Source organism: Dama dama, chromosome 9 (genome assembly GCF_033118175.1).
Source record: "Dama dama isolate Ldn47 chromosome 9, ASM3311817v1, whole genome shotgun sequence".
Classification (NCBI taxonomy): domain Eukaryota; kingdom Metazoa; phylum Chordata; class Mammalia; order Artiodactyla; family Cervidae; genus Dama; species Dama dama.
This window is the reverse complement of record NC_083689.1, coordinates 88012883-88301240: the sequence shown is the minus strand read 5'-3', so window position 1 is coordinate 88301240 and position 288358 is coordinate 88012883. Positions and strand designations below refer to the sequence as shown.

The 288358-nt window shown below is 37.3% G+C and overlaps 2 protein-coding genes and 1 pseudogene across 4 annotated transcripts; 1 reads left to right on the top strand and 2 right to left on the bottom strand.

Moving 5' to 3' along the window:
* Positions 1-18500: 18500 nt before the first annotated feature.
* LOC133062912 (large ribosomal subunit protein uL30-like) lies at positions 18501-22300 on the bottom strand (annotated as a pseudogene).
* Positions 22301-68536: 46236 nt separating this feature from the next.
* CCNH (cyclin H) lies at positions 68537-108981 on the top strand. 3 transcript variants are annotated; one of them, XM_061151970.1, is made up of 10 exons: positions 68537-68801; positions 70691-70813; positions 79353-79426; positions 80404-80614; positions 83817-83980; positions 87166-87236; positions 89785-89896; positions 92739-92799; positions 93528-93584; positions 108847-108981. In XM_061151970.1, exons 1-9 carry the CDS (start codon positions 68685-68687, stop codon positions 93540-93542), a joined length of 948 nt encoding a protein of 315 aa, XP_061007953.1. In that variant the 5' UTR covers positions 68537-68684; the 3' UTR covers positions 93543-93584; positions 108847-108981. The 3 variants fall into 3 exon arrangements, with proteins under 3 accessions (XP_061007953.1, XP_061007952.1, XP_061007951.1); XM_061151969.1 differs by lacking the exon at positions 108847-108981 and having other exon boundaries at positions 93528-95757; XM_061151968.1 differs by lacking the exon at positions 108847-108981 and having other exon boundaries at positions 93354-95757.
* Positions 95884-204288, bottom strand: RASA1 (RAS p21 protein activator 1). The gene is made up of 25 exons (XM_061151966.1): positions 203498-204288; positions 146047-146199; positions 144932-145071; positions 144280-144346; positions 140423-140540; positions 137279-137310; positions 131832-131884; positions 129554-129704; positions 127708-127786; positions 120060-120180; positions 119320-119476; positions 115088-115175; positions 112792-112869; positions 110869-111026; positions 110292-110368; positions 108800-108972; positions 108244-108403; positions 106655-106797; positions 105113-105228; positions 104327-104413; positions 101495-101562; positions 99903-99991; positions 98538-98615; positions 97508-97642; positions 95884-96245 (listed from the first exon to the last, which is right to left on the bottom strand). The coding sequence occupies exons 1-25, from the start codon at positions 204025-204027 to the stop codon at positions 96162-96164; spliced, it is 3135 nt and encodes a 1044-aa protein (XP_061007949.1). The 5' UTR covers positions 204028-204288; the 3' UTR covers positions 95884-96161.
* Positions 204289-288358: the final 84070 nt, after the last annotated feature.

Sequence of the window (288358 nt, the reverse complement as noted above, 5' to 3'; positions counted from 1 at the left end):
TGTTGTTCAACCTCAGTCATGTTCAACTCTTTGTGACCCCGTGAACTACAGCATGCCAAGCTTCCCTGTCCTTCACCATCTCTTGGAGCTTGCTCAAACTCATGTCCATTGAGTCAGTGATGACATCCGACCATCTCATCCTGTGTCGTCCCCTTCTCCTCCCGCCTTCAATCTTTCCCAGCATCAGGGTCTTTTCCAATGAATCACTCCTTTGCGTTAGGTGGGCAAAGTATTGGAGTTTCAGCTTCAGCATCAGTCTTTCCAATAAATATTCACAGTTGATTTTGTTTACGATTCACTGGTTTGATCTCCTTGCAGTTCAGGGAACTCTCAAGAGTCTTCTCCAACACCACAGTTCAAAAGCATCAATTCTTCTGCACTCAGCCTTCTTTATGGTCCAACTGTCACATCCATATATGACTACTGGAAAAACCATAGCTTTGACTACATGGACCTTTGTTAGCAAAGTAATGTCTCTGCTTTTTTAATATGCAGTCTAGGTTTGTTGTAGCTTTTCTTCCAAGAAGCAAACGTCTTTGAATTTCATGGCTGCAGTCACCATCTGTGGTGATTTTGGCACCAAAGAAAATAACGTCTGCCACTGTTTCCATTGTTTCCTCATCTACTTGCCATGAAGTGATGGGACCAGATGCCATGATCTTCGTTTTTTGAATGGTGAGTTTTAAGCCAGCTTTTCACTCTCCTCTTTCACTTTCATCAAGAGGCTCTTTAGTTCTTCTTCACTTTCTGCCATAAGGGTGGTATCATCTGTATATCTGAGGTTATTGATATTTCTCCCAGCAATCTTGATTCCAGCTTGTGCTTCAGCCAGCTTGGTATTTCACATGATGTACTCTGCATAGATGTTAAATAAGCAAGGTGACAATATACAGCCTTGACGTACTCCTTTCCCAATTTGGAACCAGTCTGTTGTTCCATGTCTGGTTCTAACTGTTGCTTCTTGACCTGCATACAGGTTTCTCAGGAGGCAGGTGAGAAGATCTGGTATTCCCATCTCTTTCAGAATTTTCCACAGTTTGTTGTGATCCACACAAAGATTTTAGTGTAGTCCACACAGTCAAAGATTTTAGTGTAGTCATTGACAGAAGTCACTAAGCAGAAATTCTGGAATTCTCTTGCTTTTTCTATGATCTAATGGATGGCAGCAATTTGATCTCTGGTTCCTCTGCCTTTTCTGAATCCAACTTGAACATCTGGAACTTCTCAATTCACATACTGTTGAAGCCTGGCTTGGAGAATTGTGAGCATTACTTTACTAGCATGTGAAATGAGTGCAATTGTGCAGTAGTTTGAATATTCTTTGGCATTGCCCTTCTTTGGGATTGAAATGAAAACTGAGCTTTTCCAGTCCTGTGACCACTGCTGAGTTTTCCAAATTTGCTGGCATATTGAGTGTAGCACTTTAACAGCATCATCTTTTAGGATATGAAATAGCTCAACTGGAATTCCATCACCTCCACTAGTTTTGTTCATAGCGATGCTTCCTAAGGCCCACTTGACTTCACACTCCAGGATGTCTGGCTCTATGAGAATGATCACACACCATCGTGAGTACATTGGTCATTAAGATCTGTTTTGTATAGTTCTGTGTATTCTGAAAGTGAAAAAGGACGGAGAAAAGGTTGGCTTAAAGCTCAACATTCAGAAAACTAAGATCATGGCATCTGGTCCTATCACTTCATGGCAAATAGATGGGGAAACAGTGAAAACAGTGTCAGACTTTATTTTTTTGGACTCCAAAATCACTGCAGATTGTGACTGCAGCCATGAAATTAAAAGACGCTTACTCCTTGGAAGGAAAGTTATGACCAATCTGGATAGCATATTAAAAAGCAGAGACATAATTTTGCCAACAAAGGTCTGTGTGGTCAAGGCTATGGTTTTTCCAGTGGTCATGTATGGATGTGAGAGTTGGACGGTGAAGAAAGCTGAGCACCGAAAAATTGATGCTTTTGAACTGTGGTGTTGGAGAAGACTCTTGAGAGTCCCTTGGACTGCAAGGAGAGCCAACCAGTCCATCCTAAAGGAGCTCAGTCCTGGGTGTTCATTGGAAGGACTGATGCTTAAGCTGAAACTCCAACACTTTGGCCACCTCATGGGGAGACTTGCCATTGAAAAAGACCCTGATGCTGGGAGGGATTGGGGGCAGGAGGAGAAGGGGATGACAGAGGATAAGATGGCTGGATGGCATCACCAACTCGATGGACATGAGTTTGAGTAAACTACAGGAGTTGGTGATGGACAGGGAGGCCTGGCGTGCTGCAATTCATGGGGTCGCAAAGAGTTGGACACGACTGAGCGACTGGACTGAACTGATGTATTCTTGCCACTTTGTCTTAATAACTTCTTCTTCTGTTGATTACTATAGCTTTATAGTGTAGTCTGAAGTCAGGGAGCTTCATTCCTCCAGCTCTGTTTTCTTTCTCAATATTACATTGGCTGTTTAGGGGTCTTTTGTATTTATAGACAAATTTTAAGATATTTTTTGTACTAGATTTTCAAAAAAAAAAATGTTAGGGATTGCATTGAATCTGTAGATTACCTTGGGTAAGACAGTTTGACAATATTGATTCTTCTAATCCAAAAACATAGTATATCTTTCCGTCTGTTTTTATTATCTTGATTTCTTTCATCAGTGTCTTATAGTTTTCAGAATACAGGTCTTTACCTCCTTAGGTAAATTTATTCATAGGCATTTTATTATTTTTGATGTGATGGTAGATATGATTGCTTCCTTAATTTCTCTTTCAGATCTTTTGTTAGTGTATATAAATGCAACAGGTTTCTGTTTATTAATTTTGTATCCTGCAAGTTTACCAAATACATTGATAATCTAATAGTTTTCTTGTAGCATCTTTAGAAATTTGTTTTTTTTGTGTGTGAGTTAAGTTTTATCTGGGGCAAAATGAAGACTGTAGCCCAGGAGGCAGCGTCTCAGATAGCTCTGAGAGACTGCTCCAAAGCGGCAGTAGGGGACAGACTATATATAAAGTTTTTGTGAAGGGGGACTTCAGTACCATGAAGCACTCATTTTACAAAAGGCTTCTTGTTAATCAAGAGGATCTAATATCACCATGAAGGGATTTAGTGTTTCTCTAGATATGAGGAGATGCAAGGATTGAGATCATAAAATCTGTTCCTAAAAACATCCAACTATCTAAAGACCTGTCCCACCAGATTCCCTGGAGCACAGAATGCCTCACTCCACCATGAACTACCCCCGGGGTTGTTGAAGGTCAACAGCTATAGCAGCATGGGGTTCAATCTCCACAGAGCCAGATGACAAATGCCTTTTGTTCAGTTATTGGTAAGTGCCAATTTGTAGTTGACACAGCCCCCTTCTGGTCATAAATCTAACCATACTTTCAGGGGCATTTCATGACCATTTTGTCCTGTGTTGCTGGGAAGGCTCGTTCCCAGTTCTAAAGAAGGTTTTTGTTGATAAGGCACTCAGTGTGCTATTAGTGGACTAGGTCTTAATAGTCAAAGATCTCTGGACACTTGTCTTCTAGTTATGCTCTAAGAAAGTATTCCCTCTCGTTGCATCTTTTCATACCTGGAGTTACACTATTACAATTATTGATCATATATTGAGCTATATATTTGATCAACTGCTTCATGTCCAGTCATCATTTTCATTGGATGCTCAATCATACACTTGGTAATACAAGAAATAATGTGAAACAAGCAAAATACAAATGGTATGCTGCTGCTGCTGCTAAGTCACTTCAGTCGTGTCCGACTCTGTGCAACCCCATAGACGGCAGCCCACCAGGCTTCTGTGTCCCTGGGATTCTCTAGGCAAGAACACTGGAGTGGGGTGCCATTTCCTTCTCCAGTGCGTGAAAGTGAAAGTGAAAGTGAAGTCGCTCAGTCCTGTCTGACTCTTAGCGACCCCGTGGACTGCAGCCTACCAGGCTCCTCCATCCATGGGATTTTCAGGCAAGAGTACTGGAGTGGGTTGTCATTGCCTTCTCCAACAAATGGTATAGTGGAATTAAAAGTAAATATTTTAGCCATGAGCCTCCCACACCAGTTTTTTTAAAAGATCATCAAGACTAGGGAATGGGTCACTTGAAGCAGAAATCTGATTTTTCACGTGGTTCAAATGTGTTACATTAAAGGATTTACCAGACATGAAAATATAGCATTCAGTTTGAATTATAGCACAGATATCTCCCTGAGATGCTTAAGGTGTCAAGGGCCTTGGAGTTGTGGAACAATGCCTTTCTCATCATAGAGATCTCAGAATTCAATAGGCTAATAGCCCAAATTACTATAATCATTTAAAGCTTATGAAAGTTGTTAAGGCTTAGATATGGTCAATTACATCCTCCAACCCCACTGAAGGCACATGTGCGCACGTGCGTGCGCGCGCGCACACACACACACACACACACACACACACACACACACACACACACGCTGCTAAATGGTCATACCAGTAGAATACAAATCTTTGACCCATTGGGATCATACCAATGGTAGATTGGTTAGGGCTACCTCTAATTAGTTAGCATGTAATGACCTTAAATTCATGGGAATCCCAGGCTACACCTTCATATCCATGCCTGTAGATGTGAAGGCCATAAATTAGTGCCACAAATCCCCTGAGTTCCATACCAATCTCTCTAAGGTTAATAATATACATAGTTCATAAAGCACCCAGCCTTGTCTTATAATTACCAGGTTGATCATTTTATGTTTAGAATCATTACATCTGCAAACAGTGACAGTTCTTTTCTAGTTTGGATTCTTTCTATTTCTTTTTCTTCTCTGATTGTCATGGCTTCCAAAGCTATGTTGAATATAAGTGGCAAGAGAAAGGACCGTAATTTTTTAAAATTTCCTTCTCAATAAACAAGTGCCATATGATCATATATATGATCTGTGTATGTGCATTATATATGTTAAGAGGGTGATAGATATACGTTTTTCTGCATCTGCTATTCTATATACATCACAGAAAACATCCACAGCAACTGCTGTAGGCCTTCCTCAGTATTTATAATAGCTACATAGCATTTCATAATAAAGATGCTCAGAACTTATTCATCCATTCTTATATTGATAGAGATTTCTTTTATGTACTTTTTGGGTCACTATTTATTATATATTTTGTATATATTTGAGCCACTGTGTATATCTCCTTGCATGTGTAGTGAGTTTTCCCCTATGGCATAAGGATGGGATTTAAGGGTCAAAGGACAAGGGCTCTTCTCAATTTTGATATATATTGATAGAGTGTTCCTCAAAGTAATTTATATTTCTACTCTCAGATAGAATACTTTTCCCCGTGAACCCCTGTCACCAATAGCTATCAGCTCTTGTAAATTATGCCAAAGAGATATAAAATAATGACCTATTTTTACATTACTTTGCATTTCCTTTCATAAAAGTAATTGGCCATTTGTTTATTAGAAAATTTGAATTTATGTTTTGATGAACTGCCTCCAATAGCCTTTGTTTTTCCATTTTTAATTATTTTGTTAATAACTTATGAGTCCTTTGTATATTGTAGATAAATCTTTAATTTGAAATTTTAAAGAATATTTTCTCTCCTATTTACTTTGGGTTTCATATCTTTCTATTTTAAGATATTTAAAATGGTTAAGTGTGTATTACTTTTCTCTAATGGTTTATCTTGATTAAAATGTTACCTCTAGTACCTCAGCATGTACTCTAAGTTTTCTTTTAAAATTTATATTATTCTCACATTCATGTTTTAATTCCACCTGGAATTACGTTCTGCTTTTCACAAAAGTTAAAGGATGATTCTGTTTTCTTCCACATAGATAACCTATGCCGCCACTTATTTAAGATGTACTCTTCTCCCAACCAATTGATAAAGCATTTTGACATATTCAAGTGCCACATATACTAGTAAACAACCCTCCTGCCAATGCAGGACACATAAGAGAGGCGGATTTGATCCCTGGGTTGGGAAGATTCCCTGGAGTAGGAATTGGCAATCCACTGCAGTGGTCTTGCCTGGAGAATTCCATGGACACAGGAGCCTGGCCAGCTACTGTCCATAGGGTTGCAAGGAGTCCAACTCGACGAAAGCGACTTAACACATGCATATATACTAGGATCTCTATTCTGACTCACTTTTCTGATTTACTCCATTCTCTACAACCCTGAAAACAAGTTGAATTATAATTATGATGTATATTATCACTAATGTTAATTTTTAGGTTCTCACCATTTAAAGTGGTATTTGTTATTAATTTTCACGATCTTTACTGTTTTAAGTGTAGTTCCTCCATTTTTATGATTAAAGAATCTCCTTTGAGCCTTTTATACAGCTTTAATTTGTAGGAAACTACAGATCACACTTTGGACGAGGTATCTTGCACAATAAAAAAAATCGAGTAAACCTTTTGTTTATTCAGAAGCTTTGCTATTAATAGCCTTTCTCTAACCTGAAAAGGAAAATAGAAGTTACAAGTTTATGAACTTGGAAATAATGCATTGTCTGAGTAATCAGGCTAAAATCATGGTCCCAAATAAGAGGAAATTTGATTACGCTGTGTTCACAATCATAAATTATAGATCTCTTGTGTTGTGTTTCCTGACACCAGGATCAGTTACATAATTTGTGGGGCCAAAAGCAAAATGAAAATGTGGGATCCTTTACTCAAAATACAGGAAAAATGTACCATGAAATGTAATAAAATACTGAAAGTTTTCCTTTTTCCCCACGGTCTCTTCTTTGACCTGTCATGCCCTCTGGGGATGGCTATACTTCTCAGCAAGTGTAGACCCTCAAACGCACCCAAGGACTAGGCTGTGACTTGCCCCACAGGGATATCCACCTGCAGCCAGGCTCCCCAGCCAGTCTCAGAAATAAATGTTGAAGAAACTTTCCCCACACATGCCTGGAAATTCTATTGCAAAGGATATTTTTCTCTGAAAGCATTTTTCTCCAGGTTTTGAAATTACGAACAGTAAGTTAATGTTCCTTCTCTCTCTCAACCTACAATATTTTATTGATCAACCAACCACATCAAACTATAAAAGACATATTTCTCATAACTCATATATTTCTTAGGAGCAATAAGTTTCAAATTATCTCAAATCATGCTTGCAAATACGTGTTAAACCCTCAGCAGTTTCACCGTTTTGCTTACAGTAGTTTCAGAAGCCACTCATTTGTCACCACTCACGTAGCGCAGTTTTTCACCAGCTGAAGACAAATGAGTAAGTGGCAATTTAGGAATTTGCTACAGATAGTAGTACATGCGTTCTTTGTACTTTGTTGATCTTAGAGTTTTAAATACTTATTTTTTTTCTTAGGATGTTCATCTTTTGACCAAGAAGAGAAATAAAACTATTCTGTAATTACACTAGTAACTCATGACAAGAAATAAGTAGGAAATTTTGCTTATATAGTTATATGATGCTCAAATTAATATGATTCTAAATTTTAAAATGAGAAGACACTATCAGTTACATATACTTAATAGCTTTAAAATATACTACTTTTATTTCCTATTGAATTTCTTGCTGGCAGATTCTTAATATTTCTCTATACATCTATACACTGTTGTTCTTTGTTTATGACACTATGAAATTATATATTATGATTTGAAAGTGCAACTATGGCTGAAAATTCCCATGTCCTGCTCATGCCACGTTTCAAAATGAGCGTTGTGCCTGCTGCTCAGAGTTCAGTTTCCACCCATAATTTTCCTGAATCGTGTGTCAGCTAATCAGCCCACATGAGCTTTTAATGCATGAACAATTTTATCCTCAGTGACTTATAATAGTTGTTTATTGTGGGAATTTTGGAAAATAAATAAAATTATACAGAATTTATAATAGTCATCTGTAAGCCTACCGGTGACTTTACATTTCCATGTATATCTCTTCATGAGTATGTATGTACAGCCCACCAAAATCAAGATAATATTATACATCTGATTTTTGTAGACTACTTTCCATATTGAATATATCTTACAAAACTTTTACATGTACTGGTGCTTAGCATATCTTTAAATTGGATTTCTACATAGGTATAATAGTAACTATATCAGCATCCCATGCCTAGAATAATGAACGTGTTTCTTAAAGATATAGAAATTGCTCCTTCCATTTTGCCTTCTATTTCCTCTTTTAAGTAGTTGATAAGAATTAGTATGCTAATGGCTTAAACTTATAATAAATGTGGGTTTTAAAAGGTGAAAGGCTTCTTAGTTGCTTTTCAATAATTAAACTCTAATATTAACAAAATTTGAGTCCTTAAAGAAGCTGGCTTGAGCTACTGTATACAAAAGCTTGTTTTATTTTTCAAAGGCATATTTAGATATGTAATTCTAAGTGCTGAAAAGTATTTAAGACCACCAGAGTATTAAAAGTTTAAAAAGTAAAAAGTACCATTTATAAGTATCAATAAATACTAATAATTTTGTGTCTAATTTACTCAATTCCTTTTACAAAGGATATTTACAAATTAACCATAAACCCAGTAAGGAGCTGAGTCACATGCTTCTCTTCAACCTCAGCCCCTAACACCCAACAAAGGTTGTTGCTTCCACTGCCGCTTCTCCTCTTGATAAAATTGATAGGAAAATTATATTGATTTCTGCTGCATTTTATTGCTCCTCAATAACTTGGGAAAATTAAAGTATATTAATTTATTATCTCCAAGATAGAGTTCAACAAATATTGAGTAATAGAACAAAATATCTAGGTCTTAGCCCTTGGTAGAATTGTTGGAAAGACTTTAAAAATTGAGCTGTACAGATTGAATTGAAGTAAGCAATCTTGTGTGCCCAGGCCACAGAGATCTTACAGTGGATAGCTCACATTCCCTTATTACCCTGACCTATATTTCTCTCCATTCTCACATGCTAAATAATGCCCTCAGTCCTTTGCTCTTTACAGAGTAAAGTTGCCACTGGTCTTAATGAGAAAACATCCTGCATTCTCATTAACAACCTATATTCTTTATGATTGAATGCATCTGCCGTTGAGTACCAATATATTCTTGATCTTCAAGTTATTTATTAGTTTTGGATAATAGGGAAAACACATATGACCTGAATAATATCCCTGGACCCTAGCTACTGGGGTCCTTCAGCATTTAATTGTTGATTAGCTGGAATTGTCTGAGGTCATCATCTGTATGTCTTCAGCAAATGGGGTTACTAAAGATAATCAACCCTATTGAAGTTCTTCCTTGCTGACTTCTTCCTCCATTCTTGCTAATGATGAAAAGAAAGCTAAACAATGTAGCAAAGTGAAAATTCAGTGGTAAAAGAGAAAATATAAAGTTTTGTGAGACTTCTGAGAGTTCAGCATGATGTGCTACATCATATTTACCACGATTCCATTGTACACATCAGTAGGTTTCCTTGGATTCTGTAAATCAGACTAGTTAGTCTTTACTAGTTTGTCACTGTGATTTCATAAAGCCTAAGGCTATGTGAGTGGAGGGGTTCCAACACTAATAACATGGTGTTTCTTCTTCTTTTATCTTAAATTTCTACATTTTTGAATGAAGAATACATGAGCTTGTAACATTTCCTCCAGGCTAGCATGTGGTCTGCCACAACAGATTCAGACTGTGGGATCTGGATGAAAGTAGAGCTGGTGACAGAAGGAAAATATAGAGAGAGGAGAAGGAAACCAAAAGAATGATCTGAACTCCCTAAATATAAAATATCTCTGTATATTCACTTCCTTGCACAGTTTAGATTCCAAACCAATGACTTACTGTGAAGTGTTTTCTTTGACTAATTGAAATTTAGTTCTTTGTTTTTGGCAGTGAATTGTAAGCCCTGAAGATAGTTTGTCTCCAGATTCCTCATTTTTGGAAACTCTCTCAATATAACTATTTTGTTCTCTTACCTGACTCTGGCTTCCATGAGCATCTCATTGTATATGAAGCAACTGTAATATTCTATATATTACTGTTCTAATAATTCTAAGATTACATATACTGTTATCATCACCATCTTTTTTCACTTTGCATGAATCCAGTTTAAGCTCCTTAAAGAGCTCAGATATGTGCTAATTAGAGTGGCCACCCTAAAAGTATCAGTGAAATCAGCCTGCTGCTACTCCAGCCCTCTCAGTCTATTTGAAATGCCTTAGGATGCACAAGGGTATTGAAAAATATCAACTCTAGAGAACAGGATTTATCACCCCTGTCGAGTAACACTCGCACTGATGAATTCTGACATTCACCTCAATATAAGTCAGAATCCACTTATTATTTAATTAGCCAATTCTATGTATCTTTTGCCATTAAGTTTGACAACATAGGTAGCCTGTCTCTTCTCTTGTATTGTAGTGTAATCTAACATGAATTAAAGAGGAATTTAAAATGGAGAGTTCAGTCTTCAAAGTCATATATTCTTTGACCTGGAGCTTGGCATTCTTTGGGTGATACGAGTTTCTCTGGAGAACTAAATCCTGTTGTAACACTATAAGGTCTTGTGTGGCATTTTTTTAAATGCAAATTCTTTACATCAAATTGAGAATTCTTTCTAGAAATGGGTAGCTTAGGAGTACTTAATGGTTCATGTGTGTATCTGAAATATTATTGTTGCTATTTAAGTAGTTTTGGCTTGAGTATTTAAGAACTGAACCATTCAGCCTCTGTGGGAATAGCTTGGCCTTAGAAATTGAAAAGTGCTTCGAATTCCATATCTTGCATAGTTGAGGAAGTCATATATCCAAGTCTAGAGGGGAAGTGTATAACCCTTAATATCACCAACTCCTTACTCTGAAAACTTCCCTTATTTAAAAGAGGAACCCCCCAAGATCTCGGTTTATAGAAGTGCTTGTGTGAGGTGGTAGATAGCAGCTGTCTTGTTAAACTAATAACCTGCCCTGCATTTGTCGTTGTTGCTCAGTTGCTAAGTCAAGTCCAACTCTTTGCGACCTCTTGGACTGTATGTAGCACCCCAGGCTTCCCTGTCCTTCACTATCTCCCAGGATTTGCTCAAATTCATGTCCACTGAGTCAGTGATGCTATCTAACCATCTCATCCTCTACTACTCTCTTCTTCTTTTAACTTCAGTATTTCCCATCATCAGGATCTTTTCCAATCAGTCAGATCTTCACAGCAGGTGACCAAAGTATCGGAGCTTCAGCATCCGTCCTTCCAATGACTCTTCAGAGTTCATTGCCTTTAGGATTGACTGGTTTGACCTCCTTGCAACCCAAGAGACTCTCAAGAGTCTTCTCCTGCACCACAATTTGAAAGCATCAACTCTTCAGTACTCAGCCTTCTTTATGGTCCAACTTGCAAATCCATATTTGACTACAGGAAAAACCATTATTTGACTAGAGAGACCTTTGTCAGCAAAGTGATGTTCTTTGGAACTCTGAATTCAGTTGGGTATATCTTTCCCTTTCTCCCTTGCTTTTCACTTGCCTTCTTTCCTCAGCTATTTGTAAAACTTCAGATAACCACTTTGCTTTCTTCCGTTTCTTTTCCTTTGGGATGGTTTTGTTCACTGCCTCCTATACAGTGTTATGAACCTCTGTCCATATGAACCTCTGTCCATAGTTTTTCAGGCAGTCTTTGTACCAGATATAACCCCTTGACTCTATTAGTCACCTCCACTGTATAAACATAAAGGATTTTATTTAGGTCATACCTGAATGGCCTAGTGGTTTTCCCTACTTTCTTCAATTTAAGCCTAAATTTTGCAATAAGGAGTTCATGATCTGATCCAACATCAGCTCCAGGTCTTATTTTTGCCTGTGGTATAGAGCTTCTCCATCTTAGGTTGCAAAGAATATAATCAATCTGATTTCAGTATTGACCATTTGGTGATGTCCATGTGTAGGGTCATCTCTTATGTTGTTGGAAGTAGGTGTTTGCTATGACCAGTATTCTCTTGACAAAACTCTGTTAGACTTTGTGCTGCTTCATTTTAACTCCAAAGCCCAAACTTGCTATTACTTCAGGTATCTCCTGACTTCCTACTTTAGCATTCCAGTCCCCTATGATGAAAAGGACATCTTTTTGGTGTTAGTTCTAGAAGGTGAGGTAGGTCTTCATAGAACCATTCAACTTTAGCTTCTTCAGCATTAGTGGCTGGGGCATGGACTTGGATTACTCTGATATTGAATGACTTGCCTTGGAAACCAACAGAGGTCATTCTGTCATTCTTCAGATTGCACCCAAGTACTGTTTTTCAGACTCTTTTGTTGACCATGGAGGCTGCTCCATTTCTTCTAAGGGATTCTTGCCCACAGTAGTAGATATAATCATCATCTGAATTGAATTTGTTCCTTCCAATCCATTTTAGTTCACTGGTTCCTAAGATGTCAATGGATAGTCACCCTTGCCATCTCCTGCTTGACTATGTCCAGTTTACCTTGTTGCTGCTGCTGCTAAGTCACTTCAGTCGTGTCCGACTCTATGCGACCCCATAGATGGCAGCCCACCAGGCTCCACTGTCCCTGGGATTCTCCAGGCAGGAATACTGGAGTGGGTTACCATTTCCTTCTCCAGTACGTGAAAGTGAAGTCACTCAGTCGTGTCCAACTCTTCACGACCCCATGGATTGTAGCCTACCAGGCTCCTCCGTCCATGGGATTTTCCAGGCAAGAGTACTGGAGTGGGTTGCCATTTCCTTCTCCAAGTTTACCTTGATTCATGACCTAACATCCCAGGTTCCCGTGCAATATTGTTCTTTACATCATCGGACTCTCCTTTCATCACCAGCCACATCCACAACTAAGCATCATTTCCACTTTGGCCCAGATACTTCATCCTTTCTGGAGCTATTACTAACTGACCTTTGCTCTTCCCCAGAAGCATATTGGACACCTTCTGACCTGGGGGGACTTATCTTCCAGTGTCATATCTTTTTGCCTTTTTGTACTGTTCATGGGATTCTCACAGCAAGAATACTGACGTGGTTTGCCATTTGGTCCTCCAGTAGACGACGTTTTGTCAGAATTCTTAGTTATGACCTGTCTGTCTGGGATGGCCCGGCAGGGCATGGCCTGTAACTTCACTGAGTTATGCAGGTTCCTTCTCCTCGGCAAGGCTGTGATCCATGAAAGGGCCCCGCACTACATTATCCTAATAGAAATAGCCCTTTCTTTGTAGAGTTTTTCCTTCCCTAATCCATCCATGCGATTCTAGTGGGAACTGCTTTTATTATACTACTTCCCTAGCTAAAAACTGGGTGGAACCCTGACTCATACTGACCCCAACATACTGCCCCATCCCTGGGGCCGCAGTGATTGTCCCAATAAAAATTGGTGACTTAAGCTGGACCTGAGGGCTTGTTAGTAGGATCTAATTATAGACTGTCAGGATCTCCTTTTGCTTTTTGAGTTAAATAGATGAAAGTTTCTTAGTCTGGAGTGGTCTAGAGCCATATTCCCAATCAGGTTTATTTTTTACTTTTTTGATGTTGCTACCAGAAAAATTTAAATTATGAATGTGCCTCATATTTTGACTTGGATGGTACTATGATTTGAACGTTTGTGTCCCCCCCACCCAATTCACCCTGATGTGTTGGTGTTAAAAAGTGGTGCTTTTCAAATTGATTAGGTCATGAGGGCTCTGCCCTTATGAGTGGGATTAGAGACCTTATAAAAGTCGCCTGACATAGCTTCCTTGTCTGTTCTGCCATATGAAGTTACAGCTAGAATACTCCTTTTTTTAAAAAAAAAAAAAAAAGGTTATATATTTGCTTATTTACTTTGGCTGCGCTGGGTCTTCGTTGCTGTGTGCAGGCTTTCTCTAGTTGCATCGAGCAGAGGCTGCTCTCTAGTTGTGGAGCAGAGGCTTCCCATTGCGATGCCTGCTCTTGTTGTGGCGTCCAGGCTGGAGAGATGGGGGTTTCAGTGATTGCAGCCCATGGGCTCAGTAGTTGTGGTACACAGGCTTAGTTGCCCTGTGGCATGTGGGATTTTCCCAGACCAGGGATAGAACCAGTGTCCTCTGCATTGCAAGACAGGTTCTTTTTTTGCTTCTTTTTGGGTTTTCTTTGAAGTTAATTTATTTATTTTAATTGGAGACTAATTAATTTACAGTATTATGGTGGTTTTGCCATACATTGATGTGAATCAGCCACGGGTGCACATATGTCCCCTCATCCCAAACCCCCCACCCACTGCCCTCCCCACCCCATCCCTCTTGGTTTGTCCCAGAACACTGGCTTTGAGTGCCTTGCTTCATGTATCAAACTTGCACTGGTCATCTATTTTACATATGGTAATATACACGTTTCAATGCTATCCTCTCAAATCGTCCCACCCTCGCCTTTTCCCACAGAGTGCAAAAGTCTGTTCTTTACATCTGTGTCTCTTTTGCTGTCTTGCCTATGGGGTCGTCATTACCGTCTTTCTAAATTCCATATATATGTGTTAATATACCGTATTGGTGTTTCTCTTTATGATTTACTTCACTCTGTATAATAGGCTCTAGTTTCATCTACCTCATTAGAACTGACTCAAATGTGTTCTTTTTTATAGCTGAGTAATATTCCATTGTGTATATGTACCACCACTTCCTTATCCATTCGTCTGTTGATGGACATCTAGGTTGCTTCCATGTCCTGGCTATTGTAAACAGTGCTGCCATGAATGTTGGGGTACATGTGTCTCTTTCAATTCTGGTTTTCTTGGTGTGTATACCCAGCAGTGGGATTTCTGGGTCATAATTCCAGCTTTTTAAGGAATCTCCACACTGTTCTCCATAGTGGCTGTACTAGTTTGCATTCTCATCAACAGTGGAAGAGGGTTCCCTTTTCTCCACACCCTCTCCAGCATTTATTGTTTTTAACCACTGGTCTACCAGGAAAGCCCTAGAATACTACTTTTTAAAAGCCAGATGCAGGCCCTCACCAAACACAGAACCTGAAAATGCAGGCGCCTTAACCTTAGACTTCCAGCCTCCAGAACTGTGAGAAATATATATCTGCTGTTTATAAGACATTTGGTCGGTGGTGTTTTTTTTGTTCGTTTGTTTGTTTGTTTTTAGTAACCTGAATGAACTAAGAAACATTGTATCCCATTGATTAGCATTGACCTATAGATTTAGTCCAATCAGAACCCCCACCCCAGGCTTTTGTTAAAAATTGACAGACTCATATAAAATTCATACTGAAATGCAAAGATAGCCAGAAGATATTTTGTAAAAGAACAATGTTTTTCAGAAGAACTTATACTATCTGGTTTCAAGACTTATTATAAAGCTACAGTAATCAATATAATGTAATATTTCAAGTAAGGATAGACAAATCAAGGGAACAAAATAGAGTACAAAAAATTGACCCACATTATATAACCTCAGTTAATTTTCTACAAGGCATGAAAGGAATTCAAGGAGGAAAGGATCATCTTTTCAACAAATAATGTTGGAACGACTAGACAGCTATATAAAGGAAAATGAATCTTGATTCTCATCTCATGTGATATACAGCAATAGTTTGAAATGGACTGTAGTACTAAATATGAACTCTAAATAATGATGCAACTTCTGAAAGAAAACATAGGGACAAAATCTTTGCAACTTTAATGTTGTTGAAAATTTCTTAGGACAAAAAGGTACAAACCATAGGAGACCAAAAAAAGATACATTAGACATGATCAAACATTTAAATTTCTACTCAATGATAGACACCAGTGAAAAATAAAATACTAACCACAAACAGAAAATATTTGTGATAAGTATATCAGATTAAGGACTATATCCAGAATATAAAAAGAACTCTTAAATTCAATAATAAGAACATAAGCAATATAGTTAAATCTAGTTAAAATTAGGCAAATATTTTAACAGAAATTTTATTAAAAAATTAATAGATAGCAAATGAGGGACTAGAAAGATGCTCTCAATCATTAGTAAAATGCAAACTAAAACTATGGTGAGATATATAGCACAAGCCCATTAGAATAGGTAAAATAATTTTAAACTAATCACATCAATACTAAGTATAAGCAAGAATATAGAATAAGAATTCTCATACATTGTTGGTGGGAATGTACAATGGTATGATCACTGTAGGAAATGCTTGGGTAGTTTCTTATAAAGCTGAACATCCATTTACCATCTGACCCAGCAATTCCATCCTTAGGCATTCACCCATTTAAGCAAGTCCACACAAAGATTTGTTTATGAAGTTTCATAGATTTATTCATGATAGTGTTGCCAAAACTCGGCCTCTATAGTGTTATCGGCACCAAATTGAACCTTGGAGACAGTTTTTGATAAAGCAGAAAAGGACTAGATTTTATTGCTTTGCCAAGCACAGGGGGCCATGGGAGGCTAATGCCCTCAAGACTGTGTGCCCATGTCATGAAGCTGGTAGGACATGACAGTATGATAGTAAGGGTCCAAGGAGCAGGATGTGACCAGTTGTAGACATTGTTCTGATTGGTTGCTGGTAAAGTATAATAATAATAATTGGGAATCAGCATCATCAACCTTCTGGTTTCAACTGGTCTGGGGTCTATTACGTTCTTGAGATCAGCAGTTTTCATCTGGTGCGGTTCTGCTTCCTGTTAAAACAGCAGGAATATGTGTTAATTCTTTGTCTATATCTCTCAGGGAGGTGTGGTTTCCATGATTCTGCTGTGTGACAGATTTATATTCTAATTTGTTCCCCAGCCCAGGAGCTATTCTTTGTTGCTACCTATTCATATTTCCCAGTTACTCTTTTACTTCAAAGACAAGGCCACAGAAGCTTGTACACAGTTTCCATAGCACCTGGTTAGAACAACCCACTGTCCATTCCCAGGTAAATGAATAAATAATGATACCTATGCAATAGGATACTCTTTAGCAGTAACAAGGAGTGACTGTCTGGTACATTCAACAACTGAATAAATATCAAAAACATTATGCTGAATGAAAGACTTTAGATACAAAAGAATATAAACCTTTGATTCATTTATATTAACCTAAAAAATTTAATTTATAGTGATAAAAAGATCACTGGTACATCTAGGTAGGAGGGGACAGACAAACTAGGGAAGAACACAAGGGAATTTTTGAGGGATATCAGAAATGTTCTGTATCTTGATTGTGGTGCTTACATGGGTGCACATGTTTATCAAAACTCACTGAACTCTTCACTTAAAATGAATGCATTTACTGTATATAAATTACACTTCAATGAAGTTCAGGACTTTTTGATCTCTGTGTTTGTAAGCCTGAGTCTTGTTTGTTATATTTACTAGTTTGTTGTGTTTTTTTTAGATTCTACATAAAAAGGAGAATTTGATTCTACATAAAAATCATTTAATATTTGTCTTTCTCTCTCTGACTTATTTCACTTAGCGTAATACCTTCCAAGTCCATTCATGTTGCTGTAAATGACCAATTTTCATTCTTTTTAATGGCTGAGTAATACCCCATTTCATTCCATATTCTACACCTTCTTTATCCATTCATCTATTAATGGACACTTAGATTTCGTCTGTATTCTCTAACTTTGGTTTTTGTTTTTCTTTTTCTGGTTCCTTAAGGTGTGAAGTTAGTTTGTTTATTTGAAGTTTCTTTTGTTTCCTAAGGTAGGCTTGTATTGTTATAAGCTTCCCTCTTGGAATTACTTTTGCAGCTTCCATGGATTTTAGATCTTTGTGCTTTTATTTTCATTTGTACCCAGGTATTTTTAAATTTCTTTTTAGTCTCTTCAGTAATCCATTTATTGTTTAGTAGCATAGTGTCTAGCTCCATGTGTTTTTGTTTTTTGCATTGTTTTTTCTTGTAGTTGATTTCAAGTCTCTTAGACCTGTGATCAGAAAAGATAGTCTGTGGCCATACCACCCTGAACGCCCCTTATCTCGTCTGATCTCGGAAGCTAAGCAGGGTTGGGCCTGGTTAGTACTTGGATGGAAGAAAAGATAATTTCCATTTTCTTAAATTTAGTGAGACTTGTTTTGTTGTCTAACATGTAATCTATCCTGGAGAATATTCCATGTGCACGTGAAGTGAATGTGAGCTGTACTGCTTGTTGATAGAATGGTCTATAAATGTGTATAAAATCTATTTGTTCCAATGTGTTATTTGAGGCCAGTGTTTCCTTATTGATTTTCTGTTCAGATGATGTGTCCATTGATTTAAATGGGTGTTAAAGTCCCTTACTATGATTATGTTGCTGTCAGTTTCTCCCTTTGTGTCTGTTAACATTTGCTTTATGTATTTAGGTGCTCTTATGTTGCATGGATATATATTTACAGTTTTATGTTTTCTTCTTGCATTGATCATTAGGTAACACCCTTCTTTATTACAGTCTTTGTGTTAAAGTCGTTTTTTCTAACGTAAGCATTGCTATCCTGGCTGTCATTTCCTTTCCATTTGGATGGAATACCTTTTCCGTCTACCATTTTCCGTCTGTGTGTATTTTTAGATCTGAAGTGAGTCTAGTGGGCAGCATATATATGGATCATATTTTTATATTCATTCAGCCACTCTATGACTTCTTTTTCAATTTTAAAGCTGTCTCTGCTTATTAACTAACCAGATTATAGAAATAATCATAATAGATATCTTAGTTTATCCTTCTATTAAACCTGTTGATCTGATCTTCCCTGTTGCCAGTATCTCTACCTTCTACAAAATGAGTGGTCTCTTTCTTCATTCCATCTCATGGAGAATGCAATTCGAAGGTCCAGAGGAAGTTGTTTGCTTCTTTGAAATGTTTTCCAACAGTAGAGATCTCATGAATCAGATCCTCCTTGGAGATAATGCCATATTTGCCACAGATCGAGCAATCAGCTTGTTATCTGTCAGGGCAAATTGCTTCTTGCTGATTTTGCCGTAACCATGCTTGTAGATAAATTCATTTACTGACTTCAGGTTTGGGTACTCCCATACAATATATGGTTCCACAATTCTCAGCATGTTAATTGAAGCCTTGTTGACTTTACAGAGGTGCCATTGAAGATCTGATGGAGGCAAAGAAGCTGCAACACTTTTAAACCTTGGGTTCACACCATTGATACCTCTGATCCTGATGACAAATGAAGATTTGGGTTCAGTGGGTACATAAAAGTTGCTGCTTTTTCTTGCCATCCTATTCATTCAAATTTCAGTTTTATACATCTGCTTGTACTCTATGTGACAGGGCTTAGCTCTTTCATAGGTAAGCGTTCTCCTTGCCTTTCAAGGCATCTTTTGGGCAAGCTTCTTTCTCAGGTGCTTAATCTTAAGCTCTGCAAAATTCTTTCACTTTTTCTTAAGGGTTTCTGGCACAACAGGAACCTTCTTTTTCTTCTCTTTGGCATCCTCCGTGGTCCAGCTGGGAAGAGCACCCAGTGACTTTTCACTGGAGTGTCTAGTCCATTTACATTTGAAGTAATTATTAATAGGTGTGTACTTACTGCCAGTTGATAATTGTTTGGGGGTTGTTTTATAGTTCCTTTTTGTTCCTTCTTTTGTTCTTTTCCTTTATGATTAGATGACTAGTTGGTTCTTAGATTTTCTTCTCTTGTGTGTGTGTGTGTGTGTGTGTGTGTGTGTGTATTATAGATTTTGGGTTTGTAGTTACCATAAGGTCTATGTATATATATGGGAATCTTTCTATTTATACAAATGCATTTAAGTTGATTTTCTCTTAATTTCAAATGCACTTCAACAAACCTGCATTCTTACTCCCCTCTCCCCATGACTGATGTTTATGACATCATATTTTATACATTTTTGTTTTGTAAATCCCGTAACTACTTATTGTGGCTGTGTACAATTTTACTACTTTTGTCTTTTAACCTTCCTTCTAACTTTATATGTGGTTGATTTACTACATTTGCTGTGTGTTTGCCTTTATTAGTGAGCTTTTTCCTTTTGTAATTTTCACATTTCTAGTTGTGTCCTTCCCTTTTTCACTTATTAAAGTCCCTGTAATATTTCTTATAAAGCTGATTTGGTGGTGGTGAACTTTTAGATTTTGCTTGTCTGTAAAACTTTTTGATCTCTCCATCAAATCTGATGAAAGCCTCGCCAAGTAGAGTATTCTTGGTTGTAGGTTTTCCCCTTTCATTCCTTTAAATATATTGTGCCATCCACTTCCGGCCCGCAGAGTTTCTGCTGAAAAGTCAGATTACAGCCTTATGGGAATTCCCTTGTATGTAATTTGTTGCTTTTCCCTTGCTGCTTTACCATCCTCTTTATAGTCGACCTTTGCCCTTTTCATTACAGTCTGTCTCGGCTTGACCCTGTTTGTGTTGATACCGGGTGGGACTCTGTGCTTCCTAGACCTGGATATCTGTTTTCTTTCTCAAGTTGGGGAGGTTTTCAGATATTATGTTCAAATATATTCTCTGCTCCTTTCTCTTTTTTCTTTTTCTGGGATCCTATATTGTGAATGTTAATATGCTTGATGTCTTGGAGATTTCTTAAACTGTCCTAATTTTTTTTCTTATGTTCAGCTTCAGTGATTTCTACTCTTCTGCCTTCCAGCTTATTGATCCATTCTCATTCCTCTGTATCTTCTAATATATGTTGATTCCTCCTAGTGTATTTTTTTCACTTCAATTTTGTATTCATCAGCTCTGTTTGGTTCTTCTTTATGTCTTCTAACTCTTTGTTAAACTCGCTGCATTCATCTATTCTTCTCTCAAGTCTCTGCTAATCTTTATGATCATTACCATCTTCACTTCATGTAGTTCTTCTGAGGGTTTGTCTTATTCCTTCCTTTGAAACATGTTTTTCTGTCATCTCTTTTTGCCTAATTTGCTGCATCTATTCCGATGTATCTCATAGGTTGACTACATTCCCCAGCTTCGATAAGTGGCCTTTTTAGGAGACATCCTATGCATCTTAGTAGTACATTCCCCTCTGGTCTTCTGAGCTATATTCTGTAGTGCCCCCCCGCCCGCCCGTTTGGACTCTGTAGTCCTTCTGTTGTGGCAGGCTGACTACTGTGGGTGGTCTGGTAGGCATGGCTGACCCCTGGTCCAGTTGGCTGCCAGGCTCTGCTTTGTGCAGAGACTACTGGCCAGTGGTTGGCAGGGCTGTGTCATGAGATTGCTGGATATGGGACCCTGGGGGATCCCAGGGTTAGTTCTGGCCCACTGGTATGCATGAACAGGTTCTGGGGTGGGTAGTTGTGAGGTCAGGATTCCCAGTCAATTCCTAGTGTCAGCCTGCTGATACCTGGGGTCAATTCCTAATATGACTGGCTGCAGGTCCTAGGATGTCCCAAAGCTGGTACTATTCCACCGGTGAGTAGGGCAGGATCCCAGGCAGATGGTCAAGGGGCCCAAGGTAACTTGGAGCTGCTGTTGGCCTACTGTTTGGTGGGACCAGGACCCATAGCATCCTAGGGCTGCTGCCAGCTTGCTGGTGGGCTGGCTGGATCCCAACAGGGCAGGCTGAAGAGCTGTGGTGGGCCTGGGGTTGGTGTCTACCTGCTGATGGGTGGTGTCAGTGCCCACAAGATCCTGGGGCTGCCACCTGACCTCCAGTGGGCGAAGCCAGGTCCAGGTGCTCTGCCAGCCCCCCAGCAGACAGAGCTGGATCCTGGAGTCCCTGATTACAGACCCTGGGACACCTAGAGCAGGTGTTGACTCTCTTGTGGGTGAGGTCTTTTCCTGACAGAGCTGACTGCAGGACCCAGGTGGTCCCAAAGCTGGTGCTAGCCTGCTGGTGGTTGAGGCTGAATCCTGGGATGGCTGGCTGAGGGTCCAAGGTGTCTCAGGGTTGGTGTTGGCCTGATGGTGGGCAGGACTGGAGTCCTGTCATGGCAGGCTGTGGGACTGCAGTGGTCCCGGGACTGGTATCTGCCTGCTGGTTGGTGGAGCTGGGGCCCGGGGCATTCCAGGGCTAATTCCTGCCCACTGGTGGGTGGGCTGACCCTGAGGCTAGTGCCAGCTCACTGGTGGGTACAGTCAGGGAGCAGGGGGTCCCAGGGGTGATGCCTGCCCACTGTGCACAGAGCTGGGTCCTAAGGTCTCTGGATGCAGTGCCCTCGGGTCCCTGGGGTCCCTGGGGCTAGCGCCAGTGCATGGGTATGTGCTGCCGGGTCCTGCATCCTCTGGTGGACACGGCCATTCCTAGGGCAGCTATGGGCTCTCGGGGTTTAAGGCAGAAGGCCTGCTGGCTGATGGGGCTGTGTTTCTGCCCAGTTAAATACCTGGGTTGAACATTCAAGTACTGCTGATGCCAGCAAACTGGTGGGCAGAGTTGGGTCCTAGTCGTAATACCTGCATCTCATAGTTCTCCTGCATTGCAGGTGGGTTCTTTACCACTAGCATCACCCGGGAAGCCAGTAATAAGCTAGAGGGAGGATTCCAAGATGTGACTTACCAACGCCAGTGTCCACATGCTAGAGCAGGCTACTGCTAGCTTCATGTCCCCATGTTCCTATAAAATGACTTGGCCTCACTTTGTGGTGTAGGTCCTTCTTTTGGTATAGCAACAATGTTAAGATAGAGTCAAGTTTTAAGGATGCAAAAAAAACTAAGAAACAACTTAAATGGTACTTCATAAACCTAAGAAGTTGATGACTTGCTGGGTGTTTGCAGAATTGTTCTGTTTTAAAGAAGAAAGGAAGATGCTCTTCCCAGAGTTCGAGTCTGCTGATGCGTATTTGTAAAAGAAAAGTTGCTTTTGTAGATAGTAGCCTGGGAAATAATTTCCTGGCAGTCAAGTGCTATAACCCATGTACCAGATAGACTGTCTTTGTCAAAGAATGAAAATTCTGTCTATAAGACAAATTATTATATCTATTGTCTTTTTTGTCCACAAGAGAAAATAAAGTTATAGAACCTCAAGTCATAAATACACGGATCATAGCTTGTGGGCTTTGTAACATTTTATCAACTATAAAAGAAATCTAGTGAAGCGAAATGTGTGCATTTTTTGGTTACTCTTTTATACTATCCTCAAACTATTATTTGTCAGTAGCCAAACAAAACTATCCATGCTAACCAAAGGTGAGGAGGTTCAACTTGTTTATCAAGAGAGAAATATTTTATTGCTATGTTTTCCACGCTGAAGTCAACTGATAAGCTTTAAAAGAGGAAATCCACTCATGCTAAGAATATGATAGAAATTATCTTCAGGCTTAAACTTCCTTCTTGGTAGAGGCATAGAGAAGAAAATTTTCAAAATGCGTCTTTTTTTTTTTTGCATTATACTATGTTTTACATGTACATATACATTTAACAAATAAAGAAAAGTCCAAATTTTTAAAAAACTGTGTTGATGGATTAAAACAAAAGCATGTGTCCCCATCATTTTTATTTAGCTATAGGTCTACTACCCTGACAAGTCTAATCTGAACTATAGTCATAGCTTTTGCCCCAACCCACAATATGTCTTTTGGAGAGTCACTTCATATCTCTGTGTCTTACATGTATATCTGACAAGATGAAGGCATTAAAGTGGACAATAAATAAAGATCTTCTTAAAAGCAGACTTTAAAGTTAAGCTCTGATGGTTTCTGATTCCACATTCATACTCATGAATATCCTGGATATTATAAATGACTCGAACTTAGGATCCATCTAACTGTCTTCACCCTGATGGATGCCCATTTCCTTTTTGATTTTTCCTTTCTTCTACCATCTCCCTTTCAATATAGCATTGAAAGATGCTTGTCTCCGCAGTAGAAATCACTCTTCCTTCTCTTTCATAGTCAGCACTATCTGTTAAACTAACAAAAAGGCCAAATAACTTCTGATTGCTGATCTACATTTATTCTTATGACTGCTTGTATACGTCCTCCTCTTTCTAAAGTTTCAGATTTAACAGGAATACTTGGTAGTAGGTAAAAAAACTTAGTGGTGGCTTTATTCTAACATTGATATAACAATTACTTATCCATGTAGAAGGAAAAGGCAGTTAGGTTTCTACCAATATCATAAGCAAAAGTCCAATACTGAAGAAATAAAATTAAGTGTGAAGGGTAAACGTTTCTAGAGAAAATATGTTTATGACATCATAGAAAGGATTTCTTAACTAAGACATAAAAAGATATATTCATTAGGCAAAAAGTTTGGGAGAAAAATAGGACCTCAGGATATGGATGAATTTTTTAAGCAATGCACAAAAAATAATTATAAATTATAAGAAGAGACTGCTAACTTTAACTGCATTAAAATTAAGACTTTCTATTCCTCAAAATACATATGAAGGAAACAAAAATATACTACAAACTGAAATATTTTCAGCAGAGACATTTTGTTTGAAAATGATTAGGAACTAGGTACCAAAAAACTCATAAGTAAAAAGAAGACAAAAGAAGATTTAGTGGAAAACTAGGCCACAAAAAGGAAGCTGATATTTCATAGAAGAGAAAATATGCACAGCTTATAAACATAGCAAAAGAGTTTCATAACAATTATTAGTTGTTAGGAAAATGTAAATTACAAATAATTTGCTATCATTTAACATTATCATTGGCATAAATTTACAATCTTACAATATCATGTATTGGCCTCAGTGCAAACTATCAAGGAATCTTAGACACTTGGTGTGAACATATACATAATATAAGAAATCACTAAGAAAATTATAAGTAATATAAGAAATTGCTAAGAAAATTGTCTGTAACTCTGATATAGATAACATAAAAGCATAATATCAGCTATAAAATAATAATAGAAAGCCAAAGTTTACTGGAAAACATTTTTTTACTGAGAATATAAAATTATAATTCATATTATTTAAACTGAGTTTCTTTCCCATTTGCTGCAAATAAGTTATTTTCCATTTTTCTGGCTAAACCTTAATGTGGTAGAACTTTTTCCCTGCAGAACAAGATCTTTTAAAAATGTATAGACATATATCGCCAGTTCCAGATCAGATTTTTTCCTGTGTTCCTGCAAGAGTCTTGCCTTTGTTAGCATTTTCGCTACCTAAACACCTTCTTTTTTCATAAGACTCAGTTCATTCCATTCATCAAGGCCCAGCTCAAATCTACTTAAATCTACTGGGAAGTGCCTCTGCCTCCTTTCCTGACAATACCAGCTCCTACCCTTGAAGCTGATTTTCAGTCTTCAGTTCAGTTCAGCCACTCAGTCATGTCTGACTCTTTGTGACCCCATTGACTACGGCACGCCAGGCCTCCCTGTCCATAACCAACTCCCAGAGTTTATTCAAACTCATGTCCATTGAATCGGTGATACCATCCAACCATCTCTTCCTTTGTCGTCCCCTTCTCCGCCCACCTTCAATCTTTCCCAGCATCAGGGTCTTTTCGAATGAGTCAGTTCTTTGCATCATGTGGCCAAAGTATTGGAGTTTCAGCTTCAACATCAGTCCTTCCAGTGAATATTCAGGACTGATCTCCTTTAGGATGGACTGGCTGGATCTCCTTGCCAGCCAAGGGACTCTCAAGAGTCTTCTCCAACACCACAGTTCAAAAGCATCAATTCTTCATCACTCAGCTTTCATTGTAGTCCAACTCTCACATCCATACATGACTATTAGAAAAACCATAGCTTTGACTGGATGGAGCATTGTTGGCAAAATAATGTCTCTGCTTTTTAATATGCTGTCTAGGTTGATCATAGCTTTTCTTCCAAGGAGCAAGCGTCTTTTGATTTCATGGCTGCAGTCACCATCTGCAGTGATTTTGAAGGCCCCCAAAAAAGTAAATTTTGTCACCGTTTTCATTGTTTCCCCATCTATTTGCCATGAAGTGATGTGACTGGATGCCATGATCTTAGTTTTCTGAATGTTGAGCTTTAAGCCATCTTTTTCACTCTCCTCTTTCACTTTCATCAAGAGGCTCTTTAGTTCTTTGCTTTCTGCCATTAAGGGTGGTATCACTTGCATATCTGAGGTTATTGATCTTTTTCCAGTCTTCAGAGCTCTCAAAATTCTTAGGTCTCCTCTATAGTTATTTATGGTCTTTTTTCCACCCACTACATTATAAATCCTTAAATGTAGAATTCACATTTGATTTGTTTTTGAGTTCCTACGTCCTCTAAGAAAAGCAATTTGTTTATAGTAGGAGTTCTAAAAAATACTGATTGGCTCAGTAAATGAAGCAAATGAGGGTATACTGGTAATATACCACCAATTATTCGTTGCTGTTTGTTTTCATATCTCACAGGACACTTTCATCCCTGTACATGTAAAGATCTCATTCTTCCATTAGTCTGATCCATTTTATAATAGATAATTTTTCACTTGAATTCACAAATTGGTTATTGTTAATCGCTGACAATTTGGACTTGTTCAAGTTATCTAATGAGAATAGGTTCTCAGAAATCGTGTTTGACTATTAATAGAATTAATAAATGGTAAGTAGGGGAATCACCAAATGAAACACTTGTCTCAAACTTTTTTGAGAATAGAAAGCTTATAAATGAGTTTGTGAGCTCACATAATACTTCCTTATTTATTCCAAATATCTTTGTACTTGTGATATCCTTGGAAATTATTACAAATTTGCTTGTGATTCCTGCTACTCGGTCTTTCTAAAAGTGATCTCTAAATATTACAGCAAACAGGGAGAAAAAGGCATTTTCTTGACTCAGCCAGTTGGCAGAGCTAAACCATTCATACCCTTTCTTTCTGTTTTTTCTCTGTAATAGCATTCAGAAAAGGCAAATATCTCTCTATAATTGAGGAGATTGGAATTAAATCTCCTCTAAAAAAAAATTAATGGTTTCCTCAGTTTAGTCACTCAGTCCATAATGTATATTTACATCCCCCAGATTTTGGTTATAAAGAAATTCAGCAAAATCTGGTTTCTGCAAGATATTCTCAATTCTGCTATTCTAACTCAACAACCTGATATACTAAATCTGCAAAGAATTTTTTTTCCAAGAATATCTTTGGAATTAACAGAATTAGCTAAATTTGCCACTGCTTTCTAGTCTCTGAAATCATATTATCATCAACTTAGTGATGATCTCTGGGAAGAACCTTGGAAAAGTTCTTATGATTATTGATTATTGAAACATTTTTTCAGGAGCACCTATTATTGAATCCGGAAAAATTGCCAATTTATTAACTTTTCCAGATAGGTCAAGAAATACTTTTTTTTTCACTTATTTTACTTAAATCTTACCTATAGGGTCAGCATTTAAACTTTTAAGAAACCGAAAGAAACTCAAATGCCTTTTGTGATATCTGATGTTCTATGCCTGTGCTGTCCCACATGGTAACCACCAGTCACATGTGGCCGTTAAGCACTAGAAATATGGCTGGGCCAAACTGAGATGTAGTAAATGTAAAATACAAGTCAGATGTTGAAGACTGAGTATGAAAAACCCAGTGTAAAACCTCACTAGTAATTCTTATTAGTTACATATGGAAATGATGATATTTTAGATATTTGCTTAAGATACTATTAACATTAATTTCATCTGTTCTTCTTTTTTATAAAAGCAGCTATTAGAAACTTTAAAATTTCATATGTAGCTTGTGTTTGTAACTCAGATTGTATTTCTATTAGATAGCCTTGTCCTATACTTTTACCCAGTTTAGCTCAATGAATTTTTGTTCAGGAATATATAACTATTCATTACTTTAGATTTCATCAGTTTTAAGTCAGAAAAGTTAAGAAAATAATGGATAGTGACTGATTTTTTAAAGTTGGGTCAGTGTTTGAGAGGTAGTATTTGAAAAAGTGGTCATTTCTTTCATCAGTAGTTAGTTGTCTTCAGATACAATGACAGTTTTTTTTACTTTAGGCTGTGTGTAATAGTCAGACACCAAAATTATACCCGTTTATGTGGGATGAGATATGTGTGTGTGTGTGTGTGTGAAGTGCTGATCAGCAAATAAGGGGAGCATTATTTAACACATCATTCTTCCCACTGAATAAATATTTAATCAGCAATGACTAATAATCATATCAGAATGATAATACACTCACGTCAAGCCATCAATAAAATAAGTACAAAATTCAGAGAAGAGCAAAGACTTCTTTAAAAAGCACTATGAAGAACTAGAATGAAGTTATTAACCTAGAGTAACGTCCTTGCCTTTATTATCATTATGTCATTTCATCTACAGATTGTTTTGGCCACTGTGTAGGGAGGATAATTTTGAAATGTAAGAGATATAATGAGAGTTTTCTCATAATTTTTTTAAAAATCTGGTATTTTTGCAAATTCTTTGCCTGCCTTGTCTTTGAGGAGAAAACTATATCTCAGCTTCATGTCATGAAAAGTGCAAAAGCAACAGCACACCAATAGGAAGGAGATACTTTACAAGGTGTCTATAACACAGAAAAGTATGTGGCACTCGTTAGACTCCCAAATTCTTTTTAGCGTGTGTTGATTTGCCGTAATTCCATCCACTAGAAGTGATTCAGAATCAGATACTTAGCATTCAGATCCTCTGTGTTATTTAAACCAGAGGAAGAGACATGAGTAGTGGATAAGTATTGTGGCTCCCCTTGCATGGTTATTGTTGCTAGGGAAACCACTTCCTTCTGATTCTTGTATTCAGCCTGTCCATCCCACTATATGGCATCATTGTCTCTCAAGAAGGGCAACATCACAGCATGGCATAAGAATAGGAAACAAAAAAGACAAAAACCGGTATTACCCTGTTACATACAAACGTTTCTCAGAAAATCTACGTGATAGTGACTTCTGGCAAACGAAAAACAGAATCAGTCCTCTAAAACTGCTCTATGCACATGTGCTAGTGACTACCAGGTACCACATTCACACATTCAAGTATGCAAAAACACCAATTTCCAAGCCACACTTGTGATTGCAGAAGAGAGTATCATGTGTCAGACCCGGACAGGACAGGGCTTGGCAGATCAGAGGCCCAAGACCTGCTGGGTCAGGATGGTGCCCTGGGATCTTTCTGAGAGGCAGAGTCCCTGGCAGGCAGTTTGATCAGTGAAAGGGCTTTTATAGGAGTAGATTTGAAAACCAGTGCAAGAAAGACTGAGATTCTTTGGATCCTGGGGTCAGGTTAAGTTATGAAACAAGCCAGCTAGTCAAACAAGAGCATCAGGAGTAAATAAAAAGAAAGCTCATATATGCTTGTAAAAGAATCATAAGTCACAAAGGTAACTGTTCTTACAAATCCAATATTGGCTTCCTCTTGGACTCCTTAGCAACACAGTCAAACTGGTTCTAGGAAACAAACATAAAGCAAAATTCTGAAAATCGATAATACACAGTAACTACTTTGAATGAACACAGTTAAAAGCACAGTTACACTATCACCTGTGCATCTATAAAACATTAAACAATCAATTCCTCTATTGCATTTCGTTTTACTCTGGTTTTCTAGCATTTATTGCTGTGTTCTATAAGCATCTGTTACATTGAATTGAATGTATAAAATTTAGTATGGTAGCGAGTAAGCAAAGTCTACCAAATTCTGAAGTCAGTGGTGCTATAAAAAAGCTGTAGACATAGTAGATAATTATGCAAGTAACTCTACTACAAGATTACACCTGCTCCAAGAAAAAAACTAATCTGAAAGAACCATAAAAGCTACCTTCAGTCTTTCCCAGCATCAGGGTCTTTTCAAATGAGTCAGCTCTTCACAGCAAGTGGCCAAAGTATTGGAGTTTCAGCTTCAGCATCAGATTCAGGACTGATTTCCTTTAGGATGGACTGGTTGAACCTCCTTGCAGTCCAAGGACTTTCAGAAGTCTCCAATACCACAGTTCAAAAGCTTCGGTGCTCAGCTTTCTTTATAGTCCAACTCTCACATCCATACATGACTACTGGAAAAACCATAGCCTTGACTAGACAGACCTTTGTTGGTAAAGTAATGTTTCTGCTTTTCAATATGCTGTCTAGGTTGGTCATAGGAGAAAGCGATGGCAACCCACTCTGGTTCTCTTGCCTGGAGAATCCCAGGGATGGCAGAGCCTGGTGAGCTGCAGTCTGTGGCGTTGCAGAGTCAGACACGACTGACGCAACTTAGCAGCAGCAGCAAGTTGGTCATAACTGAAAAGTTGATTGCAAACATAATACATACCCAGTTCCCATGTAATGTAGGAGCTACTTAGTCATGCATGCCAATAGAGAGAAAGAAAAAAAGCGACAGGCAACATTCAGAACTGTCTGTCTAAACCTGACCGGCTCCCCAAAATGTAGCTTTAATCTTTCTAATAAACAGCCCCAAAGAGAGAGCCATGTGCAAGACAAGCTAATAAACTGTCTGCCTTTATTTTAATCCATAACCTGATGCAAGGGTACCCATAATATTCTTAATATAACCTTATTGTTTTATTGTTAGGCACAAACCACAAATCAAATTAAGGAACTTAGTTCTAATAGCCAACCATCATAAGGCATCAACTCTGCCTGACCAATCAGGGCATTGACAAGTTGCAGACGGTTGAATTACCTCTGTGGTTGATTTGATTGGTTCAAATGTCAGTTATGAAAGAGTAGAAGCATCAGAGCTAATGACAGAGATTGCACACATGGTTGACAGTTTACATAACCTCCAATGGGACAGGAATTTATGTATGAAATTTGTACCTTTTCCTTCACCATCTCATGCCCCTCCCCAGTCCCCAGTGAAAATGCATTGGGGCATATCCCATTTAACTTCTCCTGCTCCCTACTCTCTGAGAGAAACACATCTAAATCCACTCGGTCAACTCTCGAGGGAAACAGTAAAAGACAAACTACCTTTCACAGGGGGCTGACAATGGTGAGGAGGTGGTGAAATGTCTGGTGGGCTCCACATGGGAAAGCAGTAGGATGGATAATAAATTCAGGGAGCATGCGAAGCTGGAGGACAGAAGGGATGTATAAAAAGATTGGAATCCCCGTTTCAGATGTTCTTAACATGCTTACAGCAATGCAAGGCTAGACACTTTGCATCCCGGTTTTCCAAGTATTACACATAACAGTAAATACCTAGGATATTCAGGTCCTAAATTTTTTTATATGAAATTTCTCAAACCTAGTGTTTCCTTTTGGGGAGAAAGGCTAAAGAAAATCACACAATGGTTTCCTAACTTGAAAGACACTGTAGTAGCAGCACGTGGGACACTCACATGTGCCTCCTCTCCTGGTAGACGAGAAGCCTGTGTGTTGTGTCCAAAATTATCCTTGCTCACCCAAGTCACAGCCTGGGCAGCAGCGGCAGCTACCTGGCGTGAGAGTTCCCTCCAGCCTCTCCTTGCCTTTTACACTTTTCTTTCTCTCCAAGTAGCCCAGAGCCACATTTTAATAAGTGACCTTCAACTAGCTGAATAATTTCTTCCGTACATGGGTACATTCAAAAGCCTTGGAGGATTTAGCGGTAATAAGTAGTCCTAGCAAATATACGGTCTTATGAAGCCTTTGAAGTCTCTAAAAACTTCCCTTAAATAGCCTCAATAGAAGGTTCGGGCTAGATGATTTACAGAGCCCCTTGCAAAGCAGAAATCCTACGATTTGGGATCAGCAGAACCAGCTGGATATTACAGCTTACTGCAGTTAATATGGCTTTTCCATCTTTAAGAATATTTTTGGATCCAAAACAGGCTGCCTGAGTTGTTCGGCTATTAACTATTAATTAATGTTCAGTCTGCATTGGGCTAGCCACAAAACCAAAGACAAAGATTTGTAGTCTCATCCCTTTAGAGAATGAGCTGATAAAAAATTTTCCATTAGTTGCAATTAGGAAACATTGTACAAGTACTGTAAAGGCGAAGGTATTTTCTTGTGACTCTGGATTAAGTGTCATTTAGAAGATTCAGGGTGTGTATTTTTCCTTCAGCAAGCTCCTTTCCTTTACTAATAACTCATACATTCCACATATATTTCTGTAACTTTATAAACAAGCATGAGAGTAATATAACAAAATGTTCTTAGTATTTCCTTTTTCAGTTAGGGATGAAAATTAGAGAAATCTTCTCTCGTTGGTCAGTGAATCAGATTTCTAATCATATGCGCTCTGAATACCAGTTTTTGAAGTCTTCAAGGACCTTTTATACTAATTTCTGCCTTTTAAAATAGTAATTGCATATTTAGTTATATATGGCGTCTCTGGGATGGTTTTTGGAGAAATAAAATTTTAAGGCATAGTCATAAACAATGAATACATAAATAGAGAATCGTCATCAACGGAAAGCATAGGAATTAATAGAAAATTAAACTATAAAAATCAATTCACTGAATAACCGACTTATGAATGGCAAAATTGACTGATCAAATGTACCAAAAACTTGTCTCAAAAAATATTCTTTTAAAATATATTTAATGAAAACAAATACTGAATCAATCATTTTTCCTTTAACATTTATGGAGGAGTTGGAATATGTCAGATACTATTTTAAGTTCTTTATAAAATTTATATACTCTTCACACCAATCCTATAAGTTATATTTTATTATTTTCACCATTTTTTTAGAGAAGAAAACAGAGGCACAGCCCTGTTGAATAAGTTTCCCAAGATTACATAGCCAAAGCTGTAGAGTTTTACCCACTATGCCATTCTGGGTCATAAAATGACAGTCACAGAAATTATATTGAGTTCATTTAAGAATGTATTCAATATATCAAAATATAAGGAGATTAAAATCACTTGTAATTCTTTGACTTCAAAAGTTTGAATATTTTTTAATATACTGATAGGAAGCATGTACCCATTGACTAAAATTTAAAGGGAACACAATCATATTTACTGAATATATTTAAGAAGGATATTCCCTCAAACAAATCATCAATTAGGCTGTATTATATTCATTAGAAGGGAGACACTAAATAAGAAGAGGAATTAAGCTCCACCTCTTGAAGGCGGAATCATAGAATTTGTTGACATAATTTAAAACCACCACAGAAAAATTTTAATCAGTAGAAAATCTTAAATATAGATTATATCTTCTGAGGATTTCATGAGGTGGAGCTAAAAATACCATAGGTTACATGTCCTGTGAACACTTCATTGAGAGTAGGCGTTTTCTTTTTAAATATTTTCTTTTAAAAAAGGGGTAAATATTCAGTTCATTCCTTGCTGAAATATCCAGTTTATCTCCTTGCAGTCCAAGAGACTCTCAAGAGTCTTCTCCCAACACCGCAGTTCAAAAGCATTGATTCTTCAGTGCTCAGCTTTCTTTATAGTCCAACTCTCACATCCATACATGACCACTGGAGAAACCATAGCTTTGACTAGGTGGACCTTTGTTGGCAAAGTAATGTCTCTGCTTATTAATATGCTGTCTAGGTTGGACATAGCTTTTCTTCCAAGGAGCAAGCATCTTTTAATTTCATGGCTGCAGTCACTATCTGCAGTGATTATAGAGCCCCAAAAAATAAAGTCTGCCACTGTTTCCACTGTTTCCCCATCTATTTGCCATGAAGTGATGGGACCAGATACCATGATCCAATGGCTGCATGGCGCTGGAGTGGCAGTGCATGGTGCTGGAGTGACTGTGAGGAGATACCCCTTGTCCAAGGGCAAAGGAGAAGCCCCAGAAGGACCGTAGGAGGGGCAAAATCACATTTAGAATCAAACCCCATACCCACCAGAGACACTCAGAGGGCTTAAACAAACCTTGTACACACCAGAACCCATAGACCCCACAGAGACTGAGACAGAACTGTGTTTGAGCATCTCCTGTGGGATACGGGTCAGCAGTGGACTGCTGCAGGGGCAGGGGCTCTGGGTGCAGCAGACTTGGGTATGGCATAACCCCTCTTGGAGGAGGTCGCCATTAATGCCACCATAGAGCTGCCAGACCTTACAGAGGACTGGGGAAACAGACTCTTGGAGGGCACAAACAGAATGTTGTGTGCACCATAATCCAGGAGAAACGAGCAGTGACCCCACAAGAGACTGACCCAGACTTGTCCGTGAGTGTCCAGGAGTCTCCAGCAGAGGCGTGGGTCGGTGGTGGCCTGCCACGGGGCTGGGGGCACTGAGTGCAGCAGTGTGTGCATGGGACCTTTTGAAGGAGGTTGCCATTATCTTCATTACCTCCACTATAGTTTAAAGTGAAAGTGAAGTCACTCAGTTGTGTCCGACTCTTTGTGATCCCATGGACTATAACCCACCAGGCTCCTCCGTCCGTGGGATTTTCCAGGCAAGAATACTGGAATGGGTTGCCATTTCCTTTTCCAGGAGATCTTCCTGATGCAGGGATTGAACTCCTGCATCACAGGCAGACACTTTAACATCTGAGTCCCCAGGGAAGTCCACCATAGTTTGGCCCCAGAAAAATAGCAGGGAGGGAACACAGCCCCACCCATCAACAGAAAATTGGGTTAAAGATTTACTGAGCATGGCCTGCTATCAGATCAAGACCCAGTTTCCCCCTCAGTCAGTCTGTCCCATCAGGAAGCTTCCATAAGCCTCTTATCCCTCTCCATCAGAGGGCAGACAGACCGAAAACCACAATCACAGAAAACTAATCAATCTGATCACATGGACCACAGCCTTGTCTAATGCAATGAAACTATGAGCCATGCCATGTAGGACCACCCAAGATGGATGGGTCATGGTGGAGAGTTCTGACAAAACCCGGTCCACTGGAGAAGGGAATGGCAAACCACTTCAGTATTCTTGCCTTGAGAACCCCATGAACAGCATGAAAAGGCAAAAAGATAGGACACTGAAAGATGAACTCCCCAGGTAGGTGCCCAATATGGTACTAGAGATCAGTGGAGAAATAACTCCAGAAAGAATGAAGGGATGGAGCCAAAGCAAAAAAAAACACCCAGTTGTGGATGGGACTGGTGATAGAAGCAAGGTTCGATGCTGTAAAGAGCAGTATGGCTTAGGAACCTGGAATGTTAGGTCCATTAAGCAAGGCATATTGGAAGTGGTCAAACAGGAGATGACAAGAGTGAACATCTATTTTAGGAATCACCAAACTAAAATGGATTGGAATGGGTGAATTTAACTCAGATGACCATTATATCTACTAATGTGGGCAAGAATCCCTTAGAAGAAATGGAGTAGCCATCATAGTCCACAAAAGAGTCCGAAATACAGTACTTGGATGCAATCTCAAAAATGACAGAATGATCTCTGTTGGTTTCCAAGGCAAACCACTCAATATCACAGTAATCCAAGTCTATGCTCTGACCAGTAATGCTGAAGAAGCTGAAGTTAAACGGTTCTATGAAGACCTACAAGACCTTCTAGGACTAACACCAAAAAAAGATGTCCTTTTCATTATTGGAGACTGGAATGCAAAAGTAGGAAGTCAAGAGATACCTGGATTAACAGGCAAATTTGGCCTTGGAGTACAGAATGAAGCAGGGCAAAGGCTAATAGAATTTTGCCAAGAGAACACACTGGTCATAGCAAACACCCTCTTCCAACAACACAAGACAAGACTCTACACATGGACATCAGCAGATGGTCAATACTGAAATCAGATTGATTATATTCTTTGCAGCCAAAGATGGAGAAGCTCTATACAGTCAGCAAAAAAGAGACCAGGAACGTACTGTGGCTCAGATCATGAACTCCTTATTGCCAAATTCAGACTTAAACTGAAGAAAGTAGGGAAAACCACTAGACCATTCAGGTATGACCTAAATCAAATCCCTTACAATTATACAGTGGAAGTGAGAAATAGATTCAAGGGGTTAGATCTGATAGATAGAGTGCCTGAAGAACTATGGACAGAGGTTCGTGACATTGTACAGGAGCCAGGAATCAAGAACATCCCCAAGAAAAAGAAAGGCAAAAAGGCAAAATGGCTGTCTGAGGAGGCCTTACAAATAGCTGAGAAAAGAAGAGAAGCAAAAGGCAAAGGAGGAAAGGAAGGATATACCCATTTGAATACAGAGTTCCAAAGAACAGCAAGGAGAGATAAAAAAGCCTTCCTCAGTGATCAGTGCAAATACATAGAAGAAAACAATAGAATGGGAAAGATTAGAGATCTCTTCAAGAAAATTAGAGATACCAAGGGAACATTTCATGCGAAGATGGACTCAATAAAGGACAGAAATAGTATGGACCTAACAGAAGCAGAAGATATTAAGAAGAGGTGGCAGGAATACACAGAAGAACTGTACAAAAAAGATCTTCATGACCCAGATAATCACAATGGTGTGATCACTCACCTAAAGCCAGACATCCTGGATTGCAAAGTCAAGTGGGGCTTAGGAAGCATCACTATGAGCAAAGCTAGTGGAGGTGATGGAATTCCAGTTGAGCTATTTCAAATCCTGAAAGATGATGCTGTGAAAGTGCTGCACTCAATATGCCAGCAAATTTAGAAAACTCAGCAGTGCCTACAGGACTGGAAAAGGTCAGTTTTCATTCCAATTACCAAGAAAGGCAATACCAAAGAATGCTCAAACTACCACACAATTGCACTCATCTCACACACTAGTAAAGTAATGCTCAAATTTATCCAAGCCAGGCTTCAACAGTTCGTGAACCATGAACTTCCAGATATTCAAGCTGGATTTAGAAGAGGCAAAGGAACCAGATATCAAATTACCAACATCTATTGGATCATTAAAAAACAAGAGAGTTCCAAAAAAACCATCTACTTCTGTTTTATTGACTATGCCAAAGCCTTAGACTGTGTGGATCACAATAAACTGTGGAAAATTCTGAAAGAGATGGGAATAACAGACCACCTGACCTGAATCTTGAGAAATCTGTATGCATGTTGGTAAGCAACAGTGAGAACTGGACATGGAACAACCGACTGATTTCAAATTGGGAAAGCTGTATATTGTCACCCTGCTTATTTAACTTCTATGCAGAGTACATTATGAGAATCGCTGGGTTGGATGAAGCACCAGCTGGAATCAAGATTACCAGGAGAAATATCAATAACCTCAGATATGCAAATGACACCACCCTTATGGCAGAAAGTGAAGAACTAAAGAGCCTCTTGATAAAAGTGAAGGAGGAGAGTGAAAAAGCTGGCTTAAAGCTCAACATTCAGAAAACTAAGATCATGGCAACTGGTCTCATCATTTCATGGCAAATAGATGGGGAAACAGTAGAAACAGTGACAGACTTTATTTTGGGGGGAGGGGGCTCCAAAATCACTGCAGATGGTGACTGCAACTATGAAATTAAAAGACACTTGCTCCTTGGAATAAAAGCTATGACCAATGTAGACAGCATATTAAAAAACAGAAACATTACTTTGCCAACAAAGTTCCACATAATCAAAGCTATGGTTTTTCCAGTAGTCATGTATGGATGTGAAAGCTGGACTATAAAGAAAGCTGAGCACCGAGGAATTGATGCTTTTGATCTGTGGTGTTGGAGAAGACTCTTGAGAGTCCTTTGGCCGGCAAGGAGATCCAACCAGTCCATCTTAAGGGAAATCAGTCCTGAATATTCATTGGAAGGACTGATGCTGAAGCTGAAAGTCCAATACTTTAGCCACCTGATGCGAAGAGCTGACTCATTTTAAAAGACCCTGATGCTGGGAAAGATTGAAGGCAGAAAGAGAAGGGGACGACAAAGGATGAGATGATTGACTGGCATCACCAACTCAAAGGACTAGAGTTTGAGTAAACTCTGGGAGTTGGTGATGGACAGGGAGGCCTGGCATGCTGCAGTCCATGGGGTTGCAAAGAGTCAGAAATGACTGAGCGACTGAATGGAACTGCTTCAATTCATTATTTTAATTTTTTAAATGCTGATATTTCTCCAACCATGGTCAAAGGCAGGGAATGTTTAGTGCAAAAGCTCTGTCTGTGTAACTAAAAAAATAAAATAAAATCTACTTCTTGATTATTGGTTTGCTTCACTGATAGTCACTCAAGGCAATTATATGGGAAGTAGGATGGCTTATTTTTCTGACCAGGGTCCTCAGAATTTTATGAAATGATTTCAGTCCTAATCCATTTTGAATTGTCTGTAGGCTATTCAGTCTATTTTTTTCCTCTCTAAATTCTGTTAAATCTCTCTCTGAGTTAGTCATTAGGCCCCCACATAGAATTGTGTTAGTCATCCTGGAGAGAAATTTGAGTTAGAGTTATGTAACTTCTTATTGTGTTTTTTATAAAAATGCTTGTGAAGATGTTGCCCATTTCCTTATGTGATGTTACTCTTTATGAAGACCCATACATCCTTCCTCATCTTAGTATCAGAAAGGAAAATGAGTTTCTCTTAAGCAGTTTATTTGTTTTTGTCTCAAGATACTATGAATCATAGGTGATAAGTTCTCCTCATTCATTGGCAGCTGGAAGGTTCAGAGCCCAGTTTTCATTTCTATTCAGTGTATATAACTATGAGGTGATTTTTGAAAGAGCTTTTTCCTGCTACATCATTTTCTATGTACTTTCATTCTCCTCTTTGTCATGTTTTCTTTATTACATTTTAAGTTTTATTTTATTGTTTTACTGAACATATCTGTAGAAACAGACTTAATTACTCTTGAGAATGCTTTGAATAAAATACATAAATGTATCAGTCAGACCTCTTATTTGCCACTATGACACTTCAGAACATGATTTTAATCTTTTCTACCTTTCACCGAAATGCAGTCATTCTTTAATAAATATTTCTCCATATATTGTCTCACATTTAGTTTTCTTGATAGGGTATCTTATCCACATGGATGTCTCCAGCCAGCACTAAACAACCAGGAATGTGTGACACTTAGATCGCCCTTCAAGAAAGAGCCTATTGTTCAGTGGTGAGGAGGGCTATTAGGTGAGAGCCTCTAGCTGTAGCCCTGTCAAAACTCAGCACAGTATTTGAGCCAAAGCCATGCTTTTCATGGGAAGCACCCAGCCTGTTACAAGGGCCTTCTGCTCTATGGAGGGACTCTACTAATGTCAATCTTTGATCTGGGGCTCATCCGTGAGTTGGCCAGGACTTTGTCATCCTAACATCCTCACTATCCAATTCTGTCTCTATCCTGCCTGGTATCACATCAACATCATGATGTGAAAGCGTTCCATGGCCATTATTTTTTTTTTTCCACTCTTTTACCTTATCAACTCTCCACGTCCCTGATCAATAAATCTTTTCCACTTGTAACTCCAAATCAGCATATGATTCTCAGAGAAGCCAAAATGATATACTACATAACTCACAAAGTTACATTTCCTTGAATTTCCAAACCTATAAATGTATACAATTATTAAGTCATCTCCCAGATGTCTCAAAGACACTTTAAATGGAACCTGAACTCATGATTTTCTCCTAAATTTTTTTCTGTTCTGATGTTCTGTATCAGTGGGTAGTCCTAGCATCCATTTGGTTCTGCCAGCCAGAAACCTGGGCTCTGTCCTTGACATTTCTTATTTCTGGTCCCAATTCATTATCAGCTCATGTTGGTCTTACTTCCTAAATATACTCTTCCTTCTACTTCTCTATAGCTCCATCAAAGTAGTTTTGATCTAGAGTACCATCATCTCTTGAGTTTATTCTACTAGTCACTAGTAGATTGGAGTCACCAACCAATCCATCATTCTCCATACTACAGCCAAAATTATTTTCCAGACACAAATTTGGTCATGTCTCCATCGGGCCTAAAATCCTTCTGTTGGTTCCCATTGCTTTTGTAATAAAGACCAAAGTCTTTAACACAGCAAGTCCCTGTGGTCAAGCTCCAGCCTCATTTCCTATTCCCTTCACCACACCATATTGTAACTTCATGATGGCAGATACTGTGCCTATTTTCTTTATCATTTTATCTGAGTCTGCTTGAACACCTGACATACACCTGGTGCTCAATATATAATTATTTAATGTATAATTAAATGATTGAGTGAATAAATGAATCAGTCAAATGAGTCTATTCATAATCCACTGGACACACTTTGTGGTTTTCTGTTGTGGAACTTTATCTCAGAGTTGCCTTTCTAAATCTTATCCATCTTGGAATTCTCAGATAAACTGTCAACTCAATCAAGAAGGCCTCCTTGACTTATCTAGGTGAAAATACTTGTCTTATTATAAAATCCTGTATTCTTTTTGTGTGTATGCTCAGTCAGTCAGTTGTGTCCAACTCTTTGTGATCCCATGGACTATAGCCTCCCAGGCTTCTCTGTCCGTGGAATTTCCAGGCAAGAATATTAGAATGGGTTGTCATTTCCAATTCTAGGGGAAATTCCTGACACAGGGATCAAACCCATGTGTCCTGCATACCCCGCATTGGCAGGTGGATTCTTGACCCCGAGCCACCTAGAAAGCCCATTCTTCTTCTATATTACACTTAATATGTAATCATATGATTAAATATGTTTAATATACTAATAGAACCAGTTAAACTCCACATTCTTTGAAGGAAAGTGTTGCATTTATGCTCATAAGTATTCTGCACATCACCTAACATACACATATGTGTATATGTGTATAGGCTTTACTTGATTGAATGATTTGATTGACTGATCTGGCAACATCTGGATGATTTTTCCTGCCACTCGAGCAACTGTTGTGATATTAGAAAGAGTGGATGAGGCTAATAAAAATGTGATGGCCCAGTAAAAATGTTGGTTAGGCAATATATCTCTTGAATCTATCTTTAAGTATCAAGAATAGAAGACTCATTTGGCCTATAAATTTTTGTTGGTTTTCTAAAGCTCAAATGTCATAAAAATCTCCTTCATAGCTACAAAATGTGCTGTGGCTGTGTGTTTTTAAGAATTGCCTAAGCTTTATACTAAAGAAGGTTTCCAAAAGAATAATATGTGTACCATTGAGGACAGAAAAGTTGATTATAGCTGCTGTAGAGACAGGCTGTTTTAAAATATTTAATTGTGGGAATTCTCTGGCAGTTCAGTGATTAGGACTTAGCACTTTCACTGCTGTGACCCAAGTACAATCCCTGGATGGGGATCTAGGGTGTCATAAGCCAGGTGGTACAGTCAGAAAATAAATCTTTAATTGTTAATGAATATATTTGAATGTACATTAGAAAAAATAAACTATCACGTCAAAACCACAATGGTCATAGTTAATATTGCTTCAGATAAGGTTGAAAAACAAGCATTTCCATTTTAAAAATAATAATTTAAAAATATTATGATGTGATATGTCCACAAACATGACTAAAGGTTAAGAGACCTTATTTCAGAGATTTAAAATGTACTGAACACTACCTAAGTTTTTACTCCTATTTTTTTTTTAACTATGTTTTACTCCTAGGTTTTTAATGCTAGATTAATAATTGGCTTTGTGAGCTTTCATTCTTTTGTCAAATATTTATGAAGCACTGCTATGTTTAAAGCTCTAGACTCAAAACTAGAGAAATAATGTGATTTAACGTAATTAAGAAAGATTCTTCCCTCAAAGAGCTCACAACCCCAATGGATGGGGACCATAGAAAAAAATGTAGAAACCCAGTGTAAATGCCCTTGTACAAAGACATCTATTGAAGGGTCAATTGTAAAAGGGTACAAAGGTAGTTGTGATCAGCTCTGCTTAAAAAGGGGGATAAATAGAGGAGCTACATTTGGGAGGCTGGGTAGAAGCTCACTGGTCAAAAAAATGAGATCAGGTCATTTCAGGTGAAAACAGCAGTCTGTCAAGCCAGAGAGACGTCTATGACTAGAATAATTCCAAATGACTGGAGCCTGGGGTGCAGCACAGTAGGGGCTGGAACTGAGACAGGAGGCAGGTAAAAGCCTAGTGTCCCATGCCAAGGAGTTGCTTGTATACCTCAGAGGGGACTGAGGGCCAATACATAAAATAGGATCAGGGTTTTATTTAAAAAGAAATAACAGCAGAGGAATTTTACATGCTTATGAATTTCAGTGCAAGAAGTTTGAAAAATACTTTTCCTGAAAAGATTCTCTTAGGAAAAGAAGATTTCTCCAAAACACCCAAAAGTAAGATTTCAAGAAGAGACGCAAATTGAGGTGAGATAAAAGGAAACTTAAATTACCAGAGGGGAAAAAATATCATCCATCTCTGTGGCTTCAATCTCCAGCCCTGAGATCTCATAGGAGTTCTTTCAATTTCTTTAGAATACCAACTTATAAAGGTAGAAGGCATAATAAGAATTTTTATTATTTTTTTTTCTTTTTCTTTTTTTTTTTTAATTTTTTATTAGTTGGAGGCTAATTACTTCACAACATTTCAGTGGGTTTTGTCATACATTGATATGAATCAGCCATGGATTTACACGTCTTCCCCATCCCAATCCCCACTCCCACCTCCCTCTCCACCCGATTCCTCTCGAAACATCCCACCCTCGCCTTCTCCCACAGAGTTCAAAAGTCTGTTCTGTATTTCTGTGTCTCTTTTTCTGTTTTGCATATAGGGTTATCATTACCATCTTTCTAAATTCCATATATATGTGTTAGTATGCTGTAATGTTCTTTGTCTTTCTGGCTTACTTCCCTCTGTATAAGGGGCTCCAGCTTCATCCATCTCATTAGGACTGGTTCAAATGAATTCTTTTTAATGGCTAAGTAATATTCCATGGTGTATATGTACCACAGCTTCCTTATCCATTCATCTGCTGATGGGCATCTAGGTTGCTTCCATGTCCTGGCTATTATAAACAGTGCTGCAATGAACATTGGGGTGCACGTGTCTCTCTCAGACCTGGTTTCCTCAGTGTGTATGCCCAGAAGTGAGATTGCTGGGTCATATGGCAGTTCTATTTCCAGTTTTTTAAGAAATCTCCACACTGTTTTCCATAGCGGCTGTACTAGTTTGCATTCCCACCAACAGTGTAAGAGGGCTCCCTTTTCTCCACACCCTCTCCAGCATTTATTGCTTGTAGACTTTTGGATAGCAGCCATCCTGACTGGCGTGTAATGGTACCTCATTGTGGTTTTGATTTGCATTTCTCTAATAATGAGTGATGTTGAGCATCTTTTCATGTGTTTGTTAGCCATCTATATGTCTTCTTTGGAGAAATGTCTGTTTAGTTCTTTGGCCCATTTTTTGATTGGGTCATTTATTTTTCTGGAATTGAGCTTCAGGATTGCTTGTATATTTTTGAGATTAATCCTTTGTCTGTTTCTTCATTTGCTATTATTTTCTCCCATTCTGAAGGCTGTCTTTTCACCTTACTTACAGTTTCCTTTGTAGTGCAAAAGCTTTTAAGTTTCATTAGGTCCCATTTGTTTAGTTTTGCTTTTATTTCCAATATTCTGGGAGGTGGGTCATAGAGGATCTTGCTGTGATTTATGTCAGAGAGGGTTTTGCCTATGTTCTCCTCTAGGAGTTTTATAGTTTCTGGTCTTACATTTAGATCTTTAATCCATTTTGAGTTTATTTTTGTGTATGGTGTTAGAAAGTGTTCTAGTTTCATTCTTTTACAAGTGGTTGACCAGTTTTCCCAGCACCACTTGTTAAAGAGGTTGGAAACAAGATGTTGGTCCAGTCTCAAACTGTCACCCTGTTTATCAAGTTATCACAAAGTAAAAATGGTACATTTCATTGTAGAAATCCTCAATTAAGAGATCAAAGCTAGTATCACCAATAATAGAGCAAGTGTCATAGCATGCTCTCAGATAGGGAAATAGTCTTCCTGCTAAAAACATTTAACCTAATCTAATCATGAACATGACCATACAAATCCAAGTTGAAAGGTAAACCAAATTTCGTGAAGGTCAATGACAGGCTGGAGAACTGTTCTAGATTAAAGGAGGGAAAAGGAGGGAAGGCAAATTAATATAACATGAGATCTGACTAGATCCTGGTTTGAAAAAGAAAAAAAGTCTATAAAGGATTTACTTGAGATAAGTGGACAGTTTTGAATATGGACAATATATCAGAAAATGATGCATCATTAGTAAATTTCCTGAGTGTGATCATTGTGAAGTGCTTATATAGAAAAAATGTCCTATTTTTCAAGTTACATGAGGAAACATTTGGAGGTAAAATTTCATAATTTGAGACTAAGTTATTCTCAAATGTTTCAAGAGTAAAAAATATATATATAAATACTTTATATAGAGAGAAATAAAGCAAACCTCACAAGGGAATATGGATGTCAATTTACTATTCAAGTGAATATTATATAGGCTTGACATATTTTATTTCAAAATAAAGTGTTGGCAAAAAAAATTTATGACTGAGTCCCACCCCCAGAATTTTTTATTTAATTAGTTGGGGTGAAGCCTGGAGAATTTTGAAGATTACCAGATAATACTTAAGTTGAAAGCACCTCAATAGTTCAAAAATATTATTTTACAAATATGGGGGGGATGGGGATTACAGTTCCTTGAGCCTAGCAGTTCTTGGGTTCTGACCACATACCACTTTTATAAGTATTTAACATATATTAACTGGCTACATTAATTAACAGCACAGAGAATAGGCATGAATAGATTCTTGATTTTGGTCTGTTATTCATTTTTATAAGATATATCTGTGAGTGATTTACTTTGCACCAGAAACCCAAATCATTCTATCCCATAAATAAGACCTAACCATTTAAAAGAGGGTCTGCCCAGAATATATAAGTGTCCAGGACAGAGAATTAAAATTTGAGAAACTTATGTAAAAAGCACTCAAAATTATATGCATTCATGATATATTATCAGTAAAAGGGCAAGAGTTTTTCACACAACAATATATTAATGCAAGAGAAGAGATGATAAAATATGTACACAGTTATCCCAAACACTGAGAGAGTGACAGAAATATAAATCTCTGAAATCAATAACTTTGTAAAAGAAAATCAACCTTATGTCTGACCTTCACCCAGAGTAAAAGAATTAAAGTGAGAATCTTAAGTTCAGTTATTACTTTCTGTTATGTTTTTAAAAGATTTAATGGATGATATCAAATGAATTTTATATCTCTGGCCAAGTATAAAATTTAGATTTCATTTGCCCCTGATTTCAGGAATTTGTGTTACTTGCTATGGGAAAATTAGACATCATCAAGGAGCTCTAATTGCAACTCTTTTTTTCCCCCTGACATTTGTCAGCTTGCTCGTCAATTCCTTGCTCTTTTCATGATTTTGCATGTCAAAAATTAAATCAAAAGCAATATTTCTATATAAGGGAAGTTCACATGAAAAATAGAAAATACTATTCAGTCTAGCAGATTCACAGTCTCTGAGTTCTTATAGTCTCAAATGACATTACTTCTTTATTGTTATTTTAGTAATTAAGTTTATCGTTTAAGAGAAGTTTATCCTTTAACAAAAGGCAAATAATTGGTTCCACCCCTTTACTACATTTTTGAGTTACATAGCTAAAATTTAGTATCAAGTTTAGTACTTACCTTCTACTGTTAAATACACAAAGAGTTTTTAGCTTCTAATATCCCTAAAAAACAAAATTTTTTTGGCTATTACTTCAAACATTATTCCCATAGTGCATTAGCCAAAGCAATTTAGTTCAACTGTTGTTAACTAGAAAAAAATGAAGCCTCTTATCCTACTTCTTGCCTCTTTATTGCATCTATGCCCTGCCCCTGCCCAAAACCAGAGAGAATTGGTGCATTATGTAAGAGCAATAATGTCTGCGTTTTGATTTTGTCATACACAGTTAAGGAAGCGGCCATAAAAAACATATGAATCAGTCACTTACTAATATCTAGCATCTTTAGGAGACACAATTTGGAAATGGGAGTTAAAGGAAAATGATGGGTAAATGAAAAGAATTAATGCCAAGAAAAATTTTGGATAATGGGGAAAACTATATAGAGAAGGAAATCAGTTCTCTTCCTCTTATGGGTTTAGCCTTTCATATCCATGAACACTAATATTTGCCTTTGGGCAGGGGTATGTACATGTGTGAATGAGTGTGTGTTTGTGTGTGTGTGATTTGATAGCTACTCATTGTGCATGAAGATGCCCATCTGCAATAACACCATTTAGGAGACCCTTAGAGACAAAGCTCAGACCTTTCCATGAGATGTGGAGTGTGAATGCCAGATTGGAACTTCAGCTCCCATGGAATTAACTCATACTTAGAAGAATATACTTCTGGAAATGAAGGAAATAGACTCTGAAGTAAAACTAACCCTTGTGGATAATATATAGAGTTTCTAACAGTGATTGGAGAGATTGTCAAGGAGAAACTCTTAAAAACCTGGAGATAGAATAAGGTTGGGAACTGGGATACCTTCCTAAGAGGACCCTTAAGAAAAGTAGAAATTCTTAAGTGCTTTCACTTTGGGCTAAGGGAAAGCCATATCTAACATACTCATTTACAATTCTTTTTCTATTACTTTTAGTTTTTGCTAAGCCTTTAATAAGTTCAGATTGACTTAAGCACTTTGGTTGTGATGTAGAAGTAAGGAAAAAATAGGGTCATAAAGACAATTGACCTGCACTGCTTTTCCCACACACATCTTCTCCAGCTGACTTTGTCAAGTAGCATCATTTTCCTGAGGGGACCTTAAGTGCATTAACATGATAAAAAACAAGTCAAAGTCAAGTCTTGCATCTGTTTCTGCCATGTCTCTTCTTTTTATATACTAAATTAGATATCAAGAAAAAATTTTAGTTTTTATTGGAGTGTAGTTGATTTACAATATCACTAATTATTATAGTAGTGAAAAAAAAGTTTTAAAACTGAAGTTTTATCATCAAAATGAGAAGGGGAAAAAAAGAACTAGAAAGAAATAGTGTAGAATGTTGAACCTTTGTTCCCAGAACTTACTGACCTTACTTCTGTCCCAACCTTCTGCTGATGAACATGGGCTGTCCTAAAACCACTATTAGAACTTTGGAGACTGCTGCCAAAGCAGTCAAGGGATCAAGTCATTTCAAGAGAATGTGACATGGTTTTCATCGGGGAAGTTCTGTTGAAAAAATACCTGTTGATGTGAGTACAAATGGATTTCAAACACATGACTTGACCATAGCCCACAATTAGTAAATTAAGTAAGAGTCTGCCCAGTTTTGTCAGCTCCAGAATTCTTGCTGTATCCCACCGTGCTCTACCACCCCCCAACTGTACAAAGTCGGCCTGTACACCTAGGAGATCATCAGGAGCATGTCAGCTCCCTAGGTCTTGTGCAGTGATGAGAAGCAGTGCTGGAACCCTGAAGGCAAGTTGTGAGAGCATCACTTTTGAAAATGCAGAGCAGAGTTCTGCTTATCAGCGACGAACCCTATACTGATACTAACACTCTTGTTTTTTATGTACAATTGAGAAGGACCTGGGGTCATGCAGCAAGATCCTCCTACCTGCAGCCCTGGGAAACTGAGATTTAGGCAGTTACTAGGTGACTGGCAGGAGGATCCACTGTGTTCCTTGCATTGACATACAGATCAGAATGTTGAGTAACAGTAAACTTCTTAATGCAGGATATAGATTTCTTGTCATATATCATGTTTAATAGATGTATTTAATATTCACTATTGAATATTAAAACTGTATTCCCTTGAAGCAGTAGAGGCATCAAGAAACAAAGAAAAATGACATGTTATCTTCTTTGACATAGTGAATATTGAAAAAGACTCAGAATAAATACTAACTTACTCATGACAGGTATACCTGGGGAAAGCAAGTGCTAGTTATTAAAAGAGCATGAGCATCAGATGAGGAGTCCAGCAAGTCCAGTCCTGTTCGTGACTGTGACACCGAACATAACCTTGGACGGCTTTCCTTAGTTTTCTTATCTGTCAGAAGCAGCTGTCATATGCCCTATATTTATCATGAGGAGCAAATAAAATAATAGATATAATTACAGCAAACTATTATAAAAATAGAAGTTAGTCTAATGGTTTAATGAAATAAGACACCTATAATAGCCAAATTCCACTCGTTAACCACAGAATTATTTTAATTGGCAACTACAAATCACTTGAATCAGCCATGTAAAATTTTTTTAAAAATACAAATATTAAATATGACAAAAACATTGGGTCTTCCCCAGTGGCCCAGTGGTAAAGAATCTGCTTGCAATTCAGGGGATATAGGAGATGCAGTTCGATCCCTGGGTCGGGAAGATCCCCTGGAGGAGGAAATGGCACCCCACTCCAGTATTCTTGCCTGGGAAATCCCATGGACAAAGGAGCCTGGCGGGCTCAGTCATACATGACTGAACACAGAGCGAAGGAAACACTGGAGCATTGACAGTGCTCTCTGAGCTCAGATCATGAACCACAGGGTTTCAGTACCCATTTCTCCACTTTGAGGAACACTCCAAACCCTCTTCCCAAGATGTAAAGTCAACCAAATGCCCCGAGGACCTCTGGGCCTCATACTGATGGCATTGTTCTGCACCCCCAAGTTGGTCCCTGTTTGAGGAGGGTGGACTGGTGAGGGATGACTCCCTGTGGTCAGCATAGCATTTCATTTTCCAGAATCATGTGCAATGGGGTTTCCAGAATGGCAGTTTCAAACAGCAGATGTTGGTTGGGCTACCAAGGATCCCTGGCAAATCATGGACTTGAGCCATGTGTGTGGGCTTGTGAATGAACTCCCACCCATCTCTGTTCTAACCACAATGCCACCTCTGGTCTAGCATCCAAAGGTGTCCATTACCCTATGCACCTCTGGTCACTGGCCTCTAGTGAGTCACCTGTCCCCTCTGCAGACTCCATGCTGCACGTCTGACACATCTCTGGGTGTGGTTATACTCATCTGTCCAAGGATTTAGTTGAATATCACTCTTGCCTTTGATCAATGTCATACCACGCACTTCTTTTTTTAAAATTTTTATTGGGGTATAGTTGATTCTTGCCAACATCCGCTGGATCATCGAAAAAGCAAGAGAGTTCCACAAAAACATCTATTTCTGCTTTATTGACTATGCCAAACCTTTGACTGTGTGGATCACAATAAACTGTGGAAAATTCTTCAAGAGATGGGAATACCAGACCACCTGACCTGCCTCTTGAGAAACCTGTATGCAGGTCAGGAAGTGACAGTTAGAACTGGACATGGACCAACAGACTGGTTCCAAATAGGAAAAGGATTAGGTCAAGGCTGTATATTGTCACCCTGCTTATTTAACTTATATGCAGAGTACATCATGAGAAATGCTGGACTGGAGGAAGCACAAGCTGGAATCAAGATTTCTGGGAGAAATATCAATAACCTCAGATATGCAGATGACACCACCCTTATGGCAGAAAGCGAAGAAGAACTAAAGAGCCTCTTGATGAAGGTCGAAGAGAAGAGTGAAAAAGTTGGCTTAAAGCTCAACTTTCAGAAAACTAATATTATGGCATCCGGTCCCATCACTTCATGGCAAATAGATGGGGAAACAGTGAGAGACTTTATTTTTCTGGGCTCCAAAATCACTGCAGCCATGAAATTAAAAGATGCTTACTCCTTGGAAGGAAAGTTCTGACCAACCTAGGCAGCGTATTAAAAAGCAGAGACATTACTTTGCCAACAAAGGTCCATCTAGTCAAAGCTATGGTTTTTTCCAGTAGTCATATATGGATGTGAGTTGGACTATAAAGAAAGCTGAGCACTGAGGAAATGATGCTTTTGAACTGAGGTGTTGGAGAAGACTCTTGAGAGTCCCTTGGACTGCAAGGAGATCCAACCAATCCATCCTAAAGGAGATCAGTCCTGGGTGTTCATTGAACACTGATTGAAGGATTGATGTTGAAGCTGAAACTCCAATACTTTGGCCACCTGATGCGAAGAGCTGACTCATTTGAAAAGACCCTGATGCTGTGAAAGATTGAAGGCAAGAGGAGAAGGGGTTGGCAGAGGATGAGATGGTTGGATGGCATCACCAACTCAATGCACACGAGTTTGGGTAAACTCCGAGAGTTGATGATGGACAGGGAGGCTGGCGTGCTGCAGTCCATGGGATCACCAAGAGTCGGACACGACTGAGTGACTGAACTGAATAGTTGATTTACAGTGTTGTTAGTGTTTGGCAAAGTGAGTAAGTTATCAATATACATATAACCACTCTTTTTAGATTCTTTTCCCATATAGGCATTAGAGCGTGTTGAGTGGAGTTTCTCTGCTATACAGTAGGTCCTTGCTAGTTACCTGGTTTACATACAGTAGTGTGTGTATGGAATGCCAATCTTCCAATTTTATCCCTCCCCCACCCTACCCCCTGGTAACCACACCCTCTCCAGTATTTGTATTTGTAGATTTTTTGATGATGGATGCCATGCTCTTCTGAATTGAAGTTTCTTGCACAAATTAGACTGCTCCTTTGCTTCCCCCTCTCCCCAAGTCTCTTACCTTCACTCTGATGGCTGTGTATGGAGGGAAGACAGGCAGTCATGAGTCATTGTGTAACCAGAATTAAATACCTGGTATTAGAGAATGCAGAGGCAAGATCTGTATTTTTCAATACAAGCAGGTTTCAAAGAGCTATGACCCATGAGTAATAATAGTGTCTTTTTCCTCAACGAGAAATGTGAAATTAGCCATTAATGAAGCATCTGACAGTACAGAACATGAAGAGATGGTCCTGAACCTGAACAGGAAGAAACAATGGCCCTGAGCAGTCCTTCATGTTGTTGTTCTATGTGCTAGATTGCAAGGTTTATCCAGCTCTTGATCCTGTTTCTGTAACGAGTCACATAGATACTAAGTAGTTTAAGGTGACTGCAGCAAGACCAGGGGTAGAGGGCCGGGCTGTGTGATTTGCTGCTTGCTGCTATGATTTGCAGTTTGCTCACAAAGTTCTGCACTCTTGGTCCTCCAGTCCTGTCCTTTAATGCAACCCACTGCCTCTGCAGGTGTTACCTGAGCCCATTGCATCATTTGTAGGGACTTGGCAAAAACAACTAGTGCAGATATTCTGAACGTGATCATGCTGTTTTCTATGCTGTGAACCAATAAGGCCTTTGTCTTAACGCAGGAGTCCCCTGCCTTTTGCTAGCCTCCTTGAAATAGAAACAGATTAACTTATTAGATTGCAAGGAGGGTAAATTCTCAGCCTCCACAGGCTTTTGCAGATACTACAGCAAATTTTCAGGTGCACAGACTGGGCAATAAACAAATGCAAAAAAAAAACCCTCAAAACTCTGCTCATTATTCTAAAATTTTTTCAGTATGTCACTGTAACTCACATGGGCCTGTGATTTTCATAATACATTTTAAAATCAAATTAGTCTCATGGAAGCCAACAGAAACATATTAGCCCTGGACTCTGTATACCCTGGAGATAGGTAGGTGCCATGACTTGAACGGCTACTTATGCTAATAAGTAGAAAATGTATCGAAGTTGGCTTTTTGTCTGGTGGAAACCAAGAGTTCCAAAATAATATAATATTATTATTAATTATCATAGTTCTCAAAATGTGTTGTATAAGTAACCGAGACAGATAATTTAAAAATAATAGATAACAGTTACTAAATTATCATATTCCAGACACTGATCAAATGTTTGATATATATTATCTTGCTTGATCCTAAAATTCCCTTATCCTCAATTTTTTTCAACCAGTTAACAATATATTTAATGTTTCATCCTTAATATTGATATTTTAAAGTATTTTACTGAAATATATGGATAAATTTAGGGCTGTTGTTCGTTTTTCAGTCGTTCAGTTGTGTCTGACTCCCTGGGACCCCCATGGACTACAGCATGCCAAGCATTAAAAGGTATTAGGAAAGAGGGGTGTACTTGAGAATGTATTTGGAGGACATTGGGTTAGCTCATAAGTTGGAAATATGGACCAGGATCTGCTAAAGCAGCATTTTCAAGGATACCAGGTATTGGAAGTAGAGATGTGACTGTTCGACTCAAGACTCAGTTTCTTGCCTTCTTTTCTCTGGTTCCTTTTGGTCTTTTATTTCCTCTGTCTGCTCAGAATACACAGTCCATGCCAAATTACTACCACCTACAACTCCTGGACTCATATCCTCACATCTTCACCACTTGAGATAAAAGTGCACATGCCTCTAACTTATTTAAAATTACTAAGAAGGAGTCTGACTGGCATAATATATATCAGATGCCTGCTCGTGTACTAGAATTAGAAACCTTTTCTGACTGGCAAGTTTAAATCTCAGAAGAGAAAGATGCTGTCAAGCCAAGCAAAGAAATATCCATAACAATAGATTAGACAAGTATCTATTTTAAAATTTTTAGCTAATCTTAACCATCATCGTTGATTTAGTTTTGGCAAAGAAAGAAGATCAATTGTTTTCAAGTATATAACTTGAAAACTATCTGGGAAGTCAGAACCCAAATAACTAAGAGCCTCCCACTATTTTTGAGCATGATACAGGAGGTTAAAAAATAATAATAATGCTCTTTATAGCCAGGAGATGTATTCTAAACACATTGCAGTTATCAAGGATCATCAATGCTAAAATATTCCCATCATCAAAAAAGGATTGCCTGGTAAGACCAATAAAGGCAGTAGAGTTTATTATTTATCTTTAATATAAAAACTATATACTAAATCTATCCAGTGTCACAGAGACACTAGTTAATTGATTCAACAGCATGTTTGAATTTACATTAGGAAAGCAATTACATTAAAAAAGCACTTGTTTGGTATGGCACATAAGTAGCATCCATATTCTAAGCATGGATTTTGATATCAGAGGTGCTCAACTAAACTTGAGCTCTTTGCAATGATGAACACGTTCAAAGACATTTATTTTCATAAACTTGAAAAGTTTGGGAAACTTTTTCACTAGAAGCCATTTTAGAAGACTGATTTTGAAGGTTCTGTACATATGAGATGACTATTTTTTTATGCCTGCACCTATTGCTATGAATAGTGTTGACACTTTTGTATCAGAGCAACATCAAGATGTGTCTGTTCAAAAAAAAAATGATTTTACATGCCAAATGGCTCACTTTTATCCAAAAGAAAGGTATATGCCATAGTGAAAATGCAGGTCGAGGGAATCATTAGCGAGACCTTTTATATTTGTCTCACGTAATAAGTACGTGCAACTACCTGCCCCTCTCCCCCCAAAACTGAATTGTATTGGGATAGATACTGATGGCCTGAAAATAAACACCAAGATACCCAGGTAACCATTATAAGCATTTATGTCAGCTGGCAGGCATGAATGGAGAGACACTTAGGGCTGGAGACCCCTTCTCTAGTTGCCCTGAAATCAGGGCCACTTGACATTCTTGGCCTCCAGGCACTTTTGCCTTCGTGGGCAACCTTCCTCCATAAAAAGTAATTACAAATTGTATTTTATCACTGTGCCAGCATAACCATGAGTGTATTACTATGTCACATTGAAACATTTTCTTTGACCTGGAATTCTATTTTTAATTCTGATTTAAAAGACACTAAAACATATTCATGGACCCCTAAAAACATTGTGGTCACCAGGCACTGTTCTACCATGCCCAATAGATGAGGCAGTCTTCCCCCAAATCATAACCTTTTACTCTTCATGAACACCCAACCCTGAAACTCTAGTTCACTCAGTTTCTTGGCATTTCTGGGGTGAGAACTGTTATAAGACCAAAGGTTCCAAATGGCTATCCAGTGAGTCCAAAGATCGACTAATTTATAAAGAATAACTGCAAAATACCATCACCCACAGGTAAGCAGTCCATTTTACTATTGACTTAAACACAAATGTTACTGTTGAAAAATTCAGATGGAAAAGAAGTACAAGGTAGAAGTAGCTGCTCCAAGGGAACTATTCAAATATTCCCTTTGAATCAAATAAATTGGCAGAACACAGTGTCTACTTTAGAATATATTTAACATTTGATGGTTCACCTGATGCCACATTCTGCAGTCCAAGCCACCAAAAAAGAAGCAAACACTTGGGAGTTGTTTGACAGAAATAAACATCCTTGTCCTAAGTCAGATGAAGCTGTTTTACATTATTCATTTGGTCACTCAATGAATATTCATTAGTGCCTACTGTATTAGTTGCCAGAGATATGAGCCCAAGCCTCAAAAAGTGCAAAACCTGGGGATTTTAGCCTGCAAGTAACTCTGCAGGCTGTGTCTTGGGAGTTGAAAGGTGGGAGATGGTGATGATGCTTAAAAAGGAAATGGTCAGCCTTTGAAGGGGCTTGTTTGCCTTGTTAAGGAAGTTGATTTTATCCTAAAGTTGTTGAGGAGCTAATGATGATCTAATTGAAGAATGATGTGATTAAATATATAATTTAGAAAGATGCTTATAGTGGTAGTATGAAGGATTCCCCTTCATGGATCAAAGACTTTTCATGGTGAAGGGGTTTGTGTAACTCAGTAAAGCTAGAGCCATGCTGTGCAGGGCCACCCAAGACAGACAGGTCATCGTGAAGTTTTGAGAAAACGTGGTCCACTGGGGGAGGAAATGGCAACCTACTCCAGTATTCGTGCCTAGAGAATCCCATGAACAATATGAAAAGTCAAAAAGATATGACACCAGAAGATGAGCCCCCCAGGTTTGAAGGTGTCCAATATGCTACTGCGGAAGCACTGAGGGCAATCACTAATAGCTCCAGAAACAACGAAGCAGCTGGGCCAAAGAGGAAACAACACTCAGTTGTGGATATGGCCGGTAGTGAAGTAAAGTCCAGTGGTATAAAGAACAAAACTGCACAGGAACCTGGAATGTTAGATCTCTGTTTTTGTTGTTCAATCGCTATGTCTGACTCTTGTCTACCTAATGGACCGCAGCACATGGGCTTCCCTGTCCTTCACTACCTCCTGAAGTTTACTCAAACTCATGTCCATTGAGTGAGTGATGCTATTTAAACATCTCATCCTCTGTCACCCTTTTCTCCTTTTGCTTTTGGTCTTCCTCAGCATCAGGGTCTTTTCCACGAGTTGGCAATTTGCATCAAGTGGCCAAGGTATTGGGAGTTTCAGCATCAATCCTTCCAATGAATATTCAGGGTTGATTTCCTTTAGGATTGATTGGGTTTCATCTTCTTGCAGTCAAGGGACTTTCAAGAGTCTTCTCCAAAACTACAATTCAAAAGCAACAGTTCTTGGGCACTCAGCCTTCTTTATGTTTCAACTCTCAAATCTGAACATGACTACAAGAGAAAGGTACCTGATTCAAGGTAAATTGGACATGGTCAAGAGGGAGATGGCAAGAGTGAATATCAACATCTTAGGAATTGGTGGACTAAAATAGACAAATGGGCAAATTTAATTCAGATCACCGTTATATCTACTACTGTGGGCAAGAATCCATTAGAAGAGTTGGAGTTTCCCTCATAGTCAACAAGAGAGTCAGAAATGCAGTACTTGCATGCAATCTCAAAAAGGACAGAATGATCTCAGTTTGTTTCTAAGGCAAACCATTCAGTATCATAGTAATCCAATTTGTGCCCCAACCACTGATGCCAAAGAATCTGAAGTTGAATGGTTCTATGAAGACCTACAAAACCTTCTAGAACTAACACCAAAAAAAAAAAAAAAAAAAATCCTTTTTTTTTGTCATAGGGGATTGGAATGCAAAAGTTGGAAGTCAAGAAATACTTAGAATAATAGACATGTTTGGCCTTGTAGTAAATCAGATCAATTATATTCTTCACAGCTGTAGATGGAGGAGCTCTATACAGTTAGCAAAACAAGACATGAAGCTGACTATGGCTCAGATCATGAACTCCTTATTGCAAAATTCAGACTTAAATTGAAGAAAGTAGGAAAAATCACTAGGCCATTCAGGTATGACCTAAAACAAACCCCTCATGATTACACCATGGAGATGATAAATAGGATAGATTCAAAGGATTAGTTCTGGTAGACAGAGTGCCTGAAGAACTATGGACAGAGATTCTTAACATTGTACAGGAGGCATTGACCAAAATGATCCCAAAGAAAAAGAAATGCAAGAAGGCAAAGTGGTTGTCTGAGGAGGCTCTACAAATAGCTGAGGAAACAGGAGAAGTGAAAGGCAAGGGAGAAAGGGAAAGATAGCGCAACTGAAGGCAAAGTTCCAGAGAATAACAAGGAGAGATAAGAAGCCCTTTTTAAATGAACAATGCAGAGAAGCAGAGGAGAACAACAGAATGGGAAAGATTAGAGATCTTTTCAAGAAGACTGGAGATACAAAGGGAACATTTCATGCAAGACTGGGCACGATAAAGAACAGAAATGGTGAAGACCTAACAGAAGCAAAAGAGATTAAGAAGAGGTGGCAAGAATACATAGAAGAACTGTATCAAAAAGGTTTTAATGACCTGGATAACCATGATGGTGTGGTCATTCACCTAGAGCCAGACATCCTGGAATGTGAAGTCAAGTGGGCCTTAGGAAGCCTTACTATGAACAAAGCTAGTAGAGGTTACAAAATTACAGCTGGGCTATTTAAAATAGTAAAAGATGATGCTGTTAAAGTGCTGCACTCGATATGCCAGCCAATTTGGAAAACTCAGCAGTGGCCAAAGGACTGGAAGAGGTCAGTTTTCATTCCAGTCCCAAAGAAGGGCAATGCCAAAGAATGTTCAGACTATCATACAGTTGTGCTCATTTCACATGCTAACAAGGTTGAAAGTGAAAGTTGCTCAGTTGTGTCCAACTTTTTGTAACCCCATGGACTATACAGTCCATGGAATTCTCTAGGCCAAAATACTGGAGTGGGTAGTCTTTCCCTTTTCCACGGGATCTTCCCAATCCAGGGATTGAACCCAGGTCTCCTGCATTGCAGGTGGATTCTTTACCAGCTGAGCCCCAAGGGTAGCTAGCAAGGTTGTATAAGCTCAAAATCCTTCAAGCTAGGCTTCAGCAAATATGTGAACAAAGAATTTCCAGATATACAAACGTGATTTAGAAAAGGCAGAGGAACCAGAGATCCAAATTGCCAATATTTGTTGGATTAGTGAGAAAGCAAGAGAGTTCCAGAAAAACATCTACTTCTGTTTCATAGACCATTCTAAAGTATCTAACTGTGTGGATCACAACAAACTTTTGAAAATTCTTGAGACAGGAGTCCCAGTCCACCTTACCTGTTTCCTGAGAAACTTGTATGCGGGTCAAGAGACAACAGTTAGAACCAGACATGGAACAAGTGACTGATTCAGAATTGGGAAAGGAGTATGTCAGGGCTGTATACTGTCTTATTTATTTACCCTGCTTATTTAACTTAATATGCAGGGTACATCATACAAAATGCCAGGCTGGATGAATCACAAGCTGAAATCAAGATTGCTGGTAGAAATATCAACAATCTCAGATATGCTGATGATACCACTCTAATGGCAGAAATTGAAGAGGAACTAAAGAGCCTCTTTATGAGGGTGAAAGAGGAAAAGGATAAAGCTGGCTTAAAACTCAGTATTCAAAATACTAAGATTATGGCATCCAGTCCCATCACTTCATGGCAAATAAAAGGGGAAGAAGTAGAAGCAGTGACAGATTTTATTTTCTTGGCCTCCAAGATCATTACAGATGGTGACAGCAGCCATGAAATTAAAAGATTTCTGCTGCATGGAAGGAAATCTATGACAAATCTAGACAAGTGTTTTAAAAACCAGAGACATCACTTTGCTGATGAAGTTCTGTATAATCAAAGCTATGGTTTTTCCAGTAGTCATGAATGGATGTAAGAGTTGGACCATAAAGAGGACTGAGTGCTGAAGAATTGATGATTTTGAATTTTAGTGCTGGAGAAGACTCTTGAGAGGCCCTTGGACTGCAAGAAAATCAAATCAGTCAATCCTAAAGGAAATCAACCCTGAATATTCACCGGAAAGACTAAAGCTGAAGCTCCAATACTTTGGCTACCTGATGCAAGGAGCCAACTCATTGGAAAAGACCCTGATGCTGGGAAAGACTGAAGGCAAAAGGACAAGAGGCAGCAGAGGATGAGATGGTTAGAGAGCATCACCAATGCAGTGGACACACTCCAGGAGATAGTGGAGGACAGAGGAGCCCAGTGTGCTACAATCCATGAGGTCACAGAGTCACACAGGTATCAGACTGAACAACAATGGGGCATTGAGTTAGTCTTGCTTTCAAGATTGAATCACTTGCAGAGCCTTGAAACTTGCCAGTCCTCAAGCCTCACACTGCAAACATTCCTGTGTAATTAGCCTCAGGTAGGTAGCACCTCAAAGATAAAATTTTTAAAAACTGCCCAGGTGATTATAATGTGCAGCCAAAGTTGGAAAACTACTTGCTACCTAAGAGTGGAATATACCAAGACTGTCATGTGCTAAGTAAGAGATAAAAAGGAACTAAATTAATAGTACCAGAGAAAATTGTGTACAGGAACAAGAAATGTGGTTCTTTGGATTTAGCATGATGTATCTCAAACCAGAGAAGTGTAAAAAAAACTTGTGTCTCCAGGATCTAGCCACATGGCTCCACCATGTGGATAAACTGTGATGTATCAAATCAGTTGATTGCTTTTTTCCTTCAGATCCTGTTTGCTGTAACGTGAGAATATTAGTAGAAATAAATTAAAAAGCCAAAAATAGTGCATCAATTAGAAGAAAAATATGTATTGGCACCTGAAAAGATTTAGCACTCAAATACTTCTTTCAAATCTGATATAATGCTTTACATATGAAACTGCTATAGAACTTTTGCTTGGGCACATATATCACAAAAAAAAGTGTTTCTATTTATTAAATCTAAAAATCTATTGCATAGTGAAATTATCACATTTGTTTGGGGGTAAAAGATTTGTAAAGAATGTTGCTTTGATGAATCAAAATGCTGAATATTTATAATTGCTTTTTATCACTATAGAATTCCTTCAAAGTAGCTTCATAATCATACCACTCTTATTCTTAGGATATACTGAAATAATTCAGGTAGAAATTTTAAAGTGATTAGAAAAAGAGAAAAATAAATTGATTAATTTTTATGACTGCAGAAGTTTCTCATCTTACTTAACCACTCACATAATTCTCTTTAAAAGCTTGAAATGTGTGATTCTTAATGGCAAAATAAAACATCTTCATAGTCTGTAAACTTTCATGCATGATTGACTATTGTAATTTATCAATATCTCTTCAAGCAAATTCTGAAAATGAGATTATTAAACTAGTGAAATTAACATTGCATTTCTAATTCTCCAGCCTCCAGACAGTTTGCTCAACAAGCACTTTTCAGTTCATAATTAAGTTGTACTTTTCAACTCAAGGTTTGAACCAAATTTAAATTTCAGTTTTATAATCTGACTTAATATATCAATTCAAAAACATCTCTTTTACTACAAAACGTCTTTGTTTTCGAAGAAACATGATCCTCACCACTGAAATGTATCAAAATCAATTAAAGGAAAAATAAATTAGTTCTGAAAATGTGAATGGATAGAAGTATTGCCTTATTTACTGTAATGATGTCCTGGTGACAAAAAATGTCCTTTCTAATGTTAGACAGTAATTAAGTGAAAATGAAAGTTGCTCAGCCATGTCTGACTTTTTGCGACCCCATGGACTATACAGTCCATGGAATTCTCCAGGCCAGAATACTGGAATGGGTAGCCTTTCCCTTCTCCAGGGGATCTTCCCAACCCAGGGATCGAACCCAGGTCTCCCACACTGCAGGCGGATTCTTTACCAGCTGAGCCACAAGGGAAGCCCAAGACAGTAATTAAGTTAATAAATATCTTTAGAATATCTTCCAGATGTAAGGTACTATATGAGCATCACAGGTGATAGATGTCTAAAAACAAGATCCCTACTTCAAAAGAGTTTTAAGTCTTTAGGAGGTAAGAGAGTCACACACCTAAGAGTCAAACAGGTAACATTAAAAACCAAAAGAAGCAAAATTAAGTGCAGTGAGGAAGGAGAGATCACAGTCAGGTGGAATAGTTAGGAGAAGTCATAGAAGTAACAGGGTTTAAGTTAGATGGACCTAAAAGAAATCAGTATAGACAAGGAGTTTGGGGCATTATGGTCAGGTACTATGACAAGGGCAAAAACTGAGAACTAGGATACAGTTTGCAGGGCAGCAGCATCAGCCTCAACCAGGATCATGTTAGAAATGGGGATCTTGGTCTTGGCTTCCTGAATCCCAGTTTGCATTGTAATAAGAATACTAGGTGATTGGTACTGATATTAAAACATTTTAAAGCACTGTCAGAATATTGGCAGTAAATTCTTTTCTGTAAAAGGTCAGATAACAAACATTTTTGGCTTGACAGGCTACTCTGTTGCTTAGCATGAAAGCAGCAAAGATGACAGCATACAAATGAAAAAGCCTGGATGGGATCCAATAAAACTTCATTACTGTGACCATTAGTTTCATGCATCACCTTGACTAGGACAGGGGGTTCCCGGGTATTTGGTTGAACATCGTTCTGGGTGTGTCTGTGAGAATGTTTCTGGATAACATTTGAATTTACACTAAGTGAAGCAGATCGCCCTCCTCAGTGTGAGTGGGCCTTTTCCATCTGGTGGAGGCCTGAATGGAACAAAAGGAGGCGTGAAAGTGAATCTGTTCTCTTTGCCTGACTGTTTTAGAGCTTCCCTGGTAGCTCAGCTGGTAAAAAATTTGCCTGCAATGCAGGAGACCCCAGTTTGATTCCTGGGTCAGGAAGATCCCCTGGAGAAGGGAGTGGCAACCCACTCCAGTATTCTTGGGTTTCCCTGGTGGCTGAGCTGGTAAAGAATCTGCCTGCAATGCGGGAGACCTGGGTTTGATCCTGGGTCGGGAAAATCTGCTGAAGAAGGGAATGGTTACCAACTCCAGTATTCTGGCCTGGAGAATTCCATGGACTGTGTAGGCCATGGGCTCACAAAGAGTTGGACACAACTGAGCAACTTTCACTTTGGAGCTGGGGTGTTGATAGATCCCTGGGTTGGGAAGATCCCCTGAAAAATGAAATGGCAACCCACTCCAGTATGCTTGCCTGGGAAATTCCATAGACAGAGGAGCCTGGCAGGCTACAGTCCATGGGGTTGCAAAGAGTTGAACACATCTTAGTAACTAAACAACAACAAAAAAGATATATATATACACACATTTATACATATGTGTGTGTATATATATATATATTTACATATGTGTGTGTGTATATTTGTGTGGGTGTATGTGTGTGTGTATACATATATGCATGGAGAATGTGGGGTGCTCAGTTGTGTCCAACTATTTATGGACACTATGAACCGTAGCCTGCTGGCTCCTCCATCCATGGCATTTTTCAGGTAAGAATACTGGAGTGGCTTGCTATTTCCTTTTCCAGGCGATTTTCCTGATCTTGGGATTGAACCCATATCTCCTGTGTCTCCTACATTGGCAGGGCAGATTTTTTTTTTCTTTTTTAACCACTGAACCACCTAGGAACCCACATACATATATCCATTCTATTAGTTCTGCTTCTCTGGAGAAGAACCCTGATTAATATAGTTATGGACACCAAGTTTGAGTTTCATGTAATTTTAACGTGTCATGAAATACTGTTCTTTTTTTTTTTTTCCAACCATTTAAAAATTTAAAAACTATTCTGAGCTTACAAGGCATACAAGAACAGACACTGGCTGGATTTGGTCTGTGAGCCATAGTTTGCCAACTATGTCTTAGAATACTGAACATCAGTAGAATTGAAAACAAGTTAGCCCTTCAATTATTTTTATCATCTAAATTTCATAACAATAGAATAAAAACTATAGAGATATTTATACTCTATAGCCAAAGGATAATTTTTATTATTCCACAGCTAAGGATATCTAATCCAGTCATAGGAGAATAATATTTTTCTTCACCATTTTTTAGCCAGTAGGAGTGTGGTTATTAGTATTTTTTCAAGTGGATATTAAATTTCACCGTGATCATAGTACATGTGTATAAATATAAGGCAAACAAATGATTGGAGCATCTTCCATTATTTTCTTTCACAAAGGCAACCTGGAAAAATAGTAAGATTTCCTTCAATTCACCCAACAGAAAAGGTAAAGACTCTCCATGGTAATGTCACTGTCATTCTTCCCCTCACTTGTGCTTTAAAAATCAATCACATTGAAGCAACTGGAATGGAAGTTCTCTAGGTGTGATCCAAGTTCTCAGCATCTCCCGGGCAGTAGTTGAACTTGCTAATTCTTGCGGCTGCCCAAGACAGGGGTGGGGGCGGGGGGGACAGGGTGGAGGGATAGGGAGGAGGACTGGGCCTAGCAATCTATGTTTTTAAAAGTTCTCCAGGTGGGTATGATGAACGTTAAAATTTGAAAACTGCCAAACTCAATATAACTCTTGTTAAGAATCCATCCAGATTCCTGGAATTCTCTTGCAGACCCATTGAGTGGGAATCTCTGGTTTGCATTTTAACAGGCTCCTAGATGACTGTTAGGCTTGTTCATATTTAAAAGTCACTACTTTAAAGTTGAGCTCTCTTTCATCCCACCACCCCATCCAACCTTTAAGACCTTTGCCAAATCCTATAAACTTTACATTTGCAAAAACTTCCAAACCTAATGCTAATTATCAAAAAAACCTAAGATTTTTATAAAATTCCCAGACCCTGCTCCAGAATTACACAGAGAAACGTATTATATAAATGTAAACATATGTTATATGATGCATATGATATATATATATATATGATATACTATCTATCCATCTGGGAACATGGTGAGGAATTTACTCTTATATTCTTAAATTTGATGTAGCTATTCACAAGTAGATATTTGGGCCTCACTATTAGAATTTACTCCCTTGTTCTATATTAATATACTTTAATTTGGACTTTATAAAGTCCTCATTATGAAAACAATCACAAATAATATCCAAATTAAAGTTATGCAACTCTGATCATTTTATTCTGCCACTCAAATTTTTTTTTAGAGAAAAAATAGTTTCTATATCTATTATCTATACCTGTATGAAATCTTTTTTTTTTTTCCATTTATTTTTATTAGTTGGAGGCTAATTACTTTACAGTGTTGTAGTGGTTTTTGCCATACATTGACATGAATCAGCTATGGATTTACATGTCTTCCCCATCCTGATCCCGCCTCCCACCTCCCTCTCCATCCCATCCCTCTGGGTCTTCCCAGTGCACTAGCCCTGAGTACTTGTCTCATGCATCCAACCTGGTCTGGTGATCTGTTTCACCCTTGATAGTATACTTGTTTCAATGCTATTCTCTCAGATCATCCCACACTCGCCTTCTCCCACAGAGTTCAAAAGTCTGTTCTGTACATCTGTGTCTCTTTTTCTGTCTTTTTAAATTCCATACATATGCATTAGTATACTGTATTGGTCTTTATCTTTCTGGCTTACTTCACTCTGTATAATGGGCTCCAGTTTCATCCATCTCATTAGAACTGATTCAAATGAATTCTTTTTAACGGCTGAGTAATATTCCATGGTGTATATGTACCATAGCTTCCTTATCCGTTCGTTTGCTGATGGGCATCTAGGTTGCTTCCATGTCCTGGCTATTATAAACAGTGCTGCGATGAACATTGGGGTGCACGTGTCTCTTTCAGATCTGGTTTCCTCAGTGTGTATGCCCAGAAGTGGGATTGCTGGGTCATATGGCAGTTCTATTTCCAGTTTTTTAAGGAATCTCCACACTGTTTTCCATAGCGGCTGTACTAGTTTGCATTCCCACCAACAGTGTAAGAGGGTTCCCTTTTCTCCACACCCTCTCCAGCATTTATTGCTTGTAGACTTTTGGATAGCAGCCATTCTGACTGGCGTGTAATGGTACCTCACTGAGGTTTTGATTTGCATTTCTCTGATAATGAGGGATGTTGAGTATCTTTTCATGTGTCTGTTAGCCATCTGTATGTCTTCTTTGGAGAAATGTCTGTTTAGATCTTTTGCTTATTTTTTGATTGGGTCATTTATTTTTCTGGAATTGAGCTGCAGGAGTTGCTTGTATATTTTTGAGATTAATCCTTTGTCTGTTTCTTCATTTGCTATTATTTTCTCCCATTCTGAAGGCTGTCTTTTCACCTTGCTTATAGTTTCCTTTGTTGTGCAAAACACTCAAAATTTTTGACTGTACTACATACAAATTACTCAGCTTGACATTCAAGACCCTCTGCTAATCTTCTTACTAATTCATATCTCAGTTATTTTAGCTCATTCTCCACCAACCAGGCTGTGCTCTTTTTCTGGTCTCTGGATACATCTCGTACTTTGTACCCTACTTTGACCAATCACATCCTATCTACCTATAGCATGACTTTGCTAAATATAAAAACAAAAATGTACATAAATGTTATACCCCCAATTAATCTATTCTATGTGTCAGTTAAGTAATAACTAACATTTGTGGAACAATTGTAGAAGCCAATCACACTGCTACAGTCTTCACATGCAGTAACTAACTTAATCCCTTAAACTACCTTGTGAGTTAGCTACACTGATTTTCTTCACTGTTCAGAGGATGAAACTCAGGGTAAAATAGATTGAAGTAACTCTCAAAGAATGTTCAGTAGCAAGTAGTAAAACTGGGATTGTGAGCTTTGAAATATTAGGTCTCAGTTCAGTTCAGTTCAGTCTCTCAGTCATGTCTGACTCCTTGTGACCCCATGAACCGCAGCACCCCTGGCCTCCCTGTCCATCACCAACTCCCAGAGTCCACCCAAACCCATGTCCATCAAGTCGGTGATGCCATCCAACCATCTCATCCTCTGTCATCCCCTTCTCCTCCTGCCCTCAATCTTTCCCAACATCAGGGTCTTTTCAAATGAGTCAGCTCTTCGCATCATGTGGCCAGAGTATTGGACTTTCAGCTTCAACATCAGTCCTTCCAATGAACATCCAGGACTGATCTCCTTTAGGATGAACTGGGTGGGTCTCCTTGCAGTCCAAGGGACTCTCAAGAGTCTTCTCCAACACCACAGTTCAAAAGCATCATTTCCTCAGTGCTCAGCTTTCTTTATAGTCCAACTCTCACATCCATACATGACCACTAGAAAAACCATAGTCTTGACTAAACAGACCTTTGTTGGCAAAGTAATGTCTCTGCTTTTTAATATGCTGCCTAGGTTGGTCATAACTTTCCTTTCAAGGAGTAAGCATCTTTTAATTTCATGGCTGCAGTCACCATCTGCAGTGATTTTGGAGCCCAGAAAAATAAAGTAGGCCACTGTTTCCACTGTTTCCCCATCTATTTGCCATGAAGTGATGGGACCGGGTACCATGATCTTAGTTTTCTGAATGTTGAGCTTTAAGCCAACTTTTTCACTCTCCTCTTTCACTTACATCAAGAGGTTATTTAGTTCTTCTTCAATTTCTGCCATAAGGGTGGTGTCATCTGCATATCTGAGGTTATTGATATTTCTCCTGGCAATCTTGATTCCAGCTTGTGCTTCCTCCAGCCCAGCATTTCTCATGATGTACTCTGCATATAAGTTAAATAAGCAGGGTGACAATATACAGCCTTGACGTACTCCTTTTCCTATTTGGAACCATTCTGTTGTTCCATGTCCAGTTCTAACTGTTGCTTCCTGACCTGCATACAGGTTTCTCAAGAGGCAGGTCAGGTGGCCTGGTATTCCCATCTCTTTCACAAAAGCCACAATGAGGTACCATTACATGCCAGTCAGCATGGCTGCTATCCAAAAGTCTACAAGCAATAAATGCTGGAGAAGGTGTGGAAAAAGGGAACCCTCTTACACTGTTGGTGGGAATGCAAACTAGTACAGCCACTATGGGGAACTGTCTGGAGATTCCTTAAAAAACTGGAAATAGAACTGCCATATGACCCAGCAATCCCACTCTTGGGCATACACACTGAAGAAATCAGATCTGAAAGAGACACGTGCACCCCAGTGTTCATCACAGCACTGTTTATAATAGCCATCTGGAAGCAACCTAGATGCCCATCAGCAGATGAATGGATAAGGAAGCTGTGGTACATATACACTGTGAAATATTACTCTGCCATTAAAAAGAATACATTTGAATCAATTCTAATGAGATGGATGAAACTGGAGCCCATTATTTCCACAGTTTATTGTGATCCACACAGTCAAAGGCTTTGGCATAGTCAATAAAGCAGAAATAGATGTTTTTCTGGAACTCTCTTGCTTTTTCGATGATCCAGCAGATGTTGGCAATTTGATCTCTGGTTCCTCTGCCTTTTCTAAAGCCAGCTTGAACATATGGAAGTTCACAGTTCACGTATTGCTGAAGCCTGGCTTGGAGAATTTTGAGCATTACTTTACTAGCATGTGAGATGAGTGCAATTGTGCGGTAGTTTGAGCATTCTTTGGCATTGCCTTTCTTTGGGATTGGAATGAAAACTGACCTTTTCCAGTCCTGTGGCCACTGCTGAGTTTTCCAAATTTGCTGGCATATTGAGTGCAGCACTTTCACAGCGTCTATTAGGTCTACTGAATCACAAATGAGAGCTTTCCATCTTACTCAGTTCAGTTCAGTTGCTCAGTCATGTCCAACTCTTTGTGCTGACCCCATGGATGGCAGCACGCCAGACTTCCTGTCCATCACCAACTCCCTGAGCTTACTCAAACTCATGTGCATTGAGTCAGTGATGCCATTCAACCATCTCATCCTCTGCCGTCCCCTTCTCCTCCCACCTTCAATCTTTCCCAGCATCAGGGTCTTTTCCAATGAGTCAGTTCTTCGCATCAGGTGGCCAAAGTATTGAAGTTTCAGATTCAGCATCACCCCTTTCAGTGAGTATTCAGGACTAATTTCCTTTAGGATTGACTGGTTTGATCTCCTTGCTGTCAAAAGGACTCGCAAGAGTCTTCTCCAGCACCACAGTTCAAAAGCACTAATTCTTTGGTGCTCAGCTTTCTTTGCAGTCCAACTCTCACATCCACATATGACTATGGGAAAAACTATAGCTTTGAATAGATGAACTTTTGTTGACGAAGTAATGTCTCTGCTTTTTAATATGCTGTCTAGTTTGGTCATAGCTTTTCTTCCAAGGAGCAAGTGTCTTTTAATTTCATGGCTGCAGTTACCATCTGCAGTGGTTTTGGAGGCCCCCCCCCTCAAAATAAAGTCTCTCACTGTTTTCATTGTTTCCTCATCTATTTGACATAAAGTGAAGGGACTGGATGCCATGATCTTAGTTTTCTGAATGTTGAGTTTTAAGCCAACTTTTTCACTCTCCTCTTTGACTTTTCATCCAGAGGCTCTTTAGTTTTCTTTGCTTTCTGCCATAAGGGTGGTGTCATCTGCATATCTGAGGTTATTGATATTTCTCCCGGCAATCTTCATTCTACCTTGTGCTTCATCTAGCCTGGAATTTTGCCTGATGTACTCTGCATAGAAGTTAAATAGCAGGGTGACAGTATACAGCCTTGATGTACTCCTTTCCTGATTTAGAACCCGTCTGTTGTTCCATGTCCAGTTCTAACTGTTGCTTCTTGACCTGCATAGAGATTTCTCAGAAAGCAGGTAAGGTGGTCTAGGATTCCATCTTATTAAATTGTTGTAAAATTGTGTTGGAAATGACCATATGATACTTTATATAATAGTTCTCTTCTCTCTTGATTAATTAGTATAATAAAAGGATAAGGTGGTGACAGATTACTCCCAATGATTGAAACAGAGGCCAACTCTTTGTTAATTTGTTTTGGGAGAATTAACAGTGATTTTTTTAAAAGCCACAGGAGTTACCTTTATGTTGATGACATATCCCTAGTTAGCAGAAAAGACGCTAAGCCTTTTGGACTGAACGGTGGCTAGTTGGGGCTGAATGAACTATGGGTCTTCCATAGTTTGGAACATTGATTTCCAAAATCATTGATTTTCAAAAGTTTGAAACATTGGTTTCAAGTCACTAAAGGTAGTACCTACACTAGTACCAGGTAGCAGCACTAAGAGGTAAGAAATCTTATTACCTAGTTCCCTACTGGACCCTACTTAAGGTTATTATCATTGAGAAGGGACTGTATTTGTCCATGTCATAATCATTCTACTATACTCTAAGGACCCTGAGGTAGGACTGTGAAATAGCCGTTTTTGTGTCCCCATCGCCATCATCACCACCACCTAATAATTAGTATCAAACCTTCAGTACAGTGATTTAATATAATATTTTGAATTGAACATGGATTTATAGAATTTGCTCCTCAATATATTGTCTTTACATCTTAATTTTCAATAGTCCTAAAGTATAAAAGAAAAAGTATTTGAATTTTGGGGGAGTGAAATTTAGATTGACGATATTTTTTAAATGTTATTCTTCTTTTCCTCTAGTAGTACTCTGTTTTAGAGAAACTAGGTATTTACTGCAGGAAGAATAAGACAGGGACACATTAGGGTCAGAACAGTAAAGAGTAATACCCACGCACTGCTTCTAGTTTTCCAATCATGTTCCAGTCTGTCTGAGGCCAAGAATTTGGTACCGCTCCAGACATACTTTCTTAAAATAACCAGGAACACTTCCGCTTTACCATCTTGGCTGTTCAGTCTGATCTGCCCCAATGTTATCCCCATGTCATTGCTGCTGCTGCTGCTGCTAAGTCACTTCAGTCGTGTCCGACTCTGTGCGATCCCATAGACGGCAGCCCACCAGGCTCCCCCATCCCTGGGATTCTCCAGGCAAGAACACTGGAGTGGGTTGCCATTTCCTTCTCCAATGCATGAAAGTGAAAAGTGAAAGTGAAGTCACTCAGTCATGTCCGACTCTTCGCGACCCCATGGACTGCAGCCCACCAGGCTCCTCCGCCCATGGGATTTTCCAGGTAATAGTACTGGAGTGGGGTGCCATTGCCTTCTCCGCATGTAATTGTTAGCCCTACCCAACTCTTTCAAGACTTTGCTCAAAATGTCACCTTTTTACTGAGGCCTCCTCTGAACCATCCTATTTAAAAGTTGATACTCTCTCAAGTCCTTTCCTCACTTCTGATTGTCCCACGTTAAATTGGTCAGGTTAGCCTCCACAAGTCCTAAATTTATTGATACTTCCCTTTTGAACAGCCCTCCCGGTCGCTTCTCCTTTAAATCTTGTCGGGAGGGGGCGGAGCTAGGGCCCAGGCTCTCAGAAAGGTGGAGCACAGTCTGTGGACCACGCCCACTTTAGTCGCAGGCGCCGTCCGGAGACGCCTGGAGCCAGTCTCCTCCTAATCCGCTCCGGAAACGCGACTGGGGACGGAATTATCACGTGACGTTGACGTCATCGCCCCCGCGCCGGGTCATCCTGACTTGGCTTCCGCGGGATCCTGGAGGTGGCTTAGGTGCCTTATATTCAGGTTTTGTACAGTTCGCGGTCTTCTCTCCACAGACTCCCTGGGCCTCGCCTCCGACTTCCCGATGTACCACAACAGTAGCCAGAAGAGGCACTGGACTTTCGCCAGCGAGGAGCAGCTGGCGCGGTTGCGGGCTGACGCCAATCGCAAATTCAAATGCAAAGCGGTGGCGAACGGGAAGGTGAGGGCTCGGGCTGCCGCCCTTCGGCCTTGGGCTCTGTAAACTCTTTCCTGTCTCCCCCTCCCTCAGGACTTAACTCACACCTCCCTCCCGCCTCCTCGGCGCGGAGTGCGTTTATCCATCTAATCAACAGCGAGCACCTTGCCAGGTACAGTGGGTAAGGAGACGGACAAGGCCGTCCATCCCCTCAGTCGAGCGGCGGACTGTATAGTCAATAACAAGACGAAGAAGCCACTTTGTCGGATGCTAATGTACCGGGGGGAGGTTTCTCCTAGTGACTAGTGTGGAGAAGATGGGGAAAGGACTTTCCCGGCGGATAGAGCCACAGGTGCAAAGGAGGAGTTCAGAAATCGCAGAGCTAGTTTCTGGAACGCTCTTGATCGTGTGTGGCGGAAGCAGACTGTTTGAAAGGCTGGAGAACACAGGCAGGGAGCTTGTAAGCGGAAGTAAGTAGTTTGAACTCTGTGATGGAGAGATGGGAAACCTTAGAAAGATTCTAAGTGGGAAATTAATCTTGTCAGATTCTGTTCTTTCCTTTCTGGGAAGGAATGGATTGATTGGATGAGGCAGGGCAGAGGAAGGGGGTAGAGACACCGTTAGCACAAATCAATTGACCACAGAAGGTTTGGACTACAATCTGTTAGCCACGCCCTTCCAGTTTTACTTTTACCTGTAACTCTCGTTTACTTCGTATCACTTTTTTTTGTGCTGTACAGAGTAGTACTTACTGTGCTAAATTTTCAATGTTTGGCAACTGTTAGCTCATATAATCCTCAGAACTACCCCATGAGGTAGATACTGTTATTATCCTCGCATTACATCTGAGGACACTGAAGTACGGAGAGGTTGAATAACTTCTCAGGCTATATTGCTGGTAAGCGGCAGAGCCAGGATTTGAGCCCGTGGTGTCTGGTTTCAGCGGTCCTTCTGTGAATCGTAATGCCATGCGCTCTCTCTACAATTAGCCCCACGTGTGTTCGTTTCCTAGGACGGCCACAGTACCATACTAGGTGACTTAACACAACAGGGATTTATTGTTTGAGTTCTGGAGGCTAGAAGTGTGAGACCAAGCTGTTGGTGGAGTAGTGCTCTCTACAACTTCTAGACCCTTTCCTCTTCAGCTTCTGGTAACCCCAGGTGTTTTTTCGCTTGTGGCAGCCAACTCCAGCCACTAGCTCCTTCTTTACGGAGTGTTCTCCCTGTGTGTCTGTCTCTTTATGTGTTCTTACAAAGCTACCAGTCGTATTGGATTAGAAGCCTCCTGTACTTCAGTAGGACCTCATCTTAACTAATTGTATCTGCAAAGACCCTATTTTCTCACATTCTGAGGTACTGAGGTTAGGACTCAACATACCTTTTTAGGCAGTTGTAATTAAACCAATAGCGGCACCAAATAGATATTTTTGTTGTAAAATTATAGTATTTATTAACCCTACAGTGAATTTTGTAGAAATTTTGTAGAGATACAGAAGAGGTAATATGTTAAGGGTCAGAATTATCCTTGAGATTCTTGATTTTTACTTCAACCTTTGTGACTCAATAACCGACTGAGAAAGGGCTATTGAAAGTTTTCCAACCATTGACGGTTTCTTCCTTTTGATCTGTAAAAGTGACATCAAACTTGTGAACATATGCACACACTCCTCACGATTGCTTATACCTTAGTGAAGCAAATATGCAGCTGCCATTCTGAGAAGTTACGCAATTATGGTACAGTTTAAGTTCATTGAATATTTTTTAAAACTTATTTTTGTGTAATATTAGCAGTTCTATAAAGAGAAAATGAGGTACATTTCCCTTTGGTTAGAGATAAAAACAATTAAATCTGCACAGAGAAATATTAAGATTATCTAATTTATTAAACTTTTGTTCTAACTTTTGATCTAAAGGTTCTTCCAAATGACCCAGTCTTTCTTGAGCCTCATGAAGAAATAACGCTCTGCAAATATTATGAGAAAAGATTATTGGAATTCTGTTCGGTGTTTAAGCCAGCAATGCCAAGATCTGTTGTGGTAAGTTATAATAGTAATGAAGTATAAAGTCTGTAACTAACTTACAAGATCTTATAAAGATTAATCTTATAAGCTAACTTGTGACCTCTTACAAATATTTAACTCAATTCTCTATCCACTTTACTCAAAAATGCACCTTAGTTATATATAATTTATGCATCAATATTTGTTTTGTCATATTTTTCAATAAGTGCATTAAATTATGAATTCTTATGTTGTATCTTACACAATGTTTCAAAAATCATTTAATATCAAAAGAATTTTGAGGTCTGCTGGATATGTCATGACATTCTCATTTTATAGGGAAAGAAATGGGTTCTCATGTCTTTGTTTCGGATGTTTGTGTGTGTGCTTGTGTGCTTCTGTGTGTTTGTACTGTGATAGGGTATTGTTGAGGAGAAACAGGTAGTTAAAACTTTTTGGCTATTTGGATTTATATATGCTGTCTCTGTAATTGTTTCTGTCCTCCCTCTTTTTAAATTGGAGTATATTTGATTACGGTGTTGTGTTTCAGCAAAGTGATTTAGTTGTACATATACATATATCTATTCTTTTTCACATTCTGTTCCCATATAGGTTATCACAGAGTATTAACTAGAGTTCCCTTTGTTATACAGTAGGTCCTTGTTGTTTATCTATATACAGTAGTGTGTACACTTTAATCCTAACTTAATTCATCCCTCATCCCCTACCTTTCCCCTTTGTTAATCAAAAGTTTGTTTTCTAAGCCTATGAGTCTGTTTCTGTTTTGTAAATAAGTTCATTTGTATAATTTTTTAGATTCCACATAGAAGTGATACGATATTTTGTCTTTCTCTGACTTCACTTAGCATGTTAATCTTTAGGTCCATTCATGTTGCTACAAATGGAATATTTGTTTTTTTGTTTAGTTGCTAAGTCATGTGCAACTCTTTTGTGACCGCGTGGACTGTAGCCCATCAGGCTTCTCTCTGTCCATGGGATTTTCCAAGCAAGAGTACTGGAGTGGGTTGCCATTTTCTTCTCCAGAGGATCTTTCTGACCCAGGAATTGAACCCATCTCTCTGATATCACTTTTGTCTCTTATGTCTCCTGCATTGTCAGGCCGGTTCTTTACCACTGAACAACCTGGCTATGGCTGAGTAATATTTCATTGTATGTGTATACCACATATTCTTTTTAAATTCCTCTGTTGATGGACATTTAGATTGCTCTCATGTCTTAACTGTTGTAAATAGTGCTGCAATGAACATTGGGGTGTATGTATCTTTGAAGTATGGTTTTCTCCAGATATATGCCCAGGCGTGGGATTGTTGATCATATGATAGCGCTGGTTTTAGTTTTTTAAGGGCCATCCTTACTGTTCTCCATTGGGTCTGTACCATTTTACATTCTCAGCTACAATGTAGGAGGGTTCCCTTTTCTCCACACCCTCTCTAGCATGGATTGTTTGTGAAATTTTTGATGACCATTCTGATGTGTGTGAAGTAATACCTCTTTATTGTTTTGATTTTCACTTTTCTAGTAATTAGCCATGCAGAGCATCTCTTTTCATGTGCTTTTTGGCAATCTGTATGTGTTCTTAGGAGAAATGTCTATATTATATCTTCTGCACATTTTTTGATTGTTTTTTTGTTTGGTTTTTTTTAATTGAGCTACTTGAGCTCTTTGTAAATTTTAGAGATTAATCCCTTGTTGGTTGCTTCATTTGCAGTGCTTCCATTTTGAGAGTTGTCCTTTTGTTTTGTTTATAATTTACTTTTCTGTGCAAAAACCTTTTAAGTTTAATTAGATCTCATTTGTTTATTTTCATTACCCTCGGAGGTGGATCCAAAAAGATATTATAGTGATTTATGTCAAAGAGTATTCTGCCTTTGTTTTCCTCTAAGAGTTTTATAATGTCTGGTCTCACAGTTAGGTCTTGAATCCATTTTGAGTTTATTTTTGTGTGTGGTGTTAGTGAGTGTTCTAATTTCATTCTTGTATATGTAGCTGTTCAGTTTTCCCAGCAGCACTTAGTGAAGACTGTCTTTTCTTCATTATATATTCTTGCCTCCTTTGTTGAGATTAACCATAAGTGGATGGGTTTATTTCTCTGCTTTCTATCCTGTTCCATTTATCTATGAGTCTATTGGTTTGCCAGTGAAAAGTTGCTCAGTTGTGTCCAACTCTGTGACCCCATGTACTTTACAGTCCATGGAATTCTCCAGGCCAGAATACTGGAGTGGGTAGCCTTCCCTTCTCCAGGGGATCTTCCCAACCCAGGGATTGAACCCAGGTCTCCCACATTGTGGAATTCTTTATCAGCTGAGCCAGGAGGGAAAGTGGATTCTTTACCGCCTGAGCCAGGAGGAAAGCCCAAGAATACTGGAGTGGAAAGCCTATTCCTTCTCCAGCGGATCTTCCTGACCCAGGAATCGAACTGAGGTCTCCTGCATAGATTCTAATAGTTTGCCAGTACCATGCTATATTAATTATTGTATCTTAATAGTATAGTCATAAGTCAGGGAGCCTTATTCCTCCAGCTCTGTTTTTCTTTCTCAGGATTGGTATGGCTGTTTGGGGTCTTTTGTATTTCCATACAGATTTTAAGATTTTTTAGTTTTAGATTTACAAAAACTGCCATTGGTAATTTGATAGGGATTGCCTTGACTCTGTAGATTACCTTGGGTAATATAGTTAGTTTGACAGTGTTGATTCTTTCCATCAGGAATTTGGTATATCTTTCCATCTGTTTTTGTCCTCTTTGATTTCTTTCATCAGAGTATTACAGTTTTTAGAGTACAGGTCTTCTGCCTCCTCAGGTGGGTTTATTCATAGGTATTTTATTCTTTGTGATGTGATCAAAAATGGAATTGTTTCCTTAATATTTGTTTCTGATCTTTCATTTGTATATAGAAATGTGAGAGATTTCTGTGTATTAATTTTATATCCTACAACTGTACAGAATTCACTGATGAGCTCTGGTAGTTTTATGGTAACATCTTTAGGATTTTCAATGTTTAGTATAATGTCTTCTGCCATCAGTGACAGTTTTTTTTTTTTTTCTAATTTGGATTCCTTTTGCTTCTTTTTCCTCTCTGATTGCTGTGGTTAGGACTTCCAAAACTATGCTGAGTAAGAATGTTGAGAGTGGACATCCTTGTCTTGTTTCTGATGACAGAGGAAATGCTTTCAGCTTTTCACTATTGAGCATGATGTTGCTGTGGGTTTGTTATATATGGCCTTGACTATGTTGAGGTAGGTTCTCTTTATGCACTTTCTGGAAAGTATTAATCATAAATTGGTGTTGGATTTTGTCAGGTTTTTCTGTGTCTTTTGAGATGATCATATAGATTTTATTCTTCACTTTGCCATTTCCTTCTCCAGGGGATCTTCCCAACCCAGGGATTGAACCCAGGTCTCCCGCATTGCAGGCAGACACTTTAACCTCTGAGCCACCAGGGAAGCCCATGTTAATGTGATACATCACTGTAATTAATTTGTAGATATTGAAAAATACTTGTAGCCTAAGAAGAATGCCACTTGATCATGGTGTGTGATCATCTGGCTCTGCTCAGTCTTCACTGCTGCACGGGCTTTTCTCTAGTTGATGTCATTGCGGTGGCACCCCATGTTGCAGAGCATCGGCCTTAGGGCTTGTGGGCTTCAGTAGTTGTGACACATGAGCTCAGTAGTTGTGGATCCTGGACTCTAGAGCACCTGGGTTTAGTTGCTCCACAGCATGTTGGTCTTCTCGGACCAGGGATTGAGCCTGTGTCTCCTGCATTACTAGGTAAATTCTCTACCACGGAGCCACCAAGGAAGCCCTTGTGAATGACCCTTTTAATGTATTGCTCAATTCAGTTTGCTAGTATTTTGTGGAGGATTTTTGCATCTTATGTTCATGAGTGATCCTAGTCTGTAATTTTATTTTGTGTTATCAGTCTGGTTTTGGCCTCTGGGTGATGGTGGCTTCATAGAATGAGTTTGGGAATGTTTCTCCCTCTGCAGTTTTTGGAAGGGTTTCAGAAGGATGGGTGTTAAGTAATCTCTAAACTATTCTCTTTATCAGTAGTCCCTAACCTTTTTGGCACCAGGGACTGTTTTTGTGGAAGACAGTTTTTCAGTGGACCTGGAGGGGTGGGATGGGGATGGTTTTGGGGTGATTTCAAGCACATTACATTTATTGTGTGCTTCATTTCTATTATTACTACAACAGTTCCACCTCAGATCACCAGGCATTGGATCCCAGAGGTTGGGGACCCCTGCTTTAAATATTTGATTGCATTTACCCATGAAGTCATCTAGTCCTGGACTTTTATAACTGAAATAGTTTTTATTTTTTAACTGAAATAGTTTCTATTTCAGTGCTTAGAATTCTGTCCATATTTTCCATTTCTTCCTGGTTCAGCTTTGGGAGATTTGCATTTCAAAGAATTTGTCCATTTCTTCTAGGTTTTTCATTTTATTGGCGTATAGTTGCCTAATTGTGATCCTATAGGATCACACTTGTGATCCTTGGTATTTCCGTGGTATCCATTGTAACTTCTCCTTTTTCATTATTTATTTGAGCCCTCTCCTGTTTTTCTTGATGGTGGGTTTGGCTAAAGGTTTGTCAATTTTGCTTATCTTTTCCAAGAACTAGCTTTTAGTTTCATTGGTATTTTTTTTATTATTTTCTTCATGTCTAATTTCATTTATTTCTGCCCTGATCTTTGTGATTTCCTTCTTTTTGCTAACTTTGGGTTTTATTTGTTCTTCTTTCTCTAGTTGCTTTAAGAGTAAGCTTAGGTTGCTTGAGATTTTTCTTATTTCCTGAGGTAAAACTATATTTCTATAAACCTCCCTTGTATAACTGCTTTTACTGCATCCTAAAGATTTTGGATTGCCCTGCTTTGGTTTTCATTTGTTCCTAGGAATTAGATTTCCTCTTTGATTTCCTCAGCGATCCATTTGTTGTTTAGTAGCGTATTTTTAGCCTCCAAGTGTTTGTGTTTTTTACAGTTTTTTCTTGTGGTTGATTTCTAATGTCATAGCATTGTGGTTGGAAAAGATGCTTGGTGTGATTTCAGTTTTTTAAAGTTTGTCAAGGCTTGCTTTATGGCCTATATGATCTGTCCAAGTGTACCCTGTGCACTTGAATGTTTATTCTGCTGCTTTCAGATGAAATAGTAAATAAATTTAAATTAAACCCATCTGGCTTACTGTGTCATTTAAAGCCTGAGTTTCCTTATTGGTTTTTTCTGAATGATCTGTCTGTTGATGTAAGTAGGGTGTTCAGTTCAGTTGCTCAGTCGTGTCCGACTCTTTGTGACCCTATGAACCACAGCACACCAGGCCTCCCTGTCCCATCACCAACTCCCGGAGTTCATCCAAACTCATGTCCACTGAGTCGGTGATGCCATCCAACTATCTTATTCTCTGTCGTCCCCTTCTTCTCCTACCCTCAATCTTTCCCAGCATCAGGGTCTTTTCAAATGAGTCAGCTCTTCGCATCAGGTGGCCAAAGTATTGGAGTTTCAGCTTCAACATCAATCCTTCAATCAGTGTTCAATGAACACCCAGGACTGATCTCCTTTAGGATGGACTGGTTGGATCTCCTTGCAGTCCAAGGGACTCTCAAGAGTCTTCTCCAACATCAAAGTTCAAAAGCATCAATTCTTCGGTGCTCAGCTTTCTTTACATTCCAACTCTCACATCCATACGTGACTACTGGAAAAACCATAGCCTTGACTAGATGGACCTTTGTTGACAAAGTAATGTCTCTGCTTTTTAATATTCTGTCTAGGGTGTTTAAGTTCCCCACTATTACTGTGTTACTGTCCTTTTCTCCTTTTTCGGCCGTTAGCATTTGCCTTATGTATTGAGGAGCTCCTATGCAGGATGCAAATGTATTTACAGTTGTATCTTTGTGGATTGATCATCATGTATAGTGTCCTTTTTGAATCTCTTGCAACAGTCTTTATTTTAGTCTGTTTTGTCTGATATGAGTCTCAGTACTCTAGCTTTCTTGATTGCCGTTTTCATGGAATCTTTTTTCATTCCCTCATTTTCAGTTTGTATGTGTCCCTAGATCTGAAGTGGGTCTCTTGTAGACAGTACATATATGGGTCTTACTTCAGTCGCTCTATGTCTTTTGGTTGGGGCATTTAATCCATTTACGTTTAAGGTAATTATCAATGTGTATGTTCTTATTGCCGTTTTGTTGATTGTTATTTGTTTGGATTCCTTTTTCTTTTGTGTGTGTGTATAGTAGATTTTGGTTTGCAGTTACCGTGAGGATTTGATTTATATATATGTATATATAGTTGCTTTTGTCTCTAAGTCATGTCCAACTCTTGTGACCCCATGGACTATAGCCTGCCAGGCTCTTTTGCCCATGAGATTTCCCCTGGCAAGAATACTGGAGTGAGTTTCTGTTTCCTTCCCTAAGGAATCTTCCTGACCCAGAGATTGAACCAGTGTCTCCTGCATTGGCAGGTGGGTTCTTCACCACTGAGCCACCTTGGAAACCTGTGTGTCTGTGTGTGTGTGTGTGTGTGTGTGTGTGTGTGTGTGTGTGTGTAAATGTACACAAGATTGTTTAAAGTTTCAGGTCTGCATTTGTACTCTCCTCACAATTGCTACTGTGTGTGTGGACGATTTCCTGCCTTTACTGTATATATGCCTTTGCTGGTATATAAAAGCTTTCCCATTTGTAGTTTTCTTGTTTCTAGTTGTGGCAGTTTCTTTTCCACCTAGAGAAGTTCCTTTGGCATCTGTTATAAAACTGGTTTGGTGGTGCTAAATTCTCTTAGCTTTTGGTTATCTATAAAGCTTTTGATTTCTCTGTTGAATTCTGAATGAGAGCCTTGCTGGGTAGAGTTCTAATGTATTTTTTATTTGAGTTAAGGTATTGGTCATCTCTGTTGGTCCTTTATATTTCTTCACTCTTTGTTAAACATTTATCTTCTTAATCTGTGCCTTTTCTTTTTCTGAGTTCTTGGATCATCTATCTCTACCATCCTTAGTCTGAATTCTTACAGGTAGATGCGTGTCTTCACTTAACTTATTCTACTGGGGTATGATTTTGTTTTCCCATCTAGATATGTGTGTTCTTGTTGATAGAAAATAAACTGAAATTTAGAAGCTGCAAGATTAAAAAAGGGATGCATATAAATTATTTTCTCCATACTATCTCACAGATTTGTTGTAGATATCAAATATGAAAGTCTTAACTGAAAGTAGATCATACATTTTAAAGTTAAACTGAGTGAATAATCTATGACTCACAAAAGAATAAGCTCCTAGTAAATAATCTCCATTTTTAAAGTTGATAAATGAAGTATATTGAAAATATAGTCCAAAAGTATTCATAGTATTTTCTTTTTTTAATCAGACTTTTATCTTGAGATCAGATTCATGTAAAATTCTAGATGTGCTTCCTTTCCATCTCCAGATTTGATCCTAGTCTTTTCTAATAAGAAAACTATAACATGAGGCAGTAGGTTTACGTGATCTTTTCAGGTGAAGAAACTGAATCCTTGAATAAACTTCTTTGTGGAATTTGCCTTTATATAACTTATTTTTTGTAACTGATAGTTTTGATGTTTGTCTCATGTAAAATGACTAAACTTCAGAAGTACTTAAATATATCTTTTCCATTCTAAAATAGATATTTATTTCCTTGGTTCTAGCCAAATGAACTAGTGGTTAAAAGTACAGGCAGACCTTGGTTGAAAACATCCCTGTTCCTTGTTAGATGTGTGATCTCGAGCAAGTCAGTTAACCTCATTGATATCAGTTTCTTTCTCTGTAGAGATAGCAACACTTCGCCACATTGTTGTAAGAATTAAAATAAGGTGATGGTTTTGTGTTTGGCACAGAGTGTGGCCCATGGGATGCAGTCAGTAAGTGGTAGGTGCTGCTTCTATTGTTTGGTTTGGCAGCAGTGATCACGGTTAGATCACAGATCTAGAGTGGATTTAAAAAGAAGACTCATTGCTCTAACAATGTTATTTTATCAATATTTTATAAGATTGACTGGTTAAGCTTTGATCATTTGTATAAATTATACAAGTGTATGTGTATACTTAGTCGCTCAGTCATTTCCAACTCTTTGTGACTCCGTTAACTATAGCCTGCCAGGCTCCTCTGTCCATGGGGCTTCTCCAGGCAAGAGTACTGGAGGGGGTTGCCATGCCTTCCTCCAGGGGATCTTCCCGACCCAGAGATCAAACCCAGGTTTCCCGCATTGCAGGCGGATTCTTCACCATCTGAGCCTCCAGGGAAGCCCATGAATACTGGAATGGGGAGCCTGTTGTTGTATAAAACCACCATACAGTTTTCAATTGAAGTCAGTGACCACAAGAATGCTGACCCAAAGTAGGTGGGGAAGGACAACAGAAGGTCTTTTGGCTGTGGCTTTTCTGTAGTAATTTATCACAATTTATTTTGAGTTAAGAAAAAATAAGTTTTGGTATTTTTCACCAGTGACTTTTTTAAAGGAATATTTGCATAAATAAGTTTTTTTTTTTTTAATGCAGAACAACTTGTATGTGTGAACAGGTTCTGATAACATGTGTATTTTTAATCTTAGGGTACAGCTTGTATGTATTTCAAGCGCTTTTATCTTAACAACTCAGTAATGGAATATCACCCCCGGATAATAATGTAAGTATAATTTATTGATTTTCACTTAAGAATACTTTTTTATTACGTGACCATGTATGTGTGTGAAAATGACTTCCTAATAAAGGGTAATTTATACTTGTATTCTGTTCTGAACTTAAGATTGTTCCCTCTAATTCTGATGACATCTGTATTGGCATTTGTCCAAATTCACATTCTGTTTCTCTCAAATTAGCTACCCTAATATCTTTCTGTTAGTGGAACCTTTCTTCACTCAGTTGCTCTGAGAATCATTTACGGTAAGTCCTCTTTCTCTACAAATTTACAAGTCCTATAGTTCCATATTCTTTTCACTTGAACACAGATCTGTTGTTTCTGGTCTCTGCTAAGCACTATGCTTATCATTAAAAATAAAGATGAAATTAGTATGAGATGTAGCAAAGAACTTGCTGTCAATCATACTGTTCCTGTATATTTCTTCTTTTTTATCCCCATTTCTACCAGTCTTGGTCAGGCCCTTGGTACGTCCCATACTGGTTTTTGTGGTAATCTTTCTCACTCTTAAAATTTACATAGCAGCCATGAGAGTTTAATAGGTTTGTTCTTGAGGTAATAACCCTCTACTTAAATGCCCTTAGAGACTTCCACTGATGGCTTGTCATAATGTTTCTCTGACATAACTTTCTTCCCAGGCCCATATGTACTTATGTATGTGCTTTTTTTTTTTCCCTTTCCATTTGTTTTTCATGCTGCTGAGTTCTCTTATTCCTATTATTTTGTTTTCCCAGATATTTAGGCTAAATTGCCATTAAGTTAATGATTGAATGCTGTGTCACTGTTATACAGTTCAACTGAGATTTTAGTCACCTTATGAATAAAAAGATTGTAAACAGGAAACTTTTTTTTAAACCAATTTCCAAAGATGTTTAGTATAGTCATTTGTGAATATTAGGCAGTTTAAGAACATACTTTTAGAAATACTTTGTTTTTTATACATATGCCTCCCCTTTCTCCTCTAGGCTCACTTGTGCATTTCTGGCTTGCAAAGTAGATGAATTCAATGTGTCTAGTCCCCAGTTTGTTGGAAATCTGCGGGAGAGCCCTCTTGGACAAGAGAAAGCACTCGAACAGATTCTGGAATATGAACTGCTTCTTATACAGCAACTTAATTTCCACCTTATTGTCCACAATCCTTATAGACCCTTTGAGGGCTTTCTCATTGATTTAAAGGTAATCTTGCTGATGTAAAGTAAAGTGGTAGAGTGAACTCCTTTGCTATTGTTAAAAGAATCAAAATTTTGCTATAATTTATAATGATCCTAATGGGCTTAACTAAAATATGAGTTTGGTCTGGACTCCTAGGGCAATAGTTCTCAAACTTCAGTGTGCCTTAGTGCTTCAGAATCACGTGGAGGGCTTATTAACTGAAATTGTCAGACTGGTCCCAGAGCTTCTGATTCAGTAGATTTGCAAATACCAGCCCAGGGACCATAATGAAGACCATTGTGTCTTTATAGTAACACTTTTAAAGAGTTAACTCTTCTAACTCAAGTGTACTGTCTTAGATACAAAAGACTTAATTTTAAACTAGAAGATTGCTAAGTGACTTCTATTTTTAGGACCTTGTGAACTAAAATCAATATGTAAGCATCAAAAGTAACAGTAAATAAAATGTTTTGTCAGAACACTAACAAAAGCAACTGAAGTTGTTTTGTTTTGGTCCTGAAGAAGGGCTTGAATGGTTTGAGTTAAGTAAATAGAAGTCAGAAACTGGTTCCTTTATCTTGAGTGGCAAAATTTGGGTGCTTTCTGTATGCCAAACATGGTGCTTAAGGGTTAGTCAAGAACTAGACAGGAACAGCCTCAACTTGCTGGGCCTTATAGTCTCATGAGAAAGACAGTATCATATATTCAATGTGCTAAGTGTTAACAGAAGGGGAAACACAGGGTGCTTTAGGAGATGGCAGATGAGAGGAAGAGGAGACAGTTCTGAGAAAGTGCAACAAGGTGACATTCGAAGAAGAGTAGGGACTGGGTGGTGGAAGAGCATCCTGCTCAGACTTCTTTGGCTCAGCTTTTAAAAACCATGGTGCCCTAAAGAACCTAAACAGAACTGAGAGAGAGATGGGGGTGTCTGCCTGAGTGGAAGGCAGTCTAGACTGTGGAAGTAACATTACAGATTTTGAATAGAGGGACAGGAAGCCAGTGAAGGGTTCAAGCCTGAAGAGTGGCATGATTAGGTTTGCAGCTTTAAAAAGCATGTTGGCAGGCTCATGTATCAGTCTGCCCCAGGTGTTTATTGCACATCTGTATTATATGTCAGACATAATGAGGAGAATGTATTTGAATGGAGGGAGGGATCCCAGGAACAGTAGTTCAGACAGAAGATGGTTGGTTTGACTCACGTGGTGACACTGGGTACAGAGCGAGCTTCTTGGGCTTGGGAGACAGGCAGAGTCGGCAGAGCTTGAAGAATGATTGCACATAGAGAGTGAAGACAGTGGGAGAATCCCCAGTTTTCTGGCCTGAGCATATAGGTAGATGGTGGTACAGTTATGATACAGGTAGATTGTGTCTGATACAGGTAGATTGTGGTTCTTACAGGTAGATTGTTGGTAGATGTGTCTGGAGGTCAGAAGATGGGTAGGCAGGAGGTAGAGATTTGGGCATGATTGCCCCAGGAAGATTTCAAGTGGATTGGTCGTAAGGACTATTTAAAGGGTAGCTAGAGAAAAATAAGAAGACAGAAGAATATCCAGAGAGGTAGGACTTTTGGAGAAGTAGAATGCTTTTATAATATGATCAGGGACAGCTCTCCAAACCTGCTCAGAATTCAGGCAGAGTAAAAGTTGACATTTGCTGGAGTTAGTGCCAAAGGTGATTTGTGATCTTGGTAAAATTAGTCTTTGTGGAGTGTGGAAGAAGAAAGCAGATTGGAGCTGGTTGGGGAATAAATCGAAGGTGAGAAAATACATCCATATCTTGGATTAAATTGCTTGTCTTTGAAGTGGAAAAAGAAGGTGGGATGATTGAGAAGATGGGGGAACTGCTAGAAGAAAGGAACAGTTTTTTGTTGTGTTTTGTGTAAGAAACTGATGCAGAGAGCCAGTAAAACTTAACTGAATATGTGTAGCTTGAGTTTTCCTTTGAAGTGTGGTAAAAGGGCCTGACACGGGATTTTGAAGCAAGGTAGAAGAATTGGCTGTCTCTCTTAATGGAGGAAAAGAGGAAAACATAGGGAAGGATAATGTTATGCCTGGGGATCTGACTGTAGCAGGAAATACTGTCTTTGTTATCAGCAAAGTTCATTTTCTGAGAGCAGTGAAGTTTCTGAGAATTATCAAAGACATTGAGTCAGGTGGAAAGTGTTTAATCACCGAAAACGGGGAGAACACATTTTCAATGGAGTATCATCATCATAGCTAGGCAGTGTTGAGAGCCGTTTTGAGGTCAGTGAACTTGAATTTATATGAATATTTCCAGACCTCTTGGTTGTATTGTTTTCTTTAGCAGCACCCAGAAATCTGGGTACAGTTGAAAAGAAGGTTGGTTGAGTTTGACTGCTATTGATGTTTTGCTGGAAATATGTTGGCAGCGTACTCGGGCAGGGAATTAAAGAGGAATATTAGAACCAGTGGACACTGGAGAGTAGGAGCAAGTTAGAGGGATAAGGAACCAGAAGTTCTGAGGAGGAAGTCAGAGAACAACTGTGAAGCATTGGGTCCTGGGAAGGGGAGCGCTGTGGTCGGAGTAGAATGTTGGGTTTGTAACATCAGGGCAGGCATTCGGGGATAATGACAAGACCTGGGTCTGACTGCACAACTGACTCTGGCTGTCTTGTTTCAGAGTATAAGATTTCTGACTGCTTTGGGACTTGAATGTGGAATCTGAAATATATCAGGGTTTAAGATTAGGGTTCATTAGGTAGAAATTGTTAGAAAATAGGGGATCATCAGGTGGCTCAGTGGTAAAGAATCTGCCTGCCAGTGCAGGAGAGGCAGGAGACGCAGGTTCGATCCCTAGGTCGGGGTGATCCCCTCAAGGAGGAAACAGCAACCCATTCCAGTGTTCTTGCCTGGGAAATTCCACGGACAGAGTAGCCTGGCAGGCTGCAGTTCATGGAGTGGCAGAGAGTTGGACGTGACTGACGGAGCACTTATAAGGGATGGTTCATATATCTTAGGTATATACTAAAAATAATTCTATAATCAAACCAAGATTCATTTCCATTTACTTCCAAAGAGTAAACTTCTGGTAGAAAGAATTTCAAATCAAAATGAAGTGGTGCTTTGGTTTCTAAATGTGTCTTACAGGAGCTACGCATATAAAAGTGTTCCGTGTTAAGCACTTTCTGGTTTATATAAATATTTTTGTCTTGTTATTACTCCATTAAACCCTCAGCAGTGATAACATTTGCAAACTCTCTTTCTAGACTCGCTATCCCCTGTTGGAGAATCCAGAGATTTTGAGGAAAACAGCTGATGACTTTCTTAATAGAGTTGCATTGACGGATGCTCACCTTTTATACACACCTTCCCAGATTGCTCTGACTGCCATTTTATCTAGTGCATCCAGAGCAGGAATTACTATGGAAAGGTATTGTTTTGTGTTTTAACTTAGATCAGACTCAGTCCCTCAGTTTATTTCTTTCTGGAGTCCCAAGTTTTTAAGTAAGGTTCACTTTGTGACTGCAGTCTTTCATGTTCCTATGTTTGAGCATTGGTGAGGACAACTGAGGGAATACTTGGAATCACCTTTTAAGGAAATATTTAAAAATTGAGTAAGATTTTTGAGCTAAAATCCATTTATGATCAAAGTAGAATTAAATCGACTGTTTTTATCAAAAGATTGATAACAGCTATCAATATATGGCAAATTTAGAAGTTTTGTGAACTGGTAAGCAGTGTGAGTGCAACAAATACATCTGCCTTGTTTTATCATTAATCTCCATGTATGGCACATGAAATTCAGTAAAGCCTTGTTGAGTGAGTGATGCTTTAGAGAATGTCCAAATGAGTTTCAGTGAGCTGTAGACTGAATTAGCGGATATGTAAGTGCACAAGAGAGCTGTGTTGTGATGAGCACTTTACGTGAATTAAACTCACGTGATTCTTACAGTGATATCTTGTGCAGAAGTTAATTAGATACTTATTGTATTCACTTATAATTAACTCAAGCCCAGGCAAGTAGTAAGTTAGACTTTAAACTTTCTCATTTAATTTCTTTGTACCTTTGAACTTCTGCTTGATTCATTCCTAAAATAGCTGAGGAAGATGATAAAACTTTCTAAATTTAAATTTTTCTACATGTTTGTAATCCCTTGTCTGTGATTTCAAAATCCATTGATATGGTGGCAGGAAACATGACCAGATGTGATTTAGTCTTTATTCAACTGAATGGGAATATTTATAAGTTTCCTTGCATAGCTATTAATGTAACTGATTACAGGATACAGCCCCAGAGACACTGGGGCAGTGTATATATACCATGAAATAATTTACATTTCATGGTATATACACCATGTTAGCTTTCTAAGACATGAATAATTCTGAATTTCAAAATAAATCCAAGATAAGGGATTGTGGGTTTATATTTTGTTTAATTTATGGTATGCCTCTTCTCTATAAACAGAAGTCATCAATTGTATATTAATATATACATTTAATCCCAAAGCGATCTATACCTTCATTTCTTTACTAAGCAAACCTTTGTGGAAGTTTTTCCTCCCCCCACATTGCCTTCTATATATCATGCAGTCTACTATACTGTAGAAATTTAGGATTGAACAAGCTATCCTTGCTCTAGTTAGGAAGGATGGCCATACAAATTGATACTATGGATTTTGCAAGTGTGGAGCTTCCGTAGGGTAAGGGAAGAAAGTCGTTTCCACAGTTCAGATAACCAGTTGTTTACTTAATCTGTTTAAGCATTGTATCTTATGCAGTTTATATGCTAATTTTTCAGTGGTAAGATTTTTTTTTACATCAGTAGAGAAGGATGAAGGATCCTAAGGTCTAAAGTAGAGTTTATTTCATGTTAGAAATTTAGTTATAATTTCAGATAGGCAGGTGGAAGTGAAATTATAATACCTTGAACATTGAGAGTGTTAGCTGCTCAGTCTTGTCCAACTCTTTGGAACCCCTTGGACTGTAGCCCACCACGCTCCTCTGTCCATGGAATTCTCCAGGCAAGAATACTAGAGTGGGTAGCCATTCCCTTCTCCTGGAGATCTTCCCAACCCAGGGATCGAAGCCCAGTCTCCTGCACTGCAGGCAGATTCTTTACCATCTGAGCCACCAGGGGGCCCATAGTACCTTGGGCTCACTACAAATTAATACACTTTTGTGCATTCCCAGAGACCATAGACATTTGGGCATTTTTTCCTTTGAGAAAATGCTTTCAAATCATTTTTAACTTCTGACTTCCTTTCTAACTTTTGGGATACATGGAAATTTCTTTTATGTTGATTACTGATTTCAAAAGGGGGAAGCCTTTGTGCTGTTGTTATATTCTGAATGATGTTTTAAGATAATTACTTATGGAATATTCTGTTGTTGATTTGGGGTTTCTTCTTTTTCATTGGATTTAAAGCTTTACTTCACATCTCCTAGTTTGACTTTTTAGGTAATGAAGAGAAACAAAAAAAGATGGCAGAATTGTGAAAGGAAAAGGAAAAAACTAATTGTTATTTTGAATTGCTGAAAAGTAGAAATGTATTAGCTGTTAATGGAGTTACTGATTTCCATATTTAAAATGGGTTCCCACACTGGATGAAGACAATATAATAGCAAAAGTAGACATCAAAATTTTGTAATATAATTTAAATAATTTTGATAGCTTAAAAGACATATAGCAACAATATTTCTTTAAAAATTGTCCTAAATTTTGTAACTGTATTTCATCTAAGAGAAAAATTAACAGTTTTTATTACATTCATGTTTGAAAGATTATTCTCAAAGATCACTTTGAGAATCTGTTCACTTGGGCTGTTATTAAATATAGATCAGGTTCAAGTATATAAAACCTCAGAGTGGCTAAAACTATAAATACAGAAATACTATCATTGGTTCCAGGAAAACAGTTAACTGGGCTGTAAGTCCATTTAAGGAATACTATGGGGTTGGCCAAAAGGTTCATTTGGGTTTTTCGTAAGATGTCCCAAACAAACCTTTTGGCCAACCCAGTATTAACACCTTTGATTTGGACTTGATGCAGAAAAGATGTAATAGACTTGTCAAGCATGGGGTGATATTCTTACTGGTTATCAGGAATACCTCTTTGTCTCAAGAGGAGCAATTATAGTTAACATGGACTTGATAACAAGAGGGGAGAGAATCCTTACTAGAGCCACGTTCCAGTTCTGCTACTCCCTGACTTTAATTCATGACTTGTCTGTCCCTATGACTCAGATTCCTCACTTGTAAAGTGAAGTTCGACTGATAGGGTTTAAATATTAAACACTTAACCTCACAAGTATTATTGAGTATTGCTACGATTATTTTCATATCATTTTCTCTCTGAACATATTATGGAAGTTAAATAAATTAACTTGAATATTAAGCATTTTTAACCTAGTACAAGTTGTAGTAGACTCTTAAGACTGTAAGAGAGATTATAGTTTTAGTAAAGTTCAAAGTATTGTTATTTAACAGTTTTCAAGTAAATTTATTAAAAAATCCACCTTGATGAAGAAAAGAACTTGAAGAAAAATAATTTATGATGTCATATTTTCTCAAGATGTGTGCAATAGATTAAAACATTTTTTCCCCTTATTTTTCCAGTTATTTATCAGAAAGTCTTATGCTCAAGGAGAACAGAACTTCCCTGTCACAATTATTAGATATAATGAAAAGTAAGTAAAACAGAACGCTTTATAAAATGTTCTTTTATCACAGAGCTACTTTGTAAATAAATAACTTACTGGTATTTTAACTTGAGATTACAAGTTATTGTTTAGATTTACTTACTATTGTATCATGAAGGTGAAGAACAAATAGAAGGTACATGAAGTAGTTTTTACACATAACTTTTTAGGAAAGTGAAAAATATTAATGAGATTCACAAAGGGTTGAGATTCAAAACAAGGTACTTTTAAAGTGTACGCAAATATGATGAGCACTAAAAAAGGTCTGAGGGAACTAAAGGCTAATTAAATTTGAAATTTCTATTTTGTAGATAAATTAGCTTTAATTAGTTACTGTGTGTCACTTGCTAGTCACTTCCTTACCTGATATTACAAAAGCCATGATTCTTAATGGGGTGTATTTTCTTCTTTCCCATCTATGAACATTCTTTGTTGTTACAGCTTCGGGGGTGGGGGTGTTTGTGGCTGCTACCGTCATCCAGGATGTGGAGGTCCGGGTACTGCTGTATTTTATGATTCACAGCACAGCCCCTTGGTAGGCTGAGGAATGGCTCCCCGAAGATAGCCGTGTCATCATCTCTGGAAACTGAATGTTGTTGCTTTATATGGCAAAAGCAAAAAATGTGCTTGCAGATGTGACCAAGTTAAGGGCGTTGTCTTGGATTATCCAGATGGAGCCTAAATGTGATCACAAGTGTCCCTGTTAGAGGAAGGCAGAGGAGGTGTGACAGAGAAGGCAGTGTAAAGACAGAATAGACAGTTGAAGATGCCAGCCCCAAACATCGCAGTAACGTAGCCATCGGCTGAGGAATGCTGCCAGCTTGCAGAGGCGGGAACAGAAGTCCCCAGAGAGAGCGCAGCCCTGCTGGTGTTTGTTTTGACCCAGTGAAACTGATTTCAGACTCTTAAGCTTCAGAACTGTCAGGGAATCCATCCAGTGGTTTTAATAAGCCTAAGTTTGTGGTAATTTTTAATAGCAGCCTTAGGAAACTAACACAGCACTTCATGACAGAGAATCATCTAGCCCAAACTGCTGTCAATACGATTGATGCTGAGAAACACTGTCTTGAGTGTTTGGGGTTTTCTTTTTTTTTTTTCTTTTCACTGTTTAAAAATATAGTTGGGTTAGTTTCAGGTGTATGCCAGAGTGATTCAGTTATATGTGTGTGTATGTTCTTTTTCAGATTCTTTTCCATTATAGGTTATTATAAGATCCTGAATGTAGTTCCCTTACTGAACTTACTGGCTAGGTTAGCCAGTCCTCTCCGTTTTCATCCCTGCCCGTGTCACACTGCGTGCTCAGGGCTGCTGGGCTCTTCTTTAGGGTTAAAAATCAGTGTGTTTCTAAACCATTTGTGCTTGTTAATAAAATCTGTAATTTAAATACTGAAATATGAGATTGCAGATCTTGATCTTGGATGACGGAGTACTTACATCTTTTATGTTTCGAAAGTCCAGATGCTTCAGACTGTCTGAGAAAACCGAATTTGTGATTTAAGAATCATAAAACTGTAGATTTTCAGTTTTACCACTAGAGGGTTCACTTCCAAAGCTAACTGTGATTTGGCCAGACACTAGGCTCAGGGAATTTAGTAGGTAGAAGAGATCTTAAAGGTAACACTGTGCTGTGTGTGTACGTGACAGTAATTCTCTCAGTAGCTTTATTTTACTCCACTTGTTTTACTATAATAAGAATAGCTCTTGTTAACACTCGGAGCTTTAATGATATTAAGGTATCTTATTCGTAAGTTTTCACACAAAGATACTGTCCTAAGGGTGTTGTCACAAGTATTAATTTAGTTGAAAACACTGCTTTATTTGCATTATGAAATAAGTCAGTCATTTGGAGTACATGGCTGACTAACAAGCCCTGGATCTCTCATACCCCTAATAAATCTTGCGATTAATGGCCTTTGGTTTATTGTAGTTGAATTAAATATAGACTAGGTAGAGGATGTTTCTGCAATTTTAAAGTCACTGAATTTTTTAGCTTAACGAGGACATTTTTGTTTTCTTGGTGATACTTCATTGTATAAGTTTTGCATTTTGTTAAAGCAGAGGATGGCTGACATGTTTTTACTAAGCATCCTACCTTCATTACCTATCATGTAATAACGGCTTTCTTTGTAAATAAGTATACTCTCAGCCCTCCATCTGTAGGATAGAATGTTATGAATATGGTTGGTGGCAGGGGACAAAAGCATGTCTTTACTAAATCATGTAGGGCTTTTTTTTAAAGCCTGTAAAACTTGAGCAAAAAGTAACCATGTTTAAGATTGGAAAAAAAATACTGACTAGTGGAGCAAGTTCATCTTTTTGCCATACATGATATGGGCCAAGCAGCAGATGGCTATAATAACTTGAACTAGAAGTATGGTGGCTATGGGATTTTAATGTGGAACAATATTAATACTGATAATAATCACATTTCAGGAGTGTTTCTGGTTCCCAAACTAGATGGGAAAATATTCAACTCCCTTAGGGGAACAAGGCTTTTTATTACCTGGTTTAAATCCTTTTATTAATCTCCACATAGGCATGAGGAACTTGGTAAAAAAATACGAACCACCCAGACCTGAAGAAGTTGCTGCTCTGAAACAGAAGCTGGAGAGGTGTCACTCTGCTGAGCTCGCGCTTAATGTAGTTACGTAAGTAGATGTGAGACTGCCATTCAAGAATAGAGTTGTTACTGTGTCCAGCTAGTCTTTAAATTATTTAACTGGTAAGTTTTGTTCATGTGGGGAAAACTGACTTACCCCCAAATCTGATTTTCTTTTTTTGAGTGGAGATTTCTAATAGGATTAAACACAACATAATAAATTATGAGTTTGGGTTTCAGTAGTATATTCTGCTTCCGCTCTGACTAGTGTGTCCTTCTGCTTGCAGGCCCTGTCCCATTCTGTTACTCTTTGTGGGATCCATGGGGCAGAGTCTTTCTAGGGAATTCCTGAACCTCTTCTTGCCCTTTTAAGCTTTGGGTCCTTTGTGGTCTGGTATCTCCTCTGAAGAACAAGTGCACTATTCTAGACTTAACATGTATTAGCTAGGGTAGAGAAACTTGGCATATTTTCTCTGTGGTAATTTTATGCTGAAGACAGAATCAATAGGCTAATGTGTTCAGTGTCTTCTTGCAGCCACAAGGAACACCATAATGCTGCTTTTTTGACTTGTAGGCTGAATGTGAAAATCACTGTATTTGGGCTCTTTATGCTTTGCAATTTGAAATATCTACTTAAACCTTTTAGGTGTTTGAACAGTTGAAGATCTGGGTAGGGTAATAGGAATGGTGAAACTTCTGTTCCGTGGACTGCAGTCTGTAAAGTTTACTGGGAATTAGCTCTGGCATCTTAACAGTCAAGGTCCATTTGAAATGTTTTTGATCTGTATAATTATAATCTCTACACTATCGGATAATATGTAAGCCAGCACAGCATTAAGGCCTTCAGATCAGGTACACATGACTCAAATTCTTTAACTAAAGTTATAGTGTGTAAAATATGAGACTCATAATATTATATTTGTAGCTGTAACTGCAAAACATGGCTTAGCACAGAATTTAAAATTGGTGAGTTTCACTCCTGGGTTTCTGTGGTGACTAGAAGGAAGGAATGGTTACAGAGAAGTTAAGAAAAATGGTGACTAGTGAAAAGCATTGCAGCACTGATTGATAATCTTTTCACGTTGATTTTGACATAGGCTTCAAGTAGGGGTTGCCAAACAATAGCCCATATGCCAAAATCTGGGCCAGTACCTGTTTATAGATAAAGTTTTCTTGGGCCATAGGTACACCCACTAGTTCGCATTATTGTCTATGGCTACTGTCACACAATAACAGAAGAGTTGGGTAGTTGTGATGGAAACTGCATGGCCTACATGCCTAAAATACTTACAATCTGGCCTTTTTAAAGGAAATTTTGTCAACCATTGAACTGTTAATCTTAACTCTTGCAGCTACGTAATGGACTGTAATAGAAAATTCTTAATTGCTAGAATTTACATCTTATTCCAGGTGACCATCTGCTTTGCACCGTGTCAGTCAAATCTTGCATGAGTACTTAAGTGGTGCTTCTCAAACTGTCTGGAAGGGACTGTTGGTTTTATTTCTAGCCCATTACAGATGCTTATGCTTTGGAAAATGTTACCAATTACTAAAAAAAGAAAAAAACACATAAAGAGAAGCTTAAATTTTATTAGATTTAACAGTCATAAATTATTCTATCAAATTGCTATAAAGTTTCTAGACATACACTCAGTTTCTGTAGTTATTGCACACTGGAGATTGTTCGTGGACCAGCACCATCGGTCCATGGACCCACACTTACAAGCATTGCTTTGGGATAAAATATTTCTCCTTGGACTTTAAGATTCTTTTACTTTTTTTTCAGTGTACAAGTACTATATTATCACTATTAAAGCCAGTTAATGCAGGTAAACCAAAGTTCTCCTTGAGCAAACCCCAGTCCCAGTTGTGACCTGAGAGGCATTTACCTCTGCCAAGCTTTTCTCTATGTCTGTGCACAAGAAATAATTTCCCACTGTTTTCATATAAATTGTACAACATTTAATACTGTCAGTCTTTAACTGTTGCCAGTCTGGGCAAAAAAGAAAATAGTATCATCTTTTAGTTTTCATTTCCCCTTTTACTTTGAGGCATTGATATTTCTATGTTCAAGAATCATTTGCATGTCTTCTGTACTGCATAATTATAAGCCCTACTCAATTTCCTGGTGTCATTTTCTTGTAGTTTTTGAGACTATTTTCTTCCGTTGTTCCTTTCACTTTGTGATGTAGGCAACATGTCTTTTGCTTTACACTCTTAACATCTAAACACCTTTTCTTACCCTAAATTATTATTTTGCCTTTTGTTCAGCTGTAAAAACCATTTACAATTATTTGTGCCTGGTCTGAGGTAGAAATCTCGTAATATTAAAATTTTTGTTCATCTAAAAATCTCTTGATTTTCTCTTATTTTAAATACTCACTTATTACAGATTAAACCCCTGTATATACTTTGTTTCTCACCTGTCTGATCATTGATCTCTGTGATTCTTTGCTGATACAATCAGCCCTCTGGATGCAGAGCCCCGCTGGACCACTGCCATTTTATATAAGGGACTTGACAATGTGAGGATTTTGGTATTCTGGCGTTCCTGGAACCAGTTCCCCTCAGATATCAAGGGACAACTGTGCCACACTTTTAAGGACAAGAGAAGGACAAGATCCCCCTTGCTTTGTTCTTTTTCAGATTCTTTTGCTAATGTTTCCCAGGTCAGAGTTTGGCTTGATAAGCTCCATGAAAAGTATTGTTTTTGGACTGTAACTAGAATTGCATTGAATTCAAAGAGTAATTTGAAAGAGAGTTTTCCTATCTGAATTTTTCACCTCTTTCCATTTATCCAGGCTTTGGTCTTCAGTAAATATCTCTCATAGCCTTGCTAACTTATTCTGTTGCCCATATTAGATTGCTTACTGATGGCTGCTTAATTGCAGGAAGAAGAGAAAAGGTTATGAAGATGATGATTATGTTTCAAAGAAATCCAAACATGAGGAGGTATGTTCTCCAAAGGGAAAATGTAAATTACTGTTGTATATTCTGGTACAACCATAATGTTAAGGTTTTACTGTCCTAGAGTACAAGCATTATAGAGAGAAGTACTGGAAAGCTTTCTTTTGTATCCTTTATTAACCTTGGCCATTATTGGAGGAATTTTTCTCACTTCTTGTCTTGGCCTGTTCTGAAGTAGTACAATAGTTACTTGATGAAGAGTCCTTCCTAAGGTTATAGAAGGTAGTAGATATACTTCTTGATCTTCAAGGAGTCTTTTCCTACCCTTGTTTTAAGAGAATTGTACATGTCAAGTCAGATAAAAATGAATAATCAGACCCAGAACGTCACAACTGTAACGTTTATTCCTGTCACTAGGCTAACCTGGTAAGACCACACCATATTATTATAAGGTTAAACCGCCACAAATTTTCTTGATTTATTTACCTTATAAATCAACATAGCAGAAGAACATTTTCCTAAAGAGAGGCAAGAAGGTAAACAATACTGGTTATGCTTCAGTGTACTGTTATCCTTATGACATTTTCTTTCCTTCTTAGGAAGAATGGACTGACGATGACCTGGTAGATTCTCTCTAGCCATTTGAAATTGATTTGCCAATGCTAACTAATCATCAGATGGATGAAGCATGTCTGGCATTTAACTTTATTTATGAAAGCATGAAAATATATTAAACTTTTCTATTTATGTTATTTAAAATTTTTTCCTTTCAGGGTAGCTTTATGTGAAATAAAACATCTTCAAAGGAGCCAGAGTAACACCAGGTTTGGGTAATCTTACCCCATCATGACTGATATCTAATTAAAGCTATAATTTGCCAATGTTGTTTTATATAAAGTGTCACAAATCTAACATCTGTTTATTAAAAAGATACCACAAAAAAAACAAACTTAGTAGTTTTATAGGTGCTAAGGAATGTTGGTTGTTATAGCATTTTAGTTAACTGTGATCTTAGTTTCTAGAGTTGAAACCAAATTATGATGGTCAGTCAGTTTTTTTGGCTAGAAAATGGGGTTAAAGAAATTCTTAGAAACTCAATTGTCCTGAATCTGAATTTTCCAGATACACACGTCTCCCAGTGTCAGTGCATCCCAGGACACACCTTTCCATAAAATATAGGTGCCATTTCATTACAATTCAGATTTTGAAAGTAAAATTTTACATATATGCATATTCTTTAATAATTTTTTGTATTTCAGGCTTGAGCTTTTTGGCTTTAGTTTCCTTCTCACTGACAAATGAGAGGAATAAAATTTGCTGAGTGTGACCCCATGAAGGTGAAGGGGGAGAAGCCGAGACTTCCGACCCTCCGGGACAGTCCAGATGAAGTAGCAGTGCTCCAGGCTCTAGCCAGGAGGCACAGTGTCCACAGTTAAGGAGCGGGTTTGTCTCTTAGGTCACTAAAGTTTGGCATCAGGGCAAGGTCCGCATTTACCTCTGAAGATTTTCCTACCAAGCCCCTTAAAAAAAAAAAAATTCAGAGGTTTTATTTCATCATTGATCAGCTAAGTGGCTAAGTCCTACAAAGGTAATAACAAATCTTTTATTGCAATTTTAAGAGAGAAGTATGTCATTAAAATATGAAAAGCAGGGTATCTTTACGTTTGTAGGTTTTTTTTTTTTTAATAAATAAAAGGCAGGAGTAGTAGTTGAGATCAGGAAAGGGCAGATAGGTTAGTATGGTTAAAACTGAGGTGTGAGTAGAGGGAGAGAACCAAATTGCCAAGCACTCTAATCTGGACCTTTTTATTTCCAAAATGTTTTCAGAGATATCACTAGTCTGTATCCCTTCTAGTATCCTAGAACACCAAAGGAGGCCACATGGCATACCATTGTCTAGCTGAAAAGAAAGGAACACAGGATATGCTGAGTATTTTGGTATCACTGTTCAACTTGTAAAATTGCAGCTCCTTTAGGGCTAGTTACCTCCATACAAATAACAGCATTTAATATTAATACTTAAAATTATACTATGTAGAAATTTTGTGAACCCTTGGTTTTAACACTTTATTCTATCCCTCTAATGCTTAAAATACAGGAAGAAATATTGTCGCTGTTAGAACGTAGGCCTTCAGAAAATTTTTCCTTATTGTGGGAAATGCTTTTCTCAATATGTTCTTGTTTAGAACCACCTTCTATGTATGCCTTGTCTCCCCTGGACAATTATGGGAGGGAAAGAATTGTTAACAAATACATAATAAATTAATAAAACCCTTCAAGAGACCCTTAGCCAGAAAAAAAAAAAAGCTGAAATCTCATCTTCTCCCTGACCCTTGCTCTGGTACTAAATTTTGAGCTGTCCCTAAAGGAGGAAGAAAATAATGAAATTAAATGTTTAGCTGTATTTAGACAGAAGTAATCAATTTTAAGATATCCCTTGGTTTTATTTTAACTTAACCCTGTGAATAATTCACAAAAATACACATACAGAAGCAAATAAAACTATACAGTCAACCTAAATATCCAGCAGATACAAGAAGTAGTCAGAAGGTCAAAGATGTTGGATAGTTGTTCAGTGGCTGATGAAATTGTTCACATAATTTAAAAAATCAACTTGGAATTAATGAATATGTTCAACGAAAGTATTCTAGGTTTTTTTTTTTAACATACAAAAGAAATTGGTCATTTATAAATGGTTGAATGGGTAACATGCATTGATCAGTACACAATGACCAATAATATTTATTGAATTCAAACTATTTACTGTTGTAAACATTAAACAAAAGCATGAGATCTAAATACAGTCTTTGACAATTCCAACAAAATAAGTGGTACGTTTAAAAAATAAAGCTGATGAGCAATAGATTCACTCTATATATTTTCTTTCAACAGTTCCAGCAGAGATAGCACAGTTATTTTAAAAAAAGTATACAGCAAGGATTGTTCCTATTGTAATGGCAAATTCTGGAAACTGTAAATACAAATAAAGTCATTGAACAGTCAGACGGTCATATTCCTAATTCAGGAAGAAGTAACAGTAAGAACAGTCTGCAATCCAGTTATACTCAATTGTCAACAGAGAATGCTTTTTCATAGTTGTTTTCTCAAGAAACAGCAAAACTTTGGCAATTGAATGTATTGAAAATATATTTTCAAAGTTCAAGATACAGTCATAACATTGTGTGAAAGGTGATCTGTACACCAAGGCTCAGAGGTTGGTAAAGATAGCTTACGAAGCTGCTGGAGCAGCTACCAGCAGAATCTCGAGTTCTGTTTGCATAGCTCACACATCACTGGAATGTGGAAAGGTGTGCTGTTTTTTTGGCAAGAGCAAAGGAGACATGATACTGATGTGATTTACCGTTTGGGGCATGCTGACTCCATGCAGAACACTGCGGCGAAGGCTGCTACCTGACGTCATTAGTTTTTGTATATTGGTTTTGTTTTTGCTGAAGCAGTTCTGTTATAGCCAGAAGCTTTTTCAGTACATGCTAGACAAGGAAAAACAATATGAAAATAATTAGTAAATGAATGAAAGCTCTGTCAAATCTCAGGGATGGGAAACCTGGATTTGAAAAATACCATATGAACTCAAAGGGATTCATAAAATAATATTACCATTCTACTCAAAAAAAGCATACAATTTTAAGTATGCATTACTCAGTCCTTTATTGAATATTTCTGGTCATGTTATTTTGGTTAAGATATAATTTTTTACTCACTAAACACATTTCTGTTGGGCATTCTCATATCTACTTAGGCCTCAACAATCTAGGATAGAACATCTTACCAGAAGACAGGTTTATCATTATAAACGACACACCTCAAGCCCTGTAAGAGCACATAGGGGCAATCCGGCTACAGGCTAATGAATGCTATAATCATTAAAAGAATGACAACACTGGGCCTAAAATTAAATCATTCAGCTCCTTTATCTTTCTTAGAAAGTCTTAATTGAGCCAAATTCTCCAAAAAAAATATATATATATATTTTTTTAAGTATTTAAGGCAAGCCATATAATAAACCCAGCTCCAGTGTAGCAGGAAGGCAATTTACATGCCAAGGACATATAACTAGGTCTATGGTACATATTCTGCCTAAGTTTCTAAAGTGATTGGAACCTAAGTGAATCATGCTATTATCTAAACTGGAAAGAAACAAGAATTGTAGAATCTCAGATTGAGGAGAACTCAGAATCACTGAACTCAATGTGTTAATCTCTCCTATAAGGTCCCTGCCAAATGTCGGCCACTGGTGACAGCGCTTAGTTTTTAAGGCCATATTCCAGAATCTCTGGATCTTGAAATGTTTTTATCAATCTCAAAACACATGCATAATTCTCATGTGTTTTGACAGTTTGCAAAGTTACCTGGCCAAGCACGGGGTGTGTGTGTGTGTGAGAGAGAAGCAGACAGAAAAACACTACATCACTACTGACTGGGCGTTAGCTCACTTACCACTTCCATACACGCTACAAAGGGTATAACCACCACCGTTTTTTCAGTAGAGTTCACATTAACTTAGAAGCAAGGTTTGACATTTTGTGGCATCAAAAATATGTAATCTTAATCTGGGCTCATCATCCCTGTTTGCTGAGATCTTTGTGGATTTTGATTCAGAGTCTTAAAATTTTGATATAATTAATAAAGTAAGACTAATTCAGCTATTTATCAGCTCTCAACAAATCTTATGCTGATATTGTGCTTACATGTAAAGAAATAGCATTGTTAACAAAGGCTGGCAAAAACCTACCTGTTGTGCACCACGCTCATTACTGAGCGTCCGCAGTTCATCTGAATGGGCCACACAAATCTCATGCAGTGCTGCTAAATCACGGGAAAGGTCAGTTCTAGAATGCTCTGTAGTGTCCGGAAGTTCAGGTACATTCTTTAAGGGAATCATAAAACTGTGTTTAGAAATAACGACTATTACCTCTTCTGAAAAGATCCTAACTGGTACAATAAATAAAATTTAATACATAATAATCTCTTACAATTCAACGTGATAGATTTTATGACCTCAATATTCACACAAAAATCAGGTTTCATTTTCTTCAATCACAGGACAAAACATCGTGCAGTATTACTGCTATTCTAAGCAAATGGTTTTTCTAATTTTTTAAATCTATGAAGAGGTTTTTTTTTTTTTTTAAGGAAAAAAAATATGGAGGGCAAATTATGCAAGCATTAACTCTTTACTATGGATTAAAGGCAACCCAAACTTAAAATTCCTACACTCTTTCAGACTGACTTTCATGATTAAACTGGTATAGTTTGTTCAAACTCAGCACATATAAGAGCTACATTACAAGTGTTAATGCGAGCCGTTCAGGTCTATAATTATCTGTGGACTATGCCACAAACACATAACTAATATATAGAAATCAGTGTTAATTATCTTCAGATAAGTTTCATAAAGTAACTTAGTGTCAATACATTACTACCAACCTGTTATACTGAATACTGATTTTACTTTGTTTCAAGTTCCACTACTTTGTTAAAGCAGCTAAAGCAGCAACAGACTGGCAGAGTGGTGAGGTGGGCAGCTAAGAAGATAATGAAAGACAAGACAGAAACTGAAAAATGACACAAGAAATCCAAAAGCCACAATACTGTATTCTTGGTAAAAACTACTTATCATAAGAATAAATGATTATAATTATAATCAAATGAAATAATTTGTTTAGGAAGGTAGACAAAAATATGCAGCTTTTGAATTTTTTTTTCAGTTCTGGATAGAAAAGCTTTTAGGTGTCAAAATACTTAAAAAATTATATACATACCCCTAGTTCATCTAAAAACATGATCATGCGATGTTTATTACTTTTGATGAATGGATTGACACCTTCCATGTAAGGCTCCTAAAAATATAAAAATACAAGTCTTACTAAATGGATGAAAAGCATCTGATCTGTAACAAAAACCATACATATAGTAAAGATTCTTATAAATCATATTATTAGTACCAGAACATATTTGTAAGAATTTAATCATAAAATGACTATTTTCCTTCTGATATAAGCAAGCAGCTATTCTAAGGAATTGGCAAATTCTGGATGAAAAAAAAAATGAGCATACACAGTCTAGCAGAAACAAACTGTTTATATGTAGGTCATTCAGAAATAATTACTGACTGAGAAACTACTTGGCAAGTACCCAGAGGTTATTAGAATCTAGCAGAGAACATAATGAATTAAAATTCAGTATGATAAGGACTGCAATAAAAAATTAGTACTCATAACCTGCCTTGGAATTCAGATACATTAAAAAGCTAAGTCAGACTACAAACTGCTTCTTTCTAAAGTCTTAAACCTATTCTAAAACATGCTATGTTACAAGTTCAGTATTAACACACGCTCAATTCAGTAAAGTGAGATAAGGACCTAGACATGAAAAATCATATAGTCTAAAAGTGATGAAATAAGGAAACACAAAGTAGTATGCCTATCAGATTGTCAAAAATAAAAGCGTAATAATAGCTCAGCAAGGCTGAGAGGAGCAAAAAGTCTTCTTACTTAGTAATTCTGCTCCAAAGTTCATTTAAAGAAATAACTGGTCAAGTTTGAAAGGAAGTGTGTGTTTGTGTGTGTGTAGATATCTCTAAGGATATAAGGTACAGTGACAAACTGGAAGTCATCTAAGTATCCAGTAGAAGACTACTTAACATTTACATGATAGCATTAAATAAGGATTAAGAAAAATAATTATATATTTTCAGATGCAACAAGAAGTTTAATAATGACAGAAGCAGGTGATATACTAACAGTCAATTGTCCTTAGTAGGATCACATATGGGTGCTTTAAAAACTCATCTAAATTTTAATATTACAGAGAATGTTTAGCATGTAATACATAACAAATCAACTAGAGTACATTTTAAAATATGTTAATTGATTTTTATATTTAAAAATGGAAGACTTTGATTATTCTGGAAATTATACTGAAAAAAGTTTTCTATACTAGCTAAAACAGTGGTTTTTAAAATTCCATTATTAAAATCTAAAAACATTAAATATGTGAACATACCAACAAAATCATAAATTATCCTTATGAAATATCCACTGTTTAAAATTTACATATATTTTATGGTTTTATTGTGTTGAGGTTTCACTCAAAAATGACATTTTAAAGTATCAAAATGTTTTTACCTTAGCTCCAAATTCCACAAGATTTGCTAAGTTCTGCACAGACTTAGCCACTAATGTCAGTGTTCTTGCAGCAATAGGAGATGGGGAATCTATAAGAGAATTGGGCACAGCTAATGACACCAACTCCAAAGGTACTTCTAGGTAAACCATTATAAATTTAGCACTTTAATATTTCTTTACAGTTAAAAATATGAACATTCTTCCATTCAGAATGCAGTGTTTTTTGGCAAGTGTATGACCTGTATGAATCAAAAGAGCTTGATTTAAAGGCGGGAAACCAAACACGCTTATCAGCGCTTGTAGTTTGTGGAAAGGGCACTACAAGACTCAGCAGTTTCCAAATGGCTGATAGTGTCACAAAGTACCTCAAACCTCTATCACTACGAAGACAGTCACTCCACAGGACCTTGGGGACAGTTCACAGATTGTGAATTTCAACCACCCAAGTTGTCAATTTGCAGTATCAACAGTTTCCTGCTCCCAGCCTCCACTCAGTCAAGTAATTCACTTTAAAGCTCAATAACAAAGTCTGGAATCTCTGCTTTATTTTGAGGAGAAAAACATATAATTTATTAATTTTAAAAAGTTTCTTTAAAGGTTAATCAGGAAATACTGCCCTCTATTGACAGTAGGCTGTAAATGAAAAATATTTGTCTATTAATTTTAAGCTCTGAAACATGATTATTTTATAGTGAAAGCCTATAGATAGTCTATCTGGCTGCCTGATTTTAAATTGTATTCTTTTTATCTTAAGCTGCTAAACAATAAATAATATTACCTAGGGGTTCAGAGTCCAACATTCAGATAAACACATCTCTCTCCAAAAGAATTCTAAACCCCTAATTCTTAATAGACCCAAAGATTTAACCATTTTAGCAGCAACAGAAAGTATTTACAGAGATATGATGGCTATAAAGGTAAAATTTAACAAAAATGTTTAATACAGTTTTAAGCTTCAAATTATTAAGACAAAAATGCTTCAGATTCCTTCTGCTAATAATCACTTATGATTACATTTATAGTCACAAATATCATTCTTTTCCTTTATTTGAAAAGTCTACTACAACATCAGAAAGTCAGTCCATAATGGGCATATTAGTAATATGCAAAACCGAATCTGGTTTGTTGGAGTTTAAAATTTCAATTATCATTATGTAGTTCATGACAAGAAATCTCTACTGGGAAATCTCAAGAGACTCCTTCCTAAGTATTCACAGAGTACTACTACAGTTGCAGCTAAAATTTTAAAATCCAACTTGCAGTGGTAGTGACATCTAGCATGAGCTGAAAGCACAGAGAAAGCTCCTCTCCCCGACCTGAGAAAGCCAGTGCTGCAGACTGCAACAAGTCCTAAGAGTCTGAAACACAGGTAGGGACAGGCTAGAAAGTGGTATGTGTCTGCTTATGCCATTTCAGGCTTAAGATAGTAGTGGGAAAAAAGCAAGATTGAAAGAAAAGGTAAAATAGCAAAAACAAGTCAGGTGCTTTTTTATACCAAGTCTTAGAAGAAAATAATTAAAAAATCAGATTTAAAAGAAAAAATGAATAACTTCACTAAAGAGTATGAAACTTTTAATTTCAAAATTTATTACCTGAGATGATATTAAACATCCGTGGATTCAGGATGGCAGGACAGATAAGTCGCAGAAAAACAAAACCACTGAATGGGAGGGAAATTTTGTTATTTTAGAAAACTACTATAATATGTTACATTAAAATAAAAAAAATTTTAATAGCTGTAGAGCTATGAACTTTGAACTAATGTAGGGCTGACCAAATACACAACTTTATGAAAATAATAAACTATTTTAAGAACATATGTATATATTCTGCTTCTTAAGCATATATACTTATCTCATTTAGAATTTTAGGTTTACTTTGGGAAGATTTAAGTTATATCTGTAAAATTCACTGTTTATTTCAGGCCAACAGTGCATTTTATACTTACTTTGAGGAAGGAGTGTCCTTAGGAACACTAGGAATTTCTAAAATATTGTAGGAGTACAAGTAAATCTTTTTAATAGATATATAGTTCTGTAAAGGTCTTAAAACTGACGTTCTCTCACTTCTCTTTCCTCTTAGAACAGACTACTATAAATCAAGTCCGTTATACTGACTTTGTTCACTTATTATTATGTAAAAATTAAGAATCCATTGTACTAGGTGAAAAGTGACTTCTTAATAAATGACAAACATAATGTTGAAAAGCCTTTAAGGCAATGGGGAAAAAGACATTAGGCTTTCTAAAGTTAAAAAAAATTCTCAGATTACAAAATATTAATAGCAAAACAAAACTTACTATAAACGCACATTTAACAACAGTTGTCATATGATTTTACCTGCTAATCTTACTTACTCTGGGAACAAAGTACATCTACAAATGTATATTGCTAGTCTGCCCCCTTCGGTTACTGGTATAGTCCTCATTTAGATAATATTTCTCTAATTTACTCTTAAAGAGGGATCCACACTCATCACTGACCTCTCACCTGCCCTTGGAAAGACAAGCATTATTTCCAAGTTGATAAAATTCTTTTTATAAATTAAAATAATTGACAGTCTCTTTTCTCTATTAGAGTGAATAACCCAACTTCTCAGCATTCACCTCCCAACAATGTTGTTTGCTAATTTTGGGAAATCTTGGAATATGTTGATTCTCAGACAGCATATTAAATCTTTAGATGTCTTTTAATTTATGAGGAAATTTGCCTAAGTTTTACTTGAAGATTTTGCTATCTTTCCCTTTGAATCTGAAATATAACCTAACCACACTAAATCATACAAGAATTTCAGTGTGCAGATCTACTTTCTGTAAATTCTTAGAGGTAACTTTAAATATAAGAGGGATACTAGGTATCTACATGTATATTTAAAAGCTTAACTAGGGGCAGAAGTCACCACCTAGGCCATGCCCCTTAAAATACCCTGTCATATCAAACCGCATAGCAGAACTTCCAGCTGTTTGCTTAACAAACATACTTGTATGAAACTTACAGACCAGTTTTCATTTGTATCACACACAACTGTGCTGAAACATATGCTTGTAATTCTTTTCTATTCCTCTCAATCTCTACTAAAGCCAAAAAATGGAAAATCGACAATTCTTAGATATTTGTCATATCATTAGTAATCAAGAGATTTTATCTGTAAAATGAGATATCTCTACAAATATAGGTTGGGGACAGGATTAATGCACATTTTCAAAACTAATTCTGTGATACTGGTGTCTTCAGTAGTTGCCCAGTTGTGTGTTTTTTTTTTTTTTTAATGGTCTGTAATATGATGGGCAGCATATATCCTATATGATAAATTTTATTATCATTAGACTGCTGAATTCTCTGATGCTTTTGCACTAATTTTCCTACAGTCTTGAATAGGTTGTGGTGTGCTTAATAAAACCTTTCAGATGTTAAGGGTTTTAGACTGGGTCTTAGACATTTTGCCTTTAGTTCTGCCTTGGCCACTAACTATCTATATAACCTCAAGCAAATTCAACATCTACAGATCTTCTTCCTCATTGTAGAAGTTACAGTAATACCAAAGTCATCCTATATAAGCTACAAAATGCTATGACTTGACAGAGCAATTCCTTCTAATTATTGCACAACTAACACACTGAGACAGCTTCAGAACTACAGACTCTGGCAGGAGACGAGCACCAAGACACAGACAGTTACAAACCAATTAATCAATATCCGTATGGTTCAAGTATTGCTTTTCCTAGAGACACATCAACTCACTGTAGTCTGCCCCTCCCTCCTCTTCTACCTGTTTCTCTCCTTTTCTATTATGTATACACATATATGGGCTTCCCTGGTGGCTCTGCAGTGAAGACTCTGCCTCCCAACGCAGGAGACTCAGTTAGATCTTGGCCCAGGAAGATCCCCTGGAGAAGGAAATGGCAACCCACTCCAGTATCCTTGCCTGGAGAATCCCATGGAGAGCAGCCTGGCAGGCTACATTCCACGGGTTTGCAAAAAGTTGGACATGGCTCAGTGACTAAACAACAACAATACACATATATGCATGAATATATATGTGTGTGTATGAAGGGTACTATATGACGTTAGCTACATATTTTTGTGGTTGTATAACTTTTAACCTCATTCTGTATGATTTAAAAACAAACAAAAAAAAGACCTTCCCAAATAGTTAATTGACTATCAGTGATTGTTCAGGTTTTTAGAAAATGCAAAATGGTAGCTAAGTATTTCATAGTAACTTAAAAAAAAAAAAACACACAGTTAAAGTTTAGGAGCTATCTGAATTTAGAAAATATTCAACAGGGCCTGACATAAAATTCAAAGAAAAAAGGTCTTTAATTGTATACTATATACTGTTAGTCTTCACATTTCCACTCTTATCCACTTGACTATTGATGCAGGCTATTAAAATGATTTAACAAATCAATTAATACGCCTTACCTAACAACTCTTGTTCTCATGGTGGTATTTGTAGGCCACTTGTGCTGAACAGATTTCTGTAAACACCCATAAATATACCTCAGTGTCCTGCCAAAATAACACAATCATCTTAATACAGAAAGCAAGTGAAAATACTGATCTCATTGCAGTCTAAAGTTCATGACATTTTTAAATGCAACTAGCCTTTTTCCCAAAAAGAAGTACTCTGCTACAAGTAATGATATTTAGCAAAGGATAAGGGAAACTTAGGTTTTTGTCAATTCATTTAGCCAATTCTTTATATCTACTATGGAGGAAATCCTACCATTTTTAGACTACTTCTATATTAATGAAAAGAATGAAAAGATACTAGAATGGAGGCAGATTCTAATGTAAGTTAACTTCTGCCTGAATAAGTGAATTCACTAACACTGGAAGCCACTAAGCAGATACCGAGTAATTATCTTGTGTACATACTGAGGAAGATATTCAACTATAGATGGGAGAGGTACATATGTTTCATGATCTCAAATCTGAGACTATAAGCTTCTATTCATTCCCCAAGTTACTAGATAAACCAGACATACTGGCTGTATAAAAACATGATTTATTTTAATGCAAATATTTCACTTTGGTTTCTTCAAGTCACTTTTTCCTTAAACACAATTCATCGTGTAAAGATTAAAAACTCTACTTTTTTCAAAGTATAACATCAGGATAGTGGAAAAGCTTACACATGTTTTTAGAAATACAGATTTTAAAAAGGCAATATACAATTTCTTATCAAATTAAAATTTCACCACTTACGGTGGAAGTATTTCTGAAGCCATGAATATTTTCTCCACAAGCTCTGAAAGTATGTTCAATAGGTGTGCTAAATTAGTGTTCACATCTTCATTTTTTTCTAACTTTGATGGACTTAACTAAGAGAAGGAATAAATCAATATAAATGCATCTTGGCAATAATAAATGCAAATGAATCAAGGTAATCAAACAGTTGTTTGCAAAGTTCTCTATTTTTCCATTCAATCTGTATTAGTCTTTTGGTGGTGGTGGGGGTGCTAAATGGGAATTTCAAGTAGTTTACTCTATGGAACTCTTAATGGGTTTATTACTGTTAATTCCCAACTACTCAACTGAAGAGCAAGCAATGATTATTCAACAATTCTCAGCTGCCTTGGGGTTAATACTAATCAATAAAATTTTCTTTTATTCATTTACCACATTTTACCATAGACTTTACAGGCACACAAAACTGTATTAGACTTTATTTTAAACATAATACTCCCAACTACAACACAAAAACCCCATTTAAGTGGCCACATATTCATAGATATATTGGAGTATTTAATTGGGAAGAAAGATCACCATATATTATTATAAAACCTATCTTAATTCTAAATTTATGTGAGGAAAAAACTTATTAAAATAGAAAAGTTTTTATGAATAAGACTTTTTAAATGACTGATAAAATACCAGATGCCTCAGTGGCAGCATCATGAACTTTCCAGTAACTTTTGATATGTAAGAATTCTTGTCTAGAATCAATGGAGTAGATGTATCTATGGGAATCTACATACCTTAGCCTGGATTCAACATCCAGAGACTTTCTGCAGACTTGCTGCATTTCTGTATCCTTTATACTTAGGCTAACTATGGTGTTAACCCCAGGTCTGCAATACTATATTATCAGTTTGTTCTCTTTGAGTTAATAAGTAAAAATTGACAATTTAGTGCAGAGTTAACATCTCGACTGATCCCAGTGTACATTATCAAAAGCAATTCCTTTATTCTGTATCAAATCTAAAAAATATTGTTCTGTAGTTGCTCTACCTTCAAAATAAAATGATAAAATAGTCACATAAATAAGATTCTACTTTTTCTTAATGGTTTGTTATGAGTTTACATTACCGACCCTGGGATCAAACCCAGGTCTCCTGCATTGCAGGCAGATTCTTTACCATCTGAGCCACCAGGGAAGCCTGAAGCCTTTAATAATTAATCCTAAAAGGATGTTTTTATTTGCTTGTAAGGGGATACCTCTGATGTTCCTACTACCCTGCTCCCTGCCACCCAAAAAAAAAAAAAAAAAACAACCCCTAAGGAAAGTAGTATATACTTTATGACAAAAGTACTTTCATGTATTTCTGGCACAATTTGAAGTTTTTAATCCCCAAATAAAAGTATATCTTTTTGAAGTCTGTTTTGCATAGCATTTTTCTAACTGTATTACAAAAGATATAACTGCTCTGATGAACAGTTTTAGACAGCTAGTACATTTTCCTTAAAGTTAGCTATAAAGTATTACCTATTAAAATATGCTCTTTCCTGAAGTACAGCATTACTCACCTCACAAGACTGCTTGCTTTCCATTATCTTTAAGATAGAGTCTTTCAAAGCGTGATGGACAAACTGTGTGGCAGTGGCTTTCATATACTGCTCCATCAGGGTGCTCGCAAGTGTTGTGGCTCGGAATAGGGTAGTGGCTTCATCTACGCAGATATTTAATGTTAAACAATTATTTGTAAAGGACTGTACTGTTGTGAATCAAATTGGAAATTGTTTTCCTTAACCAATTAGAGCCATTTAAGCATATTTATCTACATGCATTACTGAATATAATGATGTCCTGTATTTCTATAAACTCTTCAAAAGACTTCTATTACTTCATAAGATCATAAACAGAAGGGATTCACACTGCCATGTTCATATAAACACACAAAGGCTTCAGACAGTTATATGGCTTGTCACTAAGACTAAAGAGCCAAATAGTGACAAAACTAGGACCAGAATCCAGCCTTGCTTTCCACTGAGCCCACACTGGAAAATATGAGTTGATTTCCAAACAAGCATATAACATAAAATCCCAGTATAGATTGACTTAGTAGTCTAACATGTAGCCATTAATAACTTTTAATAAAATTCTAGAAAACACAAATATTGAAAGAAAATAATCTCAGTATAAAATATGTACTGCCACTTAGTTCTAGATTCTACAGTTTATTAATACCTGGGGAACATAGAAGCAAGAATTGTGTGAGTCAAAGTGCTGGTTGGAAATGAGTTATTCTGACGTATTTACAGGTGGTTACAAAGTACAATGTGTCCAGTTGCCTAGAAACTACCTATCTGTATAGATGCTAGAAATAAAATACAGCTGACACCCAACTTTTGTGCAGTGAATTTATAAGCAAAAAAAAATAAACGAGAACATAGTAAGCATACCAAACTATTCTTAATAATTAGACGCACTATGAATCAATGATCTGGACATGGAAGTCACTCTTATTGCTTCTAATACTAATTTGCCATGACAGAAACCTGTATTAAATATAAGTAACCCCTTGCTTCCTATATTAGCCAGTATAAGAATCAGAACTGACACTCCAACTAATTTTTTAATGAAGGAAAAACTGAGTAACTTCCTTTGTAAGATGGTTTAATTATTTAATGTTTTAAGATAAAGTCCATATATATTCTTGATTATAAAAGAAAGCTAAGCGCCGAAGAATTGATGCTTTGATGCTTTTGAACTGTGGTGTTGGAGAAGACTCTTGAGAATCCCTTGGACTGCAAGGAGATCCAACCAGTCCATCCTAAAGGAGATCAGTCCTGAATATTCATGGAAAGGACTGATGCTGAAGCTGAAACTCCAATACTTTGGCCACTTTTGCGAAGAACTGACTCATTGGAAAAGACCCTGATGCTGGGAAAGACTGAAGACAGGAGGAGAAGGGGATGACAGAGGATGAGATGACTGGATGGCATCACCGACTCAATGGACATGAGTTTGAGTAAACTCTGGGAGTTGGCGATGGACAGGGAGGCCTGTTGTGCTGCAGTCCATGGGGTTGCAAGGAGTTGGACACGACTGAGCGACTGAACTGAATCATTAACCCAGTTTTTAAAAGTATCACACCAACACATCCATACTATACCTTCCATGCTTATTTCTCTGTCATTTAGTGTACATAACAACAATGATTCAAGCTTTTCATGAAGAAAAATCTTCAGCAGAATGCTAGCCAGTAGTGTTCGGTCCTGTCCGCATACATGTGATAAAGCGTAGACTACGTGAAGCTCCTTTTGCAGTATAAGCTACAAAAGACATCGAGAAAGGTTGTTCAAAGTATACAACATTGGTCATTCTCAGGTGACCAAGAAAATATGTTCTTCTATGGGCTTCCCAGGTGGCACCAGTGGTAAAGAGCCCACCTGCCAATGCAGGAGACATAAGAGAGATGGGCTCGATACATTCTCAATTTAGGAATATGTCCTATTGAATACATGTGTTAAAAACAGAATGAGATTGTAACCTTTATATTCATAGACTTAATACCAGTGTCATACTGCCGGAAGGCTTTTCAATCTTCTCTGTCACTGTGCCACTAAACTATGAAATTACTATATTTAACTCAACGGACCTTTCATTAAAAGTTAACTATTTCTCTTAATGATTTTAAAAGTAAATAGTCTGGTAAATAACTTAAATACCTCTTTAAATTCGCTGTATTCTTCTTCTGGCATGATCTTTTCCATAGAATACCGTGCTCGGACGCGCAGGGACCCTGGTTCGATACCTTTCAAGGGTATGTGGGAGCTGAGCAGAAACCATTCGTCTGTGGCATGCCCTTTCTGTAACCGGCTCAACTGGCAGCGCATAAATACTTTGACAGAAAAACATCAAATGATTACTGTCTCAAAAGATGACACTGTAATTAGTCCCACAGATTTTCCTAATGTTATGTCTTCTCTATAGTGTTAAATGCTTTTCATTAAAGGACTTTAAAGTAGTATCACAAATTTGACACTTAATGCTCACTTCATTCATCTACTGAATGCCTACTAGGTGCCAGCCTCTCTGACAGGCAAGGATGTGGAGTACAGACGTGATTCAGACATGGCCTCTGACAGGCATGAGGTCCCTGTGCAGCCAAGGAGGCAGGAAACCAACGATGGCGCCTGTGGGAAGTGCTGTGAAGTTGTTAGTGCTAGTGAAGTACGGGGAAACAATTCGTAACTCAGCCTGTGAAGTTTAATTTTAAACATCCATTCCAACTGATACCCGTTAAGCTGATTTGTAACAGGATCTGGAGGTGTAACTAAATAGAAAGGTAGAGAAAAAAAGGCAGTGTGTGCACAGTCTGAACACAAGGTATGATGGATGGTTTTTAAATCCATGGATAATTTAAGTGCTATAAGAAGGCTGGCGCAGCTGGAAAGAAGGATATACAGAAGATTAAGAATGAGGAGGAGTAGGTCAGGAAAGGGTTCTATATCATTACTAGGGGGTTAGATTTTCTTAATGGGAACCACTAAAAAATGTTAACCATTTAGAACAGTACAGAAATTACAGAATATAGCAAAAAATTCAGGCTTTGATTCTGTTAACATATGTCACTTTTTTTTTTTCTTCCCAAGCCTGATTTTTAAGAAGATATTTAAGGATTAACCTAATTCACTCTGGTGTGAATTGCTAAATCCCACTGCCACCCGTTTCAGAAACAGGCTGGGAAAAGTGTGCTGCAGAGAACAAGGACTGGCTAGAAGTGAACAGTGTTTTAAAGAAAAAGATTTAATAGAGTGCTTTTTTTTAATGTACATGCAAAGCACAGGAGAGTAGGAGAAACCTCAAAAGTAGAAAGAAGGGGTAAGGAAGCATCACAGAGAGATGACCACCATCACTGTTCTCTTTTTCCTGTTATTCATTGGGTGAGGAGGGTGAACAGACACTACTTTAATCTTGAGGGCTTAAGGTTACAGTATATACAATTTAGCCATTTTGGTCTTTATTTTATCTTTTTTGGACACATTCTTTCTCAACAATTAATACTTTCATATGTACAAAAAGCAATCTCAAGTTATACTACTTACCTACCTTTATAATTTCCATTTTAGACTCTACTTCATTATGAATTTCCAAAAGTGTATAAAGTGTATAAAACACACTTTTTTACTTTAGAAAGAAATTTCTGAATTAACTTACAGATATCAGGATCTTTGCTTTTCTTCGTTTTATTACTAAGAGTTATTTCAAATCTGTTGATGTCAGGAGGAAGATCACTAAAGAAGCACACGGGGAGAAAAAGAATTAAGAAAATGTCCTGGCATCAAACTATCTAATTCCTTTGTCTCTAGTATTGAATAAGCTCCCTATTTATTTTTGCTACTAACCCAATTCAAAGTGGTAGATTTAAAACTAGATTCAAAACAGGTTTATCATTTGGTACACAAGAATACAGACAAACAAATTACACTTTGCCTACCATCCTTAACTTCCCCAAGTAAATTGTGGAAACCCTCATAAATATTTTGTATGTGTATGTTAGTAAATGCTTTTGGATTTGTCACTACTATGAATAACTAGGTGAAAAACCACAGACACAGCACTTTACTAACAAAAGTGAACAGATAAGACAGAAAACAAATACAGGTACTATTAAAATGACCGAGCCTGGCACCTTGTGACTGGTTTAGATACAGAGTTAAGAGAAAAAAAAAAAGGGAAAGAAAATGCATCCTGGGAAAGAAGCTCATCTGATGTAAGAGAAAATAAGACTTACTCAAAGACAAACTCTTCTGACCACACAGGGTTTTGCCCTTCCCTTGCGTGAGTTTTTGCTACCTGGACGCTATTCAGGTAGATGTTACAATATGGATTAGTAAAATGTTTTACTGGGAGTTTATGGGCTTCTTCAATATGTAAAACAAGACTGCTGACCTAAAGAAAACACAAAAAGTATTACCCCAGATTTCAAGAAGTATGCATTAGGTTTCAAAGGCAATTATAAAAACCCAAAGTAGTGACTTATCCCCCTCTTTTTCAGGAAACATGACTTTCAGTTATATTTTCCTTTTTAAGTGACACAGAATACAACATCCAGGCATTCAGCAAATTCTCACTTAAAAAATAAATATAATTGTATAAGTTATTATTCCAATTATAGTCCTACAAAAATAATGAAATACACCTTTTTTACTATAAAATGATGATTCAGAGGAAATTTGAGAAGAGGATTCTTTATTAATTTAAGTAAATAACTGTCACCACCCAAAGCAAAATCTAACATACTATATAGTGCTCCTCTGGAAGATTTTATTTCTATATAGAGTTCCACAGCTAGAAAATATTTAAAAAATACTGATTCTACCTTCTCATTTTACACAAAAGGATACAGATCCAAAGAAGCCATTTTTCAGTTTTGATGCCAAAATTTAGATTCTGATTCCAAATTTCTAATATCAGGTTCTCTCTCCCTCTTGCCACCTACTATTTGTATGGCCTTGCACAAGTTAATTTCTATGAGCCTCTGCTTCCTCAGATGTAATATTAGGATAAAGTGTACACTGCAAGCTGTTGTAAAGATTAGAAATGATATGTATAAAAGCACAAGTGGAAAAGCTGGCACATAAATGTCCCTGGGGAGATTATCAGACTTCTGGCTACAGGGAACATAACAGAGTCATCTGAAAATAACCATTTATTCACTTATTGGTTAAACTGACCTAGCTTACTGGAAATTCCCATAAGTATTAATAAAACAAGAGCTACTTTAGTCATTGTAGCTATGCTTTTTGTACTATGCTTTTCTCAAAACTCCAAGAATAAATTAACTCCAAGTTAAATTTACTTAACTTTTTTTCAATTATCTGGGGATAACTAGAAGAGAAAAGCAAAGAAACGGAGGGTATACAGTTCTTTACATACCTAGAAGAAAAAAGAGAAAGCCTAGCTTTACTCTCTATAAATGAACATGTAGGACATGTTAAGGTTTCAAAAAAGATAGGATACTACCTGCAAGTGACATAATAGGTTTCAAAAGCAATTACTGTAAAAAACACTAAAGTTACCAGGATTACTACCTTCAGTCAGATGATTTTTTCAATGAGCACTTTTAGTTCTTTTTTGACACAGGCCAAAATAATTTTTTTAATGAAAAGAGCAATAGTGCCAAACAGAATGGTTTCTGCTGCTGACTTGGCACTGGGACTTTAAGTGGAAGGAAAAGTCCTCGGTATGGTGTGTATTCAACAGATGGCATTCGGGACTAAGTACCCTATACAAGGCAGTGAAGAATCTGCCTGCAATGAAGGAGATGTGGGTTCAATCCCTGGGTCAGGAAGACCTCCTGGAGAAGAAAATGGCAACCACTCCAGTATTCTTGCCTGGGAAATCTCAGGGACAGAAAGCCTGGTGGGCTACAGTTCATGGGGTCATAAGAGTCAGACACAACTTAGCAACTAAACAGCAACCCAGCAAGGATATAAGAATATTCTTCTTCATAAAGAAATAACTATTTCTCCTGCTGTTGAAGCCAAGTGGGAGCATGGCTTTAAAATGCCTGAAAAAGATTAACCTCTCTTAAGAAATGTGAAGTATTTGAAATGTTGCCCAAAATAGTTCAGAGAAATAAAGAGCAAAGTGATTAAGCAAAACACAATCACAAATCTGTGACAATCACAAATCAAAGAAAATAAAATTTCACCTGACGCAGGCGTTTATTAGATGTCCCTGGACTACTTTTCCTTAAGTTGCAAAATGCCTGCAGACCTTTCATCCAATCCTACGAAAAAGAATAACAGCATTTCAAAGAAATATACTATATAGTAGTTTATGCAGTTTCCAGTCATCAATTTGTGTTCTTCCTCAAAATTCAATAGTTCTTTCCTTCTCTACACTCAAGAGTATCCCGCACTTTAAATATATCTGTGCTCCAACAAAGTTAAAGAGTGACCAAGACAGTTATAATAATTCTGCAAAATATTGACTGTATTATTGCAGAATCTCTGAATTAATCTTAAGTGTCAATGAGTGATTGTTTAGTAGCCAAAAAATAAATATACATGTAGCTAAGCAGTTAAACTTGAGGCACCCCAAGGCAGAATTTAACTTGATACATTCTGTGAAAGGAACGCTGACTGCAAAACCAACCAATAATGTGATGACTGATTTGATGACTAGTTTTCTAATCTTTACCTTAGACCATGAAACGTATAAGGGGATCTGGGTGATTTATAAGCCTTTCAAATATTAATGTTAGATATAAAATATTGCAGCCTAATATTAAAGCTAAGTTACAGATATATTCTCAAATGTTTAATACCCTACTACACTGGAGAAAAGAGAGAATAATTTTGGGTTTATAAATTAAATATTTGGCATACATGTTTCTAGTAAGCTCTGTACTATTGCTTCACTCAATTATGTCTTCAATGTGTTGGCTACTTCAGTGAATCTGAATTCTATCAATGTTTAGAGTATGTCTTTTAATGGGCAAATTTAGACTAAATCAATTACCATAGCTTTTATAAAGAGAAAACAATAACCAGAGATCCTACAGGTCACCAAAGTAACAAAAATTTGGAATACCGTGGCATTTTTGGACTTTAAGGGGTACATGAAAACACGAAATATGGAAAGAGTGTAGATAAATAAGAAAATGTTCTATTTATACATTATGTGAGACACCCAAAACATAATGAAATGTCATCAAGGTGTGTAATACATCTCTAGAAAGAGAGAACATGATAAAATAACTGAAAGACAGGATACACAAGTTTATTTCTTTCCTAACTCAATTTCTAACGATTAAAAAAAAAGTCAAAGTTACCAAAATATTATGAGCACTATTTTTGCAAATTAGGGATAAATACCCATGCTCAAACGGTAAAGAATCTGCCTGCAATGCAGGAGACCTGGGTTTGATCCCTGGATTGGGAAGATCCCCTGGAGAAGGTAATGAATACTCACCCCAGTATTATTCCTGGAGAATCCCATGGACAGAGGGGCCTGGGAGGCTACCATCCATGGGGTCACAAAGAGTCAGACTAATACTTTCACTTTTTTCACCCACGAAACAAGGTTTTATGTGTATTACAAGTATTCAATGAGTATTCAATTGTGCTATTTTTTCCATGACATGAAAAATGATATGCAATTATGAGCCATAAAACACAATGGCTCATTCATCAAGTTTATTCTACAGCCAAACATATCTTCATAATTTATGAATCAGGAGCCCAAGCCAGGATCCAGAGTTTTAAGAGCATCTGTCTCATATCCAGAATTGGCAAATTATCTTCTTTTTTCAATAAAGTCACGTTCTTTCACCTCTAAACTACTTTCAGGTTCCTTCCATAGGGTATTAGCAGAAGAAAATACAGCCATGTATCTACAAAATACCACTGAACACCCCAGAAATACTGTGGTTCAGAGAAATCAATGTATTTTTAAAAGATCTTTAAAAACATTTCTTCACATTACTTAAAATTTAATAAGTTTTAATAAAGGCACTGCACCTGGATCAATGGCTAATACTGAAAGAAAACATTATATCTAGACTTAGAAGAAAAATAGAAAAATCCCTCAAATTTTTCCTTGTGATGACTGAATTTCTATTTTTAGATACAGAGTTCAATCAGTGAAGAATAGCCAACGCTTATTAGCAAAACTAACTGACTTACCTTTTTGAGTATACTGAGAATATCTACAACCTTTCTTCAGAGAAGATTTTAAATGAGCATTCTCAATTGAGTCGAACATCATAAGAGTTTTTTAAGGTCAATTTAAAATGGAATTTTCCCAATAACCCTTCACTGTGTTTTTCTTTGGCATTTCTTTCAAAAATTTTTTTACACATGAAAGTTCTTATTGCTAGAAATAAAAGATGATTAGATTCCAGGCACCTTTTTTATCACCTTAAGTGCAATAGTTTTCTATTCTAGTTAAGAAAATATGGACTGAATAAAGGTTTATAGTAGTTGAAAAAACATTTAACTTACCTCTGCCTGTTCTGGAGTTTCTCCTGCAAAGTAGAAGATGTAATGTTCTTCACTAAAGTGCTGAACCACTATCTGGAAACAGTTTGGCCTTTAAAATACAAACAAAAAGTTAGTAGGAAGTTCAACAAAATGTACTGATTACAGCACTTATATCAACTTTAGAAAAAAACATATAATTATGTAATTTATACAAAATTAACAATTCATTTAGAGAAATAATCCATTGTACTAGATTACTAAAAAGAATATGTCAGCTGCATATATTTTAGAAAGCTTTCTATCTGTAATACTGAAATCTATCGAAGTTTAAAAACGTTTCAAAGTACTATGTAAATTATTTTAAAATAGAAAAGTTACAAGAAAATTGAAAACCTAAAACAAAATTGAAGCAGAAGTGCTAGAAGTGCATGTAGCTCATCTAAAGACTGAAACAAACAAAATGTTACTAAACTTGCAGCTTAAGGATGATACAGAATATACATTTCTATGTACTGTGGCTATCTCTCAGTAGATTATGGGTGATTTTAATTTTCTTCTTTATAACTTTATTTACTAAAAAAATTTTTTTAACAACTGGCCATATTTCATGTTAAAATGGAAACATCAACAAGCTTATTTTGCGGCTCAAATGACCTAATAGTAGTGTACAATAAATATTAGTTCTTATCTTCCTATAAGTATGTACTGTACTACATATAATTCACCTGACAAGTAAATACAATATTAGTAGTTTACATATTTTTTGAAGATGTGTTGTTTTTCCAATTAGATTTGAAGGTTTTAAAAGGGCCTTCAAACTTTTGAAATTCAATAAGTGTTATTTGTATTTCTTGCCTTAACCAAAGAAATATCTTAGACCTTGGTGTCAGAAGGTCATAGCAAAATACCCAGAGTACAAGCTTAACATATGGATTAGAGATAAAAAACCATGTCTTCAATGCTTTAAGAATACCATAATACAGTGGAATATGTCAACTGAAAACTTCTGATTCTGAAAGTGGTTTGTACCAGATTAACCCTCCTGGATGGATAAAATATAAACCAAACAAAACACAACTGTATGAAGTCACTGGAGAACAATGAGGTGGCTAAGACTTGAGGGACCAAGATATAATGAAGTGAGAATGACATTCTCCACAACTGTTCTTTTCAAGGTGATTGCCAGTTCCTAAACTGTTTAGGGCAGGAAGCTGAGGTGATAAGCAGAAAGCATCTAAGAGGCTAAAAAGCTAACCAAGCACATTCAGAGTTTCACAGTGTTGGGAAAGACAAATGAGTTCAGGGCCTTTAAATGAGGAGGCTTTCTGTTACATACTATGTCCACTATTCAGTCAAACATAAGTTGACATTAGAGGAATCAGGATCAAATGACTGAAAAGCTGAAAGAAAAACAAATGAGAAAGACCTACATATAACACAGATGTTGAGGACAGATACAACTTCCAAATATTTTAATAGTAATTAAAAGGCTTTGAAAAAGATAATAGAAAAGAGAATTTTGTTACATAACTAGAAATATAAAAGACGACTCAAGTGGAAATTATAAAGCGGCAAATGTAATAAAAATAAGACCTCAACAAGTGCATTTTAGTACAGAAGAATAGTGAATTGAAAGACAAATCAAAGAAAATATCCAACCTGAGGCACAGAAAGGAAAAAAATTACGAAAAGCATAGAGGAAACGGTTTCACAGACACATGGGACATTGTAAAAGGTATATAACATGTAACACGAATTCCAGAAGGTTAAAGTGAATGTGGTAATAGGACTGTTTAAAAAGATACTAACAAAGAATTTTTCAAAACTGACAAGAGACATCAGGTCTTAAGAATAAAGAAGCTCTACAAACATGATAAAATTTTTAAAATATTTTTTTACAGTAGGCACATATTGATTTAACTTTTGAAAATCTAAGATAAGGAAAGGTCTCAAAGCTTCCAGAGAAAGATGAAATAAGTATACACATTGAAGGAAAAAAAAATATCCATAGTCTCTAAAAGAGAAACAATTAGAATGACAAAATGTTGGAAAGCAGAGACTCTTTACAAGGCTTAAAGAAAATAATCACCAAACCTAAAATGTAATATCCATCAGAAACATCCTTCTTAAATAGATAAAGCAATAAATACTGCCACAATAAAAGATTCAGCCTAAGAAAAGGTAAAGGTGCAAAACTCCCATGTAAATATTCAGTACAGCAATAACTCTCTGTATGACTGAAATGTCTTTCAACTTGTGCTTCTGAAACAGTTAATATTTAAAGTAAAGCAGTATTAAGAGTCAGAAGTTTAATATAAAGAAACATTAGGGACATCTCAATAATACTGAAAAAAACCTGGAAAAACTACACAGCCACACAACTAAAGCACCGGAGAAAACAGCGGAATGGCAGTGCTGACCAGCATTCCCACACCACACGCTGGGTGACAGGGCAGTCATCTCTCTGCTGTGGGCTGCCATGAACTTTCACATTAGACTCTACCCAAATGCTCAAGGTAAGTCAGTACATTGGGCTCTATGCTTACACAAAGCAAGAAATATTCAGTGACTTAATCTATTTGATAACACAACAAATACTGTATTCTCAGGATTTTCAGTAGTTACTGGAGGAAATGTTCACTTCTCCTTTCTCTGGTACTGTCTGCCACCTTTGCTCTCACGAAGGAAGTGGCTCTGTGAGAAAAACCCAGTACACACAAAGTAAGGCAGAGTAGCAAGATTGAGAGGAAGCCAGAGGTCTGATCCTACTACATCTGAAGGCCAAGTTTCCCATATTGTTAAGTGAGGGGAAAAAAATCTTAAATCCTATCTTACCCAGACTTTTTTTTTTTTTTTGGATAGCTGTTTTCAAGAGATATTAAGAAGTGTTTGGGGCTGGGGGAAAGCGAGAGTATCAAGGTCAAATGAATTCATGAAATACTTCATAGTATTTTATGATGATTCACACAGTATTTCATGATGATTCACAATATTTCATGTTGATCCACTCTTGATGATTCACAATACAAACATGGGCTACAACTTCAAAATGTCCCACTGTATGGAAAATTATTTGTTCAATTCAGCATCTCCCAAACCTATTTGACTACTTAAAAGATGCACTGTTAAATTTCAAATAATACTAATGTGATCTCCAAATACAATTTGGACAAAATGACAAGCCTGTATGTTCTACAGGTATTTCTCTTGAAGCTTTCCCAACTTAAACAGGAAAAACTGAAGTTGCCTAGTAGAGATGCCATCCTGCAGCAGAAAATAGACTGTTAAAAATTTGCTGTAATTATCTTCAAACACGCCTGTGTGCCTTACTCAGCCGCCCAGTCATGTCCGACTGTTGCCATCCCCATGGATTGTACGCCCACCAGGCTCCCTGTCCATGGGATTTTCAGGCAAGAATACTGGAGTAGATTGCCGTTTCCTTCTCCAGGGGATCTTCCTGACCTAGGAGGCTAACCAGCATCTCTTGTGTCTCCTGCATTGAGAGGCAGATTCTTTACCACTGGTGCCACCTGGGAAGCCCCCATAGCAATCCGTAATAAAACTGCTTGCTAAGTATACCCAAAAACACTCTAGAATGGATTCATAACAGATAGTCCATCAGTCCATCTTATAAGTGATCAAATAGGTTTATTAATAATACTGATGGTGAAATATAAAGAAAGGCTCTTATTACAAAAATCTAGATGGAATTAAGTGCTGAATTTGCCTTGTGATGTTCAGGATTTACTTCTATTTATTTTCTTAAAAACTGTGACATTAATGTAAGAAAAACAGTTTTAATTTCAAATCTGAAATACTCTCTCCTCTTTTCTATTGAAATAATTGTTTTTATACTACAGTTGTCTCTCAACGTCAGCTTTCTTAGGAATCAAGTTAATAGTACAACTGAGTGATCTAGTACTATCATATGCATTGAGTTAACCAAGAATGATAAAATAGGAGAAAGGTGACAAGAATCAAAGTCATTCAAAAGATTGGCAGTAAATGCACTGCATACAGAGTTAAGTCTTAATACAAGAGATCCATAGATTTCTATGTGATATAGTGGAAGTAGAATTTTATGCATAAGTTAGTCTAAAAGAGAAAAACAAAAATTATCCTAGAAAGTAATTATGACATTTTCAAATGATTTTCAGGATCTCAAAATTGGTTTGCTATGCTTTGAAATGATCTGAAAATACTATTTTATTATTAAAACAATTCCAAAAAGATATAGGAAACCAATTTCTTACCTGCCAAAGAGACTATCATGAACAACATAGACAGAACACACGCTGAGATCTATTAATCCTTTTGGTTTTGTAGCTCGTTTTTCACTTTCAAAATAAATAAGTTGGGCATCACTGCCCTCTAAGATAAAATATAAATTTTTCCACCTTTTTCCCTTTCCTGTTAAAGAAAAAACAAATTATTTTCCCTTAGCCAAATAATGAACTACAAAATCACTGACAGTAAAATCATAAAAATGATCATTGCTTAAAAAAAGTCAAATATATTCATATTTCAAATTTTATTCCCGAAACTTCAATAATACCAATCCTTACAAAATGAGAAAACGTCTGTAATCTATCTGTAGAAAAATATTTGAATCACAAGGTAAGTGACAAGGGGACCTTAACAGTGTATTTAGAAATTTCACTACAATAAATCATTAAAATTCTCGCTTAGCATTAATTCTTTTCTGGTCATAAGGGAAAAAAATCTCTTCTGCTAGTCATGTACCCCTCATCCCCCACATTTCTTAATGCCAAACTGAGGCAAATATATATAATAGGGACCTCAATACCATCAATGTGATAAATGTCAATAAGAATTTTCACTTAAAAAAAGTATGGATAGACAGGTGACCAAGAGACCGAGAATGTCAACTTGTTAAATTCATAGCTCAATGATAAGATTTATGCCCAATACTTACAATGTTTAACAGCAAAATACTGAAGCTGAATCTTTAGTCTTAAAAGTTTACAATTACCTTTTTTTAGAAGATAACCTTTTTTAACAATATTTTTATAAAAGGCATCCTTTGTTTTACGACGAATTGTATTATAAATTTCCTTGCCATCCACTGCATCATTGAGTACTTGTTCTTGATCCTGAATTTTCAAAAATATTAAAATCACTTCATGAATTCTTGATGGAAATGAAGTAAATCTACTAAACTACCAACTTAAAAACCAGATTGTGCCTGTCTAGACATTTAAAAAAAAATTAATACCAAAATCTAAAATAATGTAACATATATACTAAGAGATTCTGCTTTCCAAAGAAATTTTCAAAAAGGTGCCCTTCCCATTTCTCAAGAACCGTTTTTTAAAATACAGTTTTTTGTGTGCTTATAGCAACACTGTTTTGAAAACATGCATTTGTCCCAGCATTAACTGATAGATTTGGACCAATTTGAGCATAAAGCAAATTCATGTTTGCTTATGCACAATTACATCCTCGAGAAACTCTAAGTGAGTGCAGAAAGCTGCACCCAGATGAAATGAGATGCCTAGGAATATGCAAAATACATCCCAAAAGCCTAACGGCCTCCCCAGATTCACTGAGTGTTATAAGCCATATCCATCCAGTCACATCTGGCATCCTAATGTGTCTGATTTCAGATAGTCCTCCTTGTACCACTTCCCACTGTTTACAACCCTTCTGATGGCCTCTTCCACAAGAAATCTTCAGGCCTTTTTCAAGGCAAAGTGCCTTATTTATTGTACTACGTGATGCGAAAGTAACTGCTGTTTTTGCGTTGCTGAACTTGGCCATCTGATTTTGGAATACATTCTTAAATAAATGTGGTTATGTTATACATCATTTTAATGCGTATTTCTCGCTTTATGCTTTTTTGCTAATGACTTATTACTTGCTGTTTAGTTTTTAGACTATGGAAATGATGTTAAGACAAAAAGCAAATTCAAGTGATTTTTTTTACTTGAGTTCAAATGCATCCTAAAGCAGCAGAGAAAAGTCGCAACATAAACAACACATTTGGCCCAGGAACATGAACATAGAGTGCAGTGGTGGTTCAAGTGATTTTGCAAAGTAGGCCCTGAAGATGAAGAGCATAGTGGCCAGCCATCGTAAATGGACAACAACCAATTGAGAGCAATCATCAAAGCTGATCCTCTTACAACTAACCGAGAAGTTGCTTAAGAACTCGTGTCAATCATTCTACGGTATTCAGCATCTGAAGCAAATTGGGAAAGGTGAAAAATCTCCATTAAGTGGGTGCCTCATAAACTGACCAAAACTCAAAAAAAATCATTTTGAAGTGTTATCTTGTCTTCTTCTACACAACAATGAACCATTTCTCTATCAGACTGTGATGTGCAACGAAAAGTGGATTTTATGCAGACAATCAGCTCAGTGGCTGGAGTGAGAAGAAGCTCCAAAACACTTCCCAAGTCAAACTAGCATCAAAAAGAGGTCATGGTCAGTATTTGGTTGTCTGCTGCTGGTCTGACCCACTACAGCTTTCTGTATCCTGGCAAAACCATTATATCTGAGAAGTATGCTCAGCAATTTGATGAGCTGCTCCAAAAACTGCAATGCCTACAGCTGGTTTTGGTCAACAGAAAGGGCCCAATTCTTCTCCACGAGAATGCCCAACCGCACATTTCACAACCAACACTTCAACAGTTGAACAAATTGGGCTATGAAGTTTTGCCTCATCCGCTATATTCACCTGACCTCCCGCCAAATGACTACCACTTCTTCAAGCATCTCTGACAACTTGGTGCAGGGAAAACACTTCCACAACCAGTAGGATGCAGAAAATGCTTTCCAAGAGCTTGCTGAATCCCGAAGTATGGTTTTAATGCTACAGGAATAAACAAACTTATTTATCAGTGGCAAAAATGTGTTGACTGTAATGGTTCCTACTTTGATTAATAAAGATGTATTTGAGCCTCGCTATGATGATTTAAAATTCATGGTCCAAACCCGTGAATACACTTGCCCCAACTTAAATATTTCTTACCCATTTAGCACACATAAAAACTCTGCTAATTGTTACTAGTTTCTTATCTCTGTGTGTCACTGATGACTCTTTTCAGTGCTGTACCCACAACTCCACCTTTCCCAGAATCCTGTGGGGTTTACTGCATGATTTTATGACACTGAACTATAGGAAGGCATGAATCTTAACTGCTAAATCCCCACAACCTCCTATAATAGAAGAATTAGGATGTCAGGAAGAATATAAAGATAAAAGTGCCTTTATAATGATCTTCCCCAAAGAAGTCAATCTTCAATACTGCCATCTAGTCCAATGGACCCGATTTTAGTTTTTAGTTTCTTGTTTGAGCAGCTCTTATTACTTGCAAGAATATTTTATGACTTTTTCTTAGAGATTCATGGATCCAGCTGAACATTTTATATCTAAGATATGTTATAGAATTTTCATGAATCCTATTTTTTCCTACATCTTGAAACACTCTGCTATTTTATCATCCCAGGAACCATTTCATCATGACTCAACAATTATACTCAAGTATGCTGAAGAGAATGGCAAACCACGGCAAACGGACCAAATCTAGCCCACTGCCTGTATTTGGACGTAGAGTTTTACTGGAACACAGCCATGGTCATTCTTTTACATACTGTGTTGCTGCTTCACTACAAAGGCAGAGTTTAAGTAACTGAGAAATCTAAAAATCTAAAATATTTATTATCTGGTCCTGTACAGAAAAGTCTGCCAACCTTTGGCCCAGAGGCTGATGCAACAGTGAAATATATCAGCTCTATTGCATCACCTCTGGCACTTTTTACTGTGTTGCCAACTATTGCAGCATCTTTCAAAAAATATAAAAGGCCATCTTTGTTATCTGTTTATTAGTTTTCACTGAGTGCAGATAAAAATTCAGAATTCTTAATTTTCTACTCATATTAGCAGAAAGAAAAAACTGAAAAAGATGTTTGGTAATTATAAAAGGAATCAGATGAATGCAAAGCAACATCAATACTCTGTGATCTACTGTGATGATAAAATTGATTTTGATAAGCAAAGTCTCAGACTGTAATTCTTGATATGGTAATATCCTTGATGAATTTTCTCAAATTCAACAATGTGCTGAGTAAATGTTGTACTTCTAGGGAAACAAAGGAAACTCATTTACTGTATTCATTTAGTTAGTGATTCAATAGGAAGGACATCATGCAATAATTTGTGACAAGAAATCTAGATAAACCTGTTTCCTAACAGAAAATGAGGACTCTTAAAACTTATGATTTGCATCAAGATTTACTCAATATGGCTTATAAATGGACAAAGGTATTTTGTATTTAAAGGTTACTGGAAGGAAACATATAATGTAGAAATTTAAAAATTTTCACCATATTGATCATTCTAATTGATGCTTATAAACCTAAACATAAAAATATATTACACTTAAAGAAGACTGTACTATCCAACAAAACTACGAAACAAAGTGTTCCAAAGTATTACAGCTGATGTTGCAAGAACAAGAAAGAATCAAACTAGAACACAGCTGAAATATATTTAAAATCTAGAATCAGTACTGCATTTTGACAGTAAAAATGTGAAAGAACTAGAGAAATTATAAGCAAAAACTATTATAAAAGCTGTATCTGAAATTAGGGTTTACAAGATGGATATGATTCAGGTCCGTACGTGACAGTGGATAACAGTTAGCTGCCTTCTGTTTCAGGAACAAGCCTTTATAACCAAGGCAATACAGAACAAAAATTGGGGTTTACTACATTTAAATTCTTATTAAATTTCTAATAAAGTTTTTTTTTTTGTACTAAACCTTCATTCTTACTCCTACAAATTATTCAGAAAATGACCAAGAAAATAAAAAATTTTAAAAGATACACTGCACCCAGATGATAGTGATAACTATGTCCCTAGTTGTATAGATTTGTACTTATCAATCTTTATCACAGTAGTGATGATATTTATTCTTCAGTACAGAATGGGGCATATTTGTAGTCTACATGGTGGCTCAGTCAGTCAAGGCTGCCTGCAATGCAGGAGACCCAGGTTTGATCCCTGGGTCAGGAAGATCCCCTGAAGAAGGAAATGGCAACCCACTACAGTATTCTTGCCTGGAGAATTCCATGGACAGAGAAGCCTGGCAGGCTACAGTCCTTGGGGTCACAAAGAGTCGGACACTACTGAGCGACTTTCACTCACTCATTTAAGACATTACAACAGTGACATTTGGATTTAATTACCTGATTTCAGGATTATATAAATCTTTCCTATTTAACATAAAGGCTGGTCATCTGATCTACACCACCTACATTGGAAGACACTATAGGCAGGGACAGAACTTCACATGCCAAGTTTTGCTAAGTTACTAAGTGACAGGAGGGAAGGCTTCTCAGCCTCCTCTTTCTACAAAGTTCTGGAGAAGGAGTCTTATACATTCCTCCCGAAGGGAAGCAGGTTATCTGACTGGTGAGAGTCTAACAACCACTGAAGCAAGTTTTTGCACAGAGGTTAGGTGTGCAGGCTCCTACTTCAGCTGTAAATCCTGCTTTTCTCAGGTGATGGCTAAGAAAACTCATTTAATAAATGAATTCAGTAAGAGTTCTTTGAGTGCCAGTGTTGTAGTTCTTGAGATATATCAGTGAATAAATCAAAGATCCTTACCCTCAAGGAACTTACATTCCAATGATGGAAAGAGGTAATAAACATAATGAATAAGGAAACTGAATTGTATGTTAATAGGTGGTAAGTGCTCTACAGGGTAGGGCAAGTAGCAGCAATAAATAATATACAAATAGGTCTCAATTGAGAAGATAATATTTAAGCAAAATTTGAAAGAAGTAAAATAATGAGGTGAGTGGATATTTGAGGGAAAGTCATTTTGGGCAGAGTGAACAGCTGGAGCAAAAATCCTAATGCAGCAAAGATCCTGACATATTTTTTTTTGAATAGAGAAGCCAGTGTGAGTGGAGAGGAGTGAGCGAGAAAGATGGCAGGAAGAGTTCAGAGGACCACGGGACACTGCACTAGTGTCCTGGCCACTAGTGCAGGGACTCTGGCTTTTATTCTGGATGAAATGTAGACCATCTCTTAGTGTTAAACAGAGCCGTGAAATGCTCTGACACATTTTAAATGGATCCCTCTGACTGTGGTACAGTTTTAAAGGGGGGTTGGGGGCAGAAGTGGCTAGAAACAGAGATGACATTCTCTAATAATTAGAATCCTGCTGGGAAAGAAAGGTAAGTGTTGCATTTCTCAAACTTCTACTGGAACATGCTTTTACTCCAGGCCCAAAATATTTCTGGTGATGGTTAAATCCTATATATATTTTGAAGGCAGAGATGGCATGATGATCCTGACAGTTTGGATACAGAGTGTAAGAGACGAAAAGAAGAGTCAAGGATGACTTGATGCCTTAAGTAATTTACTTACCTTCTCTGGTCCCAGTTTTCCTATCTGTAAAATTACAGAATCAACCTCATCAAACTGTCTAAAAAGTTAAATAATACATGTAAGACAAGGTGTCTAAAATAGTGTTCAAAAGGCTCGTTTCTTCTAGTCCACCAAGCAAAAAGATCACTGTGCTTTCTTTTTCACCATCTTACCCTGAGTAGGGGTACGCAGGGTCACCTTAGGGGGAATGAGCTGATTCTGTTAGCTAATCACTTTTACAATAATAAAAAGACATTACTAGCCTTTGGGTTCTCTAACAGTTAGAATCCTTCTGGGAAGGACAGGTAAGTGTTATGATTCTCAAATTTTTCTGTAAACTACTTTTACTCTAGGCCCAAAATAAGTGACTTCAAATAGCATTTAACGATTTCTATGAAGTAATCAAATTGCTCTGTAATCAGCATCAGTTATTTCTGAAGTACTGAAAGCGTTATAGGCACTTTTGTAAATGATAATACTTGGAGGTTTGTTCAGTTACGAAACAGTAACACAAGAATAAGGCACAATGTATATTTGAAGTAAGTTTTAAAACTATCTTATAATTTTAGTATAAAAGCTTATTAAGTGTCAAATGCTACTTATTTTTCTAACTATAAAAAATTTAGTTAGAAAATTCTAATAAGACAAATTTAGGACAGGAAAAATGTGTGCATGACTTGTGAGCAAATAAAATTACTCAAACAGCCAATCTGAATTAGAATGCAGAATACAGCAACGGGAGTGGCAGGATCCATCACTTGTAGGTAAAGGCACCTTTGATCCAGTAAAAAGAGCCTAAGCAGTGGCTTCTAGAAAGCACATACCATACTACGCAGACAAACATTAGGCAAAGTCTGCCAGAACTGCCAACAAAAGCTGTGTGTGTGTGTGTGTGTTAGTCCCTCAGTCACATCTGACCCTCTGAGACCCCATGGACTGTAGCCTCTGTCCAGGGGATTCTCCAAGCAAGGATACTGGAGTGGGTTGCCACGCCCTCCCCTCCAGGGATCTTTCCGACCCAGGGATCAAACCCGAGTCTCCTACATTGCAGGCAGATTCTTTATCATCTGAGCCACCAGAGAAGCCCCAACAAAAGTGGTACATAATTGCTAACTACAGATATTAGGAAGATGTCAACAAGGAGGTAACACTTGAGATGTAAACTTGCAGGATTCAGAAAGACAAAGAGGAAGAACCTGACACGGAGATCGCAACAAAGCACTGGAAACACAACACAAAACTGCCCTCATGAACTTTCCATCTATCAGGAAAGCATAAAGAAATGAAGCAAGATTATATTAAAATGTAGCAAGATGATTCTTAAATTTATATTAAGCATCAGAATTATGTTTCTCTCTTAATCAGCAATTAATAGTCGGCTATAACCATCAGAAACTAATTTGTTAGGAGGAAATAATGAGACGCTCAAGACACTACAAATCACTGTGGAAGTTTAGTGGGGACCCAAAACCCCTCAACAATCCTTTTTTACATCCCGGGAAATACACTACCCCCATTTTCCACATAGGAAAATTCTTAATCACTTTTTGAAGTACCTTTTACTTACCCTGCTACAACCCTTTACCCACTACACTTTAGGAAGCATGGGCAAGATACAGAAGCTAATCAATCACCTAGGCATTAAGCAACTAGCATTCAGCAGGAGGTCTCGTTCAAGGCCAGCCCTTCTTATGTTCTGGATTTCAGTCACTCTTGCCTTCTCTAGGACCTTGTACATGGGGTACTGCCACTACCCCATCCCTCACCCACCACTCACTTTCCTCAAGTACACACATGCTCAAAACTCTCTCACCATAAAAGTACGGGCAAATAAAGAAGCTACAAGTTTAAACCCCTTTTTTCCCTACATCATATTCTAGCTACTATTTTTTATTTTCTTTACTTCCCAAGCTCACCTAGATAAACCTGGCTGTGATTTATCCTTGCTGTCTCCACCTTTGCCTCCAACAAACTCACTCCTTGACCCAGTGCAACTTGGCTTCTGTCCCCGCGACACCTTCTACTCTCAAAAAGCCACCAAGGACCTCCTAATTATCTAGAATTAACATAAAAACTAAGAGATTCCCTTACAAAGATTCACTTTCTGAAAGAATCTGAATAATCAGCAGTTTTAAATTTTATCCAATTTCAAATGCATGGATGTGTACATAACCGTATCACCAAAAAAAGCATTTTAAATTAAAAAGCTGATTACTGCAAAAAGAAAAACAACACTGACCTGCATGGGTACAGGTTCCTTAAGATAATACCCTTCAACAATTTGTTCTTTTCGATAGTGATCTATGATGTCCCCAATGCTGTTAAAATAAAAATTACTAACACTGACATAATTTGTCTCATAAAAATTGCAAGTCTTAAAAATACACACAAACCTTGTTAGCAAGGATTATCTGTTTGCAAGTTTTTTTCCAAAGTAAATAGCCAGAATATATTAATTGAATATATGATCATTACAGTCACATTACTTTAGAAAATCAAGAATGTTCCTAATATTGATTTACAGGTCAGAAATACTTGACTCAGAGATTTCAATTTTCCACACACATACTCCAAGCATCACTATATGTGAGAAAAGGATTAAAAGTCCACTTTTTTTTTGTTTTTTGTTTTAAATAAAAATATCTGAGAGATTGAGCAAGAAATGACAGACAAATCACATTTATTTAGCAAGTAGTGAGTTCAGGTTAAACTTAGGAATTTTTATCATCCAAATGATAAATTATCATTGATAATTTATCAAGTTATCATTTACATATTCTGCTTTTATAATAATAAGGTGGAGTCATAAGACAAATAGCAGGTGGAAGCAGAAACAAAAAAGGGAGGGAGGGAGGGAGGAAGGAAGAAAGGAGTGGAGAGGGAAGGAGGAAGGAAGGAAGAGCAGGAGCTAACTCCTATGTAGGATTACAGCTACAGCAGGAAAGGCTTATTGATGATTTTGATAAAAATGTTATAAAATATTAATATTTCAAAAATATTACCAATAAAAAACTGAAAATAAATGACATTATATAATGTATTTTAACACAAACTTTAACATGAGTTTTTCTAAGTGTAAAAATGTTTCTCTATAATCAGTCTGCCATTTTACTGTCCTACATATGTAAAACCTAGAATTTTAAACTTTCCTTTAATACACTAGGGGAAAGGATATTTTAGTGACAGCTAGGCAACATTTCTCAAAACATCTTGTTAATTTATCACTTTATTTTTTCATGTTTTTCCTACTGATCCAATAACTTTTATACACACACAGGTGTATATTTATATATAACTGGATATATATTCATCCCTTTTTTTCATAGTTCTTCCTACTGAAAGAATAGTTGAAATATATATATCTTTTATCTTTGGAGATATAAAGACAAATCTTTATATTTATCCCTGATGATAAAATATCTTTGCTATACCACAAAATTATTTCAAATTAAATATAAATAAAGTATAATGTTAAAAAGTAAAACAGAAAAAAAAAAAAAAAGTAAAACAGAAGACTTGAAAAGATTAATAAAAAAAAGTACAAATGAATATGAACTAAATACCAGAGACAGCATTTAATATGATAGGGTGAGGGGAATAAGACAAGCAAAGAATTTTAAAGGTGAAAAGTAGGAACCAACAATCACAAATAAATACCAGCTTGGGAACAACCTAATATTGTTGGATAACATTATTAGTAAGTCTTAGGTCATTCTTTAACATTTTTCCTATCCAAATGTCTCACTGATAAAAGACTAATATATTTTCTTTTCTTAGATTAGATGTTCTGTTGTCCTACAGATAATGTATGAACTTACTAACAAATTTGCTGCAAATAACCTGTGCATTAGTAATCAAAAAATTATACACATTATTTTGGTAGAAATAAATTATTACTTTATATATATGTTTGACAATGTCTAAAAAACCTTTGGACATGATGACTAAATTATATTAAATGTCATAATTTCAAATATTACAGAGTCAGAAATTTTTATATAATTTTGATTCTAATAAACTATTATTTATGATATTTCAACTCTTCACCAAAAGTAAAAGATAACTATAAATTTCTCCCAACTTACCTGTTATAATATCGGCCGCCCATCATAAACTGATTGTTTGGTGTTGGACATATTTTAAACCGCTGAATATTTTCACTGGTCCGAAAATAAAGTGAATAGTCCCCAGGAGTATTATCTGACGGCCTCACGAGAAAACTGCAGACTTGACCAACTGTAAAAATTAATCTGTTAGTTTTATTCCCTAATTATCAAATTAAAAAAGAAAAAGAGTTAAGTAGTATAATTACAAATTACATTCAAAAGCATATACAAATTTTCACCAGCTACTTGTTTTATAATAAAAAATCTTAAGGCAATCATTTTTTGTATTTTCTGGTTTATGAGTCACAACCACCCATGATGTTACTTGTCTTTATTAAATAAAAATACAGGGCAGAAGTTTGCAACAATGACTTCTGGTTAATAATATACATATCTGTCACAACTTGGAAAGAATACTGTAACCACAGGTAGGGGCTACTGGCTAAAACTGCTGCACTGTTTGCAAATCCCATAAGAAGAAAAGTCAAAAAAAAGTTAAAGTAAATTTTACTTTAGCATACTCTGTACTTAAACTTCTGATTAAACATTAAAAAGTCATAATTGTAATAAAATAGTAGGCAAAAACTTATAAAGGTAGATGAAAACTGAAATATTTGTGTACCTAATCAAAATTAATACACATGCACTATATTTCATTTAAAAGGCACGATCTGAAAAAATCATAAGCAGCAAATTATCATATATCAGATATTTCATATTAATTTTAGAGAAGTCTTTTTGACATTTGCAATTAGCAATGACTCTTACCATTAAGATGCTTTCTACCTTTTCTCTGTTTAAGTTCTAATGACATAGGAAAGATCAGAACTTGATTGCTTTTGGGAAAGCACAATGAAAACTCAAAATATCAGATGTTTTTCTGTAAGTTACTAATAGTTTCAATCATCAAGCCAAGTCACTTACTACCAAGTAGTTTTATGTTCAATACAAAGAATAGTAACTATTACAAAATTGTGCATGCAAGTGCTTATGTGTACTTTTCAGGGCAGGAAATCACCAGAATCTTAAAAGAGCGCATGACCCAAAGAAAATAAAAACTAATTTAAGAAAATTAAGTTTAGTTCTTTTTTAATTTACATGCCTAAAACAACCGTGAGTGCCTCAGGTATTTGGTACAAATTCAAAAATATAAAATATATTCAAAATTCAGTAAATTCATTAAAATAAATATCTTGGTGCCACTTTGAAAGCAGATAGGATGTGACTTGTTACTACCATATGGCATTATCATGTTATTTCTAACCTATATCCTCACAATATAATTGAATACTTAATAAAACTGCCTCAAATGTTTAAGAAGAACAAAGTATTAATTAAATTAAATGTAATGCTTCATGGCTTGAATAGTAACTCAGATAACAGTTTTAAATAATCAGTGGTTTATTCACTGTATACAGAAACTACTGAACTCTGGTCTTTTTTTTTTTTTTTAAGAACTAAGACTTATAAATTACAGATTATTACTTAACCTTGTCCAAAGTCCCTCCAAAGTATGGCTTACTGAAGACATATTTGGTAATTAAATTTCGTCTTAAGTTTTAGTTAGGATGAATGATGGAATACTTTTTCTTTTAAATAATAAACCCACAATACATTCAATTTTTGTTTTGCCTATCTCTGTAACAACAGTTTTATGAAATATTAAAACCACAATATTTTCAATAAGGCCCGAATGTATAACTCTACAAGTGTATAAAGATAAATTCAAGAACATTTGCTGCACTTAAACAAGAAAATGAAAACATAATATTGCTCTATAGGAGACTGATAATAAATTATGGTATTTATACAATGGAAAGTTTATGGTCATTAAAAAGAATGAAATTTTAAATATGCAGATATGGAATAATCTCCCAAAATATGTATTAAAATGAAAAAAGTGTGTTGCATATTCCTGTGAGAATGTGTGAGGAGGTACGTATAAAGGTGTATGTCACGGTAAGGAAGTCAGGCACACACAGACAGAAAATGTCTAGAAATACAGGGAAAAACTCATCTGGCACGACTTCTAGGGAAGACTGTAGGGGCCTGGTCCAGAAAGAAAACACACCGTGCACTGAATTTTATACTGCATGTTATGTTTTCACCTAAAAAACACCAAAAATACCAATTTCTCTGGGCGGGGCAAGAAATTACAGTATGCATAAAAATGAAATGAATGCTAAAGGCAAAACACATGATAAGTGTTTTATTCTTTTTAAATAACATTAGAAAAGTAAAGTGAATATACAAGTACCTGTCATTAGTAAATTATAAGCTTCTTGTTTGGAAATTTTCCCATGGAACCATCTTAAAAAGAGAATAAAATACGTAAATCAAAAAGTCTTTTTTGCTGTTAAATAAATCAAAACTAAATAACTAACACCATACAGTTAAGTTTAATTCAAGCTGACATAATGAAATAAATGTAATGCAACTGATCAGATGACCTCATTTCTTTGACATTACTATACTTTGTAAACATCTATAAGTTCAACAAAATACAGAAAAATTATGGGCCGTCTAGTATGAAGTACAATTTCCATATTAATTACCAATACAAAAAAACAACATTTATTTTAATTCTGATTACGACAAATTATTATCAGAGCTCGTATTCTTTTTCTTCTTCTTATTAGGAGTGGGGAGTGGTACAGGTAGAGCCCACCAAAACTGCCAAAAAAAGATTAGTCAATTTTCTCACACTTCTCTCAAAGTGAATTTCCCTGAAAGTTCTCCCTTTTCAGTCAACATGCTGGACTGCTACTTTACGGAAAGTCAGAAAATAAGATTGAGTGATGAGAAAGAGTAGATATCTGTTTGAACTAATGGCTTATCATATCAGATTGCTAGAATATTTTATATTCTGATACTTAAGACTTTAGAAAATGTTATAAAAGGCATTATAGCCAAAATCTACTGCATATAATAACTCAAGTATTTAAATAATTTACCTCAAAATAAAATGATATATCTGGGTTTAACAAATTAATTACTAGTAATTAAATTACTTAAAATCTCTCATGTACCTGAAGGATTATTATCTGTCTTGCCAATTAACACATGTATGTTAATACCAAGCTGACAATATATTCTCAGGGTCTACAATTATTTTTAATCATGACCGAAAAGAACAAGTTGGAAAGTAAAATACTATAAAATTAAGACATATAAATGCCCTAAAATCCAATGTTACAAGTTTAGAGGTTGTTCACCACTGTTTTATATTATCAACATTATTATTGGTCAGAGTATTAAAAAAAACTGGATTTTTATCTTTTCAGATGAATAAAATGTTAAACATTTAAATTCTCTTTTTAATTTTATTCTAACAATTAACTCGCTAATTCAGATTCCCTGAGGCTTCCAATGCTAAATATGAATATTGAAGAACAAGTATACAATATCTGGAGAAGTCCAGGTTGCCCTAAAGGCAGTAAAGTTCCATACTGCATTCAAGTATGGCCAAAATGACCATTTATTCCAATGCCAGAGCAAGATTTCTGTACTCTAGGGGACAGCTGATTAGATGACAGCCTATCCTACTTCTACAGCTAGAATAAAAGAGCAAAAGGGAATATAAAGGTGGCGATGGGATGGGGTGGTGCGCCACAAATGGCGTTTATACAACAAACCGGTAATACCGCTTTCTGAAAGGATTAGATCAGAGTTTCCTCACTCAGGGATTTACTACCTATACGTAAAATGAATCTGTTTCAAGTACATGGTTTGTACCAATAACAGAAAAATGGGTTTGTGACCTTAGGGAAGACCTCATTTTAGTAAGAAAAAGGAACATAAATATTGTATAACTATAAACAGAATGTAGAAAATATAATAAAGCACTGTGATAGGTACATGCTGAGGGAATTTTTGGAATAACAGAGCACCAATTCTATAGAGTGTATAAGGGAGAAGATAACAGAAGACTTGCTGGCAAGAGTGATAAATGAGTTAAGTCTCTAAGTAAGAATAGGCATATATACATGACCACTGGAAAAATCATAGCCTTGACTAGATGGACCTTTGTTGACAAAGTAATGTCTCTGCTTTTTAATATGCTGTCTAGGTTGGTCATAACCTTCCTTCCAAGGAGCAAGCGTCTTTTAATTACATGGCTGCAACCACCATATGCAGTGATTTCAGAGCCCAGAAAAATAAAGTCTGACACTGTTTCCACTGTCTCCCCATCTACTTCCCATGAGGTGATGGGACCAGATGCCATGATCCTAGTTTTCTGAATGTTGAGCTTAAAAGCCAACTTTTTCACTCTCCTCTTGCACTTTCATCAAGAGGCTCTTTACTTCTTCTTCACTTTCTGCCATAAGGGTGGTGTCATCTGCATATCTGAGGTTACTGATATTTCTCCCAGCAATCTTGGTTTCAGCTTGTGCTTCCTCCAGCCCAGAATTTCTCATGATGTACTCTGCATATAAGTTAAATAAGCAGGGTGACAATATACAGCCTTGACATACTCCTTTTCCTATTTGGAACCAGTCTGTTGTTCCATGTCCAGTTCTAACTGTTGCTTCCTGACCTGCATACAGATTTCTCAAGAGACAGGTCAGGTGGTCTGGTATTCCCATCTCTTTCAGAATTTTCCACAGTTTATTGTGATCCACACAGTCAAAGGCTTTGGCATGGTCAATAAAGCAGAAATAGACATTTTTCTGGAATTGTCTTGCTTTTTTGATGATCCAGAGGATGTTGGCAATTTGATCTCTGGTTCCTCTGCCTTTTCTAAAACCAGCTTGAACATCTGGAAGTTCACAGTTCACATTCTGGCTTGGAGAGTTTTAAGCATCACTTTACTTAGCGTGTGAGATGCGTGCAATTCTGCAGTAGTTTGAGCATTCTTTGGCATTGCCTTTCTTTGGGATTGGAATGAAAAATATTAAAAAGCAGAGACATTACTTTGTCAGCAAAGGTCTGTCTAGTCAAGGCTATGGTTTTTCCAGTGGTCGTGTATGGATTTGAGAGTTGGACTATAAAGAAAGCTGAGTGCCAAAGAATTGATGCTTTTGAACTTTGGTGTTGGAGAAGACTCTCGAGAGTCCCTTGGACTCCAACCAGTCCATCCTAAAGGAGATCAGTCCTGGGTGTTCATTGGAAGGACTGATGTTGAAGCTGAAACTTCAATACTTTGGCCACCTGATGCGAAGAGCTGACTCACTGGAAAAGACCTTGATTCTGGGAAAGATTGAGGGCAGGAGGAGAAGGGGACAACAGAGGATGAGATTGGTTGGATCGCATCACTGACTCAATGGACATGGGCGTGGGTGGACTCCGGGAGTTGGTGATGGACAGGGAGGCCTGGCATGCTGACGTTCATGGGGTCACAAAGAGTCAGACAAGACTGAGCAACTGAACTGAACTGAAGAATAGGCATTAACCAATACAACAGAGGGGAATCTGGCCTAGGAAGTAGCTTGAGCAAAGGAGAAAAAACAATGATACACATTTGAAGATCTACAAGCTGGAGGGGAGGATATAAAACTAAAAATGACAAGAGATAGATCTTGTAAGGAAACAAGGGCTGTATCAGGAGAACTTTTCAGACTCTGCTAAGGTAGAAAATCAGATAAGAATTTTCAGTGAAAAAGTAATACAGTCAGATACATGTTTTAAGTGTTTTAGCTGTTGGAAGAAAGGATTTGAGGAAACTAAGGTGTCAAGCAAAACCAACTGGGAGGTGATCATTACATCAAAGGGATACAGCTAGTTATACCATCTGTTTAGTCTCAAAGAGCACTCCAGGATGTTAATGCGGATGTTCTACTGCCAGTCAACACCTTAAGAGGTTACAGGGAGCTGACAAATACATAAAATAAACCAACAATGCAAATTTATCTTATGCTAAATACCAAATGAGTAGAAAATTATGAAGTTCAGAAAATGAAAAAATCACAGTGATATTAAATTATAAAAAAAAAAGATTTCCCAATGCAAGTGGGAGTCACAATTTACACTTAGAAAACTGGACATGGCCTGAGATATGTACTGGTATTTGATCTCTTTTTTTCCCCTTTTTAAAAAGAATCCATGGTATGATTTTAAGAGAGACAAAAATCTACCTTTCTTGCTTCTCTTGGAAATCAGGAGGCTTTCGTTAACACTAGGTTCCTAAACTTTGACACATTAGTGAGTGCACGCACCTCACTGCAGGCAAACATTTGCTAGTTTTGACTTCCTCTATGTGTGTGCTCAGTCGTTTCAGTCGGGTCCGACTCTTTGCAACCCCATGGACTATAGCCCACTGGGCTCCTCTGTCCATGGGATTTTCCAGGCAAGAATACTGGAGTGGGTTACCATTTCCTCCTCCAGGGGATGTTCCCAACCCAAGGATTAAACCCACGTCTCCTGCATTGCAGGCAGAATCTTTACCCACTGAGCCACCTGGGAAGCCACTGACTTCCTAGCCTTCCCTAATACAAAGAATGAATGTTAATTTCCATTTATCATATTTGCAGTATATAAAAAATTAGAGTAGGGAAATACTGTAATAGAAATTACAGTATGGAAATAGTTCCATGTACCTTAATTGCTATCAAAGAGGGAAAATAAGAAAGATTAAGATTATAGTAATTTGAGAAAAATGGGAATACATACACCTGACTCAGTTCATCTGCTTTCATTATCTGTATGCATCCTCTAACAATAATTAGAATTTGTAACTCCTCACACAGGTAGTGAGAAGACCTCAAACTAGTACAATAAACAAAGTACAGTCTCACTGATGGAGCCTACCTTAGCAGCTACATAGAACAATAAGGAAAATGAACTCAGAAAATATCTCATGCTTCACTTAAAGAAGAGTGGACGCTAAATTAGATAACTGAAAGCACATTATTTGGCTTAATGTTTTCATGTTCTAATGGTTAGAACAGAATAAACAAACACTTGAGAAACAAAACTTCAATGCTACCTATAACTGCCGACAGAAGGTAAGAAAAAGTATTCCACTGAAAACACATTAGAAGATTAACAGTCAGTTAAAATAATATGAGTAAAACAGAATTGGGATTAAGAGGTAAGGTCTTTAAAGAAAACATATATACAAATAAATATTAAATGGGATGAGAAGGACACTGAAAAAGATCTTCAAGGACACTAATAAATGAGAGCACAGCTGGAACCCCATGTGGAATGATGCCCTGTAAGAGCAATTAATAAGGGAAGAATGTAGCAAGCAGTAAGTGTAGTAATGCGTGGCCTTTGAATCAGCCCTTATAAGATACTTAAAATCTGCCTTAGAAAAATTATAAAAACAAAGTCCTTGCAGAATCTTATTAATATGGTAAAGAACTGTAATTCAGGGAAAAGTTCTCTGACTTTAAAAAAACAAAACAAAAACTGAACTATAAAGTACATAAAAGATATGGCAACAAAAAGAAATACTAAGAAGTAATCAACAAGAAAACAAAGTGTGAGGAATTATGATATTCATAATGTTATTAAGGTACTGTTTACTGTTAATCAAAAAGTCGTTAGTCTGGTGATCTAAGAACTGTATGTAGGTATAAGCCATCTTCATTATCACTAGGTCCTTAAGAAAATAAAAATCAATTCTTGAGTCAAATAAAAATAAATTTTTAAAACAGCTCAAAAAATATCACTTTTCTTCTAAAACATTTTTAGATCAAAGTTTTCCAATTAGTAATTGTACAGTGTATTTTTTCCTTTTAATAATTAACACAAACTTACATTTTGCCTTCATGTGGATCTTCTTCCCGGCCCTAAAGGGGAAGACATTAAGACAGTATTTTATGTAACTATTAATATATTTTTGATAAAATTAATAAAATTGTATCTTCAAATATATCTACACCCTGACCTTCATATTTATTTATGTATATATAGGAAAAGGTGTTTCTGTTTATGAAAAGTCTTTTCAAAACTCTTCCCCTTAGTCCTTCTCTCTCTCTGTGATTATTCTAGTCCAGGCACTTTTCCTTCCTTTTCTGAAACTATTAACAGTAGCCCGACTCGTGTAACTACCTCTGTGCCCCACACCACTCCAATATGGATTCATCAGTTTCAACTTCAACTCTGCCCTGCATTAAGAAACATCAAACAAAACTAACAAATTTTAAAAACAAGACCTTTAATACTTCTCTACTGCCTATAATTCCTCACTTTACAACCAGAATCCTTTATCATATGACTCAAGGCTACGTTTTCTATCTCATTTCTCTTTTGGTATCTCTATACCATAACCATGGTATACAGAGGCACATAAACTGCCTCTTTGCTAATCTACATTCTCCCACCACTGTAGCCTGTTCTTTGTTACTTAGAATGCCCTTTCCACTCACTACTTCCCTAGGTATTAGTTAAAACCTAAACTGTGTACGCAGGATCTCTCAAACACAGTGCCTACTCTATAACACTGCGTCCCTAAAACATATATGAACTTTTACTCTGAATAGAAAAGACATCTTTCTTTTATAATCTCTTGAACTTTACCTTACTCTATTAGATATTGCTATAATAACTGGGTGATGTTAATTTCATTATCATGGCTATATGCATCTTAAGACCTTAGTCATTCTTTGTTAACACCAACTACCACCAAACCACTAGCACAAAGCTGGGCATGTAATTCTCACTGAGTATCTGTTGAATTGCAGTCCTAATACCCAGCCAGTATACTGTGGCATCAAGTTTCCATTGAATAATAAAGGTAAGAATAGAAAAATGGACTAAGTATATGTAGATTTATTAATACTTCTCTCAATTTGGTCCTCACTCAAATATCTAACCAAAGTAAATTCAAACACTTGCTAAATGCCTTCTATACTACAAAACACTAAAAAAAAAAAAAAAAAAAGACGTAAAAACAAAATACAATATTTTCTTACCCAGAGTTAATTACATGAGATTTTTACAGAATAAATTTATTTTACAATGTAATGGGATACAAAGTTAACAAGGTGCTATGGAAACACAGGAGGAAACAATTTAGCCTCAGAAAGCATAAAATCTCTCTAAAAGAAAAGGCAACATCTGAGCTGAACTGAGAGACAATCAGATTTCACACATCAGTCCAGCAGGGTAGGAGTGTCAAGATGGAAAACAACCGGCATAGAGACAGCCGTTCATTCAGCAAACACTGATTGACTGCCTCTACCTTCAAGGCATTATTCTGGGCAATGGCGACATATCACTGAATCAGAGACAAAAATCCTCAGAGAGCTTATATTCTAGAATTAAGACATAACAGAACAAATGTGTTTGGAGAATGGTGATTAAAATTAGAATGTCAAAGTGGAAAATCTCTCAAATCTAACTACCAAACCACCTGTCTGAAATCTAGATAATCACCAAATGGCTCTTTAACCTTCAAGGATTAACTATGTTCCAATAAAGGCCATTACGAAAAATCATTCTAAATATTGGAGAAAAACTGTAATTTTAATTTGGGATTATTCCACTACTAATTCAAAGTAGGACCATATTCATTTTTTTTGACCATATTCATTTTTAACAGCCACATCACATCGTTAACTCATATTGGACTGTTAACTTGTTCTTTTTTTCTTTCCTTTTATGTTAGGTCATGTCTCCTCATCTCAAACAGGATTTTTTTTTTTCTGTATTCATTGGGTAATTTTCACTTATCCTTATTAAAATTTGTCTTGTTAAATCTGACCCAGAGTCCCAAGAGCTTGAAAGAAAAGTTTAACTATACTTCAATTCCTTTAAATAATCAGCATAATGAGGGTAGGTGTGTTACAACAGGAAGAAAATTCAACATACTATGAAGCAACTTTTTAGTAAAACTAACCTAGATAGTAAGATTCTTCAGTTTGAACATGCCTTGCCCATAGAGAATAAATACCTCTTCTGCTGTAGAAGATAGAATTCTAACCTAGGCCTTAGTTCTAATCCCAACTCTTCTACCTAAGTAACGATGTGACTATGAGTATGGAACGTATCATACCATTTCCTCAACTCTTCCCACTTTTCCTCAGTATGTTTTACTTCTACATATCAAGATCTGGCTGCCAGGATAGGCAGACAAGAGAATTAATAGCAAAGAAAAATATTCTCCACTGCCGTCCTCCTGGAACAATAATCAGGGCACAGGTTTCAGCATATTACCAGGTTCAAGGCATAATTTAAAAGCAGTCACTCTGAAGGTTGTGAAAAGAATAACAGAAAATCATTCCATCCTGCTGGACAAATCCAAATGAGTGAATTCCTAAACTATAATACAACGTTTAATTTGTTTCGGTGATACTCAATACTGTATTTGAAGTGGAAACGCTGCTTGAATGCTGATCTGTATCTAAAAATGCATACATAGAATTATTTATATTGTGTCTAAGACTGCTGATAATGTACTTTGTGATGACACTGAAAACAAGTCAAATATTCAAAATATAAAACCATGAGATAATGTATGTGTAATGTAACTAAATTTCCCCAAGGTTACTAGAAAATTATACATATATTTGGGAGATAAAGAATCTGAAAGCAAACGTGTGCAACCATTTGAGATTCCACGGTTAGTCTGACATAACATCATTTATGAGGAAGACCAAGAAGACTTTTAAGAAGGGATACAAACAAGCACAAACGTTAATACATTTTTAATTCTTAGAAACTCATGAAAACTTTCTGAAAATTGGCAGCTACAGAATGATGTGGTTAACTTGGATGTGCTCTTTACAAATAAACAGCATTTACCAACAGCAAATGCATTTTAATGAAAAATTACTTGCACTTATGAATTAAGGTTTTTCATAAAAGTATATCTATAGCTGATTTCCCTGATTATGGGCAAGTTTCAAATTTAAGAAGTATTTAAAGTTTTAAGAAGGAGAAGAAAAAAATAAAACTTACCACCTCTTCTACTAAGTCTTCAACAATAAGACCTTGTTCATCTGTTCTTAGATTTGTAACCCACATCCATCCATCTTCTAATTCGTTATGAACAATGAACATATCTCCTTTTAAGAAACTGAAAATAGTAATTATGAAGTTATCAAAATTAAGTGAAATCTTGAAACATGGAAATTTATATGATCATATACCACATCACAGAGATAATACTATAAAAATGCAAGGGGTTAAAGTCAAATACCCTAGATTTTTGTTCTGTTTCTGTCATTATTTATACGTAAAACTCTCAAGATACTTATAAATCTGAATCTTAATTTCATCATGTGTAAAATGGGCTTAATAATGTAACTGTACTACCTATATCACTGGATTACTATTAGACTCAAACTGGAATTTATGTGGACAGTAATTATACATATATTACAGCGTTGGGGGTGTAACTACAAGAAAACTGAACTTTAAAATTTAAGTTTCAATGTTATTACTCTTTCAAAGTAATTTAAACTAAAATTATAAACATTAACTCATTCCACATACACAAGTTATTTATAAAAAGTTTATTTTAAATAAGCATAATTAGCCTTACCACACAGATGCTTATGAAACTAAACATTTCTCTCATTAAAAAAAAAAAAGAAATAGGGTTTATTTAATTCACTCAGCTATCCACGGTACAACAAGTACAGCACTCTTTCTCCAAAAGTGGAACCAAGGGGTATGAAAATGCATGCATGTTTTTTCTGTCATCAATATCCAAGTGAAGGGATATATATACACACACACAGACAATATAGTTTATTTTCATTGCTGTCTAGATGTTTTCAATCTTTACCCAATCACAGAACTAAAAAATTGTTAATGTATTTCATCAATATAAAACCCATTAAGAATTCCTTGAACTTTTCCTTTTAGGCTTGAACAAATGCTTTTGAGTGATTAAGATTTTAAGATTGATTGGATGCTACCACTAACCCTGTATCTGTATCATTATCTGTCATATATATGTATTTATTTAATTAATTTTTCTTTCAATCTTAATATTCAAACCAAATATTCAAACTTAATAAACAAACCAAAGTTGTAGTAAGTAAATCTCTTCTAGTGTCTTTGAAAACTTTGTTTTTCTCTAGACTATCTGAAGCTTCATTGTTACTTGGAGTAGTTCAAAAATAAAAACTGTTCATCATGCTTGAAATACACTCTTTTTGAATAGCACAGAATACTGCCTTCTACCTTGATTCTAAAGGTCTTAACAGTGACCAATATTTTACTACCTGAAAGGTGGCAGCCATAACCACTTAGCCAAATAAATTGTTCTTTTCTAGAACCAAATAGATACATTAAGAAAATAATCATGAGTAAGTAAAAAGGGAGTGCCTATGGATAACAAGTCAAAGAAATGAGAAATGTCATGTTTCATTTTTGGTCAAATGCAGTCATAAGAGTTTTTTAAGTTGTTTACTTCTTTTATTGCTGTTATACTACCAACTTTTTATGATGCAAAGAAAAGAAAAAGAAAATAAAAAACTTACTAGCAGCTAGTAATACAACATAACATAATCCTAAGATTCATTATGTATTATTTTGCATTTTTCTTCAAAACAGGTTAAAGTGCTTTATTAAATTTTATTAATCTTCAGATATTTTTCCTTAAAAAAAAGAAAAAACCACTTCTCAGTTATTTGTGTGTGTTAGTTGCTCAGTCATGTCCGACTCTTTGCAACCCTATGGAGCCCACCAGGCTCCTCTGTTCATGGGATTTTTCAGGCAAGAATATTGGAGTGGGTTGCCATTTCCTTCTCCATGGGATCTTGCCAATGAAAGAATCAAACCCAGAACTCCGCACTGCAGGCAAACTCTTTACTGTCTGAGCCACACCAAGGAAGCCCTCTCAGGTATAAACAAATTTAAAATGACTCACAACTTCATACATATTAATGTCATTCTAATTTGTGTTTAAATTTTCACCTTCCTAGATCAAAGTATTCAACTTTTGGAAGATCTCTCAGGACCCATTTACACTTTTAAAAATTGATTCCCTAACAGGTTTTCTCATTCATTCATTTACATCAATTATCTATCTATTGGTGTTTACCATATCAGAGTTCAAAATGTAAATATTTAAAAATATTTATTAACTCCTTTAAAATATTAACATACCCCATTATCATGATAATACAAAGAGTAATTATAATTTTTACAAGTTCAGTAAGATTATTATTGTCTTGCATTCTTGCACATGTCTGGCTTAACTGAAAACTACTGGATTCTCCTGTTTCTGTATTCAGTCTTTGCTATATAGTTTTTTTGCTTATAGTATATGAGGAAAATGTGGCTTTACACAAATATGTAGCTGTGACAGGGATGAGTATATTAATAGCCTTTCAGATAACTATAGATATTCTACGACATTAAACCTAAAACTTGACAGTAGTACTTTCTTGGAGGTTGGTTATAATGTGGAATCTTAAATTACGCATCTATAAACTTCCTGTCCCACTCCAATAACATCTATTGGTCTGTTTTACCCTTTGAGTAGATCTTTTGCCCAGCCATAATTTGGTAACACCATGCATTGATCACTTAGAAAATACTGTTTCACTGAGCTATGCAGATCCATCCAGATACAAATACGTTATACAGTATCAAAACATTACATTCTTCAATATCACCACCAATCTTGTCAGAAAAGTCATGAAGTATCTAGGAAGCTGTCAAACTCCTGATGGCAAATATAGGGTATCCAAAATTCTCATTTTTCCCTGAAAGCTCAAATTGTCATTGGCAACAAATACTGCCAGTTATTCCTCTTAAAAAAAGGTCAGATACTCAAGTCTGAATAACTATAATTTGCCTGTCAGTTATTCTCTCAAGTGAAAATGGTGTGCACAAAAAAGGTAGCCAGTTCAGCTTTCAATGTACCTCTTTTCCTCAAAACATTGAACTCTGGTATACAGTAGAGGTGCTTTGTGAATATGTCCCATCTCATCACAAAGATATTAAAAAGATATGTAGCCATAGGGTGAGACTTAGAAAATAAATATGCTTTCGTATCTCCCCAAGAACAGTCATAAGTGAAACCAGTGATTTTGTTTAACCGCAAGTGTGGGGCAGTGAAAAACACTATATGTTTGTTACACTGTCTTGATTCGTGCTAAGGCACCAACAGTTTTACTGTCTTTGGCTTTTAGTACCTTCCAAAAGTTATCACTACATTTAAATGCTGCTGTTGATTTCCATGAGAAGCTTTAACTCAGGGTCAGCAATTATCCAAAGTAGCGTTAACATTTTACAAGTAAGAAACAAATCAGAAAGCTGGTAGCTTACAGAAAGATACAGATAATTTGATTACCAAATTATATAGTAAATTTCATAATTATCAATTCATATTATAAATCAAATTCTACAGACATAATAAAAACTGTATAAATTATATAATAAAAAAAATTTACTATGTTCTATAGTTTTATACCATTAATAACAATTAAAATTATTCACTCATAATGTAAAATAAAAATTAAATCATCACTTGAGTAACATTTACAGATGAGGCATAAATGTCACGTAATAAAAATTAAAACAGAGTACCGAATATAATAGAACTCTCCTTACTTTGTAAGATAGTCTAATAAAAGCTAAGCTATTTCTCCTGTCATCTTCACTGTGGCTTCTCTGATCCAAATCCACAGTCTGAACAGATATGCCAACACAGGGAGACAGGAACAATGGACGTTAACATTAAAGACATGCTTTGCTGGATGCTATTTCCTCAATTTCCAAAACTTTCCTAGTCCAAGAGCTACAAATTTTCAAAGTCTGTTTCAAATGCCTATAAATGAAAATATATTATAAAATACCTTATTTCATCAGTGTCTGGTACTTTTGTGTAAGGGAGAATGGCTCGGACACGCCTTCTATCTTCTACTGGCTAGAAACCATAAAAAAATTGATTTACAGAAGAAAACTTTTCTATGTTAAAGTCAAATTGGGTATGTCCACATAAAAAGTCAATAAAAATCCACATTATAGAATCCTAGGATCGAACTATTTTTTGCTGGGGCTCTAAAAATCCAAATCCTAGAAATGCTCATCTTGTTGTGTTTTTGTTTTTACAAAAATTCTTTTAACAGTATAACCAATATGTTTTTAATCAGGTATTATGAGTTATCATTACTTTTAAATAAACTCCAGAACATATAAAGTAAGCTTTCTCCAATGATGCATAAGACATTTCAGAATCTCAGAGCAACGTCAGCATTAGTACTATGGTATCAGTAATTACTCCTCACTTACTAAGAAATATTTGTTAGGGTATCATCATACAATATGATAAAAAATCTAGTAAATACAAAGTAAAATCACTCTTTTTTAAAAGAAGTTGCCAATTTCGCTCTGACACTACAACCAGAATTAAATCTTGAATTACATTATAATAAACATCATGAGGCACTGAACAAGAGCTAACCCTATTAGTAAAGTAAAATAATAAAGTTTTGAAAGACATTTCACTTGCCTCTGGTGGTGCAACTGGATAAAGCAGTTTTTCTCCTTTAAGCAAACAGGAAACATGACTGTAATAACCTATCAGGTCTGACAAAGAAGAAAAACGTCTTCCCCCAATGTAGTAATCTCCACACATAGCAATAATCCTATTTGTACAGGAAAAAAAATACAACATAAGAAAAAACTTTATAGTCAATTTTTAAGACCAAGTTCCATAGAAATTAGAAATCTGTAATTCTCATACTTTACCTACATCCCTGATTAAAATACCACTTATTAATACCTTCACCATATGCAAATTACTCTAGGCTATTTCTTTTTGAAAAGATATATGCATACATTTGAAATGAAATACATATCTGACTTATAAACCTCAATTACTTAATTCATTAAAATTTTATAAATCCATCCTCAGACATCTCTCCTTACTGTCCACATTTAAGACAAAAGAGCAATTTTAATAATTTTCTTAGGCTAAAAAAGTAGCTTACAGAGCTCTTGAAATATTTAGAGTATAATAATTTCACATCCCACATGTGTGATGATAGTACTTTTAAAGTCTATTTTAAAATCTAAAAATTAAGGGTATACAAATACTTTATCGTTTAACTTTACAGGCACTAGGTGATCTTTTTCAACACCTTCCATAAAAATGAAATCAAAGACAATACTATATGTAAATATATTGATACAGACTTTTACAGCTGTACTTGAAAATCCGGATACCTGTTTAAAGGAATGAATGTCTGGAAAGAGTTTCAGAACAGAAAAGGTAAAATGAAGTAAAGGGCACTTTTAAAACACAGTTTCTGCATTTTCTATTACTCAGTGATCTGAAAGTATACATTTCCTTTATTTCTGCTTTACCAAAGTTTCCTTGTAATTCCTTGTACTTTAAAAGCAGTAACTATATTTATGATCAGCACAAAAAAAGTCCAATAATACGGTTTTTAAACAAAAATGTATGCATTAATAATATCTACTCTAAAACACTTATTAAATCATTTAATTGAAAACACATTTCTTTATCCATTATTAAATGTCACTAAAGAGGGTGTATTTATGAATACTACAGCAAAACAGCTATAGGACGTAGCCTCATAATAGGAATAAAGACTTACCTAAAATGGTTGACAACATTTGTCTGGCTGAGAAAGGAAAGTACAAAGGACCCTGGCCTCCGATCACTCTCTCTTATAAGGTAACTGCCGGACTTCCCTGCTTGCCTGAGGCGTTCTTCTGCCATAGTTCTATCAAGTTTTCCATGATACCACCTAAGAAAGAAAGTTAAGACATTAGAATAAAAACAGAAACCACAAAATTACTATTGGTAGTTGAAAAACATACGAAAGACTTTGCATACCTACATGTAACAAACATTTACATTTTACTCTGAAACATTCATTACAATTTTAACTCAATTATTTTTAATTTCCTAGTCTCTCAAAAATAATGAACTCACTTACTCATTTTTCAATCTGCTCTATAAGCTCAGGCTTAACCAAACACCTCACATATTCACCTCTTCTATTTCTGCCCATCTCTCGAACCCCCAGGACTGTCGATCTGTTCAAGATACAAACTCTTCTTACAATCAAATGCCTAATTAGAAAAATAAGAGTAAGATGGACAAATGGAAATGATAGTGTCTAAAGGCTACTATTCTCATTTTCCATTTCAATATGAAGCTGGTTATTCCCTTTATCTTAAGATGATCCACTCCATAACCACACATTTGAACTCTTCAAACTTAACAGACGGAAAATAAATAATACCTTTGTCTCTCTTATTTTCTTGCTCTCAATTTAACTATCTTCTACCTACCATACTACTAGATGATCTGCTTAAATGAATGGCTATAACCCTAGCATCATCCACACTACCAATCTATGCCTATAAAAGCCACATGGATTGATATAAACAAACTGGAATTTTCATATGGCCATAGTAACAAATCTACAAAGCAATTGTTCTAAAGTGTTTTTACACTTTCACTGTATTAGTCATCCAAATTTATCCTTGGTACTTATAGTCTAACTTGAAACATTGAGAGGAAAACAATAAACATTTACATTAACAATACATTGACATACGCATTATCTAGCCATAAATTGACAGTCAAAACTATTATAGTACTATGACTGTTTCTGTAAGCTTGATGTAGTGAAAGTTTACTATTCTTGACTTCTTAATTTAAAAAAAAAACAAAACTTCTCACAAGAATTATTTTTAATTTTCTTCTAAAACCCAACCTATTTATTTGAAAATCTGTGTATAAGATAAATAAAATAATGAAAAAATAGTCATGGAGCTTCATTGTAACTTAACAGGAAAAATACAATTGTAAACCATCAGTATTAGAGGAAGAAGAACAACAAATAAACACTGCATTCCTCTAAAATCCTAGTCTTTACTTCAACCATTCTTTGAGGCTACTGACAAGTAAATTTAACTATTAAGATCTGTGTTTTTTAAAGTCTAATAGGAAAAGCTTGGACCAATGATCATTTAAAGCTCTTTGAAATGCTCAATTACAGATGATCAGAACAAAATTTTGAAATTCCAGTCTCACAGTGTATTTAGCTGTGAAAATATATGGTTCAACTTTGGAATATCAAACAGGTACATTCCTAATTACCTAAAGTAGTGGAGTTAACACAGAGAGCAGATTTACACATTCAACAAAGACAAAATTAAGGACAGTTTTAAACTATTTTTGTGTACTTGATATTTGTTAAAATTTCTGTTGTGTTTTAAGGAAAACGTCAAAATTAAAAGATTTTTTTTAAATCTCATTTTGTGAGCTCACTGTAAGATGATACATGGAGGTGATTTTCAGTCTATGTACTTTTTCAGTCTATGTACTTTCTGTAAGATTCTGGCATTTGATCAGGTATTCAGTTCAAGACAAAGACTTAAAACTAAATAAACAACTTTTGTTTCCTGATTATTACTAAGTCCCTTTATGCAAAATGACCTTAAGTTTTGAACACATTAGGTAAAACATGTCAATTCTTGATTACGACTATAACAAAATTATAGTTATATGAGCTTATATGTAGTTGAATGTGATTCTCAAAAGTGTTCAAACATTCCACTGATACAAGTCTCTGTTCAAGGAAAAAAACTGAATGGTCTTACTCAGAAAACTTAGAATTTCTTGATCTATGTTCACTTCACTTCAAATTATCAAGATGAATCATACTAACAAGAATATTTTAACTGCATCTGCACAGATAAGATGGCTGCAATGACACCTCCTAAATGTCTTCAAAAGAGATTAAATGGACTGGTGAGACTAGGACTTTACCAGAAACCTCCATAATCATGGTTAAGTCTCCAGACCTTGTACCTCATTACCATCACTTGTAAAAAGGGGGGAAATAATTTTCATCTCAGCCTCAAAATATATTAAATATTTGTCCTAAACTCCTTCAAAGAAATATGTAAAAATGAAAAAGCACTACCACAGGCTGTATAGGCACAGAATAACCAGTAGCTTCACAGAAGATTGCACAGTATTATAAATAAATACATACAAAATTTGATACATACAGATTATAAACAATATACACAGACTACAAGACTAAATCAACGTCATCAATGAAAATCTTAAATTTTATACTACAGCATAACTGAATGCTTAATTTGTGGATCACCTAAGTCTCAGTTATCTTCCTATTTTCCAGTCTTGTTTACTTTCCATCTAATTTTGGGAAGAGGACAGGAAATACCAATCTTCGTTTCTGCTAAAATACTGATTTTAAGAGGAAATTTCTTTTCCCAAAACATCTCTTTGAACTTTACAGATCACACATATTAATTGACACTGGAATACTCCCATTTCTCCTGGCAATTCTAGACTTCTAGAAGCCCTCAAATAGCCTAATTCCACCCCAAAGTGGATATATATTTTTGGAGGGATAGCAAGGACAATATGCATTTGAGATGATGTGACTTAAATTTGCCTAATACTTTAATAGTAAAATATCTAATGTTCTCCTATTTAAAAGTAAGTTATCCCTCTCTCATGTTCTATCTCTCTTTTAAGGAAGATTTGAAAAAGAAACAGCAGAAAATTTAAGAAGTAAATATATTTTTCTCAGCTAGTTTTGCCATTTTTTGTTAAGAAACTTACAAGCAGACATAATAGACACTACACAATCACTGTATCTAAGCTAAAACACCAGAGATGAAACATATTAAATAAGTTAACAAGAAAAGACAAGTTGGGCAAGCTATAGGATCATCTTATTTCTAAATCTAGAATCACATAAATGTTTTTATAAACGCATGTTTTACATTGGTGCAGTATGTTTAAGGGACATTGGAGAGGCTAATCAGGTAGAATAATAAAGAAATCTGTACAGTAAGAAAGCAACCTGGCGTGAATATAGACAGACGCTTAACTCAAACTACGTATTTAAAACTAACCTGACAATACTAAATGGAAATTGTCTACTACAGTAGAAAATAATTAAAATAGTACTATCAACAAACATCCTTTGTCTAAAAAGGAAACTAAATTGAAGTTCCTAGCAGATCACTTTTACTTTCCACTATGCTATTCCTCCTAGTTATGTCGCTGACAGACACCAAAGTTCTCAGAGAGAGACATATATGCCGAAATCTAACTGCCAAAAAATTTCTTATCACCTGAATCACCTGGAACTCTGTGCCTGATCATATCATGAACTAAAGTTTTTCTGTAACTCTCAAAGATGGGTTAATCAGATTTTCTCACACATGCTGTCCTCTCTGAAATTAAACTGGTTATTTCAGACTGGTAAGACATATACTAAAAACATATGCTAAAACTACTATAAACTTCCTGCAACTTCCATTTCCTCTTAACAAACACATTTCTTACAGTTGTACAGTGTAAGCTGGTGGTTAACAAAAAAAAAAAAAAAATGGACTTTTTAAAGGGGAAAGTAAAGATACCTTACAGTAAACGATTTTATTCAGTCTTTTTTTTCCCCACATCACTATGCAGACAGACTAAAATCTGGTCACTAGTAATTCACCTGAACAATCACTGGACTAAGTCTAAGAGGTGTAGAACCCTTAGACCAACTACAGTAAAATTAATATTCATGTGTATGTTCGACCTCTTGAGTATACTTGTACGCTGAGGCAAGTAAGCAGTATATGTGTGTGTATGTCTCTATGCATCTAGTTGTATATCTCAGATTAAACTAGCTCATGAAAAGAGTAGAAATTCTATTTCCTTTTGCCACAGGTGACATATTTACAGGGTTTTGGACCTGGAGATTTACCTTCTGGAGAAGTATTTTTAAGAAAACAGTACTATTATATATTCACAAATTCAGTTTACTGACAGACTGATACTACTAAAGGTAGGACCAAATAACATGATGCTTATGCAATCAAAAATTTTCAGTCAAGTGCACTCAATCAAGATTGTCTCATTCTCACTAACCTAACTTCTATCACCCCCAAAAAAAAGATAATGAAAGGTAGAGAGAGCCACACTATCTCCAAAAATGCTGTACACTTATCAAACATGTTAAAGAAATTTTTTAAAAGTAACAAAAAAAGGAAAACCATAATACTTACTAGCAGGAGTCTAACAGTTCCCACCTCACATCTTCCAGCTATTGTATCTGTGAAATTTCGTTTTATCAAAAAACTACCATTTTTTACAGTTTAGTTTTTCTTAGAACAATTTTTTTTTTTTTTTTTAGTTTTTTTAGAACAATTATAATTCATGCCAGTAACTAAGAACATGAAAAAGGGGCAACAAAATGAGACTCGTGACTATCTGGTCCAATGAATGCATTACTGTAACACAATTGCAAACTACCTTGAAGGGCAGTTTTTCTTCTTAAAAATACTTAAAAAAAAAAAAATTTCACAATGTTCAATCTAAAACTTTGGAGGGTATGGTGATTCAGTGGCTACCTATTGCAATTACAACATTTCTTAACCTGTATTTTAAGATATATCTTTAAAATACCGAGTCTGAAGTTTAAAAGCAAACTTTAGTCGGGCATGGTCCAACAAACTATGTCCATGTCCATGTCCAACAAACTATGCGTCAAGCATTGTGCTACATGATAGAAAACAAGTTAACATCACAGAACACCACTACATGTACGTTTATGGTTTCTGATCTCGAGGAGAATACAGACAAAACAGGCAATGGTAATCTGGTACAGCAAGTACTAGAATGTGGGGGCAAATGGAAAACTTCAGTCTTAGCATTTTAGTGTGCACCTTCTGAAAAAACTGATGGCTAAATGGAAACCTACAAGGTAAGGAGCAACTAATTCAGAGAAAGCAAAAGACTGAGAATGGGAGAAAGATGTCACAGGCAGAGGGAAAATGTAAAGGCAAGCAAAGGCCAAAAAAAGCTTATATACAGATATGGGAACATGAAAATATTTTAAACTTTCAAAATATACTTTGCAAGTCTAACTCTTATCAAATAATATGGAAATAATATAACCTTCTGAATTAGACTAGACTTTAAGACCTCACTTGTTGAACTTTCTCGGTACCTCAAAGAGGATCTCAAAGAACATTGTAAAAATTCAAAATATTCTCAGATCTACACACTCATTTGCTCTTGGCAATAATCTCCTGGGCTGGGGATATCAGAATACGTCACTCAAAGTTCTCCACAGCAAGGCCATCACTCTCGCCTATACGTCCCCTATAGGGCTTCCCTGGTGGCTCAGCAGGTAAAGAATCCCCCTGCAATGCAGGAGACCCTGGCTGGATTCCTGGGTCAGGAAGATCCCCTGGAGAAGGGATAGGCTACCCACTCCAGTATTCTTGGGCTTCCCTGGGTGGCTCCCGCCTGCAGTGCGGGAGACCTGGGTTCGATCCCTGGGTTGGGAAGATCCCCTGGAGGAGGGCATGGCAACCCACTTCAGTATTCCTGCCTGGGGAATCCCCACTGGACAGAGGAGCCTGGCGGGCTACAGTCCACGGGGTCACAAAGAGTTGGACACGGCTGAGTGACTAAGCATAGCACATACATCCCTTATATCCCCAACAAATTACCTTTATTCATTCAACAAACATTTAAGCACCTACCATATTCAGGCACTGTTTTAGACAGTTTTCCTCCCTATGCTTTTTCAAAATATGTTTCCTATTCAACATTTTTTAAAGGAGATGAAAAGCTAATGCAACCTAGCCAAAGGTCATCCTACATTTTTATTTTCTATGGATTTTTTGGTTTTTATTTCCTCAGAAATTTCTATTTCTCTATTCTCACCCATGGAACTATCTTGTATCTCTTCAGCTCAAAGTATAACTTCTGTGAGGATGATTCCCAAATTCTTCTCTCTAAGGCTGACTTTCCTCCTAAGCTTCTAAGTTACCAAGTACCTTCTAAGAAGTTTCAGCTTAAGGTGACTGTGCGTGTGTGTGTGCGCGCGTGCATGTGCTCAATCGTGTTTGACTCTTTGCAACCCCCTGGACTACAGCCCGCCAGGCTCCTCTGTCCATGGGATTTTCCAGGCAAGAGTACTACAGTGGGTTGCCATTTCCTACTCCAGGGGATCTTCCCGACCCAGGGATCAAACTCGTGTCTCTTGTGTCTCCTGCACCGTAGCATCACCTGGGAAGCCCTAAGGTGACTATAGGCCAAATCGAAAATATCAGCAGCTATCCTTAAGCAAACACATACATCTACACACCCCTTCTGCTTTACTCCTCTACACTGTTAATGGCAAGAGCATCTTTCCATGCATTCAGACTCAAAACTTCAAAAGCAAAACTGATTCCTTCCTATTTCTCTAGCCATAACACTTCTGCCAACTTGCAAAGTGCATCTACAACATCACTGGAGTCGCAACACGCAAACTATTCTCTAAGTTTTCTATTTCCCCTATTTCCTACTTTGATAGATTTGAACATCTGTCTTGCATGTTTTCTAAAATTTAATAAAATTATAAATAGATTATGTAATAAGTTACCTAAGAAGTCACAGAAAAATTTGATTAAAATTTTAAACTTCCACTAATAGAAATTAAAGGATCAGCCTATACATTCATTTTTTTAATTAAATTTATTTTTACCTGGTATATGCAATTTTATTTTTACCTGAAGTATATTCAATTTCATATCAATGTTGATTCTTAAGCAAGACAAATAACTGTAATTGCTAGGAAGTATTTAATTTGCTTGATTACTATTAGATAAAAACAATGGAAAAAGAGATTGTTGTTCTGAAACTGCTCCTTCTTGTTTAAGTACATAAAACATAATAACACCAACAGTTGTTTAACCCTCTCTCAAATCAGCATTCAAACAAGAGACAAACTGTACTCTGTAATAATTTCAGATTGAGACATTCTCTGAAAACCCTAGAAGACAGCTACTTCTTTAAAAACACAACATTTTATTAAAAAGAAAGCTTCTGCCCCTTAGATTAGTAAGAGCTGCAAAATAATTCTGTACTTATTTATAAACACAGTGACTATGAAAAGTAAAACGTCCCTTTTTTAACAATACATTGATTTTAATATTAATATAAAACTATATTTTAAATAATTTCATTCTGCCTAATTTCCAATATAATGCACTCAACAATAGGTGTAATATTCAAAAGGATTTTCTTTAGCATCTCCAAAATATGAAGAGTGTATATGATCTAGGGCGCATAACCATCAGGTTCACCTGGTGTTATAATACAGTATTTTTCAACATAAATCATTCCTAACTCTACAGCCAACCATAATTGACAACCTGCATTTCCAACTGCTGGACCTTTCAACCTGGATATCTCAACTGATAAGTCAAAGTCAACACATCAAAATACAACCTCACCGTAGTATTTCCCACATTCTTTCTCTTCCTTCTCCCCTGCTTCTCATCTTGACTTATGTTACACATCAATCCACTCTCCCAAATTATTAACTAAAACTATAAATTGCTGGATTTTCAAGGTTAAAGAAAAATCACACATTGTTCAACCTAGTGGAAACTTCTCATCAGTACCTCTTAGTCCTCTATCTCATATACAATTGGTCAAAAAACCCTGGACAATTCCAAATTCCTTTTATTTATCTAATCTTTTCCTTTCCCACTGTCAATATCCTTCCTTATCATGTCCTGTAGTAATTCCTGCTCTTCTATTTGCTTTATCTGTAGTAACACTTCCCCCAAACAGCTATGCCTGAACTGCATCTCAAAAACTGAAACTGTCCCATTGCTTATAGAATAAAATCCAAACTACTGACATGACATTCAGTAAAGAATTCAATTCTTTCAGTAAAGAACCGAATCCTTTTCCACTCTTCACAAGACCATTTGTCACTTCCTAAACACATCAAATGCATACTTTTAAGCCTTTGTCCCTTTGATCATGCTCTTCCTTTCACTTGAAATGTCCTTACTGGCTTGCCTTCAGAAATTCGTCCCATTCCTCATATGCCTATCACAAGTGCCATCTCCTTGAACCTCTGGTCATAATTAATCTTCTTCTATCATGCTCCAGCTTATTTCCTATACTAATTTTTTGATATTTTGTCTTATTATAATATAGTTACACACGATGGTGTGGTCACTCATCTAGAGCCAGATATCCCAGAGTGTGAAGTCAAGTGGGCCTTAGGACCACAGACAAAGCTAGTGGAGGTGATCGAATTCCAGCTAAACTATTTAAAAATCCTAAAAGATGCTTCTGCTAAAGTGCTGCACTCAATATGTCAGCAAATTTGGAAAATTCAGCAATGACCACAGGACTAGAAAAGGTCAGTTTTCACTCCAATCCCAAAGAAGGGAAATGGCAAAGAAAGTTTAAACTACCATATGATTGTACTCATTTCACATGCTAGCAAGGTTAATGCTAAAAATTCTTCAATCTAGGCTTCAACAGTACATGTACCAAGAACTTCCAGATGTACAAACTGGATTTGGAAAAGGCAGAGGAACCAGAGATCAAATTGCCAACATTCACTAGATCACAGAGATAGCAAAGGAATTCTAGGAAAACACATACTTCTGCTTCACTGACTATGCTAAAGCCTTTGACTGTGTGGATCACAACAAACTGTAGAAAATTCCTCAAGAGATGGAAATACCAGACCACCTTACCTGCCTCTTGATCAATCTGTATGCAGGTCAAGAAGCATCAGTTAGAAACAGACATGGAAAAATGAACTGATTCCAAACTGGAAAAGGAGCACATCAAGGCTGTATATTGTCACCCAGCTTATTTAACTTCTATGCAGAGTACATCATGCAAAATGCTGGGCTACGTGAAGCACAAGCTGGAATCAAGATTGTCAAGAGAAATATCAACAACCTCAGATATGAAGATGATACCACCCTAATGGCAGAAAGTGAAGAAGCACTAAAGAGTCTCTTGATGAGAGTCAAAGAGGAGAGTGAAAAAGCTGGCTTGAAACTCAACATTACAAAAACGAAGGTCATGGCATCTGGTCCCATCACTTCATGGCAATTAGGGAAACAATGGAAACAGTGAGAGACTTTCTTTTCTTGGACTTCAAAATCACTCTGGATGGTGATTGCAGTCATGAAATTAAAAAGACGCTTGCTCTTTGGAAGAAAGGCTATGACAAACCTCAACGGTGAATTAAAAATCAGAGACATCACTTCGCCGACAAAGGTCTGTATAGTCAGGCTTCCCTGGTAGTTCAGCTGGTAAAGAATCCGCCTACAATGCAGAAGGATCCTAGTTTGATTCCTGGATCAGGAAGTTCCCCTGGAGAAGGGATAGGCTACCCACTCCAGGATTCCTGGGTTTCCCTGGTGGCTCAAATGACAAAGAATCCACCTTCAGTGTGGGAGACCTGGGTTCAATCCCTGGGTTGGGAAGATCCTGAGGAGGGCATGGCAACCCACTCCAGTATTCTTGCCTGGAGATCCCCATGGACAGAGAAGCCTGGTGGGCTACAGTTCACCGGGTTTCAGAGTCAGAGACTGTGTATTAAAAATCAGAGACATCACTTTGCCGACAAACGTCTGTATAGTCAAAGCTGTGGTTTTTCAGGTAGTCACGTACAGATGTAAGAGTGGACCATAAAGAAGGCTGAACACTGAAGAATTGATGCTTTCAAATTGTGGTGCTAGAGAAAACTCTTGGGAGTCCCTTGGACAGTAAGGAGATCAAATTAATCAGTCCTAAAGGAAATCAACACTGAATATTCAACAGAAGGACTGATGCTGAAGCTCCAATACTTTGGCCACCTGATGAGAAGAGCCGACTCATTGGAAAAGATGCTGATGCTGATGCTGGGAAAGACTGAGGGCAAGAGGAGAAGGGGGCAACAGAGGATGAGATGGTTGGTTGGATGGCATCCCCAACTCAATGAACATGAGCTTGAGCAAAACACTGGAGATAGGGAAGGACAGGGAAGCCTGGCATGCTGCAGTCCATGGTGTCGCAGAGAGCTGGACACAACTTAGCTACTGAACAACAATATAGCTAGTCATTTTCATATCTATTTTCTCCATTAGATTTGAAAAGTACTTGAGGATACTGGGACATTTAAGTAATCTTCACAGTTCTCTACTCTAGTACTTGGCACAACAGTAGGCACTGACAGGTGGGAGGCTAAGAAAAACAAATTTGTCAAAAATTCCTGCCTACACTGAAATTTTCAAGTCATAATCCCTGACTGGAATTCACATGGTGAATGCCTTGCATTCTCCCATTCAAGCTATTTCCTCAACCTGCACTGTCCTCCCACCTCCATTCTAGAGATCTTTTATTACTCTTCCCTCCAGGGAACACCATGCCTCCTGGCAGAGCCCAAATTCCACCTCCTCAACAGCATCTTCTAAAGACCATTCTGCCCCAAGTGATGGTTTAATCTAAAAATCATCTAGTGTATGATGCCTTGTAGTCACATCCATTTTCCTAGTAGAAAAACTGAACAAAGATATTAGTTTCCTCATCTGAATACCCCAACCTCTCCTGCTCTGAATTCCCACAATACTGGCAATCTATACAAACTGCCAACACTCAAAGATGCTGATAGTCGGCACCCATCCCATTCAGGAAAATCACTCAACACTCACACCACCCTCTGGCTACTGTTTCTCCCCCACTTCCAACAACACAGCTCCTGAGGAAGCTTTCATTTTCTTTGAAGAATGTAGCCCAGTCAATATGCCATGGTACAGGGTACAAGCAGGGTTTGTAGCACTGAAGTGAGAATCAGTGTTCTTCTGAAGATAAAAGCTACCAGATGCAAGAAAGAATCTTTGTTCATTATGCTTGCTAGGTTTTCCACTACTTGTTAGAGCCAGTCTGTAGTAAGAAAGAATGAAGGTGACAGGATGGAACTGAAGATTCATGAGAACATTTAAATCCCTACTGCAGTTATCTGAGATCCCAATTACAAGCCTACTCTTCCCTTAATTTAGCTACTCATCGCGCCCTTCTATTACCTCTAGACCAGCTTTTTGGTCTCCAGGTCCTCTAACATATTTAAAAAATTACTTGACTCCAAAGAAATGTGTTTATGTAAGTTGTTTCTATAAATATTAACAGAAATTGAAACTGAGAAAATTTTAAATCAATAGTAAATATTTGAAATGAACACATAATAGTTACTATTGTAAATATAAAAAACACATTCCTTATTTAGGACAATTTCCAAAAGAATATTTAGTGAAAAGAGTAGCATTATTTTACATCTGCATATACTCTTTAATAGCTAACTTAAGAGAGCTGGATTCTCATATCTGTTTCTGAATTCAATCAGTTGTTTATCGTTTTGGTTCACAGGTTATGAAAATGGCTATTCAATGTAACTACTTAAAAGTTAAAATATAGAATCTAACCACACCCAGAAATGTTCCATACACTGTTATTAAAATCCACTGGTATACCATTTATTCATGTATATTTTGTAGCATCATGAACTAGCCACTTGGCAATATTGGTTCACTGAGTTATGAAGATCTTCCAAATGTTAACATGTTTTATTTTATAATATCAAAATATCACATTCTTTGTATGACAACTACACAGTGGGCTTGGGTTGTTTAAACTGCCTATCTCCCCTTTGCCTCGCTCCTGAGAGATAACCTCAAAGCACATGAAAATCCTGTCCATTTAAGACTATCTTTGTTTATTCAGAACCTTGGACCATGCCAGATCATTTACACTAATATTATTTGCGGTGGAGGACTTCGTTCACCTCTGAAGTCAAACTGATGGAGTAAAAAAGGTCAGCCATAAGGGGGCATAAGGCCTACATGACTAAACCTCAATAAAAATTTCAAGCACCAAGGCTCAGGTGAGCTTTCCTGATCAGCAATACTTCATACATATTGTCCCAAACTGTTACCAGGAGAATGAAGAACTGTCTGTCTGACTCCACTGTGCAAGGACAACCATAAGCTTGCAAATAAGTCTCTCCTGGATTCTGACCTATGCGCTTTCTTTCTTCGCTGATTGTAACCTGTGTCCTTTGGCTGTACGAAACTGTTACAGTGAGTGCAACAGCTTTGCCAAGTTCTGTTGGTCCCCCGAGAAAATCACTGAATCTGAGGGGTGGTTTTGGAACCTTCAACCACCACCACCAACGTAACATGGGTGTCACAAATCTCTTCAGATAGCAAGTCTAACTATGAAGGAAAAGTGGCACTGCTTTCAAAAAACTGACCTGACCCAGGGTTTGGCAGGTTTTCTTCAAGAAATACAAACCACCTCATGTGCATATTATACATGTCTTCTTGCTGACCACAATTATGTTCTAGAGTTCAACATAAAGGTTTTAATTTTTGTTTTGTTTTAGTAAGATGTCATGTTCATTGCTAATTCTAGCTATTATAATTGCATATGTGAAGAATATATTGTAGTTTATGGGTTGGCTAGCATTTCAAATAAATGGTTTATTTAAACATTGACCTGAAATTTTTGGAGATGCCTATCAACTCCAAAAGACATTTTTTCTTAGCCCAAGAAAAGAGTTTGAATTATTAACATTAGATGTATTATTTTAAATATATTAGGAATTTAAATATAAGCATGCCACTTTATCTTGGAGCATGAGATGAATTCTTCACAAATGATTTTTCTCTTTGGAAACAAGCTGCAAAAATCTTAAACTATACATAGTCTGTAAATGAGTATAGCATATAAAGGTATATGAAGTTTACAGTATGTAATATTTCATCCAAATAGTTGTTACATTTTGAAAAAATGCTAAACAGTTTAATAGTGCCACAAGAAATCTCTGCCCAGAAAAAAAACAGTCATCAGAAACGGCAGTTAAGTATTTAGAAAGCTCTCAAACTTACAGTGCAGATAACAAGGTTTCCAAAATTCTAATGTTTACTTGAATGCTCAAATTCTGCTTGAAAGCACCTAACACTGTCAGTTGCTCTCCTTAAAGTAAGAGGCTCACTTTGTTCTTTTCCCAAAAAAAAATTCTATCAAATACTCAAGTTTGACTAACCACAGTTTGTCTGTCAGTCATTCTTTACAGTAAGATAGTGTGCCATAAAAGAAGCGGCCAGTTCAGTTCCAACTCAAATAACCACATAACTGCTTTTCAAGACACAGTACTTAGGGATGCAGCATTATGAATTTTCCATTTTATCACACTAAATATTGAAAAAACATATGCTTAAACATCCTTGGTGTCCAGTGGTTAAGAATCTTGCCAATGCAGGGGACACAGGTTCCATCCCTGGTCTGGAAAGATCCCACAGGACCTTAGTTGCTGCGGGGCACCTAAGTCCCTGCACCACAACTACTGAAGCCCCGTGTGCCCAGCTATTGAAGCCCACCGTGCCCCAACTACTGAAGCCCCCCAGCACCCCAACTACTGAAGCAACAGAAGCTCTACCGCAATGAGAAGTCCATGTACCACAACTTGCCAGTTGCCCCTGATCACTACAACTAGAGAAAGCCCACACACAGCAAAGAAAAATCAGGGCTGCGAAAAATAAAACTAAAAGACATGCACTCAAGGACTGCAAGTTAATAAACCTAATAATTTTCACTGCTCCAAAGACATGCTTAATTGAAACTGTTGTTTTTTTTTTTTTTTCCTTTTTCTTTACAACTATATCAGTTCAGTTCAGTCACAGAGTCGTATCCGACTCTTTGCAACCCCATGAACCACAGCACGCCAGGCCTCCCTGTCCATCACCAACTCCCGGAGTCCACCCAAACCCATGTCCATTGAATCAGTGATGCCATCCAACCATCTCATCCTCTGTCATCCCCTTTTCCTCCTGCCCTCAATCTTTCCCAGCATTAGGGTCTTTTCCAATGAGTCAGCTCTCTGCATCAGGTGGCCAAAGTATTGGAGTTTCAGCTTCAACATCAGTCCTTCCCATGAATATTCAGCACTGATTTCGTTTAGGATGGACTGGTTGGATCTCCTTGCAGTCCAAGGGACACTCAAGAGTCTTCTCCAATACCACATTTCAAAAGCATCAATTATTCAGCATTCAGCTTTCTTTATAGTCCAATTCTCACATCCATACATGACTACTGGAAAAACCACAGCCTTGACTAGACAGACCTTTGTTGGCAAAGTAATGTCTCTGCTTTTTAATATGCTGTTTAGGTTGGTCATAACTTCCCTTCCAATGGCAGTGGTGAAATCTAGTAGTTTGGTGACACTACGTTTATTTATACTGAAGTTACAGAAATACTGCTTTGCACCATCAGTGCAAATGTCAACAAAGTAAGAATGGCAAATAATGGTTTAGTATTATGAAAACTTTTACAGAACTCCAAAGGGTCTCAAAGAACCACAAGATTTGAAGTCAATATCCTAATCAAAGCAGACTACAAGAGTCTATTCTAGGGAAGCTATTCTAACCTAAACCATTTGAGCTAAGCCTGTCTGTCATCATTTATATGGAAGCCAAGGCCACTGTCAATATTATAACCAAAAATTTAATTCTTCCCTCTCTATATCTTTACACTAAGCTCACCCAGCCTCTATTAGTTATGAAGTTGGGGTTGTCATTGTTTGTATATAAGATCAACTCTGTTACAAAGCACCCTATTTCCAAATATTTTATTAATTCAAACATAAATTTTATTGACATGTCTCAGGTTTTTTTTTTCCAACTTTCGAGCTTTGAAATCTTACTTCTACTTATTAATATTTTAATGATCAATTCCATTCTCTTTAGATTACTAATTTTTCATCAGTTGACTCACAGGCTTGAAATCATTTAAAATTCCCTAGTTTCTACTTGGGAGAAGGAAATGGCAACCCATTCCAGTATTCTTGCCTGGAGGATCCCAGGGACAGAGGAGCCTGGTGGGCCATGGTCTATGGGGTCGCACAGAATTGGCCATGACTGACATGACTTAGCAGCAGCAGCAGCAGTAGTTTCTACTTGATGTGTGCTACACTCTTTACCTTTGAAATAGTTTCAGCAATCATTTAGGTTGTTGTACGGATGACTCTAAATTATGCACAAACAAATGAACTTCAAATCAGCCAATCATTAACTGACCTTCAAAATCAATAAGCTCATTGATATGACTTGCTACCGTGAGTAATCCAAGCCTTTCCTCCAGTCAAAACATTACATATACGCCCTTTCTCTTCTTCCCCCTAAAGACTTCTTTTCAAATCACACCACCAATAGCACATCTTTCAAGCACTTCATGCACATCAATTCTAGAAAAGGACCCTATGACATATAAAAACTGAATATACAATGAAAGACATACTACAAAAAGTATTCATTAACAGTCCTGCAACAATCAATTAGCTGTTTAGAAAGTAATCAAGCAATGATTCCCAAACAAAATACAAAACAGTGCCAGAGAAATTAAATAGTTATTTTAAAATCAAACTTAGGTTTACATATAAATCTTAATACATGATAATCCAGGCTTGAAAGCCGAAAAAGAAAAAGAAATACAAAGATTGAGATTTGACAGCACAAAAACTTCACGTCAAGATAAAAAGCAAAATTTTAAATGCACATGTGTGCTCATATAACACACTCAAGGACCATTATTATAGCTGTTTACAATACCAAAAGGCTAGATAAAACTTATTTAATAACTAGAGATCTGATAAATTATGTACATCCAACAGAAAACCACTCAACGACTTAAAAAAAAATAATCCAAATATACACAAGTACAAAAACTCCTCAGTGAGTCCTAGTCTGACCACCTTAATTGAAATTTGCACACTCCCTTCTGGCACTATCAATACCCCTTAATCCTGTCCAATTTCGTCTTCTTTTTTTTAAATCATGGCACTTATCTCCTCTAGTATTTTCTATAATTTACATTTATGTCTTCCCCCAGGAAAATATAACCTCCAAAAAACAAAGTATCTTCATCTATTCATTCATTTATCTTAAGCATCTAGAACAGTGCCTGGTGTAAGACAGGTTCTAAAAAGTTTATCTGTTAAATAAATACCCAAAAAAACAGATACAGTTGATCTTAGAAAGTTTAACTAGAGAACTGAAAGTCAATGGTAGAAGGGATTTTTTTTTTTTTTTTTGGTAACTAAAGAGTAATTTTTTATACATACTGCAAAATAAAACAAAGATGTACTATAAAACTGCAGGAAAAAAAAAGTTGGTTCTTGGAGAGACTAATAACTTGGAGAAATTCCAAAAGCACTGATCAAAAGAAGAAAAATGTTACAAACTGTCAATCTCAGATGCACAGGTGAATAAGTTTGAAATTAATAAATAAAGACTAATAATCTAAGAAAATATATGAAAAGATAAAGTTGGAATTTAGTCATAAAATTGGAATGATTAAAAAGTAACTGAATTTACAGAATTAAGAACTAAATATATAAGAGTAACAGCAGACTAGGTATATTTTTAAAAACCTAATAAATGGGCAGCTGCCATAGAAAGCATCTTTACTAAAGCATTAAGGAGAAAAAAAGGATAGAATATAGAGAAAAGAGCATATAAAATAATGGGATAATTTTTTCAAATGTGGTATTGGAGAAGACTCTTCAGAGTCCCTTGGACTGCAAGGAGATCAAACCAGTCAATCCTAAAGGAAATCAATCCTGAGTATTCAGTGGAAGGACTGATGCCGAAGCTGAAGCTCCAATACTCTGGCCACGTGATGCAAAGAGCTGACTCACTGGAAAAGACCCTGATGCTGGGAAAGATAGAAGCCAGGAAGAGAAGGGGATGCCAAAAGGATGGGATGGTTGGATGGCATCACCAATTCAATGGACATGAGTTTGAGCAAGCTCCAGGAGATGGTGAAGGGCATGGAAGCCTGGCACGTTGCAATCCATGGGGTTGCAAAGAGTGAGACGTGACAGAGCGACTGAACAACAAAGGTGGCAGCTGAGGAAGAGGAGGAAGAGAATGGAGCAAAGGCAAAATCTGAAAAGAAAATGGACAGGAATTTCCCAAATCTAATGAAAGGTATCAACCCCAAGACGAGAGACAGAGGAAGGGTAGGAGGGAGAGAAAAAGAGAAAGTGAAAGAGACAAGAAGAAAGAAGGAGAGAGAAAGAAGGAAAGACAGACTGCCTGCCTCACCTAGGTATTATACATTACAGAAGAGAGGCTAAAAACCAAAGACAAGGCTACATTTTAATAGCTAACAAAACAAAAAGGCAGTACCTTCAAAGAAATAATAAAAATCCTTGCTGACTTTGCAACAGAAATACTGGAAACCAGAGAGAATGGGATATCTTTACATTTTTGAAGGAAAGTAACTGCAAACCTAGAATTTTATGCCTAAAAACAATATCCTTCAAAAACCAAAATGAACAGGTTCTTAGATAAATAGAAAGCAAATATGCTGAAAGTTGATATTTAGGAAAAGAAATACTCAAAGAGTTCTATAGGAAAACAAAAAAAGGCTCCCATAGAAAAACATAGAAATGCAGTACAAAGCAAAACCAGTAAATAAGTAAATATATAGATAAATCTAAATAAATTCTAACCATATAAAGCAATACTATTTAATGAGTACTGAAGCATAAATGGAAATTAAGGACAATAACGTAAAAAACAGCAGCTGTATAAGTAAAGTTAAAGTGTTCAAAGTTCTTAGCATTGTCAAGGAAGTGATAAAAGTATTCTGTGTAGACTGCAATAAGTCAATGATAAGTATTGTAATCTCTAGGGCAACCACTAAAAGATCAAGATTGTCAGAAAGGATAAAAAATAAAACACTTACAAGAAATATATCTTAAATGAAAGAACATAGAAAAGTTGATTGTAAAAGGATGGAAAAAGTTATACCATGCTAGCAACAATCAAACAAAAATTACGGCAGACAAGCTAGATTTTAAGTATTAATACCAATAATAAGGGGCATTTCATAATAATTAAAGGACCAATCCACCAGGAATTTAAGCTAAGCTGATGGGGCACATACCCAAAAACATAACATCAAAATATAAACCACAGTAGGCTGGGAAACTTTAACACGCTTCTCTTAATAGTTGATAAAAGAAGCAGACAAAAGAAAACAAAACATTAAACATTATGACCAAGATTCATAAATATAATGACCTACAGAGAATCAACATCCAATAATAAAAGAATAGACATTATTTTCAAGTGAACATGAAATGTATCAAAACTGCTATATGCTGAATCAAAAAGGAAGACCCATTTCAAAGGACTGAAACCATTCAGAACAATGTTCTCAGGACTGATATTAAGAAATCACTAGACCAAAAAAAAAAAAAACAACACAGCACTACTATTTGGGAATTGAGCAACATATCTCTTAACTATTAATCAAAGGAGAAATCACAATGGAAAACAATGTATTTAAATGAATGATAATGAAGATAAGACATATAAAAAGCTATGACATACAGCCAAAGCTATACTTAAGAATTAAGTCTGTAGCCCTAAATGCTTAAATGCTTATATCAAAAAAGGAGAATGACAATTATTTAAGTATTTACCTCGAGAAATTAGTGAAAGAACAAAAAGTCAAATTTCAAAAAGGCAAAAAATAGAAATGAACAGAATTAATGAAATCAAGAACTAAGGTACAACAAAACTTGAGTAAACAAATCAAAAGTTGGTTTCAGGAAAGATTAACTGAACTGTTAATTCTAGCAAAACTAATCAAAAGAAGTCATAAATTGTCATTTTCAGTCACGAAAAGGGAATCATAGGTTCTGCTACACTCTCATTTATCAAGACTTACTGCAAAAACAGACAAGTAAACCAAGGAATAGAATTGAGATGTGAGTAATAGGCTCACAGACGGACTGCCATTAATTTATGACAATAATAAACATGAAGAATATGGTGTTCAGTTAATGTTGCTGGATCAATGGACATCAATATTTTAAAAAGGAGGAGGGGGAATGGCATGTCAGGAAAGGAGGAAGGAGGAGGAGGAACAGGGAGGAGGATAAAGCAAGATACAAAATTGAGATCTATAAGATGTATATCCAACAAAAGACTCAGCCAGGAAAAAGAACAACTCGAAATTAGGAAAGAAAAAGAAAAGCCAAGAGAAAAAATGGTAAAGGACTTAATAGCCAAGTTATGGAGGTTATCCAAACAAGTCAGTCAACATGAAAAGACACACACCATCATTATTCATTACATCTGGAAGATTCCAATTAAAACCACAAGGGTTATTTCATCAAACACCCACCAAAATACTTTGTTACTGAGAATGCAAGTTGGGATAAGCACTTTGCAAAACTATTATCAAATGAACATCCTATGACTAGCAAATCTAATCCTAACTGCATAAATATACTGACCAAAAAATACAATAAAAATTCATAGCAGTACCATTTGTAAAAGACAAAACTGGATACACCCTGTCATGTCTGTCTGTAGCAGAAAAGATAGTACACAGGTTAGTCAGTGTTAACAAATACAAGCAAAGAAAGAGTGAAATACTGTACAAGCAACAACATGGATTATTTCATAAACGTAACAAAGTTAATGAAGTAACACAAAAGAATGCATATTATATGACTCAATTTACAGAAAACTCAATTTATAGATAGAAAACTTCAAAACCCAAAAATAATCTACAGTGTAAGAAGTCAGTATTGCATTTATCTTGTGGACAAGTGGGCTTCCCTGGTAGCTCAGCTGGTAAAGAATCCACCTGCAATGCAGGAGACCCTGGCTCGATTCCTGGGTTCAGAAAATCCACTGAAGAAGGGATAGGCTACCCCCTGTAGTATTCTTGGGCTTCCCTGGTGGCTCAGATGGTAAAGAATCTGCCTGCAGTGTGGGAGACCTAGGTTCGATTCCTGGGTTGGGAAGATCTCCTGGAGAAGGGAAGCTATCCACTCCAGTGTTCTGTCCTAGAGAATTCCACAGACAGTATAGTCCTTAGGGTCACAAAAAGTCAGACACGACTGAGCGACTTTCACTTTGGACAAGTGATATGGGTATTAGACTAGGACACAAAAGGACTTCTAGGATGCTGGTAACAGATATTATTAGCAAATAATATTAGCAAATCATTAAGAACAAAAAATAGTATGCATTAATACATATCATGCATACATAATACCTACTAATAACACTGCTAAAATTCATTGAGATAAAAACTTACAATGCTATACTACATGTGCATTATACTTCAATAAAAAGCATACTTAAAAAAAGTAATCTGAAATACAGAAAAACTCTTCACACTAAAACTTTAATTTTAATATTAAAGGAGCACATGATTAAATACACATTTATACACAAACAATATTATGCAGTCAAATTAAACCTACATTATATACCTCATACTAGTATACTGTACAACTGTCCAGCATACTGCTGCCTGCCCCCTATTATATTATATTGGACTTAAACTCCCTCAACCTTCAATACCACCAAATGTTTGCACATGTCAAGACTGTGGCTAAGTTTTGCAAATTTACATTAGGTTCTGCTCAATAGGCAGCCCTAGCAGCTGAGTCAATGGATGTCACAGAGCCAGGCTCTAGCCCTGTATCACACGTGGTCTTCCTGTGACTAACAGCTTATGACTAAGGTCAGAGATTTGATGGGAATACATGTTTCTGCCTCTTTGGCATGTGTATTTTTATACCTCTCAAGATTTTGTTACCATTTTTCACTTTATCTATTAATTACGTAAACTTCAATCATATCTATCACTTCTAATTTTTTTAATAATAAAAATGTGAATACTTTTACACTCATCATTTAGAAAGCTCTTCCACCCCCAAATTACTGTAGGCATTATTCTAAAACTCAGTTTTAACTTTCTTAGAAAAAAAGCAAGTAAAAGTGTAGATGTTATTTCAAAAATAACTGCATGATTTTACCCCAAGTGTTCTCTATCTTGTTTATATTATATTTGTATCATTAAAAATCAGGATACACTTTCCTGTTAAGGAAACTTCCTCTTATCCCTGGAAATCTTAATGAGTAACACTAAAATATACATTTACTCTTGCTTCACTGCTACCTTATCCTGGCCACATATTATAGTATATATAAAAGGAAAAAGTTACATGAAAACCTGCTGCTTTGACTTAACATTAACAAGCCATTCACTTACATACTTAATTCATTTACTACTTCAGTATTTAAACAGGTTTCTGGTTTCTATGACAATTCATATCAGTGTCACCAACTCCCAAAAGAGAGATATCAAATGTTTACCTTCTTTAAGAACCACATACAACCCTTATGTATAAATGTTTCACTAAAGTTTTTTTAAATAATTATAAAACATCAACATCACTGTGAATTAAACTGAAAAGGAGAAAAGGAAATTTTCCTTTTCACAAAAAGAAAATTAAAGCATGAGGAAATTAAATAAATTTTCCAATACAGGGATTCACTAAAAGCAAAGAGAAACTCAAGTTTCCCAAAGACTAAACTATGGGTTCTTCCTCCATACTACTGTACCTCCCATATAAGCACCAGGTGGATAGAAACCTAGCTACTTGATATTGCTATGTTTGTTTCTCAAAGCATGCTCTACAAAGAATATTCATTAAGCTTGTCCTTAAGTTTAGGAAAAGCAGAGTTAAAAGGTTTGCTTAGTGTATTAAAGACTAAGGAATCTTGTATTATGTGCATTCTGTAATTCCAAGAACACAGACCCAAATGATTTAACCATTAAAAATAAAGTCACAGACTATCAATTGCTATAACTGAACAATGCAGTGTGCAATTTACAAAATACTATGGGACACTTAAAACAGTAGATTCCTGTTGACTGGTTAATAATTACCCCCATTTTTTCAAGCTACTTTCTTTCAATGCTAAGTCTCTACCTTAATTCTCTAGGTTTGAGTAAATGTATTAAAATAGACTGAAAATAAAGCAAAACTTGCTTTGGATTACATTTGAATAAAAACAAAAATTCAACCTAAGATTTCAAAAGACATCTAAATATTTACGATTAGGAATAAAAATATTCTCAGAAGAACTTTTACTTTGAAAAATTTGTTACACTTACTTTGCTGTCACCTCAGGTTACCATTCTCTTGAAGAATTTATTCTCCAAATTCCCATAAACCAAACTCTGATCTCATTAAAACTTTTAACTTAAAACCTCTTTAAGCCATTTGCAGTTTTCAATCAGGCATATGAGGAACTTAGAAGTTGCTACTCTGTCCTAGGAACAAGTAAAAGCTGAACAAACTAAAAAATCAACAATCTGTCTTAGATCCATCAGAGAACTGAAGCCATAAGGCAAACCACTGCCCTCAATATTGAGGCAGACAAGCAGATGAAGGGAATCACATCTTACCTGAGCAGAAATATTCCCAGAGAACCAGCACTAGAGTAGGGAAACCTGAACTATGACTGACAAACTACTGGAGGCTCACTGTGGACAACTCAAAGGGTTTTAACTCCATTGTAAGGCAGGCCCAAGACTTTAGGAAGCGCTACCAGGTCCTCACAGCGAATATCTGAGAAAAACCACCTCAAGCTTTTGGAAGCTGAAGGGAAAGAAACCATTCTGAAATACACCAGAGCATTCTGTTTTTCTTAACAAGGTCCATCCTCAGGAGAAATTAATTTAACAGAGCTTAACACGCTAGGGTTTTATCAGGAGTCCCAATGCACCTGAAGGAAGGGAAATATCCAAGTCCAGTGCTCTATAAACATCCTGTTCAACCTATAGGGTAAAACAAAAACAACTGAGGCATTGAAGTTCACAATCCAAAGTCACAAGATCCACCAAAGGACTAAGACTTAATCGCAGCACTACAGAACACTTCCTCCCCCGCCTCCCAGACCTTAGCACTACATTATTAAAGGTTTGTGTACCACAGCTACCTTTTCACAGTACATTATATCCACTTTTCAACAAAAAATTACAAACATGATAAAAAGCAAAAAAGCCAGTTTGAAGAGATAGAAGAGCAAGTCCCAAAACCAGAGTCAGATATGGCAGGAATGCTAGGATTATCAGATCAGAAATCTTTTTTAAAAAACTCTAATTGGGGACTTCCCTGGTGGTCTAGTGGGTAAGAATCTGCCTTCCAATCCAAAGGACTCAGGTTCGATCCTTGATCAGGGAATTAAGATCCCACATGCCATATGCAACTAAGGCCATGAGCCACAACTACTGAGCCCATGTGCTACAACTACAGAGAAGGCCGTGCTTTAGCAAATATGCCACATGCCACAACTAAGATGCAAACCAGCCAAAAATAAATATTTTTTAAAAACTAAGAGTTTCAATGGAAAAAGTAAATAATATGCAAAAATAGAATAACAAGCAAAAAATGTAAATTATGCAAAAGAAACAATAAGAAATGTTAGAGATCAATAACACTAACATCTTCAATAGGCTCATTAGTAGACTGGAAACAACTGAGGAAAGAAACTCTCAACTTGAAGATATGACAACAGAAACTTCCAAAACTGAAAAGCAAAGAGAAGGAGGAGGAAAAGGAAAAAAAAGAATATTCAAGAATTTAGTTGTGAATTTAGCATTTTTATTATTCCTTTCAGCTTTTCTGAAGGATATACATCACATCTTGTGGGCAATAAAGTATATTCTATGTGTTTATAAGCCAGTCACTTTGTCTAAGTAAACACAAGTACAAAGTAAAATAAAATCATAAAATAACGAACTTCATCACTATAAAATTTGCCACCTACAACAGTCCAATTCCTGAATATATTTATAAATTTACATTTTCAGTTTAAAAAAAAGACTTTTGAGAGCTCGAATTTTTCGATTTAGCTGTGAGACAACTACAAAAAAACATAACATACATGAAATGGGAATATTATAAGGAGAAACAAAAGAAAAATGAAAAGTAACATTCAAACTTCTCCAAGCTTGGATAAGGACTGAGAATTTCCCCCAAATTAATGTCAGACATCAAATCACAGATCCAGGCAACTCAGAACACCAAGCAAGATAAATGCCAAAAGAATTACACCTGGGCATGATGCTGTGAAAGTGCTAAACTCAATATGTCAGCAAATTTGGAAAAACTCAGCAGTGGCCACAGGAGTGGAAAAGGTCAGTTTTCATTCCAATCCCTAAGAAAGGCAATCCCAGAGAATGCTCAAACTACCGCACAATTGCACTCACCTCACACGCTAATAGAGTAATGCTCAAAATTCTCCAAGCCAGGCTTCAGCAATACATGAACCGTGAACTTCAGGATGTTCAAGCTGGTTTTAGAAAAGGCAGAGGAACCAGAGATCAAACTGCCAACATCCGCTGGATCATCGAAAAAGCAAGAGAGTTCCCAAAAAAACATCTATTTCTGCTTTATTGACTACGCCAAAGCTTTTGACTGTGTAGATCACAAAAAAACTGTGGAAAATTCTAAAAGAGATGGGAATACCAGACCACCTGACCTGCCTCTTGAGAAACCTATATGCAGGTCAGGAAGCAACAATTAGAACCAGACATGGAACAACAGAATGGTTCCAAATAGGAAAAGGAGTACATCAAGGCTGTATATTGTCACCCTGCTTATTTAACTTATATGCAGGAGTACATCATGAGAAACGCTGGGCTGGAGGAAGCACAAGCTGGAATCAAGATTGCCGGGAGAAATATCAATAACCTCAGATATGCAGATGACACCACCCTTATGGCGGAAAGTGAAGAGGAACTAAAAAGCCTCTTGATGAAAGTGCAAGAGGAGAGTGAAAAAGTTGGCTTAAAGCTTAACATTCAGAAAACTAAGATCATGGCATCTGGTCCCATCACTTCATGGGAACTAGATGGGGAGTCAGTGGAAACAGTGTCAGACTTTAATTTTTTGGGCTCCTAAATCACTGCAGATGGTGATTGCAGCCATGAAATTAAAAGACACTTACTCCTTGGAAGGAAAGTTATGACCAACCTAGATAGCATATTAAAAAGCAGAGACATTACTTTGCCAACAAAGGTCCATCTGATCAAGGCTATGGTTTTTCTAGTGGTCATGTATGGATGTGAGAGTTGGACTGTGAAAAAAGCTGAGCGCTGAAAAATTGATGCTGTTGAACTGTGGTGTTGGAGAAGACTCTTGAGAATCCCTTGGACTGCAAGGAGATCCAACCAGTCCATCCTGAAGGAGATCAGTCCTGGGTGTTCATTGGAAGGACTGATGCTGAAGCTGAAACTCCAGTACTTTGGCCACCTCATGCGAAGAGTTGACTCATTGGAAAAGACCCTGATGCTGGGAGGGATTGGGGGCAGGAGGAGAAGGGGACGACAGAGGATGAGATGGTTGGATGGCATCACCGATTCGATGGACATGGGTTTGAGTAAACTCCGGGAGTTTGTGATGGACAGGGAGGCCTGGCGTGCTGTGATTCATGGGGTCACAAAGAGTTGGACATGACTGAGTGACTGAACTGACTGACAGCATAGTCATATTTCACAAAAGTCAAAGACAAACCTAGAGAGTAGCAAAGACTAAAAGTCAGTCCAACTTCTCAGAAACAATGCAAGCAAGAAGAATATGGAGTGAAATATTTAAAGTGCAGAGAGAAACAACCAACCTAGAATTCTGTACCCTGTGAAAATACCCTTCAAAAGTGCAGGAGAAATACTTTCTCAGACAAAAATTGAGGAAATTTGTTCACAATTAACCTCTTTTGCAAGAAATGTTAAAAACTCTTCAGAGAAACGAAAAATGATATAGGTCCAAAGTTCAGATCTACATAAAGAAAGGAGCAGTGTCAGTGAGGGCATAACTGAAAGTTGTATTTTCTTATTCTTAATTAATCTACCAAAGTCCATCCCAAATAACAGCAACAATATATTTGATTAGGTATGCTTATGTACAGATCACAGATGAATGACAGCAATGAAACAAGCAACAGGGGAGGAAATATTAATATTTCATGGGGGGGGGAAAGAATTATTAATGTTTTGTTATGGGAAAGTACTTGCACTACCTGTGAAACAAGAAAGTATTATTTGAAAGTGGACTTGAAATAGGCATAAACGTGTACTGCAACCTCTAGGGCAAAAAACTGAAAAGAGTAAAATGAGAAGTATAACAGATATGCTAAGAAAGGAGTGAAAACAATCGTATAAATGCTCCATTAAAACCACCAAAGGGAGGGAAAAAATGTGTTGGACATCAACAGAAATAAGACCAAGGCAACAAAGAAAACAGCAACAAGTATGGCAGACAAATCCAATTATATCAATAATTACTTTATCTTTTTAATTTTTTTTAACACCAAAAACATTTTGTATTGGGGTTTCCCTGGTGGCTCAGACGGTAAAGAGTCTGCTTGCAATGTGGAAGACCCAGGTTTAATCCCTGGGTCAGGAAGATCCCCTGGAGGAGGAAATGGCAAGCCACTCCAGTACTCTTGCCTGGAAAATCCCATGGACAGAGGAGCCTGGTAGGCTACATTCCCAGGGGTCGCAAAGAGTCAGACACAACTGAGCAACTTCACGTAACTGATTAACAATGTTATGGTAATTTCAGGTGAACAGTGAAGGGACTCAGACATACAATATCAATAATTACTTTAAATGTCAACAGTTTAATATGCCAGTTAAAAGACGGACTGTCAGGGTAAATCAAAGAAGAAGTCTCAACTGTTGCCTACAGGAAAGCAACTTTAAATATAAACGTGCATAAAGAGATTGAGAGGCTTCCCAGAGCCTGCCTGCAATGCAGGAGACCCAGGTTCAATTCCTGGATCAGGAAGATTCCCTGGAGAAGGAAATGGCAACCCACTCCAGTATTCTTACCTGGAGAATTCCACAGAGGAGCGTGGTGGGCAACATACAGTCCATGGGGTCACAAAGGGTCAGGCACAACTAAGTGGCTGACTTAACACACACACACACACAAAGAGATAGAGAGCTTGAACTTTCTTATTACCAAAAAAAAGTAGGTAAAAAATGTGTTTAAGAAAAGAGAAAGACGTATTTTGTTAACAATTAAAAAAAAGACTGGAGTAATTACATCAATTTCAGACACAGCAAATGTCAGAGCAAGGAAAATTATTGAGGATAAGAAGGACATTACATAATGACACAGGGATCAACATTCCAAGAAGATGTAGTAATCTTTAGTGTTTACATGCGTAACAAAGAACATCAAAATACTGAGGGCGGGGGGGGAACTAATGGAACAGCAATGTGAAACACAGGAATTCAGTTATATTTGGAGACTTCAATAATGCTCTCTCACAAATGGACAGACCCTGCAAGCAGAAAATCATCAAGGTCACAGTTGCACTCAAAACCATCAATGTAACTGACATCTATAGACTATTTCATTGAACAGCAGTTAACAGATTCTTCCCAAAGCCCACATGGAACATTCACCAAGACAGACCATTAGTTCAATTCAGTCACTCAGTTGTGTCCGACTCTCTGCGACCCCATGGACTGCAGCATGCCAGGCTTTCCTGTCCATCACCAACTCCTGGAGTTTACCCAAACTCATGTCCATTGAGTTGGTGATGCCATTCAACCATCTCATCCTCTGTCGTCCCCTTCTCCTCCCGCCTTCAATCCTTCCCAGCATCAGGGTCTTTTCTAATGAGTCAGAGCTTCACATCAGGTGGCCAAAATATTGTAATTTCAGCTTCAACATCAGTCCTTCCAATGAACACTCAGGACTGATCTCCTTTAGGATGGACTGGTTGGATCCCCTTGCAGTCCAAGGGGCTCTCAAGAGTCTTCTCCAACACCACAGTTCAAAAGCATCAATTCTTCAGTGCTCAGCTTTCTTTATAGTCCAATTCTAGCATGGGCCGTAAAAGCATCTTAACAAGCTTAAAATTAGAGATTATACAACAATGGGATAAAAAAGGAATTAACAGAAACAGCTCAAAAATTCCAAAATGCTTGGAGACTAAACAACACACTTCTGAATAACAAATGCATCAAATAAGAAATTTCAAGAAATTTAAAAATGTTTTTAACTAAATGAAAATAAGACATTAAATTCGCAGGATGTAGCATAAGCAGTTCTTAGAAGGAAATTTACAGCATTAACTGCATAAATTAGAAAAGATATGAAATCAGTAGTCTAAGCTTCCATGTTAGGAAACTAGAAAAAAAGCAAATAAACCGAAAGTAAGAAAATAAACATCAATTAGAGCAAAACTCAGTTTTTTGAAATTGAAAATAGGAAATCAATAGAGAAAAACCAATGAATCCAAAAGCTGGTTCTCTGAAAAAGACCGATAAAGCTAATATAAACCTCTAACCTGGCTAAGAAAAAAGGAAAGAAGATACAAATTAATAATATCAAAAATCAAGGACAGAACCTCATGACTGATTCTTTGGACATTAAAAGAATAACAAATGAACACTATGAAAAGTTCTACACTCAATTTGATAACCCAGATCAAATGGATCAATTGTGAAAAACACAATTTGCCAAAACTCACACAAGATCAAACAGATGATATAAATAGGCCTATAGTTACTAAAGAAACTGAATCAATAATTAATAATCTTCAATAACAAAGCACCAGGCCTAGATGAATTCACTGGTTAATTCTACAAAACATCAAACATTTAAAGAAGAAATTATACCAATTCTCTACAATCTCTTCCAGAAGACAGGAGAGAGAATAAAATTCCCTACTAGAAGTAGAATACTTTATGTTTCTGTGAGGCCAGCATTATCCTAAATCCAAAACCAGACAAAGACACTTCAAGAAGAAACTGTAGACCAATATCTCATGAACACAGATATAAAACTCTTTAACAAAATGCTAGTAAATCAAATCCAACAATATATTAAAATAATTATACACCATGATAATGTGAGACTTATTCCAAGTATGCAAGGCTGGTTCAACAATTGAAAATTAATCAATGTAGTCCACCACATCATCACACTAAAGAAAAAAATTATGAGTATATAGACGCAGAAAAAATATTTGACAAAATCCAGCACCCATTAATGATGAGAAAACCACTCAAAAATCTAGAAACACAAAGGAACTTCCTTAACTTGATAAAGATCTCACAACTTTAAAGAACTTTACAAAAAACCTACACGCGACATCACACTTAAAATGGTGAAAAAACAGATTTTTCACCATTTTCACTAAGATTGAAAACAAGTCAAGGAAGTCTTTTCACATCACTCCTTGTCAATGTTGTACTGGAAGAGTTAACGCTTAGACAAGAGACAGAACTACATACAACTCACACAATTGGGAAGAAATAAAACTTCATTGTTCACATATGACTTAACTATCCATGAAGAAAATCCAAGTGAATCAACAAAAACTCCACTAGAACTAATAAGAGATTTTAGCAAGACACCAGGATATGTTAATATATAGAGTCCAACAACTTTCCTATATACAAGCTATATATAACAAGTGGAATTTTAAACTTACAACATATTACAATTTATATTAGCACTACAAAAAATTAAATGCTCAGGTATAAACCTAACACATCCAAGTTCTACATGAGAAAAACTACAAAACGTGAACAAAATCAATGAGGAACTAAATAAATGGGGAGATATTCCATGTACAGAGATATGTAGACTCAATATTGTTAAAATGTCATTTCTTCCTAATTTGACCTACATCCTAGGGGATACCATTCAAAACCCCAGCAAGTTATTTTATGGACATCAACAAACTAACACAAAGTTTATATGAAAAGGCAAAAATGACCCAGAACTGCCAGCTCAATATCAAAAAAGAAAAACAAAGTCAGAGGACTGACATTATTTGACTTCAAGATCTACTACAAAGCCACAGTAATCAAGACAAGAGTGTACTGGTGAAATAATAGACAAACAGGTCAATGGAAAACAAAAAGAATACCCATGACCAGATCCAGATTAAATATAGTCAAACTGATACTGGAAAAGAAACAAAGGCAATACAATGGAGGAAAGATAGTCTTTTCAACAAAAACAATCTAGGCAGACTTTATATCCTTCACAAAAATCAACTCAAAAAAAGATCACAAAACTAAATATAAAGCACAAAACTATAAAACTCCTAGAAGATAACATAGGTAAAAATCTAAACAACAGTGGATACTGACATGACTTTCAAGATACAACACCAAAGGCATTAAAAGAAATAATAGGTAAGCTAAACTTCATTATAAATCAAAATTTCTGACCTATGCATATACACTATGGAATATTACTCAGCCATTAAAAAGAATTCATTTGAATCAGTTCTAATGAGATGAATGAAACTGGAGCCCATCATACAGAGTGAAGTAAGCAAGAAAGATAAAGACCAATACAGTATACTAATGCATATATATGGAATTAAAAAGATGGTAACGATAACCCTATATGCAAAACAGAAAAAGAGACACAGATGTACAGAACAGACTTTTAGACTCTGTGGGAGAAGGCGAGGGTGGGATGATCTGAGAGAACAGCATTGAAACAAGTATACTATCAAGGGTGAAACAGATCACCAGCCCAGGTTGGATGCATGAGCCAAGTGCTCAGGGCTGGTGCACTGGGAAGACCCAGAGGGATGGGAAGGGAGGGTAGGCAGGAGGGGGGATCGGGATGGGGAACACATGTAAATCCATGGCTGATTCATGTCAATGCATGGCAAAAACCACTACAATATTGTAAAGTAATTAGCCTCCAACTAATAAAAATAAATGAAAAAAAAAAAAAGACAGACAATGTCAGGAGAATGAGAAGGCAAGTCACAGACTTGGAAAAAATATTTGCAAAAGACATTTAGCAAAGGACTGACAACTATTAGAATGGCCAAAATCTGGAACACTGACAACACAAATGCTTGCCTGAATGGTGAGCAATAGGAACTTTCATTCATTGATGGTGGGAACGCAAAATGGTACAGCAACTTTAGACAGCACTTTTAGGGTTTCCTAAAAACTAAACTATAGTTTTTAGCCACCAGGCTCCTCTGTCCATAGGATTCTCCAAGAAAGAATACTGGAGTGGGTTGCCATGCCCTACTCCAGGGGACCTTCCAGACCCAGGAATCAAACCGGCATCTCTAAGTCTCCTGCATTGGCAGGCAGGTTCTTTACAATTAGCGCCACTGGGAAGCCCCAAAACTAAACATGCTCTTTACCATAAAACTGAACAATTATGCTCCTTGGTATTTTTCCAAATAAACTGAAAACTTATCCATATAAAAACCTGTACATGGATGTTTATAGCAGCTTTGTTAAGCCTTAAGTTAGCTTACATGCTCATGCGTGCTTCATCACTAAGTCATGTCTGACTCTTTGCAACCCTATGCGCTGTAGCCCACCAGGCTCTTCTGCCCATGGAATTTTCCAGGCATGAATACTGGAGTGGGTTGCCATTTCCTTCTCCAAGAGATCTTCCAGAACCAGGGACTGAACCTGCATCTCCTGCATCAACAGGCGGATTCTTTACTGCTGAGCCACCAGCGAAACCCAGAAGCTGTATTGGTAAGTGCCAAAATATGGAAGCAAACCAGATGTCCTTCAGTAGGTGAAGGGATAAATAAACTGAGGAATATCCAGACAATACAAAAATATTCAGCACTAGAAAGAGATGAGCTACCAAGCAATGAAGATACATATAGGAACCTTAAAAACCATATTATTAAGTATAAGAAACCAAACTGAAAAGGCTATGTACTATAAGATTCCAACTATGTAACATTCTGGAAAAGGTTTAAGGTAAAACCATGGAGTTAGTAAAAAAAGGAAAAAAAAAGCTGCCAAGGGTTGCAAGTGGCGAGGGCAGAGGTGGAGGGAAGAACAGAACAAGCAGTGGAACTATTCCCTGTGCTACTACAGTGGTGGACACATGTCATTTACATTTGTCAAAACCCATAAAAAGTACAACACCAAGGGTGAATTGTAATATAAACCATGAACTTTGATAAGGATGTGTTAAAGAAGGCTCATCAGTTGCAACAAATGTGCCACTGCAGTGTAGGATGTTGATAGCAGGGGATGATGTACATGTGTCGGGACAGGGGATATATAATAACTCTCTGTATTTTTTGTTCAATTTTTCCTTGAACTTTAAACTGCTGAAAAAATTATTACCTTAAAAAAAAGCGAGTCGGAAAAAAAAAATACCCCCCCTTAAGCTTATCTACAAGCATTTACCATTTTATTCAAATAGCATTCCTGTTAATTATCTATCATCTTCAACATTAAACTCAACATCTTTTCTGAAATGCATCCTCCTAGCCCTTATTATCTTGAAAAGATCATTGTTAAAAAAATGAAACAAAGGGGTAAGGTGCTAGACAGAATTAACTTGCTGGCTGCCAAGGGACTTTACAGAGTAGCAATAGCCAAGGTGACTTCCCCAAGATCTGCTACTCAAATTCAAACTAGTCAAGTTTCAAGAGTGGCCTGGATTCCAGGTTGTTGATCCATCCTCACAAAGCTCACAAATGACTAAGAAACCAAAACAATTTTTCTATTAACAAAAAATAAATGCCTTCATACATCTCTTTCCAGCTTACTCCCCACAGTGAGCCTGTTTAATGGGAAGCCAAATTATAATCACAAGATTGTGTACCAAAGAATGCCAATAAGTTTCAAAGCAATGATAAATAGAAAAACATACTAATCACCATTTTATAATACCAGTACAACAGAGTAATAACTGATTCAGGTAAAAGTCATCAATGATGATTAAAACCCATGGGTATGCATTATTTATTAATTACCTTTAATACCAAAATATGGTGAAATCTACCTAAACCAAGTTTGAACTTATATACATCATCAATAAGACAACTGACATCATATGTCCTGGACATGATGTACCAATAACTCATGACCAATGGAGTATTCCTGCCAAGAATGTTTAACCTGAATATAATTATGAGGAAACAATCAGACAAATATAAATTGAGATATGTTCTGCAAAAGAGCTGTCCAAGACTCTTAAAAAAGGTCAGTATCACGGAAGAAAAGTTGGGAGAACAGTTCTAGAATAAAGGAAACTAAAGATACAACAATTAAAAAGAATTAAACAAATAGGTATAAAGGACATAGGAATAATTGAGGATATCTGAGTATGATGTGAGCTATTGCCTTTATTCTTAGGTATATGAGTATTTAGGAGGAAAGTGACATGATCTGCAAGTAACTCAGAGGTTAGTAAAACTAATATACAATATGTGGATGTATATAAAAAGATAGAAAAATAAGTGCACCAGAAACAAAGAGGTTTCATCCCTGGGCTCTGATTCCCTTGAACTTAGATGATCACTGACACAATCACCCTTAATAAATCTCCATTTCCTATGAGTCCATTAGACTATGTCACCTGCTACAACTTCCTCTTTAAACATGTCATTACCACCAACTGGTAACTGTCATGTCTTCCTAAACAAAGCATCTTTAATTCATCACATGTTCAAATGATATGCTGTGTTTTACTTTTCTAAGAAAACAATTCTTGCCAAGTTGGTGTGATGAGATCACTGTCATTCCTTGAAAAAGAAAAAAATTTCTGTCATTCTGCACGACCTTCAGTAACATCTCAGCTATGCTCAGAAAAATGAAGTTCATCACACAATCAAGGAAGGGAGAGGGCACTCCACACTGAATAAATAGTAAATGGAGAGACAGAAATTAGCACAGCAAATTGAAGGAATAAACAGTATAGTATTAATAAAAAGTAAATACTGGACAATAGTGCAAAACGCCATAGTATGTCATACTAAAGCTTTAATTTTCCCATCTCAAGCCACTGGGTCAAGAAATCAGTAGGTCTCAATCAGTTTTTTGTTGTTATTGTTGTTTTTACATAAAGTGAAATAGAACAGAGCAGTAAATAGTGCTTACCATTACTACCTGTGATGTACTCTGTTTCCTTAAACTTTTGTTCATGTTATATGTGTTTGTTTACACGTGTGTGCTGGGTCACAAATGTAAAATCTATTTCTTTTGGTGAGTCATGGTCAAAATTAGATTTGAAAGCCACTATTCCCTTAGACAACAGAGACTTACGAAACAGTCTCAAAGAGAGTGTACAGTAAAATCTGTATTTACAAAATCACGCAGGCAGTAATATAAAGCAGTTTTTCTAATTACTGGGAGCCTCAAATTCAATTTAGCTACTCTCCACCAGTTTTGTTGTCTTTTTTTTTTTAAAGTGGAACAGAACAGAGTTAAAAAGAAAGCAAAATGTATCAGAAGCAGCAATTAAAATTTTGGGTTTTTTTTTCTTTTTTTTTTGCATTTACACACACACAAGTTCTGTCACAATGTACAATAAATTTCTTAATTTTTACTTAGATGAAATTAGAAAATTCTGAAAGCCATTAAAGGAGTTATTAGTTGGCAGAGAAACAGACAGGGAACAGGGAAAAATTAATGATTACTCCAACCGAACGAAAGGAAAAAAATGAGGGTTTGAAGCCACATGAGATTAAAAAAAAAAGGATGTCAGATTCTAAAGTAATTTAGGAAATAGAAAAGAACCATCATTGGAGATGATTACACGGGAGTGGATAAAGGAGAAAAAAGCAAACTAACTGAAATATCTTTTTTTTTTTTTTAAGTTTTAAAAAAGTAGAAAAAGACAGCATTATAATTCCACACATCTACAAGAGAACGCTCAGGCTCCTTACCATTGCATTTACAACACATGTCTGCTAGCTTTTATATTTCAAATTTTTCTTCCACTGTACTCACAGACCCTGCACCCTAAGCAAATAATACCATTTCCATGAGAGTTAATACTAATTTAATAAAATGTACTATTTCTCCTCAGGACTCTAAGACTTTGTCTGATTTCTCACTCTACAATGTTAAATGTTATATTATCAAATTACATAGAATAGGTCCCTAAAAAACAGTAGCAAAATGAAATGATTAAATACTGTAAATACTTTTCACTTTTATAATTATTTCAAAAATGGATTCATGATGAAAATATTCTGAGGATAACATTCATGTATTCTAGTACTAACTAGAGGATACAGTCCTCTGTAAGTGTTCTTTATTCCTGAATTCCATGAATAGTTAATTTATGTAATGACTAAAAGAGCAAACATAAACCACATCATTAAGGAGTCTTTAACTGCAGGCAATGACAAATGTATAGAATTCTATAGGATTCCAAAGAAATACTGAAGATTGCAATTTAATTTCTCTTACCATCACCTTACCATTGCTGTGAAAAAGTAAATAAAAATACATACAGTAACAATTGCACTGTAGATACCCAGATTAGTTTCCTTAGGCAGAAACTAAAAGGCAGTGAATTATTCCTAAACTCTCATACAATCACTATTTAACATAGTAATTAGGAATTTCCTCCTAAATCCATGCTTAGGCAGTTACCCTAAATCTCATTGTTAGGGTAAACAACCAAGATCTCTACATATATGCGATGGTGACCTTAGGTCACTTAAGTGAGATAATTTGTGGAATAATTTCTACACAATTTGCTCCTCAATAAATAAGGAAACTAACAATGATTTACTTTAAAAACAAAAACCAACCACCTTCTTTTCAAAGATAAAAACTTATAAAAAGAAAAAAAAGCCTATTATTGCTTCCTATTTAAATATAAAGAGGTATTTATTTAAATATCCCCAAGTGAGTGCCTAAAACAGAGGTATCAAAACTCCTTTCTCTAAGATAATCTTCCAAAATACATATACACATGTATGCACCTAGACATATTCAAATATCTATACACATATATACTGAACTACTTAAACACCATTCACCATGTCTTTTAGAGGGCTGTTAGTCTATTGATTATCCCTCCCAAAATAAGTTCATTTTTCAGTTGAAACAATTTTTCTGAAGTGGTAAGAAAAAGCAAAAAACAGAACAAGACAGATGGTACTACAGTGGTTAAAAGTATAGACTTGGGGATTAAAAGCTTGCATCTGAGTCATTTGGTAGTTTTGTGGCCTGAGAAAGTTACCTAAAACTCCTTACCTCAATTTCCTTATATGTGAAAGTGTTAGCTACAGTTATATTTGGGAGGATGAAAATATACACAGGAATATCTCATTGTTCGCTACTTTGTTGTCCTTTGCAAATAATCATACCTCTGTAAGTACTGAAGGTTTGTGGTAACCCTCCATGGAGCAAGTCTATCAGCACCATCTTTCCAACAGCATTTGCTCAATTTATATCTCTGTGTCACATTTTGGTAATTCTCGCAATATTTCAACTTTTTCATTATTATTTTATTTGTTATGGTGAAACTTGATTACTGATCTTTGATGTTACTGAAGGTTCAGTTAACATTTAATTTCTTTTTAGCAATAAAATTTTTTAGCAACAAAATATTTAACCAAAAATATCTTTAATTAAAAAAGTATGTACTTTTTTTTAGACATAATGCTATTGTACACTTAACAGACATGACAGTACACTGCAACCATAATTTTAACATGAATATATTGAAAGTAATAGAATTTTTTAAATTCACATGGTTTGCTTTATTGCTGTATTCCCTCTGATGTGGTGGTCTGGGATGGAACTCACAGTATAATATCTCCAAGCTATACCTGTACATATTTGCTTTCATATATATGTTACATATTTATATAAAAATTTAATAGGAATTACCTTTGGCAATAAAAAAAAAAGTGACATTTTTCTTTGTATTTTCCAATAGTCCCCATTTTCTACAGTAAATATATATTAATCATACTAAGGGGACAAGTGCTTTCCTGGTGGATCAGACGGTAAAGAACCTGTCTGCAATGTGGGAAACCCATGTTCAATCCCTGGGTCAGGAAGATTCCCTGGAGAAAGGAATGGCAACCCACTCCAGTACTCTTGCCTGGAAAATCCCATGGACGGAGGAATCTGGCAGACTACTGTCCATGGGTTGCCAAGATTTGGACACAACTGAATGACTAACAACAACAACAACAAAGGGGACAAAGTGATTTTAAGAAACTACATGGAAAACACAGTGTCTAAAATACAATAAAAATCACCCATCACAGTAAGAACAACAAAAATCACTACTTGAATGAAAAACAGACAGTCAACAGATGCCAATACTGATATGAAAGAGATGTTAGAATTATCCAACAAAGATTGTAAAGCAGCTGTCTAAAAATTCTCCATCAATTACAAATTCTCTTAAAATAGACAAAATTCAAGCCAAGAAATAGAAATTATTTTAAAAAATGAACCAAATGGCAATTACAGAATTGAAAACTACAATAAGAAAGAAAACTAAAAACTGTTTAGATGGACTCAACAGTGGGAACTACAGGGGACAGAATTGGTGAATCCGAGGCCAGCTCAACAGAACTTACCCAATCTGAACGACAAGAAAAAAAAGAAAAATCATTGAAAACAACAAGGTCTCATAGATGGATGGGACAATAATGAAAAGACCTAGATCCGTATCATTAGTGTCCCATGAAGAGAAAGAGTAGAGTGAAGAATATTCAACAAATGGCTGAAAACTTCCCAATCTGGAGAAAGGTGTAAATCTACACATTAAGCTGAGCAAACCACAGACAGGTAAACCCACAGATGTGACAACCTGACACACGTACCTGAAAACAAGGAAGACAAAAATGGAAAGCAGCTACACAGACAGGGTGCAGGGCACACAAACCCAAATGACAGCTTTCTCATCTGAAACCACACAGGTCAAAGCCAGTAACAAAAAACTTCCAAGCACTGAAAAAAACTCTCAACCATGTATTTTGTATCTGACAAAATTATCTTTCAGGAATTAAGGGAAAACAAAGACATAGCAGGCAACAAAAAAACTAAAAGAATCTGTCATTTGCAGACACATCCTTCAAGAGTGGCTAAAAAAGTTCTTCAATTGATAAAACAGGACTCTTGGCACATGAAGAAAGAAGAAAGGACAATGGGAAAAGCAAAAATATGGGTAAATAGACTACCATTCTTCTCAAAAGGTTTTAAAATCATAATAAATGGATGAGGTAAAAACTGTATAGGCATAAAAAACTGGAGTTCATAAAAAAACTGGAATTCACCAAAGTTAAATACCTCTGTTTATTAAAAGATATTATCAACAAAGTAAAAAAGCAAACTCTCAAAACAAAAGAAAATATCTGCAAACCAGTTATCTGAAAAGGGACTGATAATCAGAATATATAAAGAGTTCCCAAAACTCAACCAAAAAAACCTGATTAAAAAATGGGCAAAGGACTTGGATATTTTCCCAAAGAAAATATACAAATGGACAGTAAGTACATGAAAAGACGCTCAATATCACTATTCAGTAGAAAAATGCAAATCAAAACACAACGAGAAACCATTTCACACCAATCAGAATAGCTATTATCCAAAAAGAAAAATCGAAAACAGAAAATAAAAGTGATGGTGAGAATATGGCTCAAATAGAACCCTCAGGCATGGCTACCATTAAAAACAGCCTACCATGGATTATTACTCAGCCATTAAAAAGAATTCGTTTGAATCAGTTCTAATGAGATGGATGAAACTGGAGCCCATTATACAGAGTGAAGTAAGCCAGAAAGATAAAGACCAATACAGTATACTAACGCATATATATGGAATTTAGAAAGATGGTAATGATAACCCTATATGCAAAACAGAAAAAGAGACACAGATGTAGAGAACAGACTTTTGGAATCTGTGGGAGAAGGCGAGGGTGGGATGTTTCGAGAGAACAGCATCAAAACATGTACATTATCAAGGGTGAAACAGATCACCAGCCCAGGTTGGATGCATGAGACAAGTGCTCGGGGCTGGTGAACTGGGAAGACCCAGAGGGATCAGGTGGAGAGGGAGGTGGGAGGGGGTATCGGGATGGTGAACACACGTAAATCCATGGCTGATTCATGTCACTGTATGGCAAAAACCACTACAATATTGTAAAGTAATTAGCCTCCAACTAATAAAAATAAATGGGGGAAGAAAAAAAACAAACCGGCCTAGCTGCTACTGAAAGTGAAAGTTGCTCAGTCATGTCCAACTCTTTGTGACCCCATGAACTATATAGTCCATGGAATTCTCCAGGCCAGAATACTGGAGTGGGTAGCCAATCCCTTCTCCAGGGGATCTCCCCAACCCAGGAATCAAACTGGGGTCTCCTGCATTGTAGGCAGATTCTTTACGAACTGAGCTATCAGGGATGATATGGCAATGCCTCAGAAGACAACATGTCAAAAGATACAGAATATGCAAGGCCAAAGAGGTGTTAAGAGGGAAAGCAATAGCATTAAATGCTTGCTTTGGGCAACAGGTAAAGTCTCAAATCAGTAATCTTAAATTCCTCAAGAAACTAAAAAGAGCAAAAAAAAAAAAAAAAAAAAAAAACCAAAGCACATATTGCCAAAATAAAATAAATGTAACTTATATAACCATTTAAAAATGAATTCATAATTTTAAATCTGCAAAAGAAATAATAAATCCCAGGCTGAAATGTTTTCACTGAAGAATTCTACCAAATATTAATACTAATACGTCAAAAACTCTTCCAAAAAGAAGAGGAGGGAACACGTCCTTACCCCATGCTATGTGGCCAGCATTACTCAAATAATGAAGCAAGACAAAGATATCACAAGAAAACTAGAGAAGAATTTCTCTCATTAATTAAGACAAAAATTCTCAACATACCAACAACGTGAGTTCAGCAATGCTTAGCATACACTATACCGTAATGAGATTTATTCCAGGCACGCAAGGCTGGTTCAACATTTAAAAAAAAAAAATCAGCATAATCCACCACATCAACATGCTAAAGAAAAAAAATCATATGGTCACATAAATTGACTCAGAAAAAAGAATCTGAAAATATCCAACACCCACTCATGGTTAAAAACTCACAGTAAACTAGGAAGAGAGGCAATCTACCTCAACTTGATAATATCTATCCACTCTTCTCAAAAAAGCCTACTACACTTAACATCATATTTGATGGTAAAAAAACACTTAAACGCTTTCCACCTAAGACAAAGGACAAAGCAAGGATGTCTGCTCTCACCACTCTCATTCTAAAGAATTTCTAGTCACTGTATATGACAAGAAATAACATAAAAATCAGAAAGAAAAAACTCCCTATTTGCAATTGACATGATTGTCTATGTACAAAATCCTATGGAATCTGTCAAAAGTCTCTTAGAACTAAAAGATAAGTTCAGCAAGGTCAAAGGTGCAAGACCAACATACATAAATCAATCCACATTTTTATATACTAACAATAAACATGTGGGAACTTAACATAGTAATATTAACAGAATTGCTTCAAAGAAAACCAAAAAATTAAGTACAATTAAACAGATATAATATAGGATTACATGCTTTAGTCATGGTCTACTATGTACAAATCTATGGACTGTAGCCTGCCACGGTTCTCTGTCCATGGGACTCTGCAGGCAAGAGTAATGGAGTGGATTGTCATGCCCTCCTCCGAAGGATCTTCCTGAACCAGGGATCAAACCCATATCTCTTACATCTCCTGCATTAACAGACGGGTTCTTTACCACTAGGTTCCACCTGAGAAGCCTATTAATACAGGATTGATATATTATTAATTACAAAATGCTGATTAAAGGGAAAAAAAAAACTAAATAAATGGAGACATGCCATGTCAATACAGTAAAGATGTCAACTCTTCCAAAACTGATCTAAAGGTTTAATGCAATTTCTATGAAAATTTCAACAAAGTTTTTCTAGACATGAACAAGCCTATTCTAAAATTTATATGTAAAGCCACAAGTCTTAGAATAGCTAAAACCAAACTAAAAGGTGAGAGGAATCACTTTACCCAATATTAAGGCTACTCAGTTCAGTTCAGTTGCTCAGTCGTATCCGACTCTTTGTGACGCCATGAACTGCAGCATGCCAGACCTCCCTGTCCATCACCAACTCCTGGAGTCCACCCAAACCCATGTCCATTAAGGCTACTACATAGTTAGATATCAGGAGTATGATATTAGCAAATGGAGACATATAGATCAATAGAACACAATAAAGAACCCACAAGTAAACCCACACATATATGCCCAATTTTATCTATGAAAGTGCAAAAGCAATTGAACGGAATTCCAATTCAATGGAAGAAAGATACTTCAACCAACAGCGCTAGAGTAACTGGATATTTCTAAGTAAAAATGAAAACTGGAAAAGGTCAGTTTTCATTCCAATCCCAAAGAAAGGCAATGCCAAAGAATGCTCAAACTACCGCACAATTGTACTCATCTCACACACTAGCAAAGTCGTGCTCAAAGTTGTCCAAGAAAGGCTTCAACAGTATGTGAACTGAGACCTTCCAGATGTTCCAAGCTGGATTTAGAAAAGGCAGAGAACCAGAGATCAAATTGCCAACATCCATTGGGTCATCAATAAAAGCAGGAGAGTTCCAGAAAAACACCTACTTCTGCTTTATTGACTAGGCCAAATCCTTTGACTGTGTGGATCACAACAAACTATGGATAAATTCTTCAAGAGATGGGAATACTGGATCACCCTAACTGCCTCCTGAGAAATCTGTATGCAGGCCAAGAAGCAACAGTTAGAACAGGACATGGAACAACGGACTGGTTCCAAATTGGGAAAAGAGAACATCAAGACTGTATATTGTCACCTTGTTTATTTAACTTATATGCAAAACACATCAAGCAAAATGCCAGACTGAATGAAGCACAAGCTGAAATCAAGATTGCCAGGGGAAATACCAATAACCTCAGATATGCAGATGACACAACCCTAAGGGCAGAAGGCAAAGATCTAAAGAACCTCTTGATGAAAAAAAGAGTGAAAAAGCTGGCTTAAAACTCAAATTAAATAAACTAAGATCATGGCATCCAATCCCATGACTTCACAGCAAATAGATGGGGAAACAAAGGAAACAGTGACAGATTTTATTTTCTTGGGCTCCAAAATCACTGCAGATGGTGACTGTAGCCATGAAATTAAAAGATGCTTGCTCCTAATCTTCAGAAAGAAGAATGGAACTGGAGGAATCAATCTGCCTAACTTCAGACTATATTACAAAGCTACAGTCATCAAGAGTGTATGGTACTGGCACAAAGACAGAAATATAGATCAATGGAACAAAACAGAAAGCCCATAGATAAATCCACGCACCTATGGACACCTAATCTTTGACAAAGGAGGCAAGAATATACAATGGAGAAAAGCCAATCTCTTTAACAAGTGGTGCTGGGAAAACTGGTCAACCATCTGTAAAAGAATGAAACCAGAACACTTTCTAACACCATATACAAAAATAAACTCAAAATGGATTAAAGATCTAAATGTAAGACCAGAAACTATAAAACTCCTAGAGGAAAACATAGGCAGAACACTCTCTGACATAAATCACAGCAGGATCCTCTATGACCCACCTCCTAGAGTAATGGAATTAAAAAGCAAAAATCAACAGTTGGGACCTAATTAAACTTAAAAGCTTTTGCAAAACAAAGGAAACTATAAGCAAGGTGAAAAGACAGCCTTCAGAATGGGAGACAATAATAGCAAATGAAGCAACTGACAAAGAATTAATCTCAAAAATATACAAGCAGCTCATGCAGCTCAATACTAGAAAAATAAACGACCCAATCAAAAAATGGGCCAAAAAACTAAACAGACATTTCTCCAGAGAAGACACACAGATGGCTAACAAACACATGAAAAGATGCTCAACATCACTCATTATCAGAGAAATGCAAATCAAAACCACAATGAGGTACCATCTCACGCCAGTCAGAATGGCTGCTATCAAAAAGTCTACAAACAATAAATGCTGGAGAGGATGTGGAGAAAAGGGAACCCTCCTACAGTGCTGGTGGGAATGCAAACTAGTACAGCCACTATGGAGAACAGTGTAGAGATTCCTTAAAAAACTGGAAATAGAACTGCCATATGACCCAGCAATCCCACTGCTGGGCATACACATTGAGGAAACCAGAACTGAAAGATACATGTGTACCCCAATGTTCATCGCAGCACTGTTTACAACAGCTAGGACATGAAAGCACCCTAGATGTCCATCAGCAGATGAATGGATAAGAAAGCTGTACATATACATAATGGAATATTACTCAGCTATCAAAGAGAATGCATTTGAATCAGTTCTAGTGAGATGGATGAAACTGGAGCCTATTATACAGAGTGAAGTAAGGCAGAAACAAAAATACCAATACAGTACATTAACACATATACATATGGAATTTAGAAAGAAGGTAACAATGACCCTATATGTGAGATAGCAAAAGAGACACAGATGTAAAGAACAGACTTTTGGACTCTGTGGCAGAAGGAGGGGTGGGATGATTTGAGAGAATAGCATTGAAACATGTATATTACCATATGGGAAATAGATCACCAGTCTATTTCAATGCATGAAACAGGGCACTCAAAGCCAGTGTACTGGGACAACCCTGAGCAATGGGATGGGGACAGATGTGGGACGGGGGTTCAGGATGGGGGACACATGTACACCCATGGCTGATTCATGTCAATGTATAGTAAAATCTACTACAATACTGTAATTAGCCTCAAATTAAAATAAACAAATCAAAAAATATATATACGCTTGCTCCTTGAAAGAAAAGCTATAACAAAACGAAACAGCATATTAAGAAGCAGAAACATAACTTTGCCCACAAAGGTCCATCTAGTCAAGGCTATCGTTTTTCCAGTAGTCATGTACGGGTGTGAGATACGGACCATAAAGAAAGCTGAGTGCCAAAAAACTGGTGCTTTTGATCCATGTTGTTGGAGAAGATTCTTGAGAGTCCCTTGGACTGCAAGGAGATCCAACCAGTCCATCCTAAAGGAAATCAGTCCCGAATATTCATTGGAAGGACTGATGCTGAAGCCGAAGATCCAATACTTTGGCCACCTGATGCAAAGAACTGACTCACTGGAAAAGACCCTGATGCTGGGAAAGACTGAAGGCAGGAGGAGAAGGGGACAACAGAGGATGAGATGGTTGGATGGCATCAGCAACTCAACGAACATGAGTCGAGCAAGCTCTGAAGAGTTGGTGATGGCCAGGCAAGCCTGGCGTGCTGCAATCCATGGGGTCACAAAAAGTCGGACATGACTGAGCGACTGAACTGAACTGAAGCAAAAATATGAACATCAGTTTAAACCATATCTTTCATTAAAAAAAGAAATCAGAATGAATCATAGACTTAACTATAAAACATAAAACTATAAAACTTTTGGAAACAATCAAAGGAGAAAATCTATGAAGCCCAGGCTAGGAGTTCTTTTTTTTTTTTTTGCTCTGTAAGGCTAGGAGTTCTTAGACTTGCCTCTAAAAGTGCAACCTTAAAGAAAGATATTAATAAATTTTCATTAAAATTAAAAACTTTTGCTCTGTGAAAGAACTTGTCAAAAAAAGACAAAGTACAGAATAAGAGAAAACATTCCCAAACCACATATCAGATGAAAGACTAGTATTTAGAATACATAAAAATTCTGAAAACTCCATGACAAACAATCCTATTGGAAACGGGGCAAAAGATTAACAGACATTCCAGCCAGGAAGATAAACAGATGACAAATTAGCACATAAAAAGATAGGCATCTATGTGAACACCTTAAATTAAAAACTGTGAGTAGTGAGGATACAGGGAATCAACACCACTCATGTATCGCTGGTGAGAATTAGAATAACACAGCTACTCTTGAAAACAGATGCAGTTTCTTATAAAAGTCAATATGCAATCACCACACAATTCAGTAGTTGCACTCTTGGACATTAGTCTAAAAAAATGAAAAATTATGTTCACACAAAAACAAACACTCATAGCAGCTTTTTTTCTCATAACAGTCAAAAGCAGAAATACCCAAATGTTCTGTGATGAGTTAATGATTAAGAAACTGTAGCACATTCATGTCACAGAATACTACTCAGTGACAAAAAAGAACTAAGAATTGCTACAAGCAACAACTTGGATAAATTTTGAGGAAATTGTGTTCAGTGATAAATGCTATTCCAAAAAATTACATACTACACAATTCCATTTATATAATCTTTTGGAAATGACAAAATGAAGAATAGATTAATAGTTGCTGGGAGTTAGAAATGAAGAGGGGTGGGTTTGTAAAAGGACAACACGAGGGGTCCTGGTAGTAATGAAACTATTCTGAATCTTTACTTTGGTGATGAGTTCAAGAAAAACATCTATTTCTGCTTTATTGACTATGCCAAAGCCTTTGACTGTGTGGATCATAATAAACTGTAGAAAATTCTGAAAGAGATGGGAATACCAGACTACCTGACCTGCCTCTTGAGAAACCTGTTTGCAGGTCAGGAAGCAACATCTAGACCTGGACATGGAACAACAGACTGGTTCCAATTAGGAAAAGGAGTATGTCAAGTATATTGTCATCCTGCTTATTTAACTTATATGCAGAGTACATCATGAGAAACGCTGGGCTGGAAGAAGCACAAGCTGGAATCAAGATTACTGGGAGAAATATCAATAACCTCAGATATGCAGATGACACCACCCTTATGGCAGGAAGTGAAGACGAACTAAAGAGCCTCTTGATGAAAGTGAAAGAGGAGAGTGAAAAAGTTGGCTTTTAAGCTCAACATTCAGAAAACTAAGATCATGGCATCTGGTCCCATCACTTCAAGGCAAACAGATGGGGAAACGGTGGAAACAGTGGCAGACTTTATTTTTGGGGGCTCCAAAATCACTGCAGATGGTGATTGCAGCCATGCAGTTAAAAGATGCTTACTCCTAGAGAGGAAAGTTATGACCAACCTAGACAGCATATTAAAAAGCAGAGACATTACTTTGTCAACAAAGGTCCGTCTAGTGAAGGCTATGGTTTTTCCAGTAGTCATGTATGGATGTGAGAGTTGAACTATAAAGAAAGCTGAGAACCGAACAACTGATGGTTTTGAACTGTGGTGTTGGAGAAGTGTCTTGAGAGTCTTGCACTTTCAAGGACTCTCAAGTCCTTGGACTGCAAGGAGATCCAACCAGTCCATCCTAAAGGATATTAGTCCTGGGTGTTCATTGGAAGGACTGATGCTCAAGCTGAAACTCCAGTACTTTGGCCACCTGATGCAAAGAGCTGACTCATTTGAAAAGACCCTGATGCTGGGAAAGATTGAGGGCAGGAGGAGAAGGGGATGACAGAGGATGAGACGGTTGGAAGGCTTCACCAACTCAATGGACATGGGTTTGGGTGGACTCCGGGAGATGGTGATGGCCAGAGAGGCCTGGTGTGCTGCAGTTCAGGGGGTCACAAAGAGTCGGACACGACTGAGAGACTGAACTGAACACATGTAATGAAACTCTGTAGATTTAAATGCATACCACACACACACACCGTACGTAGAACTGGTGAAATCTGAGTAAGATAAGTGAACTCCATCAATTGAAACTGACTCCTAGTTGTGATACCACCAGATGCCGCCATTGAGGAAAAATGGGTGAAGGAAACATCTCTGCATTATTTCTTACAACTAAATATGAAACTACAATTGCCTCAAAATAAGTTTACTTTGAAAAATCTGAGAGATTAGTCAATATTTAGGTAGATAGACATGGATGAAAGAGAAATATGGTTCTACTATTATACATGTATCTTAACTGTGAACAGTTAAGAACTGTGAACTTCTACCTATGAAGAAGACTTTATAAAGAATTGAGAGAGATCTCTAGGTCTTTCCCTTAGCTAAAGACAGATAAAATAAAGGAATGTGACAAATAACAATGTTACAATGTTCACAGAGTGAATACAGAAAATCTACCGGAATAATGTTTCACTCACAGATATTCTACAGCCACCACCCATGGCCAAACCTAGGATCTTTTTGCACTACAATAATCAGACATGCATTTAAATGTTTCCCATCTTTCAACACAACTATAGCCAAAAGAGGAAATATAAGTCACTAACTCACAAAGAAGCAGCTAGTTTTTCCTTCCTATAGTGAAAAAAAATGCAATAAAAGAATGAAGGCCATTTCTCAAGCAGTAAATGTGCATTTAATCTGCTGCAAAATTAATCAAAGTCATTTTTAAAGATGCAGGATTACCGAGTGTATCAGTCAGTTCACAATGCCATAACAAAATTCCATATACTAGGTGGCTTAAACAACACAGTTGTTTTACTTTTTCACAGTTCTGGAGACTGAATCCAAGATTAAGACTTCAACAGTTCCCTGATAGCTCAGTGGGGAAAGAATCTGCCTGCAGTGCAGGAGACACAAGAGGCATGAATTTGGTTCCTGGGTCAGGAGGATCCCCTGGGGAAGGAAATGGCAACCCATTCCAGTATTCTTGCCCGGGAAACCCCATGGACAGGCTACAGTCCATGGACTCACAAGGAGTCAGACACAGTGAAAGACTACTAACACACACAACAGGTAGAGCTGGTTTCTCGTGAGTATCTCTCCTTGACTTAGAGATGGCCACTTTCTCACTGTGAATTCAAATGGCCTCTTTTCTGCGCACGTGCCCTCCTTGTCTCCTCCTCTTCTAAGAACACCAGTCCTAGTGAATTATGGACCCCCCTTACGATCTCATTTAACCTCAATTATCACCTTAAATGTCCTCACTCTACAGTCACACTGGGGGTTCGGGCTTCAATCTATGACTTTTGGAGAGATATAATTCAGTCCATTATACCCAGTGATTAGTCAGTTCTAGATTATACTAAGTTTTGTGTGGGTACACTTCTATCTGTGTATATTATATGTACTGGAATGGGTAAGACAAAGGAACAAGCGTAGCAACTGCATTGGAAATCCAGTTCTGTTAGTTTTCTCAACAGTAAAAATGTGGATAATATCTATTCCCTCTATATAATTATGAAAATTAAATGAGACAGCCTATGTAAAGTACCTAGAATATAGTAAATGATTACTCAATAATGGGCCTCTGCCTTTCCACTTCCTTCCCGACACACAAAAAATCTTTAAACATTTTATTACTCAAATATAAATGTATTTGAAAAGTCATGGGACATGGATTCCCAAGCACTACCTCGCTGTGTGACCTCCAGTCACTCCACCGGAGTCTGCTTCTACACTGGGCAGTGACAGTTTCCTCTATCACTAAAATGCTATTTATCTGTGCCGATCGCTCTCCTGATTACACAGTAGTTCTCTTATCCTCAGGGGATACATTCCAAGACTCTCAGGCATGCCTGAAACCTTGAATTAGTAAGGAATCCCATACACACTCTGTTTTTCCCATATACAGATACCCATGATAAAATTTAATTTATACATAAGGCAGAGTAAGAGATTAACAATAATCAATAACAGAACTATATGATATATTGTAATAAAGTCATGTGAATGTAGTCTCTCTCACAATGTCTTATTGTACAAGGTAACGCCTTTTGCATTTCAACTAAGCCCTACAACATACTGGTGGTAACTTTTGCAGTTTAAGGTTCAACAGCAAAACTATCATGAATTTCTTTTTCCTATACAATTTCACACACAGAAGATTCACTCCTACCACAGATCTTCATAATCACAGCATATGATTTCTTTTGTTTCCTATTAAGAAAACTTTCAGCTTCTTTTGACATATCCCAATTGCCAAAATCACTACTCTTGCACTTTGGGGGCATTATTAAAATAAGGCTTACTTGACACAAAACTGTGATACTGCAAGAGTTTTGATCTGAAGACCAAGAGAGAACTACTAAATGAAGGCAGGATACACTGGATATGATTACAAAGGTATGATTCACGTCTGGGGAGGATGGAGAAAGATTTCATCACACTGCTCTGAAAAAGTGTCAGTTCAGTTGCTCAGTCATGTCCGACTCTTTGTGACCCCCATGGGCTGCAGCACTCCAGGCCTCCCTGTCCATCACCAACTCCCAGAGTTCACTCAAACTCATGTCCGTCGAGTCGGTGATGCCATCCAGCCATCTCATCCTCTGTCATCCCCTCCACCTCCTGCCTTCAATCTTTCCCAGCATCAGGGTCTTTTCCAATGAGTCAGTTCTTCATACCAGGTGGCCAAAGTTTTGGAGTTTCAGCTTCAGCATCAGCCCCTTCAGTGAATATTCTGGACTGATTTCCTTTAGGATGGACTGGTTGGATCTCCTTGCAGTCCAAGGGACTCTCAAGAGTCTTCTCCAACACCACAGTTCAAAAGCATCAGTTCTTCGGCACTCAGCTTTCTTCACAGTCCAACCGTCACATTCATACAGGACTACTAGAAAAACCATAGCTTCTAGACAGACCTTTGTTGGCAAAGGAATGTCTCCACTTTTTAATATGCTGTCTAGGTTGGTCATAACTTTCCTCTCTAGGAGTAAGCATCTTTTAATTTCATGGCTGCGGTCACCATCTGCAGTGATTTTGGAGCCCCCAAAAATAAAGTCTGCCACTGTTTCCACTGTTCCCCATCTATTTGCCATGAAGTGATGGGACCAGATGCCATGATCTTAGTTTTCTGAATGTTGAGCTTAAAAGCCAACTTTTTCACTCTCCTCTTTCACTTTCATCAAGAGGCTCTTTAGTTCGTCTTCACTTTCTGCCATAAGGGTGGTGTCATCTGCATATCTGAGGTTATTGATATTTCTCCCAGTAATCTTGATTCCAGCTTGTGCTTCTTCCAGCCCAGCGTTTCTCATGATGTACTCTGCATATAAATTAAATAAGCAGGGTGACAATATACAGCCTTGAGGTACTCCTTTTCCTATCTGGAACCAGTCTGTTGTTCCATGTCCAGTTCTAACTGTTGCTTCCACACCTGCAAACAGGTTTCTCAAGAGGCAGGTCAGGTGGTCTGGTATTCCCATCTCTTTCAGAATTTTCTACAGTTTATTATGATCCACACAGTCAAAGGCTTTGGCATAGTTAATAAAAAAGAAATAGATGTTTTTCTGGTTGCTTTTTCGAGGATCCAGCAGATGTTGGCAATTTGACCTCTGGTTCCTCTGCCTTTTGTAAAACCAGCTTGAACATCTGGAAGTTCATGGTTCACGTATTGCTAAAGCCTGGCTTGGAGACTTTTGAGCATTACTTTACTAGTGTGTGAGATGAGTGCGACTGTGTGCTAGTTTGAGCATTCTTTGGCACTGCCTTTCTTTGGGATTGGAATGAAAACTGACCATTTCCAGTCCTGTGGCCACTGCTGAGTTTTCTAAATTTGCTGACATATTGAGTGCAGCACTTTCACAGCATCATCTTTTAGGATTTGAAATAGCTCAACTGAATTCCATCACCTCCACTAACTTTGTTAGTAGTGATGCTTCCTAAGCCCCACTTGACTTTGCATTCCAGGATGTCTGGCTCTAGGTGAGTCATCACACCATCGTGATTATCTGGGTCGTGAAGATCTTTTTCGTACAGTTCTTCTGTGTATTCTTGCCACCTCTTCTTAATATCTTCTGCTTCTGTTAGGTCCATACCATTTCTGTCCTTTAATTGTGCCCATCTTTGCATGAAATGCTCCCTTGGTATCTCTAGTTTTCTTGAAGAGATCTCTAGTCTTTCCTATTCTATTGTTCTCCTCTATTTCTTTGCACTGATCACTGAGGAAGGCTTTCTTATCCCTCCTTGCTATTCTTTGGAACTCTGCTTTCAAATGGGTATATCTTTCCTTTCCTCCTTTGCTTTTTGCTTCTCTTCTTTTCACAGCTATTTGTAAGCCCTCCTCAAGCAGCCGTTTTGCTTTTTTGCATTTCTTTTTTGGGGTGATGGTCTTGCTCCCTGTCTCCTGTACAATGAAAAGTGTACACTTCTTAAAACTATGACTTGCCTATATTTGGACATTTTCATTTAGTATTTTGGGACTATGATCAACCAAGAGTAACTGAGATGGTGGAAAATGAAGCCGTGAATAAGGAGAGACTAGTTTAGTATCATAGGTTGTTGTTGTTTAATCACTAAGACATGTCTGACTCTTTTCAACTCCATGGACTGCGGCCCACCAGGCTCCTCTATCTGTTCATGGGATTTCTCTGGCAAGAATACTGGAGAGGGTTGTCATTTCCTTCTCCAGGGAATCTTTGTGACCCAGGGATAGAATCCATGTCTCCTGCATTGGCAAGCAGATTCTTTACCACTGAGCCACCAGGCAAGCCCCATAACATCATATACTGATGCTACAAAAGCTAATCAAATTTCCTATAAAACTTAAGTAAAAGAGAATAGTATAAAATTTCAAAGTCACCCTTTAATTCTTCCAAAACTATCCTCTAATTTGAAAAATATATTTGTACAATGTGTCAATAGGTTAATTTTATCATCCTGTTTCTATATCATTAATGCCTTATTGTCCAGCTAGATTGTACATTCTATTTCTTTCTGTCCCCCATAATGTTCCCTGTTTCACTCACAAAATCATGTAATCACTGAAATACTTAAAAGCCTTATCAGAATCCCACTGATGTGGTTAGACATAGTGAAAAGTTATTTGTCAATTTTACCTGATAACTATTTTTTATTTAGCCCAGAAGAGAAACATACTCCAGGTGATTTCAAAATAACACACCTACCATACATATATTTGCATATTCAAGCAATGAGCCATAACCAACATCCATATTCAGCATTTGTGGTTTAAAATTAAGATCATGGTGGTCAGAAGCAAAATATATTGTTGGGATAATTGGACCATTTGATGAAAGACAATTTACCATGTAGACCCTACATGGTTTTTAAGGAAAAAAACTTAAAAGTACTTGCCCTTTCTCCTATGCCTCCCCTAATAACTAGCACTCTATTATCTAATATTTACTTTAGATGAATAACACATGCAGTAGGCAGTTACTCTGATGCCCCCAAGAAACCAACCAAGAGCAACTGAGATGATGGAAAATCAAGCCGTGGATAAGAAGGGACGAATTTAACATCATAGGTTGTTGATGTGACTGGTGCCCTTGTATAACCCACTCCCACACTAAATGTAGATTGAGTCACATGATTAGCACTGGCCACTGGAACATAAACAAACATGAAGAACACAGAGCATTGGCATGGTACATCTTGTCCTCTTGGAACACTCCCTATGGAACCCATCTGCCATGCTATGAAGAAGTTCAAGCTAACGGAACTTCTTGGCAGGGGGTGGGGTATTGGGACACAGACACACACACATATGTCCAGCTGAAGTACCAGATCTACAAGTTAAAAAGCTACCTTGGACATTATAGCCAACAGGTGACACATGGAGCAGTCCCCATCAAGTCTTGCCCAAATTTTAGAATTAAGAGCAAATAAATGTTTTAGCAACCAAGTTCTGGAGCAAAGCAATACACAACTCCAACACCAGTAAATCAATTAGGGCAGTTCCTATTGGGTAGTAGGCAACCAAGAAATGTCAGCAGTAATAGTGGTCAATAACACTCTAAGTTCCATCAACCTGCCCCCACTAAGGTATTCTTTGGAGTATCTGAGCTGCTCTTTAAGGCAATTTTTTGTTTCTGTAACAGCTAGTAAACAGGGAACAAACCAACTGAAAGACCTCTTCATTTTCCCCTTCTTCCTAATTTAGCCCTGTTGGATTTTTGTTGTTGTTCTGTCTCTGTCAATAATATTTGCCTGGTTTCCCAAGAGACTAATCTATGATCCAGAGTGATTCAAGCCTCTAGTAGTGCAGTGTATTCTCAGTTACTATAGGCACCCCCTTCAACCTACTCCACACCACAGGTACATAATTAAGAGTTCTTGGAACAAAAACTATGATCAACCTAGACAGCATATTAAAAAGCAGAGACATTACTTTACCAAGAAAGGTCCATCTAGTCAAAGCTATGATTTTTCCAGTAGTCATGCATACATGTGAGAGTTGGACTATAAAGAAAGCTGAACACCGAAGAATTGATGCTTTTGAACCATGGAGTTGGAGAAGACTCTTGAGAGTCCCTTGGACTGCAAGGAGATGCAATCAGTCCATCCTAAAGGAAATCAGTCCTGAATACTCATTGGAAGGACTGATGCTGAAGCTGAAACTCCAATACTTTGGCCACCTCATGCAAAGAGTTGACTCACTGGAGAAGACCCTGATGCTGGGAGGGATCGAAGGTAGGAGAAGGGGACTACAGAGGATGAGATGGCTGGATGGCATCACCGACTCGATAGACATGAGTTTGAGCAAGCTCCGAGAGTTGGTGATGGATGGGGAAGCCTCTCATGCTGCAGGCCATGGGGTCAGTCACAAAGAGGCAGACATGACTGAGCAACTGAACTGAGGACAGATACTTTACTAAAGGTCAAAAAACTATACTCATTAATTCGTAATTCTTTTTTACCTGACAGAATCATTAGGCAAAGGTCGCAGGAATCAATTACCTCTTGTTCAGGATAAATTAAGCAGCACTGAAAACATACCTGCTATTTTTCCTCTAAAACCTTACTGATCCTAATTATATAAATCTTATTATTTTAACCCCCATGACCATGTGCTCAAACTTTACTCATGATATTTATCTTCAGCTACTTAAAGGTACTTAGTTTTCTGAAAGTGAAAGTTGCTCAATAGTGTCCGACTCTTTGCGACCCTATGGCATATACAGTCCACGGAATTCTCTAGGCCAGAACACTGGAGCGGGTAGCCTTTCCCTTCTCCGGTGGAGATTCCCAACCCAGGAATCCAACAGGGGTCTCCTGCATTCCCGGCAGATTCTTTACCAACTGAGCTATGAGGGAAGCCCATTTAACTTTCTACTAGATTGAAAACTCTCTTGGAAGAGAGACTCACGAAGAAAAGGAATATCTTACTCATTGCTGTATCTCTTAAGTTAAGCCCCTACTACATTGATCTCCCACTCATATAATATAGTAAAATTATCTGGTTATGTTCAGGTTCTACGGTCACTTTGTCCATACCTAATCTCTGAAATTCTCACTCCGGCTTTTATTAAGAAATAATGACCCACTCAGAGTTACAATGCAATCAGTGACAAAGTTAATGAACTCTACATGTCTTAGTACTAACATTTAACAATTATTTGACTTAAGAATGATTTATATTTTTGTAGAAAGAGTACGATGATTTTTAAGCAAACGAAAGGTATTCCTTATTTCTTTTTTCTTCAAACTTCAGGCTTGAGAAAACTTGCATCTTAGGTCCAGGGTAAGATCTAGTTAGCCAGACGCCACACAAATAATATCACAGGTGAAGCAGGCCTGGTGGAGACCCCAGTTAACTGTGGAGCTCAGAACTTAAGTGGGGCAATCACTACTCAGCTAGAGAAAACTATTCTCAAGCACTAACAACAACCAGGTGAAGCCAAGTCCTGTGATTTCTCAAGTGATGCTAGAAATCAAGACTTCTTAAACATGAAGTTTTCCTATTTTTAAAAGTGGCAACTAATCACTCAATGCTCCAAATACACTAAGAGCAAGCAATATGTATTTGTCAACTGGATTCAGCCCAAGAGGCTCCTGCTACTGCAGGCTCATAGTTTAAAATCTCTATATGTAATAGAAGGTGGACTAAAGGGACTATACTACCTTACTGTCACCTCTCACCTCTGAGGAAGAAAGGAAGAGAAGAGGAGGACCACGAAAAGAAGCTCTATTATAATAAACGAAGTATCAGTGAAAAACTCCTTTAACTTTTCTCTCTTGGGAAAAAAAAAAAATTATTAGCTGTTTTAGATACAGGACATTTTCTACATAAAAAATACATGCAGAGAATATTTTTCTTTTAAAAATTTTTTCCTAAATTTTGCAAAAAAAAAAAGAGTATTCAAATAAATGTAATAGTTACAATTATACAAACTTAAAACTTCTGGCCTTAACCAAACGAATGAAAATGCTTAGTAATAAACACGAGACTAATGATTCACCATGTACACAGAGAAACAAGATACAAAATACTAAGAGTTTTATTATATTTGCATTGGTGTACATATTGTCACTTGATTCTTTTGTGACCAACATCACTGAACAACCTGGACACATGATTGAAACTCTGTGACTAGGGAACCCTAGTCTATCTAACAAACCACTGTGAACTCGAACCTCCTTTAAATCACGTAATCAATAACTAAAGTGACCAGTCACTGGTAATCATATATTAATTTAGCCAAAAAAATTTCTTCAATACTTTTATGAAAGATTTGACATTTAACCAAGTCTCTAAGGCTTTTCCCTTTATTCAAAATTAGGAATTTACAGAAAACACTTGAATTCCATCTCTAAATGTGCTTCACCTGCTGAAAGTCTTTATAAAGTTAAAATAAAAAATTTGATGTACTTAATCATGGTAGACAGGCCCTTGGAATTCAAAACATTCTCTCAAATAGCTATTAGGATGGGAGTTCCTATAGAATTGGTAAGCAATTTAATGATGATAAAATTATGTATTATTTGAGCTAATTTACTAAACACTTATTATGTATCAGTCACTGTGCTGAATACATTCAGGGATTTCTCATTAACCTTAAAGAAGTATCATATGAGGGAGATACCATTATTACCCCATTTTACAGATGGGGAAACTGACCTTTGCAAGATCACACAGCTAGTAAGTAGCAGAGTCAGGATTCCAACCCAAATCTTGTCTAACTTCAGAATTTGCACACTTAACCACTACACTGTATTGTCTCCAGTGAGTCTAGGTTGATATCTAAGATAAAGGAAAGAGGGAAATTTGTACTTCTCAGTGGCAACTTTTAAAAAATATACTGAACTGGAGGATACTTTTTAGAACATGAACAATTCTCATATACACAGTCACACAAATAGTATTTTTATTCCCAAACACAAATGATGAAAATCTCACAATGGACTGCTCACAAATATAATTTTTCTTAGGTTCTCATTTATATTTATTAAAAATTTAATTGGAACACTACGTTTTCTGCTTATTTCTGTGGTGAACCTAAAACTCCTCTACCAAATAAATTCTATTTTTAAAAAACCTTAGAACTGCAACACACTAAACATGCCTAATTCAATTTAGTTAAGAACTGGCATAAGACTATATTCTTTCATTATGAAAAGCTGAACTTTATCATAACCACAGGGCCCTTAATACTTAAGTCGTTTTGAAAAAAGGCTTGAAGATGTGTAAACAGTGCTGTGAATTTTGAATTTTTAATACTTTCAGAACACCTTCAGAGAAGTCTGCAATATGCAGATAAGAAATGATAAGCTGAAATTAAATTAGACAAAAATTGAACTCATGATGAACAATATAAAAGGAATAAAACACCCCTGTTCCATGGCTGACATAAATAAAATTTACTTTTCCATCAAAAGATGTATGTAGCCTTAAGTCAAAAATGTCCTAATTTGTTAAGTCCTTTCTAAATCTTCTAAAGAAGCTTATCCAAAAAAAGAAAAGAAAAAACCACACACAGACACAAAAAACACCTTCAACTGTCTAGAGTTATTGTCAACACAGGAATCAAATCTTTCCTCCTCTGATACTTAACCAAGGTTGTCAAAATTCCAAAGGACAATTACGACAGATATGAGGGATCTATAAAACAAGTTTTGCCTACTGCCCATCAACATGTTCCTCTCAAGATCCAAACCTAAGTTCACTTATGAAGAGAAGAAGGGGGAAGGTACTACATATATAAAAGTCATTTGTCCTGTATATTCTGCAGAAGATTGTCAAGATTAATTTTCAAATAGAATACTGTATTTGCCACCAACAAAAGGTGTTGAAGGGAAGCACAATATTAATTTTAGTTCGCTTCAATACTGTACTTACAAAGTTTCAACTTACAGAAGAATTATACTAGTATATTAGTAAACGGGAATTCTACTGCACATGTTAAATATTGTTGGAGTACAAGCCCTTAACCACACCAGTAATTAACAGAACTTTCCTTTCTCGCTGACCCACGTTTTCAAAAGCAATCCAAAGACTTTTCTGCATCGCAATGCTTTCAACAGCCAGAAGCTGGGAAATGCAGGGCAACAAAAACAAAGCAATCCGACCAAGGCAGGTTTCAAACAATACTAGCACGATACTCATTCAAATATTCAAAGCTTCTCACTAATCGTCTAGCTTCAACAGGGAACGCAACCAGGTTAATACAGACTACAACTGCCTCGGTAGCTGCAAACTCAGCTGAATCCCAGGACACCACCTCAATCTGCAAGGGACAGAACCATATCCGGTTCTCCCTGAATACACATTTTCCCATGCTTCCCATCTTGAAAACTTTACATCTTCCCAGAGGAGCAATAAATACACCAAGACGCCAGGGAGTGTGCCTGTAGGGAAGATGAGTGATCAAATTAAATCCGTACGCACGGAACCTTGAGCTTCAAAACTTTTTCTGAACGAGTCACACCTGAAAGCACTACGAGTCACAGCTGAAAAGAACGAGACCTGTTTTTCCTATTTCTTTCCGAGGAGTCAGCTTCCCCCAAAACGCCGGTCTTGACTTACTGGTTAGTCGGAGGAGCGGTCAGCGGGATGGCCACCTCTTCCTCCTCGTATTCTGGTCCATCCAGAGAGTCACCTTCGTCCACTGTTCCCAGGCCAGCGCCCAAAGGGGGCAACTGAGGAGGCGGCGGCGGCAGAGGAGGGAATCCGCCGCCGGCCCCGAAGGTCTCAGCGGGCAACGAAGTGGTCCCCTTGGCGACAGCCATCTCCCCGCCCGGTCCGGCGGCGGCGGCGGCGACACCAGCCACGCCGGCGGCAGCGCCTCCGGCTGACAGTCCGGGTCCCCCCGGAGCCCCCGCCACAGACCCGGGTCCCAGGAAGCCTGACCCCAGAGCGGCTCCGCCACCCAAAGTCGCGGCCACGCCGGCCTCCGCCAGCCCAGGAAAGGGGGCGGCGGCGGTCACGGGCAGGGCCGCGGGGATCTTCACCCGACACGCCGCCGGGCAGGCACCCGAGGCCGCGGCCGCGCCGCCTCCCGCTGCCCCGGCGGTGACCGGGCCGCCCTCCTCACCGCCGGCCTCGGCCGCCATCATGTTGAAGCCCGCTCTACGCGGCCCTACCCTGCCCGCCCGGGAGCCCCCAGGGGCCACCAGGCCCGGGCTCCGAGCCGCCCCACCCAGGCGCGTCCCCTCTTCAGCTCCCCGGGCGGAGGAAACAACAACAAAAGGAGAAAGCCCGCCGCCGCCGCCGCGCCCCCTCTCCGGGTCACAGCCCAGGCTCGGGAGCTCCCCGGGTTACGGGAAGAGAAGTGGGCAAAAAAACCCCAACGCCTGCACAAACGCCGCCCAAACCTTCACCTTCCACACCCACACTCGCGCGCGCGCGTACACACTCACACACACACACATGCACAGAAGCGAAAAACTTCCTGGCTGCACTAAAGAGGAAGGGAAGCGAGGTGGGGGGGGAAGCGGCTTGAGGCGGCTGCTGCTCCCTCAGCCGCCGCCGCCGCCGCCACCGCTTCTTCACCACCCCAGTTCCGGCCACCCCCACCGCAACCACCACCGCTGCCGCTGCAGGGGCTGGGGCCACTGCAGCCGCCTCATCCTCCACCGGGCTGAGGCGGGAGGGGTGGGGAGAGAAAGAGGAAGGGGGGCGGGGTAGCGGGGAAATCAACCAAAAGGCTCGCAACCTGGAGCGCTAAGTGACATCGACGAGAGAAAGGAAGGCGGGGCACGGGAGGAGGGGCGGAGGGAAGGAAGGGCGGGGAAGGAGGGGCGAGAGGGCAGCTTCTGCGCAGGCGCACTCCCCGCGCGGAGGCGGCGGGTTGGGGTGGGGAGAACCTCGCTCGGCCTGGAGGAGAGAAAGGAAGACTGGAGGGAAGGAAGCGGCGGGGACGCGCGGTGTGCGGCTGCGTTCGCCGTCCCGAGCCGAGGAGAGCGCGAGGCGGCGCGAGCCGGTGGGGGAGCGCGTGGCGGCGTGGCTGCCTCGCCGGTTGGTGTGGCCGGTGGCGCGCGCATGCCTGACTGGGCTTTGTCTGAGAGGCGCGTTAGGCGGCGGAGGGGAGGAGTGGGTCCCCAGCACGCGGCCGCTCAGCGCGGTAAAAAAAAACTGTGAGCGACGAGGAGGGGTTCTTGAAGAGGGAGGACGAAGGAGGGAAAGAGAAAGGAAGATGCGGCGAAGCCAGTTCCTCGCTTCCCGACCGGTAGAGCGGACGCCGTGGTCGGCGTCGCAGAAACCCGACGGCCGAGGCCCGCGGGGGTGGCGGTGGGCGGGGTACCTGCTTGGAAGTCCGAGAGAGCCCTGTTAGTTACGTTCTCTTTTTATTATATAGATGACTATATGACTATTTCAAGGTAAAAAAATAAAATGAAAATTTTAAAAATAGGTTCTAAGACTCAGAAGAGAACGAAATGGATAACAGGGGAGACATATGGGGAGGGCTAAGAATTTTAGTAGAATCGGTTTTGAGTCGGTTTTCTGTCACTGTATGCGTTTTGTTGTCTTCTCCGACTCTCCCTGTATTCTTTTTTTCTTTATTTTCCCTTTTTTCACACCCACATACACTACCTTTGCCATTGCAGGTCTGTTGGGTATAATGAGGTGTGGAGAGGAAAGGTGCCCCAGACAACGCTAATCAATGCACTTTTTTCCCGCAAAACACAAAACACGGCAGGGCACACTCCACGGTACACGTGTGAATGTACAGAGCAGTTTCAACCGGCAAATGTCAAGAAGGAGCCAAAGCGTCAGTTACAATTATGTATGCTCAAAAATAATAAACTGAAATTTCACCCTTTATATATCCAAAGACAGTGGGTTTTGTCTTTTATAGTGGAATATGTATAAAAGTGTGCTCCCCTGGTAGCTCAGCTGTAAAGAATCCACTTGCAATGATAGAGACGGAAGTTCGGGAAGATCCGGAGAAGAAAATGACATCCCATTCCAGTGTTCTTGCCTGGGAGGAGGGAAGAACACATGGACATCACGTGGACAGAAGAACTTGGCCGGGTACAGTCTATGGGGTCGCAAAAGGGTGGGACACAATTGAGAGACTCAACAACAAATGTATAAAGGTAGGTGGAGGAATCATTTCCATTTTTTTTTAAATTCCAATATCTGTGATTAGAACTTTTAAATTCATATATTTTCCTTTTATTTTGCATTCTCCTAGGAGGAATCTCACATTAAATACCATTAATCTTTGAGATTAATATTCTCTCTGCTAAGGGTAATAGTCAAACCCACAAGAAGCACATGGAGGATGGGAAGGGGCTGTGTAACAGAGGCCAAGGGAAGAGGAAAGAAAACCAAAGGAGGTGGCAAGGTGCACACAAGATGTTTTCCATTAGAAATGTCTATTTCTATAAGCGTGGTTGCCAAATCAATGAGAATGTAATTAGTAGTAATCCTAAGGACTCCATTTTTCTTGCCTCAGATAATCAGTAGGGTGAGTAGAGGACTGACTAATCACAATAATAATCTCAGACCAGCAATATCCCAGGAACCTGTTAGACATGCAAATTCTTAGACCCCCACCGCAGACCCTCTTGAATCAGAAAAATGCAGTACTCTTGTTTTAATGAATTCTCCAAATTTGCACATTTATGTTTAAGAACCAATATACTATGCTAAATAAGAAAAAGATATGCAACACCATCATCAGCCTCTGAACATAAGACATTGGACTGGCAGGTAATCACCAGCTCTGGGTTAACACACAGCATAGGTATTCTGCCTGAGATTCCAGGTCAGACTCACTAATTTGCAGAATTACATCCATTCCCTTTTCTGGAAATTCTTTAGCATCTAAAGGTCAATATTTAATGCAGTCCAACACCAATTACATACCGATGTATACTATTTTCTAGTTACTACACTGCAGACACAACTTGTAGTCTAACCTACTGCCTAACCTAATGCTAGGCATCTTTGTCAATTGCTTTGAACAGGTCTCCATTCTTTTAAAAATTACTGGATTAGATCAGCTCACATCTTTAGACATCAGTTGCTCAACCAGTGGGAGAGATCTACTCTATGTATATATCAACCTAATACCAGTGTCTTAACATTATATTCAGTCTTAGAGTACTGTTGTCTTTTCCATCTAAAGAGATTACCACACATTTCTGATGAGATATTTTCACATTTTTTACACATTCTTTTTATTGGAAAGATCTAGGCCTTGATCTTTATTATTCTTTGTGTACTCCCTTAAATCAGTCTTTTGTCTTCAGTGACTTATTTTTTCCCAAAAAGGCTAAATGTTTTGCTCTTTATTTTTTTCTATTGCCCTTTTTCTTCTTCTATTCACCTTGACATCTCCATCTTTCATTTATAGTCTCTACAGTTTAATTTTTTTCTGCTAATTTCTCCCTCAATTTCTACCTCTGTGTTTCCCTTTCCTTTTCTTCCAAGTCCCTGAATTTCCTGACATAGATAATGTACTACTTGAGGTTTCATAAGTCAAAAACTGAAGAACATTTTTTTTTAAATGATATATTTATTTGGAGAGAGGCATTAAGGGTTTCTGCAGGGACTGATGTTAGGTGTGGTGTTATGTAACATTAGTTAACAAAGGGAAGTAAACAGTCTGCTAATTAAATTCACAGATAATATTAAACAGGGAGGCACTGAGAAACAGAACAATATACAAAAAGAGGAAAATTCCAAATAGCTTTTACTCTTAGTAAAACAATCTTTGATATCTGTGATTTGAGAAAAGTTACTCTGGATATAGAATTAAACAGCGTTTAATGAAGAATAAATAATAGATGGCAAATAGATGGGGGGGAAAGTGGAAACAGTAACAGATTTTCTTGGGTTCCAGAATCACTGGAAATGGTGATGCAGCCATGAAATTCAGAGACTCTTGCTCCTTGGAAGAAAAGCTATAACAAACCTAGACAGAGTATTAAGCAGCACAGATATCACCTTGCTGACAAAAGTCTGTATAGTCAAAGCTATGACTTTTCAGTAGTCATGTATGGATGTGCGAGTTGGACCATGAAGAAGGCTGAGCACTGAAGAATCGATGCTTTTGAACTGTGGCTGGAGAAGACTTGAGAGTCCCTTGGACTGCAAGGAGATCCAACCAGTCAATCCTAAAGAAAATCAACCCTGAATATTCATTGGAAGGACTGATGCTGAAACTGAAGCTCCAATACTTTGGCCATTTAATGCGAAGAGCCGACTCATTGGAAAAGACCCTGATGTTCAGAAAGATTTGAGGGCAAGAGGAGAAGGGGGTGACCGAGGATGAGATGGCTGGATGGCATCACTGACTCAATGGACATGAGGTTGAGCAAGCTCTGGGAGATGGTGAAGGACAGAAAAGCCTGGCATGCTGCAGTTATGGGTTCCCAGAGTCATATATGACTTAGCAACCGAGCAACAACAACAAATAATCAAAAATGCTGGGCAAAGACTTATGGGTAAAAAGAATCTGAACACTTAATTTTCTAAAAAATGAATTTGACTCATTCTGATTTTACTGGCAACTCAAATATGAATATAATGCACTCTAAAATATGTTACAGATTTGATACTTGAATATGTGAAAAGATAACTGACTCAGTAATACAATTTTAGAGAATATTTCTGAGGGGAATACTAAACAAGAAGTGATAAAGAGCATAATTGTGTTTCATGCCCTAGTACACATTCAGCTAAACAAATAGGCTTCCAAGTTTCTGTAAATAATGTCAAAAGATTTCATTGACCTCAAAATTTTACTCCTAACCTCTAATATCCTTAGTGCATTTGTTGACCTCATCTTAAAATTTTCAAGAGCATAAATTTCCTTACTAGGAGATGTTTTGAGCAAATAACATTGAGGAGATATAGGTTAATGGAAATTATTTTTATGAGAAAGTAAATAGCTCTTCAGAGATTACAGTATGTGGTATAATAACTAAATAAGCTTGAAGGAAATTATAAACACCATGGAGAAATTAAAGAATAGTACAAACCGAGGCTGTAAAACTTTAAAGAAAAGTATTAGAGCTCTCTTACAACATTTAAACTTATATATGGTTAAAGATGGAGCTTCCCTGGTAGCTCAGCTGGTAAAGAATCCACCTGCAATGCAGGAGACCCCAGTTCAATTCCTGGGTTGGGAAGATTCCCCTGGGGAAGGATAGGCTAACCACTCTAGTATTCTGGCCAGGAGAATTCCATGGACTGTATAGTTCATAGGGTCGCAAAGAGACAGGACTGAGTGACTTTCACTTTCACTTTTCATGGTTAAAGGTGCTTAGATCGATTGGATTGAGAATAAATATCCCTTCTCTTGAAAGAGTAGAAAAATGTGTTCATTATTGTTTTTTATCTCTTGGTCTTTATTTTGTTAATTTTTCCATTATTCTATATCAGAAATTTTTCCCCTTCATCATTTTTAATTTGTTTTTCTTTATCCACTAGATTCCTCTATGTTTCCTTTCTGCATCTGGGTTCCTTTACATGATAATGCGCCATTAGAAGTAAAAGAAAAAAGGAAGTGGAATGGTTTTAGGGCAAGGGAAATGGGGGACTCAGGGTGGTGTGAAACTCCAGTTCACATTTTCCTCATAATTAACTCTATTCTTTGCCTCTGTGGCAACAACTTAACTACTACCTGAAACATCTGAAACAGTTTAAATACCACCTGAAACAGAGTCATGGAATCCAACTAACCTTTGGCCTTTTCACCTTAGGAATTTTGCAGAGTCTCTTAATTCTGATTGCTTTCTTGGATCTACTGGAGAAGCTCCCAGTAACCCAGTCCTCTCTAAATTTAGTTAGTACATCAAATACATAAGCCCCTTTAATACGCTTTAAAATAACTATACAGAGGAGGAGCCAAGATGGCAGAGGAATAGGACGGGGAGACCACTTTCTCCCCTACAAATTCATCGAAAGAACAATTGAACATTGAGCAATTTCACAAAACAACTCCTGATCACTAGCAGAGGATATCAGGCGCCCAGAAAAGCAGCCCATTGTCTTCGAAAGGAGGTAGGACAAAATATAAAAGATAAAAAGAGAGACAGAAGAGCTAGGGACGGAGACCCGTCCCGGGAAGGGAGACTTAATAGAGAAAGTTTCCAAACACCAGGAAACCCTCGAACTGGCAGGCCTGGGGGAAGTTTTCGAATCTCAGAGGGCAACTTAACTGGGAGGAAAAATTAAATAAAACCCACAGATTGCGTGTGTAAAAGCAACTCCCAGCAGAAAAGTACCCCAGACGCCCGCATCCGCCACCAGCAAGTGGGGGCGGAACAGAGAGGAGCAGGCGGCATTGCTTAGGGTGAGGACCGGGCCGAAAGCCCTGAGAGCAGTCGGAGGGAGTTTTTTTAAACTGTGCGATAGCAAGAGAGAGAGAAAATTAACCGGCCCGAACACACTGCCAGCCATTCGCAAAACAAAGGGACTGAGAAACTCCAGAGAAGAGCTAGCCTGTGGCGGACCGGCCCATCCCCGCCGGAGGTAGGAGGCAGGGGGGAGGGGAAAGGGGCAAACTCGGCCACGGAGATGGCATCCCCTCCCACACTGCAAACAGGCCTCCAGTTTCTATCTAAAGACTTCCTGAGATTCTGGATGGTCGACATCCACCAAGAGGGTCGTAGCAAAACACAGGGCGCACGCAAGCCACCGGTGCACGCAGAAACTGAGGCTGGGGCCGCGAAGGGGAGAGGGCACGCCACACCCGGGGAGAGTGCGCCCGTCAAGCTCCTGGCTGCCTGAGCTGCTCTGACCAGGGAAGGTACAAGACGCAGGCGCTACCGAGTCCGCACTTTGTGGGGGTACCCAAAGACTGGAACCGCACGCAGTGCAGGGCATGCTCCATATAGAGCAGCTGGGAGCCTGAGCAGTGTAGACGGGGAAAGCACAGACACCCGTGAGCGGGGACAAACCCAGTGTGGCCGGAACACGGTGAGTGCTCCCCACACACAGCGGTATCTGTCTGCAGCGCTTCCCCCCCCCCCCCCCCCCCCCCCCCCGCAGCAGGACTGAACTAGCGAACATAAATAAGAGATCACCTCCGCCCACCTGTGTCAGGGCGGAAATTAGACACTGAAGAGACGGCAAACAGAAGCCAAATAAACAAAGGGAACCGCTTCAGAAAGGACCGGTGCAACAGATTAAAATCCCTGTAGGTAACACCGACTACACCAGAAGGGGCCTATAGATATCGAGAACTGTAAGCTGGAACGAGGAGTTATCTGAAACTGAACTGAACCCACACTGACCACAACAGCTCCAGAGAAATTCCTAGATATATTTTTACTTTTTTTTTTTTTAATTAAAAAATTTTTTTTCTTTTCTCTTCTTTTTTATTTTTTTATTTTCTTTTAAAATTCCCTATTATGCCCCCATTACTCCCTAACTTTCATTTTCATATATTTTTACGATTTTTTTTAATTAGGGGAAAAATTTGTTTGTTTGTTTGTTTTATTTTTCTTGTTTTTCTCTCTTATTTCCTTTTAAAGTCCTCTATTACTCCTCTATTATTCCTTAATTTTCATTTTCATTTCACTATAACCTTGCCAAAAAAAAAAAGAGAAGCCCTATTTTTAAACCAAACTTCATATATATTTCTAAAATTGTTTTGTGTTTTTGTTTTTAAATATTGTATTTTAAAAAGTCTAACCTCTATGCTAGATTTTTAATCTTTGTTTTTCAGTATGTAATACAAATTTTGTACATTTAAGAATCCAATATTCAGTTCCCATTTTTATTCAGGAGTGTGTTGATTACTCTCTCCCAATCTTGACTCTCCATTTTCTACCTCAGAACACCTCTATTTCCTCCTTTCCCCTTCTCTTCCCAATCCAATTCTGTGAATCTTTGTAGGTGACTGGAATACGGAGAACACTTTGGGAACAGATAACTGCATAGATCTGTCTCTCTCCTCTTGAGTCCCCCTTTTTCTCCTCCAGCTCATCTCTATCTCCCTCCTCCCTCTCCTCTTCTTCATGTAACTCTGTGAACCTCTCTGGTTGTCCCTCACGGTGGAGGATCTTTTCACCATTAACCTAGAAGTTTTATTATCACTGCTGTATAGTTGGAGAAGCCTTGAGACTACTGGAAGAATAAAACTGAAATCCAGAGGCAGGAGACTTAAGCCCAAATCCTGAGAACACCAGAAAAATCCTGACTAAATGGAACATTAAGTAATAAGACACCATCCAAAAGCCTCCATACCTACACCGAAACCAACCACCACCCAAGAGCCAATAAGCTCCAGAACAAGACATACCACGCAAATTCTTTAGCAACGCAGGGACATAGACCTGAGTGTCAACATACAGGCTGCCCAAAGTCACACCTAACACATAGACCCATCTCAAAATTCATTACTGGACACTCCATTGCACTCCAGAGAGAAGAAATCCAGTTCCACACACCAGAACACTGACTCAAGCTTCCCTAACCAGGAAACCTTGACAAACCATTTGTCCAACCCCACCCACTGGGTGAAACCTCCACAATAAAAAGGAACCACAGACCACCAGAATACAGAAAGCCCACTCCAAACACAGCAATCTAAAAAGATGAAAAGGCAGAGAAATACCCAACAGGTAAAGGAACATGAAAAATGCCCACCAAGTCAAACAAAAGAGGAGGAGATAGGGAATCTACCTGAAAAAGAATTTAGAATAATGATAATAAAAATGATCCAAAATCTTGAAAACAAAATGGAGTTACAGATAAATAGCCTGGAGACAAAGATTGAGAAGATGCAAGGAATGTTTAACAAGGACCTAGAAGAAATTTAAAAAGTCAATTAAAAATGAATAATGCAATAAATGAGATCAAAAACACTCTGGAGAGAACCAAGAGTAGAATAATGGAGACAGAAGATAGGATAAGTGAGGTAGAAGATAAAATGGTGGAAATAAATGAAGCAGAGAGGAAAAAAGAAAAAAGAATCAAAAGAAATGAGGACAACCTCAGGGACCTCTGGGACAATGTGAAACGCCCCAACATTCGAATCATAGGAGTTCCAGAGGAAGAAGACAAAAAGAAAGGCCATGAGAAAATACTCGAGGAGATAACAGCTGAAAACTTCCCTAAAATGGGGAAGGAAATAGCCACCCAAGTCCAAGAAATCCAGAGAGTCCCAAACAGGATAAACCCAAGGCAAAACACCCCAAGACACATATTAATCAAATTAACAAAGATCAAACACAAAGAACAAATCCTAAAAGCAGCAAGGGAGAAACAACAAATAACACACAAAGGGATTCCCATAAGGATAACAGCTGATCTATCAATAGAAACCCTCCGGCCAGAAGGGAGTGGCAGGACATACTTAAAGTAATGAAGGAGAATAACCTACAACCTAGATTACTGTACCCAGCAAGGATCTCATTCAGATATGAAGGAGAATTCAAAAGCTTTACAGACAAGCAAAAACTGAGAGAATTCAGCACCACCAAACCAGCTCTTCAACAAATGCTAAAGGATCTTCTCTAGACAGGAAACACAGAAAGGTTGTATAAACGTGAACCCAAAGCAACAAAGTAAATGGCAACGGGACCATACCTATCAATAATTACCTTAAATGTAAATGGGTTGAATGCCCCAACCAAAAGACAAAGACTGGCTGAATGGATACAAAAACAAGACCCCTATATATGCTGTCTACAAGAGACCCACCTCAAAACAAGAGACACATACGAACTAAAAGTCAAGGGCTGGAAAAAAATATTTCACGCAAACGGAGACCAAAAGAAAGCAGGAGTCACATACTCATATCAGATAAAATAGACTTTCAAATAAAGGCTGTGAAAAGAGACAAATAAGGACACTACATAATGATCAAAGGATCAATCCAAGAAGAAGATATAACAATTATAAATATATATGCACCCAACATAGGAGCACCACAATATGTAAGGCAAACGCTAACAAGTATGAAAGAGGACTTTAACAGTAACACAATAATAGTGGGAGACTTTAATACCCTACTCACAACTATGGATACATCAACTACACAGAAAATCAACAAGGAAACACAAACTTTAAATGACACAATGGACCAGCTAGACCTAATTGACATCTATAGGACATTTCACCCCAAAACAATCAACTTTACCTTTTTCTCAAGTGCACACTGAACCTTCTCCAGAATAGATCACATCCTGGGCCATAAATCTAGTTTTGGTAAATTCAAAAAAATTGAAATCATTCCACTCATCTTTTCTGACCACAGTGCAGTAAGATTAGATCTCAATTACAGGAAAAAAACTATTAAAAATTCAAACATATGGAGGCTAAATAACACGCTTCTGAAGAACCAACAAATCATAGAAGAAATCAAAAAAGAAATCAAAATATGCATAGAAATGAATGAAAATGAAAACACAACAACCCAAAACCTATGGGACACTGTAAAAGCAGTGCTAAGGGGAAGGTTCATAGCATTACAAGCCTACCTCAAGAAACAAGAAAAAAGCCAAATAAATAACCTAACTCTACACCTAAAGCAATTAGAGAAGGAAGAAATGAAGAATCCCAGGGTAGTAGAAAGAAAGAAATCTTAAAAATTAGGGCAGAAATAAATGCAAAAGAAACTAAAGAGAACATAGCAAAAATCAACAAAGCTAAAAGCTGGTTTTTTGAAAAAATAAACAAAATTGACAAACCATTAGCAAGACTCATTAAGAAACAAAGGGAGAAGAACCAAATTAACAAAATTAGAAACGACAATGGAGAGATCACAACAGACAACACTGAAATACAAAGGATCATAAGAGACTACTACCAGCAGCTCTATGCCAATAAAATGGACAACTTGGATGAAATGGACAAGTTCTTAGAAAAGTATAACTTTCCAAAACTGAACCAGGAAGAAATAGAAGATCTTAACAGACCCATCACAAGCAAGGAAATCGAAACTGTAATCAGAAATCTTCCAGCAAACAAAAGCCCAGGACCAGATGGCTTCACAGCTGAATTCTACCAAAAATTTAGAGAAGAGCTAACACCTATCTTACTCAAACTCTTCCAGAAAATTGCAGGAGAAGGTAAACTTCCAAACTCATTCTATGAGACCACCATCACCCTAATTCCAAAACCAGACAAAGATGCCACAAAAAAAGAAAGCTACAGGCCAATATCACTGATGAACATAGATGCAAAAATCCTTAACAAAATTCTAGCAAACAGAATCCAACAACATATTAAAAAAATCATACACCACGACCAAGGGGGTTTTATCCCAGGAATGCAAGCATTCTTTAATATCTGCAAATCAATCAATGTAATACACCACATTAACAAATTGAAAGATAAAAACCATATGACTATCTCAATAGATGCAGAAAAAGCCTTTGACAAAATTCAACACTCATTTATGATTAAAACTCTTCAGAAAGCAGGAATAGAAGGAACATACCTCAACATAATAAAAGCTATATATGACAAACCCACAGCAAGCATCACCCTCAATGGTGAAAAATTGAAAGCATTTCCCCTGAAATCAGGAACAAGACAAGGGTGCCCACGCTCACCACTACTATTCAACATAGTTTTGGAAGTTTTGGCCACAGCAATCAGAGCAGAAAGAGAAGTAAAAGAATCCAGATAGGAAAAGAAGAAGTGAAACTCTCACTGTTTGCAGATGACATGATCCTCTACATAGAAAACCCTAAAGACTCTACCAGAAAATTACTAGAGCTAATCAATGAATATAGTAAAGTTGCAGGATATAAAATTAACACACAGAAATCCCTTGCATTCCTATACACTAACAATGAGAAAACAGAGAAATTAAGGAAACAATACCATTCACCATTGCAACAAAAAGAATAAAATACTTAGGAGTATATCTACCTAAAGAAACAAAAGACCTATACATAGAAAACTATAAAACACTGATGAAAGAAATCAAAGAGGACACAAACAGATGGAGAAACATACCGTGTTCATGGATTGGAAGAACCAATATTGTCAAAATGACTATACTACCCAAAGCAATCTATAGATTCAATGCAATCCCTATCAAGCTACCAACGGTATTTTTCACAGAACTAGAACAAATAATTTCACAATTTGTATGGAAATACAAAAAACCTCGAATAGCCAAAGTAATCTTGAGAAAGAAGAATGGAACTGGAGGAATCAACCTGCCTGACTTCAGACTATACTACAAAGCCTCAGTCATCAAGACAGTATGGTACTGTCACAAGGACAGAAATATAGATCAATGGAACAGAATAGAAAGCCCAGAGATAAATCCATGAACCTATGGACACCTTATCTTCGACAAAGGAGGCAAGGATATACAAGGGAAAAAAGACAACCTCTTTAGCAAGTGGTGCTGGAAAACTGGTCAACCACTTGTAAAAGAATGAAACTAGAACACTTTCTAACACCATACACAAAAATAAACTCAAAATGGATTAAAGATCTAAATGTAAGACCAGAAACTATAAAACTCCTAGAGGAGAACATAGGCAAAACACTCTCCGACATAAATCACAGCAGGATCCTCTATGACCCACATCCTAGAATATTGTAAATAAAAGCAAAAATAAACAAGTGGGACCTAATGAAACTTAAAAGCTTTTGCACTACAAAGGAAACTATAAGCAAGGTGAAAAGAGAGCCCTCAGATTGGGAGAAAATAATAGCAAATGAAGAAACAGACAAAGGATTAATCTCAAAAATATACAAGCAACTCCTGAAGCTCAACTCCAGAAAAATAAATGACCCAATCAAAAAATGGGCCAAAGAACTAAACAGACATTTCTCCAAAGAAGACATACAGATGGCTAACAAACACATGAAAAGATGCTCAACATCACTCATTATCAGAGAAATGCAAATCAAAACCACAATGAGGTACCATTACACGCCAGTCAGGATGGCTGCTATCCAAAAGTCTACAAGTAATAAATGCTGGAGAGGGTGTGGAGAAAAGGGAACCCTCTTACACTGTTGGTGGGAATGCAAACTAGTACAGCTACTATGGAAAACAGTGTGGAGATTTCTTAAAAAACTGGAAATAGAACTGCCATATGACCCAGCAATCCCACTTCTGGGCATACACACTGAGGAAACCAGATCTGAAAGAGACACATGCACCCCAATGTTCATCGCAGCACTGTTTATAATAGCCAGGACATGGAAGCAAGCTAGATGCCCATCAGCAGATGAATGGATAAGGAAGCTGTGGTACATATACACCATGGAATATTACTCAGCCATTAAAAAGAATTCATTTGAATCAGTTCTAATGAGATGGATGAAACTGGAGCCCATTATACAGAGTGAAGTAAGCCAGAAAGATAAAGAACATTACAGCATACTAACACATATATATGGAATTTAGAAAGATCGTAACAATAACCCTATACACAAAACAGAAAAAGAGACACAGATGTACAGAACAGACTTTTGGACTCTGTGGGAGAAGGCGAAGGTGCGATGTTTCAAGAGCACAGCATCGAAACATGTATATTATCTATGGTGAAACAGATCACCAGCCCAGGTTGGATGAATGAGACAAGTGCTTGGGCCTGGTGCACTGGGAAGACCTAGAGGGAGCGGGTGGAGAGGGAGGTGGGAGGGGGGATCGGGATGGGGAATACATGTAAATCCATGGCTAATTCAAGTCAATGTATGACAAAAACCACTACAATATTGTAAAGTAATTAGCCTCCAACTAATTAAAATAAATGAAAAAAATAAAATAAAATAACTACAATGAAAGGGTTAAATAGCACCTTGAGATAATTATAGATAAAATAAGGTGAGAGTTTTAAGTACATCAGAAGAAGTTGTGGGTGATGTAACTTAACCTAACTAATACTATCTATTTCTAAGTATATTTCTTAATACATGTTTTTGAAGAACTCAGTTTCACTTGTTATCTTAACAAACTTAATATTTTAACTTTCCTTTCTTTATCTAATTGTGAAAATAACAATGAAATATGACACATAGTATATATAGCAGTAACTTCTAGTTTTCTAGATTTTACAGAATACTAAAGCATCAACAAAAACTGCTGAATTATGAATTTTGTGTAGTGGGGAATATTTTGTTACTGTTAACGACAATTTTCTACAACTCTGTTTCATAAGAAGAAAAGACATTTCAGGTCAGAAATAGTAAAAAGGGAGATCAGGCAGTAGGGGACAGGGAGAGAGGGAAAAAACAGAAGAATCAATATCAGGGAAAAAAATCTTTTGAGTCACATAAATTTAGCTTCGTGAAATGTGCAGGGTATATATTATGTCCTTCTTTCCCATTTTTCCATGGATTTTCAAACATTGGCATTGATTTATAGACCAGGTATCCTAATTTGGGTTTCCCCAGAAGCAGACACTGAAATGAGGACTTGAGTGTTAAAGTGTTTATTTGGGAGGACATCCTGGGAAATTGCAATAGGAGAGTAGGGAAGGGAAGGAAATTAATACAGAATGTGTTAATGAGTTGGTTCCTGCTAAAAGCAACTGGGGCTCAGATCTACCACAGAGGTCTGGGCGATCGCACAGAGCCCCCAGGAGTAGGCACACCTGAGGGACACAGAAACTGTGGTTTTTATTCAGCTCCCGCTTATCCTTGGCTGAGGGCAGCTTCTGAAAACATCTCCTCGCAAACACCTCCAAACTGCCCAGTGTACAGCTGGAGCATCTCCCCAGGCCAGAGAAAGCCCTCAGGCAGAGGGTAACTAGCATTAGGAGTGACAGGCCACTGCTTGCGTGGAATAGGTGGATGCCAAGAGGGTAGGGGCTTGACACTGGCAGTTCTACTACAGCAGGGTTTGAGAACCCCTGTGAGGAAGAATGTATTTCTGTTAAATATAGGGATGTTATTTGTTACACTTGAACCACGTTATATTTAATTTATCCTATCCTATGACCTAACTAAGGCTATTTACCACAAATGGCTAAGAAGCTTAATCAGTGTTAATCATGGTGTGACTGGGATGAGAACTCATCGTTTCCCAGTCATGTGTATTATCAGTGGAGCATTTCTGGCCAGAGGGAGTGATTTTTTTTTTTTTTTTTTTTTTTTTTTTTTTGCTATTTATTGCTTGATTTTTTTTATTCCAAGTGTATTTTCTGTCATTTCTTTAACATGTATTTTCAGCTAAATGCCAGAATAGAAGCAGAAGTGATTGCGCTGGACATCAAATAGGTTAGTGTAAGTGAGAGTGCGAGCCAGATCAAATCCCTTGTGATTATACTGTGGAAGTTACAGAGTCAAGGAATTAGATCTGACAGAGTGCCAGAAGAACTACGGACAGAGGTTTGTAACACTGTACGGGAGGTGGTGATCAAAACCATTGCCAAAGAAAAGAAATGCTAGAAGGCAAAACTAAGGTCTGAGGAGACCTTAGTAACAGCTGAGAAAAGAAGAGAAATGAACGGCAAAGAAGAAAAGGAAAGAGATACCCATCTGAATGCAGAGTTCCAAAGAATAGCAAGGAGAGATAAGAAAGCCTTCCTGAGTGAAAAATGCAAAGAAATAGAGGAAAACAATAGAATGGGAAAGACTAGAGATCTCTAAAAGGAAATTAGAGATCCAAGGGAACATTTAATGCAGAGATGGGCACAATTAAAGGACAGAAATGGTATGGACCTAACAGAAGCAGAAGATATTAAGACGATGGCAACAATACACAGAAGAACTATACAAAAAAAAGTCTTAATGACCTGGATAGCCACTATGGTGTGATCACTCACCTAGAGCCAGACCTTCTGGAGTGTGAAGTGAAGTAGGCCTTAGGAAGCACCATGACGAACAAAGCTAGTGGAGGTGATGGAATTCCAGCTGAACTATTTCAAGTCCTAAAAGATGATGCTGTGAAAGTGCTGCACTCAATATGCCAGCAAATTTGGAAAACTCAGCAGTGGCCACAGGACTGGAAAACATCAGTTTTTCATTCAAATCCCAAAGAAGGGCAGTGCCAAAGAATGCTCAAACCACTGCACAATTACACTCATTTCACATGCTAGCAAAATCCTTCAAGTTGGCTTCAATAGTACATGAACCAAGAAATTCCAGATGTACAAGCTGGATTTAGAAAAGGCAGAGGAAGCAGAAATCAAATAGCCAACATCCACTGGATCATAGAAATAGCAAGAAAATACCAGAAAAACATCTGCTTCATTGACTATACTAAAGCCTTTGACTGTGTGGATCACAACAAACTGTGGAAAATTCTTCAAGAGATGGGAATACCAGACCACCTTACCTGCCTCCTGAGAAACCTGTATGCAGGTCAAGAACCAACAGTTAAAACCAGACATGGAACAACAGATGGGTTCCAAATTGAGAAAGGAATGCATCAAGGCTGTATATTGTCACCCTGCTTATTTAACTTTTATGAAGAGTACATCATGTGTTATGCTGGGTTGGATGAAGCACAAGCTGGAATTAAGATTGCCAGGAGAAATATCAATAACCTCAGATATGCTGATGATACCACTCTAATGGCAGAAAGTGAGGAGGAACTGAAGTCTCTTCAGAGGGTGTAACAGGAGAGTGAAAAGCTGGCTTATAACTCAACATTCAAAAAAAGAAGATCATGCCATCCGGTCCCATCACTTCATGGCAAATAGATGGGGAAAAAATGAACACAGTGACAGACTTTATTTTCTTGGGCTCCAAAATCACTGCAAATGGTGACTGCAGCCATGAAATTCAAAGACATTTGCTCCTTGGAAAAAAAGCTATGACAAACCTAGACAGCTTATTAAAAAGCAGAGACCTCACTTTGTTGACAAAGGTGCACACAGTCAAAGCTATGGTTTTTCCAGTAGTTGTGTATGAATGTGAGTGTTGGACCATAAAGAAGACTGAGCACTGAAGAATTGATGCTTTCAAACTGTGGTTCTGGAGAAGACTCTTGAGAGTCCCTTGGACACAAGGAGATCAAACTTGTCAATGCTAAAGGAAATCAACCCTGAATAATCATTGGAAGGACTGATGCTGAAGCTGAAGTTCCATTATTTTGGCCACCTGATGTGGAAGCCCTCTCATTGGAAAAGACCCTGATGCTGAGAAAGATTGAGGGCAGGAAGAGAAGGGGACAACAGAGGACAAAAGGGTTGAGTGGCATTACCAATTCAATGGATATAAGTTTGAGCAAACTCCAGGAGATAGTGAAGGACAGGGAAGCCTGGGGTGCTGCAGTCCATGGGGTTGCAAAGAGTCAGACACGGTTGAGCCACCGAACAACAACAACAACAAGTGAAAGCGTTAGTCACTCAGTTGTGTCTGGCTCTTTGCGATCCCATGGATGGTAGACCACTGGGCTCCTTATTCACAACCAAATGGGAAAAATTCATGTAGAGCTATCATAAGTATTACAGTGGGATTTATAAAGAAATAATGTGATAATATGTTTTGCTTTATTAAAAGTGGTCCAAAATTTATGCCTTGTATTTGTAGAAAAATGTTAAATTGTCAAAGTGACTTCACATGCACTTTTTCACAACTCTGAAAAAGTATGACAATATTACTGTCTTCAGTTAACAAATTTGTAAGCGTTTGAGTTCCAAAGGTGTGGCTGACTTGCTTTAAGTGATGAGGTTTATTATACGGATTCCTGGAGAATAAGGGAAAATAAGAAAACTGTCCCCCAGTAAAATGTCTAGTCTTATAGGGAACTGTAATATTTTTTATTGTTCAGAATCCACAAGCAGCTCTTGGGAACTAACAGGCATGCTTGTGGTTATGTCTGAAGAATGGGGAACATGTTATTATCTCCTTTAGTGGCAACACCATTCCCATGACTCAAGAACCCTGTCACGACTTCATTCTACTTCTCTACTCAACACAGTCACTCATCTTGACTCTGCCCCCAGTACCAAAAACCCCCAACCACCCCTCTCTCCCCAACTCTCTACCTCATGATTCCTGCTTACTTGTAGTTTCTATTACGTCTTTTCTTCCACTTAAAATATTTAAGTGTCAGGGAAACAGCAGTAAACCAAAATAGGTAACAGTCCTTGCTCTCATAGATCATACTATTGAGAGAGAGAGGTAAACATTTAATCATCTAGCCACATAAATAAATGCAGCATTTAACACTGTGATAAATGATATTAGGGAAAGAAAAGCTAAACTGATTTGAAATCTTTATGGTTTTTACAGTCACTTGACTAGATTCTTTGTCGAGTGTTCACAGAGCATTACAGTATGATAATACAGACAGTAAATCAGCTCCGAACCTGAGTTGCTGAGACAGAAAGACTGTATTTAAATCCTTCTTTTGCCTCTGTTAGCTCTAGAACTTTGATCAAGTTACTTAACCTCTCTGAATCTCAGTTTTGTCATCTGTTACTTGTGTGGATAGCAATACCTGTTGCTAAGTTAGCTTCCCCTAGAATCAGACTCCAAGACTAGAATTGAATTATAAGTTATTTGGGAGGTGATCCTAAGAAGCTCCATTACAGAGGGAAGTGAGACAGGGAAGGGAAGGAAGTAAATAAAGGGTGTGTCATCAAATAGGTAATCACTGTGGGCAAGGGGTAGGGGCTCGATCCCATGGGGGAACTGTGAGAAACTATGTTAAACTCACCTCAGAGTTATCTTCCAGGAGGAGTGAGGAGCTGAGGGTACTTATGTCTGCAACTCCCTTCCACCTTTGGTGAAGGCTGCTCCTAGATTCTTTAACTCACTGCACTTCTTAGATGTCTCATGTTCACAGGGGAGAGAAAGCAAAACTTCTAAAGAGAGTTTACCAGGGAGATTCCGTGGCCATGCACTAGAAGTAGGTGACACGGGAGAATGGATGAGGTGATGACAGCTTCTACACCTATCTTCAGGAGGTTTTTATGGGGATTTGAGATAAGATAATGGAACAAAGTAGGAGCTCAATGAACTATATCTGTTACAATGAATAAAATTCTGGTTGAGAGGATCAGATAGGCACTTATGAAATGGTAACATAATGACAATGTAAAATTCAATATATGATTGCTAACTTGAGTTATTTTGGGGGGGACTCCAAAATCACTGTGGATGGTGATTGCAGCCATGAAATTAAAAGATGCTTACTCCTTGGAAGAAAAGTTATGACCAACCTAGGTAGCATATTGAAAAGCAAAGACATTACTTTGCCAACAAAGGTCCATGTAGTCAAGGCTATGGCTTTTCCAGTAGTCATGTATGGATGTGAGAGTTGGACTATAAAGAAAGCTGAGTGCCGAAAAATTGATGCTTTTGAGCTGTGGAGTTGGAGAAGATTCTTGACAGTCCCTTGGACTGCAAGGAGATCCAACCAGTGAATCCTAAAGGAGATCAATCCTGAATATTCATTGGAAGGACTGATGTTGAAGCTGAAACTCCAATACTTTGGCCACCTGTTACGAAGAACTGACTCATTTGAAAAGACCCTGATCCTGGGAAAGATTGAAGGCAGGAGGAGAAGGGGACAACAGATGAGATGGTTAGATGGCATCACTGACTCAATGGACATGAGTTTGAGTAAATTCCGGGAGTTGGTGATGGACAGGGAGGCCTGGCGTGCTGCAGTCCATGGGGTCGCAAAGAGTCGGACATGACTTAGCAACTGAACTGAACATGAGTTATATTGCCACAATCACAGTTCAGAAGAGTCAGATAGGTTGCATCCTAAAGAAAAAGGGCAAAGCTTTTCCTTGAGTTTCTAACTCCTTTAACTGTGAAAGAAGGACTGGATCTCCCAGGCCAGGAGATATGAAGAGGTGAGAAGGTAAGAACATTTTTCTGTGGTACAGAAGGAAGAAACAGCCTTACTAGAGCGGAGGATTCACAAAGGAAGATGAACTTACAAGTTAGGGCAAAGTTAAGAGGAAGTTTTTAAAAGCTAATCAGAGGCATTAGGATTTTCTCTTGAGGTGGCAAACAGGCAGCTTCTGAAGATTGTTGAAAAAGGAAGACCATCATGAAAAAAAATTGAAGGATGAACATTGAGTCTTGAATCTTGAAAAGACATTAGAATTTGTGTGAAGTACTACACAATACAAAAGGCCTTTCTGGAAAGTCTGTGACTTGGTGAAAATATAAACATTTGCAGTGATTCCATGTTCATAAGACATGGCATTAACTATAAGTGTTAAAAAGTGGTTCCCTTTATTGAACAGAAATGTGCTCCTGGTGACTTGTGCACCTTAGTCCTGGTTCATGCTTCTAAATTTGTATTGAAAATAGAGCCCTTTTAATACTTGAGGTTACAAGTAAGTCCTCCAAGACACCTTTTATAAGTTCTAAATGTTGGGAGTACCCTTAGTTTTTTTTACTGTCCACTACTCTTTCTAAATAATTTGATCCAGATCCATGACTTTAAATACCAAATACAGTATATGCAAATAGCTCCCAAATTAATATCTCTAACCCCAGCATCTCCTCTTAGCTCAACTGTCCCTTGACAGCAACTCCATTCAAATATCTCAAGTTCAAAATAAAACTCTTGAATTTCCTACACATAAAAGCTCCTCTCTCAGGATATTACTGTAGCAAGCAGTATCACTGCTCCCTTACTGGCCAAAGGCTTAAATAATATCACTGATTCCTCTCTTTTTCTCACATCCCACATTTCATTCATTCCCTCATCCTGTCAGTTTCACCTTCACAATATATCCTGTATTTAACTACATTTCAGTCTTATTGCTACCACCCCAGTCTAAGCCACCATCATCTCTTACCTAGACTTTTACAATAGAATCTTCTAACAATCTTCCTGTTTCTACTTTTACTCCTCTTGCCTATTTGACACACATTAGCCAGAATGACCTTTTAAAAATGTAAATCGAATCACTTCACATTCCTTTTTAAGATCCTCCCATCACACATAATAGAATGAGAACTTCTTCCCATGATCTGTAAGGTCCTCCGTGGCATGACATTTTCCTCACTCATAAACCTAAGGCCCACCACACACCTCTACCCCTCCACTACAGTCCTGTCACAAGGAATGTCTTGCTGAATACACCAACAGTCCTACTGTTTCAGAGTCCTTAAATTTACTTCACCCTCTGCATGAATTACTCTTCAACAGAACTTTCTCTGGCTTACTTCCTCCCTTCACTGAACTTTGCTCAAATGTCATATCCTCATAAGGTCCTGTACTGACCACTTTAACCACAAAAAGCCTCCACTTACACTATTTGATTTTCCATCTTAGTGCTTTTCAGTGCCTGAAGTGATGGCATGTTTTTATTTATTTACTAATTGTCTGCTTCCACAGATAAATTATATGCTTCATGAGTGCAGGATTTCTGCCTGTATTAACTGCTGTGTTCTGCTTGCCTAGGTTAGTGCCTGCCATGTAGTAAGTTCCTAACAAATCTCTGTGGAAGGAAAGAATAGAAAAAAGAAGAAAGGAGGAAGAATGAAAGGAATGAATAGAATTCTTGGCAATTCACACCTGCTGGTGAAAAATGTTGAGTTTAGAACCCTTACTATTGAAACATTTTCCCTATGAACATTCAACCACGTGAAGTCTCCCCAATGCTGTGTTTATGTAACTCATAGCATTTAATCTGGTGCATTCTTTTAGTTTAATATTTTAGGTTTTCAAGATTTTAAAAAAAATCCACATTATATAATAAAATATGTTGACTATTCCGCTTTTTTTCATATCCATGATGGCTAATTTTGTGTGTCAAGCCTAAGCCTTGGCTAGGCTATATTATTTAGTTATTTAATTAAATACTGTCTAGGTGTTACTGTGAAGGCAGTTTGAAGATGAGGTCAGCAGTTGACTGTATAAAGGAGATCAACCTTAATAATGTGATTAGGCTTCATCAGTTTAAGGCCTGAAGAGCAAAAACAGATTTCCTGGAGAAGAAGATCTGCTTTAAGACTATAGTGTCAGCTCCTATCAAGTTTCCAGGTTGCTGACCTGCCCTGCAGATTTTTAGCTTGCCTCCTCCGCAATTATGTAAGCAGATTCCTAAAACTAAATTCTTAAATCTCTCTCTCTCTGAGATACATGCATAACACACACACACACACACACACACACACACACACACACACACATATATGGCATATAGATAGAGATGGAGACAGATATAAGTATGTAGAGCGATCTCCTTAGCAAGAGAGATATCCATAGATAGATTATAGATAGATAGGTCTATCTATCCATCATGTATTTATCTATTTCCTATCAGTTCTGTTCCTCTGGAGAACCCTGGCAGATACAGAGTCCAAATGTGAAAAGCAAACTATGTATACTACCACTCAAGGTCAAATCAATAATATGATGAACAACTACAAAGCAGAAACCTCTCAGTGTGAACATGAATCCATTTGCAAATATTATTTAGGTGTATTTGTTCAGTTCAGTTCAGTCACTCAGTCATGTCTGACTCTTTGCGACACCATGGACTGCAGCACACCAGGCCTCCCTGTCTATCACCAACACCCGGAGTCCACTTAAACTCATGTCCATTGAGATGGTAATGTCATTCAACCATCTCATCCTCTGTCATCCCCTTCTTCTCCCATCTTCAATCTTACCCAGCATCAGAGTCTTTTCAAATCAGTCAGCTCTTCGCATTAGGTGGCCAAAGTATTGGAGTTTCAGCTTCAACATCAGTCCTTCCAATAAACATTCAGGACTGATTTCCTTTAGGATAGACTGGTTGGATTTCCTTGCAGTCCAAGGGACTCTCAAGAGTCTCCTCTAACACCACAGTTCAAAAGCATCAATTCTTCAGTGCTCAGGTTTCTTTATAGTCCAACTCTCACAGCCATAGATGTCTACTGGAGAAACCGTAGCCTTGACTAGATGGACCTTTGTTGATAAAGTAATGTCTCTGCTTTTTAATATGCTGTCTAGGTTGGTCATAACTTTCCTTCCAAGGAGTAAGCGTCTTTTAATTTCATGGCTGCAGCCACCATCTGCAGTGATTTTGGAGCCCAAAAAAATAAAGTCTGCCACTGTTTCCACTGTTTCACCATCTATTTACCAGGAAGTGATGGGACTGGATGCCATGATTTTAGTTTGTTCAACAAGCAATAAATCCTCTTAACCCAACTTTATCTTATTTCTATGTGTATTATAAGTGATTTTGAATAAATCTTGCTAATTTCAAAAAGAATCTTTACAGCATTTTTCCACCTGTCATATTCAGTTCAGTTCAGTCGCTCAGTTGTGTCCGACTCTTTGTGACCCCATGAATGCAGCACGCCAGGCCTCCCTATCCATCACCAACTCCCGGAGTTTACTCCAACTCATGTCCATCAAGTCGGTGATGCCATCCAGCCATCTCATCCTCTGTTGTCCCCTTCTCCTCCTGCCCCCAATCCCTCCCAGGATCAGGGTCTTTTCCAATGAGTCAACTCTTCGCAAGAGGCCTACATATTGGAGTTTCAGCTTCAACATCAGTCCTTCCAATGAACACCCAGGACTGATCTCCTTTAGGATGGACTGGTTGGATCTCCTTGCAGTCCAAGGGACTCTCAAGAGTCTTCTCCAACACCACAGTTCAAAAGCATTGATTCTTTGGTGCTCAGCTTTCTTCACAGCCCAACTCTCACATCCATACATGACCACTGGAAAAACCATAGCCTTGACTAGATGGACCTTTGTTGGCAAAGTAATGTCTCTGCTTTTCAATATGCTATCTAGGTTGGTCATAACTTTCCTTCTAAGGAGTAAGCGCCTTTTAACTTCATGGCTGTAATCACCACCTGCAGTGATTTATGGAGCCCTAAAAAATAAAGTCATCCCCTGTTTCCACTGTTTCCCCTTCTATTTCCCATGAAGTGATGGGACCAGATGCCTAAAAAACAAAACAAAATAAAACAAAGGAGAGTTTGATATGTCTTGTTGTGAATTTCTTCTTGGTGAACATAACTAGTCATTGTTTTCATTCTAAACTCTAGGAAGTTGGTTGATAATGTTTCCTAAAGTTTTGTTAGGCACTGATGCATTTATTATATATTTCTGAAAACTTTTTTAAATAGAATAAAGAGCTAATATTTTAAAATTCTACTCTGTGTTATATCTTACCTCATTTAATCCTGTCAGTAGCCTTATAGAAATGGTATTACTAGTCCCATTTAGTAAATGGGAAAGCCAAAGTCCTCAAGTATAAACTACTTTCCAGTCGCCCTATACTACAGTACTCTTCTAATCAGAACGTGTATCCAACATCTATCTTCTGGTTTCTGTTATAATTATTATAACAACTCATCCAATTTATCAGGGAGTCTATAATCACATCTGTAAATTCTTTCAGTAGATTAAGATGTAATTTTTGTGAAACTATTTGTTGGAGTCCATTCACAGCAACCATTTTGCCATTAGTATTGTCTAACTTTTCTTAGATTGTAGATTCTTCTTAGGTTGATCTTCTTCTTTTTTTTTTTTTTTTATTATTATTTTATTTTTATTTTTTTTTTATTATTTTTATTTATTTTTTTTTTCCAGTGGGTTTTGTCATACATTGATATGAATCAGCCATGGATTTACATGTATTCCCCATCCCGATCCCCCCTCCCACCTCCCTCTCCACCCGATTCCTCTGGGTCTTCCCAGTGCACCAGGCCGGAGCACTTGTCTCGTGCATCCCACCTGGGCTGGTGATCTGTTTCACCATAGATAGCATACATGCTGTTCTTTTGAAATATCCCACCCTCACATTCTCCCACAAAGTTCAAAAGTCTGTTCTGTATTTCTGTGTCTCTTTTTCTGTTCTGCATATAGGGTTATCGTTATCACCTTTCTAAATTCCATATACATGTGTCAGTATGCTGTAATGTTCTTTATCTTTCTGGCTTACTTCACTCTGTATAATGGGCTCCAGTTTCATCCATCTCATTAGGACTGGTTCAAATGAATTCTTTTTAATGGCTGAGTAATATTCCATGGTGTATATGTACCACAGCTTCCTTATCCATTCATCTGCTGATGGGCATCTAGCTTGCTTCCATGTCCTGGCTATTATAAACAGTGCTGCGATGAACATTGGGGTGCATGTGTCTCTTTCAGATCTGGTTTCCTCAGTGTGTATGCCCAGAAGTGGGATTGCTGGGTCATATGGCAGTTCTATTTCCAGTTTTTTAAGAAATCTCCACACTGTTTTCCATAGTGGCTGTACTAGTTTGCATTCCCACCAACAGTGTAAGAGGGTTCCCTTTTCTCCACACCCTCTCCAGCATTTATTACTTGTAGACTTTTGGATAGCAGCCATCCTGACTGGCGTGTAATGGTACCTCATTGTGGTTTTGATTTGCATTTCTCTGATAATGAGTGATGTTGAGCATCTTTTCATGTGTTTGTTAGCCATCTGTATGTCTTCTTTGGAGAAATGTCTGTTTAGTTCTTTGGCCCATTTTTTGATTGGGTCATTTATTTTTCTGGAATTGAGCTTCAGGAGTTGCTTGTATATTTTTGAGATTAATCCTTTGTTAGGTTGATCTTCAAATCAAGCAGTACTCCAGGAAAGAATTGGAGGAAGTTTGGAACTGGCTGGAAGTGAGAAGCACAGACGACAAAGGCTTTTGTAAAATGATACCAATATATTAAGCCCCAAAGAATAGGACTGATAGATGGTATTCCTCCTGAGTTGCTCCCTGCTTATCTGTAAGATGGTTATGTGCCCCTACCCATTGCCGTGGGACTTGCAGTGCCTCTTGTCCCATGGAGTATACTCTCCTAACACTTTGTCAGGTTTGGTAACGTGATTTGGTTTGGCCAACGATGTGTAATGTAAACAGAAGCCACACATGCCATTGAATATTTCCACCAACAGTTTTGGTCTTTCTCATTGTTAATAAGAATAGAATATTCTACATAGAGACTGTTTCCAGTCAAGTTCCCAGAAAATGAAAATGAAAATATGCACAGAGTAAAACTGTAGGCAAACTTGTTGGTCGATATATAATGTGAGCCAGGAATAAGTTAAATGATTTCTAGGATCATTTCTTCCTGAAGCAAAGTTGACTGATAAAAGTGATGGGCCTATAACAAATAGAATTAAATATAGTGAAAAATAATGGTGATTTAGGATTATGTTAATGGATTGAGAATGCTACAAGTTTATATAGCTTAAAATCTGAATTATAAATAAGCTTTTTAACCTTATGGAATAACAAAAATATCATAAGATTATGAAGATTACTGAAGAATGAAAGGTTTTAAAATCTGAATTATCTACATAACTGTCTACATAACCGTAGTTAGGTCAAAATGCACTAAGTTATTTACAGAATTTGAGCAATCATAATAATAATAGATAGCATAGATAATTATGTTTTTGTTTGGAATGGGAATTCTTTTTTCTTTTAGACTGAGGTATTAGAAGTAAAATTTATTGACAAGGAAGTATATTCATGATATAACAGGGAATGAATAAAGTAGGTTATAAAAACATGTAGAGTATGATCCAATTTTTTTAGAACTAATTTTATATTTTCAAATTTGCCAGCTGTCCATTTGCTTTGTTTATTAATGATAAACATTATAAAGGTTATGAGGGTTTCTGAATTTGTACTTTGGTATCCTTTTTTTGGTTATTTGGTACAAATACTTTTTAAGTCTTAGCCAATAAAAAGGATATCCATTAAATTTCAATACTTTTTGAGATGCTTGAACCAACTAGAAAGGCTGGTCAAGAATTTTTTGCTGAAAAATCAAAACAGTAGGTTGAAAAATATAGTGCCCTATTATTTTCTTAGTAGTTAAAAATTTATGACATATGTATATAGCCTGATTTGTTTAAAATTGTGCAATGCTCGATGTTACTGAGGAACCCACCTGCAGGGCATAATGGAGATGCAGACATAAAGAGCAGTCTTGTGGACATAGGTGGGGAAAGAGAGGGTGGGACAAACAGAGAATAGCATTGAAACATGTACATTACTGTGTGTGAAGTTGGTGAGCCAGTGGGAATTTACTGTATGACACAGCTCAAACCTGGGCTCTGTGACAGCCTAGAGGGGTGGGATGGGCTGGGAAGTGGGGGAGAGTTTCAAGAGGGAGGGGACACATGTACACCTGTGGCTGATTCATGCTGATATATGGCAGAAACCAACACAATATTGTAAAGCAATTATCCTCCAATTAAAAATAAATACACTTTTTAAAATTTTACTATTCTCAAGTTAAGTAACCCGACTTAATATTTACATTAATCAAACCAAGAGATGATTTTGGCCTTAAGATTTTTAAACGTATTATGTATTGATGATCTTATTTCCTGAGCTTTCTGATTGAAGTCATGGGTAATATGCTGCTTATATAATCTTGTTCTTAGGTGATATATGTTTATTTAACTTTGTAATTATTGGAAGATGATATGTTTATACTTATTTTTCCCTTTCTATATTTTGCAACTATAAATGTTTCAGATTATATTGTTCATCTGATGTGAAGAGAAGTTCTGTAATTTATTAAAGGAATAAAAATCTGTGATTTATTTTCATCTAAAACAATTTGCTGTTGTATAGTCTTTAATTTATTATATTGTTCCATGTTATAACAATAGTATTATCTAAAATAAACTTTTATGTCAGTCTCATATTCTGTCTTAGCAAATATTTTATGTTATATATTTTATTAATTTTTGAAATGGCATATTGTTTTTTTACTTTTATTTTAATTAAAATATTGTGCTCAGTCGTGTCCAACTCTTTGCAACCCTATGGACTATGTAGCCCACCAGGCTCCTTCTGTCCATGGGATTTTTCAGGCAAGAATACTGGAGTGGGTTGCCCTTTCCTCCTCCAGGGGATCTTCCCAATCTAGAGATTGAACCCGCATCTCCAGCATCTCCTACATTGCAGGCAGATTCTTTACTGCTTAGTCATCGAGTTATTAAAATATTAAGAGAAGATAAAATCAGGCAATGTTATGACAAAGCTGAAGGATTCTGCAGAGAACAGACACAGTGCTTATGGCAAATCTTGTTAGTTGTTTATCCGTAAACTTACACCTCCTTTCCTGCTAACTGAATCATGACTTCTTCAGAAGAGCATTATATCCTGCTTAAGCAATGAATACTAACTGCTCCAAGCTAGTCTTTAACAACTCTGTTCCCATTTGGCAGAAAATTAATTCCCATCCACCTGATAACTAAATAGGGCCTTGTGATCCAGTTGGGTTCCTTTATGGCTTTGGGATTTTTGTCATTGTTAAAAAAGCTTTCTCCATTATAATACTATTTTTAGAAACTCTTCCAAGTTATCTTCTGGTACTTTAATGGTTTCGTTTTCTATGTTGTTTAAATCTTTAATTCATCTGGAGTTTGTTTTGGAATAAGGAGTGAAGTAGTCATCCACCTTCTTCCTCTCTCTCTCTAAATGTAACTTCCTACTTTCATACACATATTATTGTCTTTGCTTTTCCTCCCATTACACATTCACCCTGCTTTTAAAAAAATCTTTGACTTTCAGAATGAGGTATTATTAAAAGTAGGAAATAACTTGTAAATCAACTCTACTCCAATAAAATTTTTTAAAAAGGAGGAAGTACCATTAAGATTCTCATATTTTCATTATTTTAGGGCTTCAGGGAAAGCTTCTATCATATTTAAAAGTTTGGATAATGGGAGATCAAGATCAACCTTCTTGAAATGCCATTTCCTTCTTCTACCTCACACAAACACCCACATTGGAGTGAAAATGCCAAGGAGGAAGAGAGAAACTTCCATAAATATATGGGAAACATGAGGACTCATAAAAAAATTTTGCTAAAGATTTGTATATGTCAAAAAAAAAAGATTTCTGGCACCACACTTTTTGAAAATTAAACAGAGGTCTTTGGTAGTAAAACACTATTTTTGAACAAAAGAAGGAATCACTTCTTGTTTTCTGTAGAGGAGACAAGCTTCGTGCATTTCATTTCCTCTGAGTGGATCGTGATTCCCTTTACAGACAGAATACATTCACAGTTAGAATCTAGGTTAGGCACACAGGCTACAGGAGAAGCTCCTTTAAATTATAATCTAGGTTAGGCACATAGACTAACAGAAGGATCACCTTTACATTAATGTGAATCCTTTTAATAGATTTTAGAAACTATAAAAGACTTCAGTACTTGTTGAAGCTGGTTGATGATGGTACTTGGAGGTTTATCATCCTATTCATTCTACTTTAATGTATACCTGAAAAGTTCCATAATGAAAAGTGTAAACATTTAAACCAGTCCAAAGACTGGAGGAGACATTATAAATAGAAAGCCCTCTTTGCTTATTCATTTTCCCACTAAATTCAGAATATAGTATAACAAAAAGATTACGGGCATTGTTTTTACAAATCCACCTCATACAAGTAGACTGATTTATACCTCACTTTGTATAAAGATCCTTAGAACAGTGGGAGAAGAGTTTCCAGCAAGACATGAGAAGGGCTCCCCTCAGAAAGCAACAACTAGTAATAAAAAGTTACCATGTCCCAAGCATTGGGAAATAACCCTTGAGGAGCCTAGATGAAGGAAAATCCTAAAAGGAGGATAGTACAAATGGATCTGAAGTACAAACATTCTTAAAAACACAATGTCTTTTCATTAGACTGAAGTTGCATTACAAGACTCCATTAGTGTGGTTGACTAGTTGTTATGAGTCAATAGCACAGCCCGACTTTTAGGACATTATGTCATAGTTTTGTAGCTATTTATTATTTCTTTTGTTAACAAAGGGTCTTTCTCTTCACTATTATTCAAGCTGTTAAGGCAAATTTAGAATATAAAATAAAAACACCATGGCATTTAAATTAGTGAGGACCAAAATACATAAACTAATTAACACATACATATATATATATATGTATATATATATATCCATTAACATCTATTTCAATTCTAAGATTCAAATATCCTTTGATTTGAAATGAACTAAGACAAACAGCTTGAGATACATTAAAGCTACATTTGTACTGAATTCTCACTCAACTTTTTCTAATCATATAGCTTCATTTTTTATGAGGATTCACTTCTGCAAAAATGTTAGTTAAAAGAACAGGAGGAAAGGGCCAGTGAGTGTGGTATAGTTAGTTGCCAAGCCAGATCCCTCTTGTGGGTGATTCAAGCCAGAAGTTAAATAATGTTTATTTTCATCTCTATTTCAGAAAAAAAAGAAAAGGTACACAGTGAGGTGGAAGGACCAAGAAAAATAAAAAAATAAAAGTTGTTTTCAAGTATGTCACAAAGATGTAAATGAGAGGAACAGAATAAGATTTAATATAATAGAGACATGGCATCATAAAGAAGGAATAAGGAAAAAAGCAACATGGAGGCAGGGAGGAGAGTTGTGTTTGTTCTTGTTTGGTTCATTTTGTTAGGCAGAGAAAGGATTTTGAGGGAAAGCGAGACATGTAAAAAAGGTTTTAATGAAATTTTGAAGGGTGATTGGAATATGCATAATTTGATTTTAGTGTTATGTCTATATTTATTTTGGATGTATTGACATGGGTCTGAAGCTGAAATACAGTAGGCCCAGTTTTATTCAAGTTTCAGTTCAATAAAATGAGCTAAGCCCGCTTTATCCTAAAGCATGTACATTAGCACTTCTTTTTAAGGTCACAGTTATAAAGATGCTAAATTAATTTCATTATCAATGACTCAAACATTAGTTAATGTAAAGTCCAAAGACTGGAGGAGACATTATAAATAGAAAGCCCTCTTTGCTTATTCATTTTCCCACTAAATTCAGAATATAGTATAACAAAAAGATTACGGGCATTGTTTTTACAAATCCACCTCATACAAGTAGACTGATCTTAGGCAAGTCAAACTTAACAAACTTCTACTTCTATATACATGTAACTTCAATGAGTATATTTTTAGTTCTAGTTCTATTTGATATCTTTCAAAGTTGCTTCATACTATTTGTGTGCTCAATTGCTCCGTTGTGTCCGACTCTTTGTGACCCCCATCAACTGTAGCCTGCCAGGCTCCTCTGTCCATGGGATTTTCCAGGCAAGAGCAGTGGAGTGGGTTGACATTTCCTTCTGCAGTATACTATTTGAGACTGTCACTTTTTCCAGCTTTTAAAAAAAAATCCTTAGTTACTTGAAATATAGTCAATATCTAATAATTCTACTTTCTAAAGTTCTTGGATCTAAGCCTGCTGTCTCTTGTGTGTGTTGACCAACTCACGATCGGTTATTTCCTCATGTGTTTTATAGTTTTGGATTGTGAATGCATTGCAATGGGAGCTTTATTTGTGGTAATCCTGTATTGTGTGTCCTTCTAAAATAGTTTGTATTTTCACCTGTAGGTAAAATGAAGTAACAGGGACTATATTTATCCTCTTGCCTGAAACAACTAAATTTTTGGACATAATAATGAAGCAACAGTTTTAAAAGACAAGAAACATTAAGCAACAAAGACAATGAATCCTGAGAGATGGGAAATGAGTAAGGTGAGCTCCAGGAAAAGGGCATACAAGAGGAGACTGGCAAATTTTTTTTTGTTTTGAGGTAAAGAGGTGGAACCAGAAATGTGGACAGGCCAAGGAGGCTGGAGTTTACACCGCATAGCATCAAGAAGGGGAGGACTGTGTAGAGAAAGAGTTCTAGAGACCTGCAGAGGGTCTCCTCAACTCTAAACATCCTAATGAAAAGTCAGAGACTGATAGATTGGATACAAAGCAAGACCTAACCCTAGGGTCTCAAAGAGTCAGACACAGCTGAAGTGACCGAGAACACACAGGTATGCAGCTATTCTCTATCTCCGAGAAGCCCACTTTAAATAACAAGATAGTTTTGAGGGAAAAGGATAGAAAAAATATACAATGCCAACACTAACCAAAGGAAAGAAAGTTGGAGTGGCTATAAAAATACCCAATAAAATCAATTTGAAATAAAAAAAAAATACTGCCAAGGATAGAGAAATCATTTTATCTACTGATTTGGTGTCTGCTTTTGCATACTCCCTATGTGTATTATTAGCTTTGATATTAATGGACACACAGGGAGAAGACAGCAGGCCTTCAACAAATAAGAGGCAGGGAGTGGGCACTGAGGCTGGGAATTTCTTGGCTCAAAAGTTTCCAGGCCCTGCAGAGAGTGAAACATCTAATCTCAAATCTGATAGCTGCTCTGAGGTAAGTTCTGGGAAGATTGTTTTCACATCCAGAATGCAGGGTGATGACATGCCTTTCTGTCGCCTAGTACACTGGGTTTCTTTTTTCTACAGTACCATTTCCCTGAGTGGCAGTGAGTCTATCTTTTTGCAGAGGGTTTCAGTTCTAACCCCTCCACCCTACCTGACCCAAGTTGTGCCCCCTCCATATCTATGCTTATAGCAAGTGAGGACCCCTCCTGTGCCCTCCCTCAGACAACACACCATCAGTTCACACTTTAAGCTCTATTTTTTAATTTCCTCTTCACATTTGACCTCTAGGTCAATTTCCTCTACTTTCTTGTAAGCTCAAAAGGAGGTTTCTTATAATTTATCAAGCATTTTTTGGTGTGTTCCTTTGGAGGATTTTTCAGATACAGATTGCCGTAGTGCTGGAAGTGGAAGGCTGTCTTTATGTGAACTGGGGAATAGTGGCTATCTTAGGACAGGGGTAAGGTTTGAAGACAATATTTATAAAAGGCTCAGCACATTGCCTAGAGCAAAGTTAGTGCTCAATATAGATATTATGGAATGAGTGACTACGATGTCAAAGTGATGGTGCTCAGGAGATGACAAAATTTTGGAAAGAATGCACTCTGCAGAATATGAAAATAGACTGGATACAGAAGTCTTGTTACTTTTATAGACTTTCTACAGGAAGTTACCAGGACTTTTTCCCCACAACTTTCTTACTTTTGTATTAGTGATTACAATACAAAATTAATTTTTACAATTAATTTTTTTTTACATGAAGTACCCTTCCATTGTTTCTGAGGAAAAATTATATATAAATGATTTAATTATCTGACAATGACTGCTGTCTAAAGGAACTGTGTACTGAATAGGGGATTAATTCTGAAAGAGAGAATAGTTCATTTCTAGTTTCATTAAAATTAGTATTGAAGATTCTGAGGCACAAAAGAAACAGTTTTACCCTCAAGGAGCAGGGGGACCTGGTAGAAATGGGAGACACATATACACGTGCAAAAAAGCAGCTAACGGGAATACAGGAATAAACAGAAATAATGGGAATAATGGGAATAAATATGAGCTTTAATACTATAGGTAGGTCAGAAGAGGGAAAACATCTTGGGTTGAATCAGTCAGTGAATGAGAGAATGCTTAGACAGAGTCAGGTAGAAGGAAGAAGGAAGCCAGAAGAGAGAGAAGAAAGATAAGCAAAGGCATGCAAGCTGTAAAATGAAGAACCGAGAAGGCTAGCCTCACTAAAGGGATGATTTGTTAAAAAAAAAAAGAGAGAGAGAGAGAGCAGTGAAATGGAGGAAAAAGCACATTGAGGAAGGCCCAAAAAGCTAAGGACTGATTTTTTTAAAGCATTAAATGCCGATGAGGATTGAGAGGGAGTGACACAGTGAAGGAGGCTCTATAGAATAATTGTGGCTCCTTGATACTGTACGATACACTATTTGACAATACCTATCTTCCTACTCGAGCTAGTGTTTAGCGACGCAGCTCCCTGAAGGCAGAGACTTTGGCCGTCTTGTTTACTGCTGTAGTCTTAGCACATAGACAAGTGTCCAAAAGAAGTGCTGCTGAATGGGTGAATTATTCATCTGGCAGCAGTATGCAGGACAAAACAAGCATAAGGAGAATTTAGAGGCGAGACAAGTATTTAGGAGGCTTTCGACATAAAGCAAGTACAGTGACAATAGAAATTAAAGAAAACATTGAAAAGCCACTATGCTGGGCCCCGTGGTCCTTCCTAGAAGCAGGAGTTATGATTTACTCACTGTGACAGCTTTGGTGCCTGGCATGGTGCCTAAAGACAGCCAGTCCTTGCTAAATGTTTATTTAATGAATAAGGGGAATAATATAACTTAGTGACACTATTTGTTATGTGAATAAGTTAGGGAAGGGCATGTAAGATGACTTGAAGTTTCTATTATTAGTGACTAGGGGGATGTTGATGCCATGAATGGAAATAGACCAATCTGGAAAGAACAGGAATTTCAGGGAAGAAAATGCTGCCTTTTATTTTAGAAATGCTGAATACAATTTAAGCTCTAGGATATATGTGAATGCTTGTGGATATATATAAAATGCTTGTAGTTATTAAACAAATTCAATGACAGTTTATGTTTCACAGATGTGTTAGCCACAAAAAATTCTTCCTATCTTTTTGCAAATGATCTCTAGAGTGACCCTTTTTGTAGGAGATTAGAAAAATTCAATAAATCCTTGCATGAGTTATTTCTCTTAAGATGAGCTGTTTTAGGATAAAAGTATAAATATTGGTAACCCAAATGGTTTCTTTCCACTTTAAAATTGTAAATTGTACTTTAGGATTATAATGTTAAATTTCTACTATTTTACATTTTTTTGCCTATGTATTTTTAACATTCAGTTTAGTTCAGTTACTCAGTTGTCTGTCTCTTTGAGACCCCATGGACTGCAGCACGGCAGGCTACCCTGTCCATCACCAACTCTTAGAGTTTACTCAAATTCATGTCCATTGAGTCAGTGATGCCATCCAACCATCTCATCCTCTGTCAGCCCCTTCTCCTGCCTTCAATCTTTCCCTAAATCAGGGTCTTTTCAAGTGTGTCAGCTCTTCACATCAGGTGGCCAAAGTACTGGAGTTTCAGCTTCAGCATCAGTCCTTCCAATGAATATTCAGGACTGATTTCCTTTAGGATGGACTGGTTGGATCTCCTTGCAGTCCAAGGGACTCTCAAGAGTCTTCTTCAACACCACAGTTCAAAAACATCAATTCTTCAGCACTCAGCTTTCTTTATAGTTCAACTCTCACATCCATACATGACTACTGGAAAAACCATAGCTTTGACTAGATGACCTTTGTTAGCAAACCATCACAATTTCTCCTCCTCTTCCTCCTTCTTTAAATGTATTTCTCACATTCCTTTCTAATCTTCACCTTGTAACAGAGTGGTTTTTTAAATTCATTAAATGTGTTTCTTATGTTGGAAATTCATATATGATTAGCATGCACCTGTGTAAGCAGGATTCTAAAATGACCCTTAGTAACCACACTCCTTGGTCTACAGGCCTCCTTTTGAGTACTGACAGGACCTATGAATATGGCTGGATAGTCACTCCCTCAATTAGGTTACATTATATACGACTCCACCGAAACTGACTGAAGGGACAAATTCTACTTTTAACCTTGAAGAATTGCCATATCAAGGAGACAGCCAAGCGGCAGAGAATGGTGGAGAGCCACCAGAAGCTGAGAACAGATCCCAGCTGACAGCCAGCAAAAAAGCAGGGAACTTGGTCCTGCAATGGCGAGAAAATGAGTTCTGCCAATAGCAGTGAGCTTGGAAGAGGACTCCAGAGCTTCAGATGTGATCAGAGCTCCAGCTGCCCCTGTGATTTCAGCATGGTGAGAGCCTGAGTTGAGGACGCAGTTAACTCCTACCTGGACTCCTGACCAGTGGAAACCATGACAAGTCAGTCTGTGCCTTTTTTAAGCTGCAAAATTTGTGACAATTCCTTATGCAACAATAGAAAACTAACATGGCACCTATAACTTTATTATAATTCATTTGCTGCTTTATCTTACACATTAAATATTAGTGTCACACCCTGTTTTTTGAAAGTTTTAGACATGGATGACCCTGGTTTATGTACTTCTTTGTTCTTAATTATTCAAACCTTAGACTTGAATGGCCTCTGGCATAAATTACTAGTTGAATCGCTTCTGGACTACTATCATTTTAATGTTTTAGAACATCCAATCAGAAGATCAATTATCACTGACAAACCAAATCTTCTCCTCAATCCTTGTTAATCACATAATTTGATAATATTCTTAGTCACATGTTTAAAGTGTAAATTAATGTCCAGATGCTGATTAATTATAAATAATTACCTTTGGTACTACAAAAGAATGAAACTGTGTGCATCTGTGTGTAATATCTATATATTACTAGCATGTTTTTATTCAAATAAATATGTAGTACTTGTATAGTTTTATCTAAAGTTTTAGCAATAGGCTTAACAATCTTTTTAAAAATTTTCTAATAGTTCTTTACCATGTATATTTTATTTTTATTATTTTTATTGAGGTATATAGTTGATCTACAACACTATATAAGCTATAGGTATACAATATAGTGTTACACAATTTTTAAAGGTTATACCCCATTATAGTTATTATAAAATATTGGCTATATTTCCTGTGTTATACAATAAACCCTTGTATCTTACTTTATACACAATAGTTTGTATAATACCTCTTAATACCCTACCACTATATTTTTCCTTTTCACTTTCAGCTCCTCATTGACAACTACTAGTTCATTATCCATATTGGTGAGTTTGTTTCTTTTTTATTATATTCACTCTTACATGCTCAGTTGCTCAGTTGTGTCAGACTCTTTGTGACTCCATGGACAGTAGCCCTCCAGGCTCCTCTGTCCATAGGATTATCCTGGCAAGAATACTGGAATGGGTTGCCATTTCCTCCTCTAGGGGATCTTCCTGACTCAGGGATCGAATCTGCATCTCCTGCGGCTCCTCCATTGGCAGGTAGATTTTTATATTTACTAATTTTAGGTTCCATGTATAAGTAATATCATACAGTATTAGTCTTTGTCTGGCTTGTTTCACATAGCATAATGCCTTCCAAGTCCATCCATGGTGTTACAAATAGCAAAAGTTCATTCTTTTTAATGGCTGTGTAGTATTCCATTGTATATATGTACCACATCTTCTTTATCCACTTGTCTGTTGATGGACACTTAGATTGCTTCCGTATCTTGGCAATTGTAAATAATGCTGCTATGAACATTGGAGTGCATATATCTTTTAAAATTAGTGGGAGATTTTTGGTTTGATTTTAGGGGATAAATACTTAGGAATGGAATTGTTGGTTTACACAGTAATTCTATTTTTAGTTTTTTGAGAGACCTTCATAATATTTTCCACAGTGGCTGCATCAATTTATATTCCTCCCACCAATAGTGTATGATAGTTCCCTTTTTTCCACATCTTCACCAACATTTGTTCTTTGGGTTCTTTTTCATGATAGCCATTCTAATGATATTGTGGTTTTGATTTACATTTCCCAGCTTAACAAAATTTGAAGTTTTCAGTTATTCTATGTTTTCAGGTACATTAGAGACAGGTAAGTGAAGTGCTATTCTGTTAAGGTTTTTTTGGTGGTGAGATGTAAAATGTTTTAGTTTTGATTTTTAATAAGACATTACTGACTTATATACATGGAGGTATACAAATAACTGGGGCTTCCCTGGTAGCTCAGTGGTAAAGATTTCAACTGCAATGCAGGGACCATGAGAGATGTAGGTTCAATCCCTGGGTTGGGAAGATCCCTTGGAGAAGGGCATGGCAACCCACTCCAATATACTTGCCTGGAGAATCCCATGGACTGAGGAGCCTGGTGAGCTACAGTCTATGGAGTCACAAAGAGTTGGACGTGACTAAAGTGACTTAACATGCACATGCTCATACAAATAACTACTACTAAATTGACTTCACAGAATGAGCACTCCTGCGTAGTCAGTGACAAGGTCAGTAAATAGAACAGTGGCAGAATCTCAGAAACCTGTCTCCAGTTCCTACACTCCTTACCCAGTGGCAACCATTAACTTGAATCCAATACCACAGATTCATTTTGCCTGTTTGAAACTTGTATCAATAGACTCATACAGTATATTCTCTTTAATGTCTAGATTCTTTTACTCAGCATTTTGTTTGTGATATTCATTTATGTTGTTGTAATCGTAGTTCATTTATTTTTATTGCCATTAGTGTTCCATGGTATGAACATACAATTATTTATTCCACTGTAGATGAACATTTGGCTTGTTTCCAACTTCTGGCTGTTACAATCAGTCTTCTTATAAGCATTTTACCCACATTGAACATATATTTACATTTCTGTTGAGTTTATAACAAGGGATGGAATTCCTAGAACATACGATCTGCATATATTCAGCTTTAGTAGATGCTGCCAAACATTTCTAAAGCAGTTGTTCCAGTTTACACTCTCAACAGCATATATGTGATCCAGTTGTTCCACATCCTCACCAGCACTTGATATTGTCTCTTTTTAATTTTAACAATGCTGGTAATATAGTGTTTCACTTCATGGTTTTAATCTGCATTAGCCGGACAAATATTTAAGGTGTTTAGCTTTTCATATTTTATTGCCTATTTGGAAATATTTTTGGTGAAGTGCCTATTTAAGTCTTTTGTTCAATTATCTATTGAACTATCAGTCATTTTCTTCTTCATTTGTAAATTATTTATGTATTCTAGATATGAAATGTTTGTTAATCATATAAACAGCAAATACGTTTTTCCATACTCTAGCTAGCCTTTTTACTTTCTTAATGGTATCTTTTGATAAATAAAAATTTCAAGCTTTAAAGGAGGCCAATGCATCTTTTTTTTTCTTTCAGCTTATCAACTTTTTGTCTCATTTAAGATATCTTTGCCTACTCCAAAGACATGAAGATATTCTATGTTTTCTTCTTGAAGCTTATAATTTAGCTTTCACATTTAGCTCTACAGTTTATCTTAGATTAATTTTGGTATGTCATCTTTGGATACTGTATATACACAATCGCATCATCTGCAAACAGTGGCAGCCCACCACAATGAAGAGTAGCCCTCACTTGTTGCAACTAGAGCAAGCCTGCACACAGCAACAAAGACCTAGCATGGTAAAAAAAAAAAAAAAAAATTAAAAAAGAAAAGAAAAGAAAATCTGGTACTCAGTGGTGAAGATCAGGGGAAATATACCCCATCAATGCTTTTTAAACAACTTTGTTTCTGCCTTGATGTATTATTAATTCATTGTACCATGTTATCACTTTCATAACATGTTCTTTGACTTTCTTCCCTAACTATGACCTATAAACTTGTTCAAAATACATCTGCCAAAGCTGGAAGATCCTTTTTTCTTGATTAAAGAAAAAAAAGAGGTCATGAGAGTGGCCACATCAAAGGGAACTTGTAAGTTCTCTAGGTCAGAAGTCTAGGCACAACATTACAGGATTCTCAGCTTAAGGTCTCATCAGGCTGAAATCAAGTTGCTCAAGTCTGCACTTCTTATCTGGGGTTCAGGTTTTCATCCAAGCCCATTCAGGTTGTTGGAAAAATTCAATGTCTTGTGGTTGCAGGACTGAGGACCCTACTTTGCTGGCATTCAGCTGTGGGCTGCTCTTAGCTGCTAGAAGCTGCCCTTTATCCCCTGCTGCATGGCCCTATTCACAACCTTTTGCTGTAGGCCAGTCAAAATGTATCTTTCTGACTTCCTCTTCTGTGATCAGCAGAGAAAAACTCTGTTATTAAAGACTCATATGATCAGTTCAGGCCCACCAGAGTGCTTTCCCTATCTTAAAGTCAATGGATTTTAGACATTACTTACATCTGTAAAATCCCTTCACACCAACACATAGTTTTTGACTGAATAAGTGGAAGAAGATATGTGTATGTTAGGGACTGAGAATCTTGGAAGGACATCATAGAATCCTAAGAGTCAGATATTTACATGTGGCTCATTACTTGGGACACATCAGAGGGAAAAAATATGACAATACCATACTGTGTGAAGATGTGGAGCATACGCTCTAGAAAGTTTAGGGGAAATATAGGTTGAATTGGGCTTCCTTGGTGGCTCAGTGGTAAAGAAGCCACCTGTGATGCAGGAGATATGGGTTTGATCCCTGGGTTGGGAAGATCCCCTGGAGAAGGAAATGGCAACCTATTCTAGTATTCTTGCCTGGGAAATCCCATGGACAAAGGAGCCTGGTGGGCTACCATCCATGGGGTTACAAAAGAGTCCTACACAACTTAGCAACTAAACAACGGTGCTTTAACAGCTATTGGTGTGGGTAAAATAATGTTGCTGTTTTTGTTACCTCTTGAATGATTGTTCATTTAGGCATGAACCCTAACAGTGGTCAGAGACCTCCCATTGATCATAGGGTGATGAGTATGAAGTTTGTGATAAGGAATATTTTGTCTCATGTGTGTAAACATACATATATATGTAAGATTCTAGTATGTTGCTATTTCAGTTTTAGGAGATAGCCAGATATAAATAGTCTTAAGAACAGGAAAGTATTCCTGTTTTACTTGTTATTCTATACTAGTATTCAGTCAACTAATTTTAATAGATGGTATTTTTAATGTGCTTCTCAGTATGCACATAATGAAAATGTGTGAGTTGTCATTTTACTATCTGAGCACCTTTTTAATTTCAGGTTCATGGAATATGAGAGAGGGACCTTAAAGATCAAACTATCCTTTGATAGCATTTAAGGGTAAGATAGTTGAAAAGAGACTTTTCCTGTTTATAGTTAATAAAATATCAAGGTTCTATTTTGTTTTTTGAATATGTGTACTTCTTTTCAAATGATAACAGATGTGACCATCCTAATGAGTGCATTTCTCGAAATAGAGCAGAAACTTAAATAGCGAGAATGGGCAGGATACCAAGGAAACAGACTAATCAGGCAGATGGTGACTGTTTCCTAGGGAAAGTCTGAGTAAACCAGTAACTTTGCAGCAGTGATCTGAAAATAAAGGAACATTTGTGTGCATGGAAAACTTAGTGTTTTTTAAAATACTTTTCCATATTATAATAAATACTTAGATATATGAACATATTTTTATGTGTTATCACTGATTATATGAAATTTAGTTGTTTCCTTCATTATAATGCTTTCTTTTCATATTAACCACTTTTGTCAAAATTTTTTTGTACTTAAGATATAGCAATGAATTTCCTTTTTTTTGTGAAAATCTTTGGAGTATTTCTATTGGTCTTTTAAAATTATTTAATCATTTTGAAATGAATTTATTTTTAAATTTAATAAAATGGATTTATAAATGACAGAGCTCTGGTGGTATAAAAGTAAAAACCATAATCAACTGAAATGCATTTGCTGAAGAATGAAATTTTGCATAAAAAACAGAAGTAAAAAAACATATCCTAGCAGGAAACCAGGAACGGAATAAAAACACAAAAAGGTATCTCTGGCACAATGCCCTGAAGGTCAACAACCATGGCCAAGAGCATGAGGTAATGTCAGAAGTAAGAAAACACCCTAGGTCAGATTCTTGTCACTCTGATCTTAAGACCATTAGTGATCATGTAAAAATGTAATCTGTATAGTGATATAAAAGTTGTCATATATTGTATTTCATTTCTACCTTGTAACATCCTGGTGAGGCACAGAAGTTCTTGTTATCCCCATTTTACAGATGAATAAATTACAGAGAGAAAGCAGGTTGCCAAAATTCAAGTTACTGAGTGGCAGAATAGGAACTAGAACTGTCTTCTAATTCTGAATCCCATATACTTTTGGATCTAAAAACTGGAACAGTCAAAAGAGAGAGAGTAGCTATAGTTGCAGAAATGAATTTGCTTCCAGTTAGCATCTTAATGTATAGACAGCCCACATTTTGCTTGTATTCTTAGGACAACATGCTGTATTTAGTTTACCAAGATATGCTTTGGGGTTAACATTATTAAAAAAAATTGTATTGATTTTCTCTCTAAAAGATGTGAAGGCTTTGTTTTTTTTTTTTTTTGAATGTTTAGAGCAGCTTTATTCATAATAGCCCAAAGCCAGAAATGACCTAGATGTCCTTCAATGGGTGAATGATTAAGTAAATTGTAGTATATTCATACCATGGAATATTGTTCAGAAATAACTTTTTTAAAAACTTTCAATACATGCTACAGTCTGGGTAAATCTCCAGACAATTATGCTAAATTATGGAAACGCCAACTTAAAAGGTTATATATTGTATCATTTCACTTATATAATATTCCTGAAATGACAAAATTATAGAAACAGAAAACAGATTAGTGCTTTCTAGGAGTCAGGGCTGATGGAGAAAGATGTGTGCATCTCTATAATATGGCAACACGAGAGATTCATGTTGTGATGGAAATATTCCACATCTTGTTTTTTTAAAGTTGTGAAGGTTTTGAATCGTTTCATAGAAATTCCTTGCATCAATTACTTTGGTTTGACTCTCTTATTATCAACTGAAAGAAATCAAAAGGAGCAGCCACAAAACAAAGGGAATCTGATGGATCTCGCAAGGGATGATATCATGATTGACTTCATGATTCTTAAAATAGTTTACACAAATGTTTATTAATTACAGAAGGATAGGAAGGATGGATTTTAAAAAGACAGTGAAGAGGAACTAACTTTTGGAGGTTTGCAATCTGATGCAAGCACCAATACCCTCTGGTGGTCTATTCTTCTCACAAGAGAGAATGACACTTAAGAAACACACCTTTCATACTTCTAAGTCTGACCTCCTCTCCATCTGTCATAAAGTAAAGCTTATACCTTAGGGATGGAGAAGTAAATGGCAACCCACTCCAGTATTCTTGCCTGGGAAATCCCATGGACAGAGGAACTTGGCGGTCTACAGTCCATGGGGTTGCAAGGAGTCAGACATGACTGAGCAACTAACACACAAACACACACACACACACACACACACAGACACACACACACACACACACACAGACACACACACACGCACACATACCTTAGGAAGAGTAGGAGTAAAGTAGAGTGCTTCTAATATCTCAACATCTATAATCTCTGTAGTTTTCTAGAGAACAAAGACTCTGATATGTACATGTATGTGTATGTATATGTATATATATATATATTTAAATTCTCCTTGAGCCTAGATAAAAATGCTAAAAATTTAATTGTTTACAAAGCATGCATATATGGAAGTCTTTGACACAGGCTAACCTCTGTTCATTACAACCTTTTCTTTTATTACTGAACAAACCATATATATATATAAATAAATAAATATATATATATAATTCACATATATAGAATATATTCATATATATGAATATATTCTATAAATGAATATGTATATGCATAATTCAATATATATAAATAAAAATAATATTTATTACCCAGCATTCCTTGCTTTTAGGTATGTCCATATCACTGAATTCTAGACAATGGAATCTAAAAGAAAGTGTGGTGTGTCATTTTTAGACTAGGTCCATGTGTTCTGACATGCTCCTTTCCCTTTCACTTCTAAAGGATGACCTTGGAAGGCATATGTGGAAGTTGGCAAAGTCTATAGTTTGAACCACTAATGAATGGTGGGGCAAATAAATCTCAATTCCACCTAAAAATTTTCAGCTCCCTTGGTCTGTCTATGTATGAGAGAAATAAAATATCCAAAACATACAAGCAGCTTATGCAGCTCAATATATTAAAAAAAAAACAAACCAAACAGCCCAATCAAAAAATGGGCAGAAGATCTAAATTCACCTTTCTCCAAAGAAGACCTACAGATGGCCAACAAACACATAAGATGCTCAACGTGACTAATTATTAAAGAAAAGCATATCACAACTACAATGGGTATCACCTTACACTGGTCAGAATGGCCATCATCAAAAAATCTGCAAACAATAAATGCCAGAGAGTACATGGAGAAATGGGAACCCTCTTGCACTGTTGGTTGGAATGTAAATTGGAGAACAGTATGGAGGCTTTCTGATCGCTCAGACAATAAAGAATCTGCCTGCAATACAAGAGACCCAGGTTGGATTTTTGGGTTGGGAAGATCCCCTGGAGAAGAAAATGGCAACCCACTCCAATATTCTTGCCTGGATAATTCCATGGAAAGAGGAACCTGGCAGGCTACACTCCATGGGATCTCAAAGAGCTGGACACAACTGAGCTATTAACATTTTATTTCTTTATGGAGGTTTCATAAAAAGCTAAAAAAGAGAACTACTATATGACCTAGCAATACTACTACTGGGCATATACCCTGCGTGCATGTATGCTAAGTTGCTTCAAGTGTGTCTGATTTCTTTGTGACCCTATGGACTGAAGCCTGCCAAGTTATTCTGTCCATAGAATTCTCCAGGCAAGAATACTGGAGTGTGTTGCCCTGTCCTCCTCCAGGGGATCTTCCTGACCCAGGGATTGAACCCATATCTCCTGTGGCTTCTGCATTGCAGGCAGATTCTTTACTGCTGAGCCACCAAGGAAGCCCTGACATATACCCTGAGAAAACCATAATTCAAAAAGATCCATTCACCCCAATGTTCACTGTAGCACTACTTACTATAGCCAGGACATGAATGCAACCAAAATGTCCATCAACAGATGAATGGATAAGAAGATGTGATACATACATACAGTGGAATATTACTGAGCCATAAAAAGGAATGAAGTTTGGTCATTTATAGTGACGTGGATGGATGTAGAGTTTGTCGTACAGAGTGAAGCAAGTCAGGATGAGAAAAGCCAATACAGAATATTAATGCATATATATGGAATTTAGAAAAAAGGTACAGATGAACCTATTTTTAGGACAGATATAGAGAATGAACATGTGGACATGGCAGGGGAAGGGGAGGGTGGGATAGATTGGGAGATTAGGATTGACATATATATACTATTGTGTGTAAAACAGATAATTAGTAGGAAGTTGCTCTATAGCCCTGGGATTTCAGCTCAGTGCTCTGATGTGATCTATATGGATTGGATGGGGGTGGGGCGGGAGGGAAGCTCAGGAGGGAAGGGATATATATATAGATGTAGCTGATTCACTTTGTTGTACTAACACAACACTGTAAAGTGATTATACACCAATAACAAAATTAAAAAATATGAATACACATCTATTATGTTTGGGTCATTATGCATTTGGGGTCAACTTATTACAGCTCTTAGTCAGTTTAGAATACCCTAACTAATTTAGCAAGCTAGACAAAGTGCCCCATCAGAGAATACACTTATAATTTTCTTTTTAAAATGAGAACAGTTGCCAGCTCTTTTCCTATAGCCCATCCTTTTCAGCTGAGAGTCTTCACTACAGCCTTCCCTCTAAGCCTGTATCATTTATACAGAAAATGATGTGTTCCCATATCATCTTGGGCTCAACAGCACTGGCTGTAATCTCAACTGTTCCATTTCCTTTAATTCAAAGGACCCTGGTCTGTTTGGATAAAAATTCTGTAAACTGAATGTAATCCTGGATTGGGATTAGTCAAGATTGCTGGAGACAATACCACCTTAGAATCTGACACATTTGAGAGCCCAGGTATCACCTAGCTTCCATACTGCTGCTCTGCCATCGCTAATGCTTGGAGGCAGACTGGTCTTCCCTGTCTCTCCAGACACTAATGAGCCTGAGAGAAATGCTGGAGGCATAAATGAGAGAGTGTGGAAACTTGAAAAGCTGTTAAAGTTGTGATCTGAATGCCTACTATTGCAGAACTACTGCAGGACTACTATTGTGAGGGATTGAACCTTTATATTCTCAGGGAAACTTATTTGTTAGCTAGGCTCCAAAATGGGTTATTAAAAAGATTACACAGATGTAGCTAATCTAATGATAATTTAGATATTTGTTATTATTGTTCAGTTGCTAGTTGTGTCCAACTCTTTGCGATCTCATGGATTGTAGCACGCCAGGCTTCCCTGTCCTTCACTATCTCCCAGAGTGTGCTGGAAATCATGTCCATTGAGTAAATGATCCCATGCAATCATCTCATCCTCTATTGCCTGTTTTTCCTCCTGCCCTCAATCTTTCCCAGCCTCAGGGTTTTGTTGGCTCTTTGCGTCAGGTGGCCAAAGTACTGGAGCTTCAGCTTCAGCATCAGTCCTTCCAATAAATATTCAGGGTTGATTTCCTTTAGGATTGATTGGTTTGATCTCCTTGCTGTCCAAGGGACTCTTAAGAGTCTTCTCCAACACCACAATTTGAAAGCATGAATTCTTCAGTGCTCAGCCTTCTTTATGGTCCAGCTCTCATATCCATACATGACTACTGGAAAAGCCATAGCTTTGATTATATGAACCTTTGATGGCAAAATGATGTCTCTGCTTTTTAATATCCTGTCTAGGTTGGTGACAGCTTTTCTTCCAAGGAGCAAGCATCTTTTAATTTCATGGCTGCAGTCATCATCCCTAGTGATTTTGGAGCCCAAGAAAATAAAATCTGTCACTGTTTTCATTGTTTCCCCATCTATTTGCCATGAAGTGATGGGACCAGATGCCATGATTTTAGTTTTTTGAATATGGAGTTTTAGCCAGCTTTTTCACCTTCATCAGGAGGCTCTTTAGTTCCTTTTTGCTTTCTGCCGTTAGGGTGATGTCATCTGAATATCTGAGGTTAGATATAGGATGAAAAATGAAGAGTAGTGGCACATGAGTGGTCTTTACAATTCTTTTTATGTCAGACAACAGCTGTCCCTCTATGTGGAAGCATGATGGGAATTAATTTGCTTATTCATTAGCAATTTTTAAAAATACAAATATTTCAGGATTATAGAAGTTATTGGGACTTCCCAGTGGCTCAGTCGTAAAGAATCCGTCTGCAATGCAGGAGACTCAGGAGACGTGGGTTTGATCCCTGGGTTGGGAAGATCCCTGGAGGAGGAAATGACAACCCACTCCAGTATTCTTGCCTGGAGAATCCCATGGACAGAGGAGCCTGGTGAGCTAAGTCCATGGGGTCTCAAAGAGTCGGATACGACTGAGTGAGTAAGCACACATACACACAAAAATGTTATTAAATATTACAAAGAATTTCTGTATTTACTTCACTTAGCTAGTTCAAATGTTAACATCTGATTACCAGCAACTATAGAGCAGGAAATTGAGAAAACTGTTAACTCATCTATAGATATTATTCAAATGTCATTAATTGATCACACATTGCATTTAGCTCTCATGTCTCCTTGGTTTCCTCCAATCTGAGAGTCCTCAATATTTCCTTGTCTTTAATGACCTTGGCATTTTTGAAGAGTAAAGGTCACATATTTTGAATATTGTGACTCAGTTTGGGTTTATCTGATGCCTCCTCAGGATTACATTCAGGTTCGGCATTTTTGGCAAGTTTGTCACAGAAGTGATGTTCCATTTTCTTTGCATCATAGCAGGAGGCACATGATGCTGATATATCTCATGCTGATGATGTTAACTTCAAGACACGTCAGCACCATGTGCCTCCTGCTATGCTGCAGTAAGAAAGGCCCAATATGCTCATTTCTTCTGCACTGGCTACATGTTGATGCTCAGCATGACCTTGCAATTTATTTGTGGAAGATACAGAAAAACCTTCTGCCAGGGTCCTTGATTGACTGCATGGGGCAGAATCTCTTTCATCTCCACCCAGGCACCTGAAGCTGTCTTGGTCTGTTTATTGTGAGAAAAATAGAGTTTTATTGTGCTTGAGCCATTGTACACTTTGAATTCTTCTTCGGAGCTGTTAGGCTACCTTGTTATATTACCTAGAATTACTTAGATTCCTGTCCTGCTAGAGGAAGTGCTTCATCCAAAAATACTCCCAATTTTCTTCTGTCTTTATTAGTAGTTGCCAAATCTATTCCTGTAGCCCACAGTTTCCACCACTATTTGTCTTTAGTTTCCTCCAAATTCAACTAGTTTGAAATATTTTAAGGTTGATATCTCACTCCTATATTTAGTTACACTGTATTTAAAATTTTTAAGTGTTTTTAAGTACTCTAAAATTAGTCACTTTTTACAGTGTTTAATAAAATTTATCAACATGTTTACCATTTTTTTTTTTTAAACATTGGCATTGCTTCTTGCATCCCACATACTTCAGCATTTCTTTTAAGGAGGGTTTTCAAGTGATGAACTCTTTTTTTTTTCCTGAAAACTGTATTTAGTAATAAATTTTGAAAAATAGTTTTATTCTTTAAAGATATTTGTTCCTAGCATCAAAATTGTAAAAATGAAAATGGATTAAGTTCACTTGAAAAATATAGAGATTCTCAGATTAGATTTCATTAAATCTAAGTTTAAGCTATCCTTTTTTCCAAGAAATACAGTTAAAATATAATAATTTCAGCAAATTGAAAATAATGAGGTGATAATAATGGAGTGAAAAAGGTTACACAAAGCAACCAGCCAAAATAAATCTGGCAGAGTAATACTGATACTAGAAAAAAAAAACCTGCTTTATAGAAGTATCACTATTAGGGTTAAAGAAGTTAATTACTTAATGATAAAAGGATCAATTCATTGAGGTGAGAGACTGTTACAGGTCACAAATATTCATTTTCCCCTCTTCTTTTTTGGTGCATAGATAAACTCCTTCCATAGGCTTTTTATCATTTTATTGGAACAATGTAGCTGATTTTTAGCCAATGGAATATATCCAAGTGACATTTGCGACTTCTAGGTCTGATATATATATATTTTTTTTCATTTTTCTAGGTCTGGTATATTCACTCTTTTAGTGTGTGATCTTTCAGACTTTCCCGTTGTGCAGTGATTTTTGAGATCTGTTGTTGAAGACAGGTATGCATTAAGTTCTGCTACATCTCCTCCATTTCCCCCTTACCCATCAAATATTTATCATAATGAACTTATTTGTGATTTTTTTTTTAAATGTGTGTTTGGGAGTGATGGTGAAGATAAGCTTGTCTTCCTTTTTTAAAATAGCACTTTATTTATTTGTGTATTTATTTTGGTTGCCATGCGTGGACTTTCTCTAGTTACAGCAAGTGGGGGCCCCTCTTTGTTGTCGTGTGCGGGCTTCTCCCTGTGGTGGCTTCTCTTGTTGAGATGCACAGGCTCTAGGTATTAGGGCCTTAGTAGTTGCAGCACTCAGGCTCAGTAGTTGTGCTGCATGGCCCAAGACTGCATGGATTTCAGTAGTTGTGGCACACAGGTTTATTTGCTCCATGGCATGTGAAAACTTCCCGGACCAGGGATCGAATCCATGTCCCCTGAATTGGCAGGTGGATTCTCAGACAGTAAAGCGTCTGCCTGCAGTACAGGATTCGATCCTGTACTGTACCCAACCCGGGTTTGAGCCCTGGGTTGGGGAGGTCCCCTGGAAAAGGAAATGGCAACCCACTCCAGTACTCTTGCCTGGAAAATTCCATGGACTGAGGATCCTGGTAGACTACAGTCCGTGGGGCTGCAGAGTCGGACATGACTGAGCGACTTCACTTTCTTTCTTTTTTTCTTTCTACTTTCCTATCCACTGCACCACCAGGGAAGTCCCAAACTGATCGTCCATTCACAGGATCCCATTATAGGAGAAGTCAAATAGTCACATGTTGGAGAAGACTGCACATTTCTTGGATATCTTGGACTTTGAATGCACTGAGTCCAAGGGACTTCAGTTTGTCTTCCCTGGGGAGAAGATGAGCATATTCTTCATGTAGAAATAAAGTAAAATGGTCACAGAAGATCCCCGTTCCCTTTTTCTTCCAGGATAGCAGTTCAAATACATTTCTCAGATCTCTTACACTGGGTTGGGGTGATGTAGACAGAATGATCTATGACACTTCTAGCCCTAATACACAAAAATCATGTATGTGCCCGTCTTCCCTTGGGGAAGCTGGTTAAAAGACCTGGGTTTGATCCCTGGCTTGCGAAGACCCCCTGGAGAAGAGAAAGGCTTCCCACTCCAGTATTCTGGCATGGAGAACTCCATGGACTATATCCCATGAACTGTATAGTCCATGGGGTTGTAAAGAGTCACACAACTGAGCGACTTTCACTTTCACTCTTCCATTTTCTGTTCCCATTTTGGGGTGACCATGGAGACCACATCATGAAGATTGTATACCACAAGGAGAAAGATGATTAGGTCCTTGATTAAATGCATTGATCAATAAACCAAAAGATGGATCCTCCAAAGAGTAATAAAAATAAAGAATCCTCAGAAAGATTGATCAATAATGTGAAGAGAAGATATTAAGTAATATTAATGATAAAATAAAATAATTACAGATATAGTAGGAATTAGAATGCCCCAAACCTTAAGAAAATTATGTTAAATTTTATAAAATAAATTTTAAGACTAACTCAAATGAGAAAATTTCTATAAAAAATTAAACTACCTAAATTAACTCAAAAAGATTAAACTTTTATCTGAGTGGACAACCAGCAGAGAAAGTGAGACAGCAGGAATAATCTATCACAAATAAAGGCATCAAGTCCAAACAATTTTATAGACAGGCTTCAAAGGACAGAAAACTTCCTCTTTTGTGAAGAAAACTACAAAAAAAAAAAAAAAATAGTGGGGGAAATTCTAAAGCTGCCTTTATGGGATTAATGTATTTTAGATACCTAACCCAGAAAAGCAAATAAGAGAAAGAAAAATGATAGGTTAACCTTTCTTATGAATGCACATGCAAATATCTTAAAGTGCTGACCAATTAAATCAAATGAGTATTTTTTAAAGTACATCATGGTTGAGGATGATTTGTCCCAGAGGAATGTTTGGGCATTATAACATTCCCATTAGTATTAGGAACAAGCAAATAATACTTATTAGCTCCACCAGTAATCATCATTGCTCTGGAGTTTCCAACCAATGAAATGAGAAAGCAGTAACAGTTGTATGAATTAGGAAGAATCAAATATTTATTATTTGAAGGTTATTTGAACAGAAATCCAATAATATCTGCAACTAAACAACTAGAATTAATGTTACGTTAAGCAGAGTTTCTGACTACAAAAGCATGGTACCAAAATCAATAGAATATCTGTGTGCTAGCTGCTAATGAGGTTGATATGACACCTTAACATTTCCCATACAATGCATAAATGTGTCACTGATATTTTCCTACTGAATATTGATATCCTAAAATTATATTAATAAAGCTGTGTTGTTGTTTCATGAATAAACTGATAGACCAATAAAACAGAATGCAGAGATAGGAATAGACGCACATATGTAAAAACTTGGCATATGAAAGGCATGGAATTACAATTCAGAGCTTGAAAGAAAAAGCCATCTCAATAAAAAATTCTGGGACAACTATTATTCACATTGGAAGAAATAAAACTCTCTGCCTTACACTATCTCTGAGAATATAATGCAGATGAATTAAATTTAAAAGTAAAGAGCAAAACTCTAAACAAAAGGACAATATAGGAGAATTTATGACTTTAGCATAAGAAAGAATTTCATAACCCAGACACACAAAGGAAAACATTGATAATTTGATAACATCAAATTAATAATCGATGATCCAACAAAGACATCAAAATAAAATTAAAAGACTAGTCAGACATTATATTTACAACCTATACAACTTATAAAATATTTCATATCTAGACTACATAAAGAGCTTCTCGGATGAAGAATAGCAAAACAGACATAAACACAGTTCACAGAAGAGACTCAGAGGGCTAATAAACATATAAAACAATGCTCAACTATTTCAGTGTTAGAAAAATGCATGCCAATGTGAACAATTGAGTTTATATATAATACAGAACAGATATACAGAACTGAATTAACTAGAAAAAAAAAGCCTTAAAGTATGCTAAAAAAAAAAGCTTTAAAGCATGTAAAAGACACACACATACCCCAAAATAAAACAAAACCAGAAAGTCTGCCAATAAGAGCATGAACTTGAAAAATCACTGTAGCAGACATTGATGATTAGCTGCCTCTCTACCTTCCTAAAGAATAAGTGTACAATATTGTTCAGTACAAAAAAAGATGAAGCCCAAATGATGATGCATGACTAGTCTGACCCAGTCATGACTCGTCTGCTTTCTCTCAGCCATGCTTGCAGACAGCAGCTCCTTATGAAACTTTTCTGGCCAATGAGACAAAGGATACATATTTTGGGACTATTTCTGTGAAAACTTTTGCTGTCTCTGTCCTCGCCACTCTACTTCTTTATTTGTACTCAAAACTGATGGCTGGAGCTGTAGCAACTATCCTGTCACCACACAGGAATAAAAGACAAAGAGAATTGCAAACATATCAGTTGTTACAATTAGAACACTTGCAGCCAAATGCCATTCTATAACTGAGTAGGAACCCATGGGGCTTTCCCAGGACAGGATAATCCTCCTCATATCCTCAACCAATCTTTTGATTGCAGGAAAACTTTAACCTCCTTAGCCTTCTCCAAGTTCCAAAGAATAATTTTTATCAGAGAAATGAGAAAACACAGAAAGAAAGGAAAATAGTCAAGCAAGACAAAATAATGATGGCTGAGCAATTAAAGTCAGGGATCTTTAGTTCCCGCTCAAGGGCTTTAGGTAATACTCTGAGCCATGTGCTTTGAGCTGTTTGGCAGATACTGAAACCCCCACCAGGTGGAAGAATTTAACTGTATGCTGCCTACAAGCATGCAGACCCCAGACTGGTTGGAACCAGAAGGTTGATGATGTTGACCCCAGATTACCTCACCACCAACAAATCAGAATGGCCGTGAGTTGATCCTGCACTCCATAACCCCTCTCCCTCACCTTGTCTTTAGAAACTTTTCTTAAAGCCACAGGAGAGTTTGAACCCTTGAAGCACTAGCTGCCTGGACTCCTTGCTTGGTGTCTTCCAATAAATGCTACACTTTCCTTCACCACAACCTGGTGTTAGTAGATTGACTTTACCGCATGGGGAAGTTGACCTGAGTTTGGTTGGATAACAACCCTATTTAGCAAACTACGTTGGTGAGCAATTTGTCAATATATAGTAAAGATGAACATGTTCTTACCCTCAAGACTGGAAATTGGATATCTATTTTATATCCTCTAGGAAATCTTGCACATGAGCACAACATCCACAATAAAACACTGACCATAAAATACTGGAAACAATTTAACTGTCCCTTAATGAACAAATAATATATTTTTGAATATTTCTACAGTAGAACGATATAGATCAAGTTAAATAAGTGAACTAGACCTATAAATATCCATACAGATATTTTTCCAAAATGTATTTTTTTTAATCAAAAGAACAAGTTACACAGGACAATATATCAAATCATTTTATACATTAAAAAAAAACCTAATTTTTATATTGTTTGTGTGTATGCCTGCTAAGTCACTTCAGTTGTCTCTGACTGCAACCCTAAGCACTGTAGCCTGCCAGGTTCCTCTGTCCATGGGATTCTCCAGGCAAGGATACTGGGGTGGGTTGCCATTCCCTTCTCCAGGGGATCTTCCTGACCCAGGGATTAAACCCACGTCTTTTATGTCTCCTGCATTGGCAGGTGGGATCTTTATATTGTCCAGGTTCCCATAATTATCTAGATGCATAAAAATAAGGGCAAAGAGGAAAATCAACTTCAGACTACTAGGTACTTTAATAATGTTGCAAAGGAGATGGAATTCGAGGACAACTACCAAAGGAGTATCAACTGTATTCAAATATTTTATTTATTTAAATAAAAATTTTAAACAAGCATGGGAGTACATTTATATTGTTTTCATCTGAATTCTGAATATATGGTTACTACATTAATTTCACTATATTTAACTATATGTTTGAAATATTGACTATTGTTTGACTATATGTTTGAAGTATTTGACTATATGTTTGAAATATTTATGATTTGTAAATAAGAGAATGTGTACAATTCCTTATGAAGAAATTTATAAAACTTTTCTCCTTTTTTATTTAAAAAAAAATTGTGCTACAGTTTCTTTACAATGTTGTATTAGTTTCTGCTTTTTAAGAACATAAATAGAACTCTGAGTCACTGGTAAGATTTGTCTTATTTCTGAAGGGAAAAAAATCATTTTTGGAGAATACCAATCATTTTAAGACAATACCAATCATTTTAAGATTAATATACAAGCTTAATATAATAAACTTAAAAATTCTAATAATGTTAGGGAAATTCACAAGGTAACTTTGAATTTGATTTGGAATATGAAAATAACCATGAAAAGTTTATTAGAAGAAAATAATGAAAGAATTTCTACTACTGTATTGGTCACGGCTTGCCACGGAACTAGAATCAACAGGATATATACATAAAGAGAGAGAGAGAACTTTTAAACAAGTTGGTTCACACAGTTCTGGAGGTTGGCTCCAAATTCTGGCAGGCTGGAGACACAGAGAAGAGTTGTGATTCAAATAAATCCAGCCAAACAAGACACAAAAATCACAATAAAATTCAGAAATGGGGAAATGGTGAAAAAAGGACTCTGGTGAATATTGAATGCATTTAAATCTAGAACTAATACTAAGCAATATGGATATTAGTCAGAGGACAGAGGATAGATTTTATTTAAATTGATAAGTAAATACCAATAGGAACTGGGAGCTGATAAATTGGAAGCTAGTAAAAGGGAGACAAAAGGAAGATTTTAAGCATGCTGGATCCCTCTATTTATTATTAGGAAGTCAATCAACAATGGATAAATTAAAACAAGGAATTTATAAAACACACGATGACTTCAAACTCAATGATTTTAATATCTTCTCAAGGTGGAGTGATTAAAAACACCCTAATATTTTTGGAGATCAAGAAAGAATTATGTGATGTTAATTGTTTCAATTATTTTAGGACTTTTCACCTTTGGCAAATTCCAGTAAAACTAATTTTAATATTTTCATTTGAAACAGGGTGTGTCATCCCATTATAACATATTGCTTCTTTCTATCAAACTATTCTCTCATTTGTATAGAGTTATGTAAAGAGATGTCTGGGATTATTTTTTATTCCAGTGTCAAATATGATTTATGACCCTCTAGAATATGAGCACAATGAGGGCAGGAAATTTTATTGGATATGTTCACTGCTATAGCTTCAGTATCTAGTTGAATGCATGAAGGAAACATTCAGTGAAAATTTGTCAATAGTGAGAATTGGGGTGATGTTTTTATTTCAGTTCTCCTTATTGTTTAAACTTTTTATCCTGACTGTATCATTTTAGTAAGAAATCAGCCAAGTGCCCATCAACAAATAATTGGCTTAAGAAGATGTGGAAAATAGATATATATGCTTCGCTGTGCTGCGCTGTTCTTAGTCACTCAGTCACGTCTGACTCTCCACAGCCCCATGGACTGCAGCCCATTAGGCACCTCTGTCCATGCGGATTCTCTAGGCAAGAATACTGGAGTGGATTTCTATGCCCTCCTCCAGGGGATCTTCCCAACCCAGGGATTGAACCCAGGTCTCCTACATTGCAGGCGGATTCTTTACTGACTGAGTCACCAGAGAAGCCCAAGAATACTGGAGTGGGTAGCCTATCCATTCTCCAGGGGATCTTCCCTACCCAGAAATCCAACTGGGATCTCCTACACTGCAGGCACAGTCTTTATCAGCTGAGCAATCAGGGAAGCCCATATATATATATATATATATATATATATATATATATATAGATAGATAGATATATTTAAATATTACTCATCCATCATAAAGGATGAAATATTGCTATTGCAGCAACATGGATGGACCTTGAGAATATTATGCAAGTGAAATCAGTCCAACAGAGAAAGACAAATACTATATGATATCACTTATATGCAGAGTCTAAAAAATAATATAAATAAATATATATACAAAACAGAAAAACTCAGAGACAAACTTATGGTTATCAAAGGGGAGAGGGAAGTGTGGACTGACAAATTAAAAATTTGGAATAAGCAGATACAAACTACTAAGCATAAATAGATAAGGATTTATTGTATATCAGAGGGAATTATATTCAGTATCTTGTAATAACTGATAATGGAACATAATCTGCAAAAAAATGTATATTTTACAAATGAGAAAACTGAGGAAAGCTGTACTCTTAAATAATAATGTGTATAAAGATATATGAACAAAAATGTTCATTGAGAATTGTTTGCAATGGTGAAAAAATTAAAAGCAACAGCCCATGTTTCCAGGCCATGCTTTCTGGCAAATCCACATTGAGAGAATGATCTAATTATGAGCCATCTTCGCAGAAGATGTAATCTGAAAAGTTTACTTGCTTTATAAATGTTATAATAAATAGTGTATTACTTAAAAAAATGATACTATGACTGGCTATAGGGCGGTCATCTTAGATTAGAAAGATGAGAGTGAACAAATGAACATTTCAAAAAAGATATCCATAATATTCCTGCAAATTGGAGGTTATGATGAAACTGCCATCTGATATACAATTATTTAAGTTAGACATCAAAACTTTTAATATACTTAATCACAATTGGTATTTAAATTATAACTTTAAACAGTATTTACTTAACCTTTGGCCAGTATGCAGCTGTTAGAATTTTGCCTGTTTTATGAGGTAAACTTTCCCCAAATGTCTGCAAAGCTTATTATGAACTAAATACATATTCTTAAAAATGCAGAATAAATGCATTACCTTCTATAGAAAGAAAATATCAGTTTAAATGCTAAAGTATAAATGAGTTGGGCAGGAGATGACTAATATAAGAGGAAATATAATTTAAATCAGTCGTTGATAATTATGAGTATAATGCCAAATATTTTCAATTGAGGCTCAGAATTAATAGCTACACTTAAAATATGAAATTAGTGGTAGATGATACATAAAACCTATGATAGAGTAATTTAATCTTAAAATGAATAATTATTTATATTTAGATGCTGAGCAAGAGATTAACAAATACTGTTCAAGAAAATAATCCTCTGCTCTAAACAGCGTTGCCTTGTATCATTTCAGGAAGTAATTAAAAGTAATTTTTTATAATTTCTGAATATTATTTTCCCTACCTATTTGGCTATAATTCTTTGTGGGGCATAAATGACTAATGACTTCACTATACAATGGAGGGAACATTTGTGTAAAATCATATTACCGCATAATGCAGTTTATGTGTTTTTGGCTGAATAGATCAGGTGGTTATACCTCCTATACTATCTGAAATATTATAGAGGAGGTGTTACCATGAATATATCTTATATAATAAAAGGTTCATAACTTACCTCAGGGAAAAGTATTTATATTAGCTTATGTTCAAAGCCTGAAGGGAAGGTTTATGTGTTATAGTCTCATGTGACAGAAAGGGGGAGTATGGCAGGGAATGAGAAAGAGCCAAAACGAAGCTGTGTTATTGAGTTTGTCACCATTAGTATCTGGGCAGTGTCCAGAAAGGGGGCACCATTGGATTTGTGGAGGGTTTAAAAAGGACAAGAGGCAGAAAAAAGTTGAATTTACTTTCTGCTTTGAATGAGTGCTTGAGATGGGACCTGAATCTTCTACTGCTCTTGGCACTCTTGGTTTTCAAAACTTCAGACTCAGACTGGAATCTATACCAGCTCCAAGGCTTTCAAAGTGCATCATTGACTTTCCTTGGTTCTCAGCTTTCAGATGCCAGATTATGGGACTGGCTAGTCCCATCATCACATAAGTCAACATCTTATAATAAATCTCATTTTATATATGCGTATGTCCTATTGATTCTGTTTCTCTGGAGGACCCTAACTAATACAAAGATTCAGCCCACTGGGCTTTAATTTCCCCCACACTTCTGGCTTTTGTATGACTACCAAGCGGTCTTATGGCATTTTATGTTGTAGCATCAAAAGAGAGTCCCAGGGCTGGAGGATAGGCACTGTGAGTTTGCATGTGTGTGAAGTTGGTTGAAGTCCAGAGAGACTGTTGTTGCAATGGCTGCTGGAGTAAGTGAACAAAGATCCCAAGGACAAATGAGGCCAAAATGAGCATGCCATTTTTCATCACAAAAGACAATTGCTTCAAGTTATGTATTTTACCCAGCAGTGTTTTAAAAATGCTTACATTAAATTTATTTCTTAAAGATAAAAATTGTATTTAGCAGTTAGTGAGAGAATAGCTTATTTTTGAGAGAAATGAATGTTATGGAGAAAGGATTTTGAATATAAATCTTTACAAAACTTTCCATGTTTATGGGACATCCTGACTGAACACAATTAAGTATAGCATCTATAAAGGAATAAACCTGATCAAGGAGGTGAAAGACTTATACACTGAGAACAATAAAACATTAATAAAGGAAACTGAAGATGATTCAAAGAAATGGAAAGATATCTTATGCTCTTGGATGGGCAGACTTAATATTGTTTAAATGGCCATACTACCCAAAGCAATCTACAGGTTTAATGAGATCCTTTTCAAATCATCTATGACATTTTTCATAAAATCAGAATGAATAATCTTAAATTTTTGTATGGAACCTTAAAAGACCCAGAATTGCCAAAGCAATCTTGAAGAAAAAGCAGGAAGCATAATCCTCCCAGACCTAAGATAATACCACAAAGCTGCAGGAATCAAAACAGTGTGGTACTGTCACAAAAACAGACATATGGATCAGTGGAACAGAATAGAGAGCCAGAAATAAACCCACATAACTGTGGTCAATGAATCTTCAACAAAGAAGGTAAAAATATGTAATAGGAAAAAGACAATCTCTGTAGCAAGTGGTGTTGGAAAAGTTGGATGGCCACATGTAAACTGATGAAGTTAGAACACATCCTCTCACCATAGACAAAAATAAACTTGAAATGGCTTAAAAGCTTAAACATAAGACATGACATCATAAAACTCCTAGAAGAGATCACAGGCAAAACATTCTCTGACATAAATTGTACCAATGTTTTCTTAGGTTAATCTCCCAAGGCAATTGAAAATAAAAGCAAAAACAAATGGGACCTAATGAAACTTACAAGCTTTTATTCAACAATGGAAACCATAAACAAAATGAGAAGGCAACCTATGGACTGGCAGAAAATATTTACAAATGATGCAACCAACAAGGGCCTAATTTCAAAAATACATGAACAATTCATACAACTAAATAACAAAAAACCAAACAGTGCAATAAAAAAATAGAATACTACTCAGCCATAAAGAGCCATAAAAAAGAATGAAATAATGCCACTTATAGCAATCTGGATGCAGCTAGAGATTATAATACTAAGTGAAGTAACTCAGAAATAGAAAGACAAATAAATACCATGTGATATCACTTATATGTGGAATCTAAAATATGACACAACTGAACCTATCTATGAAAGAGAAGCAGACTCTCATGGACACAGAGAACAGACTTGTTGTTGCTAAGGCAGAGGGGGATTGGGGAAGGGGTGGAGTGGAAGGTTGGAGTTAGCTGGCGTAAATTATTAAATATATGGAATGGAGAAACAAGAACATCCTAATATACAGCACAGAGAACTAAATTCAGTATCCTATGATAATCCATAATGGAAAAGAATATGAAAAAAAAGAATGTATATATATATATATATATATATATGTATATATGTATGTGTGTGTAAAACAAAATCACTTTGCTGTATAGCAGAAATTAATATAAATCAACTATATTTCAATAAAAAAAAAGTAGAAATTTACCATGTAAAATTATAAAATATTTATATACTTGGTACATGGGATTAAAAACGAGTACCAGAATTTGGTAAACAGAACCAACAATATACTTCTTTCATTTGGATATAAATATTTTTGTGAAGTTTCTCTGTCAGGAAAGTCACTAAAAGCATGGAATGATACAAACTAAACTTAGTACCAGACCTTCAGACGCCTCAGTTACAAAGCATAAAATAGGATGTAAAAAATATTTTCAATTATAAAATGATTAATAGTAGTTTTCTAGTGAGAGCAAAAAGGTTATGTAATGGTAATAATGAAATAGGTTTAAGTATAGTTTGAAAGTGAAAGTTGCTCAGTCGTGTCTGACTCTTTATGGACTATACTGGCCATGGTATTCTCCAGGCCAGAATACCTGAGTGGGTATCCTTTCCCTTCTCCAGGGGATCTCCCCAACCCAGGGATCAAACCCAGGTCTCCCGCATTGCAGGCGGATTCTTTACCAGCTGAGCCACAAGGGAAGCCCAAGAATACTGCAGTGCGTAGCCTATCCCTTCTCCAGCAGATCTTCCCAGCCCAGGAATTAAACTGGGATCTCCTGCATTGCAGGCGGATTCTTAACCAACTGAGCTATGAGGGAAGCTCTTAAGTGTAGTTTATTTCATATAAATTTCATCCTTTAAAATTTTTTCATGATAAATATCTTTAGAGTAGCATATATGTAAGTTACAAATACATAAATATTATAGTATATAATCAAAATCTTTATTGATAGAAGTATGTGATTTATAAGAAGGAAGTCACTCATTTTAGAAAGCATTATTAGTAATGTAATAGTATAATATATATATATATATACATACATATATATATATAGTTTTCTTTATAGAGCCATGCTGCATTGTCTTCAGGACAATAGCCTTATAGACTTAGCTGGACAGGTATTCTTTGGGTGCCTATATAGTTTTACTACCTATAACTTCTTGGTGATAATTCCGAGCTACCTTTCTAATCATTTCTCCTCATTCATTTAAGACTTCAACTACTGACTCACTGCCTTCCTGTATATCTTAATTCCTGCCATTGTTCCTAGTGATCGCAAGAACCGTGTGCATGAAATAGCCCAGACGTCAGCCTGTTCTTTGACTTCTCCTCACTCTCTTCCTCAAATCCAGATTTGCCACCTGCTCACATGAGTACTGGGATTTATCATCATCAGTAAATAAACCACCACATAAATCTTTAAGGTATCCTGCTTTATGACCATCACCTCTGTTTTATTTCATTCATTCTGTTCTACCATCACTGCAATTATTTAACCCACTGTCATCCAATCTACAGACTTTAGTAGTTGAACATTGGGGCTCTCTTGGGGTGGCCCAGTGGTAAAGAATTCACCTGATAATGCAGGATATGCAGGTTCAATCCCTGGGTTGGGAAGATCCCCTGGAGGAGGAAATGGCAACCCACTCCAGTATTCTTGCCTGGAAAACCTTGTTGAGAAAGGAACTTGGAGGGCTAGAGTCCATGGAGTCACAAGAGTTGGACACAACTTAGCGACTAAAGTTGAACATTGGCAGAAAAAGCAAGATTGACTGATAATACTTGAAATTCATGACTAAAATTTCGAATGCTTATTCAGTACTGCCTATTACTCTTGTATATTTTCCTAGTAAATTTGCTTTTCACTTTTACAGGTGACTGTTTTAAACCTTCTCTTTACCTTTAACACCCATTCCCTGAGCTTCACCAAGAAAATAAGATGCATCAATGGCAAACTCCCTCATGTTCCCACTCTTAATCTAGCCAAACAGAACCTGGGCCCTGTGGTTACTGGGAAAGAAATATCCCTGCCCCAATCAAGTGCAATCCCTCCACTTTTCTCTAGAATTAATCCCCTCTTGCTTTCTTGTGAACTAGGCTCTGCATCTGTCTCCTCAACCTCTCACTCTCTCCTGATCACGCCAGTTAACACACTAACATGTCCCATGTTAAAAATAAAAATAAAAAATCCTACTGTTGATCTCATGGTCTTTTGCAGATATTGCCCAATTTCTCTGTATCTTTCTGTTAAACATGTGTAACATGTTATCATTGCTTACTATCATCTCTTTATCACCTCTAATTAATTCTTCACCCCATTCTAATCTAGCTTCCATTTCCACCTCTGCACTGAAACTCCTTTTGTCAAGGTTTCCCACAGTCTATGTATTGCCAAACTTAGATCCTCTGTCCTCTCACTAGATGCCTAAACTGTGTGACACAGTCAGACACACCCTCCTTGGAATCTTCTCTTTTGGCTGTCTGATAGCACCCTCTTGATTTTTTCTCTTGCCTCACACTTATTCCTTCTATTTAACATGGCTCAGAGCTAGTCCTCTTAAATTCTTTCAGAACTTTCTTCTGAAGTGATCTCATTCACTTTCATAGGTTTAAGTATTTTTACAATTGTCCCTTGGTATCCATGGGGGATTGGTTCCAGGAGTCCTCACAAATACTAAAATCTTCAGATGTTTGGGACCCTTATATAAAATGGCATATAGTATTTGCATATAACACGCATCCTCCTGCATACTCTATATCATCTCTACATTACTTATAACGCTGATAGGATATAAATGCTATGCAAATAGTTGCCAGAGCAGCAAATTCGAGTTTTGCTATTTGGAACTTTCTGGAATATTTTTTCTGAAAATTTTTGATCGATCCATGGTTTGTTGAATCCATGGGTGCAGAATCCATGGACAGAGAGGGCAGACCAAAATACGTTGATGGATTTCAAAATTAAATTTCTTGCCCAACTGGGCTTCCGATTTTCTTCACAAATTTAGTCTTTATCTACTCTTCTTCCTCTCAGTATTTGGCACCACTTTCTTGCATAAAGCTTAGATATTGGCTTTAATTCCTGTCTGCAGTTCCTCACATCCAATCGTCATCTAGTTCTTTTGTTTCTATGACCCCAAAATATTTGATTTTGCCTCTTCCCTCCCTCGATATAGCACCATCCTAAATTTAGCCACCATAATTTCTTTTTTGTACAATTTGAAATAGGTCTCAGCTGGTCTCTTTGCTTCCCTTTTTGTTCTTATTCAAAAATATTTTTTTCACATTCCAACCAAAGTTATCATTTAACAACATGAGTGAGGCCATGTCACTTTTTTCTTAGATCCATTCAATGGCTTCTCAGCATCTTAGAAATAGATCCATACTTCTGAGGCTGGCCTACAAGACTGTGTATGTGGCTTTCATCTATTTTTACAAAGATTCCTCCATCATGTTCTCTCTTGATTACAATATACCAATCGCATTGGCCTCTCTTCTGTTTGTCAAATTCCCCAAATGTGTTTTGACACCCCAGACTTTGCACTTCCTGTTTTCTTTGCCTACAAAGCTCTTACTTCAGCATTTTGCACATCTAGCTCATTTTCATTCTTTACGTCTCAGCTTAAATGCCAACTCCCCAGAGTTCTTGACTGTTCAAGGCATATCTGCACAATATGTAGTTATTCTTTATTGCATCTCCCTTTGGAGTATTTATTATGGTCTCGATCTGGCTGATTTATTTGTCTATATTATTTCTTGTTTGTGATTTGCTGCAGAATATAAGTTCTATGTAGGTAGGGGTTGAGACTTGTTTATTATGTATTCTGTCTAATACAGTGTCTGGTACAAGATAAATTCTCAATAAATGTTTATAAATATATGCAGTCTTCTTTTTCTTTGGCTTCCTTGGTGTACATGTGCTTGGTTTTCTTCTTACCACTCTCTTATTCACATTTCCTCATTTGCCCTCTTACGACCCTCTGTATTCGTTTGTTCCGGTTGCCGTAACAAAGTATCACAGGTTTAAACAACAGAATTTTATTTTCTTACAGTTCTGGAGGCTAGAAGTCCCAGATCAAGGTTTCAGTTGTTTTAGTTTCTGATGAGGGCCTTATTCCTTGTTTGTAGATGGCTGTCTTCTCACTGTCTTCACATGGCTTTTCCTTGGTTTGTGCTTGGAGGTAGAGAAAGGGTCTCTGATGTCTCTTCTTACAAAGACACTAATTCTATTGGATCAGGGGCCCACCTTTATGATTTCTTTTCATTTTAATTATTTCTTAATGCTGCCACCTCCAAAGACATCAACCTTGGGGAACAGGACTTGAGGACATGCATTTTGGGGGAACACAAATATCCATTTATAATACCATCTGTTTCCTCAGAGATCGCATTTATACTAATGAAGTATGCTTGCTGGGGCATCTATATTAAACTCTTACATTGCTTATTTCTGCTGTCTTCTTCAACATGGGCACTGTTTCCTCTTGTCATCCTTATGTGGGCACTGTTTTCTGCTGTCTTCTTTATGTAGACAAAAGCTTCGACTCGCCAATGTTTTGTGTGTTAGGATATATTTCCTTCACCTTCTTTATAGAAGGTCTTAAAAGCAGTTTTTCTATGTATATTTTCTTATTGACTAAATATAAATTCACATTTCCATTCGTGAGCTTTTACTCAACATCAAATTCTTAATTTCCAGCTACTGATTGTATTTATACTTTGAGTTTCCTATTTTTGTCTCAAATTTGTTGTGCCCAAATTTATCATTTGCTCAACCACCAGCAAGCTTCCTCTCTCATTTTTACTCTTTGTCACTGGCATTATATTCTCCTGACCATTCAAGCCTTATCTGTGACTCATTATTTTTGATCTCCTGTATTCAATTAATCACCAAACCAGTTGTTACTTCCTCTAAAATCTTGCATAAAACATTTCTTCCTCTAAAGTCTCTCTGCCATTAAAAAATAACTTTTTTTTCTTAGAATAGCATTAGAATTACAGAAATGATTAAAGATAGTACAAAGAATTCCATTATACTCTATAACAAATTTCTCCTGTTATTAGCATACTAGTATGGTACATTTGGCACAACTAATGAAACAATATTGATGTATTAGTATCAACTAAAGTCCATACTTTATTCAGACTCCCCTAGTTTTTACCTAATGTCTTTTCTGTTTCAGAGTCCCATTCAGGATACCACATTGCACTTAGTCATGTCTCCTTAGACTCCTTTTGGCTGTGATCGTTTCTCAGAATTTCCTTGTTGTTGATGACCCTGGCAGTTTTGAAAAATATTGGTCAGGTATTTTGTATATTTCCCCTCAGATGGAGTAAGTCTTAGGTTTTTCTCATTAGGTGACTGAGATAAGTTTTGGAGAGAAAGACTGCTGAGGTGAGGTGCTATTCTCATCATGTCACATCAAGAGAAGATGCTCTCAACATGACTTAGTACTGTCAGCATTAACTTTGTTCATCTGGTTGATGTTGTGTTAGTCAGATTTCTCCACCATAAAGTTACTCTCTTTTCTGCCTTTCCATACTATATTCTTTGGAAGAAAATCACCATGTGCAGCCCACCCTGAAAGAGCAGGTAGTCATGCTCCCCTTGAAAATGGAGTATCTACAGAATTATGTGGAATTCTGCATAGAGATTTATATAGTCTTCCCATTTATTGACTTAATTTATATCAATATGGACTCATGGATATTTAAACTTCGAGTTATAATGTAATACTGTGTTATTTACTTTCTTATTCAAATTGTTCCAGCTTTAGCCGTTGGGAGATCTTCCAGTTAGCTCCTATGTCCCTCTGACATACTTTCCTGATGTGTGTGTTTGTTTTAAATACTTCCTTACTTTAAAAAAGTTTTTTTTTTTTTTTAATTGAAGTATAGTTGATTTAAAATACAGTGTTGGTTTCAGGTGTAGAGCAAAGTGACTTGGTAATACATATACATATGTATGTATATATCTATATTCTTTTTAAAATTCTTTTCCATTATAGTTTATAGCACTTCCTTACTTTCTGACACTGTAAGATGCTCTAGGGTCATCTTGTGTACTTTTGCTGGTATCAGTTTTATATTGCTATTGCAAAAACTTGCCACAAACTTAGTGGCTTAAAATAACACAAAATTTATTATCTTATAATTATGGAGGTCAGAATTCCAAGACAGATCTCATTGGACTAACATCGATGTATAGGCGAGGCTGTACCTATCGATGTATAGGAGGCTCTAGAGGAGAATATTTCTTTCTTTCTTTTTTGTTCCTTTCCCATCTTCTAGAGTCCAGTGGCATTCTTGACTCACAGCCCCATTCCTTCATCTCGAAAGCCAGCAATGTCAGCTTGATCTTTCTCCTGCAGCCATCTCTTTGGCTCTTCTCTTCTGCCTCCCTCTTCCAATTTGAAAACCCTGTGATTACATTTGGCCTACCTGGAAAATCCATGATAATCTCCCCATATTGATGTCTGCTGATCTGCAACCTTAGTCCTATCTGCTACCTTAATGCCTTTTCACCATTTAAAATAATATTTGCAGGTTCTTAGAGTTAGGATGTGAACATCTTTGATGGGGGGACGCATTATTCTTTCTACCATACTGCCATAGCCATTGTATCAACCATTTCTGCAAGGAGTCCAAGTTCCTTTTATTGGAGAATTAGAAGCCACAATTTGGGCACTGAGTGTGCCCATTGTTGTTGGGATATTGTTGCTTTTAAGCCTTCTCAACTGACACAGAAAGGAAATATATGTATGTATACTAGTCTGTGTATATACACATACCTATAAATACTTCTATATGTAACCATCTGTATTTATATTAAGCTAAGTATGAGTTCATATTAATGTCTCCAACTCTAGTCTAGTATCTACCATTTTTTGGAATCCAGCCTTAGACACTGTAAGCATAAATTACTTGAAAGCCTCCTGACTGAGTGGTTGCCTTGGCTCTTTCCCTTATTTATTGCACACAGCACTAGTAGATCCCTTAAAGACTATTTTATCAGATAACCATGCTAAGAAACACCCAACAGCATTCCACGCAACAACAACTTGTCCAAAGTTTGGGCAAAAGTTTTTGGCTGACAAAGCTTTCTATTACCATTAGCCATCTGAATTTATTTCCCAGAATTCCCTACTACAGGTACTGTCTCCTCCCAGCTTCACTAGCAGCCCTGCCACATGTTAATCAAGTTAGTTTCATGGAGCGTCAAAATATACCACTCCAGTTCTCAACATTGTATCTTTGTATCTTTTCTAAATACTATCATCTTAAACACTTCATGTATGTTCAATCCCATATGTCACTGAAAATCCCTTTAATCCTTCACATCATTTCCAACTAACATTAATCGTTCTCTTCTATAAATTCTATTGCACTTGAATAGAAAATACATTATGTTTAATCCTTTAAGAAAAGTTTAATAACCCTGGTAAAAAGTGTTCAGTATACATCACTGAACAAGTCGATTACCTTGTTATTTCTTAACTTCTCTAAGTTTCTAAATCTTTAAAACCAAAATCTGATTACTCTTTTCCTTCTTTTCTGCCTATAAATTAAAGCAGGGAATTAAGGTTTCTTTAAAAATATGTAAGTTTTAAAAAGGAACTCGACTAATATTAGAACCCAAAATGAGTATTAGGTTTTTAAATGTTAGAGTATAAAGGAATCACCTGGAAGAATGATAAAAAGGCAAATTCCTAGACTTTATATCCAGGTACATTGATTTGGTAGATACATTATTTTCTTGCTGCTATTATAATAAATTATATAATATATATTTATCATATAATTATATAATAAATTATTATAATAAATTCCACAAACTTAGTTGTTTAAACAACACAGATTTATCTTACAGTTTTATAGGTTAGAAGTCCAACACAGGTCTCACTGTGTTAACATAAGGTGTCAGGAGGCTCTAGGGGGAAAATCTGTTTCCTTGCCCTTTGCAGCTTCTAGAGGCTGCCCACGTTCTTTGGCTCATGACTGTGTCTTCCAATCTTCAAAGCTAGCAATATTGCATTGTTCTGTACCCTTCTTCCATAGTTGCTTTTTTCTCAGGCTGATTTCCCTTTTCTGCCTCCTATTCTACTTTTTAAGTGTCCTTTGTGATTACATTGGACCTACTTTGGATAATCTAGGAACTCTCTCTATTTTAGGATCAGTTGACAAACAACCTTAATTCTATCTATAACTTTAACTCTCCCTTGTCACATAGAATAACATAGTCACTAGTTCTGGGGATTAGAATGCAAGCGTCTCTAGGGAGCCATTATCCTGCTTACCACAGTAGGATTAGGTGGTGGAGCCCAGGAGACTGGCCTTTTAACAGCCATCCCAAGCTGATTTTTAATAAAAACAGTCACCACAACACATTTTAGGAAGCACACCTACCTTTGGATATTTAAATGTAACAACTATTTGTACAAATTTGGAACTCAAAATAACACTGTAGAGGTGGTTTAAATAGCAGAGAGATTGATGCAATCTCTTGATGCAAAGAGAAAATTAAAATTAGACTGCAACCTTATGCATAGTTATCTAGAAAGAGCTGTTTACACAGGAAAAAGGTATTGATATATTTCTTGATTTTTTTTTTTTTTGCACGAGTTTTATTCTGAGGTGTTATAGGGTAAAAATAAAGTTTTATAATTCATTTTAAGAAATATTTTATAGCCTAAATGCCAAACATCAAGAAAGACAACTAGAATGTAAGTTAAGATATGAAAATAAAGTCATTACTCAGTTGTAACACTATATACTTGGTTAGATGTTCTTTATTCTTTCATCAGTCCAACTTATTTCCACATATTTATTTACACCTCCCCTCCCCTATACATGTTCAGCATTCTCAGGACATCCTGAAGTATTCTCCATCTTCTCAAATTTGAAACTAGGCTAGGAATAGTTTCTAATCCCTTAATATGTATTATTGAAAAGATCAAGTTTGCTGAGAGTTATTTATTAATATTTAAACAAGGATGAACTCAGTGATTTTGTTACAGAGTTCATCCTAATTTAACCATATACTTTTGCATAGTTTGTTTATTGGTCTATTGGTCATAAGCCATATTCTTTGAAAACTCAGGAAAGATTACTCTAAAAAATTCTGTTTGGAAAAGTAGTCATGAGATTTAGTAAGAGATGATTGCTAATAAGCATAATATTTTTGAAGAGTGAGTTTCAACATTTTAGTTCCCTTATTCTTTAAGATACAAAATATTTAAATCTACTTTTTTGCTTAATTTTTATAAAGTACTATTTTAGAGCTACAGCTTGGAAAAGCTATTCACAGTATTGTAGGAAAATAAATAACTTTAGAGAACTATGAAGTTTTAATAAATAAACACATCAAGTAATTAATATTTAGTCAAATCCAACTAGCCTGAAATGTTAACTCAATTTCATCCTTGTAACAATCCATGAGTAGTTTAATTATCCATTTTTTCTTAACGCAGAAATATGCTACACTGAGTGATTTCTCCCCAGCTAAACTAACTATTAAATGGTAGAGCTAACTAACTGTTCAAACGTGGGTCTCTGATTCCAAGGTAAATACTTTTAATAGTACACTCAAGCTACTATATGATTTTTCATTGTGTTAATAATAATTATGATTGTTATTTGGAGGAGGGACAAGCTTTCACTTTATTTATAACTGAGTGAATACTCACTAACCCACAAGGATAGAAGGCAGAATCTGGGTGGGGAAAGGTTGGCCAGTACTAGGCCCAGGAATTGAGAGGTGATGCCTTTTAGGGCTGGCTCTGTTACGTGCTGAACCAGAGCTGATTTCCAGAAATTAGTTATCAGTCAAGAGTTAGTATTAGGGCTTTTATTTTATTTATTTTTATTTTTTTTTAATTATTATTATTATTTTTATTATTTTTATTATTTTTTTCCAGTGGGTTTTGTCATACATTGATATGAATCAGCAATAGATTTACATGTATTAGGGCTTTTAGTCCATAATTTCAAGTAATTCAGTATCCTGCAAGTCACTGGGAATGACCTTTATATTTATGTCCTTTATATTAAAAATGTCTTTATATTTAGTCATTACTTGCATAGGAGGTTTTTTGGGTATTCAGGTATTTCAGTTGTTGAGACATGTGTTTACTTTTACTGTTTTGCCTTCTAGTAGCTGTGCTGTTCCCAGCTGTAGAATCCAGTTACTGAGAGTTTGGGATGTGGATGTGTTTCTGTACCAGCCCATGACCCCAGCAGGATGAGGCATCTAGGACAGCTCTCAGACCATGACCCCAGCAGGATGAGGCATCTAGGACAGCTCTCAGACCTTGGCCCCAGCAGGATGAGGTATCGAGAACAGCTCTCAGACCTTGGCCCCAGCAGGATGAGGCATCTAGAACAGCTCTCAGACCATGACACCAGCAGGATGAGGCATCTAGAACAGCTCTCAGACCTTGGCGCCAGCAGGATGAGGCATCTAGGACAGCTCTCAGACCATGACCCCAGCAGGATGAGGTATCGAGAACAGCTCTCAGACCTTGGCCCCAGCAGGATGAGGCATCTAGGGCAGCTCTCAGACCTTGGCCCCAGCAGGATGAGGCATCTAGAACAGCTCTCAGACCTTGGCCCCAGCAGGATGAGGCATCTAGGGCAGCTCTCAGACCTTGGCGCCAGCAGGATGAGGCATCTAGGGCAGCTCTCAGACCTTGGCCCCAGCAGGATGAGGCATCTAGGACAGCTCTCAGACCTTGGCCCCAGCAGGATGAGGCATCTAGGGCAGCTCTCAGACCTTGGCCGCAGCAGGATGAGGCATCTAGGACAGCTCTCAAACCTTGGTGCCAGCAGGATGAGGCATCTAGGTCAGCTCTCAGACCATGACCCCAGCAGGATGAGGCATCTAGAACAGCTCTCAGACCTTGGCCCCAGCAGGATGAGGCATCTAGAACAGCTCTCAGACCTTGGCGCCAGCAGGAGGAGGCATCTAGGACAGCTCTCAGACCATGACCCCAGCAGGATGAGGCATCTAGAACAGCTCTCAGACCTTGGCCCCAGCAGGATGAGGCATCTAGAACAGCTCTCAGACCTTGGCGCCAGCAGGAGGAGGCATCTAGGACAGCTCTCAGACCATGACCGCAGCAGGATGAGGCATCTAGAACAGCTCTCAGACCTTGGCGCCAGCAGGATGAGGCATCTAGGACAGCTCTCAGCCCATGACCCCAGCAGGATGAGGCATCTGGGATAGCTCTCAGACCATGATGCCAGCAGGATGAGGCATGTAGGGCAGCTCTCAGACTTTGGCCCCAGCAGGATGAGGCATCTAGGGCAGCTCTCCGACCTTGGCCCCAGCAGGATGAGGCATCTAGGACAGCTCTCAGACCATGACCCCAGCAGGATGAGGCATCTAGGAGAGGTCTCAGACCATGACCCCAGCAGGATGAGGCATCTAGGACAGCTCTCAGCCCATGACCCCAGCAGGATGAGGCATCTAGGACAGCTCTCAGACCTTGGCCACAGCAGGATGAGGCATCTAGGACAGCTCTCAGACCATGACCCCAGCAGGATGAGGCATCTAGGACAGCTCTCAGACCTTGGCCACAGCAGGATGAGGCATCTAGGACAGCTCTCAGACCATGACCCCAGCAGGATGAGGCATCTAGAAAAGCTCTCAGACCTTGGCCCCAGCAGGATGAGGCATCTAGAACAGCTCTCAGATCTTGGCACCAGCAGGATGAGACATCTAGGGCAGCTCTCAGACTTTAGCCCCAGCAGGATGAGGCATCTAGGGCAGCTCTCCGACCTTGGCCCCAGCAGGATGAGGCATCTAGGACAGCTCTCAGACCATGACCCCAGCAGGATGAGGCATCTAGAAAAGCTCTCAGACCTTGGCCCCAGCAGGATGAGGCATCTAGAACAGCTCTCAGACCTTGGCCCCAGCAGGATGAGGCATCTAGGGCAGCTCTCAGACCTTGGCCCCAGCAGGATGAGGCATCTAGGACAGCTCTCAAACCTTGGTGCCAGCAGGATGAGGCATCTAGGTCAGCTCTCAGACCATGACCCCAGCAGGATGAGGCATCTAGAACAGCTCTCACACCTTGGCGCCAGCAGGATGAGGCATCTAGAACAGCTCTCAGACCTTGGCCCCAGCAGGATGAGGCATCTAGGACAGCTCTCAGTCCATGACCCCAGCAGGATGAGGCATCTAGAACAGCTCTCAGACCTTGGCCACAGCAGGATGAGGCATCTAGAACAGCTCTCAGCCCATGACCCCAGCAGGATGAGGCATCTAGGAGAGGTCTCAGACCATGACCCCAGCAGGATGAGGCATCTAGGACAGCTCTCAGCCCATGACCCCAGCAGGATGAGGCATCTAGGACAGCTCTCAGACCTTGGCCCCAGCAGGATGAGGCATCTAGGGCAGCTCTCAGACCTTGGCCCCAGCAGGATGAGGCATCTAGAACAGCTCTCAGACCTTGGCGGCAGCAGGATGAGGCATCTAGAACAGCTCTCAGACCTTGGCCCTAGCAGGATGAGGCATCTAGGACAGCTCTCAGACCATGACCCCAGCAGGATGAGGCATCTAGAACAGCTCTCAGACCTTGGCCCCAGCAGGATGAGGCATCTAGAACAGCTCTCAGACCTTGGCCACAGCAGGATGAGGCATCTAGGACAGCTCTCAGAACTTGGCGCCAGCAGGATGAGGCATCTAGAACAGCTCTCAGACCTTGGCCCCAGCAGGATGATGCATCTAGGACAGCTCTCTCCCAGCCCTTCAGGCTAGGTGCTTGTGTGCTGTGTCAAGCTGCACAGTCTTGTTCAACTCTTTGCAACCCCATGGACTGTAACTTGCCAGGCTACTCTGTCCATGGGATTCTCCAGGAAGGAATACTGGAGTGGGTTGCCATGCCCTTCTCCAGGGCATCTTCCGAAACCACGGATCGGACCCCCATCTCTTACGTCTCCAGTATTGGCAGGAGGGTTCTTTACCACTAGTGCCACCTGGGCTTTGAAGGTCACAGATCAATCCCTAAGATATTGATTATCCAAAAAAATCAGATTAGTGGAATTCCTGAAGCCCTCTCTGGTAGCAATTAAGAAACTTTTAAGTCAGCACCAAATAATTCAAATCAGATAATTAATGTCTTTTGGATCTGGAATTCAATCAGCATTACCCCGTGAAATTTAAGTATTATTCTATTTAAACTCAGTTATAACTGAGTTGATAACTCGTTTATCAGTCCAGAATATCATTAAGCAGTGTCTTTTCAGAGGGATGGGACATTTACCACGGGTAGTATCCAATTGAGAGACACCAGATATGACATAAAATTCAGAGATACGGCATTAACTAGCACTGAATCACTTGTTATTCAGTCACTAAGTTGTGTCCAACTCTTTGCCACCCCATGAACTGCAGCACGCCAAGCTTCCTTGTCCTTCACCATCTCCTGAGTTTGCTCAAACTCATGTTCATTGTATTGGTGATGCCATCCAACCATTTCATCTTCTGTCGTCCTGTTCTCCTCCTGCCCTCCGATCTTTCCCAGCATCAGGGTCTTTTCTAATGAGTCGGCTCTTTGCATCAAATGACCAAAGTATTGGAGCTTCAGCTTCAGTACCAATCATTCAAATGAATATTCAGGGTTGATTTCCTTTAGGATTGACTGGTTTGATCTTCTGCTGTCCAAGGTATTCTCAAGAGTCTTCTCCAACACTATAGTTCAAAAGCATCAATTCTTCGGAATTCAGCCTTCTTTATGGTCTCACTCATATCTGTACATGCTACCGGAAAAAACATATCTTTAACTATAAGGGTCAGCAAAATGATGTCTCTAGTTTTTAATACACCATTTAGGTGTATCATAGCTTTTCTTCCAAGGAGCAAACATCTTTTCATTTCACCTTTCATTTTCATCTTTTCATTTCAGTCACCATCCACAGTGACGTGAAGACTATGTTATTTTCTTTGTAAGTGTCTTTCAAACCTTGTAATTTATATAAAGGAGGAAATTGTATTTTGGCGTTAATCTGTGTTTAAATTTCTTGAATCCTCCATTTTATCAAGGTAGACCTGTTCTGACAGAGTTTTCACCAGGTAGGATAGTAGCTAAACTATATTACTACATTTTGCTATTTTTATCCTATTGTATTAATATTTACCATTACTTTCTCTTTATGGTTCTGGTTTTCTATTTGTGGTAGTGATAAAAAGTTTCCTCTTTCATAAATGCATTAAGTGAAAAACAGTGAATAAATTTCAGAAAAAAATATGATAGTACTTAATCCCATGGACTGAGGAGCCTGGTAGGCTGCAGTCCATGGGGTCGTGAAGAGTCGGACATGACTGAGCAACTTCACTTTCCCATTTCACTCCCTTGCACTGGAGAAGGAAATGGTGACCCACTCCAGTGTTCTTGCCTGGAGAATCCCAGGGACGGGGACCCTGGTGGACTGCCATTTATGTGGTCGCACAGAGTCTGACATGACTGAAGCGACTTAGCAGCAGCAGCAGCAGTTGATGGTAAAATGAGGCAAAAAGTAAACAGGAAATAGAAATGGCTGTAAATTAGCAAACAATGGCATAGAGTAACAAGAAGAAAGCTGGCCTAGTAGTCTGGAGCGGATCCTGCCACTAACCTGTTAGCAAACTTGGGCAAATTACTTAACACAGGTCTGGGTCTCAGTTTTCATGTCCTCTATTACAACAGTTTGAGCTAGATCATCTTTTTTTTTTTTTAACAATAAAATCTGAAATAAAACTATATCAGTAAAGCTAAAGGTGAGGTTAGGATCAATTTTGTGGGCTGGAAATATATTTTCAGGCCTATCAGATGTTGTGCATATGTGTTTTCAGCTCTGGTTGTGGAGTAAGTCTCTTCAGTGATCTAGTCTTAGAAGTCCACTTCTGTCTTCTTTTTCTTTCTAATCAACGTTTTTCAGGAGCTTACCCTCGATTGGATTTCCTCTCAGGTGGTTGCTACTATGGAATGAAATCTGGTGTACAAATCATCATGGAAAAGTTATACTACATAACAGTCTAATGAGTCATGGCCCTCTGAAATATTAGTGTGCTTAAACTGTGTACCCTTAGGAATGATGACCCAATGAGCCAAGGGATGATGATAATGGCAGAATGTCAGGCCCATGGAAGAAATTTTGAGAGGATCTCCTAATGCTCCTTAAAAAAAACTTCATTTAGGCAACTACCTATGTCATTTATATACAGCAAATTCAAACTCATTTTATTGCAAGGCAAGGAGGAAACAAATACTAGAATTAAAAAGATCTTGGGTCCTAAATAGAAGAAAGAATTGAGATTCTGAATAGTGGAACATATTCCCTATCTTCTTTTACAATGCCTTTTTTAAAAATTGGAGGATAATTGCTTTATAATGTTGTGTTGGTTTCAGCCATACAATGGCATGAATCAGCTGTAAGTATACATATGTTCCCTCCTTCTTGGACCCCCTCTTCTATCCCCCACCCCCTCCCACCCTTCTAGATTGTCACAGAGCACCAGGTTGAGCTCCCTGAGTTATGTAGCAACTTCCCACTAGCTATCTTTTTGACATATGGTAACATGTACGTTTCAATGCTACTGTCTCATTCATCCCACCCTCTCCTTCCTCCACTGTGTCCACAAGTCTGTTCTCAGTGTCTGATAGACAATGCCTTTTTATCTCCCCTAAATGAAATCAGAGAATCTTTGTTTTTCAATTGCTATATTCCCATGAGTTTAGAGTTTATATGAAAATAACTTCATGTTTTCCAGAGGCTTAGGTTCTCTACAAATTTATTGAAAGATACCATGTCATGATGTTGTCAAGGTCCATATGTGAATATTTATTAGAAAGTGAAAATTAGAAGTATCACGCTTCTTTTTGCCTTAATTTTAGTCTTAAATTTCCAGTTCTGGCACTATTTCTGCCTCAAACATACTTTTTTTTTTTTTTTTTTAAAGAGGATCCCTCTCTGCTCCTAGGCTAATCCCAACACATTCCCATCATACAAGTACCAGCCTTTAGGTATGGGTTGGCAAAATAGTTTTCCTGTTGCTTTTGGCATTCAGCCAGGCCGCACCTCTGAAGGACTCACCCACCAACTTAAAGAAAGGCATTTTTTCTCTTTCCACATACATGTTTCACTAACCTCTTCTCTTCTACATCCTGAGTCAAAGGTTGGTTTTGGTTCTGACTCCTAAAATTTCAACCTACTTTTGACAGATCAGTGTGGTCTTCCTTAACTACATTTTCCCTTGGCTGTGCTCTATGTGATTTTGTTTCTCTTACATTAGACAGTAGTTATTTCTTCTTTGTTGGCTGGTTTCCTAGTAGATCCAGATACTGAAAAACAGGTTAGATTTGTTTAGTCCATGTCTGTCAAAGTCAAGTTCTTTGGGTGGAGGAAATTATTTAAATGAATCTCACCCATTTGGAAACAGCTCCATCAAAGGCTGCTTTCAAAATAAAGCAGATGGCTTTCAAAATTACTGTCTTGAAGGTTCACCGTGAGAAAGTCTACCACCAAAATTTTCTGTACCTTAAATGTCTAGTTGTCAATTCTAAATTCCAGATGTTTCTTCCAGAATCTAGAACATGAGACTTTAATGAGAACTACTACATATTCCACTATTTTTTCTTCATAGTTAAGAAAAACATTGGAAGTATATGTGTTCAGTTGCTCAGTCGTGTCTGACTCTTTACAATCCCATGGACTGCAACCCACCAGTCTCCTCTGTCCATGGCATTTTCCAGGCAACAAATACTGGACTGGGTTGTCATTTCCTCCTCCAGGGAATCTTCCCAATGCAGGGATTGAACCCTCATCTCCTTTCTCTCCTGCATTGCAGGTGGATTCTTTTACTGCTAAGTCACAGGGGAAGCCCACATATTCCACTATTTGTCCATTGGATATTTTTATTCATAATGAAGAAAAACATTGGAAGTGTATGCCACCAAAACAAACTATTTGTATTAGGATCACCTCCACAATCAGGGATAAAAATGGTAGAGACCTAGTAGATACTGAAGAGATCAACAAGAGATGGAAAGAATACATGGAAAAACTGTATACAAAAGATCTCAATGAACCAGATTACTATGATGGTGTGGTTAGCCACCCAGAGACATTCTGGAGTGCGAAGTCAAGTGGGCCTTAAGAAGCACTGCTGATAATAAAGTTACTGAATGCGATGAAATTTTAGCAGAATTATTCAAATCCCTAAAGGATGATGCCATCAAGGTTTTGCATTCAACATGTCAGCAAATCAGGAAGACTAGAAGTGGCTACAGGACTAGAAAAGGTTAATCCTCATCCCAGTTCCCAAGAAGGGTAGTAGCAAAGAATGTGCTAACCATCGGACATTTGCACTCATCTCCCATGCTAGTAAGGTCATGCTTAAAATCTTGCATGCTAGGCTTCAGCATTATGTGAACCAAGAACTTCCAGATGTCCAAACTGGGTTTAGGAAAGGAAGAGGAACTAGAGATCAAATTGCCAACATTTGCTGGATTATAAAGAAAGCAAGGGAATTTCAGAAAAACATCTACCTTTGTTTCATCAACTATGCTAAATCCTTTGTGTGGATTATGACAAACTGTGGAATGCTCTTAGAGAGATGGGGATACCAGACCATCTAACCTGTCTCCTGAGAAACCTGTTTGTGGTCAAGAAGCAAAAGTTAGAACCCTATATAGAACAACTGATTGGTTCAAGATGTAGAAAGGAGTACGACAGGGCTGTCTGCTGTCACTGTGTTTGTTTAACCTATATGCTGAGCACATCATGAGAAATGCTCTGCTGAATGAGTTACAAGCTGGAATCAAGATAGGCAGGAGAAACAGCAACAACCTCAGATATGCAGATGATACCATCTAATGGCATAAAGGGAAGAGGAACTCAAGAGCCTCTTGATGAGGGTGAAGGAGGAAAGTGAAAGAGCTGGGTTAAGACAAAATATTAAAAAAAGAAAAAACTAAGATCATGGCATCTGGCCCCATTACTTCATGGCAAATAGAAGGGGGAAAGGTGGAAGTAGTGACAGATTTCCTCTTCTTGGGCTACGAAATCACTATGGACAGTGACTGCAGCCCTTGAAATCAGAAGATGATTGCTCCTTGGCAGGAAAGCGATGACAAACCTAGACAGTGTGTTGAAAAGTAGAGACATTATTCTGACAACAAAGGTCAGGTCTGTATAGTCAAGGCTATGGTCTTCCCATTGGTCACTTAATGGTTGTGAGAGTTGGGCTGTAAAGAAAGCAGAATGCCAAAGAATTGATGCCTTTGAACTGTGGTGCTGGAGAAGACTCCTGAAAGTCCCTTGGACAGCAAGGAGATGGAACCCGTCAATCTTTTTTTTTAAATTAATTAATGAATTTTACTTTACAATACTGTATTGGTTTTGCCATACATTGACTTGAATCCAGTCAATCTTAAGGGAGATCAACACTGAATAGTCACTGGAAGGACTGATGCAGAAGCTCCTGTATTTTGGTCATCTAATGAGAACAGACAACTCACTGAAAAAGTCTCTGATGCTGGGAAAGACTGAGGGCAGAAGGAGAAGAAGGTGTCAGAGGACGAGATGACTGGCCAGCATCACCGATGTAATGAGTATGAACTTGGGCAAACTCCAGGAAATGGTGAGGGACGAGGAATCCTGGCAAGCTGCAGTCCATGGGGTTGCAAACAGCTGGACATGACTGGGCCCCTGAACAGCAACAAAAACACCCCAAAACGACCCTGGCAGTGGAAAAGTAACCTCTTTCCCTTTTATGTATCTGTCATGCTAAACCGCAACTTCCTCAAGAGTAAGTTATTTTACTGAACTAGGAGAGCAAATACGATACTGTAGGGAAGCAGAGGAGTGAAATATGGAGACTGTTATTACACCCAATTACTCAGCTGCACTCGGTCATAGTTTAAGATATTACAAGTCTGGCTTATGGGAAATATGTATGTGTGTAAATTTAGACCATTGGTCACAGCATAGGATTTTCTGGGACTGTTTAACTAACTCAGAGAATTCAAGAGAAGGTTTTCTCCAAGTACATTCATAATAAAATAACAATAACTATGGGCTTAATTGTCTGTGTTTTCAGGCTCACTCCTTTAATGGATTAATGTGAAGAAGAGTTCAAGTAGAAAGCCAAGGAAATATCCAAACTCTATCTGAAATATCCCTGACCCTAACACATTAAAACAATTTTTTTCCCAAATCATTTGTATTGCTCTAGCTGACTGAATTATATGCTCTACTACAGACTTTCTACTTTGACACCCAGGGCTGATTTAGTGGGTGTAGTAGGTTAAATAGGCACCAAAGAATCTGGTACTTTTGGGGACAAAAATGCACATTCTGAATGTTGCCTTTCCTTTATGGTTTTGGACAGGTTACTTCACCTCCCTTAGTTTCGGTTCCCTCATCAGTAAAATGGGAGAATAATGACCATCTGGTAGAGACGCTTACTGTGGAGAAAATAGATGATATATATGAAATGTACCTGGAGGGCATGGCGACCCACTCTAGTATTCTGGCCTGGAGAATCCCCATGGACAGAGGAGCCTGGTGGGCTACAGTCCGTGGGGTCGCCAAGAGTCGGACACAACCAAGCAATTAAGCACAGCACATCTCATGAAACATACAATGCATGGTAACGTCGGTGTTTTAAAAATGCTATTAATTATAATGACTCATTTTAAGTAAGAGTAAGATACAAGTCTGGTCTGTATTATTTCTAGATGTTGGTAACATAATTATCATTGCTCAAACCAAAGCCAATTCCCAGTTTCTAGCCCTATGGCTGGACATTTTTGCCTGCTACTGTAATAGTGTTGGAGCCATAAACTTTCCTTTTAATTAAATGTTTTGCAAGTGGAACAATTAGTAGTGGCTTTATAAAGATTACAAATCTATTTGTAAAATAAATCAGGCACATAGGAATGCTTTCAATACTCGTATTCTTACACTGGTGCCTGATTCTTTTAAAGATTTAGAATGTAATTTCATTGCTATAAGCACCAACTAACAACTTAAATAATGCATCTGGCTCACATATATCAATCTGGATTACTATGTATATAGTTCATCAAAACCACAGTGGAAGGCTTCTTCTTTCTAGGACTTATGAGACTCCTTGATTAATATTTATTAACAGTCCGTGGAGTATGAAATATGGTCTGATTGCAAGATGGGTAATCAAACTTCTGAGAGCATATGATAAAGATTATCAGAAAAACTGTAAAGTTGATTTCATTGCATTGCATAATAGTGCTAAACTCCATGAAGATAGGATCTTCATTTTGTTAAGTGCTGCATTTCCAGGACTTAAAGCAATTCCTGGGACAGAATGAAGTTTGAATAAAATTTGTTGAATATTTGTTGAGCTTAGGCTTATGATATTAATAAGCAGATCTTTTACATTTTGTGTTTGCATCTTAAAACCACACCAATATGCGAATTTGATATTGCCACTTAAAATATCATTGAGTAAAAATGTACCTTTGTAGTAGAAACTTAAGCATTTCTTAAGTAATCCTTTATTTCTCTGAAATAAATTATAACAGTATAGGTTTTCTCCAGAAAAATAATAACATATAAGTAATAAAGTAATTTAAAGAGTTTTGTTTTGGCATTCTCTCTCTCTTTATGTGTGTATGTGTGTGTCATGTAGGAAGTATTCTCTATACACATACATTCTAAATACTTAAATATTTAGTTAATTACTTGATGACACAAAGATATTCTCTAAATAAACATTTATTTGAAGAGATCTATCACTGTACCTGGAATATTGCAAATGCTCGAAGAATATTTCTTGGCTAGATGAAATGTTGTCTTTTACATGTGTGCATGTTCTGTTTCTAATATACCTGTTTCTAGTACACATAAGTTTTGATGTATTCTGGGAGTATACAGTAAATCAAACAACATTACAAGTAAAACTGAAGCAGAATATTCTGGAACACAGAACATATTAGATTAGCCAAATGATTTAAATCACTATATTTTTAGCCTCTGGGATGTAGAATGTAGATTCATAAGTTTATTTTTAAGGATGAAATGGGTAATTAATACTTTAACATCTTCAATGCTAATTTTAAAAGCCAGTAAGAATGTATATACATGTTTTAAACTACTAAAAGTAACTTAGAGCAGGATTTAATTGTTGATACTTTCTATTTTTAGTCATATTTTTCCCTCATGAATGAAAATACTTCTGACCATTCTTTCATCACAACTTTAGGGGACAAATTAAACTCTTTCCATCTCAGTTTTTCTGTATCAGCAAAAGCATTCTAGAACCTTTGAAAGTTTAGGTAGAACCAGTGAAGACATTCAGGATGTTTTTCATTTATCTTGTTGCATTGACGCAAATGACAGCACTAATCAGTTTCTGTTTTTCCCTCTGCAACTCTAAATGTTATACATTTTAGAACTGAATCAAATTGCTACTTGTGATATTCTTGATGACAGGTCCAGGAAATTGTGTCTTAAATGTGGCATTGCTTGGATTATCAGCTGTAGAAGCAAGAGAGTTGCATAGCTTCCTTAAACTCAGAGTAATGGTAAGATATTATGGAAAGGGGGAAAGACTATATTAGAAGAAGTTCTCTTTGCCTCTCTCGCTGCCTCTCATGGTACTAAAAAAACAATTAGCTACTGCTCTTGAGGAGGAAAGAAAATTCTTTTTTTTCCATTTTGGCAATGTGCGTGTGTGTGTACAAATATACGTATCAAACCGGGGGCTGTGTTTCCTCACACCACCCAAACCAAGAGGTACTGACTTCCGGAGGCCTTGAGACTGTATCTCAGAATTTACATTAGAAAATGGTGGTACTGTTCTAATCTATAAACCACTTTCTTAGAATTTGGATTTCTTGGTAAACTGTAGTAATTAACTCTTTCAGGACAGGAAATCAGTTTCTTAAACTGTGGAGCAATGTCATCTGATGACTCATTGCTATCCTGAGTGAAAAATTTCTCTCCCAAAATTAATGTAGCCTGTTCTCAATTTAATCACAGATAACTGTCCAAAAGTTGTGAATTTGTTATCTCAACATGGAGCAAACATATTTTCTCAGAGAAATACATTTTCTAATATTAAGACCAATAGGAGAGGTGGTAATAGATTCATAGTCAGCGCTCCAACAAGGTCAAGTTTTATAAAGATTCTTTCCGGAAAGAATAGAAAAGCTCTACAGTCGACTGTCTATAGAAGCTGAATTTTATTACCACTTAAAGAGTCTCGTTCAATAAACCAGTTGTGGTCTCTGTGCACTCCACCTTCTTATTTGGTTTTACTTTCAGTAGTATCAAAAAAGATATATTGCACAAGGATCCAAGTTCATTTCTTTTATATGTTCTTTAATATTTTTTTCTTACAGTTACAGGGATATTTCTGGAGTTGCAAGTTCTTGGTTCTTCAGAGAATGTAATGGGATATCTCTTGAGAACTGCCTATAATGCATTTTTTAAGCAGACTACATACTTTGGTGACAGACTATTTTCCAAATAGTTTTGTCATCTCCTTTGAGGACGACTAGAAGATGCTAGGACTATGTCTTTTTTCATATGCACAACTTTCTTTATCTCCTGAGTTTTCCGTAAACTTTAAGGGAACATGGGAGCTCCAGGAAGAATAGAGCCGGCCTCATGAGAAATAATGAGGAATGCTTTGTGAATTTGTAGCTCACTTCTGAGCAGTACATTCAGCAGAGGCATCCTTCTGACAGACTGTGTTCTCTGTATACTCCACAGCGTGCATAGGATCGAGTGGACTGTATTTCTCTGCATATATCCTGAATATATAGCTCCTGTATTTCACTCCTGGAAAAATTGCCTCAACATGCTCTGGATAACATTCAGAAATTTATTCTTTCGATTCTGCAACTCGTAGAAGAGCAGACTCTACCTATGACCTCTTGAAGGGCATCGTAGCTGACAAAACTGGTACAATCATTGGACCTATTAAAGTGTTTGGTTAGTAAATGAATATGCAAAGTGTAGGACTATACCTATTATCTAAGAAAACCTCAAGATTTTAGTATGAAGAAGGTGGCACAAACACATCCTTCAAAAAGCCATGGATACAAAACATTTTTGAGAAATCTGTGTTTTTTAAAAAACCAGTCATGTATTAGGCCAAGATGAAGCTTCAACATGTTTGGGTATTAATATCAGATCGACTACGATTTCTTACCATAGTTGGGAATAATTAGAAAGCAGAAACAAATAAATAGCGCTAAAAATTCCACGTCTGCACTATGAAAGTGAAAGTGTTAGTCGCTCAGTCGTTTACAACTCTTTGCAACCCATGGGCTGTAGCCTGCCAGACTCCTCTGTCCATGGAATTCTTCAGCAAGAATACTGGAGTGGGTAGCCATTCCCTTCCCCAGGGGATCTTCCTGACCCAGGAATCAAACCTGGATCTCCTGCATTGCAGGCAGATTCTTTACCGTCTGAGCTATCATAAGCAGCAATATTTTCTTTAGGCTGCTGATAATGCTTGAGAAGGCTTTTTAAAATGATAGTTAATAAGTGCAGCCTTTAATAATATAATAAACTTATCACTAATCTAACATAAGTGAGGCACTATTTAGTAGATAATCCTATTAAGGGAAACGTTTGGGACCTACCGTCAGAGTGATTCCATGTTATTTTTTTGTACAAGTATTTGGTAGAATCAAATTATTTTATTTTCTTGTGATTTTTCTATAACTACCATCTTTCTCTTAAACATGAGAAAGATAAAGTCTTCAGGAAAATAAAGAGTCTATTTCTGATAAGAAGCAGTTTCCAAACCTACTTTTGGTGAGTAGCCTATATCGGATGGGAACAATCTAATTTATTCATGAGAGCAGAATTTTTTTTTTTTTTTTTAATAACTCAGTAATTCATGGAAAATCAGCTGGTACATACTTTGGTTTAGTAAAAAATTAAACTGAAAAAAAAAAAAAAAACCAAAAAATCCACCCTTTACTTCCTAGGAAAAGAATGAAATCAATACTTTCTCAGCATTTACATATTAAGTGTGGCAACTAGATTCGTTTCAACTCAACAGTTTAAGTGAACTCCACAGTAGGCATTTATGGCCCTGAGGTTGTTGCTGCTCTGCTTCTATCCTCTGGCCCACCCCGAGGTCATCTCAGCTATGGTGGATGAGCAGGCCCTTCGAAAGCTTCCTGCTTCAAGTCCTTACGTCTCTGCCTCAGGGCCTTCTCTATCTACAGGGAGGAATGCTAGGCTGGCCAGTGGTGACTTGCAGTTAACTTCCCAGGAGTAACCATGAAACAAGGCAGGCAGAATTGTGGGCTTTATACCTCGGGCCCTCATCTCAGGCATGGTCTACCTGGCTTCTCAGAGGGTCCTCAGCAAGATGGGACCCTGGTTGCCCACAGTGGAAACCAGTTCATTCTTTTTTTCCCAGCTTTAGTGAGGTATCATTGACATATAAAACTGTACATATTTAAAGTGCAACAAGACAATCTGATATACATATACATGGTGAAGTCTTTACTACAGTCAAGTTAGTTAACACATCCTCACATAATTACTGTTCTTTTTTTCGATCATGAGAATGCCTGGAATACTTAAGATTACTCTCCAAGCAAATGTCAAGTGTACAATGCAGTGTTATTAACAGTAGTCAGAATGTGTACATTAGACCCACGGAACTTATTCATCTTATAACTGACAGTTTATAACCTTTGACTAACATTTCCCCACTTGCCCTGCCCCTCAGTCCCTGGTAATCCCCGCTCTTTGTTTCTGTAGAAATCTGCTCACTAGTAATGCTTCTCTTTTGGCTTTCTTTCCTTTAGTATCTCATACTCTTCCTCCTCACTCCCCAAATAAACTATTCGCATCCTAATCCTTTTGTCAAAATCTACTTTCTGATACATGAAATACAATCTAAGTTTGCATGCTAGGCATTAGATAGTTTCTTAAAGCCAAAGGCCTGTTCGTTTGACTCTGAAATCCCGGATGCAGCATGTCCCTGGCATGTATGAAAATGAGATATTTTCCCAGACTTCAAGTAGATTTGAGTCTAGCAGGGAAGACACTCATGGTCTCTACCGAACAAGGTAGAGTGGATTCATTTCTCAAAGAGGTGCAACAAAAGATTTGTGGGAGTACTGAGTCATTATGAATTTGCAGATCAGCAGGATTTAAGGAAGAGGTGGTATTAAATCAGGTGTTGAAGGATGCCTAAGATTCTGTAAAGTGGAGAAGGAGGGGAATATTTCAGGCAGACAGAAGAGCAATAGCAAAGTCACAGAAGTGCTAAGACCCATGGATTATTGGAAGAAAGTGATAGTATTCTTGGCCTGATTCTTGGGGTGCATGAAGCAGAAGGTAGGAAAGAAAAATAAACCTAAATTCATCCATGGCAGCCTGATCGTTTGAGGAAGTCTTGAAGAGAGGAGGAATAATTTCCAGAACTGTACACACAGAGCTATTTTTTTTCATGTGACTTCTAAAAAAAAAAAAAAAAAAAAAATCTCGCCCACGCATTGACAGTCACTTCCTCTGCTAACATTATTCTGAAAGTCTGACTCACTA

Excerpts from the sequence above, each read along its gene's own strand:
- CCNH (XM_061151968.1), top strand. The coding sequence starts at position 68,685 with ATGTACCACAACAGTAGCCAGAAGAGGCACTGGACTTTCGCCAGCGAG. Across the intron at positions 70,814-79,352 it reads CAATGCCAAGATCTGTTGTG|GGTACAGCTTGTATGTATTT; the intron begins GTAAGTTATAAT and ends TTTTAATCTTAG. Across the intron at positions 89,897-92,738 it reads CTCGCGCTTAATGTAGTTAC|GAAGAAGAGAAAAGGTTATG; the intron begins GTAAGTAGATGT and ends GCTTAATTGCAG.
- RASA1 (XM_061151966.1), bottom strand. The coding sequence starts at position 204,027 with ATGATGGCGGCCGAGGCCGGCGGTGAGGAGGGCGGCCCGGTCACCGCC. Across the intron at positions 144,347-144,931 it reads AGTTGCACCACCAGAGGCAA|TAGAAGATAGAAGGCGTGTC; the intron begins GTGAAATGTCTT and ends GTTTCTAGCCAG. Across the intron at positions 140,541-144,279 it reads CCAGACACTGATGAAATAAG|TTTCTTAAAAGGAGATATGT; the intron begins GTATTTTATAAT and ends TACTATTTTCAG.